Source organism: Pezoporus flaviventris, unplaced genomic scaffold, assembly GCF_033815535.1.
Source record: "Pezoporus flaviventris isolate CSIRO_AGI_PZ_B2104156 unplaced genomic scaffold, CSIRO_AGI_Pfla_v1 ptg000129l, whole genome shotgun sequence".
NCBI lineage: Eukaryota > Metazoa > Chordata > Aves > Psittaciformes > Psittacidae > Pezoporus > Pezoporus flaviventris.
In genome coordinates this window covers 4,124,196-4,374,493 of record NW_026892677.1, presented here as the reverse complement: position 1 = coordinate 4,374,493, position 250,298 = coordinate 4,124,196, and the positions used below count along the sequence as shown (strand labels likewise).

Below are 250,298 nucleotides of genomic sequence, written 5' to 3'. Positions count from 1 at the left end.
TGGGGCACGGCCCATTCCCTCCATTGCAGGCAACAGACCGTAAAGTAAATGTCACAGAATCACAGAATCAACTGCGGCTGGTACAGAACTGTAGCATCCAGTCCAACCATTACCCTGCACTGACAAGCCCACCACTAAACTAAGCGCAAACTGATCTTCCCTCAAGATCTCCCCCTCATGGCTGCCCCTCACCATCTCCACTCACAGCCACCCCTCGTCTCCCACCCATAGTGGCACACGCCCTATAGCTGCCACCGCTACCCCTCATGGCCACCTCTCATCTCCCCTCATGATTACCCCTCAGGAACGCTCCCCACACCCCATGGCTGCCCTTGCTCTCCCGTCATGATCTTCCCTCATGTCCTGCCCGCTCATGCCGCTGCCCGTGGCTGCTGGCGTACTCGGGCCAGCACTGACACCCCCTTCCCCGTCCCTGTGTGGACCGGCAGCCCCTCCACACCCACCATAGGCTGCAAGCCCTTCCCTGTCCCTGTCAGCACATGGCTCTGAGCAACCGGCTCTGGGTGACGCTGCTTCAGCAGGGACACGGGACCAGAGCAGCCGATGCCCAGAGCTCCCTCCCCGCCTCAGCCAGGCTGAGGCTGTGCAGGCGCCCTCCACACCCACCCAGCACTGCAGCCGCTCCTTCCACCTCCTGGACTCTGCACAACTCTGCTCCAGCTGCTCCACGAGCACACCGAGCGACTTCTTCACCTCTGCCGCCTCCATGGTAGTGCTGGCTGTGAGGGGCACTGACACGGGCGCTGGCAGCACAGACGCTCCTCTCTCGCCTTCGTTAAAGCCCTTCCCCAGCGCAGCGACACACCACAGGTCGTTGTTGTCTCTCTCCCACTCCTGCTCAGCAGCACCCAGGTTCCTCCCGGTGCTCCCCACCTCTGGAAGCAGCCCAGCGCTACACCAGGGCACCTGTGTCACAGCCCCGCGGTGACAGCAGTGACATGGCTGCTACTACCCACTGTGACATGGCTGCTACTACCCACTGTGACATGGCCGCCAACTGCCCACTGTGACACGGCCGCTGCTGGCAGCAGGCGCTGAGCCGGGGACCCAGCCATAGCAATGAGGGGGAACAAGGCTCTGCTATGGGTGCATGGGGCCGGAGCAATGGTGGCACCAGGGAGTCCAACTCCACCATGCTCACTGCTGGGGCCTCTGCTGCCGGCGCACATGAGCTCCTGTGAGCTTAGGGAGCGCGGCCCCAGGGGAAGCTGGGTCACTGCATTGAGAGGGAGGTGGAGTTAACCCAAACCCAGGGCTCCACTGAGGATAGAGCAGAAAAGGGGCTGAAAAATGGTGCTTCTCCATCAGTTCCACGTAACAGGGCCAGGACTGGGCTGAGCTGCTGGGAATCCCCCAAACACTGGGGAAACCCTCCTTGAAATCCTCCTTACATGCCAGAGGAGAAATTCTAGAACCGTGGAACGCTTTGGAATGGAAGGGACCTTCCAGCTCGTCCAGTTCCAACCCAGCAAAACGCAGTAGGGCCAGATGAAGATCTTGCCCAGGAAGGGCAAACCGGTAGGCAAGAAGCTGCAGGATCCCATCTCAGAGCCCCCAAGGAAGAGCAGGGTTTCCTGAAGAGAGCCAGCACCTGCTTGTGCTGCAGCTGCTGGACCTGATGTGTTGGACAGTGTGGCTGCTGGCCACCCTGGCCATTCATAGCCCGGCCAGCCGCTGGCCGCAGAGGACCTGGAGACGGGGTTGATGTTCTGAGTGTCCCTGCAGGCCCCCTGCCCTGCCCAGAGTGCTCCAAGGCCAGCGGCTGCTCTCCCACAGCCACCTTGTGCTGCCTCGTCGCACGAGACAGCGACTCAATGGTTGGTGTCTTTGAGGCCTCTTGGGACATCACAGCTGCCTACGCTCAGTTCGGTGGAGCCCAATGGTAGCTGTTTCCTACACCCTCCCAATGAGTAACGCTGAAGCCCAAAGGTGCCCAAAGAGGACTCAATGGCCCCTCTACCACGTGCACCGGTGTGCAGGGGCACAAGCTCCAGGCCCCCATCCAGGGACACGTTGGGGACAGCGCCTGCCCCACGGGTGTTTGGAGTCCTGAGGTGAGACCAGCACACAGCAGCCGCTGCAGACCACCCTGTTCATAGCACCCCCAAGCTGAGAGGAGCCGGTTTGCATGTCACAGTCCCTGGGCTTTATTGGCGGGGGGGAAAGGGATGTCAACAGGGCAGCAGCCCCTCAGTGACCGCAGGAAAATCCATCCCAGTGCATACACGAGGTTGCTGTAGATCTGCTCAGGAAGTCCACACGAGAGCACGCAGCAGAAGAACTCAAGGTCAAGGCGCAAGGTGCAGACAAGTGCAGCAGCACACAGATGCCAACGGCCAGCTCCAGGCTGACCAAGAGCAGGGAGAGCATCCTGTGAAGAAGAAGAGCCATGGGAGACAGGGCAGGGTGGATGATGCCAACCCTAGGTCTCCTCTGGACTTGAGGGGGCCATGGGCTGCCCCCAGCCATTTCTCATCGCACCCTTAAGCAGAGTGAGACCTGAGACTCCTCAATCCCAGGAAACACCCAGGCTCAAGGAAAACTGACCCTGGCCAATGCTCAGCTAGAGCCCAGAGCCGGGCAGCAGCACACAGCATCAGCCTGAACTTGAGCCTGGCCAGATGGAGCAGGCGTACAGCACATCCCTGCCACTGCCTGGAGCGGGGTACAGGGCACCCCGAGGGGAAACTCACTGCAGCCAGTAGCAGAAACCACGTCTCCTGGCCAGCAAGTCCCTCTCCTCTTTCTGCGCCACGGCCTCTTCCAGCTTCTCAATTTGCTGATCCAGAATCTGGGAGAAACAAGGCTTGGAGTCTCTGAACCTGCTGGGGCCTCCTCCAACCTCACACTCCCCAAGGGCCTGTTTTGCCCTGGCCCTTCTGGCACTACCTTGTCCTTCTGCTGCTCCTCCCGCAGCCAGGCCCCATGCAGGCAAGGTGTTTTTCCCTCCTGCAAAACAAGGGCAGCGTCGGGCACTCTCAGCCCCCTCCAGCCCTCATTCACTACCCCACCGCCACAGGGCACTGAGAAGCGCGGGTGACTCCAGGCCACGCACAGGGAATTAAGTGATGGATGCCTCATCTCCTGGGGCAATGTGTCCTCCTCCCCAGTCACCCTTTTGCCCGCAGCCAGTGGGCAACACGTGCCAGAGAACCCTCCTTCAGCAGGGGGGGGCGCTGGACAAGACTACCCCGAGGACCCGGCACACCGCTCAGCCCCAGCCGGCACAGCTCTAGGACATGGCTAGGGGAGAGGACACCAACCTGGCTGCGGACCTCCTGCACAGCATCAGAGAGATCCTCATGAGTCCCGTCCTGCGTGGGGAAAGGAGAGCACGGGCTCAGGCTCTGCAGCCCCAGAGCCCATGGACCAGGAGCCCCTCCACACCTACCATGTCCTGCAGCAGCTCCTTGCTGCGGCCTGCTCTGAGTATCTCTGCATGGCCAGTCTGAAGGCTGCTCCGTCGGCCTCTGCTGCCTGCAGGAGAGGAGAGGGAACAAGAGTGTCTCCAGGAGGGGCACGGCCCATTCCCTCCATTGCAGGCACAGACCGTAAAGTAAATGTCACAGAATCACAGAATCAACTGCGCTGGTACAGAACTGTAGCATCCAGTCCAACCATTACCCTGCACTGACAAGCCCACCACTAAACTAAGCGCAAACTGATCTTCCCTCAAGATCTCCCCTCATGGCTGCCCCTCACCATCTCCACTCACAGCCACCCCTCGTCTCCCACCCATAGTGGCACACGCCCTATAGCTGCCACCGCTACCCCTCATGGCCACCTCTCATCTCCCCTCATGATTACCCCTCAGGAACGCTCCCCACACCCCATGGCTGCCCTTGCTCTCCCGTCATGATCTTCCCTCATGTCCTGCCCGCTCATGCCGCTGCCCGTGGCTGCTGGCGTACTCGGGCCAGCACTGACACCCCCTTCCCCGTCCCTGTGTGGACCGGCAGCCCCTCCACACCCACCATAGGCTGCAAGCCCTTCCCTGTCCCTGTCAGCACATGGCTCTGAGCAACCGGCTCTGGGTGACGCTGCTTCAGCAGGGACACGGGACCAGAGCAGCCGATGCCCAGAGCTCCCTCCCCGCCTCAGCCAGGCTGAGGCTGTGCAGGCGCCCTCCACACCCACCCAGCACTGCAGCCGCTCCTTCCACCTCCTGGACTCTGCACAACTCTGCTCCAGCTGCTCCACGAGCACACCGAGCGACTTCTTCACCTCTGCCGCCTCCATGGTAGTGCTGGCTGTGAGGGGCACTGACACGGGCGCTGGCAGCACAGACGCTCCTCTCTCGCCTTCGTTAAAGCCCTTCCCCAGCGCAGCGACACACCACAGGTCGTTGTTGTCTCTCTCCCACTCCTGCTCAGCAGCACCCAGGTTCTCCCGGTGCTCCCCACCTCTGGAAGCAGCCCAGCGCTACACCAGGGCACCTGTGTCACAGCCCCGCGGTGACAGCAGTGACATGGCTGCTACTACCCACTGTGACATGGCTGCTACTACCCACTGTGACATGGCCGCCAACTGCCCACTGTGACACGGCCGCTGCTGGCAGCAGGCGCTGAGCCGGGGACCCAGCCATAGCAATGAGGGGAACAAGGCTCTGCTATGGGTGCATGGGGCCGGAGCAATGGTGGCACCAGGGAGTCCAACTCCACCATGCTCACTGCTGGGGCCTCTGCTGCCGGCGCACATGAGCTCCTGTGAGCTTAGGGAGCGCGGCCCCAGGGGAAGCTGGTCACTGCATTGAGAGGGAGGTGGAGTTAACCCAAACCCAGGGCTCCACTGAGGATAGAGCAGAAAAGGGGCTGAAAAATGGTGCTTCTCCATCAGTTCCACGTAACAGGGCCAGGACTGGGCTGAGCTGCTGGGAATCCCCCAAACACTGGGGAAACCCTCCTTGAAATCCTCCTTACATGCCAGAGGAGAAATTCTAGAACCGTGGAACGCTTTGGAATGGAAGGGACCTTCCAGCTCGTCCAGTTCCAACCCAGCAAAACGCAGTAGGGCCAGATGAAGATCTTGCCCAGGAAGGGCAAACCGGTAGGCAAGAAGCTGCAGGATCCCATCTCAGAGCCCCCAAGGAAGAGCAGGGTTTCCTGAAGAGAGCCAGCACCTGCTTGTGCTGCAGCTGCTGGACCTGATGTGTTGGACAGTGTGGCTGCTGGCCACCCTGGCCATTCATAGCCCGGCCAGCCGCTGGCCGCAGAGGACCTGGAGACGGGGTTGATGTTCTGAGTGTCCCTGCAGGCCCACTGCCCTGCCCAGAGTGCTCCAAGGCCAGCGGCTGCTCTCCCACAGCCACCTTTGTGCTGCCTCGTCGCACGAGACAGCGACTCAATGGTTGGTGTCTTTGAGGCCTCTTGGGACATCACAGCTGCCTACGCTCAGTTCGGTGGAGCCCAATGGTAGCTGTTTCCTACACCCTCCCAATGAGTAACGCTGAAGCCCAAAGGTGCCCAAAGAGGACTACAATGGCCCCTCTACCACGTGCACCGGTGTGCAGGGGCACAAGCTCCAGGCCCCCATCCAGGGACACGTTGGGGACAGCGCCTGCCCCACGGGTGTTTGGAGTCCTGAGGTGAGACCAGCACACAGCAGCCGCTGCAGACCACCCTGTTCATAGCACCCCCAAGCTGAGAGGAGCCGGTTTGCATGTCACAGTCCCTGGGCTTTATTGGCGGGGGGGGAAAGGGATGTCAACAGGGCAGCAGCCCTCAGTGACCGCAGGGAAAATCCATCCCAGTGCATACACGAGGTTGCTGTAGATCTGCTCAGGAAGTCCACACGAGAGCACGCAGCAGAAGAACTCAAGGTCAAGGCGCAAGGTGCAGACAAGTGCAGCAGCCACACAGATGCCAACGGCCAGCTCCAGGCTGACCAAGAGCAGGGAGAGCATCCTGTGAAGAAGAAGAGCCATGGGAGACAGGGCAGGGTGGATGATGCCAACCCTAGGTCTCCTCTGGACTTGAGGGGGCCATGGGCTGCCCCCAGCCATTTCTCATCGCACCCTTAAGCAGAGTGAGACCTGAGACTCCTCAATCCCAGGAAACACCCAGGCTCAAGGAAAACTGACCCTGGCCAATGCTCAGCTAGAGCCCAGAGCCGGGCAGCAGCACACAGCATCAGCCTGAACTTGAGCCTGGCCAGATGGAGCAGGCGTACAGCACATCCCTGCCACTGCCTGGAGCGGGGTACAGGGCACCCCGAGGGGAAACTCACTGCAGCCAGTAGCAGAAACCACGTCTCCTGGCCAGCAAGTCCCTCTCCTCTTTCTGCGCCACGGCCTCTTCCAGCTTCTCAATTTGCTGATCCAGAATCTGGGAGAAACAAGGCTTGGAGTCTCTGAACCTGCTGGGGCCTCCTCCAACCTCACACTCCCCAAGGGCCTGTTTTGCCCTGGCCCTTCTGGCACTACCTTGTCCTTCTGCTGCTCCTCCCGCAGCCAGGCCCCCATGCAGGCAAGGTGTTTTTCCTCCTGCAAAACAAGGGCAGCGTCGGGCACTCTCAGCCCCCTCCAGCCCTCATTCACTACCCCACCGCCACAGGGCACTGAGAAGCGCGGGTGACTCCAGGCCACGCACAGGGAATTAAGTGATGGATGCCTCATCTCCTGGGCAATGTGTCCTCCTCCCCAGTCACCCTTTTGCCCGCAGCCAGTGGGCAACACGTGCCAGAGAACCCTCCTTCAGCAGGGGGGGCGCTGGACAAGACTACCCCCGAGGACCCGGCACACCGCTCAGCCCCAGCCGGCACAGCTCTAGGACATGGCTAGGGGAGAGGACACCAACCTGGCTGCGGACCTCCTGCACAGCATCAGAGAGATCCTCATGAGTCCCGTCCTGCGTGGGGAAAGGAGAGCACGGGCTCAGGCTCTGCAGCCCCAGAGCCCATGGACCAGGAGCCCCTCCACACCTACCATGTCCTGCAGCAGCTCCTTGCTGCCGGCCTGCTCTGAGTATCTCTGCATGGCCAGTCTGAAGGCTGCTCCGTCGGCCTCTGCTGCCTGCAGGAGAGGAGAGGGAACAAGAGTGTCTCCAGGAGGGGCACGGCCCATTCCCTCCATTGCAGGCAACAGACCGTAAAGTAAATGTCACAGAATCACAGAATCAACTGCGCTGGTACAGAACTGTAGCATCCAGTCCAACCATTACCCTGCACTGACAAGCCCACCACTAAACTAAGCGCAAACTGATCTTCCCTCAAGATCTCCCCTCATGGCTGCCCTCACCATCTCCACTCACAGCCACCCCTCGTCTCCCACCCATAGTGGCACACGCCCTATAGCTGCCACCGCTACCCCTCATGGCCACCTCTCATCTCCCCTCATGATTACCCCTCAGGAACGCTCCCCACACCCCATGGCTGCCTTGCTCTCCCGTCATGATCTTCCCTCATGTCCTGCCCGCTCATGCCGCTGCCCGTGGCTGCTGGCGTACTCGGGCCAGCACTGACACCCCCTTCCCCGTCCCTGTGTGGACCGGCAGCCCCTCCACACCCACCATAGGCTGCAAGCCCTTCCCTGTCCCTGTCAGCACATGGCTCTGAGCAACCGGCTCTGGGTGACGCTGCTTCAGCAGGGACACGGACCAGAGCAGCCGATGCCCAGAGCTCCCTCCCCGCCTCAGCCAGGCTGAGGCTGTGCAGGCGCCCTCCACACCCACCCAGCACTGCAGCCGCTCCTTCCACCTCCTGGACTCTGCACAACTCTGCTCCAGCTGCTCCACGAGCACACCGAGCGACTTCTTCACCTCTGCCGCCTCCATGGTAGTGCTGGCTGTGAGGGGCACTGACACGGGCGCTGGCAGCACAGACGCTCCTCTCTCGCCTTCGTTAAAGCCCTTCCCCAGCGCAGCGACACACCACAGTCGTTGTTGTCTCTCTCCCACTCCTGCTCAGCAGCACCCAGGTTCTCCCGGTGCTCCCCACCTCTGGAAGCAGCCCAGCGCTACACCAGGGCACCTGTGTCACAGCCCCGCGGTGACAGCAGTGACATGGCTGCTACTACCCACTGTGACATGGCTGCTACTACCCACTGTGACATGGCCGCCAACTGCCCACTGTGACACGGCCGCTGCTGGCAGCAGGCGCTGAGCCGGGGACCCAGCCATAGCAATGAGGGGAACAAGGCTCTGCTATGGGTGCATGGGGCCGGAGCAATGGTGGCACCAGGGAGTCCAACTCCACCATGCTCACTGCTGGGCCTCTGCTGCCGGCGCACATGAGCTCCTGTGAGCTTAGGGAGCGCGGCCCCAGGGGAAGCTGGGTCACTGCATTGAGAGGGAGGTGGAGTTAACCCAAACCCAGGGCTCCACTGAGGATAGAGCAGAAAAGGGGCTGAAAAATGGTGCTTCTCCATCAGTTCCACGTAACAGGGCCAGGACTGGGCTGAGCTGCTGGGAATCCCCCAAACACTGGGGAAACCCTCCTTGAAATCCTCCTTACATGCCAGAGGAGAAATTCTAGAACCGTGGAACGCTTTGGAATGGAAGGGACCTTCCAGCTCGTCCAGTTCCAACCCAGCAAAACGCAGTAGGGCCAGATGAAGATCTTGCCCAGGAAGGGCAAACCGGTAGGCAAGAAGCTGCAGGATCCCATCTCAGAGCCCCCAAGGAAGAGCAGGGTTTCCTGAAGAGAGCCAGCACCTGCTTGTGCTGCAGCTGCTGGACCTGATGTGTTGGACAGTGTGGCTGCTGGCCACCCTGGCCATTCATAGCCCGGCCAGCCGCTGGCCGCAGAGGACCTGGAGACGGGGTTGATGTTCTGAGTGTCCCTGCAGGCCCACTGCCCTGCCCAGAGTGCTCCAAGGCCAGCGGCTGCTCTCCCACAGCCACCTTGTGCTGCCTCGTCGCACGAGACAGCGACTCAATGGTTGGTGTCTTTGAGGCCTCTTGGGACATCACAGCTGCCTACGCTCAGTTCGGTGGAGCCCAATGGTAGCTGTTTCCTACACCCTCCCAATGAGTAACGCTGAAGCCCAAAGGTGCCCAAAGAGGACTACAATGGCCCCTCTACCATGTGCACCGGTGTGCAGGGGCACAAGCTCCAGGCCCCCATCCAGGGACACGTTGGGGACAGCGCCTGCCCCACGGGTGTTTGGAGTCCTGAGGTGAGACCAGCACACAGCAGCCGCTGCAGACCACCCTGTTCATAGCACCCCCAAGCTGAGAGGAGCCGGTTTGCATGTCACAGTCCTGGGCTTTATTGGCGGGGGGGGAAAGGGATGTCAACAGGGCAGCAGCCCTCAGTGACCGCAGGGAAAATCCATCCCAGTGCATACACGAGGTTGCTGTAGATCTGCTCAGGAAGTCCACACGAGAGCACGCAGCAGAAGAACTCAAGGTCAAGGCGCAAGGTGCAGACAAGTGCAGCAGCCACACAGATGCCAACGGCCAGCTCCAGGCTGACCAAGAGCAGGGAGAGCATCCTGTGAAGAAGAAGAGCCATGGGAGACAGGGCAGGGTGGATGATGCCAACCCTAGGTCTCCTCTGGACTTGAGGGGGCCATGGGCTGCCCCAGCCATTTCTCATCGCACCCTTAAGCAGAGTGAGACCTGAGACTCCTCAATCCCAGGAAACACCCAGGCTCAAGGAAAACTGACCCTGGCCAATGCTCAGCTAGAGCCCAGAGCCGGGCAGCAGCACACAGCATCAGCCTGAACTTGAGCCTGGCCAGATGGAGCAGGCGTACAGCACATCCCTGCCACTGCCTGGAGCGGGGTACAGGGCACCCCGAGGGGAAACTCACTGCAGCCAGTAGCAGAAACCACGTCTCCTGGCCAGCAAGTCCCTCTCCTCTTTCTGCGCCACGGCCTCTTCCAGCTTCTCAATTTGCTGATCCAGAATCTGGAGAAACAAGGCTTGGAGTCTCTGAACCTGCTGGGGCCTCCTCCAACCTCACACTCCCCAAGGGCCTGTTTTGCCCTGGCCCTTCTGGCACTACCTTGTCCTTCTGCTGCTCCTCCCGCAGCCAGGCCCCCATGCAGGCAAGGTGTTTTTCCTCCTGCAAAACAAGGGCAGCGTCGGGCACTCTCAGCCCCCTCCAGCCCTCATTCACTACCCCACCGCCACAGGGCACTGAGAAGCGCGGGTGACTCCAGGCCACGCACAGGGAATTAAGTGATGGATGCCTCATCTCCTGGGCAATGTGTCCCTCCTCCCCAGTCACCCTTTTGCCCGCAGCCAGTGGGCAACACGTGCCAGAGAACCCTCCTTCAGCAGGGGGGGGCGCTGGACAAGACTACCCCCGAGGACCCGGCACACCGCTCAGCCCCAGCCGGCACAGCTCTAGGACATGGCTAGGGGAGAGGACACCAACCTGGCTGCGGACCTCCTGCACAGCATCAGAGAGATCCTCATGAGTCCCGTCCTGCGTGGGGAAAGGAGAGCACGGGCTCAGCTCTGCAGCCCCAGAGCCCATGGACCAGGAGCCCCTCCACACCTACCATGTCCTGCAGCAGCTCCTTGCTGCCGGCCTGCTCTGAGTATCTCTGCATGGCCAGTCTGAAGGCTGCTCCGTCGGCCTCTGCTGCCTGCAGGAGAGGAGAGGGAACAAGAGTGTCTCCAGGAGGGGCACGGCCCATTCCCTCCATTGCAGGCAACAGACCGTAAAGTAAATGTCACAGAATCACAGAATCAACTGCGCTGGTACAGAACTGTAGCATCCAGTCCAACCATTACCCTGCACTGACAAGCCCACCACTAAACTAAGCGCAAACTGATCTTCCCTCAAGATCTCCCCTCATGGCTGCCCCTCACCATCTCCACTCACAGCCACCCCTCGTCTCCCACCCATAGTGGCACACGCCCTATAGCTGCCACCGCTACCCCTCATGGCCACCTCTCATCTCCCCTCATGATTACCCCTCAGGAACGCTCCCCACACCCCATGGCTGCCCTTGCTCTCCCGTCATGATCTTCCCCTCATGTCCTGCCCGCTCATGCCGCTGCCCGTGGCTGCTGGCGTACTCGGGCCAGCACTGACACCCCCTTCCCCGTCCCTGTGTGGACCGGCAGCCCCTCCACACCCACCATAGGCTGCAAGCCCTTCCCTGTCCCTGTCAGCACATGGCTCTGAGCAACCGGCTCTGGGTGACGCTGCTTCAGCAGGGACACGGGACCAGAGCAGCCGATGCCCAGAGCTCCCTCCCCGCCTCAGCCAGGCTGAGGCTGTGCAGGCGCCCTCCACACCCACCCAGCACTGCAGCCGCTCCTTCCACCTCCTGGACTCTGCACAACTCTGCTCCAGCTGCTCCACGAGCACACCGAGCGACTTCTTCACCTCTGCCGCCTCCATGGTAGTGCTGGCTGTGAGGGCACTGACACGGGCGCTGGCAGCACAGACGCTCCTCTCTCGCCTTCGTTAAAGCCCTTCCCCAGCGCAGCGACACACCACAGGTCGTTGTTGTCTCTCTCCCACTCCTGCTCAGCAGCACCCAGGTTCTCCCGGTGCTCCCCACCTCTGGGAAGCAGCCCAGCGCTACACCAGGGCACCTGTGTCACAGCCCCGCGGTGACAGCAGTGACATGGCTGCTACTACCCACTGTGACATGGCTGCTACTACCACTGTGACATGGCCGCCAACTGCCCACTGTGACACGGCCGCTGCTGGCAGCAGGCGCTGAGCCGGGGACCCAGCCATAGCAATGAGGGGAACAAGGCTCTGCTATGGGTGCATGGGGCCGGAGCAATGGTGGCACCAGGGAGTCCAACTCCACCATGCTCACTGCTGGGGCCTCTGCTGCCGGCGCACATGAGCTCCTGTGAGCTTAGGGAGCGCGGCCCCAGGGGAAGCTGGGTCACTGCATTGAGAGGGAGGTGGAGTTAACCCAAACCCAGGGCTCCACTGAGGATAGAGCAGAAAAGGGGCTGAAAAATGGTGCTTCTCCATCAGTTCCACGTAACAGGGCCAGGACTGGGCTGAGCTGCTGGGAATCCCCCAAACACTGGGGAAACCCTCCTTGAAATCCTCCTTACATGCCAGAGGAGAATTCTAGAACCGTGGAACGCTTTGGAATGGAAGGGACCTTCCAGCTCGTCCAGTTCCAACCCAGCAAAACGCAGTAGGGCCAGATGAAGATCTTGCCCAGGAAGGGCAAACCGGTAGGCAAGAAGCTGCAGGATCCCATCTCAGAGCCCCCAAGGAAGAGCAGGGTTTCCTGAAGAGAGCCAGCACCTGCTTGTGCTGCAGCTGCTGGACCTGATGTGTTGGACAGTGTGGCTGCTGGCCACCCTGGCCATTCATAGCCCGGCCAGCCGCTGGCCGCAGAGGACCTGGAGACGGGGTTGATGTTCTGAGTGTCCCTGCAGGCCCCCTGCCCTGCCCAGAGTGCTCCAAGGCCAGCGGCTGCTCTCCCACAGCCACCTTGTGCTGCCTCGTCGCACGAGACAGCGACTCAATGTTGGTGTCTTTGAGGCCTCTTGGGACATCACAGCTGCCTACGCTCAGTTCGGTGGAGCCCAATGGTAGCTGTTTCCTACACCCTCCCAATGAGTAACGCTGAAGCCCAAAGGTGCCCAAAGAGGACTACAATGGCCCCTCTACCACGTGCACCGGTGTGCAGGGGCACAAGCTCCAGGCCCCCATCCAGGGACACGTTGGGGACAGCGCCTGCCCCACGGGTGTTTGGAGTCCTGAGGTGAGACCAGAACACAGCAGCCGCTGCAGACCACCCTGTTCATAGCACCCCCAAGCTGAGAGGAGCCGGTTTGCATGTCACAGTCCCTGGGCTTTATTGGCGGGGGGGGAAAGGGATGTCAACAGGGCAGCAGCCCCTCAGTGACCGCAGGGAAAATCCATCCCAGTGCATACACGAGGTTGCTGTAGATCTGCTCAGGAAGTCCACACGAGAGCACGCAGCAGAAGAACTCAAGGTCAAGGCGCAAGGTAGTGCCAGAAGGGCAAGGGAAAACAGCCCACAGATGGCCAGCAGGTTTCAGAGGCCTCCAGGTTTGCACCAAGAGCAGGATAGCATCCTGTGAAGAGGAAGAGCCATGGGAGACAGGGCAGGGGGAGATGCCAACCCTAGGTCTCCTCTGGACTTGAGGGGGCCATGGGCTGCCCCCCAGCCATTTCTCATCGCACCCTTCAGCAGGGCAGTGATGACCTGACGCACTCCTCCAATCCCAGGAAACACCCAGGCTTGCTCAGCTAGAGCCCAGAGCCGGGCAGCAGCACACAGCATCAGCCTGAACTTGAGCCTGGCCAGATGGAGCAGGCGTACAGCACATCCCTGCCACTGCCTGGAGCGGGGTACAGGGCACCCCGAGGGGAAACTCACTGCAGCCAGTAGCAGAAACCACGTCTCCTGGCCAGCAAGTCCCTCTCCTCTTTCTGCGCCACGGCCTCTTCCAGCTTCTCAATTTGCTGATCCAGAATCTGGGAGAAACAAGGCTTGGAGTCTCTGAACCTGCTGGGGCCTCCTCCAACCTCACACTCCCCAAGGGCCTGTTTTGCCCTGGCCCTTCTGGCACTACCTTGTCCTTCTGCTGCTCCTCCCGCAGCCAGGCCCCCATGCAGGCAAGGTGTTTTTCCTCCTGCAAAACAAGGGCAGCGTCGGGCACTCTCAGCCCCCTCCAGCCCTCATTCACTACCCCACCGCCACAGGGCACTGAGAAGCGCGGGTGACTCCAGGCCACGCACAGGGAATTAAGTGATGGATGCCTCATCTCCTGGGCAATGTGTCCTCCTCCCCAGTCACCCTTTTGCCCGCAGCCAGTGGGCAACACGTGCCAGAGAACCCTCCTTCAGCAGGGGGGGGCGCTGGACAAGACTACCCCCGAGGACCCGGCACACCGCTCAGCCCCAGCCGGCACAGCTCTAGGACATGGCTAGGGGAGAGGACACCAACCTGGCTGCGGACCTCCTGCACAGCATCAGAGAGATCCTCATGAGTCCCGTCCTGCGTGGGGAAAGGAGAGCACGGGCTCAGGCTCTGCAGCCCCAGAGCCCATGGACCAGGAGCCCCTCCACACCTACCATGTCCTGCAGCAGCTCCTTGCTGCCGGCCTGCTCTGAGTATCTCTGCATGGCCAGTCTGAAGGCTGCTCCGTCGGCCTCTGCTGCCTGCAGGAGAGGAGAGGGAACAAGAGTGTCTCCAGGAGGGGCACGGCCCATTCCCTCCATTGCAGGCAACAGACCGTAAAGTAAATGTCACAGAATCACAGAATCAACTGCGCTGGTACAGAACTGTAGCATCCAGTCCAACCATTACCCTGCACTGACAAGCCCACCACTAAACTAAGCGCAAACTGATCTTCCCTCAAGATCTCCCCTCATGGCTGCCCCTCACCATCTCCACTCACAGCCACCCCTCGTCTCCCACCCATAGTGGCACACGCCCTATAGCTGCCACCGCTACCCCTCATGGCCACCTCTCACCTCCCCTCATGATTACCCCTCAGGAACGCTCCCCACACCCCATGATGCTGCCCTTGCTCTCCCGTCATGATCTTCCCTCATGTCCTGCCCGCTCATGCCGCTGCCCGTGGCTGCTGGCGTACTCGGGCCAGCACTGACACCCCCTTCCCCGTCCCTGTGTGGACCGGCAGCCCCTCCACACCCACCATAGGCTGCAAGCCCTTCCCTGTCCCTGTCAGCACATGGCTCTGAGCAACCGGCTCTGGGTGACGCTGCTTCAGCAGGGACACGGGACCAGAGCAGCCGATGCCCAGAGCTCCCTCCCCGCCTCAGCCAGGCTGAGGCTGTGCAGGCGCCCTCCACACCCACCCAGCACTGCAGCCGCTCCTTCCACCTCCTGGACTCTGCACAACTCTGCTCCAGCTGCTCCACGAGCACACCGAGCGACTTCTTCACCTCTGCCGCCTCCATGGTAGTGCTGGCTGTGAGGGGCACTGACACGGGCGCTGGCAGCACAGACGCTCCTCTCTCGCCTTCGTTAAAGCCCTTCCCCAGCGCAGCGACACACCACAGGTCGTTGTTGTCTCTCTCCCACTCCTGCTCAGCAGCACCCAGGTTCTCCCGGTGCTCCCCACCTCTGGAAGCAGCCCAGCGCTACACCAGGGCACCTGTGTCACAGCCCCGCGGTGACAGCAGTGACATGGCTGCTACTACCCACTGTGACATGGCTGCTACTACCCACTGTGACATGGCCGCCAACTGCCCACTGTGACACGGCCGCTGCTGGCAGCAGGCGCTGAGCCGGGGACCCAGCCATAGCAATGAGGGGAACAAGGCTCTGCTATGGGTGCATGGGGCCGGAGCAATGGTGGCACCAGGGAGTCCAACTCCACCATGCTCACTGCTGGGGCCTCTGCTGCCGGCGCACATGAGCTCCTGTGAGCTTAGGGAGCGCGGCCCCAGGGGAAGCTGGGTCACTGCATTGAGAGGGAGGTGGAGTTAACCCAAACCCAGGGCTCCACTGAGGATAGAGCAGAAAAGGGGCTGAAAAATGATGCTTCTCCATCAGTTCCACGTAACAGGGCCAGGACTGGGCTGAGCTGCTGGGAATCCCCCAAACACTGGGGAAACCCTCCTTGAAATCCTCCTTACATGCCAGAGGAGAAATTCTAGAACCGTGGAACGCTTTGGAATGGAAGGGACCTTCCAGCTCGTCCAGTTCCAACCCAGCAAAACGCAGTAGGGCCAGATGAAGATCTTGCCCAGGAAGGGCAAACCGGTAGGCAAGAAGCTGCAGGATCCCATCTCAGAGCCCCCAAGGAAGAGCAGGGTTTCCTGAAGAGAGCCAGCACCTGCTTGTGCTGCAGCTGCTGGACCTGATGTGTTGGACAGTGTGGCTGCTGGCCACCCTGGCCATTCATAGCCCGGCCAGCCGCTGGCCGCAGAGGACCTGGAGACGGGGTTGATGTTCTGAGTGTCCCTGCAGGCCCCCTGCCCTGCCCAGAGTGCTCCAAGGCCAGCGGCTGCTCTCCCACAGCCACCTTGTGCTGCCTCGTCGCACGAGACAGCGACTCAATGGTTGGTGTCTTTGAGGCCTCTTGGGACATCACAGCTGCCTACGCTCAGTTCGGTGGAGCCCAATGGTAGCTGTTTCCTACACCCTCCCAATGAGTAACGCTGAAGCCCAAAGGTGCCCAAAGAGGACTACAATGGCCCCTCTACCACGTGCACCGGTGTGCAGGGGCACAAGCTCCAGGCCCCCATCCAGGGACACGTTGGGGACAGCGCCTGCCCCACGGGTGTTTGGAGTCCTGAGGTGAGACCAGCACACAGCAGCCGCTGCAGACCACCCTGTTCATAGCACCCCCAAGCTGAGAGGAGCCGGTTTGCATGTCACAGTCCCTGGGCTTTATTGGCGGGGGGGGAAAGGGATGTCAACAGGGCAGCAGCCCCTCAGTGACCGCAGGGAAAATCCATCCCAGTGCATACACGAGGTTGCTGTAGATCTGCTCAGGAAGTCCACACGAGAGCACGCAGCAGAAGAACTCAAGGTCAAGGCGCAAGGTGCAGACAAGTGCAGCAGCCACACAGATGCCAACGGCCAGCTCCAGGCTGACCAAGAGCAGGGAGAGCATCCTGTGAAGAAGAAGAGCCATGGGAGACAGGGCAGGGTGGATGATGCCAACCCTAGGTCTCCTCTGGACTTGAGGGGGCCATGGGCTGCCCCCAGCCATTTCTCATCGCACCCTTAAGCAGAGTGAGACCTGAGACTCCTCAATCCCAGGAAACACCCAGGCTCAAGGAAAACTGACCCTGGCCAATGCTCAGCTAGAGCCCAGAGCCGGGCAGCAGCACACAGCATCAGCCTGAACTTGAGCCTGGCCAGATGGAGCAGGCGTACAGCACATCCCTGCCACTGCCTGGAGCGGGGTACAGGGCACCCCGAGGGGAAACTCACTGCAGCCAGTAGCAGAAACCACGTCTCCTGGCCAGCAAGTCCCTCTCCTCTTTCTGCGCCACGGCCTCTTCCAGCTTCTCAATTTGCTGATCCAGAATCTGGGAGAAACAAGGCTTGGAGTCTCTGAACCTGCTGGGGCCTCCTCCAACCTCACACTCCCCAAGGGCCTGTTTTGCCCTGGCCCTTCTGGCACTACCTTGTCCTTCTGCTGCTCCTCCCGCAGCCAGGCCCCCATGCAGGCAAGGTGTTTTTCCTCCTGCAAAACAAGGGCAGCGTCGGGCACTCTCAGCCCCCTCCAGCCCTCATTCACTACCCCACCGCCACAGGGCACTGAGAAGCGCGGGTGACTCCAGGCCACGCACAGGGAATTAAGTGATGGATGCCTCATCTCCTGGGCAATGTGTCCTCCTCCCCAGTCACCCTTTTGCCCGCAGCCAGTGGGCAACACGTGCCAGAGAACCCTCCTTCAGCAGGGGGGGGCGCTGGACAAGACTACCCCCGAGGACCCGGCACACCGCTCAGCCCCAGCCGGCACAGCTCTAGGACATGGCTAGGGGAGAGGACACCAACCTGGCTGCGGACCTCCTGCACAGCATCAGAGAGATCCTCATGAGTCCCGTCCTGCGTGGGGAAAGGAGAGCACGGGCTCAGGCTCTGCAGCCCCAGAGCCCATGGACCAGGAGCCCCTCCACACCTACCATGTCCTGCAGCAGTTCCTTGCTGCCGGCCTGCTCTGAGTATCTCTGCATGGCCAGTCTGAAGGCTGCTCCGTCGGCCTCTGCTGCCTGCAGGAGAGGAGAGGGAACAAGAGTGTCTCCAGGAGGGGCACGGCCCATTCCCTCCATTGCAGGCAACAGACCGTAAAGTAAATGTCACAGAATCACAGAATCAACTGCGCTGGTACAGAACTGTAGCATCCAGTCCAACCATTACCCTGCACTGACAAGCCCACCACTAAACTAAGCGCAAACTGATCTTCCCTCAAGATCTCCCCTCATGGCTGCCCCTCACCATCTCCACTCACAGCCACCCCTCGTCTCCCACCCATAGTGGCACACGCCCTATAGCTGCCACCGCTACCCCTCATGGCCACCTCTCATCTCCCCTCATGATTACCCCTCAGGAACGCTCCCCACACCCCATGGCTGCCCTTGCTCTCCCGTCATGATCTTCCCTCATGTCCTGCCCGCTCATGCCGCTGCCCGTGGCTGCTGGCGTACTCGGGCCAGCACTGACACCCCCTTCCCCGTCCCTGTGTGGACCGGCAGCCCCTCCACACCCACCATAGGCTGCAAGCCCTTCCCTGTCCCTGTCAGCACATGGCTCTGAGCAACCGGCTCTGGGTGACGCTGCTTCAGCAGGGACACGGGACCAGAGCAGCCGATGCCCAGAGCTCCCTCCCCGCCTCAGCCAGGCTGAGGCTGTGCAGGCGCCCTCCACACCCACCCAGCACTGCAGCCGCTCCTTCCACCTCCTGGACTCTGCACAACTCTGCTCCAGCTGCTCCACGAGCACACCGAGCGACTTCTTCACCTCTGCCGCCTCCATGGTAGTGCTGGCTGTGAGGGGCACTGACACGGGCGCTGGCAGCACAGACGCTCCTCTCTCGCCTTCGTTAAAGCCCTTCCCCAGCGCAGCGACACACCACAGGTCGTTGTTGTCTCTCTCCCACTCCTGCTCAGCAGCACCCAGGTTCTCCCGGTGCTCCCCACCTCTGGAAGCAGCCCAGCGCTACACCAGGGCACCTGTGTCACAGCCCCGCGGTGACAGCAGTGACATGGCTGCTACTACCCACTGTGACATGGCTGCTACTACCCACTGTGACATGGCCGCCAACTGCCCACTGTGACACGGCCGCTGCTGGCAGCAGGCGCTGAGCCGGGGACCCAGCCATAGCAATGAGGGGAACAAGGCTCTGCTATGGGTGCATGGGGCCGGAGCAATGGTGGCACCAGGGAGTCCAACTCCACCATGCTCACTGCTGGGGCCTCTGCTGCCGGCGCACATGAGCTCCTGTGAGCTTAGGGAGCGCGGCCCCAGGGGAAGCTGGGTCACTGCATTGAGAGGGAGGTGGAGTTAACCCAAACCCAGGGCTCCACTGAGGATAGAGCAGAAAAGGGGCTGAAAAATGGTGCTTCTCCATCAGTTCCACGTAACAGGGCCAGGACTGGGCTGAGCTGCTGGGAATCCCCCAAACACTGGGGAAACCCTCCTTGAAATCCTCCTTACATGCCAGAGGAGAAATTCTAGAACCGTGGAACGCTTTGGAATGGAAGGGACCTTCCAGCTCGTCCAGTTCCAACCCAGCAAAACGCAGTAGGGCCAGATGAAGATCTTGCCCAGGAAGGGCAAACCGGTAGGCAAGAAGCTGCAGGATCCCATCTCAGAGCCCCCAAGGAAGAGCAGGGTTTCCTGAAGAGAGCCAGCACCTGCTTGTGCTGCAGCTGCTGGACCTGATGTGTTGGACAGTGTGGCTGCTGGCCACCCTGGCCATTCATAGCCCGGCCAGCCGCTGGCCGCAGAGGACCTGGAGACGGGGTTGATGTTCTGAGTGTCCCTGCAGGCCCACTGCCCTGCCCAGAGTGCTCCAAGGCCAGCGGCTGCTCTCCCACAGCCACCTTGTGCTGCCTCGTCGCACGAGACAGCGACTCAATGGTTGGTGTCTTTGAGGCCTCTTGGGACATCACAGCTGCCTACGCTCAGTTCGGTGGAGCCCAATGGTAGCTGTTTCCTACACCCTCCCAATGAGTAACGCTGAAGCCCAAAGGTGCCCAAAGAGGACTACAATGGCCCCTCTACCACGTGCACCGGTGTGCAGGGGCACAAGCTCCAGGCCCCCATCCAGGGACACGTTGGGGACAGCGCCTGCCCCACGGGTGTTTGGAGTCCTGAGGTGAGACCAGAACACAGCAGCCGCTGCAGACCACCCTGTTCATAGCACCCCCAAGCTGAGAGGAGCCGGTTTGCATGTCACAGTCCCTGGGCTTTATTGGCGGGGGGGAAAGGGATGTCAACAGGGCAGCAGCCCCTCAGTGACCGCAGGGAAAATCCATCCCAGTGCATACACGAGGTTGCTGTAGATCTGCTCAGGAAGTCCACACGAGAGCACGCAGCAGAAGAACTCAAGGTCAAGGCGCAAGGTGCAGACAAGTGCAGCAGCCACACAGATGCCAACGGCCAGCTCCAGGCTGACCAAGAGCAGGGAGAGCATCCTGTGAAGAAGAAGAGCCATGGGAGACAGGGCAGGGTGGATGATGCCAACCCTAGGTCTCCTCTGGACTTGAGGGGGCCATGGGCTGCCCCCAGCCATTTCTCATCGCACCCTTAAGCAGAGTGAGACCTGAGACTCCTCAATCCCAGGAAACACCCAGGCTCAAGGAAAACTGACCCTGGCCAATGCTCAGCTAGAGCCCAGAGCCGGGCAGCAGCACACAGCATCAGCCTGAACTTGAGCCTGGCCAGATGGAGCAGGCGTACAGCACATCCCTGCCACTGCCTGGAGCGGGGTACAGGGCACCCCGAGGGGAAACTCACTGCAGCCAGTAGCAGAAACCACGTCTCCTGGCCAGCAAGTCCCTCTCCTCTTTCTGCGCCACGGCCTCTTCCAGCTTCTCAATTTGCTGATCCAGAATCTGGGAGAAACAAGGCTTGGAGTCTCTGAACCTGCTGGGGCCTCCTCCAACCTCACACTCCCCAAGGGCCTGTTTTGCCCTGGCCCTTCTGGCACTACCTTGTCCTTCTGCTGCTCCTCCCGCAGCCAGGCCCCCATGCAGGCAAGGTGTTTTTCCTCCTGCAAAACAAGGGCAGCGTCGGGCACTCTCAGCCCCCTCCAGCCCTCATTCACTACCCCACCGCCACAGGGCACTGAGAAGCGCGGGTGACTCCAGGCCACGCACAGGGAATTAAGTGATGGATGCCTCATCTCCTGGGCAATGTGTCCTCCTCCCCAGTCACCCTTTTGCCCGCAGCCAGTGGGCAACACGTGCCAGAGAACCCTCCTTCAGCAGGGGGGGGCGCTGGACAAGACTACCCCCGAGGACCCGGCACACCGCTCAGCCCCAGCCGGCACAGCTCTAGGACATGGCTAGGGGAGAGGACACCAACCTGGCTGCGGACCTCCTGCACAGCATCAGAGAGATCCTCATGAGTCCCGTCCTGCGTGGGGAAAGGAGAGCACGGGCTCAGGCTCTGCAGCCCCAGAGCCCATGGACCAGGAGCCCCTCCACACCTACCATGTCCTGCAGCAGCTCCTTGCTGCCGGCCTGCTCTGAGTATCTCTGCATGGCCAGTCTGAAGGCTGCTCCGTCGGCCTCTGCTGCCTGCAGGAGAGGAGAGGGAACAAGAGTGTCTCCAGGAGGGGCACGGCCCATTCCCTCCATTGCAGGCAACAGACCGTAAAGTAAATGTCACAGAATCACAGAATCAACTGCGCTGGTACAGAACTGTAGCATCCAGTCCAACCATTACCCTGCACTGACAAGCCCACCACTAAACTAAGCGCAAACTGATCTTCCCTCAAGATCTCCCCTCATGGCTGCCCCTCACCATCTCCACTCACAGCCACCCCTCGTCTCCCACCCATAGTGGCACACGCCCTATAGCTGCCACCGCTACCCCTCATGGCCACCTCTCATCTCCCCTCATGATTACCCCTCAGGAACGCTCCCCACACCCCATGGCTGCCCTTGCTCTCCCGTCATGATCTTCCCTCATGTCCTGCCCGCTCATGCCGCTGCCCGTGGCTGCTGGCGTACTCGGGCCAGCACTGACACCCCCTTCCCCGTCCCTGTGTGGACCGGCAGCCCCTCCACACCCACCATAGGCTGCAAGCCCTTCCCTGTCCCTGTCAGCACATGGCTCTGAGCAACCGGCTCTGGGTGACGCTGCTTCAGCAGGGACACGGGACCAGAGCAGCCGATGCCCAGAGCTCCCTCCCCGCCTCAGCCAGGCTGAGGCTGTGCAGGCGCCCTCCACACCCACCCAGCACTGCAGCCGCTCCTTCCACCTCCTGGACTCTGCACAACTCTGCTCCAGCTGCTCCACGAGCACACCGAGCGACTTCTTCACCTCTGCCGCCTCCATGGTAGTGCTGGCTGTGAGGGGCACTGACACGGGCGCTGGCAGCACAGACGCTCCTCTCTCGCCTTCGTTAAAGCCCTTCCCCAGCGCAGCGACACACCACAGGTCGTTGTTGTCTCTCTCCCACTCCTGCTCAGCAGCACCCAGGTTCTCCCGGTGCTCCCCACCTCTGGAAGCAGCCCAGCGCTACACCAGGGCACCTGTGTCACAGCCCCGCGGTGACAGCAGTGACATGGCTGCTACTACCCACTGTGACATGGCTGCTACTACCCACTGTGACATGGCCGCCAACTGCCCACTGTGACACGGCCGCTGCTGGCAGCAGGCGCTGAGCCGGGGACCCAGCCATAGCAATGAGGGGAACAAGGCTCTGCTATGGGTGCATGGGGCCGGAGCAATGGTGGCACCAGGGAGTCCAACTCCACCATGCTCACTGCTGGGGCCTCTGCTGCCGGCGCACATGAGCTCCTGTGAGCTTAGGGAGCGCGGCCCCAGGGGAAGCTGGGTCACTGCATTGAGAGGGAGGTGGAGTTAACCCAAACCCAGGGCTCCACTGAGGATAGAGCAGAAAAGGGGCTGAAAAATGGTGCTTCTCCATCAGTTCCACGTAACAGGGCCAGGACTGGGCTGAGCTGCTGGGAATCCCCCAAACACTGGGGAAACCCTCCTTGAAATCCTCCTTACATGCCAGAGGAGAAATTCTAGAACCGTGGAACGCTTTGGAATGGAAGGGACCTTCCAGCTCGTCCAGTTCCAACCCAGCAAAACGCAGTAGGGCCAGATGAAGATCTTGCCCAGGAAGGGCAAACCGGTAGGCAAGAAGCTGCAGGATCCCATCTCAGAGCCCCCAAGGAAGAGCAGGGTTTCCTGAAGAGAGCCAGCACCTGCTTGTGCTGCAGCTGCTGGACCTGATGTGTTGGACAGTGTGGCTGCTGGCCACCCTGGCCATTCATAGCCCGGCCAGCCGCTGGCCGCAGAGGACCTGGAGACGGGGTTGATGTTCTGAGTGTCCCTGCAGGCCCCCTGCCCTGCCCAGAGTGCTCCAAGGCCAGCGGCTGCTCTCCCACAGCCACCTTGTGCTGCCTCGTCGCACGAGACAGCGACTCAATGGTTGGTGTCTTTGAGGCCTCTTGGGACATCACAGCTGCCTACGCTCAGTTCGGTGGAGCCCAATGGTAGCTGTTTCCTACACCCTCCCAATGAGTAACGCTGAAGCCCAAAGGTGCCCAAAGAGGACTACAATGGCCCCTCTACCACGTGCACCGGTGTGCAGGGGCACAAGCTCCAGGCCCCCATCCAGGGACACGTTGGGGACAGCGCCTGCCCCACGGGTGTTTGGAGTCCTGAGGTGAGACCAGAACACAGCAGCCGCTGCAGACCACCCTGTTCATAGCACCCCCAAGCTGAGAGGAGCTGGTTTGCATGTCACAGTCCTGGGCTTTATTGGCGGGGGGGAAAGGGATGTCAACAGGGCAGCAGCCCCTCAGTGACCGCAGGGAAAATCCATCCCAGTGCATACACGAGGTTGCTGTAGATCTGCTCAGGAAGTCCACACGAGAGCACGCAGCAGAAGAACTCAAGGTCAAGGCGCAAGGTGCAGACAAGTGCAGCAGCCACACAGATGCCAACGGCCAGCTCCAGGCTGACCAAGAGCAGGGAGAGCATCCTGTGAAGAAGAAGAGCCATGGGAGACAGGGCAGGGTGGATGATGCCAACCCTAGGTCTCCTCTGGACTTGAGGGGGCCATGGGCTGCCCCCAGCCATTTCTCATCGCACCCTTAAGCAGAGTGAGACCTGAGACTCCTCAATCCCAGGAAACACCCAGGCTCAAGGAAAACTGACCCTGGCCAATGCTCAGCTAGAGCCCAGAGCCGGGCAGCAGCACACAGCATCAGCCTGAACTTGAGCCTGGCCAGATGGAGCAGGCGTACAGCACATCCCTGCCACTGCCTGGAGCGGGGTACAGGGCACCCCGAGGGGAAACTCACTGCAGCCAGTAGCAGAAACCACGTCTCCTGGCCAGCAAGTCCCTCTCCTCTTTCTGCGCCACGGCCTCTTCCAGCTTCTCAATTTGCTGATCCAGAATCTGGGAGAAACAAGGCTTGGAGTCTCTGAACCTGCTGGGGCCTCCTCCAACCTCACACTCCCCAAGGGCCTGTTTTGCCCTGGCCCTTCTGGCACTACCTTGTCCTTCTGCTGCTCCTCCCGCAGCCAGGCCCCCATGCAGGCAAGGTGTTTTTCCTCCTGCAAAACAAGGGCAGCGTCGGGCACTCTCAGCCCCCTCCAGCCCTCATTCACTACCCCACCGCCACAGGGCACTGAGAAGCGCGGGTGACTCCAGGCCACGCACAGGGAATTAAGTGATGGATGCCTCATCTCCTGGGCAATGTGTCCTCCTCCCCAGTCACCCTTTTGCCCGCAGCCAGTGGGCAACACGTGCCAGAGAACCCTCCTTCAGCAGGGGGGGGCGCTGGACAAGACTACCCCCGAGGACCCGGCACACCGCTCAGCCCCAGCCGGCACAGCTCTAGGACATGGCTAGGGGAGAGGACACCAACCTGGCTGCGGACCTCCTGCACAGCATCAGAGAGATCCTCATGAGTCCCGTCCTGCGTGGGGAAAGGAGAGCACGGGCTCAGGCTCTGCAGCCCCAGAGCCCATGGACCAGGAGCCCCTCCACACCTACCATGTCCTGCAGCAGCTCCTTGCTGCCGGCCTGCTCTGAGTATCTCTGCATGGCCAGTCTGAAGGCTGCTCCGTCGGCCTCTGCTGCCTGCAGGAGAGGAGAGGGAACAAGAGTGTCTCCAGGAGGGGCACGGCCCATTCCCTCCATTGCAGGCAACAGACCGTAAAGTAAATGTCACAGAATCACAGAATCAACTGCGCTGGTACAGAACTGTAGCATCCAGTCCAACCATTACCCTGCACTGACAAGCCCACCACTAAACTATTCGCAAACTGATCTTCCCTCAAGATCTCCCCTCATGGCTGCCCCTCACCATCTCCACTCACAGCCACCCCTCGTCTCCCACCCATAGTGGCACACGCCCTATAGCTGCCACCGCTACCCCTCATGGCCACCTCTCATCTCCCCTCATGATTACCCCTCAGGAACGCTCCCCACACCCCATGGCTGCCCTTGCTCTCCCGTCATGATCTTCCCTCATGTCCTGCCCGCTCATGCCGCTGCCCGTGGCTGCTGGCGTACTCGGGCCAGCACTGACACCCCCTTCCCCGTCCCTGTGTGGACCGGCAGCCCCTCCACACCCACCATAGGCTGCAAGCCCTTCCCTGTCCCTGTCAGCACATGGCTCTGAGCAACCGGCTCTGGGTGACGCTGCTTCAGCAGGGACACGGGACCAGAGCAGCCGATGCCCAGAGCTCCCTCCCCGCCTCAGCCAGGCTGAGGCTGTGCAGGCGCCCTCCACACCCACCCAGCACTGCAGCCGCTCCTTCCACCTCCTGGACTCTGCACAACTCTGCTCCAGCTGCTCCACGAGCACACCGAGCGACTTCTTCACCTCTGCCGCCTCCATGGTAGTGCTGGCTGTGAGGGGCACTGACACGGGCGCTGGCAGCACAGACGCTCCTCTCTCGCCTTCGTTAAAGCCCTTCCCCAGCGCAGCGACACACCACAGGTCGTTGTTGTCTCTCTCCCACTCCTGCTCAGCAGCACCCAGGTTCTCCCGGTGCTCCCCACCTCTGGAAGCAGCCCAGCGCTACACCAGGGCACCTGTGTCACAGCCCCGCGGTGACAGCAGTGACATGGCTGCTACTACCCACTGTGACATGGCTGCTACTACCCACTGTGACATGGCCGCCAACTGCCCACTGTGACACGGCCGCTGCTGGCAGCAGGCGCTGAGCCGGGGACCCAGCCATAGCAATGAGGGGAACAAGGCTCTGCTATGGGTGCATGGGGCCGGAGCAATGGTGGCACCAGGGAGTCCAACTCCACCATGCTCACTGCTGGGGCCTCTGCTGCCGGCGCACATGAGCTCCTGTGAGCTTAGGGAGCGCGGCCCCAGGGGAAGCTGGGTCACTGCATTGAGAGGGAGGTGGAGTTAACCCAAACCCAGGGCTCCACTGAGGATAGAGCAGAAAAGGGGCTGAAAAATGGTGCTTCTCCATCAGTTCCACGTAACAGGGCCAGGACTGGGCTGAGCTGCTGGGAATCCCCCAAACACTGGGGAAACCCTCCTTGAAATCCTCCTTACATGCCAGAGGAGAAATTCTAGAACCGTGGAACGCTTTGGAATGGAAGGGACCTTCCAGCTCGTCCAGTTCCAACCCAGCAAAACGCAGTAGGGCCAGATGAAGATCTTGCCCAGGAAGGGCAAACCGGTAGGCAAGAAGCTGCAGGATCCCATCTCAGAGCCCCCAAGGAAGAGCAGGGTTTCCTGAAGAGAGCCAGCACCTGCTTGTGCTGCAGCTGCTGGACCTGATGTGTTGGACAGTGTGGCTGCTGGCCACCCTGGCCATTCATAGCCCGGCCAGCCGCTGGCCGCAGAGGACCTGGAGACGGGGTTGATGTTCTGAGTGTCCCTGCAGGCCCACTGCCCTGCCCAGAGTGCTCCAAGGCCAGCGGCTGCTCTCCCACAGCCACCTTGTGCTGCCTCGTCGCACGAGACAGCGACTCAATGGTTGGTGTCTTTGAGGCCTCTTGGGACATCACAGCTGCCTACGCTCAGTTCGGTGGAGCCCAATGGTAGCTGTTTCCTACACCCTCCCAATGAGTAACGCTGAAGCCCAAAGGTGCCCAAAGAGGACTACAATGGCCCCTCTACCACGTGCACCGGTGTGCAGGGGCACAAGCTCCAGGCCCCCATCCAGGGACACGTTGGGGACAGCGCCTGCCCCACGGGTGTTTGGAGTCCTGAGGTGAGACCAGAACACAGCAGCCGCTGCAGACCACCCTGTTCATAGCACCCCCAAGCTGAGAGGAGCTGGTTTGCATGTCACAGTCCCTGGGCTTTATTGGCGGGGGGGAAAGGGATGTCAACAGGGCAGCAGCCCCTCAGTGACCGCAGGGAAAATCCATCCCAGTGCATACACGAGGTTGCTGTAGATCTGCTCAGGAAGTCCACACGAGAGCACGCAGCAGAAGAACTCAAGGTCAAGGCGCAAGGTGCAGACAAGTGCAGCAGCCACACAGATGCCAACGGCCAGCTCCAGGCTGACCAAGAGCAGGGAGAGCATCCTGTGAAGAAGAAGAGCCATGGGAGACAGGGCAGGGTGGATGATGCCAACCCTAGGTCTCCTCTGGACTTGAGGGGGCCATGGGCTGCCCCCAGCCATTTCTCATCGCACCCTTAAGCAGAGTGAGACCTGAGACTCCTCAATCCCAGGAAACACCCAGGCTCAAGGAAAACTGACCCTGGCCAATGCTCAGCTAGAGCCCAGAGCCGGGCAGCAGCACACAGCATCAGCCTGAACTTGAGCCTGGCCAGATGGAGCAGGCGTACAGCACATCCCTGCCACTGCCTGGAGCGGGGTACAGGGCACCCCGAGGGGAAACTCACTGCAGCCAGTAGCAGAAACCACGTCTCCTGGCCAGCAAGTCCCTCTCCTCTTTCTGCGCCACGGCCTCTTCCAGCTTCTCAATTTGCTGATCCAGAATCTGGGAGAAACAAGGCTTGGAGTCTCTGAACCTGCTGGGGCCTCCTCCAACCTCACACTCCCCAAGGGCCTGTTTTGCCCTGGCCCTTCTGGCACTACCTTGTCCTTCTGCTGCTCCTCCCGCAGCCAGGCCCCCATGCAGGCAAGGTGTTTTTCCTCCTGCAAAACAAGGGCAGCGTCGGGCACTCTCAGCCCCCTCCAGCCCTCATTCACTACCCCACCGCCACAGGGCACTGAGAAGCGCGGGTGACTCCAGGCCACGCACAGGGAATTAAGTGATGGATGCCTCATCTCCTGGGCAATGTGTCCTCCTCCCCAGTCACCCTTTTGCCCGCAGCCAGTGGGCAACACGTGCCAGAGAACCCTCCTTCAGCAGGGGGGGGCGCTGGACAAGACTACCCCCGAGGACCCGGCACACCGCTCAGCCCCAGCCGGCACAGCTCTAGGACATGGCTAGGGGAGAGGACACCAACCTGGCTGCGGACCTCCTGCACAGCATCAGAGAGATCCTCATGAGTCCCGTCCTGCGTGGGGAAAGGAGAGCACGGGCTCAGGCTCTGCAGCCCCAGAGCCCATGGACCAGGAGCCCCTCCACACCTACCATGTCCTGCAGCAGCTCCTTGCTGCCGGCCTGCTCTGAGTATCTCTGCATGGCCAGTCTGAAGGCTGCTCCGTCGGCCTCTGCTGCCTGCAGGAGAGGAGAGGGAACAAGAGTGTCTCCAGGAGGGGCACGGCCCATTCCCTCCATTGCAGGCAACAGACCGTAAAGTAAATGTCACAGAATCACAGAATCAACTGCGCTGGTACAGAACTGTAGCATCCAGTCCAACCATTACCCTGCACTGACAAGCCCACCACTAAACTAAGCGCAAACTGATCTTCCCTCAAGATCTCCCCTCATGGCTGCCCCTCACCATCTCCACTCACAGCCACCCCTCGTCTCCCACCCATAGTGGCACACGCCCTATAGCTGCCACCGCTACCCCTCATGGCCACCTCTCATCAACCCTCATGATTACCCCTCAGGAACGCTCCCCACACCCCATGGCTGCCCTTGCTCTCCCGTCATGATCTTCCCTCATGTCCTGCCCGCTCATGCCGCTGCCCGTGGCTGCTGGCGTACTCGGGCCAGCACTGACACCCCCTTCCCCGTCCCTGTGTGGACCGGCAGCCCCTCCACACCCACCATAGGCTGCAAGCCCTTCCCTGTCCCTGTCAGCACATGGCTCTGAGCAACCGGCTCTGGGTGACGCTGCTTCAGCAGGGACACGGGACCAGAGCAGCCGATGCCCAGAGCTCCCTCCCCGCCTCAGCCAGGCTGAGGCTGTGCAGGCGCCCTCCACACCCACCCAGCACTGCAGCCGCTCCTTCCACCTCCTGGACTCTGCACAACTCTGCTCCAGCTGCTCCACGAGCACACCGAGCGACTTCTTCACCTCTGCCGCCTCCATGGTAGTGCTGGCTGTGAGGGGCACTGACACGGGCGCTGGCAGCACAGACGCTCCTCTCTCGCCTTCGTTAAAGCCCTTCCCCAGCGCAGCGACACACCACAGGTCGTTGTTGTCTCTCTCCCACTCCTGCTCAGCAGCACCCAGGTTCTCCCGGTGCTCCCCACCTCTGGAAGCAGCCCAGCGCTACACCAGGGCACCTGTGTCACAGCCCCGCGGTGACAGCAGTGACATGGCTGCTACTACCCACTGTGACATGGCTGCTACTACCCACTGTGACATGGCCGCCAACTGCCCACTGTGACACGGCCGCTGCTGGCAGCAGGCGCTGAGCCGGGGACCCAGCCATAGCAATGAGGGGAACAAGGCTCTGCTATGGGTGCATGGGGCCGGAGCAATGGTGGCACCAGGGAGTCCAACTCCACCATGCTCACTGCTGGGGCCTCTGCTGCCGGCGCACATGAGCTCCTGTGAGCTTAGGGAGCGCGGCCCCAGGGGAAGCTGGGTCACTGCATTGAGAGGGAGGTGGAGTTAACCCAAACCCAGGGCTCCACTGAGGATAGAGCAGAAAAGGGGCTGAAAAATGGTGCTTCTCCATCAGTTCCACGTAACAGGGCCAGGACTGGGCTGAGCTGCTGGGAATCCCCCAAACACTGGGGAAACCCTCCTTGAAATCCTCCTTACATGCCAGAGGAGAAATTCTAGAACCGTGGAACGCTTTGGAATGGAAGGGACCTTCCAGCTCGTCCAGTTCCAACCCAGCAAAACGCAGTAGGGCCAGATGAAGATCTTGCCCAGGAAGGGCAAACCGGTAGGCAAGAAGCTGCAGGATCCCATCTCAGAGCCCCCAAGGAAGAGCAGGGTTTCCTGAAGAGAGCCAGCACCTGCTTGTGCTGCAGCTGCTGGACCTGATGTGTTGGACAGTGTGGCTGCTGGCCACCCTGGCCATTCATAGCCCGGCCAGCCGCTGGCCGCAGAGGACCTGGAGACGGGGTTGATGTTCTGAGTGTCCCTGCAGGCCCACTGCCCTGCCCAGAGTGCTCCAAGGCCAGCGGCTGCTCTCCCACAGCCACCTTGTGCTGCCTCGTCGCACGAGACAGCGACTCAATGGTTGGTGTCTTTGAGGCCTCTTGGGACATCACAGCTGCCTACGCTCAGTTCGGTGGAGCCCAATGGTAGCTGTTTCCTACACCCTCCCAATGAGTAACGCTGAAGCCCAAAGGTGCCCAAAGAGGACTACAATGGCCCCTCTACCACGTGCACCGGTGTGCAGGGGCACAAGCTCCAGGCCCCCATCCAGGGACACGTTGGGGACAGCGCCTGCCCCACGGGTGTTTGGAGTCCTGAGGTGAGACCAGAACACAGCAGCCGCTGCAGACCACCCTGTTCATAGCACCCCCAAGCTGAGAGGAGCTGGTTTGCATGTCACAGTCCCTGGGCTTTATTGGCGGGGGGGAAAGGGATGTCAACAGGGCAGCAGCCCCTCAGTGACCGCAGGGAAAATCCATCCCAGTGCATACACGAGGTTGCTGTAGATCTGCTCAGGAAGTCCACACGAGAGCACGCAGCAGAAGAACTCAAGGTCAAGGCGCAAGGTGCAGACAAGTGCAGCAGCCACACAGATGCCAACGGCCAGCTCCAGGCTGACCAAGAGCAGGGAGAGCATCCTGTGAAGAAGAAGAGCCATGGGAGACAGGGCAGGGTGGATGATGCCAACCCTAGGTCTCCTCTGGACTTGAGGGGGCCATGGGCTGCCCCCAGCCATTTCTCATCGCACCCTTAAGCAGAGTGAGACCTGAGACTCCTCAATCCCAGGAAACACCCAGGCTCAAGGAAAACTGACCCTGGCCAATGCTCAGCTAGAGCCCAGAGCCGGGCAGCAGCACACAGCATCAGCCTGAACTTGAGCCTGGCCAGATGGAGCAGGCGTACAGCACATCCCTGCCACTGCCTGGAGCGGGGTACAGGGCACCCCGAGGGGAAACTCACTGCAGCCAGTAGCAGAAACCACGTCTCCTGGCCAGCAAGTCCCTCTCCTCTTTCTGCGCCACGGCCTCTTCCAGCTTCTCAATTTGCTGATCCAGAATCTGGGAGAAACAAGGCTTGGAGTCTCTGAACCTGCTGGGGCCTCCTCCAACCTCACACTCCCCAAGGGCCTGTTTTGCCCTGGCCCTTCTGGCACTACCTTGTCCTTCTGCTGCTCCTCCCGCAGCCAGGCCCCCATGCAGGCAAGGTGTTTTTCCTCCTGCAAAACAAGGGCAGCGTCGGGCACTCTCAGCCCCCTCCAGCCCTCATTCACTACCCCACCGCCACAGGGCACTGAGAAGCGCGGGTGACTCCAGGCCACGCACAGGGAATTAAGTGATGGATGCCTCATCTCCTGGGCAATGTGTCCTCCTCCCCAGTCACCCTTTTGCCCGCAGCCAGTGGGCAACACGTGCCAGAGAACCCTCCTTCAGCAGGGGGGGGCGCTGGACAAGACTACCCCCGAGGACCCGGCACACCGCTCAGCCCCAGCCGGCACAGCTCTAGGACATGGCTAGGGGAGAGGACACCAACCTGGCTGCGGACCTCCTGCACAGCATCAGAGAGATCCTCATGAGTCCCGTCCTGCGTGGGGAAAGGAGAGCACGGGCTCAGGCTCTGCAGCCCCAGAGCCCATGGACCAGGAGCCCCTCCACACCTACCATGTCCTGCAGCAGCTCCTTGCTGCCGGCCTGCTCTGAGTATCTCTGCATGGCCAGTCTGAAGGCTGCTCCGTCGGCCTCTGCTGCCTGCAGGAGAGGAGAGGGAACAAGAGTGTCTCCAGGAGGGGCACGGCCCATTCCCTCCATTGCAGGCAACAGACCGTAAAGTAAATGTCACAGAATCACAGAATCAACTGCGCTGGTACAGAACTGTAGCATCCAGTCCAACCATTACCCTGCACTGACAAGCCCACCACTAAACTAAGCGCAAACTGATCTTCCCTCAAGATCTCCCCTCATGGCTGCCCCTCACCATCTCCACTCACAGCCACCCCTCGTCTCCCACCCATAGTGGCACACGCCCTATAGCTGCCACCGCTACCCCTCATGGCCACCTCTCATCAACCCTCATGATTACCCCTCAGGAACGCTCCCCACACCCCATGGCTGCCCTTGCTCTCCCGTCATGATCTTCCCTCATGTCCTGCCCGCTCATGCCGCTGCCCGTGGCTGCTGGCGTACTCGGGCCAGCACTGACACCCCCTTCCCCGTCCCTGTGTGGACCGGCAGCCCCTCCACACCCACCATAGGCTGCAAGCCCTTCCCTGTCCCTGTCAGCACATGGCTCTGAGCAACCGGCTCTGGGTGACGCTGCTTCAGCAGGGACACGGGACCAGAGCAGCCGATGCCCAGAGCTCCCTCCCCGCCTCAGCCAGGCTGAGGCTGTGCAGGCGCCCTCCACACCCACCCAGCACTGCAGCCGCTCCTTCCACCTCCTGGACTCTGCACAACTCTGCTCCAGCTGCTCCACGAGCACACCGAGCGACTTCTTCACCTCTGCCGCCTCCATGGTAGTGCTGGCTGTGAGGGGCACTGACACGGGCGCTGGCAGCACAGACGCTCCTCTCTCGCCTTCGTTAAAGCCCTTCCCCAGCGCAGCGACACACCACAGGTCGTTGTTGTCTCTCTCCCACTCCTGCTCAGCAGCACCCAGGTTCTCCCGGTGCTCCCCACCTCTGGAAGCAGCCCAGCGCTACACCAGGGCACCTGTGTCACAGCCCCGCGGTGACAGCAGTGACATGGCTGCTACTACCCACTGTGACATGGCTGCTACTACCCACTGTGACATGGCCGCCAACTGCCCACTGTGACACGGCCGCTGCTGGCAGCAGGCGCTGAGCCGGGGACCCAGCCATAGCAATGAGGGGAACAAGGCTCTGCTATGGGTGCATGGGGCCGGAGCAATGGTGGCACCAGGGAGTCCAACTCCACCATGCTCACTGCTGGGGCCTCTGCTGCCGGCGCACATGAGCTCCTGTGAGCTTAGGGAGCGCGGCCCCAGGGGAAGCTGGGTCACTGCATTGAGAGGGAGGTGGAGTTAACCCAAACCCAGGGCTCCACTGAGGATAGAGCAGAAAAGGGGCTGAAAAATGGTGCTTCTCCATCAGTTCCACGTAACAGGGCCAGGACTGGGCTGAGCTGCTGGGAATCCCCCAAACACTGGGGAAACCCTCCTTGAAATCCTCCTTACATGCCAGAGGAGAAATTCTAGAACCGTGGAACGCTTTGGAATGGAAGGGACCTTCCAGCTCGTCCAGTTCCAACCCAGCAAAACGCAGTAGGGCCAGATGAAGATCTTGCCCAGGAAGGGCAAACCGGTAGGCAAGAAGCTGCAGGATCCCATCTCAGAGCCCCCAAGGAAGAGCAGGGTTTCCTGAAGAGAGCCAGCACCTGCTTGTGCTGCAGCTGCTGGACCTGATGTGTTGGACAGTGTGGCTGCTGGCCACCCTGGCCATTCATAGCCCGGCCAGCCGCTGGCCGCAGAGGACCTGGAGACGGGGTTGATGTTCTGAGTGTCCCTGCAGGCCCACTGCCCTGCCCAGAGTGCTCCAAGGCCAGCGGCTGCTCTCCCACAGCCACCTTGTGCTGCCTCGTCGCACGAGACAGCGACTCAATGGTTGGTGTCTTTGAGGCCTCTTGGGACATCACAGCTGCCTACGCTCAGTTCGGTGGAGCCCAATGGTAGCTGTTTCCTACACCCTCCCAATGAGTAACGCTGAAGCCCAAAGGTGCCCAAAGAGGACTACAATGGCCCCTCTACCACGTGCACCGGTGTGCAGGGGCACAAGCTCCAGGCCCCCATCCAGGGACACGTTGGGGACAGCGCCTGCCCCACGGGTGTTTGGAGTCCTGAGGTGAGACCAGAACACAGCAGCCGCTGCAGACCACCCTGTTCATAGCACCCCCAAGCTGAGAGGAGCTGGTTTGCATGTCACAGTCCCTGGGCTTTATTGGCGGGGGGGAAAGGGATGTCAACAGGGCAGCAGCCCCTCAGTGACCGCAGGGAAAATCCATCCCAGTGCATACACGAGGTTGCTGTAGATCTGCTCAGGAAGTCCACACGAGAGCACGCAGCAGAAGAACTCAAGGTCAAGGCGCAAGGTGCAGACAAGTGCAGCAGCCACACAGATGCCAACGGCCAGCTCCAGGCTGACCAAGAGCAGGGAGAGCATCCTGTGAAGAAGAAGAGCCATGGGAGACAGGGCAGGGTGGATGATGCCAACCCTAGGTCTCCTCTGGACTTGAGGGGGCCATGGGCTGCCCCCAGCCATTTCTCATCGCACCCTTAAGCAGAGTGAGACCTGAGACTCCTCAATCCCAGGAAACACCCAGGCTCAAGGAAAACTGACCCTGGCCAATGCTCAGCTAGAGCCCAGAGCCGGGCAGCAGCACACAGCATCAGCCTGAACTTGAGCCTGGCCAGATGGAGCAGGCGTACAGCACATCCCTGCCACTGCCTGGAGCGGGGTACAGGGCACCCCGAGGGGAAACTCACTGCAGCCAGTAGCAGAAACCACGTCTCCTGGCCAGCAAGTCCCTCTCCTCTTTCTGCGCCACGGCCTCTTCCAGCTTCTCAATTTGCTGATCCAGAATCTGGGAGAAACAAGGCTTGGAGTCTCTGAACCTGCTGGGGCCTCCTCCAACCTCACACTCCCCAAGGGCCTGTTTTGCCCTGGCCCTTCTGGCACTACCTTGTCCTTCTGCTGCTCCTCCCGCAGCCAGGCCCCCATGCAGGCAAGGTGTTTTTCCTCCTGCAAAACAAGGGCAGCGTCGGGCACTCTCAGCCCCCTCCAGCCCTCATTCACTACCCCACCGCCACAGGGCACTGAGAAGCGCGGGTGACTCCAGGCCACGCACAGGGAATTAAGTGATGGATGCCTCATCTCCTGGGCAATGTGTCCTCCTCCCCAGTCACCCTTTTGCCCGCAGCCAGTGGGCAACACGTGCCAGAGAACCCTCCTTCAGCAGGGGGGGGCGCTGGACAAGACTACCCCCGAGGACCCGGCACACCGCTCAGCCCCAGCCGGCACAGCTCTAGGACATGGCTAGGGGAGAGGACACCAACCTGGCTGCGGACCTCCTGCACAGCATCAGAGAGATCCTCATGAGTCCCGTCCTGCGTGGGGAAAGGAGAGCACGGGCTCAGGCTCTGCAGCCCCAGAGCCCATGGACCAGGAGCCCCTCCACACCTACCATGTCCTGCAGCAGCTCCTTGCTGCCGGCCTGCTCTGAGTATCTCTGCATGGCCAGTCTGAAGGCTGCTCCGTCGGCCTCTGCTGCCTGCAGGAGAGGAGAGGGAACAAGAGTGTCTCCAGGAGGGGCACGGCCCATTCCCTCCATTGCAGGCAACAGACCGTAAAGTAAATGTCACAGAATCACAGAATCAACTGCGCTGGTACAGAACTGTAGCATCCAGTCCAACCATTACCCTGCACTGACAAGCCCACCACTAAACTAAGCGCAAACTGATCTTCCCTCAAGATCTCCCCTCATGGCTGCCCCTCACCATCTCCACTCACAGCCACCCCTCGTCTCCCACCCATAGTGGCACACGCCCTATAGCTGCCACCGCTACCCCTCATGGCCACCTCTCACCTCCCCTCATGATTACCCCTCAGGAACGCTCCCCACACCCCATGATGCTGCCCTTGCTCTCCCGTCATGATCTTCCCTCATGTCCTGCCCGCTCATGCCGCTGCCCGTGGCTGCTGGCGTACTCGGGCCAGCACTGACACCCCCTTCCCCGTCCCTGTGTGGACCGGCAGCCCCTCCACACCCACCATAGGCTGCAAGCCCTTCCCTGTCCCTGTCAGCACATGGCTCTGAGCAACCGGCTCTGGGTGACGCTGCTTCAGCAGGGACACGGGACCAGAGCAGCCGATGCCCAGAGCTCCCTCCCCGCCTCAGCCAGGCTGAGGCTGTGCAGGCGCCCTCCACACCCACCCAGCACTGCAGCCGCTCCTTCCACCTCCTGGACTCTGCACAACTCTGCTCCAGCTGCTCCACGAGCACACCGAGCGACTTCTTCACCTCTGCCGCCTCCATGGTAGTGCTGGCTGTGAGGGGCACTGACACGGGCGCTGGCAGCACAGACGCTCCTCTCTCGCCTTCGTTAAAGCCCTTCCCCAGCGCAGCGACACACCACAGGTCGTTGTTGTCTCTCTCCCACTCCTGCTCAGCAGCACCCAGGTTCTCCCGGTGCTCCCCACCTCTGGAAGCAGCCCAGCGCTACACCAGGGCACCTGTGTCACAGCCCCGCGGTGACAGCAGTGACATGGCTGCTACTACCCACTGTGACATGGCTGCTACTACCCACTGTGACATGGCCGCCAACTGCCCACTGTGACATGGCCGCCAACTGCCCACTGTGACACGGCCGCTGCTGGCAGCAGGCGCTGAGCCGGGGACCCAGCCATAGCAATGAGGGGAACAAGGCTCTGCTATGGGTGCATGGGGCCGGAGCAATGGTGGCACCAGGGAGTCCAACTCCACCATGCTCACTGCTGGGGCCTCTGCTGCCGGCGCACATGAGCTCCTGTGAGCTTAGGGAGCGCGGCCCCAGGGGAAGCTGGGTCACTGCATTGAGAGGGAGGTGGAGTTAACCCAAACCCAGGGCTCCACTGAGGATAGAGCAGAAAAGGGGCTGAAAAATGGTGCTTCTCCATCAGTTCCACGTAACAGGGCCAGGACTGGGCTGAGCTGCTGGGAATCCCCCAAACACTGGGGAAACCCTCCTTGAAATCCTCCTTACATGCCAGAGGAGAAATTCTAGAACCGTGGAACGCTTTGGAATGGAAGGGACCTTCCAGCTCGTCCAGTTCCAACCCAGCAAAACGCAGTAGGGCCAGATGAAGATCTTGCCCAGGAAGGGCAAACCGGTAGGCAAGAAGCTGCAGGATCCCATCTCAGAGCCCCCAAGGAAGAGCAGGGTTTCCTGAAGAGAGCCAGCACCTGCTTGTGCTGCAGCTGCTGGACCTGATGTGTTGGACAGTGTGGCTGCTGGCCACCCTGGCCATTCATAGCCCGGCCAGCCGCTGGCCGCAGAGGACCTGGAGACGGGGTTGATGTTCTGAGTGTCCCTGCAGGCCCCCTGCCCTGCCCAGAGTGCTCCAAGGCCAGCGGCTGCTCTCCCACAGCCACCTTGTGCTGCCTCGTCGCACGAGACAGCGACCCAATGGTTGGTGTCTTTGAGGCCTCTTGGGACATCACAGCTGCCTACGCTCAGTTCGGTGGAGCCCAATGGTAGCTGTTTCCTACACCCTCCCAATGAGTAACGCTGAAGCCCAAAGGTGCCCAAAGAGGACTACAATGGCCCCTCTACCACGTGCACCGGTGTGCAGGGGCACAAGCTCCAGGCCCCCATCCAGGGACACGTTGGGGACAGCGCCTGCCCCACGGGTGTTTGGAGTCCTGAGGTGAGACCAGAACACAGCAGCCGCTGCAGACCACCCTGTTCATAGCACCCCCAAGCTGAGAGGAGCTGGTTTGCATGTCACAGTCCCTGGGCTTTATTGGCGGGGGGGAAAGGGATGTCAACAGGGCAGCAGCCCCTCAGTGACCGCAGGGAAAATCCATCCCAGTGCATACACGAGGTTGCTGTAGATCTGCTCAGGAAGTCCACACGAGAGCACGCAGCAGAAGAACTCAAGGTCAAGGCGCAAGGTGCAGACAAGTGCAGCAGCCACACAGATGCCAACGGCCAGCTCCAGGCTGACCAAGAGCAGGGAGAGCATCCTGTGAAGAAGAAGAGCCATGGGAGACAGGGCAGGGTGGATGATGCCAACCCTAGGTCTCCTCTGGACTTGAGGGGGCCATGGGCTGCCCCCAGCCATTTCTCATCGCACCCTTAAGCAGAGTGAGACCTGAGACTCCTCAATCCCAGGAAACACCCAGGCTCAAGGAAAACTGACCCTGGCCAATGCTCAGCTAGAGCCCAGAGCCGGGCAGCAGCACACAGCATCAGCCTGAACTTGAGCCTGGCCAGATGGAGCAGGCGTACAGCACATCCCTGCCACTGCCTGGAGCGGGGTACAGGGCACCCCGAGGGGAAACTCACTGCAGCCAGTAGCAGAAACCACGTCTCCTGGCCAGCAAGTCCCTCTCCTCTTTCTGCGCCACGGCCTCTTCCAGCTTCTCAATTTGCTGATCCAGAATCTGGGAGAAACAAGGCTTGGAGTCTCTGAACCTGCTGGGGCCTCCTCCAACCAATCACAGAATCATCTGCGCTGGTACAGAACTGTAGCATCCAGTCCAACCATTACCCTGCACTGACAAGCCCACCACTAAACTAAGCGCAAACTGATCTTCCCTCAAGATCTCCCCTCATGGCTGCCCCTCACCATCTCCACTCACAGCCACCCCTCGTCTCCCACCCATAGTGGCACACGCCCTATAGCTGCCACCGCTATCCCTCATGGCCACCTCTCATCTCCCCTCATGATTACCCCTCAGGAACGCTCCCCACACCCCATGGCTGCCCTTGCTCTCCCGTCATGATCTTCCCTCATGTCCTGCCCGCTCATGCCGCTGCCCGTGGCTGCTGGCGTACTCGGGCCAGCACTGACACCCCCTTCCCCGTCCCTGTGTGGACCGGCAGCCCCTCCACACCCACCATAGGCTGCAAGCCCTTCCCTGTCCCTGTCAGCACATGGCTCTGAGCAACCGGCTCTGGGTGACGCTGCTTCAGCAGGGACACGGGACCAGAGCAGCCGATGCCCAGAGCTCCCTCCCCGCCTCAGCCAGGCTGAGGCTGTGCAGGCGCCCTCCACACCCACCCAGCACTGCAGCCGCTCCTTCCACCTCCTGGACTCTGCACAACTCTGCTCCAGCTGCTCCACGAGCACACGGAGCGGCTGCTTCACCTCTGCCGCCTCCATGGTAGTGCTGGCTGTGAGGGGCACTGAGACGGGCGCTGGCAGCACAGACGCTCCTCTCGCGCCTTCGTTAAAGCCCTTCCCCAGCGCAGCGACACACCACAGGTCGTTGTTGTCTCTCTCCCACTCCTGTTCAGCAGTACCCAGGTTCTCCCGGTGCTCCCCACCCCTGGAAGCAGCCCAGCGCTACACCAGGGAGCCTGCGTCACAGCGCCACGCTAACAGCAGTGACATGGCTGCTACTACCCACTGAGAAATGGCCACTGCTGGCAGCAGGTGCTGAGCCGGGGACCCAGCCACGGCAATCAGGGTGTTCTCAATGCTATAGCCAGTTTCTGTTTAAAGTATAAATTTATTAAACTGAGCAAGCGACAGCAGATAAAACAGCTCCGGCTGCGCCGTGGAACCCTCCGCTCCGCCCAAAACGCACGCGCGGTCTCTGGGAGGTGGTCCTTTATACTTCTCGGTTCAAGGCCCCAGCCAATCCTGCCGCCTCTCATCACTCGGATGTTGACATGGCTTTTCCCTATTGGTTCCCTTTGTTGCAGGGGCCTCATCGTCGAGAACTTTCGAGAAGCTCCGAGAGGCTTCGAGAAGCACCCACTACCAATCTCCTCACCATCACCACCCCCATCCCTCGTACGTTCCAACAAGACACAACTTCCAGCCACCCACCCCCCCTCTTTTCCCCCCGCACAATCCTGTGCAATAATACAACTGACCTCCCCCCAGTAACTCACGGAGTACAACAGTTACAAAACAAAAAGAATATGGTTCCACACAGCGACAGCCACAGAGAGCATCCCTCCCCCCAAACTTCTTGATGAACAAACCCCACACATTACAAGGGGAACAAGGCTCTGCTATGGGTGCATGGGGCCGGAGCAATGGTGGCACCAGGGAGTCCAACTCCACCATGCTCACTGCTGGGGCGTCTGCTGTCGGGGCACATGAGCTCCTGTGAGCTTGGGGGGGGGGGGGGGCGGCCCCAGGGGAAGCTGGGTCACTGCACTGAGAGGGAGGTGGAGTTAACCCAAACCCAGGGCTCCACTGAGGATAGAGCAGAAAAGGGGCTGAAAAATGGTGCTTCTCCATCAGTTCCACGTAACAGGGCCAGGACTGGGCTGAGCTGCTGGGAATCCCCCAAACACTGGGGAAACCCTCCTTGAAATCACTTTGGCATTGCTCTGGGGTGGAACAGGCTGCTCAGCGTGAGTGAGGATGCTCAAGGGTTTCTAAGCACAGAAATGGGGGAGTGGTGTGATGCAGCATGGGGGCTGGAACTAGATGATCCTTACCATCTCTTCCAGCCCAAACCGCTCTGTAATGAGCCTGCTTCTCCCCATGTCTCAATACACAGCTATTCCAAATATATTCCTGGTATATAGAATAAATAGTATCCCAGAATGGTTTGGGTTGGAAGGGACCTTAAAGCATACCCAATCCCAACTCCTGCCACGGGCAGGGACACCTTTCACTAGAGCAGCTTGCTCCAAGCCCCTCTGGCAGGTTAAAGCCATTTCCCTTGTCCTGTCCCTACAGGCCCTTGTCCAAAGCCTCTCTCTAGGTTTCCTGGAGCCCCTTTAGGTTTTGTCTCAAACCTCTATCTTCTGATTTAGTCTACTTCAGTGCTATGAGGAACGCCTTTTTCTCCTTCTGGAAAGCTGCAGTGGATATACAGGAATCCTTTTCACAATCCCCTTTACACAAATTTGGCCACAATAGTCGCCACAAGTTACACTTTAAAATAGAGCCCAGGGAGGAGCTTGAAGTTTGTGTCACCTTTTGGTACCAGTAAAGACCAAAAGGAACCCCCCCCAGCCTCACAAGGCACCCAAAACTGCACCCAGCAGCGAGCTCTTAGCTTAAAACTGAGCTTCTGGCTCCACCTGATGGAAAAGAGGAGTAAGGAACAAGAAGCCGCACCAACCAAAAGAAACAAAAGCTGAAAGGCACCGCTACAGCCTGCTTTTCTACTTCAGTGATCCACAGACATTGCTGGTGAAACACAAAACAGAGATCGCTTCATCATGGAAACTTCTAACAAACAGGGTCAAGATGTGCGGCTCTTTACCAGGTCATGACCAACAGGCATTTGGGGCCTATTAAGTAAGCTATTTTGGTGATTTTTAACTTCACGAAATACTGTTTGATGACATCAATTCGTGGTGTTATAGCTGAAAAGCAGCCCAGATAAAGAACAATGTCATTAGCATGGTTCCCATGCAGGAAAGGGAAAACCTGCATTGTATGTTTCCCTATCTCACTGGTCACTAAGCTGCTCTCAGCGTTCCACATGGTACCTTTAAATCTTGGCTTACATTTAGCCATAAATAGCATGATTTAATTTTAATGCCAGTATATATATTCCCTGCTTTCATGCCAGAAACCACGCACACTTCTCCTGCCAAAGTGCACAGGTACCCAGCACAATTAGGCATTATTCCTGCAAACAAAGCCTCCAGTGAAGCCAAGGGCTGCCCCGGGTGCCCCAGGAATGCTGGTTTGGCTCTGGGGTACTTACATTGCCTCGCTGTGTTTGCACAGCACTGAACGCAGAGCCACTGTTCATTTGGGAAAGCATTTCATGTGCCTGATGCAAAGAAGCATCAAGCTACTTCACCAGAATACATGCAGGTGATGTGATGGAGACACATTATGCCTTTACAGCCAAATACTTAAAGGAACGTGTTGTAGGTGCATAGAGATACCTTTACAACATTTACTGTTCTTGTTAAAGAAACCTAAGCCCTCTGGATAGGCAGTACAGATCTCTCTCTAGTACCACTTTAAAAATATATTTCCATTAAATTTAGAAATAAATTTCTAAGAAAAGTAATTGAGAAACACCAGGAAGGTACAGAAGGGGCATTCTCTGAGCTTGCTTTTTGCACTTCTTCACCTCCTGTGAAGTTAGGTTGCAAAGAAAGGCCCCTCATATTTTTATTAAATACTACAACCTGGAGAGGGGCTTTGGACCAGGGCCTGCAGGGACAGGAAAAGGGGAATGGCTTTAACTTGCCAGAGGGGAGACTGAGATGAGCTCTTAGGCAGAAGCTCTTCCCTGGGAGGGTGCTGAGGCGCTGGCACAGGGTGCCCAGAGAAGCTGTGGCTGCCCCATCCCTCGCAGTGTTCAAGGCCAGGTTGGACACAGGGGCTTGGAGCAAGCTGCTCTAGTGGAAGGTGTCCCTGCCTGTGGCAGGGGTTGGAACTGGATGAGCTTTAAGGTCCCATCCAACCCCAACCAGTCTGGGGTCCTATGAGATGTCTTACATATTTTCTTTGCACATTCCAGTGTATAAACTACACTAATTTGTGAATTATTTGCAGTTCAGCCTCCTACAAATTCAGCTTTGCTCAGCACCAGCATTTGGGTGAGCTATAGGCACTTGAGCAATAAGTGGAACAAGTACAAAACCAACAGCACTGGATTTCTAGCACGAAGCAGGTCAGGGCCCTTTGGTTGTCTACAGTCTTTTGGTAATAAAAGCCCTGAAGACAATTTCTAGGGCTAATTAAGATCCCAGACAACAAAAGAGACTGATTTACAAGCAGTTAGCTATACAAGCAGCTATATTTGAGAGGTTTAAGCAGTGTCACATTCAGCCAAGTCCCAGTCTATGTTTGGTGGAAAACTGACAAAAAAACTTTCCATGACGAAGCAAATTCATCTTTGCTCCCTCTTTTTCTCCCAACAGACACACATATCAATGCAGACGGTCTTTCTGATAGCTTGTAATTTTGCACACTAAAAGAGAGGGAGCTTTGACATTTGCTTTGGCCATTCCATCTCTTCCTGCTATCACACAGACAACTGTCAAGATGTTTTCTATTGTTGTTGAAGCAGAGATTTACTGGTGACAGGCTCAGTGTCTGGGAAGAGAAGTTCTGGGTTCCTGTCTTCACTCCTGAAATAATACATATAATTCTGTACTTGTTCCAGCATTGAACTGTAATTAAAGCAAACATCAAATGCTCTTTGTCTGCTTTAGCTCCTAGGCCACAGCCATACACCCTTGTCCTTGCTTTGGCCACCTGAAACATGTAATTAGGGTCTGAATATGCTTACAAGCTCTGGGGACTGTCATCCTCCATCCTGTTCCTGAATTTCTGAGCTGCTTAGGCAGGTAACATGCACCTACCTTCCTCACACAGGTAGCTGTGGCTATGGGAACAACACAGGGTTGAAAGCAAGGCAGAGAGAACCTTCAGGTTAAAACAGAGAACTCCTCAATTACCCTGTCATTAAATAAGAGCAATTTAGGATGACAGTTTTTCACTTTTGTTCAGAAAGGCTTATACATACCTTGATGTTCATAAGCTTGCCAAGGAATTGGATAAATGAAGCAAACATTAAGATGACTGAAAAGCCCAGACATCAGTCAGCAATGGCCTGATGTAGAAAAACTTCAAGTTCTAAACTGCCTTGGCCTAGTAAATCTGCAACCAGAAAGTGACTTGGACAAGATGAGAGCTCAAATTGAATACCAGAACCTAGAGAAATACTCCCAGAAATAGAAGATGAAAATCGGTAGAGCAGACCAGAATTTTACATGCTTGTAATTCCTGCTTATTGCACGAATAAGGGGGGGGGGAGCAACAGCTTCAAAGCTGTTCTTCAGAGCAGTCTGTATGAAAAGGGAGTCTGGGAACACAGTATGAGAAATAAAAATGTGCTACTGGAGGAAAACCCAAACCACAATACCAGGGCATAAAGTACAGTACAGCATAAGTACATGAGGGCATGGCTGGAGCAGTGAATCACAGCAGGAGATCAACCAGGGCTCTGGGAAACATTACTCCTCTGCAAAGAGTTGGAATTTTAAGCAGAGGAGCAACGACTGAAACAAGCTTTAGGTATGTAAAAGGCCGTTGCATAGAAGGAAAATAACCTGTTCTCTGCAGTCTGATGGACAGTGTAAATGGGCAGCAGGAGAGACAGATGGAGAACATGGTGGGAGACTTGCTGACAGTAAGGACAGGGAGGCACTAAAACACAGACTAGGGTCTTAGGCCCTCCAGCCCTTTCAGGCCATTATGTAATAACATAGATGTAACTTGGGGCAGGGGAACAGACCTGAGTGTGTCCTTCATCCTTGCCAGCCCTATTACTCTGCAAAAGTAAACTTTTTGGCTGCTAAGGACTTTTTGGGGTTTACCTTTTTGGTCTGTGAAAGGACTCCAGCAAATGCTGTTGACATTATGGTTTCCTTCAGTTATTTCACTCCTTTTCAATCAAATTACCTAAGTGCAGCTTTCAGAAATACCCAACTTCCTGAGCAACACCTCTTGGCATACTTTTCTTATTCCTAAGACTAACCAACAGTAACAATGACATATCACTCCTTGCAACAACGAGGCCTTTTCAAACTGAAATCAGTCTTACTTTATCCACAGCAGATAAGTGCTCATTTTTTCTCACCCAAAACAAGGTAGGGTAAACTGTTATATGCCCCTAACCAGCAGCTCGGTTCATTCCCACAAACCAAGTTGCCTTTAAAACCCCAAGGAATTATTTACCACTTCCTACTACAAACATGTGACTGCATTTAATCCCTATGCTTGGCAAAGGGAACATTTTGCATTAAACAGCGATTAATCAGGGTTTAGTCTCAGCTAAACCCAAGTCAGTTAAGAAATACAAAAAGCAACCTAGGACAGGAATAGCAGCCAACTCCACAATTTCATATGGAATACCACATTGGGAGCATCCAAAGGCACGGAAGTGCAGAAGCATTCACCCTGTATAAAAAGCACAGCAGAAGCTTCCATATAGAGACTGATAGAAATACATAGACTGCAAAGGCAGCACTTCCTCTGGCTCTGGACAGAGGCAACTACGAGTTTCTGCGGAGTTTGCTTCTTTTTTGAATACACTCTGTATTATAATTACACATTAACTTCTTTTAATAATGCAAGGCATGGTTTAATATAAACATTCAGATTATGGAAAGTTTTATAACAGTACAAACCTGTCTGTCTGCTCAGATCTATTGTACAAGATTGCAAAGCCAAACACTGAGGCCAGGCTTGAAAACAGCATCTCTTGTCATACAGTCAGAATATTGTACATACAGAATACAGCTCGATGCTTCTCAGGTTCACCAGCATAACACCCAGATTGTATTATTCATCCATAATACAAGTGCTTCTATCTTACAGGCACCTCACCAAGGGGCAGAATTGCCAAATATAACATTTTGGAGAGTGATATAGAACCACAAAACCATAGAATGGTTTGGGTTGGAAGGGACCTTAAAGATCATCTAGTTCCAAACCCTAGCCATGGGCAGGGATGAGAGTGCAAGATCACCCTTAGTAAAATATATATAAATTACACTTTGGCCAAGACTTTCAACAATTAACCAGATTTCTATAGGTATCTCCCCTCAAACATTCTGACTTAACTGTTCAGTAGGTACACAACTAGATGAACAGAATCTCATCAAGTCTGGGAACTCTTTAAACTGGAAACTCTTTAAAATCATTCTGTATTTTCTTCAGAGCAATTGTAATTGAAGGGCATAGCTACGTTTGAAGAGTCAAGTCCTCTTGGATAAAAGGAATGAGAGATGCTTGCTTCAAGAACAGGCCTTCATCGCGCTTATTTCCATGCAGCACCTTGGGTCAGTCAGCAGATACACTTGGAAAGCCACTTGTTCAGAAAGACAGAATGGTCTTATGAATTATTTCAATGCACTCTCTAATTTCATCCTCCTTAATGACAAGGGGTGGTGCCAGCCGGATGATATCACCATGAGTAGGTTTGGCAAGAAGTCCGTTATCACGAAGCCGCAAACACACCTTCCAGGCATCGTAGTCTACAATTGAAGGTAAAAAGAAACAGAAGACACTTAGAATACAGCACAAAAAGCAGCACAATTGAAGCACGTGGTATGTGGGGCCAGACTGTAAAATGCCTGCCATCTGGCAGTGAGAAGATAAAGTGTGTTCACAAATGAAGCAGTCGCTTCTGAGCCATCCCCTACAATTTGCAGTGAACGTGCAAGACTGCTGCAGAACTGCAGTTTGTCTGAAGGGACTCACAAGTTTGCCTCCATGTACACTGAGTTTTGCTTCTTCACAGCTGAGTGCTTGCCTTGTAGCAATAAGGTTAAAACGGGGAACTGTGAAAAGCATTACATTTATGCCTGGATTTCAATGCATCATGTGCATGTCTTCTACAACAGCTCCCTGCAGCACTGAGTCACTTAGAATGTATTCAGAACAAATATAATTGTCTGCTCTGGGTCCTAAGCAGTTTTCTGATACAACTCAAGGTGTTAATTCCTAGAAATGTGTTCCCAGTTGTCAGCTTTTTCCCCCTTTGTACTCTCCCGGATTCACTGTACTCTTCCAGCTATCCTGGAAACAACCAACCTCAGCCAATCCGTCCATAATCTGACAGAAACTAGTGTTCCAGATGTGGCCAGTTTTATTCTGATGGAGAGACAAAAGCGTATTTGTTGGGGGCAAGATTCACCATCAGGTTTGAACATTATCAAATCATAAAAGAACTTAATTCATTAAAAATAATTGTTCAGACTTACTTAGTAAAAAACCCCTTATTTTAGTATCACACAGTGACTTGCCTCGATTTTCAGTAGGTACTACAATACTATAGCCAAGATCTGAACCCAGACATGATGCCTATAAACCATCCCCCTACTCCATTAAGATACTTTCAATTTAAGCTGAAAAATGTTTGTTCGTGCTATGATTGTGCAGTTGATTTTATTTCCTTACCCTTGGTTTCCCGAATTACAATTGCATTTAGTAGTCCTCTTCCTCGTACACAAGTTACAATATCTGATGGTGTCTTCATGAGCTCATTTCTTACTATATTACCCATTATTTCTGCATTTTTAGCCAAGTTTTCCTCTTCAATTACCTAAAGGGAAGTCAGATCTCCAGTTAACTGCAGGGCACTGCGTTTGTTTTCTGTACCATGCTGCAATGGATGACTAAGGACATTACAACTGCTGAGCTACAAAAGCTGCTGCATCCGAAGTATCGCTGCGAAGGCTGTACATCCAAGCAGATTAGTATTAAGCCTTTACTCATTCCTGTTCACAAGAAACAATAATCTCTTTGAAATTTTATTCTAAATTAACTGCTTTTCATTTGCTGTTATTTACAAGTAAATCATAAGGCTCTGAAGACTCTTAATCTGTCCAGGTCCACAGACTGGGTGATGAGGGTTTCAGAGTGACTTGCATTACATGTAGTCAATTATATAGTCACAGACTAATTAGAATATGGACTCTGTACAAGGCATTTTGCTAGCTTCTGTTTGAGCCCCAGTAGCACATATGTTATCAGTGTCACAGAGCAGCAGCCTCTGCAATATGGTCCAGTAAAATAAGCCAATTTAAAATGTCTTTGTGAAATTAGTGAAACTGTTTTACTGAAACCTCCCTTAAGTAAATTTTGCCATTGAAGACATTGAGACCATAGGAACATAACAATTAGGACACATTCCCAGTAAAGACTTTAGAAGTTGTTTTGTGATCTATGCAAAGTTAACAACTACCACTTTTTTATCCATATTAAAAGCTGGATTTCTACTTGTAGCATAACAAATAACATCATTTATTTAAGCAACGATCATGTCAGTGTGACACTTCTTTTCCTTTGGAATCCAAATCTCTACTACAACACACAAACCTCCAGTGCTGCTATTGCAACACGACAAGCTAATGGATTTCCTCCATATGTAGATCCATGTTCACCAGGCTTAATGGTCAGCATGACTTCATCATCACATAGTACTGCCGAGACCTGAAATGGGAAGATCAGCCCATTGATTTACATAAATATTCATATTGTAAACTTAAATATCTCTGAAGTATACTTTTCCCCAGGGCTCAGGAAAGGGTAATTTTCAGTCTGTGGTGATAAATTACATTTACATTCCCAGCTCTGTGTAGAGGAGTGTCTCTGACAATCACATTACAACTTAATCCCTTAAATACACTTAGCTATAGTGGTGACATTAACATTGAAGGGCATTTCTCCAAACTGAATAGTATTTCAAGAGTTTCAGCTTCAAATACTCTGGGTAACAACTCAGAAATACCTCCAATCAGGCAAAATCATTCAAGGCATATTGTAATTTCCAACCTAATCAGCAGGAATTTAAATCACTCCAAGAGGATAAAAATCAGTCGTGGGTATGCCAAGCAGATGAAAGTTGTTCACAAATAGCTTGATAATGTATGTTTTAACACACATTGGTATTTTTTTTTCCCTTTGCAGAATTCACCTAGAAATAATCACAGCAAGACTGTGATAAATACTCTCCAGAGAGAGTACAACAGACTAACCAGTAATTCCAGAGTGAAAAGCTAACCACCGGATACTTATTTTCCTGACAGGATAATATCAAACTGAAGAAAACAGAGATCAATTTTTCAATTAGTTGACAAGGGCTAGAAACACCTAAAAAATCACCAGCCTAAGAAGATGGCATCTAATAATTTGCCACCCTAACGAGCCGAGTATCAACATAGCAAGTTCAGGATACCATATAGAGATTTCAGCTATAAAGGTAATATATATCCCATAGTTTTCTTATGTATCTCTCACAACTTGAACTATATGGCAGTACTGTTTTGACCAGCAGGTCAAAGGAGGTGATCCTGCCCCTCTACTCTGCTCTCGTGAGACCTCACTTGGAGTATTGTATGCAGTTCTGGTGTCCTCAACATAAAAAGGACATGGAACTGTTAGAACAAGTCCAGAGAAGGACCATGAGGATGATCAGGGGCTGGAGCACCTCCTGTATGAAGAAAGGCTGAGAAAGTTGGGGCTGTTCAGCCTGGAGAAGAGAAGGCTGCGTGGAGACCTCAGAGCAGCCTTCCAGTATCTGAAGAGGAGCTATAGGGATGCTGGGGAGGGACTCTTCATTAGGGACTGTAGTGATAGGACAAGGGGTAATGGGTTCAAACTGAAACAGGGGGAATTTAGATTGGATAAAGAAGAAGTTCTTTCCTGTAAGGGTGGTGAGGCACTGGAATGGGTTGCCCAGGGAAGTTGTGAATGCTCCATCCCTGGCGGCGTTCAAGGCCAGGTTGGACAGAGCCTTGAGTGCCATGGTTTAGTGTGAGGTGTCCCTGCCCATGGCAGGGGGTTGGAACAGGATGATCATAAGGTCCTTTCCAACCATAACTATCCTATGATTCTATGATTCTAATTGTCTCATAAATCATAGTTAATCTTGTAAACACTGCTTTCCAAGTACAACAAACATCAGACTTACTGTTCTTCCAACTAGTAGATTTTCAGTGTTAATTACTTAGAAATCACTATTCTACAAATAGATACTTCTTTGTTACTCACGGGATATAAGCCACCAGAAAGGGCCTTTCCAAGAAGAACTATATCAGGTCTCACATTTTCATGGTCAACAGCTAGCATCTTCCCTGTTCTGGCTAAACCAGTCTGTACTTCATCAGCAATAAGGAGAACCTTTAGAGAGACAAAGAAGAAAAATCCGCCCATAAAAGAATGACTTTTAACTCCCATTCCCAACTCAGTTCAAATAATACAGCATAATTGCATGCAGTAAGTGAAAGACCTTCCAGCTGCATTACTTTAAGTACATGATGGTACTTCCTTTAGCTCCTTTAAACCTCCTGGAGGCTTACATGTTCTATGAAATGTGAAACTACCAACAAGTGAACATACTGTCCTCTCTCTCCGATATCTTTAGCACATTCTGTTCTACGTAAGGCATAGTCCACACATGGTTGGACACTGTCCAACCAATATCTGTTTGCCATACAACAAGGAGTAGGATTTCCAAAAAGTTAGAATTCATCTATCTCTACTCCCAATGCATTATTTGTACCTTTGGAAGTTGAAGGACATGGAAATGCACAACAAACATATCTTCCCACCCTTCCAGGGACACTGAATGCAAGTCTGTCTTTCTTCACTCGCAGAGAACAGTTATGGATCTAACAACACTCCATTTTCAAAACTAAACATTTCTTAGTACAATTCAGACAAGATATAATATTGAGAATAGGAGTCAGGACTGGGGCATGAAAGAGAATCTAAGAAAATCCTGAAAAAAGGACAAAATTATGAGACCCCTGGTCATCAGAAAATTTAAAAGATCACCCTTAAGCATATTTTCTTCACTGTGTCATTCTGTGACCCACTACTAGCTCTTGGTAGCACTTAAGCACTCCATAACAAGGTCCCTTGACAGCCATGGTAGAAGCACTGCAGGAACTAGCTTCTGGCCTAAGAAACTTATAATGTGAAAAAGAAATGAAAAGTTAATATAAACTAAATGCAATTTCAAGAGCATTCATAAGAAACTTCAGTCAGTGACAGCAGCAAGAAAAATGTGCACTGCTAAGAAGTACTTCCGGGTAAGGAAAGAAGTCTCCCTCCCCTATTCCAATGAAAGAAAAGGAAATTATTAAATAGTGCATGAAGTCCTGTACCTTGCATACAAGGATGACCTTACAAAACACACCAGTAAGCTCGGTGTGTAATGTTTAAGCCACTTTGTTACGGAGAATTCCTTACATTGTGTTTTGTGCAGAGGTCCCGCACTCCTGTGAGATAACCTTTGTCAGGAATGACTACACCTGCTTCACCTTGAATGGGTTCGACCATGAACGCTGCTACGTTGGGATCTTGAAGGGCCCGCTGTAAAAACGGACACATGGATAGGGAAGACAAGAAGAAAAAGCTTTTATTAGGTCAAATTTAGAAGATATGGAATTGAATACATGTAGCAGAACCTAGCTCTAAGCCTGGAGTTCTGCCTCAAGTGATAATAGTATCTATACCAGGAGTTACCCCCAAATGCCATTCCAGTTCCAACACAAAAGCCTGTGTTATTTTTGCCTTGAGAAATCAGTTGCTGTGCTTGCGTGGAAAATTACAAAGCTTAAAAATTGCAAACTCAGACAAGCAGATTATCAGGCCAGTTCTTAAATTACCTCAGAAATACACCCACTTTGGCATTACCCCATGCAGGACAAACAGTTGCTCAACTCTATTCAAACAAGAAAAAACGGTGCCTCTCCAGAACAGTTTTGTCACCTTAAAGCAAAGTCCATAGCTATATTCTTGCACCATCAAGTTCTAAAAGGTTTAGAAGTCCATGAGACTCAAGAGATATAATGATTCCCAGCATGAATTTACTACATAATTTCTCAGTATGGCCCCATAAACAGAATGAATTCAGTCATCACTCTGACAGACACAGATCGCTGTTTCAGGTCTCCACAGCACATTATTCAAAGGCTTGATAAAGTTGGCTAAAAGCCACTAAATACTTACAGGGCTTTCACAATGGGCAGCTTTATGTAGGTTCAAATCTGAATAAGCTTTTCCACACAGCAACTATAATACACTGAGAGACCTTTGTTTCCTCTAACCAAACTCTAAGGAGGCAAGCATCTCTGTCCTAAATCCTCCGACTTCCATGGCGACTCACTTGTACTAAGCAGACCCAACATGCAGAGAGGGCTAACCAACTCATCACTCATGGAGACAAGGGGGAATGGCATTAAGCTGAAAAAGGGTAGATTTAGATTAGATAACGGGAAAAAAATCTTCCCTGTGAGGGTGCTGAGGCGCTGGCACAGGGTGCCCAGAGAAGCTGTGGCTGCCCCATCCCTGGCAGTGTTCAAGGCCAGGTTGGACACAGGGGCTTGGAGCAAGCTGCTCTAGTGGAAGGTGTCCCTGCCTGTGGCAGGGGTTGGAGCTGGATGAGCTTTAAGGTCCCTTCCAACACAAACCAGTCTGGGATTCTGTGATTCTATTTCCCAGATGATGGAAAAGTGGCAATGCCAATGTTCCTAGTGCTTCAGGACTACCTGTGTTTGGCTGGAGCCGTCTTGCCTCCCACGTTCCAAGTCTAGCACCCTACGGCTGCCATCAAGCACCATCTGCCCTTTCATACTTTAGCCGAAATTATGAGGGTGGGAAAGTAGGTAGTTAAAGATACTAGTTTCAGAATCCAAGTCCTGACCTTGGAATGTATGCTACTGATGTGAATTCCCTTAAGTTGTATCTGCTGTTCTTCATTTGTACCTTGAATATCTTAGTGATGTGGGAAATGAAACAGGTTGTGTGGTTTTCCTTTTACATCCTAAAGCAAAACTGAAAGCAGATTTTACACACATCTCCTATATGTATTGTAATATATATATATTTCTTATATATGTCTATATATAAGTAGTGTCAAACCACATTTCAAAGGATAAACTGATTTTCCTGCCTTGCTATTTACCAATGAGATGCTGTAAAATGAATTGCTGACAAGAGAACAAAAATGGTCAAATACCTCAAGAGCTGGTAGGTCATTGTATGGGATCACTTCGAAACCTGGCATGAAGGGTCCAAATCCATCATAGCTGGATGGGTCAGTAGAACTAGAGATAGCAGACATTGTTCTGCCCCAGAAGTTGCCAGCTACAGAAGAATAAAAGGGGTGAGTTTGTTACAAAACTAAGAGCCAGAACAGTTTAGAGGACATCACACTTTCCATCTGGTAATGTGGTTTAAGAGTTGTCTAACATTAGCATATTAACATCCTTCTGCTAATTGTCAGCATTTTATATTGATGCCATACATTGTGTTGCTGTATCAAAAGCACATATCAACTTTTTAATTCACAAAGTTCAAGGAGAACCCATTTAGATTTACAGAACATTGTGACACTGTGCTGTTTCCTATAGAAACATGAGTTAAAATGTCTAGGAACCATCTATCACCAAGACCATAACATATACATTTAATATTTCAGTTAAATCAACATACTCTCAGCTAATCAGTAAGAAGGTGCTTAACAAGACTAAGATTAAGGGTTCAACACCTTCACAGCATTCTAGTATTTTTCTTTCTCCTCTTATTTCTGTGTATGTAGCTGTGATCCCAGGGGCAAAGATTGTTCTCAATCTGCAGGAAACCCTAAAGTCAGTTGTTACCGAAGCAGCCAGCTCTAGGCATCCCCTCTGTCTCATTGCCAGGGTAAACAGCATTACAGTGTTCACCGCAGCAATGCCTCCTAAGGGAACAATCCCTGCCAAGCTTTGCTCAGTCACGTGCTTGTCACCTCAAGGTTATATTAGAGCAACCCTCTGTATCCTGAAGCAAAGCCCTGAGGACTGCATTACTCAGAGCAGAGCAGGCTGGCTGCTGATGGCAGGCTCTCTCCACCTTAGCACCACTCCAGTCTCCGTGCTGGCTCCCTGTCAAGCACAGAATCTACGTCAAGTTTTCTAGACTGATGTTTAAAGCCATATTTTGTTCTGACCCAGGCTACCCAAGAGGGCCTTTTTTCTGCCAAAATGCTGGCTTTGACAGGAGGATTACTGGGGTCTTTTTCCTAGCTACTTGGCACATAATGACATATTGTGGTTCAGGGGATTGGATCATAAAAATGGAGAGCATATCCAGTTCATCAAGATGAGAAAGCACTTACTAAAAATTAATTGTATGAAGAGCAAAATAAACTATATATGGAAGGGAAGGAGGGAGAAATATATTTGTTCAAAGAATTCCCAGAAGAAATAACCACCTCATCTATTTAATCCCATAAACCATAATGTAATCTTTAACTACGAATTGCAATTTAGAAATGCTGCCTAATCACAGTTTATGGTTCAGGTACTATAGATACCAAAAGTCAAAACCAGTATTTGCAGCTGGACCAATTAAAAAGAAGTCAATATTTAAGTAATAAGCTTTATTCTGGAAGGTTTTATAAAATACAGAACCACTGAACAACATTAGAATTGACAAACATACTTCACCTATAACCAAAACCACCAAATGTCAGTTATCTGAATTAAACATTTATTTATTTCCCTAATAAAGCACAACAATCTCTTCAGAGCAGGTAACTTCTTCCTGTTACAGAGCCAAGCAGAGCAGGCAGATAAAGGGCACCAAATACATAATCAAGGGCTTTTCCAGGGTCCCATATCTATTTTAGCAACATTGCTTTTACTGTCATTGTGTGATCAAGGCTACAATATGGCTTTACTGGGTTAATGCCAACTTCTCAAAGACCTTAAGAACGCGGAAGAAAACTACTGGCAGTGAAAGCCTAAGAAGGAAACAGGCTTAACCCTGATGTGCAATCTATGAGAAGAATGAATTCACCAATTAGTGACACCCAAGCAGCAGTTAAAAGAGCGTGGAGCACTGAATGTGCTTCCCAGGCATTCAACCTTTTTAGCTGTCAAAAATTGGTGAGTGGGACAAATAAGGTCCACTTTAAATACTCAATGCTGTTTACAAAGCCTTATCAACCACCTTACTAACAACAGTTTCCTCCCTGGATTTAAGTTCATTGTTGCATTTCCCTTGCAAAACCAGACATTAACAGCAGTTCCTGACACAGCACAACTACCCTCATTGCCTCTTGATGCATACACCTCCACAAGGGAGAGGATCTCAAACTGATTTGTCACAGGAATTATACTCACATCTCTTGCTTTTACAATCATATAGAATCACAGAATCACTTCTGTTAAGATCACATGTGTTTCTTTAAGGACATTACATTAAAAAACCAACAAGTTTCTAATTCATTGTAACTATTTAAGGTTAAAACCAAATAGCTAGAAGTTTAGGTAGAATGTTTTGTCAACAGAATGTATTTTAAGACTGAACTTCACAATTTAGAAGGAGGCACTTGCCGAACCCTAAAGTCTTGCAAAGACTCTTGTAACCACAACAGAATCACCAGCTATAGGTACATGAGTACAACATAACCTGTTAACAGGTTGAGAACTTAGCTTACATTATTAAAATGTCAAAGGTTACAGAAACCTTCAACAGACTTGGTTCAGTGACAAAACTGAAACATTAAGAATGCTGCAAAGTACTCACTACAGCTATAGGACAAAAGAGAGTGCTATATGCAGTGGCTGGAGGTCTCTTCCTCCTCAGTACTTCAACTCATAACACATTTCACATACCTGCAAAAATAATTTTTGCTTTGTACTTTGGAATTCCTTTCACAGTGTATGCCCACTTCCGAGCCAGCTTACAGGCAGTTTCTCCAGCTTCCACTCCTAAAACATAAAGCAGAACCATTATCACACTTGTACATGAAACAGGTCACTAATGCAGAACCAAATGCTACAAGACCGTTGAATCTCACAGACAAGAAATACAATGGAAATAAAGTTATCTTTTTACCTGTGTTCATTGGAAGAACTTTGTTATAATTGAACATTTTGGTGACAAACTCCTCATATTCACCCAGTACATCATTGTAGAACGCTCTGGATGTAAGGGTCAGTTTTTCAGACTGAGTTTTCAGAGCATTCACGATCTTTGGGTGACAGTGGCCTTGATTAACAGCACTGTAAGCACTCAGAAAGTCAAAATACTTTCTACCTTCAACATCCCACACATAAATACCTAGGAAAACAAAGGTATGGTCAATACACAGAAGAAGACATGAGATAATGCTAAACGGTGGAAGCTGAGAGCTACAACACAGCCTGGTCAAATATAAATGGTATTCTTGCTATTCCATAGGCATATCTGAAAGGCCCTCTAATTAGAAAATAATCAATTGACAAGCTTGAGCAACAAATTAGCACAGTACAAATAAATGCCCAAGGAGGAATCAAGAAAAAAAGCATTTCACATGTAAAGCTGCTGTTCCACTATGTTAATAAGTAATATCAGAGTATTACTTCCCCTCCAAGTCCCTGTTTTGGGTCCTAAAATGTAACTAAAGAATATTTCTGTAAGAGGATTAATAAGAACTGGAGGTCATAAAAGAAAGAACAAAACCAACAGAACCCAAAGAGTCTCAGAATTTAAGAGATGGTCAGCTGTGAGCTGTCAAACTGTGTGCTGAAAACGAAAAACTATTGGATCACTATGCTGATAGCATTTCAGTATAAATTCATAGAATTTAATGGGCAGAGCACAAAGGTCCCTTAAACATAATTAAAGATCAGAGCAGGAACAGTACAAAAGGACTAAATAGGGTTCGAGTGCACGTTTTCCTGTTGACATGAGCATTAAACCTCTCCACAGAAGGTAACAGAAGAAACAGAGTTGCTTGAAACTTTCTTGTTGAGTTATTCTGAATTATGATCTGAATTATGAACTTAGACCGCTATTTAGGTGAATTATTTCAGAGACTACAACTTTATCAGGCAGCTTTATGTGTAACGATCCAGTTCTCTAACCAGCAATTAGTCTTTATTTCATCAACTATCTCAATTCCACCCCAGCCCCCAAAAAACCCAAAGGTTCAGAAATTGATTAGCTCAACATGATTATGCCATGATCCCATCCCATCTACACACACACACCCCATCGACACCACCCAGGGAAGAGCCTAGATAAAATACCTTTTCCTTTTTCCAGAGCAACAGGCAGTGGGTGATAATTGTGGGCACCATATTTAGCCTCACGTTCAAATATGAACTCGGAGGATGGAGGTCCTTGAATGGTTTTCTTAGTAGCAACTGAGGTGGCAGTGGCAGAACTGAGCGAGGCGTGAACACCTCGACAGAGAACAGCGATGCTCTGAGAGCGGGTTAGCTTGGAAAACATTATTGACTTCAGGGATGCTGCTATAGATCTGGGGAGAAAGAAAGAAAGTTAATCATTAGCACTAAGAATACTTCAGGAGAAAAATATGACACGATTGAGGTGGTTATATTGCCAGGTTACAGGTTTTTCGACTCTTGTGCAATTTAATCAAGCTTTTATGAAGTAGAAATGAATGCAGTAGTAACTTTAAATAAGTATTGTTTTCTGTTTTAACATACACTTACAAGAACGTGCACATAAAGCACTCAGTGAGCAGCATTTTAAGACCACCAAAAAACAGATGGAAAGTAATAACGTCAGATATTAATGATCATTATGGCATCTTGTATTTTCTATAGCAGAACTCGGTGATTTCCCCTGAATCCATAACCTTGTACTGGTAATGTCTAAGGATTATCTGAGAGTAGAATTTCATGGGGCAAACACATTTCCTCCTGTGCCTTCACCTCAGTCAATGTAAAGATAGGTATGACAGAAGGGAAACTGAGTTGGCATTCTAAAAGCTCTTCAACCAAGCTCTTCTTACAGCACCAAGTACTGGGAGCAGCACAGAGCCCCTGAGGAAACCACAATTGCTTTAGCAAGGGCAAGAGTTCTCAAAGCTTGAGTTCCTAGTCTTGCAGAGCATCACACATAAACTGGCAAAAGATGTAAGGCCCAAAGGAAAATCACAGATTATAATGACAAGTACTTTGATTATCAAATGTAGACTCTTTTGTCACATACTCTGTAGCAAACTGAAGAGGTAAGTAGCCTTGATACTGCTGCACCACGCAACAATAAAAGCATACTGTAAAACTTAACCAAAATACGCTTATTAAATATCAAGATGAGAATGCTATAATAAATAAATATAACAGAAGCAAAGGAAGAAGTTCTTCCCTGTGAGGGTGCTGAGGCGCTGGCACAGGGTGCCCAGAGAAGCTGTGGCTGCCCCATCCCTGGCAGTGTTCAAGGCCAGGTTGGACACAGGGGCTTGGAGCAAGCTGCTCTAGTGGAAGGGGTCCCTGCCCGTGGCAGGGGTGTGGAGCTGGATGAGCTTTAAGGTCCCTTCCAACCCAAATGGACTGTATGATTCTATGAATGAAAGGCTGGTTTACTCAAGGCTGTTGTTATTTCAGGCTGCTTGCAGAGACAAATATTAAGTCATAGCTATTTTCTAAATTTATTTTGGAAAAGGTCTGCACTCTGGATGTGTCACATTTAACAGAGAGGCATTTATTTCAGCACAGTCCTCAGATATTACATTGCTGCTCCTCACTTCTAAGCAAAGCCAAGCCAGGAGACTATTTTCTGCATCTGCCAAAACCCAAGTCTTTAGGAAGCATCAATAGTCTCCATTCCAGCAAGTTATGAATAGCAGCTTCACAGCTCTGGGCATTTCACCAGCTATCATCACCGCTGTTACATATTAGCCGTTTGTGTTAATACTGTAAGATTACTGTAATATTTCTCTGTGCAAGAAAAAGAATTGACAGGAACTGAGCTCAACTGAGCCACTCCAAATTACAACTTGCTTAACTCCCAAAATGTAACTGTGCTGTGATATCCAGGCCCCTGGCACACCTCCACGGCACAGCAGATAATTCTGCCACAGGCTCCCATGTTTTTGGGGACTCTCTCATTCCTGAAATGAAAACTGCAAGGAAATGAAGCTGCCCTGCATCAGAGAGCGACTGTTCTGCAGGACAAATGACAGACCACTAATACGAGGTTCTTCTCTTACTTCGTTCAGGCTGGAAAATACTAATCAGAAATGATCCAAAGGTTTTCCCCCCTCCATGAGGAGAAACCCCCTCAAAGTGTGCTAGTGAGGTCACATCATGTTAGCTGAGGTGATTACATGGAGTAGGGCTGGGTGAAGCTGGGAATTATGGATGCATCTAGAATGAAAAGGTGAAGAAGAATTCAGTTTTGATGATCAACATGAGAAGATGAACGAAGTTTTGGGATGGAGAAGAGGCACAATGAAGGGGGGGAAGAAGGAAAAAAAACCAGACTGTGAGGAAGTGAGAAATATGATCGTGCCCTGCAGCACGCAGTACTGGAATCAGAAGCCAGGGTGTTTCACCAAGCGGAAAAGGTCTTGCATCAGAATAGAAAAGCTACACGAAGCACAGCTGTAAAACATACTTGAATCACTTTGCTGAACTGTTGAGCAAGAACATCCAGAGAAGAACACTGTGCCTGCAGACCCCACCAACCAGCTGTATGCACCCCATCTCTGACATGCACTGGAATACACCCCAAGCTAAATGGCATGTATTATCAGATACATGAAAACCACTCAGGTTCATGTTGATACAGCATAGAGGAATCCGTGCCACGCTGCAGCCTTTACCAACTCAAAGGGGGTGAACGTTCAAGAGCTATAGCAGGAGGGCTACCGGTCTAGACATGCCAAACCACCTTTTCAGACCACACCACATCAGAGGCAGCCCGGGACCTAGCCCAGCAGACAAGAGCGAGCAAGAAACGCAGCGCTGGAATACCAGCACCCTCTCTCCATCCCCCGGCCAAGGCCGCTGCAAAGGTGTCATTGACCGGAGCAGCGCTGCCAACAGACACAAAGAGAAGAGTGACGGTGGAGGCCTGGCCTGCCCATACCCCGACCACATAGCGACGGCGGGTCTGGCCTCAATGCGGCTCGGCGCTGCCGGCCCCGCCGAGGGGCCGTGTCCCGGGAAGCAGCCGCAGTGGGAAGGCCCGACCGCTCCCGCCGCCTCAGTGACGGGGCCTGTGCGGCCTCGGCTGCACAGCCGCTGTCCGGCCCCGCCGCGGGGCGGAACCCGGGGCAAGGCGGCACCGCGGGAGGCAGGAATCGCACCCCTCGGCCCGGGTGCCCCCGCAGCGCTGTACCTGGTGGTGGTGGTGGTGGTGGTGGTGGTGGTGGTGGTGGTGGTGGTGGTGGTGCTGCTGCTGCTGCTGCTGCCGCCGCCGCTGCTGCCCCCGCTGCCGCTGCTGTTGTTGCTCGACCCGGAGCCCGTGGCGAAGAGGCGGAGCCGGCCCGCGGCAACTGTCACCGCTCCTCGCCTAGCAGCACGCCCCGCCCCGGTCCGGTGACGCTTCCGCCGCCGCCGCCGCCTCTGATTGGCAATCGTGGGTGATTGGCAGCCTCCACCCCCCGCTCTGCCATTCCCCGAGTGGTCTCACCGGCCCTCCCACCCGCTGCCGCTTCCCATTGGTGGGACCGCGAGCACACCCCGCGCTCAGCCAATCAGGATGGGGCGCCGGCACACCCGCGCGCCAAGGCACCGCCCAGTTGTCCGTTGGCTGTCTTCCCTCAGGGCCGCCGCCCGCTTCTTCGCCCCTTCCATCAGGCCGGGGTCCTCGGGCTCCGCTCGCCCCGGTGTAACAGCGGCCTTCGGGGAGACGGTAGCAGCCACAGAACCCCTCCGCCGCTCGACGGGCCGAACAGAGCGCCCTCCGGTCCGGTATCACCGCCCTCGGGTCGGGTACCGCGGCTCAGCCGGCTCCTCCATTGTGCCGGTCGGCCCTTGGCCGCGCTTGCTCCCGTCTGGGAAGCTGCTGTAGAAAAGGGTGAGCAAGGAAATAAAAACCTGAGAGGAAAGACACTCCTGGAAATGGGAAGTTTGGGGGATATCTGTGGTAACCGCCAGCTGGCTGCTGCTCGTCTGGTGGCCTCCCTGCATGGGTAGCAGCATCTGCAGGTCATAGTATAGAATGGTTTGGGTGGGAAAGGACCTTAAGATCATCCAGTCCCACCCCCCTGCCATGGGCAGGGACACCTCACACTAAACCATGGCACCCAAGGCTCTGTCCAACCTGGTCATCACTCCCCTGCTATTTTATGAGATACATTTTCACCGAAGCTGCTATGATCTTTTTTCAACAAGCTTTTTCCTGATCTTATGCTTGTGGCTTACAAGAAATAATTTAAAATAACAGGGATTCACTAAGTTTGCTAATGAATTCCTCACAGGGCTCCTGTGTCAACTGTTCTCTGCCCACATGTAGTTTGCATCAACTTCCTCCGCAGTTCCTCACCGTGGTACCATGCCAGGAGCAGGCTGCTGGTCCCTGCTAGTGGTGTGGCATTGATGGAGGCCCGGCCTTGACACCCTGCTGCCTTTGGAGGGATGGAAGCATTAGGGAGTGAGGTCCATTACAGGACAGCCCAGCTTAGAGCTTTCGTGAGGGAGGCAGCAGGTGAGCAGGGGCGGGCTGTAACTAGCCAGCACAACCCTGACCTTTCCCCAGGCTAAACTACACTTGGAGAGCATTTGGAAACACCCAGAAAATCTGGATGTTTACAAGGAGCTGTCAGATGTGTTTGATAAATACATGCTGGGTTTAATCCAAAAGAAACACATTGAAAATATTTCAGTTTTTCTGTTACCCACCTGACTGGGGGACCCCAAAACCCCTCAGTCTTAGCAGTGATAACTTCTAGCTGCCTCTTGCTTTTACTTCTAAAAATATCCTAACGATTTTATCACTGCTGGAAAACAGTTTCTTTTTGCCACAGAGAAAGCATGCTGTCCAAGGTTGATGTGCCATTTGCATATCTTCCCTGCAACCCTACAACTGAAAATACTCTTGAATCTTGTTGTATCTTCTAAGCAAATTGCTCAAACCTCGGCTGTCAGGGAGCAGCATTGCTTATGTGTTTGAAGAGCAATGCCCTCAGAGAAAACATTTCCCAGTGTGCAGTCAGCTTGATGCAGCGAGGGTTGGGAGCACAACTGCTGTGCTCGCTGTAAATACACATATACTTAGGCTCAATTTGCTAATATAGTTATAGCTCTTACTAGGTATAAACTAGATACAGTGCCCTACATCTGCTGCCAAAGCTGAATGCATAAAGCACCAAAAGGTTGTGCCTTGGGTGCTAAATTGCAAAACACATTTCACAGTCATTGTTGAATGAATACATAGTTGTACTGTGCCAAGTTTTTAAGTCCAGAAGCAGTTATTATCTATTATTATCCTTATGATTATTATCTATTATTATCCTTATGATATATTTTTTTTCTGAAATGCCTAAAATTTAAGTCTGAAAATGTATTTGTTGTTTTAATTTTAAGTACTTTCCTGGAGTTCATCCAGCTCTGGAGCCCCCACAACACAACGGACAGGGAGCTGCTGGAGCGAGTCCAGAAGAGGCCACAGAGGTGGGTAAGTTTTATATAGGATCAGCATATTCCTGTTGTGGCTCATTTTCTTTCCTCCCTTTCTTTAGGGGGGAAAGGGAGGCACTTATAATGAAGACACAGAAAATATCCACTTCTTTAAATGCTATGATGTTGGGATTTTAAATTGTTCACATTGTGCACAGTGGCAGCTATTACTGTAGATCCTGAAGCAGCTGCTCCCAGCTACATGTACTATTTCCTGTGACTTAAAAAGGAAAGCAGAAGTTCAGTGGGTACTGATTAGTTACCTGTAGATACCTGAAAGACTCCACATGACTGTAACCAAAATCTGATCAACAGAAGACATGAAAGTTCACATTTGACAGAAACTTGCCCTGCAGAAAAGAAGAAAATCTTGACCTACTTGAGAAAACAAGGTTATTATATTCATTTTGCTTATCCAGAAAATACAATTTGACATGTAAGTAAACCATACAGTTGTAAGAAGAACAAGTTAAGTCATGCCAGTTGTTAGGAGTAATTCTGCAGCTCTGTCTCTGGCAGAAATGCTCATTGAAGTCATCAGGAGTTAGGCGCGTGGGGAGACTGAGGAATTGCATCCCAGTTACTGTGGTTATTTGGAGGTGGGGACAAACCCAGGGAATTACAGCCTGGGCCTCCTGAGTCGATTTGGCTGCACAAGTTCAGGGAGTGCCAGGGATTAACATTCTGTTCATGGAGGCTGCTGAAGGCACTAACACAGTGAGTTTAACACTCTCTTACCTCTGCTGCAGTGAATGTCCAGAGTGCCTCAGCAGCTGATGTTCAGGCACGTGGCACCAGCGTTCAGTTCTTCAATGGCACAGTAGTTTCTTACTCAGGTCAGAGGAGGAGTTCTTTACCTCAGAGCAAGACCTAGACCAGTCAGCAGGTTGGATATGGAGTTCATCCAAGTCCTGAGGCTCAAGGTGCAAGTTCATGATTAGCTATAACCAATGCAAGTCTATGGTGCTGGCAGCAAGGCAGACCCACCCCTTTTCCCATCTCTGGGAAAGCCACAAGTGTAGTCTTCACTCTTTCTCCTCTTGCTGAAATTGTGCTGCCACTCAGCAAAAAAAAAAATTACAGTTCTCTGAGCCAAAGGCAGATTTTAAGGCAAACCTGGTGCTGAGCGTATTGCCCTGGAGATTGCCCTGCAATAACAAACTTTTCTGTGGCACGTATCTCCTATTTGAAAACATATGTCTGGAAAAGACCCCAGGAGGAGATTAAGGTGGTAAGATTCCAATGATGGATGGGTCATACCAGGAAATTTCTACACTTCAGTCTTTCATCAGTGAGAGTTGAGAGCTGGGCTTGTTCAGCCTGGAGAAGAGAAGGCTCCTTAAGTGGAGACCTTAAAGCAGCTCCAGGGCCTAAAGAGGCTACAAGAAACCTGGAAGAGGGTCTTTGGACAAGGGCCTGTAGGGACAGTACAAGGGGAATGGCTTTAACCTGCCAAAGGGGAGACTGAGGTGAGCTCTTAGGCAGAAGCTCTTCCCTGGGAGGGTGCTGAGGCCCTGGCACAGGGTGCCCAGAGAAACTGTGGCTGCCCCATCCCTGGCAGTGTTCAAGGCCAGGTTGGACACAGGGGCTTGGAGCAAGCTGCTCTAGTGGAAGGTGTCCCTGCCCGTGGCAGGGGTTGGGACTGGATGAGCTTCTTTCCCAACCCAAACCATTCTGTGACTCTATGATTCTGTGAAGTTGATGCAGACTTTTGGTAGTGCTTTATATAGAAAAATGCTTTCCATGGCCCATGTTTACATCATTCTGGTTATTTGCTGACAGCAGAATTCTACATTAAGACATTTCTTGCAGGACAAGTAACTTGAGCTTTTCTTGCACCACAGCCAGAATATTTTACAGTGCAATGTGTCAGAACACAGGAGCAACAAATTGTAATGTATGAAAAGCACATCTACCTCTCACGTTCAGTTAGAGATTTGTTTTTCACATCATATCTTTAAAGATAAAGCTTAGTACAACTCCCTCAAAATCATGCTGTTCTATTGGATGGAGGCAAGTTAACCCAGCTTAAAGCACAACAACAACCCTTACAGCTGATATTCCTATTGCAGTATAAACCTATAGTTAATACTTATCCACCCTGATTTGTGTGTTGGCTTATTTTACAGATATCTCAACAAGACTCTGTTTGTTAGATGACAGCATGGATAACTGAATTAAAGACTCAAAACAGTTTAAGTTACTGTCTTTTGTTAGGCATTGTTTCCAATTTTGAACTTACATTTGGTTATTTTCCTTTGCAACTTATGTCCAGAGCCTTCCACAGATGAGATGAGACATCTTACTTGTATGAAAAACCTAGATTAAAAGGTAAATTATAAGCTCTTTATTTCTTGATCTTGTAGTAAATTAAATGAAAGAGCCTTTCTATATACATTTCTGGTGAGCAGCACATTCTATGTGCATTATACTACCAAGAAAACACACAGTTGAGAGAGTTTGGGAAAAACAACTTTCAGTGTACCAAGGCAGATTAAAAGAGCTCACTAGTGAGTGATGAGTTTTAGGTTGTTCTCTAGTTCTGACTTGCAACTCTGACAGTAGTGCGCCTGAAGTTCCTGCAGCAACATGACCCAAGTGTGAGATCCATGAAAGCAGAAAGTGGGCAGGAGCCTGAGAATCCCCAAGAGCCTGATAAATGTCATTTTCTAGCATAGAAATCAGAAATAGATAAAAAACAAAGAAAATCTGTGTGAGGTTAAGTCAGTTTGAATTCCAGGCTTTCAAGTGCCTCATATGTGAGCTTGCTTCTTCCATGAACAAATGTAGTTTGATTTGAATCCTGCAGACCTTCTGCTTCCTGACCTCCATTCTTCATTCTTGGATTCTTCATTCTTTTCCAGTGATTTCTGGAAGAGACAACAACTTTACCTCCAGACTTCCAAAATCTGACCCAGATGGCAGCTATAATTGTGATGAGAGCACAGAGAAAATGAACATAAATACATCTAACTGTGTAATAAGAATAAATACCTTGTCAATTTGGTTAATCTCAGGATTGAGTACTGAACATCTGGATACATTTTCTCTCAGGAGCTAGGAAACTCTTCTCAGGATTGTACCAGGACACATCCCCACTGTGTTCTACAGTTCAAGTGTTTGACATTGCTGCAACAAAGATTGCTGACCTTGCTAAATGCAGAGCACTGTGCTCAGGAGTCTCAAACTGAAGAACTTACATAATGCCTCGATCAAGTCAGACTTTAACTTGGTGTCATTGCAGTGAAAGATTAGCAAAGGAGCCTATTGTATCATCTGCCTCCTTAGGATGACATGTGGCAAGTTCCTGAACTTCCCCATTCAGGACTTTAAAAGAGCGATAGATTTTGTAGAATACAGATAATTCAGAAAATTACAGGCTTTTTTTGATACATGTTAGGACAAAAGGCTTTGCTTTGAAGTCCATTGTTTTAAAACAATTTCTTTCATAGAAGCATAGAACGGTTTGGGTTGAAAAGGACCTTAAGATCATCCAGTTCCAACCCCTGCCATGGGCAGGGACACCTCATGCTAGACCATGTCACACAAGATAATAATTGTTGTCAAAAATCACACAACTTGAGGTATCTGAAGTATGGAGAACATATGCCAAAAGGAAGTATGATGCTCACAAAGCAGAAAGATCTTGACAGAAATGACCTACTCTGAAGCTACCACATGGTGTTCCTTAAAAGGGACACACAAACTAGTAAAGCATTTAAACTCGTTGCTCTCTGCGGTTCACTGACCATTTCTCCAAACTAATGCTCTTCTCAGGCAGTTCCAGTGAAGTGCAGCATTTCTTGGATTCAGCAATACCTGGGACTTCCAGAGTGATTCAGGGAGGGACTGAACGATAAGAAAAGCTGTCAGGCTAATGGCCACCTACAAGCACTAAACAAGAGGTGTCAGCACAATTATTGGGTGTTGGGACATCAGCATGGAATTGACCTAACCTGAGAGGACAAGGTACAATTCACCAGACTCTAATTCATCACATCAGATTCTTAAAGATCTACAGATACAAAATCTGGTATCTTTTAAGGTTCCCATTTTGCAATGTCTACGTATCTCTGTATATTCTCCTTTAAAAAAGATAAATGAATGTTTAATCTAGAATCATAGAATCCTGAAATGGTTTGGATTGGAAAGGACCTTAAAGCTCATCCAGTTCCAGGCCCCTGCCATGGGCAGGGACACCTTCCACTAGAGCAGGTCGCTTTAAGCCCCATCCAACCTGGCCTTTAAGGCTTCTTTCTTCAAAAAATAGCAGTAAAGTAACTCCCATGATCAAAGCTAGCATGTGTAGGAAGAAGTAAGATCTTTTATTTGTATTGATTTTTATCTTGTACACAGATCTGGTATCTTTGAAAGTATTTTCAGTATGTCAGAGGCTGCTCTGTGGAAAAGCATGAATCTGGGATACTTCTGACATCCCTCTGCAGTGTTGCAACGTGCCTCAGCCCCATTTTTAATTACATTTTTTATGTGGCATTCCACAGAATGTAGAAAATGAGGTGATCATCTTGAGAAAGAATCTTGTTTAGGAACTCTTCAGTGTTTGAAGGAGAGAAATTGAGTTTAATACTTTGTGAAGCAAAGGTAGTGTTGCTACAGGCTACATGAATCACAGGAACCACAAAACAGCTCCTGTGAGTAAAACAGCAAAGAAGGCAACAGAGAGGCTAAAGCAAACCTGTAACATGCAGCTTGTAAACTAGCTGCCCACATCTTTATCTTCCCAGAGACTTTTACTGAGCACACTGCCAGCAACAGGGCCCAGACCATGAGTTTCCTATGTCAAAAAAGTGCTTTTCAAGGTGACTTCAGCTGATCCTGGAGTCGTACTGGAAAACAAATAGATGTGGTCAGGTCTAGTAATGCAAGAACCCCACTATCAATTTTTCCTCAGGAGAATCTCACCCACCAAATATTTTTCTAGACGTCTGGTCTGCCCATGAGCTGTAAAGCTGCTGGAGATCAGACTTTGATCTCGTTCCTAACTGATGTATGGGACCAACTCCATCATTCCTGAGTCACCTGACCACTTAGTGGGCTGATGAGGCATTTAATAGATCAGCTGTTGTATTTTGTGAGGCTTGTGATGAGCACATGGGTACCTTGACTTTCATTGCTGCTCTCAACGTGGTACAGAAGTGGCAGATTGCCAAAGAGATAGTGTTTATGAAATGAGGTGAACAATACAAAGGGTCTGACTGCTGGCCTGAGTATACCACAACCAGGTTTGCACATACCTGTTGTGATATGTGTCACAGAAAATGAGGAAGGATTAGGTAGCAATATGTTTAAAGGGGACTCAACCTGCTTTGTGCATATCCTACAGAGAAACTGCAGGCTGAAATCCAGCCCACAGTGAGTTTTAAATGTTTGGTACATTTCCTATGGCAGATCTTCCTAGTCAACACCTTCTGTAGTAAGAGCAAGGAGCTCATTTAGTCCAGAGAGAGCTACCTAGAGCCCATGAGGCAGGTGATAAAGAGAACAGCCACAGCAAACCTCCATGTTCACATCCCCTGCACATCAGCCATTCTACACACCACAGGAGCATGTCTGTGGGTGAGGATGGACAAAAGAACGTTTGCCAGAAGACATCTCTATGCACCTCTCAACATAACCTGTGCTGCCATCAGGAGGTGGGACTTGATGTTCCACAGCGACAACACAAATCAGTGGTCATGACTGTTCTGAAGGAACTGTTCTACCAGAGGAAGAGTAGCAGAAGGCCTCTGAGCTCACTCTCTGCTTGCTCCTTGTGTTGGGTCTTCCTGGGCTCTCTCTACCTGATCCTAGTTGATCTCAGTGAGGAGAAATACACAAGTGGATTCTATCCTCAGCTCAGGAACCTGTGTGTAGGTAGCATATGGTTTACTACAAATGTTTTAGCAAATAATAATGATGTGTGAGAGAGAGAGAAAGAGACTGATTGTTAGGAAGGAAACAGAGTTTAATTCTCCAGTCATGTATTACACAACAAATCATACTGGTTTTCTTAATGAAAAATCACTGACATTTCAACAAATGTATTTTATCTGTCATTTCTCAGTGTATTTAGTTGCTCAGTCTATTCTTTAGACTTTGCAAACCCAACTGTATGAGTTATTTGGGGTCTTTTTCTCAACTACAGATCTGAAAGGCTGGTTAAATTGAGGTTTCTGACATTGTTAGGTGTGATGGTATGGTGTTCCCCCATGCACTTCTTTCATCAGTAGGAATGAAGTTCATTTCTGTGGTGCTTTTGTGGTTCTCAGACCACTAATGTTGCCTGCGTAGAAAAAAGGTACGAAATAAGAATTAAGTATTTTGTGCACAGATGAACACTATAAGTCAAGAGCTTTCCCTTCCTGCAGCTGAAGCACTGTCCATGTTTCTTGCTGTTCTGTGATGCCCCAAGCACATGCCATTGCTGGAGGTGAGATTGCAGGCCCAGTGCCCCAGCTGCTATGTTATGTTCTGGAATGGAAATGAAGGTGTCTAAGCAAAGCTTAACAGTGTTTTGGGCAGTCTGAAACCAGGCAGTTGGTGCCTGCTCACTACAGACACTGTTATTATGGATGTTACAGTGCTATAAGGGGAGCAATTGACTCTGTTCTCTCTGGAGCAATTCTCTTTGAATTCAAAACTCTTAATGTAGATGCATTTTTGTTTCTTTTTATACATAGAACTTACTTAAGATTCCCTCTAACATCTCTGTTCAGCTGTGAGGAAAGTCAATTTTTGTCTATGCCTGTAACTATTACACAAATCTGAGCTCAGAATTGTTAGAGATAATGGATACTCAGTGGGACATTCCCAAAAGTGTTACCAGTGTGAATGGTATAATCTGGACAATGCAGTGTTTAACAGCAATTGCTATTTCCAGGGTTGCTTCGAATTGCTGCTGTAATAAGTGGCCATTCAGCACATACCCAGCTAGAAGCTGAAGAGCTCACCCACCTGAGCTCCACAAAGCAGGAAGGCTTGGAAGCAATTAGCCGGAAAAGCTTTGGTGGACTGGGATCAGTGCTGTGCAGCACCCTTCCCACACTGTGCAGAGGTGTGAGTCATGCAAAGTGGGAAACATGACTGGTACCTTCTCTGGAATGAGCCCTACAAAATCTTTGTGAATCTGTGCTATAGAAGTGACCTAATGGAGTGGTTGGGAAAAAGGGCTGGCATTTCCTGCATGGGAATCAAGTATTCCCATTTCCTGTAAAGCTGATGGAGTTGGGCCAAAGGCAAAATTGCTCATGAACCAGAGAGCCTCAAGATGTTTATGAACGGAAAAACTACAGCCTCACAGTGAAGAAATTCCTAATATCTAATCTCAGTCTACCCTCTGTCAGTTAAAAGCCATTCCCCCTTTTCCTGTCATATGAAAAATGCCCTGGCACAAATCTGGTTTTTTTCCACCAGAGATTAGACATTAGGCAGAAGCTCTTGCCTGTGAGGGTGCTGAGGCGCTGGCACAGGGTGCCCAGAGAAGCTGTGGCTGCCCCATCCCTGGCAGTGTTCAAGGCCAGGTTGGACACAGGAGCTTGCAGGAAGCTGCTCTAGTGGAAGGTGTCCCTGCCCGTGGCAGGGGTTGGAACTGGATGAGCTTTAAGGTCCCTTCCCAACCTGAATCTTTCTTTGAGTCTACAATTCCATGATTACAGGCAGCCAGCAAGGGACAGCAGGTTGTTGGCAGCATTGCACCCTGATGGTGCAGACACCGGGATTGCCTTTTCAACAGCAGCTCTGGCAATACACTGAGTGGTTGGAACAACTCCATCTTTTGTAACTCTAACTTCAACCAAATTAGAGTTTAAAAGTTACTGTAATTAACCTGCAAGTAAGTACATTCATACAGTAGTTACGACTTCCATATCCATGACCTGAGGCAACTTCATAGCTTTGCAAACAGTGAAGAAGAAACTGATACCTCCCCTGTGGTGTGGAAAGCCAAACTGCATGCCATTCCTGTTCCCCAAGGCTGGCTTTGTGGGTTCCACACCTCTGCTCCCAGCAAGCTGGAAGTCAGGAAGGTGATTTTGGGAAGAGAGGGGTGTCCCGTGAAGCCCCCCTCATAGCCAGGGCATCCGCACTCAAGGACTGTATCTGCACTCAGCTGCCCATGAAGCAAATACTGCTTCATCCCAGTGCAATTAAAACCAATTAAACACAGAATAATTTAAAACCCCTTTTTATTTAGACAAACACAAGAGCCAGATAGGATTTATGAGCTCAGTTTTTTTGATTGGAGAGCCAATATGTACTTTAAAGCATCGCAACAGACCGAGAAGACACAGTCTTGAACAGTGTGTTGCAATAATGTGGAGAACTGCATGAGACAGACTTTTTTAAACCAATTACTCCCCATCCACTCAGGGACAGATAACCCCCAGACAGAATTCCTTTTCATCCCAGTGCTTGGAACGATGAAGATGAAATGTGATTTTCCCTTCTAATAACCACTCCAAACAGCAAAAGAAGAAAAAGCCTGTGTTTCTGTGTTATGGAAAATAGGTCTCAGCATGCTGGAACCTCTGTGTTTCGCTTATTTTCTACCCCAAATGCCCTATTTTTAAAGGAATGAATAATGCAGTCATGTTCTCTGAGTTATGGTTTCTTTCCTGCCTCATTTGCTGTGTTAGTACAAGAACAACTGTTCTCTGCAAAAAGAGTGATCTTCAGACATCTCATCCAAAACCTTTCAAGTCACTGGGAATGAGCTGAAAGGAGAAGTCCCACGGACCCACAGGCAGATTCCCGGCTCATCGCCCAATGACACAGAGCTGCAGTTCCATCTCTTCTCAGACAGAAAGGAAAACTCTTCTCCAGGTAGGAGACCAAGTGTATGGCATGTAGTTTTCAGGTCACAAGTCAGATAGGAGACTAGAACAGGGGTCAAACAGGGCACAACTGAGTCGAAGGAGTGAATTCAGAGCAAACTCACAGCCAGGAGACATCTTCACTGGTGAGCATCCCTGGGATTTGAAACGTCCATGTTCACCATCACCAGCAGCAGCAGCAGGGTAACAGCAGTGGTCAGGAGTGCTCCCAAGCCCTTGAGAATTGAGACATGTGCTAACAAGCCAAACATCAGCGAGGAGTGCTTTAGAAACCAACTCAGAGAAGAATCTGGAGGGAATTAGTGCAGGGCATGTGTAAAGAGAGTCACTGTTCCCATCTCCAACACCTATAATTACATCTCAAATGTGCTAATAAAATCCAGCGGCTTTTTCTCTTTGTCAGTGTGCCTTAAACATGCTGCTGCGACGCTTAGAAATGAACTTTCTTACACTTGAAATCACCATGCAACCACCAGAAGGGAGGGCGCTGAGACCCACACCTGGCCTCGGGCTGTCCCGCCGCCGCCTCAGAGGTGCGGGGCGTAGAAGGGGCCGAGGAAAGCGGGGCCGAAGAAGGGCGTGAAGGCGCCGGCGCCCAGCGCGAAGGGGGCTGCCGGCGGCACCAGGACGTTGGCAGCCGCGTAGGAAGGGAAAGTCTGGAAGGGCAAAGCGCCGGGACCCGGTGGGCTGGGGCTGCCGCCGCCCGTCACCACCGCCGCCGCCGCCGTCGGGGGGGAGGATGGGGCCGCCCCGTCGGCTCCTGGGTGCTGCTTCTTCCACTTGGTCCGCCGGTTCTGGAACCAGATCTTCACCTGCGTCTCGGTGAGGCTGAGGGACAGCGCCAGGCTGAGGCGCTCGCACACCGACAGGTACCGCGTCGCACGGAACTTGTTCTCCAGGGCCACCAGCTGCTCGTAGGTGAAGGCCGTCCGCGCCCGCCGCGGCTTACCGCACCCCGGCTCGGCCCGCCGCCGCCTGCCGCCCCGCGGCGAGCCCGGCTCCTCCGCCACGCCCGGGCGAGCTCCGGACCCGCTGCCGTCCGAGGCCGGACCCTCCTCGTCGCGCTCGGTGCCGCTCTCCAACGCGGGGTACGCATCTAGGCGAGATGGCGGCGCTGGTCAGGGGGGTCTGCGCACCCTCCTCCCGCACCTCCCCTCAGACACCCCTCGGGTCCCGGCTCTGCTCCTCCGACACCCCCCAGAGCCATAAAATAAGAGAAATCGTTAAAACAAGATAAAGGTAAGGCGAAACACCCCCACCCCCCCCACGCCCCCCTCCCCACCGCGCTCCCCGCTGTGCCACTGCACCCGCGGTGGGGAGGGGGAAAGCGGCGGTATGGATTTCTTACCAATTAAAAAAGAAAGTTATTAAAGTCCCCCTTGTGAAGCGAAATAAATCCCCTCCTCCCTCCCACTCCTCCCCAACCCCGCGCTAATGGAGTTTCAGATTTGCGAGGGCCGGATCGATAGATGTCATCTATTAAAGGTAAGTTTTAATCGAACAATATTAGGATCAGGCTGGGGGAAGGAGGTTTGAAGTGGGCACCTGCAAGCTGCGGGCAGGAGATAGGCGGGAGTCGGTAATAGGATATCGATCAACGGGAGCTCAGGCATCCTCCGGTGGGAACGGGCTGAGCAATTACCCGGCCGGCCCGCCGGGGCAGCCCACCCCTCCATACCCATCCCCGGGCAACGGGGACCAGGGGCAAGAGCCGGGGCGGACATGAGGATGCCTCAGGAGCTGGGGTTGACGGACGCACACCGAGAACTTTTCCCTTCGCATCATCCATGCTTCAAATCCAGCTCCAGCCCTCCCTTCCCCCGCGCTGCCCGTTCCATCCTCCTGCGGGAGCCCCGCACTGGGATCCTGCACCGGGAGCGCACCCCGAAGGACCGGGAATGAGGATCCCGTCCGCCGGCGCCTCCACCTGCTCGCCCCGCCAGCACCGGCCGGAGAAACTCGAGCGCGTTCCTACCATGTGCCTCTAGTTTATTCTTCCCGCTGCCGAGAGCAGCAGCGTCTTTTCCTACTTCAACTCTTCCCAAACTTTCCTCCCGTTCTCCCGAGCGGGGGGCGCTGCCCCAGCTCCCCGCGGCCGGTTCGCGTCTCCTGCTGAATTTCTGAGGATCCAGGATGTCTAAGATGGAGAAGGAGATTTTATGATGGATGGGGGCCGCCTTGCCCCCGCGGTCCGGGCATTCCGGCATTCCCCCCCCACCCTCCGCGCTTCCCGGAGACCTGCTGGCTCCCAGCGCGGAGCCGGCGGAGGCTGCGCGGGGCCGGGCCGCCTCCCGAGCCGCACGGCGGGGCGCTGGGCGCGGAGTGAGCGCCGGGGAGGAGGGTAGGGAGGGGAGGGGAAGGTGGCGGGGGGGGGGGGGGGGGGAACAGAGGAGGGGGCAGCGCAGCCATTGGCACGCCGCCCCCGAGCCCCCTCCCCGCCGGCTCCTTTCTTCCGTCCCTCAATCCCTCCATCCCTCAGTCACTCCATCACTCAGTCACTCCATCACTTCATCCCTCTGTTACTCCATCCTTCTGTCCCTCCATCCCTCTGTCCTTCCATCCTCCCATTCGTCCATCACTTCATCCCACCGGCTCTCCATTACTCCATCCCTCTGTCCCCTATCCCTCCATCCCTCGCTCGTCTCATCCCTCTCTCCTTCCGTTTCTCCATCCCTCTGTCCCTTATCCTTCCATCCTCCCATCCTTCTGTCCTCCCATCCTCCATCCCTCCATGCTTCCATCCCTCATCCCTCTGTCCCTCCATACCAGCCTACCTGTGGCCAGGCTTTCCTGTTCCCTGCCGCAGGCTGGGTGGAGGGATGTGCCGGGGTAGACAGGAGCCCTGGCCCGAGGGCCGGGTCTTGGCCGGCACAAGTGCGTCACTGCTGGTGGAGCCACTGTCCCCTGGGGTCCTTCTCCACCACCCCCCACCCCCACTGACCTGCGTGCAGCCCCCAGCTCAGGAGTGGTCCTCAACCTTCTGTGACAAAGGGACCGAGAGAGGAGGGACAGCTCCTGCATCCCTCCGCTGCTCCAAGCAGACTCCAGGATCAAAGTGCTCTGCTCTTTCAGATGGGAAATGTTTTTTAACTGTTATCTAATTAGATATTAGATAACTAATATCTATTTCAGATTAGATATTAGGAAAAAAATCTTCCCTCTGAGGGTGCTGAGGCACTGGCACAGGGTGCCTAGAGAAGCTGTGGCTGCCCCATCCCTGGCAGTATTCAAAGCCGGGTTGGACACAGGGGCTTGGAGCAAGCTGCTCTAGTGGAAGGTGTCCCTGCCCGTGGCAGGGGTTGGAGCTGGATGAGCTTTAAGGTCCCTTCCAACACAAACCAGTCTGGGATTCTATGAAAACAGAGGGAGAGATGAGCAACTCTTCATTTTGGGGCAGCTCAGGATTGGTTTGTTTCAGACCCTGGGCCGAGGGCTGGCCTGAACTCAAACTCAGTGAGTAGGCAGGGAAACTGAGGCACAAGGTGCTGGAGAAGCACTTGCCCCATGTGGCAGCCCCCTGACAGACTCTCCTTGCCTTGAGACACTTCATTGTCTGTTCAAACTTGTAACTGGGACAGGGTGGGCAACAGCAGGGCCAGCCTCTGCCCTGTGCCAGTGCCATGGCCACTGGTAGCCAGCTGTGCTTATTATAAACTTGCTGGCAGTGTATTTCTGCACATCTGTATCTGCTCAGGAGGAAGCCTTTCCTTCTTGACTGGAGAAGGCAGCCCTCGGTGGGAATCTGCTGCTTCTGCTTTTACCCCTAGGAAGAGGTGCAGAGCACAACCCTCCTCCTATAACAGGTGATCCAGCAGAGTTGGGGTTCCTGTTTGCTGTTGCAAAGGCACAGGCCTTAAGATAACAGGAAAAAGAGAGGATGAAGATGTTCAGGGTGATATAATTACAAGTAATTCATAGAATCCCAGCCTGGTTTATGTTGGAAGGGACCTTAAAGCTCACAAAGTTCCAACCCCTGCCACAGGCAGGGACACTAGAGCAGCTTGCTCCAAGCCCCTGTGTCCAACCTGGCCTTGAACACTGCCAGGGATGGGGCAGCCACAGCTTCTCTGGGCACCCTGTGCCAGCACCTCAGCACCCTCACAGGGAAGAGCTTCTGCCCAAGAGCTCATCTCAGTCTCCCCTCGGGCAGGTTAAAGCCATTCCCCTTGGCCTGTCCCTACAGGCCCTTGTCCCAAGCCCCTCTCCAGGTTTCCTGCAGCCCCTTCAGGCACTGGAGCTGCTCTCAGGTCTTCCCTTCAGGAGCCTTCTCTTCTCCAGGCTGACCCAGCCCAGCTCTCTCAGCCTGGCTCCAGAGCAGAGCTGCTCCAGCCCTGGAATCAGAATACAGACATTTCTGGTTGAGTTGCTGTGTCTGCAGGAGCTGAGAAGGTAAATTGCAGCACTGAATTCGAGACATCCAAACATCACCGGTTTAACACGTGCACACACACCAACACACGGACACGCTTGTGCAGAGGCACACATGGAATCCCCCACCCTCACGGATCTGTTTTAGCAGTCTGTTTGAAGTTGATCGGTTTCTCAGCTCAAGCATTAAAATTCCACCCAAGTGCTGTCTTCAAATTGCTTTGATGCTAGGTGGGTTTCAACCCTGACCTGTCCTGATGGCAAGTGATGGCTGTAACAAGCTGTGGATCAATATTCATAGCGGGTGTCCTGGGCTGATAACACCATCCAAGACAATGTTCGCTATCGGTGGAGACAGCTGAGATATTGCACCATTAGGAATGTTGTTTTAAATAACCTGATCCATTTCTGAGTCTATTTAATGAATTTCACAGTTTAGATATTATCTTTAAGGGAAAGCCAGAGGCTATCCCAGAAGCAGTGATGCAAATCATTTGTGCCAAGTCTCCTTGGATTTTCTTAAAGTGCACTATAATTCCACTGCAGATCCTTATATATTCTGGGAATTGTGGCATGCTATTGATAATGTTAGCCATAAGAAAGCATTTGGACTTTATTGAGGGGGGAAACAGTATTATCTGTAAAGCTGCATCACATTTGATAACATCTTATCTGTGATTGTGAAAGTCTTTACATGGCGAGACAGTGTTTTTTTCTCTCTTGTCTGTCTGTATGAAGTAGTGGGCATGGATGAGAAGATGCCATCGAGGAAGGGCATGGCCCTGTCAGCATCCTTAGCCTTCTGCTGCCATGTGATAGATGCCTTGCTCCCCAAATCCTACCTTGCTGCAGCCCATCCACCCCAAACTCACTCATATGAAGGTGTTGCTGAGGGTCAGGAGCCCCTCTAGGAGTGACAAAAGCAGGGTGGATTTTTAGGAAGGCATCCCCATGCCTTCTGATCCAGGTGATGTCCATCCTCAGGGACACAACATCTTCCCTGTGAGGGTTCTGAGGCGCTGGCACAGGGTGCCCAGAGAAGCTGTGGCTGCCCCATCCCTGGCAGTGTTCAAGGCCAGGTTGGACACAGGGGCTTGGAGCAAGCTGCTCTGGTGGAAGGTGTCCCTGCCTGTGGCAGGGGTTGGAATTGGCTGCACTTTAAGGTCCAGTTTGGGGCTCTGTGTGTCTGAGGGAGTTTATCACAAATCAGGAAGCCAACCCCACACTCACTACACCCGCCTGAGGTGCTTTAACGCAATGAACGCGTTAATTGATGATGGGAGGCAGTCGCGCAAGGTGCGCGTGGTTACACCGCCCGCCTCGGACTACATTTCCCAGCAGCGCCCGCGGCTCCCTTCCTCGGCTCGGCACCTCCCTTCGGCTCTGTTCGGGTCGGCTCCTCACGGCGTGCGGACCATGGCGGCCTGGTCGCGGGCGGTGCGGGGCGTGCTACTGGACATCAGCGGGGTGCTGTACGACAGCGGCGGGGACGGCGGCGGGACGCCCATCGCCGGTTCGGTCGAGGCCGTGCGCAGGTGGGTGACAGGCGGGGCCAGGCCTGGCACTGACCCCCTCACCGGAGGAGGCCGAGGCGGGGCCCGCGGCGGGTTGTGTGAAGGGGGGGACACTGCAGACATGTCCCAGCACATCCACTGCGGGCCCGGCCCTGGGCTGTGGAGCTGCACCCAGCGGCCACAGGATCAGGGTTACCCCCCCGGCTGCTCAGCCCCGTGTTTGCTGTGCGAAGTTGAGCGGGACAGCACAGCGAACGGGCTGGTATTAGGCATATTTAAGGCGTAGGGGGGGGTGTGTTTGCTGGGCTGATGGGGAAATCAACCGTGAGCAGCACCGGCAGCTCATACCCTGCTTGGGTATTGTTTAGTCGTCATCACACATGTAGTGGGAGCTGGTGGTGCACAGGTCTGGCCTGCTTCCTTGGTGATCAGTTTTAAGGTACTGCCCACGCTGGTATGGTGCTGCTGTCAGCTTTGCTCCAAGCCAGGTTGGACACAGGGGCTTGGAGCAAGCTGCTCTAGTGGAAGGTGTCCCTGCCCGTGGCAGGGGTTGGAGCTGTATGAGCTTTAAGGTCCCTTCCAACACAAACCAGTCTGGGATTCTATGGTTCTATGAATTTAGGTGGGACTTCCCACAGAGAACTGACACCCCAGCAGACATTGAGAGCTTCAGCGCTGCCGTTAATGATTGCTCAGCTTCTAAGTGACTCGAAAGCAAAGTATTGTCATGGCAAGTTACTCACTAGTGTCCACAGGTAGTGAACCCTTTCACTTTTAGCTGGGTAATGCAGTCCAGTTAACACAGGAGAAGTAACCATTGCTAAACAGCAGTGGTTTCACTTGGTGAAGTTAACTGACTGCAGTTAACTAGGTTGACTTGCTCGTATCAGCGCTGTTTGACCAGAGGAGCAGGATGGGGCCAGAGGAGAGCAATGGCCACAGGGCTGTCTTTGTTTAAAGAGAGGTATTGATTCCTGGGTCTACTCTGCTGGAGGAGGGAGATCACAGGTTTCTGGAAGAGCCTTTGGCTCTCTGTGATGTTTCAGTAACCTGCTGCAGAGCATCCAGATCTCTTTTCTTGTGGGGAGTGCTGCCATGTGTAACCCGTTTGAAAGGTACGTGTCTTAATGCTGAACCCCTGTGAATTGGTGATTGCCTTCTTGGTGAGCATCTCTGTGGCTTCTGGGGCCCCCCACCACGGGCACACCTGTGGCAAGTGCTTTATCAAGCAGGGAAATGTACAGCAAGAAATTATGAAATTGCTAAAATTAATCATATGAGTTTAGCTAAATATGTGCCTTAACATTGGTGGAGCCACCATGGAAGAGGCAGAATTGGGGAAGATTGAATGTACAGATGAGGTACGTTAGTGTAGGATGTGCTTGATGATAAGCTCACCATGAGCTTATCAAGCTTAGCTTAATAAGTTCAGTGTGCACTTGAGCCCAGAACCCCCCCTGCGTGCTGTGCTGCACCCCCAGAGCATGAGCAGCAGCTCACGGAGGGAATCCTGTCCCTCTGCTGCTCTCTGGGGAGACCCCCCCTGCAGCCCTGATCCAGCTCTGGGGCAACAGCACAAGAGGGAGGTGAATCCTGTCTCCTATGGGACAGTGTTGAACACTTTGCGCAAGCGCAGGCAGGCTTTGCTCTGCCCCTTGTGAGCCTGTTTGCTGACTGCAAAGGGACAGGCACAGCCTGGGTTAAACTTCTCTGGCTTTCCTGCTTGTCCCGCTCAAATCCTCCTGGTAATGTTGCTTCTGCTGAGGCTGATGCAGGTGGTTTGTTGGTGGAAGTCTTCTGCTCTCCATCTTGCAGAGGAGCACATCTTCCTACCTTCCTTTCACACACTTTCTGCTGGGACATGGCATATGCTGGGACCTCTTGGCATGACCAACCCAAACATAAATAACTTCATAATAGCTGCTGGTGAGAAGATCATTCCTTTCACAACCATGACATACTCTACAATATCTGAACCACTTTTGCCATAATGTTGTTTTTTCTATGAGGTTTTTAAACTTTATTTTATGCTGTGTTGCAGGCTGGTATTAAATAACTTTTGTCTCTGCCTTTGCTGATAACCTCCTGTGTGGAGGCAGCATTAGCTGCAATTTGTCTTACAGCAATATTAGAAATACAGTGATGAAACAACAGTAAAACTCTGGCCTTGGGCTAAATGTAAAATATTCTGGGCTTTTTCTTGCAATCCTGGGAATGTGGCATTCATATAAGTGGTTCAGTATAATTAGTTTCCTTGGGTAGGGTTAAGCAGCTGTATTTATCTGTCTTAGTTATGGTTCCAGCTCCCACCATTTAAGATTGTTATTGACTCTTATCCTATTGCCTGTTGGTCATTAATTGTTGTGTCTGTGTCACAGCAGAGGTTGGTGGTTTCAGGCAGATGGATTTAAGCTAAAAACAGCTCTTCTTTTAATGAATTCATGTCAATTACTAAGTCATAATTGCAAATAGCTGGGAACTTTAGAACTAGTTCATATTGATGTGATCTTTTGTTACGAGACACGTCTGAAATCCTTCAGTGCACATGTATAGGAGTCTTAAATGCTGTTTTGATCATTCATATTGCAGCTATGGACTCTCATAATATGACAGCTGACCTGTTCTCTTCAACTTGCTCTTGCTACGTCATCTCCCACACCACTGCAGCAGTTAACTCAGTGTAAGAACGTGTAGTACACAGCAGTGAAGGTAATAAGTAAACACTTTGATTTGCAGTGAAGCCATTTCCACTTGTTAAAACTATGCTTGCAGTATTTTCCTTGTTTTCAGCCAGATTCTGCAGTTATTGGAGTTTGTATCTGAGGGAGTAGCAATGTGATTTCTACCAGCAGAATTTGGCCAGTTGTATGTTTATGATGCCTGCAGGGGGGCGGTTCTCTCTTGTTTGGTTTTAGCAGCAGTACAGTCAGGTGGAACAGAAAAGTGACTGAAGGAGCTGATGGACACTGAAACATCCTGACCAAGATGAGATCAGTAACACACTCCCCAGTGCTGTAGAGACTCTTCTGAGGAAAGCATCAGGAGTCACTATCAAAGCTGGTACAACTTGTGATGAAACACAGAGTGTTACATCTGGGAAGGCTTTATTTATTGCTCACATGTCTGCATCACTCATCAATCTAAGTGTGAAATGTCTTAATGTTCACTCTGCACTGACAAGGAATTGGTAAATCAGAGACCAAAAGGATGAACCACAGAGTATTTGTTGTACAGAGCAGACCACCTGTGCTTAAGTAATGATGAAGTGAATCCAGATCCTTTGTAACTCATCCGGACTATGGCAAACAGGCACCCACGTGCCTAAGGGCACTGGCACCCCTGGTTTGACCCAGAAGCCATGGTGCCAGGAATGTTATTAAATCCACCAGGGACTGCTAATATTAACTTTAGGTGGGGATATTGAGTGCTGGATGACTGGGAAATCCAAGAGCAGCTTGGTAAGATAATTTGGCTCTTTAAAACTTTTAAACCCATAATGTTTCTTGCTTGTTTAATTTACTGTGGCATATGTTTTAATGAAGTCAAATAAAACACAGAGTTAAATAAAACCCATCTCTGAGTGTGTGCAGTTAACTGGCAGACACGGTGGAGCAGATTGGAAAGCCCATGGACAAGATCAGAAAGCCCATCAGGGACTTAAAGGCTTCTTCTGGAGTCAGCCTTAACAGTGCCTCTGCATGTGCTGTTATTGTCTTAACTGATTTACACAGCATTGACATGAGGTGAGCTATTCACTTTTTAGCTTACAAATAGCAGGGAGCTGGTCTCTTACAAGACAGAAGGTGGTTAAACACCCATAAAAGATGTCAAGGCTCTGCTCTGTTATTTGCATTTATAACTGTGTGCTGATAGCATTCCCATTAGCATATCCATATGAAAAGCACACGGGAGTTGAACATTTACAACATCCTGTTGTTTGGCCGGTATAGTGCATCTGTTAGCACAACTTACTACAGGGTCCTTTAAAAGAGCAACGGAAATCTGGGGAGCAGGGAGGCTGGGGAGCAGCTGGACAGTCCTGTTGAAGTAGAATACCTGGAGAGTCTAACAAGGGGTAGGTTGGGAGGAGGACAAGCGGAACTGGAACTGTAAAGCAATTCAGCATGCAGGGGTTTGCCTGGGACAGTTGGGAGGTCACAAAGAGCCCTCTGAAAGTGTATGTGTGACAAGGAACAGGGAATCTTTGTTGTCACAGAAGATAAATGAAGCGTGGCTTAGCCCAGTGCGTGCAGATGTTCAAAGTTTCAAGGCTTGCTGTGCCTCCAGAACATGCAATAGCACAGGAGTTGTTCCTCCTAGAAAGAAGCTTTGAAATAAAACCATACAAACTCTTGTGCAAATATCCATTTGTTTGTCTTTGCACTTAACTCTTTGCCCTTTCTAGCCATGGATCCCAAGGAAGGGTAGTGTCACTTGCCCTTTGTGAAGCCGCAGACACAAAAAGTTGAAGCACTTTGTCATGCAGAGCCAGAAGATCCAGGTGTTGATCCTCAGTGGGTGCAGTTATCACTGCTTCATTCCAGTCTGTAACATTAACTGTGGCCTCCCTCAGTTTTCAGTGGCCCTTCCTAACCCATGTTTGCGTTCCTGATCAGCAGCGTTCATTAATTCCTTAAAAAGATCTTTGTCCCTGAAGTCGTGGGGACTCCAAGTGCTGTCTACACAAATTGCATGAGTAAGTGCTTATGCTTTTGGAATTTAATCATCATTAGGGTCTTGAGCTACACAATTATGTGCTTTACAAATATTGACCAGCAAAGCATAATAGGAAATATTACAGTGATACCTACTGCCTACCTACCTAAGTGCTTGTTTGTCCACTACCTTGTGTAAACACTGATTAATCCCTGAAATGGGTGAGCAGCACTCTGCCTCGTTCTGTGCTTTAGAACTTGAGGCTTGTCTCCATTTACCACTGCAGTAGTAATTTTTTTCCCCTCATCTTTCCTGTTTGCTGAGCTCAGCCTGGGATCTTAGAATTGAGCCTGATTCTTTGCATATCAGCGAAGATCTTTGCAGCAGCATCACCATTCAGATTCCATGCTGTCTTGGTAAGTGATGTTCCCAGATCAAAATCGCACTAAATTTCTTGGGATGCAGCTTGGTCTTTGAGCTATTGCAATGAAATATGTGGCGCTTCTTGAAGTAGATAAGCAGAACACCCAAGAGTGAATTCTTTTCTATAATAGAGGTGAAACGAAACCTTTTGGCAATTTACTTTCTGAGAAATGGAATGATTTACGTACAAATGGATGCTGTTTGTATATAAAGTAAGTTCAACTGTGACAAAGAGAACTTGGTGTTGTCTGAAATTTAAATGGAATAAAAAAGCTGCAGAGGCAAAACCCCCGACTGTTTTTAGCACAGAAAGAAAGCTATTGCAATATGAGTCATTATATTGCAAACAGGCATATTTCAGACCTGTTCATCCTAACTGAATCCCCAAAGTTCACACTTTTTTCATGACAGCTCCAAAGTGGAGTTACCAAGCATTTAACATCCCCCTGAGTTTACTTGTGTTACAAAATACACCCAGATGTTTGAATCTACTCAGTGGTGTGTTGCTGTGATGGAACACAGCCAGGCACTACAAGGTGAGGTGAGAAGCCCTGATTCAGTTCCTGCAGCCTGGTTAAAGCCTGGGACTGCTAGGGGTAATATCTTAAGCTAACTTGGTAACCTGCAGCAGCTAGATGCATCTTGTTACTGAATGGAATGGACCAGAAGGGTTTTCCTTCTGCTTTGTACTTCCTTCCTGCAGGTTCACTTCAAAAGCATATGTTATATTTATTAAATAAGTAATTCTAGCTTTCACCCTTGTGGCATGTGGTCTACAAATCTGTAGGCAAATCTGTTGGTCACCCTTCTGTTAGGCAGGTGGAATGTGATTTATGGTACTGCGTGGTTTGTTCAGTAATCCTGGCATCCAGTATTTGGTGGTCAGAGAGAGAGGCAGCCTGTGTAGGGAGTTCAGGGCAAAACAGGCTTTGTGGTAGGTTTGATGTACAACTTCCAGTATTAATTTCTACCTCTGCAAAATTCCAAATGATTGAAATACCTGAATAAAGCTTCCTGTGAGCTACAATTCAGTGATTTTTTTCAGTTTTTGCTGTTAAACAGTGTCTCAAAAGTGATGATTCCAGAATCTTTAGTTTTATAACAGTACCATTCCTTATTTCACCCTTATCCACCCTTAAATAACATTGGCCTCTTTCCTTGTGACTCCTTCATCTGTGCCCATTTTCATGTTCATTCATGCCTTCATTCATGTTCAAAGGTACCGCCCTCCTCCTTTTTAAAGCCCTTTGGATTCCCTCCAAATTGTGCACTTCTGTACCTAGAAAAAGGTGAGCCATATGGGTCTGGGAAGGAAATTGTGCTTGTGAGATAGCAGATGTAGAGATGAGTTTCAGACACAGTAATCTAAGGGGGAGTGGGGGCAAAAAGTGCTGTATGTAAGGATTTCTCAGGCCAGCCTTGCTATATGGAGCAGAAAGCTGGGCCACCAGAGAGCAGGAATGATAATGAGCTTGTCTGTACTCGGACATCAGCAAATGGGGACACCAGATCAGGGCACAAAAGCAGCATCAGGGAAGCCCCAGCAAAATTTCAGTGCTTTGGACCTACTGTGAGGGTGGCAGGAATCAGAGGAATGGAAAGGTTTTGCTTTCTGCCCCTCCCTGCCTATCTACAGGAGTATCAGCTTTCTCTTTTCCATGTTAGCAAAGCCCTTTCCTGTAGAAGCCAGTGATGGGAATTCTTATACCATGTCGTTAATTGCTTCTGCAACATGCAGGACGATGCGAATTTTACAAGGAATGATGCCTTCCAGCCTGGATTCCAGAGCTGTTTCTCTTTTCCTGTTGGTATCTTAACCTTTACATCATCTAAAAAGAACAGGTTTTGTTTTTTATGTGCCCAGAGGCTGCCCGCAAAAGTTGGCAAGGGCAGTTGGTGAAGTCTGCACAAGGTCAGCTGGGATGTCTAATAATTGTCTTACCACTTTACCTGTTATGGAACAATAATGAGAGTTTTTTCATTATTTTCGGGTGAGTGAACCTGGCAGATGCTGACAGGCAGCAGATGTGTAAAGTTCGAGGTGATTTGTAAGGGACCGGTTCATCTGACGCATGGTAATTGCATTGTGGGACATTGTCACTCAGCGTCGTGTCCTGCACCAGCGCAGCGAGGTAAAGGTCAGTTCAAAGAGCTGGTATAGCATGAGGGGCAGCCCAGGGCTGGCATGAAAAGCCCCATCTCCATCTCTACCCTATACCTGTGCTCACAGCATGCCCGGAGTCGGGTGGGTGCCCTGGTTCATAGAATCATGGAATGGTTTGGGCTGGAAAGGACCTCAGGATCATCCAGTTCCAGCCCCCTGACAAGGGCAGGGACACCTCACCCTAGACCATGGCACCCAAGGCTCTGTCCAACCTGGCCTTGAGCACTGCCAGGGATGGAGCATTTACTCTGGGCACGCTGCGGCAGACCCTCAGCACCCTCACAGGGAAGAACTTCTTCCTTATATCTAACTTGAACTTGCCCTGTTTCAGTTTGAATCCATCACCCCTTGTCCTATAGATACAGTCCCTGATGAAGAGTCCCGCTCCAGCATCCTTGAAAGTTTTAGATTTAGGGATTGTGAGTGGTTGTTTTGGTCTACAGTGGGCTTAAACCCCTCCTCTGGGAAGGCTTAGGGAAAGTCTCCTTACCCACGTGTTGATTACATTGGTGTTCGTCTGTCTGCTTAGAATTTGGGGCTTGGAGGTTTCTTTTGTGGCTTGTTCATAGAATCATAGAATCCCAGACTGGTTTGGGTTGAAAGGGACCTTAAAGCTCATCCAGTTCCAACCCCTGCCACAGGCAGGGACATCTCACACTAGAGGAGGTTGCTCCAAGCCCTGTCCAACCTAGCACTAGGAGTGGTATGAGCAGTCCTGCTGGAAAAAGAGTGGGTTTGTCTGATGGTGACCCTGTTGATGGCCCTAAATGGGGAGCAAGAGGTGTCTTCAAGATGTCCACATCAGGTCCACACAGGGTCCCTGCACACAGAACACGGTGCTGCCTGTCCATGTGCTCAGCTTGCTCTCTAATCAGGATTGATTTCTGGTGCTTCTGGAGGTTCAGTGGGATCTTTATCAGGCTGTGATGTGTGGAAGCCCTGATTGACTGGGTTTCCTGGGTGTGCCTGTGCTTCTGTAATACACATGCTGATAAACCTCTAATACCCTGGAGATCTTGATAAAATGTGTGTTGTGTATTACATCTGCTGTTGCCTCTTTCTTCTGTACTTGCTGGTATCTAATCCCCTGCTCTTTATCTTACAGGACATCATACTATAGATTTTGTCCTTTATTATTCTCCTAAAAGCCCCGCACTTACCAACACTAGAAATTGCAGTAGCTCTGCACGTGCTTCTTGAAGTATGAACCCTGGGTTAGCTCAGTTGTTCAAAGTTTCCCATTAAGCTGGCCAGCTTAGGAGCAGTGTCCCCCATGGAGTATAAACTCTCTGTACAAAGCATCTTGACTCTGTTGGGCAGAGACCTTCAAGCCATCTTTTAGTTTCTCATAGAATCCCAGCCTGGTTTGTGTTGGAAGGGACCTTAAAGCTCATCCAGCTCCAACCCCTGCCACGGGCAGGGATACCTTCCACTAGAGCAGCTTGCTCCAAGCCCCTGTGTCCAACCTGGCCTTGAACACTGCCAGGGATGGGGCAGCCACAGCTTCTCTGGGCACCCTGTGCCAGCGCCTCAGCACCCTCACAGGGAAGAGCTTCTGCCTAAGAGCTCATCTCAGTCTCCCCTCTGGCAGGTTCAAGCCATTCCCCTTGGCCTGTCCCTACATCCCTTGTCCCAAGCCCCTCTCCAGGTTTCCTGCAGCCCCTTCAGGCACTGGAGCTGCTCTGAGGTCTCCCCTTCAGGAGCCTTCTCTTGTCCAGGCTGCCCCAGCCCAGCTCTCTCAGCCTGGCTCCAGAGCAGAGCTGTTCCAGCCCTTGCAGCATCTCCGTGGCCTCCTCTGGCCTCGCTCCAACAGCTCCACGTCCCTCTTGTGCTGCTGCCCCAGAGCAGGATCAGGACTGCAGGGGGCGAATCCCCAGAGCGCAGCAGAGGGGCAGGATCCCCTCCCTTGACCTGCTGGTGCAAAGCCTGACCATGCAAACTGAGCGTGAGTTCTGCTATAAACACAAGAGGAAATAGTATTCCCCCTATGTAGCATTGTTAAAAGCTCTCCCCAGTATTTAATCTCTTACTTAATAGTGGGTTGCTGATGTAGGTAGAGATGCAGGCTCTGCTCATGGTCTCCATGCTGAGCATTAAGGGATAGGTGTGTTCCAGTGTGTGTGTAATTGTGCATGTACCAGTCAGTGTGACTGTACTTTGGCAGAGAACTGGCAGATACTAGACATATAACTTTGAAGGAAAAGGTGGCTTTTCAATGCATCATTTTTTGGTAGAAATAAATCTTGTCTGGAGTTCCTGATGGTTTTTCCTTTGTTTAGTGTTCCAGGATATCTTGGAGACTCCTTTCCATGTTCCACCATAGGTCTCCCATTTGCTGACCAACTTGGCTTAAGTCTTTGTAGACCTTACCTTATCCTAAGCATTTACTGAGCTCATTTGTTGAGGGAGTAATTACAGGTGGCTGCAGAGGCACGAAACAGTCCAGGATGTGTCCAGACTGCTTCTGCTTTCCAAAGTGTAACTGGTTTTCATCTGAATACTGAGAAGGGATTTAAATCTGTGGTATAGGAAAACTGAGTCTTTGCTTTCACCAGGCTGACCGGGGAGGGTGTTTTGGCAAGGCAGTGGTTAGTGCTCTTCCTGGATTCATTCCACTGACCTTTAGGGAGTGAAGGAGTAGCTTCTCATTCAACAAATGTCTGCTTCAGAGCAGTTGTGCATCATGGGGTTTTTCTCCTAAGAGTATGCAGATAGGCTTTGTATTTAGAATAATACTTCTTTAACCATGCACACTCTGTGATAGTTTGTTACGTATCCAAATTATGCTGCTTTGCTTTCTAACTGCAGCCGAAACTGTGTTTGGAATACAGATGTGGAATACTGTCATCCCGCTGTCGCACCGATTGCTCATTGTTCTGAGAAGGTCACATCATAATTCATTAACAGTAATTACTCCCTGCGTACCCCCTGCACTCCTTCACTCAATTGCTTCATTAACTTGTGAGTGAATCTCACATTCACTGCTCCGATCGATGAAGATACATTTATAATGTACAAGTGGATGCTATTAGTTACAATATATTAACTGCCTAATTTAAAAGAGAAAAGCTATCTTTATGAAGGGCAATTAACCACTAAGTGTAATTGATAATTCACATACCTCTGATTAGGAAAGACAAATAATAAGAAAGAAATGGATCACCAGTGTTATTGGAGAAGACACTGGCACGTGGTTGTAGCAAGCAGAAGGGGCTTTCTGGGTCAGGACTGGAGTTCTAAGGATCCTTTGATGGAGAGCTCATCATTGGATGCATTACCTCGAGGTGGGTTTGGTGTGTGCATCAAGCAGCTGGGGTCATCTTCCTGAGCAAAGGAGCACAGCGTGTTTTGGTGTCTTGAGAAGCAGTGCAGGGGCTTTCCTAATAGAAAAGTCCTTTTTCATCCTAACACGAAGAAAAGTAATATTTTAACGAGAATTTGTAAGCCTAGCCCCAAACTTACCAAGGTAACTGCACCTGTACGAGCTCAGGTCCTCAAAGATAACTCTCTACAAATTCACACTGAAACTGACCAACTTGAGGCTTTTTAATATATTTGAGGAGCTGAGTGATGCTCCCTTTGGCAAATATCTATATATTATAAACTGTGGTACATTTTCAGTGCTTCGGATTGTCCATGGCCACTTTGAAATACAATGGTTCTCCAAACAGCTGACCACTCATCCTTGGAGAAGAGGCCTTTTTTGTGACATCCTCACTAGATCACCACAGTTTGGGGCAGGAAACGAAGAGGGAGGACTTGGATGGGGTTGCAGAGTACTGATCCACAGGAACCTTAACCTCACTTTGGCTACTTAGGGCCATGTTTTCTTCCTTTGAGAAGCCATTTACCAGTAAACATTCATTAATGAATCACTTAGAGGTACCATATTTTTCAGGGTTACCCACCAAGTAACAGCAAAGGTGTTTTATGAGAGATTAAATGGTAATTGTAACTGAAGCCACCCCAGTGTTGACGTCTTTTTGACAAGGGCAATGCAGTATCAGGACAAGGAGGAATGGCTTTAACCTGCCAGATGGGAGACTGAGATGAGCTCTTAGGCAGAAGTTCTCTGAGCATTTTAGGTGTGTCCTGGTCACAGTAAGAGATGCTGCTCCTGTTCTGGAATATCATCACTGCATGTTCGTTGTAATTACCCAAGTTAGGCGTGGGGCAGCAGAACTGATGCTCTGTGTGTAGTTAACCCTTCTCTGCTCTCTTTACTCAACAGGATCAAAGCATCTGGTCTGAAGCTTCGGTTCTGCACTAATGAAACCCAAGCGACCCGGGAGAAGTTTGTGAAGAAGCTCCAGGGCCTGGGCTTTGACATCTCTGTGGCTGAAGTCACTGCCCCAGCACCAGCAGCCTGCCGCATCTTGAAGGAGCGTGGCTTAAGGCCACACTTGCTTGTGCACAATGGTGGGGCAACGCTGCGGCAGATGCTGGGACATGGAGGGGGACAGCTCAGGGAGATGTGGGTCTTTGCGATAGAGCAGTGAGTTCCCATAGCTCGTGTGGGGAAGAGCTCCCAGATGCTGTTTTCCTACAGAGAAAAGCTTCTTCCTTAGTCATGAGAATGTGGGATATAACTTAGTGGTCTGGTCTGAGTGGGTTCTCCATTGTGGCAGTGATAGAGTTGTGTTGGGAGGCAGCAAGTGCTCAGAGGAGTCTGCTGCTTAACCACAGTGACTATGAGATAGGTGAGGTCTTTGTTACCATGACAGAGGTTTTAAGTTTAAAGTGTTTCCTGCTATGGAGTGTGGGTATGGAGAAAAGGGATGAATCCTGCTCTCACTGGTACACATTTTCATTTGGGTACCCATGTTTGCCTTGGGTCTGCTGAGACATGGGTGGCAGGAGCTAAAGTAAGGGTAGGAAATGGTTTATTTTGCTCTTTGTCATAGGACAGATGAGTAGCAGGAACCAGTGGAATAGAGGGGTCTGAAGAACACTTGATTAAGACTTGGATTTACTTAATCTTTTTAAAGCATTATGTCATGGATGAAGTGAAACACAAATCTGGGGTGAAACAGTCAGTTCCAATGGGATCTGAAGTAGGGATTTGTGGTTTACTTTTTGCGTCCTTTAGATCTTGTTCCTGAATTTGCTGAGCTTGATAAAGCAAACCCAAACTGTGTGGTTATTGGAGATGCAGCAGAGAACTTCACCTATGCAAACCTTAATGAAGCTTTCAGAGTTCTCATTGGGATGGAGAAGCCTGTTTTGATCTCCCTTGGAAGAGGGTGAGTTAAGCATCATTTCTTCCTCAAGTCTCTACAGCTTTTAATTCCCCCCCCGGTGTCTTTGTAGTTAATGGAGGCCAGATAATTGTGTGGGCATTCACAGTACCGACTTCTAAGCATTTATCTATGTGTCTGGACTGGGAGGCTGATCTGCTCAGGTATCTGTCACTGAACAGTCCCTGGTGGGTAATGCAGTCAATTTACCTGTCCCAAGTCACTTACTTGTGGTCTTTCTAGGGGTGTAAGGGAAAACTGAAGTGATCACAGTGGAATAGGTCTCTAGAAGGTGGTATGGATGCTTGACATGAGCCACAGTTCAGCCCTGTGCTGATGCTTCCTGGGCACTGGAAGGTACTGAACTTGCCATGCCAGATCCTCCAGTTGACTTTGAAGATACTCATCAGTAGGGTCTGTGCTGCTACAGCACTGGGTGAGCATCCCTTGAGTATCAGCTCTCAGTGGTCTTCTTTCTGTAGACAGTGCGGAGGAAGCACTTGTGTGGATGTGTTTCATTGGCTTCTCGAGGGTGAGGGATATAGGTGTTCTAAGGAGGAATCATAGCAGCTTTTAGAGAAACTGGAGATGCTCTGCTGTATGAGCACAGCAAATGGCAGCCTCCAGCCCTTTAAGGTGAGTGTTTAAGAGTGAGCTAGACCTGGCTGAAACAATCCACATGTTTGCAGGTGGAAGTGGGGGTGTTAAATAGAGTCATAGATGCTAGGTTGGAAGGGACCTCAAAGATCATCTGCTCCAACATTTAAATAGCTGTAGTTTGTAAGCCACCAAGAAAAGGACTTTTCTTGCTTTAAGAGCAAGTCTAAGAGCATCTTAAAATACCCCATAGAAATTGTGCAGAGTTTGGATTTTGATGTGCACAGCCCCCAAGTGAATGAGGTCAGTAGGATTACAGGCACTGCTTATCTTGTCTTTGCCCCTGCAAGATCTCAGAATGAGAACTGTTGTCTGAACTGCTGCCTGTAGCCATGTGTTCCTGTCTGAACTGAAAATAAATGAGCTTGACAGTGACAGAAACCCAAAGCTGACAAGAAAATCCAACAAGCCATGCTTGGATAAAGTGCTGTTGATGTAGATTTGGGATGCAGTTTAATCTTCCAGCATCCGGAAGTTACTAATTGTGAGGAGGAGCAGGTGGTCCAAAATTGCTCTATTTCAGCCAACAGCCAGGTTTGTTCTTCCAGGCTCAAATCCTGCCCATGTTTGTAGTGGTTGAGATGTGATACTGGTTGTGGCTAACAGCCTGTGTGACCTAAATGATGTCTTGCTCTTTGAGTGGTGCTTAAAGGTGTTACCTCTGAAAGCTGGTGTTAACATCTCTGCAGGTTGATTCATATGTATGAACATGCCAAGACGTACGGGAGCACTTTCATGCTGGTGGCTTGAGAATTGCTGTATGTGAGGAACAAGAAGCCAGGAGAGTTTTTATTTGCTAATATAGAAACCCTACCAATGCGTGAAAGCAGCTGCAATGCACAAACTCCATCCAAACTATGTTGGAGATGGGGATGGATGTTCCTCTGGCCATGAGTAAGGTGTGGTGGCCATGAAGACCTCGAGAGAGCCCAAGGATATGCAAGAGAAATGGCTGGGCTGGTGGGTATAGCAAAGACTGTGTTTTGACGTGACAGATCAACTGCTTTGACAGTTTGAGTATCAAAAGGCATGCTTAGTTACTCTCTGAACATTAAAGGCACATTTTGAGCTTCTGCTTCCACATGCAGGGAAAATCCAGTCAGGGAATTTGAATGTTCTCCTAAAAACAACTCAGTTTTCTGAGACTTTAACAGGAGGTTAGCAGTGCCAGCAGTGGATAATGACAAATCCCAACGGCTTTGAAGGAGTTCTTCTTACCTGTTGTGCAATGTAGGGGCTTAAAACCACTGTACATGATTAGTTTGAGGAAACTGGAGTGACAGCTTGGTTTCAGTGCTTCAATAGACTGCAACGGGTGTGAAACCCCTTCTTGGTTTGTGGGTTATTGATCTGGATGGGTAGAACTTCCCAGAGAGAAGGAGTGCGGCCTTCCTTGATGCTCATGCTCTGATCCTACAACATGGGTGAAAAATCCTTCCTGTTTCTCAGTTAGGAGAATGAGGAAAAGATGTTGAGCCAACAGCAGAATGGTTAATGTATGTCAGATAACCAAGGTTTGTGTTATGAAACAAATCTTTAGGATTTGCAATGTGTTCAGTGCAAAATTGCTTTTGTACCCTGTGCATGTAACAGTATATCTTTATTTGGTCATCTGTTGATGTAGACGGCTCTAAAAGAAGTCCCTGTTACTTGTTTGAAATGTTAGTTTTCATTTCCAAACACAGATTTGTGGATATTCTGAGCTCAGTTTTTGCCATGAGCATTTATTTTATTTAAATATTGATCATTTTATTTAGATATTGATCATTTAGGTAATGTGAACATGAGTTCTGCATGGGTTACCCCAGTTAGGGAAGTTCTCTGACTCGAAGAAGGGCGATTATAACTTGGGTGAACGGAAGTCTCATTGATGCAAAGGGCCATATAGCAAAACCCGGCCATATAGCAAAACCCAGCCACAAACCAGCTTCATTTTTAAAGGGCAGAACCAGTGTAATTGGGTGGACCTTAACAAGGTGCCTTCTTTGGGCAAATCCATTCATTTTGGTTCAAGTCTGAGTTCATTCCATAGAAAACAAAAGTGTCACAGCCACTGAAGCAGAATGCCCTCCTCCTGAAAACGGGGTGATTTACATTTAGCATCTGTTTTGGGCTGAGAGTGGGAATTGGCTTTGTAATTCCTTCTGTCATGGCACTGTCAGAAAATTAAGCTGTTTACGCTGGACTGTAGAAGGTTAATGGCTGTTCTAGCAAAGGTCAAGTGGCCGTTTGAAAGGGAGGCAGTGCTGAATAATCGGAAATGGCAGAAAGATAAGGCATCAAATCTTATCTGACTGCTCGTCCTGCCTGTTTCCCTGTCATATAGAAACCTGTCTTTACTCTGATCAGGAAAGCTTGGAATACCTGCCTTAATGTGAGTTGCTGCTCCAGAAAAGCACTATGAAGATACTAATTTTATGAGCTCTGTGGCAATAGGAATGTTTTTAGGAGGGACAAATTTAACTTGGAGGGCTTTCTTAGTCCCTAGCTTTCCTCTTGTGGAAGACTGGTGACAAGCAATGATGGTCAACTCTTTGGAATGAAAGAATGAATCCTGGAATGGTTTGGTTTAGAGGGGAACTTAAAGCTCATCCAGTCCCAACCCCTGCCATGTGCAGGGACACCTTCCACTAGAGGAGCTTGCTCCAAGCCCCTGTGTCCAACCTGGCCTTGAACACTGCCAGGGATGGGGCAGCCACAGCTTCTCTGGGCACCCTGTGCCAGTGCCTCAGCACCCTCATAGTAAAGATTTCTTTCCTGATATCCAATCTAAATTTGGGGTTCTCTTCCAGATATACTGAAAAAGATGCTGCAGCTGCTGGTTGGTGCCAGCTATCATCTTGTATATGCCAAGGGGTCTCTGTTGCTGATTAAAGGAAGAGCAACGCAACTGCTGTCCTCTGGAAGCAGCTAGTCCCTGTGCAATAAAATACAGGCCAAGTTCAGCCTTCATTTAAGGTAGTTGAAATCCTTGATATGACTTAGTTGAAATCCCTTTGAACCAGTGGAGTCGTGTCCCGGGGGCCAGATGGGCATCTGGTCTGAGATCTTTTCCCCAAGCATTGCACATTACTGAGCCTGTCCTTTAACTTAATTCCTGGTGTTAAATTAAGGCTCCAGAGTTTCTGATTACTTGACTTTTTGTTGCAGCCATATGGACATCTATACAGGCACAGAAATCATAAAACCTTTTCATTTCATTGGAACTTTATCACTCTCATTTCCAGACGCTACTATAAAGAAACCGATGGTCTGAAACTTGATGTTGGAGCATATATGAAGGCATTAGAGGTATTTTATAGCTTGAATTATGCTTACTTGCACACCTTGTTAAAAGAGTAACTGGGATAAATATGGGTCATCTTCTGTAATTACTCACCTTGGTGGAGGAAAGGTTCCACAGATTGAAACTCATTTGCTGCATTTGAAAGACTGGTGGATTCTAAAGGTGGATTCATTTGTTCTCTGGCTTTGTCCAGGGGTTTTTACATTTTACTTTCAAATGTGAACGTTTACCATGTGGTGGTACCTTTATATGAAGTGAGGCCCTTGAAGGAAGGAGTCAGGAAAGAAAAGCATGGAATATAGTCTGTAAGGTACACTGAAGGTCCGTTTTATGTTTGATGTAGCGTTAACACAGCCTTTGCCCTTAACAGTTGAGAGCAAAAGGCCCTGATTCAGCAAGATACTTAAGGGCAAACCTGGTTTTAAGCCTGATTAAGTCTGTGCAGAAGTGGGACCCAATGGCTAAGCCAGTCTCAGAGAAGGAGAGAGTCGTTACTCTCCCTTTTATAGGCTTGCAGAGAGATGTAAAATAATACATAGCGAATGCAGAGAACAAAGCAGAGTAGGGTACTGGACAAGCACAGAGGATAGTGGTGATAATGTATGCTTGCAGCACATTCATTTGTACCTCTGAGTTTTGGAGGTTTTGCCTCCCAGATAAGTTTAGGTTTATAATGGTCTAGGGACAAGCTAGAAATGCCTTTTCCAGCCTAGTACTGATGCTTCTTTGCAGGAAAATAACCTCAAATCTGGCTGGTCACTTGAATCATTAATAATAGGCTGGGTGGTTGAAGAAACCCTCTACAATCTTTTAAGGCCCTCCAGCATTTTTGATCATTTCATATGAAGGATATTTGCTGTTTCCTTAAGAATGATGCTCTTAAAAAATGGGAGCTACTGGAACAGAGTCTCTGAGCTCTCATGAGGGAGAATGTAAGAGGTTTGTAACTTGAGATTGTTCAAGAGGACTTTCTCTCCTGCCAGAGCACATGAAAGACTTGTGTTATTCTGATTCTCTGATACTCACCTTCACCCACTGTATTATTGAAGGGCAAAATCAATAATCACATTCTTTATATACTTTGGGGGTTGGAACTAGATGATCTTAAGATCCTTTCCAACCCTATTCTATATAATTGACTGGAGTTATGGGGTTGAAAATTGCTTTTCTGACCGGCACGTTTTGTGTGCGTCCCTCTCCTTTTTCTCCAGTACGCTTGTGATGTTGAAGCTGAGGTGGTGGGGAAACCAGCAAAGCCATTTTTTGAGTCAGCCTTAGCAGCAATGGGAGTTCCACCACAGCAGGTGAGTTTCTGATGCTCTGACCCCTGGCTGTGCCATACAGGTTTGCTCACTGATGCGTTTTCTCTGGTTTGCTGGCTGTCACGTAAAGTTATCAAAGAGGTTGAATGGAATGTGGCCAGTGCGTTACACACGGTGTGGAGAATATTAATACACGGGATCTCCCTATGAACGACTCCAAAAAACATAAGGAAGAGAGAACTGATTGAAAAAATGCTTCAGAGGTAAAAAAAGCCAAATATGTTTGCCCATTCTGTTAGATAATGTGAAGTAGACGAAAGGGAACTGGCAGCCAAGAGGGTAGATGCTAGCAGGCTGCATTTCTTCTGCCCTGTTTGTGCTTCCTACCATCCTCAAAGGCATGCCATGAGTTTCTCTGCTTGCTTTGGGGGTTCTCATTGCTTGCCTGCTGTTTTCCTTTACATTCCCTCTGTCTGTCTCTCTTTGCTCTGGCTTGTGCTCTGCATCCCTCTACCCAGTTTTGAGTCTTGTATCCGTTCTCTGCTGTGGCTTCTCCTACTTGTACTCATGTTGCACTGTCTAACTCACCTTCCTCCCAAACCTTATAGTTCAAAAGAACACACACTTCTGTTGTGACATTCCTATATTTGGAGACTAAAGAAAGCAATACAGAAGAGTGAAAGTTAGTTTTCCCAAGGAATTATGGAAGATGTTGATGAGAGCTGCTGCTATACGTGGCATTCCGCTTGGCAACTAGAGGCTGCGGTGTGGTGGATTTGCAGCCAAAATATTGCTTGTTCCCTTTGGTGTCACACTGACTACTTAAAAGAGAAAGGTAGAAGTGAAATGCTTTCTAATTTAGGTGAGTGGGAAGCACTGACTGACTCAAAACCTCCTGCTATGTTGATGAATTCATCCAGTGTGTGATGCTCCCTGCTTGCTTAGTACAGACCATTTTCCCCCCGTCCCTGTAGCTGTGGCCAGATCTTCCTTATTGATTTGTTGTTATGTCACACAGGACATCAGGATGAGTATGAGATGACTCCCAGGCAGCAATGAATTACAGCATAATAATTCCACCAGGGGGTTTTGGTGACATTATAAACAACCAGAGTGAAGTTTGGGTGGCTTCTAGGTCCCTAGAGCCCAGAGATGAAATTATGGCCCCGTAATTCAGTATGTGCTTGGGTTTTACTTTATTATAGAGAGGGAAGATGGAAAAGACCTGGTAGGCCATATAATCCATCTCCTTCTTTGTGCAGGAGTGTTCCCTGCTCCAGGTTATTAATGTTTTGTCCAGTTTGCAGTGAGCCAGACAGCTGGGCTTCTGTCAGGGCCTTAGGGACAGTGCTCACAGCAGAGTAGGTCTTATGGGCCCTTTTAAACTGCATTTCCTCATTTCTACTTTTGCTCCAGGTAACAACCACAATAACTGCTTGGCATCCTGGATATCTTCTCCCTCTGATTATCTCCAGACTTGTTACCATTACAATAGTTGTCTCTTACTAAACCGTGTGTTTAGCTCTCAAGGCTTCCCTTGGGATTCGGTCCCTCTGCACCCTGACCCCCTGCAGTGATCCCTTGTTTGTCAGTATCTTCCCAGTAACAAGAGAGCTCAGACTGGACATAATATCCCAGGTACAGCCACGGCAGCTATTCAATCCATTCATCCAACCAACAAACCAAGGAGTCCATTTCAGACACAGAGTGACATTTGGATAAGTAGTAGATGGAAAAAAGAGCACAGGGAAAAAAGCCCCACGGAGCTCAGCCCTTGGCTGCTCTTTGTGTAAATCGGATGCACGAAGGGTCATGTTTCCTTCCTGCTTGTACCAGAAATGAGTAGTACACACAAGTAGGAAGGAAGCTGTGGCTGCCCCATCCCTGGCAGTGTTCAAGGCCAGGTTGGACACAGGGGCTTGGAGCAAGCTGCTCTAGTGGAAGGTGTCCCTGCCCGTGGCAGGGGTTGGAACTGATGAGCTTTAAGGTCCTTTCCAACCCAAACCAGCATGGGACTCTGTTATTTTTGAGCTCTCTGTCCTTGTGACCCTGCATAGCAGCATTCCTTGCCCTTTTCCATAGGCAGGATGGTGCTGTTGTCCTCAGACACCGCTATGCCAGGACCGTGTCAGCACATGGCACCAAGGGAGGGCATCATTACAGGGATGTGACAGGGCACCACAACTCTTGTCTCAGAAACTTTGCCCCAGGAAACAGATTTGATTGAATGCATCAAAACTGGCAAAACCAGCCCCATAGGGTGAGCTTCACTGAGTGGTTCCCATCAACTGCAGGAGGATTTGGTTTGGGTACATAAAAGCAGTAAAAGTCCCCAGCAGAGACTATTTATTCGTTGTCTGCTGTTTGCCATAGTGCTAATGGTGACTAACTTTGTATTTTGACAGAGATTTTTCTTTTCCTATCTAGTTTCTAGTGTTAAATGCCATCAGTTTGTTGTAGTAATACAGCTAGTCTGTAGGTGTGATATTTTGTATTCAGAGAGATTGGAGATGGAGGGGGTGTGTGCCTAACCAGAAGCAGCACAGCAGACACCACTGCCTGATGGCACCAGTCACTCCATGCTTTGCCTAAGTAAAAAACAGGAGTTAAAACCTGCATCAGGATGCACATGCGTAGGAGGAGCAAATTACAGCAAACTACCTTAATTCTAACACCTTTTCCTAACTTTGAGTGCTTGATCTTGCAACCTTAGGGTTCTTTGAGAAGCATTTGCAGGTTGTTTTAGTTTGTCATACATAATAATAGAAACTCAGTATATTCAGTTCAGTAAGTTCTTTAGTAATGCACTGCAATAGATTTTAATCTGTCTCCTGAAGGAGCTCTTTACTCCTCTGCATTTGTAATGATATGAAAAGGACTGATTTTACTTGCCTTTGCTTTCAGAAAATGCTTGCCAATGATTTATTCCACTGGTGGAATGCATTTAATCCATCATTAAACCATTTGAGGTGGGCTGTACTTTTGAAAACATATTACAGTTTTCATTCACCTGCCTTTTAATGAAGCTGTAATTCCAGACAGTGGCAAATCTTACATTTCTCAACCTGCTTCAATCAATAAAGTTATCACCAGTCATTTCCCTTGATAACTGCTTCTTTCCAAGGCCCTGACTTTGCCTTCTGCTGCTGAGATGTTTTCAACCTGCACTTAGAATAGAAGGAAGTCCCCAAAGTCCAATTTTCATTTTAACCTTTCCTCAATGGCCTAGAAATAACAGATTGACAGTATTACTTTAATAGATTGGAAATTTAAACCTCTTAGAGGTAACCAGACCTATCTCCTGCTTTGGTAGTATGACAAAGAATAACATGTCTTAAAGGTTACTGAAATGCCTAATTCATATGTTTTAAGGCAGCTGTAACAGTGGATGATTTTTACAGCTTTATAATAAAACCTAAATAATGTTGAGGTTCTGGTAGTTTTATATAATCATAAAAAGTTCTCTCTGTAGCAAATGGTCCTGGTTTAATGGGAGTTATGGCAGGTCATGCTGGAGTGCATAAACTACACATAGTTAAGCAATTCCCATTCCTGCCACCTGCAGGTCTCGCATGGGAGTTAGTGGGGCGTGAGAGCAGAGGGAGGTCACCCCGAGAGGGGCATCAGCATCCCCTCTTTGTTCCCTGGCTACCACAAGGGAAGCTTTTCCATCCCCAGAACAAGTGGGAAGTGGCCAAGGGAAGTTTTAAGTTTGGAGTCCTGCTGAAAGCACATTGAAACCCATCTGGTCTTGCAGCCTGTGGAAACCTGCCCTGGAGGGTTAATGTATTTCTGTGTTTTACCTGCCCTGTTGTACGTTTTCTCCTATCACAGGCACCAAGCCTTTGCATGTTTGATGTAGTTCCAAGGCAGAAACATAATTAACAGTAATACAGGATCCTGAAGCCTCGGAGATTACCAGTTGGACCAGGAACAGGGAGAAAAGAGAATGCATTGTACTTCTTGTAAAGGGATTTAATACATTAATGAAGATTTTGTGTATAAACTTTATTTCCTTATGCCCCTGACACATTTAGCTTAAGGTTATTAAGTCTCTAGCAAGAATCTGTTCAGGTATGAATACGTTTGACTCCAGAAGCATTCCCTGTGTTGAATAGTCTGTTAAAGTTGGCACACTTCTTTCTGTGCATCTCTGCATCCTCTGTAGCCTTCAGCATCCTAAGTACCAGGATCCTGTGCATTTCAGCATCCTAAGTACCTAAGGAGCTTGTGCTAGTAAACATGGAGTCTGGCTGGGGAATACAGGGTGTGTTTATCTTTCTACCTCATTCTTTTCCTTACTCCACGATTCCTTTTCTGATCACTCATTTTTCTGTGGTTTTAGTGAATACCAGACCTCTTGTTTGCACACAAAAAATACCCCAAGGTTCCCATTCACCACCCTAAAGCATCTCTGAAACTTTATTAGCGTTGGCTACTTCTGTGCATGAGAGGAGTCAGTCCCCACCTTCACTCAGCTCTGGGTCTGTGGCCCAGACCACACCAGGCAGATTGCTGACACTGATGGTGATCTCTGTGCCACAGATGTTTGTCCAGGGGGGATTATATTGTGCCTTCCTCCCCCCAAATTCTTGGAGGTCATGTTCATCTCCTCCATTAGCACTGTCAGTCAGAGTTGAGGTTGATGGGGAGTCTTCGAGAGCGGTGGCCTCACTCAGCTTTGGCACACGTGTGCTTTCTTTACTACATGTGTACAACCACACACAACACCCCTCACCAGATATAGGGGCTAGCAAGGTATAAATTACACTCATCTTAATTCTTTGATGATTTGCCTTAAACCAGAGAGAATGTCTCACTTAATTTTTGGCCTTTTTTAGTCAAGTTTTAGCTGATCTAAAAGAAGGACCTTCCATGGACTAACTGATCAGCTTAATGGTGTGATCCCTGTAAAAAACATGAAGACAAGCAGGCATCTTTCAATTCCTGCTCTCAGTGGCTATGTGACCTTTCAGTTTTATCTCTTTCTCTCTCCTCTTACCATATTGCAGTCGGAGGGGAAGTTAAACCCAGGTTTGACAGGTAGGGTTTTTTCATTTCCCTCGGCAGCACACCTTTTGACCCCTATCTTCTTGCCAATGATTTTTTAAATCCTAAATGATTTGGGAATAATTGCTCCTCCTTTAGTGATTATTGCCCTTCACCGATAGTAAATCTGTGAAATCCCTGGGGGCTGGAGTACAGGTTTGTATGCGGATGCCACAAGCTGGCCTGGACAAGCATCGCTGCTCATCGCTGCTCACAGAGCTGCCAGGACTCTTGCAGGAAAACTTGCCCAGACAGGGGAAATACAGCCCCAGGGAACAAGGGAGAGCTGCTCTGCCCCGCTCTGCCCTTCCCTGTTTCCAGAGGAAATCCAGTTTTAGGGTATTGAGAACCCAGGAATGAAGTTGGCTTTGCTGCAGGAATCTCATCCTGAACATCTGGGTTCAGGCTGAGGAAGGGCAGAGAGCAGCTCTGCTTCTGGGTGCTCTTCCCTCTCCTCTCTGGGGAGGTGTTAGAAGGAACTGTATAAGAAGAAGGGATTCTAAACTATTAAATCCAGGCATTGAGAATGATTGTGTATCTCAAAGCATCTTGAAGGGGAGTTGCAATGGGAATTGGAATCCCAGTGCCTAGGAGCAGTGTTGCCGGGTTCTTTGCAGCTCTGCAGGTAACAGTGGGACTGTTCTGTTTTCCTCATCTGTATATGCATGCTTTATTTACTGATTACTTAAAATGAACCCATCATAGAATCCTGGAATGATTTGATTTGGAAGGGACCTTAAAGCTCATCCAGTTCCAGCCCCCTGCCATAAGCAGGGATACCTTCCACTAGAGCAGCTTGCTCCAAGCCCCATCCAACCTGGCCTGACAAGACGTGCTTCTTCTGGGCAGAATGGAGCAAGGGTGGGCTTGTGTAAACTGTTTCCAAATAGACTACTTCAGCGTGGTACTGGACAAATGAGCCTTGACTTGAGAGGGCATCCTCTTAACATCCCATCACCTGAGGGATGATCATCATCCCTCACATGAGCAGTATTACAGAACGACATAGAAGATAGACTGGGCTGCTACCTATTATGTTTAATCTTGCACATTGCACCTGATGTGTTACTCAAAAGAAGAATTAGTCGTTATCAGCTGAAGCTGTTCCAGATGCACTTGCTCATAGCTCATGGTTTATAAATGCTTTCAGAAAATCTTCCGTTCAGCTGCAGCATTTCCTTTATGTGCCGTGTAATACGGGGGAGAAGATTATGGTGTAATTAGATGATTAATAAAAATAGCTCTGGAACTTAAGTGGTTTTACACTTGTTCAGTAGGTTTGATTTAGTACTGCCCAGCAGACTGCTTGCAGAGTGGGAACTGAAGTGTAGGGAACACAGAAGATGAGCTGGTTCTTGTATGGTTGCCTTCTATGTAAAAGGGAGTGTAAAAAAAGAGGACCTTAAAGCTCCTCCAGTTCCAACCCCTGCCACGAGCAGGGACACCTTCCACTAGAGCAGCTTGCTCCAAGCCCCTATGTCCAACCTGGCCTTGAACACTGCCAGGGATGGGGCAGCCACAGCTTCTCTGGGCACCCTGTGCCAGCGCCTCAGCACCCTCCCAGGGAAGAGCTTCTGCCTAAGAGCTCATCTCAGTCTCCCCTCTGGCAGGTTAAAGCCATTCCCCTTGGCCTGTCCCTACAGGCCCTTGTCCCAAAGCCCCTCTCCAGGTTTCCTGCAGCCCCTTTAGGCACTGGGAGCTGCTGTAAGGTGTCCCCAGAGCCTTCTCTTCTTCAGGCTGAACAAGCTCAGCCCTCTCAGCAGGGATGAAACTAGATTGTCTTTAGTGTCCCTTCCAACCCAGACCATTCTATGATTCTATAATCATCCTGTTACATCATGCAAAACTGAACAAATGAGATTTTACAGTGATTTCCGAATTGCTGCATCAACCTGAGAATGGGTTGGGATCAAGCTCAGCAACTTACACATCTCGCTGGTCACAATCTGAAGCTTATAAGTGGCTTTTAGAATACCAATTTTAGGAATTGTTTAAAAAGATAAGCTTAATTTAAACCACTTGGAGCATGACATAAGTGGGCCGTTAGGACCAGCATAGGCCTAACTTCCTAAAATTCACCATTCCCTTTGACCTGCGTGCCAGATCGCTTTGATTTATGTTCCTGATTACACATCACACGGCTCTGTGCTGCGCTAGTACATTGCTGGAGGAGCTATAGCATGAATTAAATTCAAGGTAGGGTGACTTTTAATCAATACGATGACAATATTATCTTGTTTAATTTGTCTGATGGCAGTATTAAACATCAAATCAAGCTGTTTGTTATGTCAGGGGAGGGTGACGTATGGCAGAAATAAACCTCGCTTGATGCCACTTGTTCTGTATGTCATTGCTTTGACAGGCCATCATGATCGGAGATGATATTGTGAACGATGTAGGAGGTGCCCAGCAGTGCGGGATGAGAGCCGTGCAAGTGCGGACAGGGAAGTACAGGTCAGTGCGCATCCTACACCCTGCGCTCCGTGGGGGAGTCATGGAAAGGGGGGGAAGAACCGCAGGTAATGGTTGTGCCAAATCCCACTGTGCTCTGATTGCCTTACAACACATTCCTTTCTGAGAGAAAACGAATTCCACCCTGGAACGTGGTACTTGTTCAAAGGGAGTGCACAAAATCCCATGCCTTTCCCCCAGCCTTTCCTGTTGGTGGCACAGGTTTGCAGTCAACGTACACTTGCATTTGTTGTCTGAACAGACAGCTGCTTGGGCAGCAGTTAGGCTTGGGCGGGTGACAGCATTCTCAGTTGCAAAACACAGCTTAGGGAAACCCTGTATGCACAAAAGTGGCAGGAAGAGGAAGACACGTTGTCTTTCAGCTTCTAATAAGTGTTTGCTGTTAAATTGCTGCTATGATTTCCCCATCGCGGGGCACAGAACTGGAGTGTTTCTTGGGGCTTGCTGCTTTCTTTTCCTGCAGCTGAAGGTGTTGCTCACTTGCTGTAAGACGTGTCTGAAACTTGTAGCAGGGTTAAGATCGTAACGTTTGACTGTCGACTCAGTGCTCTCTCTGGGTTATCGCTCACTGCCTTATGAAGGACTCCGTATGTCAGTTATCTCCTCCAGACAGGTATTCAGCACTGAGATGTCTGAAATGCGTGAGCTGCTTCTCCACTTCTCATCTAATCAGAGTGCAGGCTTCATCTCTTTCAAATGACCCTTCAAACCCTTCTCCATGCAGTTGTCTCCATCATTCTGTGCTTTCATTGACCCAAGAGCTACCTCCCTGCAGCTGCTGATGGGAGACCTGACAGGGCACGGCCCAGGGTTGACTGGCGGAAAATGAAGCCATGATCTCATGCTCAGGCCAGGTTTGTTTGAGGTCATCTCAAGGTGACTCTCCAAACGCAATGAAACATTGGTCCCTATGTTTAGTGTCTGGATTCCATAACACTCCAAATCTCCTCTTAACCATCATCTCCTCTTAACCATAACCGGGGCCTTTTTGAGGTAGGTTCAGCAGCACCATCTGTCAGTTGGTAGGTTTGCAAATACTGAGAATGTAAAAGAAGGATGCTCTTTTTGGGAGGGATGCAGCACGTGAGAATGGTGCTTGCCATGGGCTAGCTGAAAAGTTACTGCGTTAGTTTTCGAGTAATCTGTTTCTCAGGTTTCCTTCTAGTTTGTGTGAGGTGATGAAATAATACCCAGTGCCTTAAATCTGATGGACCAGTAAGTGATGATTTCTGAGGAAAAAAGACACACAAGTGTATTGTATTTTGTGTATCTGTAAGGTAGCGCATCTCAAAATCAGTTTTCTACAAGAATAAAGCTCCAAAAATCCACAAGATTAAAAAATTAAGTATAGAGTTTGTGCTGTTGGGATTATTTGTCTATAATCTGTGTAATGCCATTAATTTCCTAAAGGAGAAAAGAAGGATTCAACAGTTGATTCTATTCTGATATTAAGGGGATCACTCAATGAATCTACATCTTGATGTCACTCAGATACAGGTGTCAGTGAAGGAGGTATCTCTGCACATAGAGGTAAATTAGACCTTTGTGCTAAACAAATATCTCCTGTGATGTATTTTGCCCACCACAATATGCCACAGGTGATTCTGCATCCAAACTGTTCAGGCAACTGACACAAACTGTATATACACACACATACACATAAATATGTATAATCATCTGCTGGAAAAACATATCTTGTATCAAGCTTGAGTCATGGTTTCACAGCTGAAAAGGAATCATCAGCTGTTCTAGATGGGGAATAGAGATTGTTTTGTGCTGCTGTGTTTCTTGTCTTAATGTGTGGTTGCTGTCACCTGAAATAGTGTTCTGTTGTATACAGAGGAGTGTCTCTCTAAAAGTGGTGCCAGACCTGTTGTTAGCAACTGGGAGTAAAATGAAATAGCTCTTGTTTGTGAAGAGAGGTCAGGGATGTATGTCTTTATCGGAATGACTGATTTAGCACTCATGGAAAATCAAAATACACAGTGCATATTGAAAAAGGGGGGAGAAAAACAAAAGAATGAAAGCTGATGGGCATCTTACATTAAAAATAACAGAAAATATTTTTATTTTATGGCTGGCTTAGTTTAAATTCTGCTATATAACATCATGCACAGGTCGTCTCTTGCTTGTGTGGTAATCCTGTCAGAGAGCTGTGTGCTACATCCAAGTACCTCTGGATGGCACCGTTAGTACGGTATTAGCCACAGCTTCGGGACCTCCCCAGTGTCTGAAGCTGGTTTTGCATAGATGTAAAGCACAAAGACCTTGGGATTTGTATCTGCTGAGTGCTGGTGGGGTGGGATTTCAGTTGTGAGAGTCTTGTGGCTATGGACAGGGGTGATCACCCCGGTTGAGCTGTCTCTGTGTTTCTGCTTTGTTCCCAATCCCACCGCAGTGGTGGTGCCTCACTTCAGCAAAACAGAAGCAGAGCTGGTCCGAGAATAAAGTAAAAGATAACAGAGGAACCATCCCAAGGCATTGCTGCAGGTGCATTTACCACTGGGTATGTGAAAATGACATCATTTGACCAAGTTATCCCAGTGAAGGCATTTTGGATGTCGTTCTGTAGGTACAAGGGATCCCGTTGTACCCCTCCAGCCTCACCCAGACGCTGTCCCTGACTGGCCGATGCTGTCACCTCTGGTGCATACATGTGCATTGGGGCAGCTCTCCTTATTTTAGGCATTGGTGCAGTTCACATCGACATCTTTGAGGTCTGGGTTTGTCAATGCAGGGTGGAGGATGTTGGCTTTGCAGGTGGGTCGAGGTCCAGAGGAGAAGCAGAAGGGGTGCATGGAGAGCTGGCATAGCCCCGTGCTGCCTCCCTCCATGGGCTCTCCCCTCCTGGCCTCTGCAGGGTCACTTTCTGTGTTGGCTGCTCCGAGGGTGAGATGCAAAGTGAGGATTAAGCTGCTGCAGAAACATTTGGGTTTACATCACCTTGCATGGAGGTCCTGAAAATCAGTTCCTTTGTCCTGATTCTTTTGATCTTTAACGAAATGTGTGGAGATGGTTTCTTTTAGTGTGACAGACTTCACTCCTGCGTCCATACTTATCTTCTCCTCGAATGCACTTAATCTTCCAGCAGGACTTAAGAGTTGAGCTCTTTCTCTGTAGCCAAACCAGACATAGCACAGATTAGTCCATGAAAATATAGAATCCCACACTGGTTTGGGCCGGAAGGGACCTTAAAGCTCACCTAGTTCCACCCCGTGCCATGGGCAGGGACACCTTCCACTAGAGCAGGTTGACCTTTCTGAGGTATAAAATCCAAATGCAGAGGGTCAGTCAGAGGGTCTGCAGGTTTGTCCACCCTCAGCTTGTCCCATCTACAGACCAGGTCATTGCTGCAGACTCTTGCGTGCCGAGAGAAGAAGCTGGTGTTGGGTGGTTCAGCGTTGGGAAATCTGATGCTAATTCCAGAGCTTCTGTGCACACCTGCATGGAGGCCCTTCACAGCAACATCTTTCCCATCTAGAGAAGAACATGTGCAGGGTATGTGCTAATTCCGCTTGCAGCTAATTGGCCTTGACATCAGACCAAACATTTCCACCCTAACTATTGATTCTGCAGTGCTGCGGAATATCCTCGTTCCTCTTTGTAGCATGCAAGTTAGAGCAGAGAAAAATGACTTTGAGGCTCTTCCAACTGTCTCCCTGCAACACTGGAAACAGTTTTAGGTGCATCAGTGCTTCCTGTTGCAGGTGGTTCTTGGCAGGGTGAAGGAGTTACTTACCCTTCTCCTTGTTGTCATTTACAGGTCGTGATGTAAGTAAAGACCTTTCCATCTCTGGTGTGTGGCAGGAGTCAGGAATGCTCACGGCACTGGTACTCACTGCCCCTGCTCTCCTGTGGGTTCTGAAATGGTTCCAGAGTCTGGCAATAGGGGTTCATCCCCCCTCTGTGCCCACATGAGGTTTTCGTTGTTTGACTGGAGATTTATCTCATGGCCATGGCTGATGTTGCCGCATCCCTGTGCAGCCTCGCTAAGGACGTAAAGGATGCGCCAGGGATGGAGGATAAAAGGATCAAGGTGCATGAGAGCTGTCATCTCTCTCCTGCTCTGCCACTGAGGGAACTGGGTCAAGTTACTTCATGTTGCTGTTCTTCAGTTTCCCCACTTCATAATTATCCTCGGAGAATAATTATCCTGGCTTTCTTACTAAAGTGGCTTCTGATGTGCTCCTCTTATCTGATGGAAGAAAACATAACAGAATTTGCACAGATTTATGGGTAGTTGTCTTGCCAGAAATAAAAATCCAGACACAGTCGAGTTGTGACAGAGGAAAAAATCCTTTAGGCTGCCATCACCGACTGATAAAGGATGAGACAGCCAGGGTGGGTTGTGGTAATAACCTCCTAAATGAAGTTATAAAGTTATCCTCCAAGTCTTTCCACTCATAGATAAGTTCACAGTTGTCCCTGTGTTAGTCAATGGAAGCTCATGATACCTTCTGCAAAGAAAGAGTCACAGCTTAGTGCTCTGCCCTGCTGTTCTTGCTCGCTGCATTGCCAACCAGTTTGCTGGTTTGTTCACATCTGCCTGATGGAGCCTACAAGCTGTGTGTAATGGGAATGAACAGGCGGAGGCGCTCCCTGTGTGCTGAAAGAGAACCAGGGGCATTCCGATGGCCTCACAGTCCTGGTAATTACGCCTGTTTCAAGTATGAAATGGAAAGGCTTCCAACCTGTATTTGCACCATAAAAAGTTGCATTGTAATTCCTGTTAACCTCTTAAGCAATGTTTATTCAAGCCTAGTGCCAGCGGGTTGGTTTTCATCTTAGCAGGGTAGCTGATTGCAGTCAATCCTGAGGCGTAGTCTTAACCACCATTTATTGCACATTCACATCAGTTTGCTCTGTCCACATGAGGATCTTCACATGTGTTTATCAGTTTCTGGACCATGGTTTGGTTGCCATAATCTCTGAGTCAGCTCTGAAGAGGAAGTTGAGAGTAAATGCTGCAGTCCCTCAGCACACACCCTCGTCTGGTGACAGCCTTAACTTTTCCCAGTGCATTCAAGCGTCCAGACACAGAAATTATACTTCTGGTATCTGGTACTTTACCAATGAGCAGCCTATGAGAAGGTGTAAGTAAGGTATGAGTTCTTGATGCTGTAAGTATGGTGTTACGGTCCCACCGCCCATTTTTTAGCATAGGGTATAGCCAATTGAAATGCAGAATAACCAGTTGCAATGTGTTATTGTTGAGCTCCAACTATTGTTGGACTAAATGACTAATGTAGGTTCTTTTCAGCTGAATTATTCTGTTCGGTTCTGTTCTATTCTATTTGGTTCTATTCTATTCTGGTATATTCTATTCTACTCTACTCTATTCCAGCCTATTCTGCTCTGCTCTTAAATGCAGGTTATACCTGAGCTAAAACACACCTGAAAGGAGTGTTTGGGGGAATAGAGAGTTCTGCTGTGTTGTAGCTAATGTGTAAATTTGATTCTCTGCAGTCTAAAAGAGAAAGGGAGTTTTGGTTGTGGGGTTTTTGTTAGTATTTGGTATTTTTTGTTGGCATTTATTGGTACCGTAAAACACCTCGAGGAGGCAGAGTGAGCTCAGGGCATAGTCATGCTCAGTGCTGTGTGTGTGCTCATGTGCTGTTCTGAACAAATTAGTCTGAATATGAGAAGAGGGATCTGTCTGTGATGAGAGTAGGGACAAGGATAAATAAGGGAGGAATGGATCAGGTCAGTAAGGAAAAGCAATATTACTCAGCAGTCTCAACAGTGCTGCTCTCTAACACTTGACTTTTCCTTAGCGGACCTGCTCTAATCAATTGTCACATCTCAAACCTTTACACAAGGAAGCAGTTTGCATCTTGCAGATCAAGATGGTAGTGACCACATCAGCCTGTGCTGCAGTTTTGCTTCGCCTCTTGCTTCACATCCACACAACACACTGAGCTGAACCCGGGACACTCATGCAGTAGCAGAGTCCAAAACGTTTCCATTTCTCCTCTTCTGAAGTTGATCAGTAAAGCGCTGAAAGAGGAGGAGGTGATACCAGGATCTGCTACTAGAAGCAAGAGGGCCCGAGAGGGCACATGGCTCAGGTGGGCTTGGTGTATGGGACTAAAGCACTTCCAGACCCTCTCTAGAAAGCATCCAAAGGTAATGGCCATTTTGCTTTCACGCTCCTTTGCCCTGGTGTCTCCACGTCTTGGTAGTACATGCTTTTGCTCTTTCAGCCTGGGTTGGCAGCCATCCTCCACCCAACTCACACATCTACACGAGTAACACCGGAGCCCATGACAGTGGCATTTGTGTTTCTCTCCTCTCTGCAGACAGGTAATTCATGAGCTGAGGTGGGATGTGGAGCTGCCGGAGCCAGTCCAGAGGAGGCCATGGAGGTGCTCCACATCCCTCTTGTGTTGTTGCCCCAGAGCTGGATGCAAGGGGGGATCCCCAGAGCGCAGCAGAGGGGGAGAAGAGTGGAGTGGAAGGGGAGATGTAGGTGCCTTTTCACAGCACCAGCATAAGGCTGCAATAGGAAGGTTCCACAGGGAAGAAGCCTGGGAGGCGGCCTGGATGTGCAGCAGTGTTTCTCAACACTTGTCGCTTGCAGAAGGCTGAGCTGTATGAGCTTGTTCAACATTTGACAGCCCTGATGCATACCATCCCCATCACTAGCTGCTTTATTTCCCTAGAACTGCTCATGAGCATGTTGAAATGTGCTGCAGCAGTGGCACAGCTGGGACAGCTGCTCGGTCGTGGCTTCAGTAGAGATTTCCTTCTTTTTACAAGGCAGGTTCCTCTTCTCTGCATGGTTTCTTCCTGTAGTGAAATGTCATCCCAGCTCCTGTGGTTCATGGAGTCCCCTCACTGAGCATCACGAGGAGCATGGCAAAGGGGTGACCGCTGTGGTTGATAAAAGCAAAACAGAGAGTTGTTCTCAAAGGCAGAGAGACACAAACAAGAGGGAGGCCAGCCAAGAGAGCTGCTGATGTAACTCCCTTGGAGCAAATGGTTCAGTATCTGGAATTTAATCTCCTGGCTTGGGCTCCTGCTCACACTGTAAACAAGCTCAGGAGCCACAGTGCTGGAGCAGTACCGTGTGCTGGCACCCTGCGTGCACAAAACAACTGAGAGCACCTCCCATGTGGAGACAGCTGAGAACATTGGGGCTGTTCAGCCTGGAGAAGAGAAGGCTGCGTGGAGACCTCAGAGCAGCCTCCAGTGTCTGAAGGGGGCTACAAGGATGCTGGGGAGGGACTCTTCATTAGGGACTGTAGCGATAGGACAAGGGGTAATGGGTTCAAGCTGAAACAGGGGAAGTTCAGGTTGGAGATAAGGCAGAAGCTCTTCCCTGTGAGGGTGCTGAGGCGCTGGCACAGGGTGCCCAGAGAAGCTGTGGCTGCCCCATCCCTGGCAGTGTTCAAGGCCAGGTTGGACACAGGGGCTTGGAGCAAGCTGCTCTATGGAAGGTGTCCCTGCCCGTGGCAGGGGTTGGAGCTGGATGAGCTTTAAGGTCCCTTCCAACCCAAACCATTCTATGATTCTATGAGTATTCAGGCTTTAGTACTGGAGATGGGGAGGCTGTGAGCTGCACAAGCTTCTGCACTTCACACACTGCAGCCACAGGGCCCTTATTCTCCATCCCCTGGGCTGCTGCCGGTTCCCGGTTTGTACTGGAGGGGATGTGTTCCTCACCGTGTGGAATTCCAGAGCGGGGGATGCAGGCAGCCGTGCTCCGCAGGGCCCGATCCCATGCAGCCCCTGGCTCTGGCTTTCCAGTTGCACTTTGTGGATGGTGGGAGCCTGAAGTGGTTTTCATCTTGGTGTGCTGAGCAGAGCAGCCGCCTTCCTGCCTTCCTAAGGGGCTCCTGTTCTGCAGAGCCCCTCCACTTGCCACAGAGCCAAGCTCTGTTACAGACCCCAGCAGGCGTTTGCAGTGGGATAACACGAAACGTTCAGCTCAGTCCTTGACTGCATGACACTGAAATCAGGCCTAAAAATAGAGCCATGTCTGACCCTGAAGTGAAGGATTTTCACTCGTAAGCCAGCCTGGCGCCCGCCCAGGTGACGTCATCTGGAGAGGAAGTCGGAAAAGCTTCCAGATTTGTTGCTTTCAGTGCGGAGTGCTAAATGTGTGTGTCAGTGGGTAAGCAGGAGGCTCACTTGCTGTGGACGTGAGCTGGGGGAAGGAGGGATGGGGAAGAATCAGAGAATCCCAGCCTGGTTTGGGTTGGAAGGGACCTTAAAGCTCACCCAGTTCCAGCCCCTGCCACAGGCAGGGACACCTTCCACTAGAGCAGCTTGCTCCAAGCCCCTGTGTCCAACCTGGCCTTGAACACTGCGAGGGATGGGGCAGCCACAGCTTCTCTGGGCACCCTGTGCCAGCGCCTCAGCACCCTCACAGGGAAGAGCTTCTGCCTAAGAGCTCATCTCAGTCTCCCCTCTGGCAGGTTAAAGCCATTCCCCTTGGCCTGTCCCTACAGGCCCTGGTCCAAAGCCCCTCTCCATGTTTCTTACTCATCAGCCCAGTGATGTCTGGTGATATTAATGACGGTTGTGGTTTGAGTCTAAGTGATTTAGACTTGCAAGTGCATGGATACTGCTCACAGTGGCCATGGAAGCATCCGACATGCCAGGTATTGAGTGACCTCCCTTGGTTTCAGCTCTCTGATACTAGAAAGCGACTTTGCTCAGACTAACCTTCAGGGATTTGATCCAGATCTCTGCTCAGGTAGCATGGATGACCTTACTGCTGCTGTTCTAAATCCAAGCTGCTTCAAACACGATCCTCATGCTTCTGTGCTAAGCTTCTTGTTCTTTAAAAGGGATGGTCTGAAAAATGCAGTAGGCATTTTTCCTCTGAAACTTGATGTCTTTTCCGCTCTGGATGCTGCCAGGCAACTCCTATGCTCATCCTCTAATGAGGACACCTTTACCTTGGTGTGCTGGTGAGTGCACACTGGAATCTGAAGCTCTCTTCAGATGGCGAGAGCTCAGTGTGGTTTTTACATGGGGTGTCTCTGTTGCCTGTTACCCTTCTGCCTTTTAAATTCTCATTACATATTTATAACAGCAAAGATGCCTAAAGCACAACCGTGGGCAGTGTTTGGTTTCTGAGTCCCAACTGATGCTGAGGAAGCTGCTGTTGCTGTGTAAACACCGTGGCAAGAGCTGATTTCATGCATCCTGCTGGGCCTTTTTGAACAATACTGATGAGAAGAGGGGGAAAGTTTTACCATATCAATGCCCAATCTGATATGGAACCAATTGATTTGGTTAGAGACTGACGGAAGTGTTGAGGCGTCCCAGCCCTTCTTGGGTTTTCATCACAGCACCGAAACTCTTCCTGCAGACAGCCCGGTTTGTAGACATCTGCCACGGCACAGGCACGGACGAGCTGCTTGCCACTTCCTCAGCCTTTGGGGAGGCTTTGCCAGACTAAGCATGAGGATCTGTCTGGTTGTCTGCTGGGAAATGACCAGGCTGTGGCTGCAGAAGTGTTTCGTTGGCATCAACTGTGCCCGTGGAAGGCAGGTGATAGCCCAGGCAGGTTGGGATTGATTTCCCATACCAGGGTTAATTGTATGGCCCAGAGAGGGGCTTGGACAGCTTTTCCATGTTATAGCCATTTTAATGTTCAATCTTGCAGCCCTTCTGACTGAGATGGATCTCTATTTGCAGCTATACTGTGAAAATCCTTAGCTTTTGATCCCTGATACTTCTTATTAAGTACAACCTATTAAAGGTCTTTTCCAACCTAGTCAATTCTATGAAGTAACCATGTGAAAGGCAGGGACCTAAACCTAAGCAGCTGGAATAAATCCCGTGTATGCCAGCAGGGAATGCCAGTCCTGCTGTACATCAGCTGCTCCATTACAGACCCGTTGTTTCACGGGGTGTTAATGGAGCTGACAGAAATGAAATGAAGCACACACTGCTTTTATTCTTGCAGACAGAACTCTTTATTTTGCTTTGCTGCTTGAGGTGTTCTAGCAAACACTCCCTTCCTTGTCATCTTTAAACTATGTGGAGAGGTGGGGAGTGGGCTTTTACCAAAGCAAATGGACTTGTGCTTTGAAAAGTCCCTTCCTGCAGTTTTTGCATGACTAGCACTGTGCTCTCGGCACTCCCTGAGCTTCGTTTTTGTACAAAGCTCTATTTCTATGCATATATAAGCTTTTAAAGTTGTGTCTTTAAAAACACATCCCCGGATAGCATTCCTGTAGCTTCACATGGAGATGGGTGCAGAGGGCTTGGGAAGAGGGCTCAGGGGCTGTGAGATGGTGGTCAGAGGTGCTGGCAGACACACAGTGATGACCGGCGCTGCTGAACATAGCACAGGTTGTCAGGTAACTTTCAGATAAAACAATACATGATAAAAGACTGTTACAGCATGAACTCAACCATACTGTGCACTCCTTAATGAATGAATGTCCTTAATGAAACTCTCACGTCTCCTTCCCCACACCAAATCCTCATCTCTCCATCACTCAGAGCAGACACAGCCTCATATATGGGGGACCCACAGAGCAACTCTTTTCCCCTTGGCAGTCACTGATTTCCATGTGGGTTTTTCTACCATGTCTTTCCAGCAGTTAAAATCAGACATTAATGATTTATTTATGGAGCAGGGCTTTGGGGTCCTGCCTTAAATATACTGGCAGAGGTTAAAACTAACACTGGCCACAGGGTCAATTGCTCACACAGTTTGAAAGTAAATGAACATTCCATGTAAACGTGTTGGAAATGCCACTCGTGGCCATGGTGGGGACATCTGTGTGTGCTCAGCTCTGCTACAAATGGACTCCTAGCTGGTCCCATGCAGATGCTTGGAAAACCACAGTGCCCGAGAAATACATGGGAATCATGATGGAACAGCTTGGCTGAGCCAAGGGAGAATGTGTCCAGTCCCAACAGCACTAACAGCTAAAGCTGCCTACAAGGCTGTGTACATCTTGCCTGCAAAGCAAGTGGAAGAGGAGTGTTCCGAGTGACTCTGACTGAGTTTTGGCCTGTGCTTCCCTGCGTTCCCATCTGCATTCCCGGTTCCCACGGCCTCCGAGCGGTGACAGTGAAAATAACCAGAGCAGCCAAGATGAACTCCCAAGTATTTAGGTTTCTCAGCTGCACCTCCATAAATCTGGCTGATGCTCTGCCGCAGGAAAGGGTCTGGGGTGTTAAATAAATAGACAGTAAATTTCAGAGCCTTTGGTAAAATTAGGATTGTCGTTACTTTCCCGTTCCAAGAAGACTGATCTTGGTTATAATGATCCCAGCTCCATCCACGTCTTTTCAATAGCTCGTACACTGATAAATGAAGAGTTCCCTCTCCCAAATGCCTCTCCTTCTCCTGATAGATTCAGTGCGTTCCAGTTGGATGGAGAAACCATTTTTATTCCTTTTACACTTGCTAAGCTATTTCCAGGCACCCAGTGGGCCACAGCACCAGCAGGTGCCTGGAAATATAACTCTTTATAGCGGTGAGAATCCAGTCCCTTATTTCTAAACTTAAAACAATGTGTTCCACATTAGTGATCTTCCCCAAGCAATGTCCCATGAATGAGCTGGTAAGAAGAAAACCAACTCATTAAGGTTGAGATGAGCTCTTAGGCAGAAGCTCTTCCCTGTGAGGGTGCTGAGGCCCTGGCACAGGGTGCCCAGAGAAGCTGTGGCTGCCCCATCCCTGGCAGTGTTCAAGGCCAGGTTGGACACAGGGGCTTGGAGCAAGCTGCTCTAGTGGAAGGTGTCCCTGCCCGTGGCAGGGGTTGGAACTGGATGAGCCTTAAGGTCCCTTCCAACCAAACCATTCCAGGATTCTATGATGAAGGCAAGCAGTGGAGCAGAGCTGTGGGCTTGGAAGCAGTTTTGAGATCATCATTTAATATGACAGGAAAATGCCTGGACTGGGGTTTAGTAACCATTGCTGGTCTGTTTTTGCAGCATGTTAGTAATTGCTGGGCCTGTCTGCATCTGTGGGTTTATGAGCTTGTGCTGCCTTTTGGCTGAGTATTTACTCTTTTCTTACCACAAAAGTAGGTGTCTTTTCCAGTCCAACGTGCCTTGCAGGAGCTGAAATGCATAGCCTTGATTTCCCATTCAGCATTAAAGCACTGAGGGATTTTGGAGCTGTTATAAGCGCACATGAATCCCCAAACAACAAACCATGAAAGAGGAAAATAATGGCCCAAAGAAGAGAGAAGGAAAATTTCCTTTGACTCCTTCTAAGTCAGGGTGTGAGTCCAAGGGCTTCAGGAGCACTGTAAAGTCTTTGTGCTTCATGACACAAGCCAAGTTCTCACTAATAAAATTCAAAGGGCAATTTTCCTTCAGGGCACAGATTCTAATAATATAAAACCTCCTGCATTTTCCTAAACCGCTGTCAGAAACTGGCCACTGTTGAAAGCAGAATGCACCAGTATACCAGGGCTGCCTGTCTGAACTGGTGCCGCAGCTGTCACGTGCTGTATCTTCCTATAGGATCATGCTGGAGGGGTGCGTTGTCACCGGTACCACTGTGTTTTCCCTTGGAAGGCACAAGCTCCAGATGGGTTGGGGAATTGAGGAGGCAGGAGGGAAAGAGGGGTCTGAATGTGTTTTCTGGGGTGTTTCAGGAAGCCTCAGTGCTTTGGTTGCTGAAGCAGTATTGGTACAGTTCCATGTTCCCAGCTCCATTGCTGCCATCCCTGCCTGCCCCTCACCTCGGTGGGTGATGCACGTTAGAATCACAGAATCCTGGAATGGTTTGGGTTGGAAGGAACCTTAAAGCTCATCCAGTTCCAACCCCCTTCCTAAGGTCTTTGTATCTCACTGGTCCTGCTGCAGCCTTGGCATAACTTAGACAAGTGGGTATCTGAGAGCAGGAGGCAGGGTTAGGGGTGGCTTCTGGCTGTGGTGTGGCCATGGATGGAGGAGCGTGCCATCTGCCCATGGCAGCCTCCTCGTGCAGGTCTGGTCCTTCTCCATCCGAAGCTGTTGGGAGCTTTCCCATCACTGCTGAAGAGCTGAAAAAGGTTTTGCAACTCCCACATGTGGCTTTCTTCCTGTATTTTCTATTACTGTTAACGCATTGCACACCCCAGTCACAAGAGGCAGAGGCTTTCTGGAATTCCTGACCTGGGATTGCTTTCAGCTACAAAAACCACTGTGACGTGATTCATGCTGCACCTTGGGAGGGTGTTTTCATAAAATCATAGAATAGTTAGGGTTGGAAAGGACCTTAAGATCATCCAGTTCCAACCCCCCTGCCATGGGCAGGGACACCTCACACTAAACTATGGCACCCAAGGCTCTGTCCAACCTGGCCTTGAGCACTGTCAGGGATGGAGCATTCACAATCTCCCTGGACAACCCATTCCAGTGCCTCACCACCCTCACAGTAAAGAATTTCCTCATTACATCCAATCTAAACTTCCCCTGTTTAAGTTTGAACCCGTTATCCCTTGTCCTATCACTGCAGTCCCTAATGAAGAGTCCCTCCCCAGCATCCCTATAGGCCCCCTTCAGATACTCAGATCACTCAGTATGTCTCAGGATCATGATGCCTTTTAACTGGTACCATTTTAATCTCATAACTGAAGTTATTACTTCACTTTCATGTCAGAAGTTGCTCAGTGAGGCTCTTGAAAGGTTTTGGGAAGGACAGTATGGAGATGTTGAATAGGATGGTCACAGAGGAGGGGTGGAGTAACCTCTTTGCCTTCCATGGGTGCCTTGGACCCTCTGCAGCATGCATTCTTTAGCTCAGAATTCTTCTTCTGCCACCCTCCTCCCACACCCTTGTGCACTAATGTGGCCATTCTTAAGGGCTTTGTCCCTGCCAAAGCACAGCCTGTTACCAAAAGCAAAACACAATTAAGAGGAAGCAGTGGAGTTTGCCATATAAACGTTTAGGGCTTACCCATGCTGCATAATAATGCAGAGCTTCATTTCATCCACACAGATGCTTCCTGGATCAAAAGGAGCGACTGGATCTGATGGGAATGGGTAAACAGCTTTGCAGCTCCCAGTTCCTGCAGCTCAGGTCCCAGTGTCTGTCCCTGCCTGGCTGTGGGTCACTGCTGTCATGAAGGGTGACATGTCTTGGGGGGCACAAATCAGCTCTGGGTGGCTCTGGGCAAACCAGGGCAATGGAAGACTTCCCCCAGTCCCTTCTCTAACACAGGCATCGTGCCCCATGTGTGCACTTCTGCTCTCCTTCCCTTGAAGTTACTGGGTAGGGACCTCCTTGCTACTGGTAACAGCCATTCCCACGCAGTCCCCTTTGGATGCTGTGGGGACATCCGTATCCAGGAAGTCACGCTCTTCTGACCAGGATGCTGTAATACCCAAGTGCCTTGGTGAGGGTTGTTTTGTCCTTCTTGACTCTGTCTGAGGACTGAGGCTGTGTTGGAAGCTTCATTGCAATGAATTCCTCATTCATTTGAGGAATGAGGCTATGCTAAGGGAAGGGTGTAGGGAGAGGTTTGGGGGAAAAGCAGCCCAAAGCATAAGTGGGCTCTGTAGGTGGAAAGGAATCTGGAAGCGGAGAGCTGGACCAGCCCAGCCTGTGCTCCAGGGCCCCTTTATGCTCCCAGCACACCCGCAGCCAGATGGGTTTGTATCCAGGAACATTTTCTGAATGGAAAAGTCCGGAATCCTGTGAGAGTGACTAGAGGGAAACCCCATCTCATATCCCTCTGCAAGGGCACTGCAAGCAGTGGAGACAAGAAACAACTTAGACACAAGAGTAATTGGCAGCATCCTTCCCACTTCTTCCTGACCTTCCCAGTGCTCCATAACTCCATTACTGGCTGTTCCTCTTCTCCAGGCAGCCTGTGAGGTGGCATCGATGGGACCAGGAACGCAACTGGCAGGAGGTGACAACAAACAAGAAGCAACCACAGTGTTAGTCTTGCCTTAGCATTCCTGTATGGAATGGGAGGGCTGTGGTACAGTGTGTGGCTGAGAGTGAATAAAGCACAACCTGCCTGCTGTGTCGACTGGCTAGCAAACTAACTGGATCCCAAGTGGCCATCATCTGGGAAGTGCCTGACTGCCAGTAAATCCAGGAGCTGCTTCTTTATAGGGAACTCCTAGAAGATGGACTGGTCAGTACACCAGCAGTTTTCTATCACAATTAGTCAGTGGGAATTTGGTCAGATCTCTGTATTGCAAAGGTATAGGATGTACGTCTATGGAAATCCTTGACGGGGTGATAGAGTTCAGTCAATCCCATTTGTTGTATGGATCCAGATCTCCGTGGCGGATGTCAACGGAACGCTGGAGGGAGCAAAGCCTATTTTCTGGATCTTTCACACAGCAAGAGGAAAGAGGACCTTCCCAAAGGCACAGCACGATGTGACTGTAAAACCACAGGAGGAGGCAGGGCTGGGTGTATACTCTCTGGAGTAGCCACTCTTATGGACAAGACATTCCACTGTCTCCAGAGAGCCATGGGACTGTTGCTGTGTTGTCAAGCTCCTTTCAGAAGACAATGTGGGAGAAGCGTCCTTTACACTGAGATTGCTGTGCCTGCTTTCCAAGTCAGTGCTGGCTCCACATCCAGAGCCAGCCCATGTCGTAGAGCTGGGACACTTGGCAGGGATTTTCCTATCTGCAAATTGTAATTACTGGGACGGGAAAAACCCAACCCTGGGCTAGTCTGGGTCTTATCTGGTGGTGTTCTTAAAGAAAAGGCACAAAGAAACACTGAATAAGGAGATAAATATGGTATTTACAGCTTCCTAAAACAGCAGCAGCTCAAAAAGGCACCCCAGGGTTGTTTCTTTGTCTTGCAGAGTGTTTGCATAGAGCATCCTCCAGTAGTTTGGGTACTGCAGGCAGCGTCGGTGTTGCAGAGTGTGGCATCTGACAGCAGCGTCAGCATCAGTGAAACTGCAGTGTGAAATGAGCCTGGCTCTTCCTGTCATGAGCCTGTCTGATGCACTGGGAAGCACACGGGGAGGGAGGGAGGAAAACTTGGTGCCGTGGAGTGACTGGACCAAGTTTAGTCCGTCCTCGTGGGAAAATGCCAGGGATTTCAGACATACCTTCCAAATCTTGTTTCTCCTTCATTCATGGGCAGCAGCCCAGCTTTCATTGCGGAGACTTGTATCTGTACTGGGCTGTAGCTGGAAGTGAAGGAAGCCCTTCCTCCCTTAACTGGCTGCTGTATCCCTCCTTTCCCCTTCTAGGAGGGCCATAATCTCCTCTAGATTGATCCTTACAGCCAGGGGTTCCTCTCCCTTGCCCTCCTTTCCCATGGCAGTGTTCATTCCTTGGGCTCTACTTTCCTGCCTGGTTTTAATGGGCTCACAGCACAGCATGTTTCTGAAAACCTCACTGTACTGTTGGAAGTCCCACAGCATCTATGGACCCTGCAGAACATCACTTTGCAGGATGCACTTTCCAAGCCTGCATCCTGCTTGCAGCATCCGGCGGCTCATCGGAGAAGGCCATAATTTAGTGGTCCCCAGCAGAGCAGCAGGTCCCAGGTCGTGGAGCCACCTTTCCAGTAGATGGCATCAAAGGCAGTGAGTTCCTCTGCCTGACCCAGCTCCCAGCTCCCCATCCCTCTGTCCCCACAGTCCCATTTCCCTACAGTGCTAGAACATAGATTCCTTAGAAACCGCAAGCTCTTTGAAGCAGCTGAACAAAAACCATTATAGACCTTCAGGTGCTGGTTTTGATGTCTGAATGTCATTTTCTGTATATACTTTTCATAGGTATATATAATTTTTGCATATATAGTGCCCTGCATAGTAGGAAAAGACTATTTGTCTTCCTTTTCTTTGTGAACTGTGATTAGACCCAATAGTTGTTGGAAGTCATTGACCTACTGGACATGAAGAAATCCCATCTCAACATAAGGACATGGAACTGTTGGAACAAGTCCAGAGGAGGCCACGAGGATGATCGGGGGACTGGAGCACCTCCTGTATGAAGATAGGCTGAGAAAGTTGGGGCTGTTCAGCCTGGAGAAGAGAAGGCTGCGTGGAGACCTCATAGCAGCCTTCCAGTGTCTGAAGGGGGCCTATAGGGATGCTGGGGAGGGACTCTTCATTAGGGACTGTAGTGACAGGACAAGGGGCAACGGGTTCAGACTAAAACAGGGGAAGTTCAGGTTGGATCTAAGGCAGAAGCTCTTCCCTGTGAGGGTGCTGAGGCGCTGGCACAGGGTGCCCAGAGAAGCTGTGGCTGCCCCATCCCTGGCAGTGTTCAAGGCCAGGTTGGACACAGGGGCTTGGAGCAAGCTGCTCTAGTGGAAGCGGTCCCTGCCCGTGGCAGGGGGCTGGGACTGAACGAGCTTTAAGGACCCTTTAATCCAAACCATTCCATGATTCTATGATTCTCAACTCCCACATGTAGGAGTTCCCATGATCAGCAGGTTTATCACACCTGGGCACTCCGCTGCACCGGCATTGACACATTGCATTTAAAATCTGATCATTGACTTACAGTTATTTCTGTTCTCTTTGGGAATGTTTCCAAAATCAAATCCCCTGCATTAGCAGAAGGAGGTCAGGAGCAGCAGGTGGGTCCCTGGTGAAGTTTCGGAGCAGGGAATGTACATGTAATTTTCATTTCTAAACTTAGACCCCGGTGACTTTTAAATGTAATGATCGTAGCATACCCTGCCCTTGGGAAGCGTATTTAAGCTGCCTCCCAGTGCTTGCATTAGTCAATAGACTTAGCAAGATTTTATGGATCTATTTTCAACTGAAAGGAAAGGACTGGAATTTCTTCCTGCTGCGTTCATCTATTTGTGAATTGAAAGAAACCAGAAAATGCCTTCCCTTCTTTCCAGGCATAGATACCATTACATATGCTGGGCCTGACTCTTCACTCCCCACCTGCTCAAGGTAACCTTGGCTGCAGCCAGGAGCAGGCAGGATTCGACCTGTTGTGGTCTGGGGAGCAATGCGAGGGTTTTGGGGGCTTCTGTCCTTGAACTGGATCTGAACCTTCAGTGTATGGACAACTGATTTGAACCTGGACCAGAGTGAAAGCAAGGAAATACTTCATGGGTTTACTGGGTGAGAATAGCAGCTTTCCTTTTGAAAGCCAGGATTCTGTGGTTTGTGGCTTCAGGAAGGTTTATTTGCCCAATAAAACAGCCTGCTTGACAGTACCTGGGGACTTCACTCTAGTGACCAGCCCATAGCCCTTAACTCTCACATGCGGTCCCAAGAGACAGGCGCTGTTCGGCTTTGCGTGCACTGAGGAATGAAAGAATAAATAAATAACCCTTCCTGGCCCATGCAATTCACCATTTATAGTCATGTAACCAAATCCTGCATTCTGGGTTCCACAGAGCCAGGGGCTGGCTGGGGCAGGGAGAGGGGATCCTCTCCATCCCAGGGGGAGAAGCCTTGTCCCATGCACGGGACAAAGTCTGTCTGATGGAGAGAGCTAAAAGGATCCTGTGCTCTGCAAAAGCCACAAGGAAGCAGCTCCATTTTGAGTTATCCTTGTCTAGTTTCCACATCATCCATATATACATGTTATAGTTTCATGGAACGGCTTGGGTTGGAAGGCACCTTAAAGCTCATCCAGTTCCAACCCCTGCACAGGCAGGGACACCTTCCACTAGAGCAGCTTGCTCCAAGCCCCTGTGTCCAACCTGGCCTTGAACACTGCCAGGGAACAGAAAGGCCAGAAGGGCTTGGTTTTGTGCTGAGGCCACATAAGGGTGGCAAGTGAGTTTGTTATTTGGCTCACAAAAGGATTCAGCTGCTGTCCCATGCACTGATGGGGCTCACCTCTTGTGTTTCATGGGTTTGGCCATTGGTTTTGGGGAAGTCTGGAACTCACCTACTTGTTTCGGTGAAGGCAGCACATTACCTGCCTGGAGCATAGGAGCGCTGGGCCCTGGGAGGATGCTGCTTTACAGCCTAATTTGAGCCACCTCATTTGTGTTTCCGATTTAGCAGAGATTAACACCAAAACCTCCTATGTAGTTGTGCCAGGGATCTACATTGAGGGGCGGGCAGTGGTTCAGAGCCACATGGAGAGCACAAGGATGCGTGAGGACAGAACTGCGCTCACAGAGGTTCCACCTCCCTCCTTACATGCGTTAGGAGATGGCAGAGGTTTGTTGTAAGGGGCTGGGATTTTCCTGCTCACTTTGCTTTATACAAACTTGTCCAAAATAACCTTTAATTCCAGCATTTTAGTAAAGGAAACATCAGCTCTCATTCCTGTGTCACAGATGATCATACCTGACACCTTTGGGAAAGAGGAGCTCGTTTTAGCTTGTGAGATGCCTCTGGTTGCTTTTTGGGGTATGTAGATGTGTAAATTCAGTCAATCTCCGCTAAAGTGGATTTCCCTTTCTTTACTCTGTTTTTTCTTTTCCTTGTGTTCAATCTCTAGTTTAAGGGGCTGTGGAAACAGCCACCCGTGGTTGCTGTACTTCTGTTAAACACTTAACTTTAAGTGTTGCACTTTAACAAAGCCTTAATCTGTCCCTTACTGGATCTGTGGGGGGTTTGATGTTCACCATAACTCCCTAATACAGACTAGATTTGCTCCTGCTTGGTTCTCAGCGTAATCCATTGACAGTACAAGGTGCAGTTAGCAAGTAAGGGCTTCACACGAAATCATCCTGTCCTGTTGTCTGCCCCAAAGCTGGAGCCAAGAAAGGTCTCAGGGAGGAGACTGAGTTTGGCAGCAGTTGTTGAAGCCACTCCATGCTTTGCTCCTTGAGGCTGTATGTTATGGAAGCAGGTGACTTTAGCCATGAGAAGGTGTATTATTGCCCATGTTACTGTTCTTACACAAAACCCAATGGAAGACTCCTTATCTAGTACCAGAATTGAGTGAAAATTAGCTGGGGCTGTGAAGTAGCATCTGTGTTATCTTTTCCTTAACCCCGCTTTACCTCTCCTCATCTCAACATGTAAATCCCATCGCTAATGGGATTTATCACACAGAAGCCTCTGGAGCAAAATCTGTGGCTTTTGGAGGAAGGTATCCGTTGTTTCCTCAGTAAATCAGAGCAGTTCTATTCAGGGTGTTCAGCTGCAGTGTGCTCCTGCGATCATGCCTAGTTCTTGCCGGAGAATATCTTGTATGCACAGAAATATGCTGGATGCTGAGTAGAAACTCCCGGCAGCTTCCTCTCACTTCAAGCCTTTGGTCTTTTGAATCATCTTCTCCTTAACCTGACCCTGTCTTTATTTCCCAAGGAATTTTCAGCATTCAGTTGTTTGGATGTGGCTGCTTCTGGCTGCAGGCTCCCTCCTTTCTGGGGCTGCCAGCACGAGTGATGTGATCTCATGCTAATGTGCTCACCTTATAGCATCTTGTGTCCCTCCAGCTCTTGGCAACCTAATAGGCCCGTAATTAGGTCTGTTCCCTTCGGTATCCCCTCGGTGTTATCTCCTCTCTACTTGGGTATCTCTCTTTTCAGAGGTGATGGTTACAATGGCCAAAAACCCTCTCTGCCTTACTCATAAACTCGTACTGTAGACTTCTACATCAGGCAGGCAGGCCTGATTCTAAATCAACTTCCAAATTCAAGTGTAAAATCTCCTCCCTGTATTAATGCACACCCGGGTGTGCACCGTCAATGACTCAATATACTGGGTAAACACCAGTTGCTAACTGGGTTAACACAGCCAGTTAATGCTGTCTAGAATGGGATTATCCTGGCACTGAAGGACTCACAGATGTTGTGACACTGCCATGGCAGGGCTCAGCAGTGGTTGGGTGGTGTCAGGAGGGTTGAGAAGGCTCTGCTGATCCCTCACTCCCCATCCAGGCAGTTATTTGGGATGAGAGAGGTGACCATAAAAATACTAATAAGCTGCTGTAAAACACCATCAAAAAGACCTTAATCACGGTGTGAGGGAAGTGGTATGAGCATGGTTGTGGGTGTGCCGATGTAGGTGCTGTGCCACCAAGACCAGAAGGGTTTAGCACCATCGGAACTGTTGCAGCAAGTCACACATCCCCGTGGTGTGTTGGAGGAGAGGTGTTGGTGCGTGGCTGTGCTGAGCCTTCAGCGTGACCCGAATTAGGTGTTTTGATGGCAGGAAGCCTTTGGTTCAGACTGGTCGAAGTGTCACCTCTCACGCTGCTTTGTGACACCTTGACTCATAACCACAGGCTCTTCCTGAGCTCACACGTTTTCCTCTCCAGCCCTGCCTCTGAGCAACTGCTGCTCTTGCAGAGCCCCTTCACCACTCCTCATGGCCCAGAGACCAGAAGGGAGATGCACATTTCCAATGCTCCCATCAGCTCCTGCTGACTGTCCAGGACAAGCCAGGTTAGAGAGTGGTTTCCCAAGCTGTTCCTCACAACACAAACCCTGGCACCACGTTTAAATAAGTGATGCACCAGCCTGGCAGTGCTTTAACTGTCCCAAGTCTGCCCAGTGCTTTTGGGACCTTGTTCCCCTGTGCCCATGCAAGCATCTCCAGGTGGTTTAGAAACAGGAAGGGTTACTGAAGACTCTACATGGATGGGAGAAAAGGGATCGTAGTGACTTGAAAACACTTGTTTAGTGCTTGGAGAGCAAACGTGTCACTTCTGGTAGGAGCTGGGTGAAGACATCACCTGCAGCAAATGCTTTCTCCTGCCTCAGGCAGCATCCAGAAGAAAGAAGGGGCTGTGTGTTTTATCTTAAAGAAGTGCAGAGACAGGTGCTGCCAGAGGTGTGGAAGAAATGAAGTCCATGTCTTTCAAGGGAGGATGTCCTGGTTCCAACTCCCCTCTTCATTTGGCCTTGAGAAGCTGGATTAAAGTAGGTCAGTTCCTCTTAGGGCTGCAAAGGCGAGAAGCGGAGCTGCAGCACGGCACAGACAGGAGATGCAAACCCTTCCCCTCTCAGTCCTCACCTCCAGGGCTCCTGGCATTTCAACCCTGGGGTCTCTTGAGCTCTGCTTTACTTCTCTGATCAGAGCTTTGCTTGGCTGCTACCTAGGTACTAAACAGCTTTTCCCCCTGGCTGCTGGTAGCAGTATGTGTGGTTTCCTCTCTATATCTATTGCAAGATAATGATGACCTCCCTGCTCTACACCTTGTGCTCAAGAGCAGGGTAGCAAATGGCCCAGCTCTTACTGCAGTGACGTGCAAAATGCACTTGCACCGAGTGGTTCCAGCTTTCCTCAGCTCTTCCCCATGCCGCAGGATTGGAAGAGACTGAGGAAGTCAGGATTTATAACTGGAGGGCAGCAGGGAAGTAATGGTCCCGATCTATATTCCAGCTATTCTGAATATAAAGCACGCAAGAAAATCTTATCTGGATGCATCATTTGAAGTAACATGAATTCTACTCAGCTGAAGAATCTAACTGAGCTGCAGGCTTTGGACAACACATTAATATTTTCATCAATTTGACCCCAAACAGCCATTAAAACCCCTTCTGCTGGCTAATACATGTTACACGCTTTTGATTTAATTAGAGCAAGACTAATCCATACTTCAGTTAAGTTTATTACACTTACAAACTTAATACAGTTAAAAGATCCATGGTCACCAACCAAGTCCACTGTAATTAATATTTACAGAAAACTTCTAATTGCATGTCCTTCACAGCAGGTGAGGAGGGATGTGAGGCCTCTCTCCCTTAAGCTGCTGGTGCTTAAATCAGGTTGCAAGCTCCATATTGTGTGTCCTGAAACCATAACCAGCTGTTGCTCATGCTCTGGGGTTGCAGCCCAGCACACACTGAAGCCATGGGGAGCTTCTCATCAACCAACAACCCAAGTCCTTCTCCTCAGGGCTGCTCCACCCAGTCTCTGCCCAACCTGTGCTTGTGCTGGGGATTGCCCCAACCCATGTGCAGGACCTTGCACTTGGCCTTCTTGAACTCCATGGGGTTCCCAGGGTCTCACCTCTCCAGCCTGTCAAGGTCCCTCTGGATCCCGTCCCTTACTTCCAGTGTGTCCACCACACCACACAGCTTGGTGTCATCAGCAAACTTGATGATGGTGCACTTGATCCCACTGCCCAAGTCATAGAATCATAGAATCACTGATGAAGATGTTAAACAGGACCAGTCCCAGTACTGACCCGTGAAGAACATGTTTTTTCGGTGGAACGTGGAATTATAGGACCAGATTTGCTTCCAGCCCCTTGTCTGCTGACAGCTTGCTTGGATCTGTTATGCCTGGGCTCTTCTGGCATCCTTTGCCCTCATCATTACGCAGACCCAGGTGGGATTTCCATGCCCTGCTTCAGTGCAGCACCTTGCTGTAGCACAGCCAAAACTCACAGGGACAGCCATGGCTGGACACTGAGCCATGGGGAAGCCAGAGTGATGGAGTTCACTCAGTTAGTGCCATCAGCCAAGTGGGACCCATCACAGGGATGTTCACAGAGAAGAAGCTCTCCGAGTGATGGACCAAGGTGTTTCCTCCGCCTGGGACCATCCACACAGGGAGGGGATCATCAGAGGAAGGGCAGCACGAGCTGTATCAGGTCTACACATTGTTGGGTGGCAGGTCCACACCCTGACACTGATAGTGCCCATGAAGCCAGCGAGCACACTGGCTATTGGACAAGCCATGGCAGCAAGCTGTGCCTTTTTGCACTGGGAGCCCCTAGATCTTCTCCAGAATCTCTTGTCTGCAGCTCCTGATGAATGGTCCCTTTGTGCTTCAGAACCAAGTAGCGCTGGTTTCTCCTCCCTGAGAAAAAAAACAGCATCCCTCCTCGAAGGGGTGGAATATGCTCCCTTTTCTATAGGAGGGCTGCATAATTCCCTGTAATTTCATTATCTCTGTGCACTCAGAAATCCACCACGTGGCTCTTCTGTCAGTGGCGAAGGTAAGAGGCTGCACCAGCACGAATTGTCTTTAATAAGATTACACTGTGATAACAGGCTACAAGAATAAGGTAGCTCCTGATGATTTTGTTCATTTTTGCTTCCACATAATCAAGGGCAATACCCCTTAAAGCTGCCCACGTTTTTAATTACGCAGTAGTAAGTATATATTCCATATAACAGCTTTGCTATCCAAAGGGAATTTTTGTTTCTGTGGGCAATACTTCTTTGTTGTTGCCGTTTTCAGGGCTCTGTGTGTGTCTGAGCACATGCAAGCGGACGGTCCGGTTCCTGCAATACATCAGTGGTGTTTTCTGTGGGCAAAATCCAAGTGTTGAAACATAAAGCAGCCAACGAAGCTGTCTGGAAGGGGATCAGCCTTGTGATGCTTTAAGCTGATTTGCAAAAAGAAAAGTAAAACCTGTTGATGATTTCTGCATGCAGATGCGTTGCCTGACTTCAGGCATTCAAGTTAGGCTTGACTCCCGCAGGGCCTCAGTTTCCCATGCAGTAAAAGAGATGAAGGAGTTGTTGAGTTCTTCAGCTTCGGCCATCAGCCCCAAGCTGAACCCATGGATGAGGAGCTGGCTTTTCATTTGGGTCTCACATGGCTTAGAAAGACCAAGAGAGCTCCAGCCTGGGCGCAGCTCTTGCCACGCACATTCCCAATCCTTTTCCAACAGGGGCTACTCTGCCAAGTGTGATTTCAGAGGAAGCTTGGAAAGAAAGCCCAACCCCGTCTGTCAGCCTTCCTTTAGAGAGCTTCTGATGTGTTCATGATGGGCGGAACAGCTGAGAGAAAGGGATTTACAGAGCTCAGAGCTGGCCTTCTGTGTGTGCTGCTTCCCATCTTCCTAGGATGAGTTCTCTTCCTCCATGGGTGAGAGTAAGAGACATTTTAGGGCTAAGAGGACCAAGAGGCAGAATCTGGCTCTTCAGAGCTGTTGTGCCGTGGTTGGTTGGTGGTGTATCTGCAAGCATCTGTCATCTGTAGCCTGGGGAGTTCAGTCCCAAAGAGCTCTGGTGTAGTGCAAGCTCAGTCCCTTCAGTGTGTTTGCATGCATTGCTGTGCGCTGTGCTGCTGGCCACCCCTTGCTCAAGGTGGATGTGCTTCAGCAGAGGAGCAGTTTGCACATGGATGAATACTCAGTGCCTGTGGGTGCAGACCGTGCCAGCAGCGTGTTAAAGTGTTTCCTGAGCTGTGCTGGGAGCTGCAGGGCTGCAGGATTTGCTTCCTCAGCACTAAAACAGCGCTGGAGGAGTCAAACCTCACCTCCTGCTGTGGTGAGACCTCCATGTCTGGCCACATCCTATGGAGCCAGGCTGAGAGAGCTGGGCTGGGTCAGCCTGGAGAAGAGAAGGCTCCTGAAGGGGAGACCTGAGAGCAGCTCCAGTGCCTAAAGGGGCTGCAGGAAACCTGGAGAGGGGCTTGGGACAAGGGCCTGTAGGGACAGGCCAAGGGGAATGGCTTTAACCTGCCAGAGGGGAGACTGAGATGAGCTCTTAGGCAGAAGCTCTTCCCTGTGAGGGTGCTGAGGCGCTGGTACAGGGTGCCCAGAGAAGCTGTGGCTGCCCCATCCCTGGCAGTGTTCAAGGCCAGGTTGGACACAGGGGCTTGGAGCAAGCTGCTCTAGTGGAAGGTGTCCCTGCCCGTGGCAGGGGTTGGAGCTGGATGAGCTTTAAGGTCCCTTCCAACAGAAACCAGGCTGGGGCTGTGTGATCCCTGCAGACCAGGGCGGTGTCTCTGCTTTGGGGCACTGCTCTGATTGCCCTTGGAGCCCCCATGGGTTGGGGATGCACTTGGGACCTGGGTGCTCTGTGTTGTGTTTAAATGCCTGAATACTTCAAAGGTGGCTTTGCAGGTGTCCATCCAGCTTTCACCCTGACACACACCCGCTGGGTGCTGCAGGCAAGGATGCCTTGGCTCAGCGCAAACACCCCACCACTGCTCCATCCTTCTGTGAGCTGGAAAACTTCTAATTAAACCCAGATTATTGGTCTTGGCCCTTCTTGTTAGTGTTTTGCTTTGGGGGTTTCTTTTTATAAGTCCCTTCGAGATGTCTGGATACCGAGCTTCATTTGTTTGTGATAGAGGAAACGTTTGCACACAGTGGCTAAATGTTGTTGGAAAAGAACAAAATTACTGGCTGCTCACTTAATCCTGATTAAACTGGCAGCTGGGAGATACTGATCAGCGTGTCCACAGCAAACTATCACTGTCTAATGCGCCGGGCAAACAAGCCTGAACTGCAGTTCCCTTAACCCTTCCCATGTCAGTGGCTTTGTGCTCTGAACCGGAGCATCGCTTTTCCTGAGCAGTCACCCAGGTCTGGGACCCTTCTCCACTGGGGACCTTCGGTGGTCCCCACTCCCAGTTGCTGCTGCAGGGATGCTTAATCATAGAATCAGAATCCCAGAACAGTCTGGGTGGGAAAGCACCTTAAAGCTCATCCATTTCCAACCCCTGCCATGTGCAGGGACACCTTCCACTAGAGCAGCTTGCTCCAAGCTCCTGTGTCCAACCTGGCCTTGAACACTGCCAGCGATGGGGCAGCCACAGCTTCTCTGGGCACCCTGTGCCAGCGCCTCAGCACCCTCACAGGGAAGAGCTTCTGCCTAAGAGCTCATCTCAATCTCTAAATGGTTGAAGTGGATTGGAGTGTTTCGTATAATCCAAAAAAGCTGCCCTGAGAGAGTACCCAGGGACTCAGCGCTGACTGATTTTAGGGGTTTAAGTCAAAACCAGGGCTCAGGCAGAGCGAGCAGCAGCTGGGATGTTCTCAGCTTTCCTGATGCTTTGAAATCCTGTTGGTTCCATCACTGGTGCTTATTTTCCCACCCATCCTTTTATTTCTGCCGTGTACTTTGTGGGGACAGGTGGCAGGATGGACCCCACACACCTCCCACCAACCTTCCTGAGCATGCTCTCGCCCTCAGCATCATAACCCAGAAAGCAATTCTGATGCTGCCAAGAGAGGTAGCAATGAACAAGAACAGCTCAACTTTCCTGCTCGGGTGCTTTATTATTCCCACCAAACACAGGCTCCATATTAGAGGCCAGCATTCTAATTGCAGCCACACCAGGGTGTCTCCAAATGATACTCTGAGTTGGTCCTGCCTTCTGCATTCCCAGCTTCTTTTCACCTCCACTGCTTGTGTTAACAGAGGCCAGGTGTATTTCTATGGGAATCCATAGAGCTGTGTTCAGCCTCCCTGGGAACGAGTGGGGCTGGTGCTGGAAAGGATGGGTATTAAAGCAACAAGGCAAAAGAACAGTTTGCTGGAGGGCACCCAGAAATGTGTTTTTCCCTGAGGAGATCAGGGCTGCAGGGGCTTAGCTTATCCTTGGCAAAGACTTCATTTAGAGAAGCACAATTCCTGTTGGAGGTTCCATAACCAGTACCAGGTCCTGCACAGAATTAACTCATTGTGGTAGATCCTGGTGCTGATTCACCACTGGAAAAGGTCAGTGTTTATTTCTTGACTGTCAGATAACAAACTGTATTCCCATGGGACGAGCGGGAAGCATGGAAGGGAAGTGACCTCTCAATACCTCAGGCAGCATCACTGCCAAAACCAGCAGCTGTCTCTCCCCATTCCCTCCCATCCTCACTCTTGCGCTGCTTCTCCATCCTGGTGCTCTGCCCACCTCACGCTTGATGAGATAAAGGTTCCTCACCCTCCCAGGTATCCCAAAGAAAGATGTTTCTCCAGATGTTCCCCCTCCTGGCACGTGACAGTCTTGCAGCAGCATCCATTGTATGCTATAAAGACAGGCGCCCTGTCCTTGGGCGAACAGGCTCAGGCTTCCTGTTTGCCTCCTTACCCTTATTCCACCAAATGCTCCTCTATAGGTGCACCCACACAATAGCTGACTCTGAGCCCCCACCTGTATCCTCCATGCTCTGCTCCGGATGGTGGATTGCTGTTGGATGATGTTCCTCCAGGATGCAGATGGTCCTTCCTGAAGTGTGCTGTTGCTGACCACAGGGCCAGCTCCTCCTCCTCGCATCCATGTTTATGAGATACAAACTTGGATGTTCATGTCCATGGCGAATGAAACCTATCTGCTGTAGGTGATGGAGTTGAGCTGTTTGACAGCTGAGGAAGCCTAAATCAAGATGGAAACAGTGATGGAGTTGTGGCTGTGTTGCACGGTGCTGCTGTTCTCTTTTGCACATTGTAGAGAGCGTTGTCACCTCTCAAGCTTGCAGTTCAGGTGTACACTCAGGCTGTGGTGCCCTTACTGTGCTCCCTGGGGTTGGTGGCATCACTCCGTTCTCCTTTGGGTATGTGCTTAACTCCCAGAAGCCACCACTGTGTTGGCACACGTTCATCCTGCCTCTCCCCAGGGGCCTTGACTGCTGCGAGCGATACTTCATCCTGTTTGTGTTTGAATGTTCTTCATTCCAGCCTGGGCACGCAGGGTTTCCTTTGCTGCTGCTCAGTCATGGAGCCCACTCAGAACTGACCGCAGCATTTCTTTGCATTGCAGGATTCTTTCAAGTCCCAAGGAGATGCCAGGGTGAATAGTGGGAGTCCCTGTGGGCATCCAGAGTGCTTTCACACCTCGTGCTCTGCCAAATCTTGGTTCTTTCTTCCTCCTTATTGGTCCTGTTGGCCTGAGCAGCCACCTCTTACTTCTTAGCCTGCCTTAGAAGAGCCACCAGTTAGCAAAACACCTTCATAGAATGACAGAATGGTTTGGGTTCAAAGGGGCCGTAAAGCTCATCCAGCTCCAACCCCCTGCCATGGGCTCTTCTCTTGGGGTTATCCTGCCTCACATGGCTTCCCCATGGGAAACCTGGCCTTCTTCCTCTCCTCCGTGTTCTGGAGCAGGACAGGGATGGCAGATTTTGGAGCAGATGTTGGCCAGGTGGACATGGTTGGAGTGGATTGGAGTTTAGCAGAGTGATAAGGAAAGATCACGAGTTGTCTCCATCAGGGATCCTTTGCTCTTGCTCTCCACCCACACCAAGAGGGGAGAGAGGTTTGACCATGGAAGACAATCTAAGCCATGGGGATGGAGCAGTCTCCTCTCCTGTGTTGCCTCTCAAAGTAGAGAGTGTATTTACAAGCACAACCAAGGCTTTGATTACTGTGTCCTGAGTATCATCATAGTCGTTGTCCATGCTATAGGCACATGGGCAATGTGGGCATCACAGGCACTGAACTCATGACGCGTTCTCCTATGTGTCATGAGTTCAAATCTGCTCAAATCTGCTTCCCTGTAGTGCTTGTAGTGTTTGGTTACATTCGTTTTTGCATGTGTATGTGATTTGGATAAACCATAGAATCATGGAATGGTTTGGGTTGGAAAGGACCTTAAGATCATCCAGTTCCAACCCCCTGCCATGGGCAGGGATGCCTCACCCTCAGTAAATGATTATGGGTGTCAGTGGGCAGATTGGTGATTGTTTTAACATCTGGGACAAAGAGAAATGCTCCCTTCTCTTCTTATTATTATTCCTAGAGACATGGAGCAGAAGACATTGTTTAGTTACTATCCATGCAGCCTTTAGGGTAGACCCGGATTCCAGCTTATCTCTGGAAACATCTAGTGGAGTCACAGTGTGCATTCATTGACTGCGAGTGAGATCTAAGACTGTGGAAGGTGCTGGTGGGTTATCCATTGGGAGGGAGAGTGGTTTTGAGGGAAAATAAAGTGGTTCCTGCGACTCCTGAGGTCAGGATGTGTGGTTTACTCCTCTGCAACTTAACTGACACCACTGATCTCTCCCCTGCCTTGGGCAGGACGTGTTTCATGGCCAGGAAGTGGAAGCAGCTCAGTCTTTCACGTTCAATAATGCACTTGTTCCCCCTTCTTTGTCTTGCAGCCCTGGTATCACTGATAGGATGACAGAACGTGTTCAGAGCACAGAACTGTTACAAATGTAGCTCAGATGGTGCTGATGGAGGATGACATATTCTCCTGAATAATTTATTTTAACAGGAAAGATCTGTGATGCTGAAGTGTTAGGGGAACTCTTCCCTTTAACTCTTTATGGGGTGGCACTTGTTTGGGCAAGAAGAGCTTGGCCTGTTGGAGCATTGGTTGGGCATCTCTTGTCAGCCAAAGCCACCACCTCCTTCAGGGACTCTCAGACTGTTGGTCATGGTCCTTTGGAGGCTGGAGGAAGGGGATTCCCACAAGGACTCCATAGGGAAGTATTGAAGGAGCAGTCACTGACAGTTTGATTTGCCCTGCCTTAGGAACAGCGAGCTTTTTCCAGGGTGGAGGATTGACATGGGCTGTAATTACTGCCTGCAAAATATTGATGGTGAGCAAGGAACGGTTGGATGCCTTTAATTCCTGGCAGCAGCTCAGTTCCCTGGAGGCAGTGTCTGTAAGTACTTGCTCTCAGGAGTAGCTACTCCCATCCGCCTGTCCAGGGGGAACCAACCAATTTGATGCTGATCCAGGGGTTTGGACAGGAGTAGGTGAACCAGATGGAAGGAGAGCGGTTTATGATCATAATCCTGACACTTCAGACGTCTCTAAAGCATGTTGGAGCCTGGAGAGTATGTCCAAAGGATGTCTAGGTGGGAAAAGGGGACCTGGAGTATGCTTAGGTGATGCTCAGGGAGTGCTTTTGTCAGCACACTGTACTGGGGAGAGGAAAGACAGAAAATCCTCTATTTCTGGTTTACAGATGAGGCCCTGCAATGTAAAAGGTGAAGCTCTGATGTTTTTGAAGTCGATGCCAAAACCCTTTCATGCCTCCAAGCTGGCCAGGACATCATCCTGAGCAGTCTGTGACTCCTGCAACCCCTGCTTTAAGGCTTGGCCGCAAATTCATCAATCACTTGAATCTTATCCATGTTAATCTTGAAGGGACTGGAAACACCTTACTCCTTTTCCATAATGAAGTATCCTATGGCTTTTCCATAATGAAGTATCAAAGTGTTCATGCAAAGGAGCCAAGTATTGTTATTCTCATGTTTCAAATGGAGAACCAGTTCATGGAAGGCAAAGTGATGTGCCAGTGGCAGAGGCAAGAGTGGGTTCTCCATGTCCTCCATTCCTCTCTCATAAACCCAAATAGCAATAAAATGAAACAGAGGTTCATAGCAGGAAAAATGTGATTTTAGATAAACCATGGACTCACTGTGGCTCAGTGCAAAGTTAATGAGCTCTGCAAAGTGGATAGATATTTGCATAGCTAAATTCCAAGGAATAATTAGATCTTTCTTAATTACTGAGACAGGAACTAGTAGGAGAGAAGATCCAGAGTCTTCAGGTCACATTCACTTTAATCCATCACCAGGCTTAGAAAAAATTTGTCTTCTGAATAAATACGCCCTATAAATTACACCCATAAATTGTTCCTATTGAAGCAAGTTGTCTTCCTGCTTTATGCATCATTTGAAAAGAAAATAATTGAATATGAGTAGAAGAACAGGAATTTCCTTCATCGACAGAGGAGCATTCAGAATGAGTAACATAAATGCTAATGCATGTATATGTGTGTGTATCTGTGTTTTTGGGATGGTGCTAACATCTGCATGGGACACATTAGACCAAGGCTGAATTTTCAATAGCTGTTGGAGACCAACACTGCTCTCCAACCTGAGGACAGTTCTCCTCCGTTCCAGTTTCTTTGTGCATTAGCAATTACTTTCAAATGCTTAAAACTCAATAACAGTTGCCAAAACCTGCGTTGCCTCCCAAGAAAATGCTCCTAATTTCTTTGGGATTAGGTTCCAAATGTGTGGCTAAGCTCAGCTCAATGATAGCTGATGTTTGGGGTTAGGCAGATTCTGAGTCCACGCACAGATTTAGTGCCTGGAACGTGCACACAGCTGTGACCATGCTGGGGCTGGGGCTATGGACATGTAACAATATTAGTGTTAGAGGAGATTAATCTTTTCCACATTTCCTGCTGTGGTTGGAGGTGATTTTCACATTGTTTTGTTCTTGGCTGTCCCAGTGCTCTGAGTCCTCCTGCCATGGGAACCTCCTTCTTGCAGTGATTTTACAGCCTTGTGTATGATGCACACATGAAAAATGGTTGGTTGAGTAAGAGGTTTCTTGGTTCCAACCAGAAAACAAATACATAAAGTCACTAGAAAGTGGCTTGTATGTAGAAAGGCTCATATATACCATAAAAGCAACCGGAGCAGTCTCTGAATGAGATATAAAGGGACTTGCTGTGTGCAGAAGTAAGCTAAAACCAGGTATTCCTCTTTGATTTTAGGACTTTACGTTTTAATACCTCTGAAATACAAGCGCCTGTATGCATCTCACTGGCTCTGCCACCTTCCCACTCCCTTTAGTACAACACGACGTGCAGTCTTGGGGTCCCATAAAGTTGTCAGAGGATGCTTTTTGCAGCCCTGTCCCTGCAGCACCGATTAAATCATAGCTTAGGCTTGGAAAGCGAGGGAGAATCATAGACTCAGCTGGGTTGGAGAAGGATATTGCATTGCTGCAAAACTGCAAGGAGAGGGTTATAAAATTATCATGCCTGTAAATTCCAGATGTGAACCATATGACGGCAAAGCCCTTCTCTCTGTCCTTGCTGAAATTGGCTCCCTCCTAAGCCTCCCCAACATCTGGCTGCTCTGAAAGCTCAGTTTTCCCTGTGCTCAGTCACGTGCACAGTGCACACCTTGTGCTGGGACTGAAAGGTCTATTGAAACAACCCCAGCATTATGCAACTGATGAAGTGTTTGCTTAGGATTAGGTGTCACGGTTAATAAAAGCATTAAAAGGTGTCTCTGGCCACTGTCACAATGACCTTCCAGTTCCTCTGTTAATACGGATGTTCATCTGGTTGGAGTGGCTTTTGTCCTATTCCCTGGGCACAAAAGAAAGAGGAAAACTGGCCTTTAAAGGATGGAATGTTATGCAGCAGTGCTAAATATATCAGTGTTGTTGGACCTGCACTTACCAGGATACACTGTTCCAGCAGCACTTCCAGCACAAACGCAACAGAGGCGAGTCTGCTTGGGAGCACTTGATGGGGTTTGTTGGGAAATAGGGAGTTATATCCACATGGAAGGGCGGTGGCTTTGGGGAAGCTGGAGCACGGGGATCCTGCCTCTCCGCTGCCGGGTCCATGTGAGGCGTTGGGATGTGCATCCTCTTCCCGGGAACGCTCAAGTTACACACGCCTTGAGCTTTGCCGTAATAGCAGAGGAAGGGAGAGTACAAAGGTTATGGAAAACAAAACATTAATTCTCCCGACCAGCTGCGTTACAGCAAAGTGCAGCTTATTTATACCCAGGGCAGGCTGTTTGCAAACCAGGCCTGCTCTCCAGCAATGCATTCAGTGATGACTATTAAATGATTCCACGACGGCTTCATCGTTCCCATCTGATAAAAACCAGTGCTCCCTCCAATGACCACGGCTCCTCGATCACAGCTCTTTATGCCTGGGGAAGGAGGAATGGGGGACACAAAGCCTTCAGCAGCGTCAGTCGTGTTCTGCAGACGTCTCTGTGGGCACATTGTGTGGGGAGGATTGATCGCTCGCTCAGAGCTCCGAGTCTTGCAGCTTTTAATTAGGGAGATGGGCTGGTGATGTGAATAGCCCTTTGGTTTTATGGGATACCTTTCCATGGAGAAATAAATGCCCCGATGTCACTTCCATCCACCAGCGTAAATCACAGCTGGGGTGGGCGATGCTCCCTGGGGAGGCTGGACCCCAGCCCATGGTGCATGAGGAAGCCGGGGAGCTCCAGCACATCCACTCATGGCCCCTGTGCATCGCCCGTGCTTGCAAAACCAGGATGCATTTCCTATTTGTGTAAGTGAATTCAAGCCACAGGGATGGAACCTGATGCAATGTGGCATCCAGGAGGCTCCCTGGCCCGCTGGGGCTTCACAGTGACTCCAAGGGCTTGTCCCATAGGAGGGCACGTGCACGGCAAGGGGGGATGCATAGATCAATCCTCAGCCCTCTGGATTGCTGCCAGCCTTCCAAGCAGGCAATGCTTGGAGCTGATGGCTGCACAGAGCCCTGTGAGGGCTCCTTTGTCAAGGGCATACCCAAGCACTGAAACCGCAGGGACAGCTAATTTATGTGAGAAGGTTTCCAGTGAATCAATGGGGAGGGCACTGCTGCCCAGGGGCTTGCTCCTCTCAGAGTGGTTAATTGCTAATCAGAGGCTGGCTTCAGCTGCTCCCATTCTCTGGCACTTTCTGCCTGTCAATAGAAGTGGAGAGGCTCATGCTTTATAACTGAGATGTTTATCTCACCCCAATGTGGGAAGTGCTAGGAGGCTGCTGTTTTGTACTGCAGGGCTTTGATGAGGGAAACAGTTGCTGTTGCTTCAGTTTCAGCCAGATTTTCAGACGAGGAGGTGGGAGGAGGATGCCTTAATTAATCCTTTGGGAAAGTGGCTGGGATCCGGGCTTGGTTCGGGTTTGTAGCTAAAGAGCATCTCCCACATTCAGAGCAGCGAAGCTCAGGTCCGAATGTTGCCGTGCGTTTCTGCAGCTCTCCAATGGGCAATATTCCTGCCTCCTTCAGGCAGCCTGCTCCATTATCCCAAATGAAGTTGTTGCTACCAGACTCTGAAGCTTGTCAGTCTACAAACACTTGTGGGCTAGCTTAAATAGTGTTTTATTCCTCTCATGAAGTAATACATGGTAATGGATGCTGGGTAGTTAGTCTGAATGTCTCAAGAGATAGTAATCAACTGGAAAGAGAAGGTCCCTGTACAGATATTGGCTGCTTTTGGCAGGGGCTATTGAATATGGATTAGGAAGGTATCAAACATTCCTTTTTCTGCCTGTTTTTAATCATGTTGAATGGCAGCATGGGTTAGAATTGACTTGTCTTCGTAAGCAAGTAGTTTTCAGTAGAGCACGATTTCACCACAGCATTTACTATGATCTGGTGATACTTACCTGAGACCCCCAGTTTATCTGCATAAATGTTACTTAAACATTTTTTTCAGGCCCTTTTTTATATTATCTGGATTCTTGGAATTTCCAGAGCTTCTGTATTCTCTGGGTGGTGGTTGTTGGCTTAGCTGTGAAAGCACAAAGAGGCTTTGTCTGGAGTCATCATGCTGGTATGTGAAAGACTGCCATGGGATGCAAGCTACCATTAGCCTTAGAGGCTAATGAGTTAAAATCAGATTACAGTGATGCAGGCAGAGTTAGCTTCAGAAGCTGTAAGAGGTCACAGGGTGAATGGAAAGCTTTACTGAGGCCCTTAGTCCTGCAAGATAAATGTGTTCCAGCAAACCCAGCTGGAGCATCACTAACACATCACTTCTAAAGCTGGACAAGTGACTTCCAGTGTTAGGAAATACATTGGAGACCCTGGAACCAGGACTTGGGCAGATGCTGTTCAAAGTCAAAGTGTGGATACTTGGTGGATGGCAACCTGGTTATGTGTTACTTCCCATGGGTCCCATCGGGTGGGAAACAGCAAGCACCTGTCCCAGTGTCCTCGCCCGTGGTGTTTCAGGAGCTTGTCTCATCTTGCTTAATATTAGTGAATAATCAAGTATAGGAAACTACCAACCAAATCATTTCAGTCCATAGAAAAAGCAGGGCTCTTGAGTACAGGTGTGTCGCAAACACACACCCGTGGAGCACACAAGAGCGGCCAATGGAGAAGTGTCAGAGAGTATCACTAAAAGCAATGTACTTGTGGAAGCCTGAAGTCCACATCAGCCTAGAGTTGGTTTTAGTGATGTTAAATCACTAAAATGCCCCATTCCTGGCATTCTAAATTGGGCAAAAAGGAGAAGTGTAAAAAGGGGGGTTGGTAGCAGAAGAATGAAGGCTGATGAAGCACAGGAAAATATTCCTACACCAGAATACCCAAAGTAACCGAGAGACCTCCTAAGTGCTGGAGAGAACCCAGCCTGTCCTGCTGACTTCAGAGGGCTATTTTAAGACATAGGCATTTTTACTTTGGTTTTACTCCAGCATTGTAGATCTCCATAAGGGAAGGCTGGAAAACGACTTCCTGAAGCGCACCCAAAGCGAAGGCTCATGCAGGTGGCAGGATGGAGGGTTTGCACAGCCTGCGGGTCCTAGCCTCCTCTTTGGAACCTGAGTCAATATTTCGTTAGGTTGTGGAGCAGGAGGAGGCCTGAGGAGCTTTGTTCTCAGTGCTTTTTCTTCCTGATGGGTTTCTTCAGCCTGGGTTGGAGTCAGGGCTCCTGCTCGGGATTTGACTGCAAGAGGATTTCACCCTTGACTTTACAGAGCAGAAAAGCTGTAGTTGGACACTACAGGACATCTTTAACCTGTACTAGCTTAAATACAGATATGTGCACTCATAAAACCTGCAGAGTATTGCCTATGTAGAGAGCTACTCAAACAGTTTATACTGCACATGTGTGATACACTTAAACATTCATTGCTTTCTCAAGACATGCCCATTTGTATGGACTTGGGACAACTCCAGGCTGCCTGGCTGTTTCCATCCAGCGTGAATGTATGGAATGGGAGTAAGGTGCATAAACAGGTCTGGAGGAAGGTTTTCCATTAGCTGCAGGTAGTAATTTATGGTGGGAAAGCAACAGGCAATTAAACCCCTTACATTGCTGGGCATTAATGTATAGTGCTGTAAGTCAGAACATTTCCTTTAATGTTTTACTTAATGAAGATGAAGCCTCCCTCTTTATGGTCTTAAGTCCTTTCCACGCAAGGGCTTGTTTCAGAAATGTCTGTATTATACATACCCACATAGCACACACACCCCAAGCTTACATTTCAAGCTAGTGCTTCATTGCAGACTAGGGAAAAGCCATCAGAAAGGATTGATTTGCCCTCCACAGATTGCTCTGCGCGGTCTTGAATGCAGTTTGGAAGGGATTGGCTTTGTTGGGTTGTTTTTAACATCAGAGGCAGATCTCCACCCTAAGATGCCTTGCGAGAAGTTAGCAATCTGTGCAGAGGATAGAGTCTTCTTGGCTCTTCCACCTCCAGTACAAAGTGATCCTTTGAAGCGTTTTAAATACTAGATTTTCCCAAAGGTATCGAGCACGCTATGTAAATAAACTTCATTTCAAGCCAGGCTGGGTTACAGAAGCAGCCAGTCCACAACTATAACCAGTATGATGGGCCTTTCGTTCTGTAAAGGATTTCACTCCCCACTTGAAGCAAAGGGAGGAAACCAGCCTCAACAGAAATACTCAGATAAAAGCAAATACTTTGGATACCAAGAAGGTAAAGCAGTCTCCATGCTGCTGTTCTTGTTTATTTGTTCTTTCTTCTCCTCTGTTCTAAAACTTTAAGCCTTTGTTATTGATTTAGTATGTAAGAAATGTACCAAATTCAGTCGGATCCTAATAAATACTAAGTACCATCGCTAAGCAGAGGAAACTGAGCTGCTGCTATGGCCTTACTGATGCTTTGAGGCCATCATTAGAATGGCAGACTTTCAGATTTCCCTTGGGAGAGGTCACATACCTGCACTGGAAAACTCTCGCACTGCGTGTTGCACTGGAGGTGGGGATGGAATTCCCAGTGTGCCCCCCTTTCATCCACAGCTCTTCTGGATACCTTGCACTACCTCATCATTGGTTTCTAGGTCTTGAGGCCTGTGAAGAATTGACTCAGAAACCATCTTAACCTTAGAAGGATGAATGTGGCAGGGTCTGAAGACAAGTGATGGCAGTGTTGGTGCCTGGTGCCATTGCTCTGAGCAGGGTAGGTGTGGTACAAAGCTAGTAATGATGGAGTCCTGATGATCTTGTGGTTTCAGGCTGTAACAGCCAGCAATAAACTGCCATGGGAAGTATCTAGTCAGTCCCACTCAACCTAATTTAAAGAAGCTATTTGGAGGTGGCCATGGCATTTATTAGACATCACATTTGCAGAAGTGATGGATGGGGACCAATGGAGAGGATGGTGCTGGAGGCTCTGCAAGTTCAGCAAAGGGTGCAGACCTTGCCTGTGCAGAGCTGATGGGCTGCAGCACCCGGAGCTGAAACCAGGTGTCCCAGCCTGAGAAAGCTGGGGCTGTTCAGCCTGGAGTAGAGAAGCTGCATGGAGACCTCAGAGCAGCTTCCAGTATCTGAAGGAGACCTATAGGGATGCTGGGGAGGGACTTTTCATTAGGCACTGTAGCGATAAGACAAGGGGTGATGGGTTCAAACTGAAACAGGGGAAGTTCAGGTTAGATATAAGGAAGAAGTTCCTTACTGTGAGGGTGGTGAGGCACTGGCACAGAGTGCCCAGAGGAGTGGTAAATGCTCCATCCCTCGTGGTGTTCAAGGCCAGGTTGGACACCGGGGCTTGGAGCAAGCTGCTCTAGTGGAAGGCATCTCTGCCCGTGGCAGGGGATTGTAACCAGATGATCTTAAGGTGCTTTTCAACCCAAACCATTCTATGATTCTATGAATGCTTTACTGCTCCAACCCAAGTATTCATCCCTCAGTGACATGGCTTAGTGGTGGCCTTGGCAGTGCTGGGGGAATGGTTGGACTTGATGATCTTAAAGGTCTTTTCCAACCTAATTAATTCTGTGATTCTGTGATTCAGTTGTTTCAAATTTGGGATTGTTTATTTGGCCACGCAGAGCAAGATCCCCATTGCCTTGACTGGCATTAGGTATTTGACAAAGCCCTTGGAAGACTTCAGTAAGACCAGGGCTTTGTGCTGACCCTGCACTAAGCATGTGCTGTAGCCCACAAGCTGGACACACCAGCGACCTTCATCTGAGGAGCTGTAACTCAAAGCTGGAAGGAAGTGGGTATAAACCTCGGGCTGTTCTCCCGGTGCAAGCAGAGGGCCGAGTGCCAGGAGCACCGGGGATTTAATCCTTACGCTAACAATGTTAGCTTAGCATGCTTTCCATAATCCATTCTTAAGCACGAACATCGATGTGGTTTGACACCTTGGAAAATGTGCTAGCTGGCTTTCCCCAGCCCACTGCTCCCTCCCGTGTCCTGCCTGATGAGAGGACCACGTGGAAGAGAGCCAGGAGGAGAAGGAAGACCCCATGGCCATCCCTGCTGCCCCTGCATAGCCATACTAAGTGTGTGTCCAGGCCAGTGGTGCTGCATCTTTCCTGCTGTGCTTCCAAAGAGCTTGAGATACTTGGCTGAAGCGTGGTGCATATATACAGTATGTCATCATTCTTTGAACAGCTTCCCATCTTTGTGGATGGAATTGACAGAGGACATCCTGCATTTCTCTAAGGGAGGTGTCCTAGCCTAAGATCTCCATTGCCAATTAAGAAAAGGGATTCAGTGTGGGCTTCTTATTGCTGGTCCGTACAGAACTGTGCTGTTTTCTATTGGCTTTAGGAGCTTTGCTCCCCAACAGCCCCATAAAGTAGCTCAGAGGCTGCAGGCACATGGCACAAGGCTTTACTTCATTACTTGCTCAGCTGCCAGGGAGGCCTGGTTTTCTCATCCCTAAAACAAAGCAAAGAGCAAAGCTGCTGATCAGCTCCATCACTTTAAGCAGCTGAAGCAGGCTCTGAAAAATAAACAGCTCTGTGAGATGCTACCTTAGATGTCAGATGCCAGAGGACCAGGAGCTGCTGTCTGGGTGATGTGCACGGAGCTGTTTTCCCGGCTCATGCAGTCCGCTGTCACTGGCAGAGGTTGGAAAGACCTCAGAATAATTCATGGAAATGTGTTATTTAAAAGCTTTGAGTTACTGCTGGTGTGCCCGGAGAAGCTGTGGCTGCCCCATCCCTGGCAGTGTTCAAGGCCAGGTTGGACACAGGGGCTTGGAGCAAGCTGCTCTAGTGGAAGGTGTCCCTGCCCGTGGCAGGGGTTGGAGCTGGGTGAGCTTTAAGGTCTTTTCCTATACAAACCAGTCTGGGATTCTATGATCCATTGGCACTGTGGGCACTGAAAGTGCAGGTAGGCAGATTATGAAGATCTTATTTACAGAGTGGCTTAAGCAAATGAGCCTTAATTTGGAATAACTGTAGCAAAGCTTCTGCTTCTGCTTTGGAAGGGGCAGAAGTTCCTGAGGAGCACATCCAAGTTGTCTGGGGGAGCTGTGCATGCTCAGGTGGCTCTGAGCCCTTTCAGAAGGTATAAATAATGCATTGACTCCAGGCTTAGGCTGAACTCTTGTTTGCTAGTCCAAATATGTATTTCCTTTCATTATATCAGTCAATAGCATGAGCATGTTTAGAAACAGGTGGGTTCCTGACACCCTTGAGCATAGTGAGGATGGATGTAATATTCCTGTCTGCTCTGGGAGGAGAAATCAGACAGAGACCCCAAGGAGACATCCTGCTGTGCTGGGGTTGTGTGTGATCCTCTCATTTCCTCATCCAGGCTGAGTACCTTTGCAGCCAAAGATGCAGAACATGCCTTAATCTTCCAGTGAAGGTGCTCTTTTGGCTTCCCACGTGGGGAAGGCTTGGGAGCAGGGAGGTACCGATGCCCAACACGTGCCTGAATTGGCTGTTCCTGCCCTTTGGAAGGAGAGCTGGCTGTGTGCGTGCCTGCCTGCTTGGGTTTCCTGGGAGTGGCACAGGTATCTCATGGTTTCATTCTCATTTCAAATTAAGACTGATTTAGTGAGCACCATCTGAAGACCAGTGTTAATATCCTTAGGGTAGCTCAGATTCTTGTGCGGTGAGCAGCAGTTTTTAATGCTGTATCTTTGTTTGGAGGTTATATTATCACAAAGTTGGCCTAATACTTTTTAAATTAAACTTCTCCAACCAGCATTTGAAATCTTAAATGAAGACTTCTTTTATAGCAAAGCTCCTTTCTTGCCTGCGTTTGGATCTGCCAGGATTCTGAGGCTTAAATCTCCATGCGATGCTTTGCCCGTGCAGAAGGCAGCATTCGTTTTACACCTTTCATATGGATTTTGTAAGCAATGTATTAAAAGCAAGCAATGAAATATTCTCTTAGGTGAAGGTCTTTAAAGTGCCAAACAGAGTAAGGTGCCTGAGCACCACTAAGCTTCCAATTTAGCCCTTAAAATTAATCTTTCCCACTCTTATACTATTAAGTCCCATTAATAGCTAATGCATTAGTTGCATTTAAGATGCACATCTGTTCAGATATATGCACAAAGGAAATATTGATGTCCAAATTCTTTCTCAGGGGCATTTGAAATGATTTTCTACTGAATTGAGTAAGGTCATTTGGCAAAGCCATGCAGGTCATCAATAATTAATCCAAGCAGGCTGTGCTGAGTCTCACGGTGCTTGCAAACACCCTGTTAGACAGGAGAGTTTGGCAGAGCAGAGCCAGCTCTCAGGTTTGCTCTGCAAACAGTGAATGTGCCTTTAAGGGGGAGAGGGAAACTTGCTTTTATTGAAAACAGCTGTACTGTACTTGCATTGCAGCACTAGGTGCATCCATATATGCTGTGCAGAGCTTCTGATCCCCCAGTCCATCCCTATCCAACCTGGGGGCCACTTAAACACTCCTGGCATATACGGTTTGTTTCCACCACATGCCAGCAGGCTGCAGGAATGCAAGAGATGAGATAGGATTTATCTCAGTTAACTTTAAACGGGACGAGGGGAGATGAGCTCTTAGGCAGAAGCTCTTCCCTGTGAGGGTGCTGAGGTGCTGGCACAGGGTGCCCAGAGAAGCTGTGGCTGCCCCATCCCTGGCAGTGTTCAAGGCCAGGTTGGACACAGGGGCTTGGAGCAAGCTGCTCTAGTGGAAGGTGTCCCTGCCCGTGGCAGGGGTTGGAGCTGGAGGAGCTTTAAGGTCTTTCAATTACCTGATCAATGCATATAAGTATCTGAAGGGAGGGTGTCAAGAGGGTGGTATTTCCTCTGGTTTGTTCTTGCTTAAGCAAGTACGTGGATGAATCTGTATATGTCCAATCCACAGCCTGTACAAACACTTCCAGGGCTTTTTAATCTCCAAAGCTCTTAATCTGTCATGTTCACATGTGCTGTGTTTCCTGAGAGAGAAAATAAATAGGGATGGGTGGAGGAAAACAACTCCCTGCGTCATCCACTTCCTCAGCACCGTCAGTGGCCTGGTGGTGCACTGTGGCTTGCAGAAATGGCAGGAATTGGGGTTATTCAAGGGGTAATTGCTCCCTTGGACGGGAGCTCCATCCCTGGCAGTGTTCAAGGCCAGGCTGGATGGAGTCTTGGGTGACATAGTTTAGTGTGTGGTGTCCCTGCCCATGGCAGGGGTTGAAAGGGAATGAGCATGATTTCCTTTTCAATCCAAACCATTCCATTATTCATGGAAGTTTGCCACTGCCAACCTCCAGCTTTTGCTGTCCTTGTCACCTCTGCCCCTTTTACTTCTGTATTTTAACAAAGCCCCACTTGTTCTCCCTGGACCACTACAAATCTGCAGTCATAATCATCATCTCCAACCTCCTCCTTGCTCCCTGATGTGATGTCCTCCACCAGATCTTGCCAAGTGCCAGGTTCAAAAGACCTGGTGGAGGACCTGATAGATCAAAGTGCAGCAGGGACACCAAGCATTCCATCATGCACCCATTTTAGCTCTACCAGTACTCACAGCATCCTCTTCTAAGCAGTTATTTCTGGAACTGTGTATCTGAGCTCATTAGTTAGAACATCACCAGCAACCAACTGGTTAGAAACGAACAAATTACCGTAACACTCCAAATTAAACCTTCCTGTACAGTTGAAAAGTACAAGTATTCACCCCAGGAAGTGCCTTGGAATTCAGAACACAGAGATCTGGGGAATGTTTGCTGGTATTTGCCAAGCTTTGGGTAATTCATGAAGGAAAATAAGTCCCTATCCCCTCAGTCTCAGCGTTGCCTTTCATGTTGAGGTGTATTGCCTGGAGAAGTGGTTGTACTGAAGCTGGTTTATTCTGCTCAGTTAAAGCTGTAGCAGTTTAATATAAATGGGAAAGATTAAGCAGCAAGCCCATGGACTTCCTTCAGATGTTAGCAAACAATTTGGCTGTTAATTTCTACCTGTTTGACTTTAAATGAGTTGCAGTTAAACAGAGTTAGCTCTGTGTGCAGTTCTGCGAGGCAAGAGAAAAGCAGTGGAGGATGCTGGTTTGCTCTGACTGGGGTTTGCTTGCCTGGAGCTCTTGTGGGCATTGGCCAGGAGGAGATGGTATGGCAAGGTCATCTCTGGAGATCACCTACTTCTTGGGAGCGCATCAGGGACTGTAGTGATAGGACAAGGGGTGATGGGTTAAAGCTGAAACAGGGGAAGTTTAGATTGGATATAAGGAAGAAGTTCTTTACTGTGAGGGTGGTGAGGCACTGGAATGGGTTGCCCAGGGAAGTTGTGAATGCTCCATCCCTGGTGGTGTTCAAGGCCAGGTTGGACAGAGCCTTGGGTGCCATGGTTTAGTGTGAGGTGTCCCTGCCCATGGCAGGGGGGTTGGAGCTGGATGATCTTAAGGTCCTTTCCAACCCAAACCAGTCTGTGATTCTGCAGCAGCGTAGAAGGCATCCTCAGCTGCATGGCTTGTGCTTAGAAGTTTCTGTTGATGGTGCCGACGTCTCAAACAAAAGCGTCTTTCCAAGAGCCAGCAGGAAAGCAAAGGATGTGGTAGCTGCCTTGTGAGGACAAACCTTCAGCCCTGGGTCACACACCCCATCAGAGCAGCTCTCCAAAAATCTGGTGTTTCAACCACAAAAGCCTCTCTTCCTGTTCCAGGGACATCTGTTTGTGACATAAGAAGTGGGGTCCAGATATAGAATCACACCCAGGGGGGAAAAGACCTTAAAGATCATCAAGTCCAACATTTCTCCCAGGACTTCCACATCCAGTCTACTAAACCATGTCACTAATAGAATCGTGGGATCAGCTGGGTTGGAAAAGACCATCAGGTAATGGGGTTCTGTGAAATTCTGGGCCCTGCTCCGCCATTGGGTGCATTTAGTAGCTTTGGTGCAGGTTTGTTTCTCATCATAACAGCAGGAAACGTTCTCTGCAGCCATTCATCAAGTGCCCATCAGCAGTGCTGTCAGTCCCGGTGATTTATCTGGGCTCTCGGTGCCAAACATTAAGCTGCCCGTTTTACAAGGAAGAGAGTTTCACACGTGGCACCATGGAAAATGACTGTGTCAGTCCAAAGAAGCTAGCAGTGGTTACAGTGTCCGTTTGCGTTCCTCATAAAGAGAATCCTGTCAAACCCTGTCTCGCGTTTCACAGCCATGATAAGAGCCCCTGAAGAATATGCTGATGGAGAAACGCTTTCAAGCTCTTTTATCTCCTTTCATGCAGCAGGGGGGTGTGCTCCTTAGCTGGGGAGTTTGTGTGGTGACACAGAGAGATCCTTTGTACCAACAGGGATTGCAGTGACAGGACAAGAGGTGATGGGTTCAGACTTAAACAGGGGAGGTTCAGGGCCAGGTTGGACACAGGGGCTTGGAGCAAGCTGCTCCAGTGGAAGGTGTCCCTGCCTGTGGCAGGGGTTGGAGCTGGATGAGCTTTAAGGCCCCTTCCAACAGAAACAGTCTGGGATTCTGTGACTCTAACAGAGGAGCAGTTTGTGAGCTGGGGTTTGCTGTCTCACCGAAGGCTGTGCTGCTGCAGAGGTCAGTGATTTTGGGATGCACAGTGTTACAGACCAGGTGTGCCAGATGACTGCAGCTCTGCACTGGAAAGTGAGCTCGTTTGTCTTCTTCACTTTGGTGCCTTGCTTTGGGCTTTGGCCCTGCGAGGTGTTTTCCTCACCCCCATTTGTAAAGCATGATGTAAAACCTAATTTTTACCTGTGATACTGATCGTATGTTGATCAATCCCTGTCTGCTCGTGTTCTCTCAAGTCAAGTTGTGGCAGGTCTCGGGTTGAGCTGGATTCTGGGGCTCTTTCCATCCCTGTGGCCATGACTATCCATGTCAGCTGCCTCCACTTGGAGTTTTATCTACTAAATACTTTGTCCACACGTAATCCAGCTATTTCCTTTTTGTTCTCCATATGTTTTGCTAGAAACGAACGCAAGGTGCTGAGAAAGTCATTCCAACTGGTATATGAAGTGTCCTTGGACAGCATGATGTGAGGGTTTGGTGCTCGGACAGCCCGTCCTTGCTGCTGGTGGGATGGCTGGCTCCCAGCTTGGTAGGACCAAGCTGCATCAAAAGGAGCCATACGTGGCTTAGCACAGGAACCCTCTGAAACCTGGTGTGGTGCTTCCTGATCCCTACAGGGACACACGATCAGTGTCTGTCCTGCGCACAGTGCAGTGTTAGGAGAGGGAAAAGCCATCCAAAATGATCAGTGCGTTACAGCACATTAAAGATATGAAGCATCTTTATCACAGTGCAACATGGGTAGAGGTCTGGAGGCTCTATAGCTACTCACATCCATCAGATCCTCCTCAGGAGATGACTAAACATCCTCCTCTCCCAGGGCCCATGCATAGCTGTCGGTGCTGCAGCAGCTGAGCAGCTATCTATAGCCCCGTGTGCTCTGAGCCAGCTCCTCTGCTCATCCTAAACTGGTTAGTTCAGATCAATCCTTCAGCCTGAGACATCCAGGAAGCTGCAGGGTGCTGCGGGAACTGGCTCTGCAGTTCTAACTCTTCACTCGGTCACTTGGTAAGAGCAGCTGCAGCGTGGTACCAGGGCTGCTGGCTAAGAGAAAGTGAAGGATTCCTCATGGTGAAGCACGATCTACTCTGCTCTCATGAGACCTCACCTGGAGCATTGTGTGCAGTTCTGGTGTCCGCAGCATAAAAAGGACATGGAACTGTTGGAACAAGTCCAGAGGAGGCCACGAGGATGATCAGGGACTGGAGCACCTCCTGTATGAAGACAGGCTGAGGAAGTTGGGGCTGTTCAGCCTGGAGAAGAGAAGGCTGCGTGGAGACCTCAGAGCAGCCTTCCAGTATCTGAAGGGGGGCTATAGGGATGCTGGGGAGGGACTCTTCATTAGGGACTGTAGTGATAGGACAAGGGGTAATGGGTTAAAACTGAAACAGGGGAAGTTTAGATTGGATATAAGGAGGAAATTCTTTCCTGTGAGGGTGGTGAGGCACTGGAATGGGTTGCCCAGGGAAGTTGTGAATGCTCCATCCCTGGCAGTGTTCAAGGCCAGGTTGGACAAAGCCTTGGGTGAGATGGTTTAGTGTGAGGTGTCCCTGCCCATGGCAGGGAGGTTGGAACTGGGTGATCTTAAGGTCCTTTCCAACCCTAACTATTCTGTGATTCTATGATTCTATAATATCAAATCTCAGGTCATAAGGGGCAGTGAAAATTCAGCTTCTGCAGGAACAAGAAGGTTCACTTGCTGTCTGGGTCAGATTTCCACTTGGATAGGTCTGTTCTGACAGGTTGAATTCCCTGGCTAGACTCACCTATTAGGAATGGTCTTGTGATGGTTCACCGAGATGCAGTTCAGTATGTGTGAGGGATGAAGGGATCTACACTGCTTGGCAGAGTCCTGGGCAGCAACTTCAAGGAGTCCTTAAAGTGAATGAAGTGAATGCATGCAGAACAGAGCACTGCTAGGGACAGTGGAAAAGATGCCCTGAAAAACACAGGCTTGGAGTTAACCCTGTTCTTTCCCAGACCAGCTGGGGTTCCAGCGTTAGCCTGTGGCTGGAGGTGCTGCTGCTCTGAATGGCACTCTCATGAGAGAATCATTTCTGCAAAGGGAACTGGAACTGCTGAAGGTTTGCAAAGCACGTGGCAGGGTGCTGGAGGTGTCCTAGAATCCCAGACTGGTTTGTTTTGGAAAGGAACATAAAGCTCACCCAGCTCCAACTCCTGCCACGGGCAGGGACACCTTCCACTAGAGCAGCTTGCTCCAAGCCCCTGTGTCCAACCTGGCCTTGAACACTGCCAGGGATGGGGCAGCCACAGCTTCTCTGGGCACCCTGTGCCAGCGCCTCAGCACCCTCCCAGGGAAGAGCTTCTGCGTAAGAGCTCATCTCAGTCTCCCCTCGGGCAGGTTAAAGCCGTTCCCCTTTTCCTGTCCCTACAGGCTCTTGTCCCAAGCCCCTCTCCAGGTTTCCTGTTAGCCCCTTTAAGTATAACCTAAGTTACCTTTAGGCATTCCTTAATGATGTAGTTGTCTTCCATATGAGGCTTTTCCCAGCTCTGTTGCACAAGGACATGGGATCTGCTGTAACGTGCTGGAAAGACCTGAGCATGGGGGAGGTAGGGGTAGAAGAGGGAACCTTGGCATTGCCCTTTGTGATCACCACAGCAGCAAGACAGACCTGGGACACGGGACCCGCTTGGGATCCTGTCAGTGCTCAGCTGTGCCCTTCTGTGTCCTCTGCAGGCCCTGTGATGAGAACCACCCCCATGTGAAGCCCGATGCGTACGTGACCAACCTGGCTGAAGCGGTTGACATCCTCCTCCAGCAGCTCTAAACCTGATGGCACCATGGGTGATTGGAAGGAACAGGGCTGAGGCTGCACAGCAGCCCCTCCATGAGGCCACCTCCTCCTCTCCCACCTCCACTTGACATTAACAGCCCCAGCCCCAGCCTTGCCCGGGCTGGGGAATCCTTGAATACCCAACGGAACAGGACTGAAATGATGGACTGAACTCAACGTGAACACCAGACCTGTCCTCCTGCGCCTCTTGAGTGTCCTCCCCTTGGGGCCAAGCCCCTGCCAGCTCTCCCACAGTGCCAGGCTCTTCCCTGGCTGCCCAAGGGGAGCCCTGAGGGTAATGCTGGGGGTGGGCTGAACCCCCTTTAACTCTTTATTCACACCAGGGACCCAGCCTGGGGGTGCCTGGGTGGGAAATGGGGTCCCAGCCATTCACAGACAGCTTTTCCTGTTTCTCTCACCCATACTGTGCCTTTTGAGGTGCCTGGGATTGGATTGGGGTGTCCTTGGAGGGTGATGGAGGCCACCAAGCCCTGGGTTGGGGTGCACCGGTCCAGCCCCATTCTGTGGGGTCCCATTTGTGCCTCTCCTACGCACAAACACCCTTGTGGGGCAGGGGACATCCCCGATCCCTTGGCAAGCTGCTAACTGTGTTTCTCCCATGATAAGCCCCTGTTTGGCACTGCCCTGGGATGGGGCACGGGAATCTGGTAACACTGCGACACTTTATGGAGTAACAGTCAGGAATAAACCCCATCCTGTGGATCTGGGCTGTTTATCACTGTGTTCAGTTGGATTAGCCCTAATAGGGATGTTTAGAGGAATGTGAAATGCTTTTCACTACCTGGAATACTCTGGTGAGGGCCATGGGATTGATGGGCTTTTCCTTCCCTCCGTAGGGTCATCTCCCAGTGGCTGTATGTGTGGGGATGTGGGTTTCCTACCTCTTCCCATTAAAATCCCAGCCCTGTTGCCAGGGCACTGCTGGTGTTGAGTCCCACCCAGCTCCAGCTCATCCACCACTGGGTGCTCCAATGGGAGCATCACTGCATGGCACGGCACAGCATGGTACAGCTGGCCCTGCCATGGGGGCCAGCACAGGTGACTTGGCTCCAGCCAGTGCTGGTGCTCCTGGCATTACGTTTATGGTCCAAGCTGGGAACCAGTCTGTGTCAAGCACCAGCTCCATCATTCCTGCCAGGACTATAAATGCTGCTCTATAAATACGAGGTATAAATGTTCAGCCACTTCTTTCCTTCTCATAGTCATTGCTGTTCTCCTAGATACCAAAAGCACACAGGCACACACCACTCTCCCATGGCTGTAGCTACCTGAACCTGGTCTACATCCCCGTGGCTTGATCCTGCTCCAGCAGCACGTGCTTACTGAGACCCACTGCATCAGTTCAGCCCCAGCTCAGCCCCATCCTGCTGCCAGGGGAGTGCTCAGCATGGTCAGGCTGCCAATGATGCTCCATTGAGCCGGGACAGACATGAGACTGGGTTTTGGGCAAGACTTTGTGCTTTAGAGTGCAATGAAATGAGACCATTTGGGCTTTAACCTACTTCAGACCTCCCATGGGACCACGGAAAGGTGTGCAATTACATATACGTTATATGCATTTATATATACATACACTTAGGCAGCATGCTCTGGGCACTGTTTTCATACAGCTACTGCTTCCTGCATGTGCAAGGAGGAGGTACATGGCAATTCCAGCTATTTTTCCAGCATTCCCAACAGCTGAAGATGACCCTGGTCCCTGCAGGACACTGGGGGGATGATGCTCTGTGTTCCTGGAGCAGCCTGTGAGCACTGGAGGTGCAGGGCACCCCTTGGAGACGGCAGGCTAAGGAATTAAATCATGATAAAACAAAACACGTGGGAAAATGACCTTGGTGCATGTCTGAGGTCTGGTTTTGTACCTCTTACCCTCTGGGTAGTGGTTCAGCCAAAGGGGACGGTACCGACCACATCCATGCACATGAAGGATGCTGTGAACCCTGGATCAGCGTTAGGGCTGTGATGGACCACTGAGAGTTTCTTCTTTATCCCCTAATTCTTCCTTTGTATTCCATCACGCTCAGCCTGTCGCTTCAATCTGATTAAGTTTTGGCAGATAAACATCCTGCCATCTGTCATGAAACTCTGTGAACTGTTTGCTGGCTCAAGGAAACGCAGCAGTTTTCCTCTCGGATTTGCAAAGGGAGATTGCCCTGTTTCCCCAAGGATTTAGTTAACACCCTCCATGTGCCTTTGCTCTGCTGGGAGCTCCTGCCAAGCATGAGTTTAGGTTTTCTTTTAAGGGGAAGGACTTCATCTCTGTCCTTAAACACAAAGTGTAACGTGCTGCTTGGTGCTTAAATATTGACTTGGATATTGCTGTCGGCTCTTTGGCTGTGTTACAGCTACGTAACAGCCAGTCTCAGGTGGGGGGGCATGGGCTGCTCCCCCAGAGCATGAGCAGCAGCTCAAGGAGGGGATCCTGCCCCTCTGCTGCACTCTGGCGAGGCCCCCCTGCAGTCCTGATCCAGCTCTGGGGCAGCAGCACAAGAGGGACGTGGAGCTGTTGGAGCGAGGCCAGAGGAGGCCACGGAGATGCTGCGAGGGCTGGAGCAGCTCTGCTCTGGAGCCAGGCTGAGAGAGGAGACCTTAGATGAGCTTTAAGATCCCTTCCAACACAAACCACACTATGATTACATCTGCCTGCACGTGAACATCCCAAAATGCCCATTTCCAGATGCAACCCATGGCTGGGACTCCCATGCTATTTCTAACACAGACACCCCAACGGAGGGTCCCAGATGGGGGGCTTTCCCAACCCACACCCATTTTTGGGACACCATCACCACCCGCATCCCCAGCACCCATGGAGATGCCAAGAAGGTTCATCCAGACCCGCTATTGAATAGAAGGGCTCCTGCACCCATCAGACTCCAACCAGAGGGGCAGCACTATCCCCAACTCCCTCCTCCCCGCAGCCACAGGACAGCACGGAGAGGCGAGACACCCCCGGGGGTTATTGAACCAGGAAGCTTTATTTACACAGTAAAAGTAACAAGCAATTTCCTGAGATTGAGCTGCTCTAGTGCAATCAAGTCATGGAGGGGTACGAGTGGGCAACCTCCTCACCAGTGGGGAGAGGACACCGGCACCTCCTCCCCGGACACGCACGTCCCGCTGTGCTTGTGCAATTGCCAGCGAGACTGCTTGGCTACTACAGGTCATAGCTTCAGAAGGCTTTATTCCTTCCTTCCTTCTTCTGCATGGGTTATTTTTTGGCCATCCTCTTCTTTTCCAGTCATTCCTCGAACATCAAACCCATCGACGCCGTGAAGCACTGCTACGATCCTACAACATCCTACGTAAGTCTGGTTAGCCTGTTCAGCCAGGAGCTTTCAAACAATGCACTTGAAACACAACTTTATCCACCAGCCAAAGAGGCTCTGCTATAACGTGGAAATATTACAATCTATTTTACAAATACTTCTTTAGCTGTTTTGCTTTGATTTCCGTGTAATCGCAGCTCAAAGAGCTGCATCTGCAAACACACCATGTGGGCTATGACATTGCCTATTAAAACCCCTGTTCTTTTGCAAGGTGATGAACCCTTATTGCTGCTGGCACAGCTGCTGCTGGCCAGACTGGGTCACGTCTTGTACAAGTCACCATGTCTCTTCACAATCACGAGCCTGTTTTAGCTACCTAGCAAGGAATAACATCCCTTGTCTGCATATTACTTTAATATCACATTCTGGCAGCCGGCAGGAATTAACCGGGGAGGGGGTGTACCAATACAAAAGCACCTGTGGAATAGGTGAAGTCCATTACAAACCAAGAGCAGGATGCTCTGCTCTGCTGCTGTGGGCACAGGGATCTCCTGGTGCCAGGGAGCAATCGGACTTTACAATCAACAGGATGTCCCCTGAATCTGAGGCACGTACTATATTATATTTAATCTTTTTCATTACTTTATTTATATATATATTTATATATATATAAATCCACAAATGTTTTTTTTTTACCTCTACAAGAGAGAGAAAAGAAAAAGAGAGAGAAATTTAAAAAGTAAGGCTTTCTTAAACTGAGAATAAGTACATGAAATCATACAAACCCAACAGAACACCCAACAGGACACCACCGTGGCCTCAAAACCGTGGCTGACTGTAGTCTGTGCCTACGCTAACGTGCCCAGTCTAAGGCCATGACTCCTTGGAGAAGCATCTTTAGTAAGGCAAACGGGTTGTGCTGTGTGTAAACTGAATGCTACGGCTATGGTGAGTACAGCTGGGGAGTGCTCCATCGCTCACCTTCCTACTGGTGGGCTTAGCATGGCACCGGTAGCAGCCCTTGGAAAGAAAACGGGAGCCCTTAGGAATTACAGCCCCGGTGATGCAAGAACCCATCCCAAGCTCTGTGGCAGCAGCCGGACCTGGAGTGGGGTGAAATTGCCCTTTTTCAGTCAATTGGGAAGAGATGCCAGGGATGTGTCAGTGGAAGGGGAGATGGAGCATTAGGAAGACTCAAAGCTGAGAACCGAGGGGTGGCAGGAGGGCTCAAAATGATGCTAGGGTGTATTTTCCTTTTACTGATTGCACTAAGTGGTGCTTTAAGAGGCAGGGGCTGGAACTGGATGAGCTTTAAGGTCCCTTCCAACCCAAACCATCCTAGGATTCTATGAGTCCCCAAAATGAAAAGACATCCCTGTCATACCCAAGTATTTTGGGCTGTCTCTGCTTGCCTGGAGGGAGTGGATGTGGCCACTGCCATGAGCAAAACCTCTGTGGGTACAGGATAGGGATAATGAAGAGCTGGTGGGAGACGCCACACACATCCCAACCCACCATGGAAGAAAGTGCACTAATGTAACCAGGAATAAGGAATAAAACCTGTACCAGCGGCTCAGCCCTGTCTGAGCTACAGGCCCCTAAAACATTGCCAATGAGGGTGCTAAACCCTATTTTAAGGGGGTGCTAAACCCCCTTTTAACATCGCATCTTCAGTTGCTGTTGGTATCAAGGAGTTTTCTCCTTTCTCGCTTTGCAGAGCTCAGCAACTAAATCCTGAGCACACGAGAACCTGCAGAAGATGCTGGAAGCCACTCGTACAGCTTTCCTGGAGCTTCAAACAAACAGAAAACTAGAACAAGAGGGAGGGAAACAAAAACCTATGCGTCCTTCTAAACCTGTTAGCAAGGGGACAGCTTATATTGATCAAAGAGAATTCGTATGGTACAAACACAACGGTCACCACTTTATCTGTGCTTAGAAAAGGCACAGAGAGAGGAAAAGCTTTCAGTGCTGCTACCTGGGGTTTCAGCCTTTGGCCAGCTGACTTTGTCAAGTGAGCCCGTGCTGTGCCCCCCTTCACAGTGAGACAGAGCCACAAGCCAGGGCAGCAGCTGTGCCTCAGGTAGCAAAGAGGGCACAGCCACTGTGAGTGGGTGCACGGTCCAGCCCTGCTCCAAACTGGGTGCTGGGGAGGGTGGCACCGAGCCTGATCGGGTCTTTGTCACCAATGGGTTTGAGAGAGGGGGCTGGGAGGAAGAAAAATAGGGAAGACTGAGAATATAGGGAAAAAAGGCATTTCAGCATCCTCGGGTTGTGCCCACCAAGTGCGGCTGCGGATGCTGCCCCGCACGAGGGCCAGGGGTCCCTTTAAATCCTCATCAGGAAAAGGAAAATAAGGAAAAAGAAGTAAAAATCCAGCTCTCACCAATATGAAATCTAAGCAAAACTCTTCACTTGTGATTTCCTCCTCATGGCACTGCCGGGGACGTGGGGTGCTGGGGCTGCACAGGATGCTGCAGAAGGAGCCGCAGCCTCCCCTGCAGCCAGTGCTTGGTTTGAAAACCTCAATATTCTGGTTTCCCCCCATTTTTCCAGTCCCACGGGTGGTGGTTTCTCCTTGTGCATCCCTTTAACAAGCACAGGGGAGCGTGGCCAGCCCCATCAGCTCCAACCCTAGGTTGGTAAACGCCATTTACTCACTAAAGGCGAGCTGTTGGCCATCCCCATGCCTGGTGTTCCCAGTTGGACAAGGCAGTTCCCAGTCGGACAAGGCAGTCCTACCCACCTAGCTGAGCTCTGGCTACAGTAGTTACAAAGAATGTCAAGATTTACACACGCATGCACACAAATTGCTCTAAATACCTGATGAAGTTTTGGCAAAGCTGCTTCGTCCCCTCCGGAGGGGAGCAGTGGCAGGACCCCACAGCCCCATTGCTGGCAGTGGGGAGCCCTGCCCGGCTCTGCTGACACCCGGGCGAGAGGACCCGCTCCCTCTTCAGTTGTTCTCTATCTGCTCGATGTCAATCTCTCCATCCAGCTGGAAGAGGCTGTCGGTGCCGGTCCCAGCGCCGTGCCATGCTGCAGCATCCTCCTCCTCCTCACAGGACAGGTCATCCCTGCTGGCCCGGTGATCCTCGCCGCGCGAGCGTGGAGGCTCCGGCACTGGGGTGCAGGCGGGGGTCCTGCCCGGCATCACCTCCGGGGAGCAGGGGGCTGCAGGCCATGGATGCGGGGCTGGGATGCGGCGGGAGCCGTCCTCGGCCGCGGCGCTAAGGCAGGTGAGGCTGTTGAATGTCTGTCGGTTCTGTGAAGGGAAAGGGGGAACAGGCAGGTGAGATGGTGAGAGGCTGTTCTGAGCTCTTCAACAACGTGAATGTCTCCAACAACGCCATTTATTACACTAGCAAAGAGGAACTTACAGGCACAGAATGGTTTGGGTTGGAATGGATCTTAAAGATCAGCTGGTTCCAGCTTTCTTTCAGTTCAAAGCCATTCCCCTTGGCCTGTCCCTACATCCCTTGTCCCAAGCCCCTCTCCAGCTTTCCTGCAGCCCCTTCAGGCACTGGAGCTGCTCTCAGGTCTCCCCTTCAGGAGCCTTCTCTTCTCCAGGCTGACCCAGCCCAGCTCTCTCAGCCTGGCTCCAGAGCAGAGCTGCTTCAGCCCTTGCAGCATCTCCATGGCCTCCTCTGCACTCACTCCAACAGCTCCAGGTCCCTCTTGTGCTGCTGCCCCAGAGCTGGATCAGGACTGCAGGGGGGTCTCCCCAGGGCACAGCAGAGGGGCAGGATCCCCTCCCTGAGCTGCTGCTCAGGCTCTGGGGGTGCAGCCCAGCACACAGGGGGGTTCTGGGCTCAAGCACACACTGAAGCTGGGTCATAGGGGAGCTTCTCATCATCCAGCACCCCCAAGTCCTTCTCCTCAGGGCTGCAAACTTCAGCCCCATCAAGTATCTGGAGCTCATGTACTGCTAACCCCCTGCTGTGGCTCGTGGCTCTCCTCCCTTATTAAAGACCACGCGAGGTCAGTTCTCTGTCCCTCACCTCTCCAACAAAGAGGCTCCATGGCTGGTTGCCCCGGCCAGAAACTTGATGCAGTTTATGCACTGCCACGACTTCAAAACACTTCCAAGCTCTGACAGCGCTGAGGAGCTTGCGGGCATGCAGAACCCTTGTCAGCAGAGCACACACCACCTCCCGAGATGCCGCCTGACCACAGGCGTGCTCACCGGGCAGGGCCTGCCTCTTACCAGGCTGGTTTTGACAGAGCAAACAAAACCCTTATTAGTGAGTGCCAATGGAAATAACGTGGCCAAGCCACTGGTGTGTTTGCAGAGCGTGTGCTTGGAGCAGGAGGAGACCGTGGGCAGCTCAGCAGCTTGTGCAAGCCTCTCACAAGAGCCGGTTTGCAAGCAAGTGTCTGATGGTTCACTCACTTTACACTTCACATCTGGGCATGTCCCAACCAAAGGGCCTGAAGGTGAGCAATAAACAACTGGGGGGAAGCAGCCCCCTCGATAGCCAAAGCTATTCACCTGAGCTACAGCCCCTAAAACCACAGCAATAAATAGCTGTCATAAGCACATGAGCATCAGCGCTTCCCTCCTCCTTACATTTCCCCTCCTGACATATGATTTACATGCAGTAAGAAACATGAAGCGTATCTGAAGGATATCTTGAAGTAATGAAGCTCTGGGTGAGGGGATTCCTTGCTTTTAAAGATCCCAATCTCAGGGGGAGGCTTTTTTAGTGTCATAAAATCCTAGTATGGTTTGTGTTGGAAGGGGCCTTAATATAGGTTAGACAGATGTTGTTAAACTAACACGGATGTTGGGTTGCCTGTGGATGGCAGGAGGGTGTAGGAGAGCTCTTTGGGTCTCCTGCACTCATTTACCCAGGGGAAGTCAAAGCCTGCTGCTGTTTCCATCACACCTTATCTCCAAGAGCCTGGGCCAGACTGAAGCTGCAGTAGCCAGAACACTGGTACCCAACAGAGCATCGCTCCATGGAGTGACATTGCTGCTGCCTGCATCTGCTCCAGCACAACTCAGGACCAAACATGCAGCAGCCTGAAGATACAGCCTTGCTCCAAACATTCCCAGCAATGTTCCTGGGAAATTTATGCACATCTGCTTAAGGGCTTTTTTTGCTTTCAAATCCAGGTAAGCTGGGACTAACTCCACTGAAATAACTCACCCCAGGCTGTGAATGAGGCAGAATCAGCCATTTACATCCTCCCTGAGGATGCAGGTCAAAGCTCCTCCTACTTCACACTCTTAAGAAATCAGAGGTACTTGTGATGAATTCACACCCACTGACCACATGTCACCAAGAGACTTTAGACACTAAATGACACACTATGGTGAAACGAGTCCTTGCAGGAGATGATACAGAAGCTGCTGTAACTGAAAGGAGAAGTTCTTGGTGCCCAAGGAGGAGCTGGCCATTGCCCAAGCTGGTGGGGATACATTTCCCATGGCCTTTAGTCCCTGAAACCTTCCAAAAGCCCATAACCCCTAAGCCCACATGAAAAGAACATGCATTTGTCCTTTACAAATGCAACTGCCCCCACGTCACCCTGTTAAACACAAGCCGTGCCTCTCCATGCCGCCTGTCTTCCAGGTGCTGAATGCCTAACAGCTTCAAGCAGAGATCTGCACACTGTGGTTAATGGACAACCTGTAATTACCACTGCAGCCGGAGAAGGCCTGAGGACATAGCAGAAGTATTTTCTAAGTACTCAGAAAACATCTGCAAGCATATTTTCAACAGTGATTTAGGCACTTGAAAGCCCAAGCCTCCTGAAAGTCAACAGCCCTCTCAGAAGTGCAAATCCCTTCTACAAACAAAACTCTGGCACTTCTGAGAACCTTCATTTTCCTCCTACTAAAGGAGCTCATCTCCCAGCCCCGGTGCCTCCCTGGGCTTGGTACCCAGGCACGGGCATGCCAGGATGCTGCACAGCACTTCAGAGAAGGAGATGGGTGATGTCCATAATGATGAATGAAGGAGGATGCAACCTAGAGACCAACAAAACAGGCTCACGGCATGCTCTTCCCATCCAAACAGAAAGTGCTTCCAAGCTTGGACATGTCTTGGAGAACAGCCATGAAGGTACTTGACTTCCAGGGATATTTTGCATTTTATTGGACTTTGGCAAGATAACCAAGCCAACATTTTCCCTGCTCAAATCCACACACGCTGCAACCCAGTATCTTCCACGTGCAGCGCTGAGTCACAGAATCATTAGGGTTGGAAGGGGCCTTTGGAGATCATCTAGTCCAAGACCTGGAGTCATTCCAGGTAGTACTTTTACCTTCCCTTGAAAGAGGATGGAAAAACCCTTCCGATGGTGCCATTGCTCCCAGTGCTGCAGCTCCCAGAGGAAGGCCACGTGCGGAGGCGCTCCCTGTGACGCAGGTTTGACGGTGATCAGCTCGGAAAGCAAGTTTCCACAGGCACTGGCTGTGGCAAGATCCCATGGCTCACCTTCCTGGTGTGGGGAGTTGCAACGGTGCATGGATGAACGCGCTGGGGAATGGTACCCTCAAGATGAGATAACCGGCACTGGCATTGCCTGTGCTGGCTGTGGATCAGCCACCGCCATCAATGCAGTGTCTGTTCTCAACCCATCAGGAGTTTTTTACTCATATCCTAATTTATTGGGTGAACCCAGCGCGTTCTGCAGTGCTGAGCTGCAAAACTGGGCAGTCGAGTCCTCCATTGAGATGAGCCAAAAAGCAGTCTGGGTGGCACAATGTGGTCCTTGTTTTCCCATGGACAAGGCAGCCCTGGACCCCTCTAAGCTTCTCCAAAACCTTGTCCTTTTGTGCCAGACCAACCGATATCAGGGTGTCGAGCATCTCAAACGCTGCTGGTCTCAAGGAAACTGTGGCAATGCAGACACCATCATGGATCTGACGCATGGAGCAGTGGCCAGATTGCTTCTGGCCATCCTGACCTCACCCAGCAAGCATCTGTCATGTACCTTCCACCCAAAACACCTTTACTCACATCCACAGTAACCCATTTAGGACCATCTGAGGTGCTGTTTTTTAGTCCCTAGCTCTCCCCAAAGCTTCATGGACGATTCCTCAGGGAAAGGAATAAAATGGGATGATGCTAAAGCAACCACCTGAAAAATCATCTATACATACAAATAAGAAACCCTTGGCCACTTGGGATAAGACATGAGGCTGTCAGATGACCTCTAGAACAAAGCCCTTCCTGAATGGTGGTGACCAAACTTAGGGTACATCTCCTTCCTTCAGTGATGCTCCACACTGTGCAGGGACCCCAGCTAAAACGCAGGAAGGCTGCAGGAGCTCATTCATCCATCCTTTTCCTCCCTTCGAGCATGTGTCCCCACTGGGGACAGGGTCTGGATGCTGGCAGCCCCAACAACAAGCGAACTGAAGAACACAGCAACATGTATCACAAAATCCCCAGCAGTGAGCTTTTCCCTGATCCCCATCCCTGCAGACACAGTGCATGTGTTGGAATGAACACTGGCAGGATTGTGATCCCCACGGTCATCCCAGCTTTTGCGCAAGCACTCTCTGTGTCATTCCACCCTGCCAGGTGACTGCCTGGGGAAGGTGTAACACCACAAGCTGTCAGCACCACCGGCCTGACCTACCAAGCTGTCAGCACCTCCTGTGTGCACACTGGGCTACAGTTGCTTCATAGAGCTCAAAATAACCCGGTGCCAGAAGGAAAGGGGGAAGCGGGCAGTGAGCAGTGATGCTCTGTGCAGGGATGATGCGCCTGTGCCAGCCCTCCCCATCAGCAAACACACCTCTGCTGGGGCTCCTCTAACAGGCTTGGGTTTAAATCACTCTCCGAGGCAAACATCGGTAAAACACCTTCAACTTATCATCTATTACCTGCCACTTGTTCATTTCATACAATCCCAGACTGGTTTGCGTTGGAAGGGACCTCAAAGCTCACCCGGTTCCAACCCCCTGCCACTAGAGCAGGTTGCTCCTCGTTTTCAGGCTCTTCCTTGCTCTTCTCTTCTCTTTTGCTAAGGAAGAGTATTTACATAGCCCTGATCCTAATTTTGCCGTAACAGGCACCAGTGCTTAGATGGTGCATGGGAAATCTTCAGCTTTAGCTGTTTGGTGTGAAAAACAGCTTTCAAGAGCAGGCTCAGAAATATCTATTATCCCACCACGTCACTTCACACCACACTGTTAAACAAACAACCCAAAACAAGGCAAGAAGGAGGTTTTAAGTCAGTAGTATTAGCGCTGCCTTTGGAGCCTGGGGAGTTAATTTGGGTTTAGTGCAGTTTTGCTCTTGTCTTTGGGGCTCTGTAGCTGCCCAGTGACAGTGAGGGTGTTTAGTGAGCTGCTATAAATGCAAAGGAAAAGGTATATGGGCCACTGACAGGAATCCCTCTGGTGCTACAGAGCCCCAGGGACATGCTGGAGAGATGAATCCCAGAAACCATGGAGGAATGCAGCAGGCATAGCTTGTGCATAGGGTCAGAGAGCAGTGATGCTCTCATGGGGTTCAATCCATGCACAGCATCCCGCAGCACCCCACATGCAGGACTCAGTCCCAGTGCAGCCTCCCAGCCCATTCCCATTCCCAATGATAATTGGAGGAAATCCTCATTTCCCGCCCAAACCAAATATTTTCCCTAAGACAATGAGCCCTTCGCTGTGAGTTGGGGAAATGGGTTTGCTCAGACCCGCCATCAGGCAGCCTCATGAGTGATTACTGTGTATTTATGTATCTCCAGGTTGCACATCCCTCTTGCACCCGGCCTTTCACATCCCAAGGGATTGTGGCCGAGCATCCTTAGAGCATCACAGGCTCATGCCAACATGCTCTGCTGAAAGCCTAGCAGAGATGGTGGCAGAAGGGCCATGCTGCTCTCCTCATGATCCTATTGCAACGCCATAGATTTAACTGGAGTGGTTCTGCCATGAGCAATGAGGACCTTGAACCCAGCTCATCCCCAGAGCAGGCAAAACTTCACAGAATCATGGAATCCCAGACTGGTTTGGGTTGGAAGGGACCTGAAAGCTCATCCAGTTCCAACCCCTGCTGTGGGCAGGGACACCTTCCACTAGAGCAGCTTGCAACCTGGCCTCGAGCGCAACACACACGGAGCAGAATCAGCACACAGTGACTGATCCAAGGTGATAACAGGAGCCTGCTTTTCCCCAGGCATCAAATTAAGGTTAGGATGGATTAAAGATGTGAGGGGCATAAGTAAACTGGAGTCATGTTTCTGTAATTGCCCCTGGGGCACCTGCACCCACTGCTGCACTGTGGCCTCCTGCAAAGTAAAGGCAGGTTTGAAATACAAGTCACTGCTCTGACACAGTCTCCATTCCAGGCTAGCGCTGAGCACCTTCCCTGTGAAACAGAGAGTGAACTGCCCTCCTGGGTTATTTAGGGCCACCTCCTGAAATGCTTTGGGAGGCTTTTGCAAGAAAGAGGCTCCCAAAGAACTGTTCTCATCATCACCACTACAACTCTGCACTGAAAAGGCTCCCCAGTGCCCAAAGGAGCCGTTCCCACCACTGCACTGCGCCTAGCACAGATCCAAACCCTGCCCCCTGCTCCATCCTTCCAATGCCAATAACATCCTGTAGCAACGGATGAAGCACCTTCAAGGGGAGAAAAACCTGCTGAGATTTGCTGTCTGCAAATCCCGATGCCACTGCATCCTCCTGGACCATGGCAGGAAGCAGCGAGCCTGGAAATGTCCTGGAATGCTGGGGTTTGGGTGGTTTATTTAAAACAGAACAACCACTCTTGGCCACTGCTTTTGAGCATGTTAACTGAGTCAAGGATGAATCCCTGTGCCTTATAAAAGCTGGTTTTTGGGTCTGTGTAGCACACGAGCCCAGGGAGCAGAGGGTTAAACAGCAGGCCATGGACCAGATGTGCATCTCTGGGATACAACTGGATTTTGTCCGTGTTTGGGGCAAACACTGCCAAGCTTTGTTTGCATTCCCAGCCCTGTCCTTCCATGTGAGCACGAACAAGGGTGCAGCACCCAACCCTGCATCCCCGGGCCCTGTGGTGGGATGGAGCTGGGAGCAGAGGATGGAGCTGGGAGCAGGGGTGGTAGGACATGGTCCCTGGATACCAAGGGACCCTTCAGCACTCAGACCCCCATTGCACGAGCAAGGGATGCTGCTGGAGGAGCCCGTGTGCACAAGCTCCGTTCCATGCTGGAAAAGTAATTTCATGGCAAAACCAGCCATGTCCCAGAGCACGGCGCGTTTCTTGCTTCCACAGCTGAATTTATTTTCAGCCCATTGTGTCTGGTGAGTCACAGATTCATAACTGGGGCAGATGGGACCACTTTGACTGTAAAACCAAAACAATGGATGTCATGGCATTCCACGTTATTGCTATTAAAAGCTCTGACGGGTGACTAAAATAGAGGCTGCTGCAATAAATCAGCTCCTACAAGCATCCTCTGACTTTAAAGCGCCTCACATGAAATGGGCACTCTGGGGCTGCACTAACAAATCAGCCCTTTATAGGGAGATGGATCTTTCCTTCATGCTGCTTCTGGCAGCAATAGGACCTGGTACCTAAAAGCAAGGTTTTATTGCTGTGGTAGCACCCAAATGGCATCCTACATGAGCCTCAGGAGCTTGGGGATAGGGGTAGGTGAAAAAATGCATTGTCTTTATTGGTCCATTTGGGAAACTGAGGCAGGGAAACCTCAGTGAGTAGCACTTGGTCTACCCTGTGTTGGTGGACACCAGAGATGAGGTTTGCTGCACGTCAGTGAATAGACAGTTGTTTGTCAAAGGAACAGTGAGGGGGAGAAAACCAGAGGAGCAAACATCATTATGAACCTCATTTCCAATCTGAACTTGGATTTGTTTTAACTGCTTGTGCTTTAGATACATAAGTAGCAGGGCAATGAATAACGACGGCTGCACGTGGAAGAGCCTGACCAAGTCAAAACCAGGCACCCTTCGAGGTCCTCTGCGCCCTCCAAACTGATGCTTTCCTTTGCATCCTGAACCAAAGGCTTTTTCCCACCAAGCCACAAGCTGACCTTTTGGAGGCTCTCGTTCGTGTTTATTTAACAAACACCAGGGCTTGGGAGCTGGAATCTGTCTCAGGAGTTACATCAACAGCAATCTATTTCCTGGGATACGTCTGGAATTCAAAGCCTCCCGTTTTTCACTACCTTTTGGCAATATTTGCCGCGGGCTCAAGTGGGTGCTGACGCTGCTCCAAGGTCACTGCTGCCCCTCCTGCCTTCACCAGCAAGGCTCCAACTGCCAAAGCCGGAGCAGAAAAACTTCTTAGGTGAAAATGGAGGGAATTTTACCCCTCGAGGAAAGAGCTGGGTCGTCAGGGAGGAGAGGTCGCTTCTCCTGTCCTGCAGTTTGAACTTGTCCCCACTCAGCATCAAGACCAACCCAATACGTTTCCAACTAGAGGGCTGATTTATTTCAGCTTTGGGAGTGTGCAAGCTCCTTTGTGCATGGATCCTCATGGAAACTGCCATTATTCCGTAGTTTGGAAGGGAAAACAAGGCAGGGGACAGCCCGCTCCCAACCATCAAGAGCATTACTGATGTCGAGAGAGCTGGGCTGGTTCAGTCTGGAGAAGAGAAGGCTTCTTAAGGGGAGACCTTAGAGCAGCTCCAGTGCCTAAAGGGGCTGCAGGAAAGCTGGAGAGGGGCTTGGGACAAGGGCCTGTAGGGACAGGCCAAGGGGAATGGCTTTAACCTGCCAGAGGGGAGACTGAGATGAGCTCTTGGGCAGAAGCTCTTCCCTGTGAGGGTGCTGAGGAGCTGGCACAGGGTGCCCAGAGAAGCTGTGGCTGCCCCATCCCTGGCAGTGTTCAAGGCCAGGTTGGACACAGGGGCTTGGAGCAAGCTGCTCTAGTGGAAGGTGTCCCTGCCCGTGGCAGGGGTTGGAACTGGGTGAGCTTTAAGGTCCCTTCCAACCCAAACCAGTCTGGGGTTCCATGATTACACACCCGCTCCTCTGGATCTCCATCCCAGGCTGAAGGTGTTTTTAATGCTGAAAAACACACAAACCACACAACCACACATCAGGAGGACGGTCTTGTGATCCTTGGTGCAGATGACTCCATCCTCTGAAGGCACGTGCTCCTTGAGGACAATGAAGTTACCCCATGAACGGCACTGTGTGCCCACAGCAGCCACTGCGCAGCATGAATAGCCCCGTTGTACCCAGCATCTCAGCACCCTTCCCGTAACAGGCACCTTTCAGGCACAAAGTCTGCTCTATAACAAGTCCTTATCAGGCACACCCAGTGCTTCATCCTCACCACCTTCTGAGCTGGTGTCCACTGCTGCCAGTGCCCTCTCCTCCACCCTTCACAGCTATTTATGATGAACTCATAACCACAGGATACAAGAGCATATTGTGCTTTAATTGCCTTATCGTTCTGTAGCCGCTACTCTCTGTCCCATATACTATAGGCCACACTGTACAATACAGAGCTTCATGGAGAAGTAGTCTGCCAGCTGTCTGGGACTCCTCAGTGTACATGGCTAAACCCTCACAGGAAAGGAAGGAGGTTAGAGAAAACTCAGGTGAAGAAGACATTAGTACAGTATTTGTATGAGAGACGGAGCTCTTCAAATTACAGATGCTTTGAAGGCTCACAGAGAAGCCAAACCCTTGTGGGAGCCATCAGAAATTTAGTTTCTCATAGAATCCCAGCCTGGTTTGTGTTGGAAGGGACCTCAAAACTCATCCAGCTCTCACCCCTTGCTCAGCGCACCCACCCTCCATCCCCCAGGCACGTCCCTTAAAGCTGTTCTCTCTGTATGCACACAGGGAGTTTTCCACGCCCAGAGGCTGTTCCTGCACATGCCCCAAGGAGCTGGTGGGGCTGAACCTTTCCTGGAGGAACATGGACTGAAAGAGGAGCTTCACCAGACCTCAGCTGCTGGTGCCCTTCGCCTGGACCCTGATGGACTCCACGTCAGGACTGCATTACCATGGTGATGATCTTAACCAAACCGCGGCAAAACAAAGGTGCTGACTCCGTAACAAGCAGGACTGAGCTGGTAAGCTTCCTGAGAGCTATCTTCCAAACTCTGTTGCCACAGCTTTGCCATAGATTTATAATAAGGGCTTCTTGTGCTGCAGGGCTGGATCTTCACACTGTGGAATCCTGGAATGGTTTCTGTTGGAAGGGACCTTAAAGCTCATCCAGCTCCAACCCCTGCCACGGGCAGGGACCCCTTCCACTAGAGCAGCTTGCTCCAAGCCCCTGTGTCCAACCTGGCCTTGAACACTGCCAGGGATGGGGCAGCCACAGCTTCTCTGGGCACCCTGTGCCAGCGCCTCAGCACCCTCCCAGGGAAGAGCTTCTGCCTAAGAGCTCATCTCAGTCTCCCTTCTGTCAGTTATACAAATATGACTTGTTATAAATATATATATATATAAAATATATATATATACCACTTATACATATAGGTGATTTGCTTAAAAAACATCTGCAAGAAGGACAGCTGGGTCTGGAAATGTGCTATCTCAAATGAAAATCTCTCAGGAACACCCATACCAAAGTGTTACAAGGCAGGAAACAGAAGGGGCAGGAGATAGCGAGGGCTCATTCTGCCGCTGCCGGGGACGACTGCAAACTGTCACTCAGGCGGCTGTCACTGCTGTGACAGGCACGTCACATCCTCACACTAAGCCTGTGTGAGGACAGCAATCTGCTCCACCAGGGCTGGCCATGGCTCTGCTTGCCACAGATGACTCAGACAAACCCGCTGCTGCAAGGGTTCCGGCACACAACACCCCAAATCCTGTGGGAAACGCTGACATAGAGATGGTGGAAAGTGGTGGACATGGAGGTGGGCCATGACCAGTCCCCAGGTCAACACATAGCAAGGTACCCTTTGGAGAAGAATCAAACCAGACCATGGGAGAGGAAAACCAAGCAGGTGTCTCTCCATCACAAAGCATCCCTGGGAGACTGCTTAGCAAATCCATGTTTTCTCACCCAAACAGCTTCTCCTGGTGCCTTGCAAAGGGTGAAAGCACCCGTTCTTGCCAAAATCAACCCAGCCAGGACAGCTGGGTTCCAAGCCACCTCCTGCCACCCTTACAACATTGCCCATCTCCCACATTTTTGAGGTGCATCCACACCAGCTCTTTGAGAAACATCCCAATTCATGGGGAAATCTAACCCTGACCATTTCTAAGCACAGCCTGCCTTATGGACACAGTCACTGGAGCTGCAAGACCAAGCACTGCACCTAGGAAGGAGAGCACAGTGCTGCAAGATTAAGCCACACACCAACAGAACAACTGATGGGATTCCAGAGGTTGGATGTTGTCCTCCTCAGGCTTGTGCTTCACATGGAAAAGGGGAATGAAAGCTGACGTTGGAAAGCAAACCCCAAGCCCCACACTGAAATGACAGGATGGTTGATGTCCTTGTTTAAGGGTGGTCAGGGATGCCAGGCAGCTCCCCTGGTACCCAAGCCCATAGCAACTGTCTTCCTCACATCTCACCTGCCTCTGGACACTGGGGATACATTACACATCACCATCACCCACTTGCTTGAGTATCACCCACCAGGTTTATACCCACTTTAAAGGCCCAAAGCAGAGCATTTGCAGGCACTTCAGGCATGCAGAAGGATTTTCATGCTGCTCTGGCTCCTAAAAGTTGCCGTTATTTCAGCAACCACTATGTCCCTGGTTTGGGTTCTGCCTGAAGCCAAAGCCTCTCTGGTTTGATGCTGTGTGAGTAAGTAAGGGGAGTGATACGGGATCACCTCCCCTCTCTGAGCTATGGGAATTGCTGAGAGAAGAGGCAAACCCAGGATTCTGAGGAATTAACAGCAATGTTCTCCCCAGGATTTTCCCTCCTAGCAGAACTTTAACATTTAGGTCTCTTTCTTCATTAGCCCAGTTATGTGGCCATGTAATTGCTTCCAGGAGTGGCTCCCTCCTTTCCTGCCTGGCCTGAATATCCCTCCTGCTATGAAGAAAACACTGCTTTCAGGTCAAATTAGTCCTATTTCGATTGTGGTACCAGGTTTCAGGCCTATAACACATGTGGTTACAGCACAAGCCCAGAATTAACCAATCCACTGCCAGAGCTGGATGTGGATCCAGCACCCAGCACCCTGAGCTCCATTCCCAGGGATTCATGGCATGCCTCGTGCCTCAGTTTCCCTATCTGTAAAGTGAATGCTTTGAGTTACACTGGGAAACCCAGTCTGGACACGTTGGCTTTCCTTTGCTTTGACTCATGAGGACCATTGCACACAAGTCATTCCTACTCCGTATAAAGCCAGACTAGAGGACACGTGCAGCCACGCGGACACCTCACCACGATCTCAGCTCTTAACACCTAACTTTCCAGTCTCATCCCAGGAGAGGCATTAAAACAGCCTGAGGGAATACCCAAGCCTGCAGGGCTTCCTTGAGCACACTTATCCCTTGTGTCCTTCTGCCCACGAGGAATTAGTTACTTTTCACAGCATTCCCATCCCGGGGAGGGCTCTGACCGTGCCCCACGCCCCACCAAAGGCAAGAATGCTCACCATAACTTGCCTAATCCTGCTCCTCCCTCTGTGCCAGTCCTCCCACGTGGAGAGCAGCCTGCCAGCACTGCTCCTCATAGCTCAATAGCTATGAAAACCCTGGCCTCATCCAGCTCCTGGCTTCCCTTTCTTCCCATCCTGCAGTCCTAAATCCCTGCCTCCGGGATCCACCCGCTGCCATGGGAACCTAAACCAGGCTGGGTTTCCTCCCTGGAAACTGGTGATGCTCCACAGGATGTGCCTTGGGCTGGATCCCAGTCACAGAGTTCCTTGGTAATGGTGGTGCTGGATGTTGGTGGTAGCAACCGCTGGGTATTCAGCCACCCAGCCTGGATCAGCGGGTGAGGAGAGGATGGGAAAGGGGGTGCCCATTGCTCCTGTCACCACCAGCACTGGGGCAGATGCCAGGTAATCCCTTCCCCATTCCTACAGTGCTCATGCCTTGCACCAAGGGGCTTTGGGACCCTTTCTTTATGGTATCTGTGCTTGCAGAGGCTGAGTAACCTGATTTTTGTAATCCTTGGGTCACCTGCCCATGCCAAAGCCATGTTCTCAGGGTGCCCAGAGAAGCTGTGGGTGCCCCATCCCTGGCAGTGTTCAAGGCCAGGTTGGACACAGGGGCTTGGAGCAAGCTGCTCTAGTGGAAGGTGTCCCTGCCCGTGGCAGGGGTTGGAACTGGGTGATCTCTGAGATCCAACCCAAAGCAGGCTGTGATTCTATGGTTCGATGATGAAAATCAGGGCAGATGCTCCCAACATGGCTGCCTCCAGGATGAAGCACAGCAGATAGCTGCACTAAACCAAAACCAGGGGTGAGTTTTCTGGCCAGCAGAAGGAGATAGCCCACCATGGGAGGTGGCCAGGGTGAGCTCCCTGCTCCCACAGTGGCAGCCCTGGGATCTTCAGCCCCCCATTATCTCTATCTTCTGCAGCACGGGTGGTGTCATTGACTTTACAACTATAAACTGTTGATGTGGGAAATGCTGAATCATGAAACTGCAGAAAGAGAAGCTTCATGAGTGTGAAATGGAAAGGTTGCTCACACTGTCTTCAGTGCATCATCTCTCTTTGGCCCTCACCAAACTCCAGTGACTTGGTTTTGCAGGGAGAGGACCCGGGAGCAAACCCCTCCCCAGTTCATGGCTCAGATGTGTTATCTGGTTCTGTGCAGTAGATTGATGTGGGAGGTTGTGCTCTGTGCTTGCAACTGAATATGAATATGATAACATCTCCAGAGTGGAAAATTACAGAGGCTAAGATTCTCATACTGTAGCAGTATGAATTCAACTCCTAACGGGGCCTAGGTTAGGTGCCTTGGGTGCTGCCTTCACCTCTCCATGGCAGCAATGGGGCTCCTCTCTCCTGAGCTCAAAAACGTGGGGTTTAACATAATCCTGCTGGAAACACATGCCAGGAGGAAACAATGCCATGGTGGGATCAGTGTGGAAAACACAGCACAGAACAGCAATGTGGGAATTTCTTAAAGTAATCCATTTGGAGGGGAATGTGTTTTCTCCTTAGACAGAAGGATGCGTTTCCCCATCACATCTGAGTCACTCCCAGCCTTAGGAGGACGCAAAAGGAGTTTTATCAGTGAACAGCATCACCTCAGCGCTGAGCCCCATGCGCAGGACCAGCCCCACCACCTCTCACCTGCGTCATCTTGGCAAGGTCCAGCGAGGGCCGTTGCTCCTGAACCTCCTCCGGTCTCCGCCGCTTGACGCCAACCTTTTTGTCATTCAGGACGCAGGGCTGCGAGCGGCTCCGGGACAGCCCCCCTGCCCGTCGGCCCAGCTCCGGTGTGGAGGCAGGAGTGCTGCTCGCCGATGGCACGCAGTACTCCGAGGAGGAGAAGTGGTCGTGAGAGCAGGACAGGGACCTCTGCATGTCCACCCCGCGCCCGCCCGTGGCTGATCTCCTCGGCTGGCACCCCAGGCGGCTGCTGAGGGCGGGATGCTCGCAGCACAGCGGGTTGGACCGCGACGGGAGGCTGAAGCTCGAGCTCCTCTGCATGGTGGCGAAGCCATTGGAGTAGCGCTGCACGCTGCCCCCGCTGTAACAGCGCCGCTTCTCCACCGGCGTCCAGACCTTGGAGCCCAAAGGTCTCCAGGAGGAGCCACAACCGGACATCTCATCCGAAAAGGAGAGCGAGCGGCACTGGCGCTTGCTGGGGGGGGCCGACGGGTTGCCATGGGGGTCGCTGAGGCTGAGGTCTTTGATCAGGTTGGTGACGGAGCAAGTGGTGGCTGTATCCCTGGGCCAGCGCGAGCCCTCCTCGCCCTTGTCCGACAAGCAGTCCCAGATGCTGGCGCCCGGCTGCTCGAGCTGGAGTGGACATTTCCTGCTGAGATCTCTCCATCTGTCATTTTCTGGTTCAGAAAGGAGAGGGGAATAAAGGAACCCAAGTAAGAAACACGCACAGGCGTTAGCATTCATTAATTCGGCGATCCGCTTTCTACGGCCGTAAAACAAAAGGAGCGGCATATGGGATGCTCTCCTGAACAAATTAACTCTTGGAATATGGTTTTCCAAACTGCCAGCAGAACGGTTGCTGCGGTGTAGATGGAGAGGGAGACAAAGTGATAATCGCAGCAGGAGCAAAGCTGCTAGGAGAAGATCAAAACATGCCTTTGAGTCTCCAGATTGCACTAGCTAAGGGAAATGCAGCAGTATAAAATGTATGGCCATTGCCTTAGCTCTGTGCTAAGTCATGTCTCACACGCATGTGGTTTGTCCTGGGTTCCACAATGAGTAATTGCCTGACGAGTTCCCCAGAAAGATGTAGCACTGTTGGGGTGAGATAGCCCTCAGGGGACCTGAGGACCTGAGCAGCCTTCAAGTATCTGAAGGGGAGCTATAGGGATGCTGGGGAGGGACTCTTCATTAGGGACTGTAGTGATAGGACAAGGGGTAACGGGTTAAAACTGAAACAGGGGAAGTTTAGATTGGATATAAGGAAGAAGTTCTTTACTGTGAGGGTGGTGAGGCACTGGAATGGGTTGCCCAGGGAAGTTGTGAATGCTCCATCCCTGGCAGTGTTTAAGGCCAGGTTGGAAAGAGCCTTGGGTGCCACGGTTTAGTGTGAGGTGTCCCTGCCCATGGCAGGGGGGTTGGAACTGGATGATCTTAAGGTCCTTTCCTACCCTAACTACTCTATGATTTTATGACCAAACACCAGAAGGAGATGAAATAGAAGTTGGGATGGTCCTAACAGCTACAGGGGTGATCCCACCAGCATCCCGCTACCTGTCATAACACAGAAATCCCAGCAGGGCCATCAGAGCCTATGGGAAACCAAAATCAACCCGACACCGATTGGGCTGTCCTGCTTTCAGACACTGCTAAAACAGCATTGCTCCAGTGGAACCAACTGACGCCACTGAGGCTCTGAGCATCTCTCCCAGACCGACCCAAAGACACTGTGCAAAACAGGGGGTGCATATAACAAGCTCAAGATGGCTGATAATATATATGGGTGTATGCACATACATATAGATAAGATAGACATACAGATAGATATAGATATATAAAATAGATGCATGATAAACCTCCAGCAAGTCTTTGCAAGATGCTGTCCTTAGGTCCCTGTTGTGAGGCTCATTGTCCATGTCCTCTCTGTCCCCCACATCTGGGTGCTCTGGCCCAGATACCCCTGGTCAGTTACCCTTATGAAGCACGAAAGAACTCCAACTATACTGCAGCAACCTGGGGTCAGCATCTCTTTGGGGCTGCCTTGAAAACCCCATGTGTACCTAGCACAGCCAATTGTTTGCATTTCTTTAACACACATAACATTGAAATGTTTATTTAAAGGAACAAATTGATTAATACACCTATTTTAATACACCTTTTTAAGATGTTCTCCCTCTCTTTCATTCAGCTTATTTACATGGGAATTTGCCCTGCAAACCTGCCTTAACAGTCTTCCAACAGAGCACAGAGCACAGTGTAAGATGGTGGTGATCTGTTGCATGGGTTTGGGGTTACCCTAAAGATATTCATTTTATCAGATGGGTAAAGAACCAAGAAACTTGCACCTTGGCCTGAAATGTATGTAGCTACGGGCATGGTGCAAAGTCTTCCATGTGGGAAGACTGCAAACCCAGAGGCAGCTGTATCCAGAAATCCCACTGATGACTGTGTCCAAAGAGAGGATTAAGGGTGATGACCTCAGCCCCACACACATCCCACTGACAATAACAGAAGTAGCACCAAGGCCTGGTTCCCCAGGCTCCCTGCAGGCATTGATACTCAACAGGAAAACCATGATAGAAGAGGACAACCCCATCGGCTGTGCAGTGGAAAAAAGTCATCACCAAAACCAGTCACCAGTTCTCCGTAACTGCTGCTGTGAACAGAGCACACCGTGCTTGCTGTTGCTGCCAAGTTTCATATGATCATATCTAAATCATGCAAGGCTTCGTAGGGGTTTTGGGGTTTTCCACTCTGGCAAGTGAAGGATGAAGTAAAAGCAGTACTCAGCCCACAGCTGTAGGTACCAGGCTGATAGGGAAGATGCAGCAGTGCAGAACATTTCCAACCAAGGCTCGGTTTCAAGTCAGGAGGTCAGATTTGAGGTGCATAGCGCACTCTTGGCCACTATTCCCATTTCTCCCTGCATCCAGCTGCCACCAGAAGAGCTCCAGCCCCATCCCTCCCTGGCTCTGCCCTCAGCAACCACACAGCATTCCAACAGTTGCTGTCCCCATTGGAATAAACACAATGGAAAGTGTGAAATCTGCGCTAAACAACTACATCTATGGTGAGATCTTGATTATCTTCCCCTCTGCATTATGCTGCCAGCAGAGAGATTCCTCAGGTCAGGTCAGCAGACAAAAGGAACAGAAATAGACGCCAAGTTTTCGTGGCAAGCTGCCACCATCCTCCAGCCGGAGGCGGCACGTTGTACAAAGGGTCTTGGTGAGGAGGATACAGGACACCTTCCTCTTTCACCCCTGCTGCAGCACAAACAGCCATAAATCTTCCAAACCCTGCAAAGACAGCGGGAACTGCACCGTTATCCCCAGCAGCAGCTTGGGGTTATTTGCTCTTCCCCTTGCACTGTGAGAGCTGGGTTTTGGCAGGGCAGGAGAAGACCATGGCACAGCCCCGCCAGAAACACTGATGGGTCCCAGGCTACCACAAAACCCAGAAAATGGGGATTTTAGAGCAAATAGAAAACTTTTCAGCCTGAAACAAGTTGGACATGGGGCAGTCCAAGAGGTAAGCATGTAATTGAGGGAAAAGCCTCAGCAAAGCCTCACAGAGGAAAAGGTGCTGGTTTCTCTTCAGGTTTTAAGACTTAGCTGTGAGCTAACAGCTGTTTAGCTGTTGGAACAAGCCCAGAGGAGGCCATGAGGATGATCAGGGACTGGAGCACCTCCTGTATGAAGACAGGCTGAGGAAGTTGGGGCTGTTCAGCCTGGAGAAGAGAAGGCTGCGTGGAGACCTCATAGCAGCCTTCAAGTATCTGAAGGGGGCCTATAGGGATGCTGGGGAGGGACTCTTCATTAGGGACTGTAGTGACAGGACAAGGGGTAATGGGTTCAAACTTGAACAGGGGAAGTTTAGATTGGATATAAGGAGGAAATTCTTTACTGTGAGGGTGGTGAGGCACTGGAATGGGTTGCCCAGGGAAGCTGTGAATGCTCCATCCCTGGCAGTGTTCAAGGCCAAGCTGGACAGAGCCTTGGGTGCCACGGTTTAGTGTAAGGTGTCCCTGCCCGTGGCAGGGGGGTTGGAACTGGATGATCTTAAGGTCCTTTCAGACCCAAACCATTCTATGATTCTGTGACTAAGACTCATATCCTGAGCAGGCTGATAATGACAGCTGCAGAGGAACCATTAATACTGCTGCACATAAGCGTGTATTCATTTTTTCACATTACAAACCTCAGCCTGGTTTACTCCAAGGCAGTGATTTGTTCCAGGATAAAACCCACCACGAGAACCTCCTGGTTCACAAGTGAGTCGCTTCTCTGGAAAACCCTCCTTTGCCATCTGGAAAAACGATAGGAGAAGCCATACAACCAGAGCATGATGTAAGTGGGGCATGAGGGGCTCTTCCCCTGTTTCTGTCCTTGGATGAAATAGCATCTTCCTTTTGGATTTTAACTTAGAACTGCTAAGACGAAAACTTCAAATCACCCAGAAAGCACATCCAGCACATTTCTTTCGAGATGTTTTGAGCTGTAGATCTGTATTTCCAGGGTGAGGCTACACAAAGTGAATTTCCTGGCGTCTCTTTGGTTGTGCAACAGCTTTCCAGCTTCCAAGACACAGAGGGGTGGTATCAGCAGCCTGGGGAAAACTGAGTTTCTTGTCCTGCCCTTTCACAGGATCACAGAATGGTCTGTGTTGGACCTTAAAGCTCATCCAGTTCCAGCCCCTGCCATGTGCAGGGACACCTTCCACTAGAGCAGGTTGCTCCAAGACCCATCCAACCTGGCCTCTGGCCATGGCAGCAGGAGCCTGAACCCTCTTGCAAACCATGCATGAAGCAGCAGGAAAGAGAGACAGGCACGAAGCACCATCCAGTTCAGGTTGGAGCTGCCAGCTCCCAGGCTGCCCAGCCCCAGGGGGAACCAAAACCAAACCATTTCTGCTTTCCAAAGCAAGGCTGTGATGGCTAGCTCTGATTCATCCCTAGAAAGGGTGATCTGAGCCCTGGCTCTTGTGTCACTCCCCTAAGCCTGCATGCATTCCCTCTGTCCTGCCCAGCCTTGGGGATAGTTTGGTGGCAGGGCCATTTACCCTGGGGTGATGGGGAGCAGCCCTGCTAGGGATGCTCTATAAAGAAGATGTTGGGTGTCCAACAGCAGGAGCATTTGGGGTGCAGGTGAAGAGTGGCCACCACTGCCCAGCAGGATTCACCAGGCTGGGCAAGCAGCAACAAGCCCTGGCATTAAACCTCACCTGGTTTTTCTCTCCTCTCCATTTTCAGAGACAAACCAGAAGCCACCTGCATGTGAGCAGGGCCCAACCTGCCCTGGGATCACTGACAGCATGCTCAAACACATCCGCACCGCTATCTGTTCCCGAGTTTCCTTTCAAGTAAAACCAAGACATGCACTTGCATGAACCTGTAACAACATCCATCTGTTTTCCTGTGCAACCCTCACCACATCAAACAAACCCAGTGGTCCAGGGGACGGGGCACATCCCAAAATCAAGGAGATGGGTGTTGTCCTCCAAACATCCCCGAGAGCTGTGCACAGCCCCATGGAGAACAGGATCCATCCTCAGAGCATCACAGGCAGCTTTCCAAATGCTGAGCTTCAGGTTTTGCAGGAGCAGCTCATGGAAACATCAGGCACATTCCAGCTTCAGGTGGCCTCTTTCAGTGACTGCTCCTCTGGTGACACAGAGTAAGTTGTAATGACCGCATCTATAACCACAGAGGAGGATGTAAACCCACAGAGCTGACACAACTTTAACTGCAGCGACACAAATCTGCTGCTATAATATTTTTACAGTTCCCTTTTATGCATAATGCATGATCCTTCTGCTCAAGTTCCCTCCACGTTCTTTTCCAGTGAAATAATTTACATGAATGCATTATTTATTATGGCAACTTGTAAAACAATTACAGGTTTCAACCCATTTTCCTTCTCTCCTTTCCTTGGCAGATGAATTCTGTTTGGATCCTCACCCAAACATTTCTCTTCACACAGGTGCGTGGCCAAGTCCCTTTGTCTACATGTTGTTCGAGTTGCATTGCACTCTCCTTGTCCCCATTCACGGGGGAAAAATCAGGCTGCATTTTCCACTGCCCCCTGTTTATGTTCAGGAGTTGATCTGGGCTGCATCAAAAGGAGTGTGACCAGCAGCTCAAAGGAGGTGAACCTGCCCCTTTGCTCTTGTGAGACCTCACCTGGAGTATTGTGTGCAGTTCCGGTGTCCTCAGCATAAAAAGGACATGGAACTGTTGGAACAAGTCCAGAGGAGGCCACGAGGATGATCAGGGGCTGGAGCACCTCCTGTATGAAGACAGGCTGAGAAAGTTGGGGCTGTTCAGCCTGGAGAAGAGAAGGCTGCGTGGAGACCTCAGAGCAGCCTTCCAGTATCTGAAGGGGGCCTATAGAGATGCTGGGGAGGGACTCTTCATTAGGGAATGGAGTGACAGGACAAGAGGTAACGGGTTAAAAGTGAAACAGGGCAAGTTTAGACTGGATATAAGGAGGAAATTCTTTACTGTGAGGGTGGTGAGGCACTGGAATGGGTTGTCCAGGGAAGTTGTGAATGCTCCATCCCTGGCAGTGCTCAAGGTCAGGCTGGCCAGAGCCTTGGGTGACACGGTTTAGTGTAAGGTGTCCCTGCCCATTGCAGGGAGGTTGGAACTGGATGATCTTAAGGTCCTTTCCAACCCCAACTATTCTATGATTCTATAAATGTGGAACAAATGTACTGGTTGTAATTAGCTGGTGGCAGTGCCGTGGAGCCTTCCCATTGCAGAAATGAGATTAAAATATGATGTGCAGAGCTTTGCTTCAATGGGAAATGAAAACAACCCCCAAACCTACCGCTGGAGAATAAACACACCAGTGCTGTGGGCTCCTGGTGCCAGCAGCTGGCATTGGAGAGGGAAATTCCCCATCTGAACAGCAAAACGTGCCCTGCTCTTCACCGTGAGCCTCTGGTGAGGTCTCCCTGCTCCAGAGGAGCCTCAATGGATTTCCCTGCATGGCTTTTTCTGTCTCCAGGTTGACTGTGCTTGAAGATGCACCAAGATACTGCTCTACATTAATGGCCTTTCCAAAAATCCCCTGAAATCCCTGAAAATCACAGTTCAGAAATGAGAAGGGTGCAAGCCCTGTGGGTGCTCTTGGGATACAATCAAGGGGCTGGCCTTTCTTCTGGCTTCTTGGTTTTCCTCCATCACCCATGCAGGATGAAATGCCACTTCCACATGAAGAGATGTGCAACAACAAGGACCAAGGCTCCAACCTCTCTGGTATGCTTGCCCCTTGGATGAGAGGTGTTGCCAAGCCATGCCAGTGGTGGAGTGTTCCAAAGGACGTATGAACTGACCCACGCGCTTCATCCATCATCCTGCTCTGCTGCAGCACTCTATGAGGCCAAATTCTGGGGGTGCTTTCCAAGGAAAAAGCATATGATGGTTATATTAAAAGAGCATTTCACAGATGTATGCAGCATCCATTCCCAATGGGCTCAAACCCATCCTCTTCCTCCCTTTTACAAGCAGGACTGTGCGTGCAACACTCTCTGCGCCGGGACTCCCATCCTACATCCAGAGTGATTGCACTTGCAAGCACCTTGTCACAGCCTCAATAAACCCCAGCCTGCAGCTTGCCTCAAAGATAACTTCTTGCTTATGCAGAAACCAGGAGGCCAAGGCTGTCAGCATGTTCCTGCTGAGCTTCTCATACAGGACCAGACTAGTGCAGCCTCTGGTGCTACTGACTTCGATGCTGATTACTTCTTATATACCCACTAGGGGAAGGTAAGGTGATGCTGCCAATGCCTTGTTAAAATAGCCTAAATTTTCTTCTGCCATCCATTCAAAGGCTGAGCAATTTCAACAGAGGAACTCAAAAGTAATGCCCCAACTTTATGTCACCTTCTTTTTCTAGCACAGCCATTCACATGCGACTGCAGGGGAAGAAAAGGGGAGGAGAAAAAGATCCTTATGCCACAGGACAATTCTTATACTTCCAGACGCTTCAAGGAGAAAGGAAAAAATAAGTTGTTGCATTTATGTTTCCAGGCATTTCACCTCTAATCTTCCTTCCAGCAAAGGGCTATATAAAGATAAATCCAATCTTTTTAGTATTATCATCACACTGGCAGGAGTATTTCTTTAAAATCTAAAAATCAGAAGGTTATATAGGCCACGTTGAGAAGTGGATCTAACATTGCATCATCTGATGTATAAGTCTTTCATAATGTCTACTCATATATTGAGTTACATTCCAATCTATAACCAATTTTCAGGCTCTTGATTTGTTTAGAACCTTATGAGGTAAGGTGCATCTAAGATGCAAGGGCTTCAGTTTACTCTTTTTCCCCATGTTATGCCACAGGTAAGCAGGACCCCAGCTGGTTTCTTGGTCATGGTGCATTACACACCCCTTGGGGCTTTGACCCAGCTTCTTCCTTCTGCTTCCTGGAGAATGTGCTCCTGAGCCACCATCCAGGTTTGGATGATGCTCTCCCAGCAGCCTGCCCTGCTGACCCATGGCCACTGGGACCAGCCACAAGCTGCCTTCCTGCCAAAGCTGCCCTTGGCTCCAAAGGCAGCCAGGAAGATCCCATGCCAAGAACCTCAGCCTCTTCCAGGTAAAAACCTGGAAAATTAAGCCAATATCCCCCCATCCCACCAACATCACCCACTGGACTATAAGTCTCTGCCTTCTGCTGGCTGTGCTGCCAGTCCAAACTCCACTGTGTTCATTTATCTCAGTGCTTTCCACCAACAGGGACTTTACCCTTTGATCTGGAACATTCCCTAAGTTTTGCATTCGGTGCCACTATAACCATAGGTCTTCTTTAAAAAGTCAAGCAAGTCTGATTGTGACCCACGTTTAGAGACATTAAGAACAACACTCAGGAAGGATGCCTAAAATGAAACCCAAGCTAAGTGATGCCCTTGCATTCTGGAGAGACTGGCTCCTCTGGACTGGGTATGATGAAGCCCATTACATGGCAAGCTGTGATCAAGGAGGTGACATTTGTTCCCCTCGGAAAGAGGATCATTTGGCAGCCAAGGAAGATCAGAGCAGCGCTAGGAAGACACAGAAGGCTTTGTAAAAGCTCTTTAAGACAAGCTGCTTTTCAATTAGGCATAGACTCATCAGATCTGCTGGAGAGCCTGCCAGTGCCGCAGTGCAAGACAAAACCATCTGATCGGGTTTCTTTGTTCCTCACTCATGCTTGACAGGCAGGAGAAAGGGAACGGGCTGTCTCTACCCCTTCTTGACTCAGAAGCTTGTGACTTCCATCTGAAAAACTCCAAATGCTTTCCATCTTTCCCTGCCTCCAAGTGCCCGGAGTTAGCAGAAAGCTTGGGAAATATCTCCTGTCAATGCTCAGGTCCCATTAGCACTAATGAGAGTTGTGTCCATGAGGAAAAGGGGCAGCTCTTTTGTCTGTAAAGTCCTGGCTTTCACAGCAAGCAGCTTGGCTCAAAGTAAAACTTGACCTGCAAGTTTTAATGGGGTTTTGAGACTTAACCGAGTGACTGCTTCCCCCTACAAAGCCCAAAGAGCACAATGTACCAGCACAGCCTCCAGCACTATCAGCATCATGGGCCAAGGCACCAATCCCCCGTCAGTTTTGGGGGCTGTTCAGCATAAAAATTGATAGTAAGCTCTGACATAAAAGTTATTCAACATCCTATACCATGGTTACCATCAAAGGCAAAATTAAGACATTTTCCTTCTTGTTTGAGGCCTGTCCAAACACTTTGTGCCAAGTGGTAGAACGTTTTAGTGATAACACTGATATATATTACTTGCACTCTGCCAACAGTTCAAGAGCCATGGTCATGGGCTGGATACTCGAACACAGCCTCAGACCCAAAGTGCTTATAATCTCAACTGTTACTATAAAAATAAGCAGATGTATCAAAGGGGAGGGGGAAGGAGATAAGCAATTCACTCAGCAGTGGTAACTGGCAGAACCTCTGGGAAGGAGGGTGGCATGAGCAGGATGGACACCACTAGCGGGTGGTGGGATGGGTGCCCCTCCATCCACACTGTGTTGGGCAGGTTGGTGATGCCCACCCCAGGGGCTACAGGGGAGTGTTTTGGGGGAGACTGAACTGTTCAGGACATCTTCCCACCTGTTGCTATTTACTGGAACAGGTTGCCCAAAGAAGTGATAAATGCTCCATCCCTGGCAGTGTTTAAGCCCAGGTTGAATGGGGCTTGGGTGATATGGTCTAGTGTGAGGTGTCCCTGCCCATGGCACAGAGTTGAAACTGGATGAGCTTTAAGGTCCTTTCCAACCCAAACCATTCTATGATACTTGAAAGCAGGAACGGAGGTGCAGTAAACACAGACAGAAGTGTCTCCTACTTACCCATCACGCCACAAGAGAAGAGGGTAGGTCCTTGACTCATCTTTGGAGTGTGCTGCAAACAACCAGAGAAACCGTTCACTTCCCGCAGACTCGAACGGGGCACCAGAAACCACCCTGCCTCCAGCTCTGACAATGCTACATTGCACCCAGGAGGGAGAAGAGCCTTGGGTGCCCACAATGGTCCTGTTTCAGAAGGGACCAGGGGACAGACCCAGTCATCTTCCATCAATGAAATCCAATTTCATTAACTCTGGGGATGGTGGTGAGGCACAAACTTGCAGATTATGGGTCCTGCAGCTAGTCCTTACCCATGGGAATAGCTGCAGTGAGGTCCCAGCCCCAGGACCCAAAACACTGGAGAAACTGAGTTGGGAGCTGGAATTCAGGGGCAGTTCTGTACTGAATTCACTGACAAGTAAGCAGCAGCAGTGGCATCTGAACCCCGTCCAAGCCCATTAAGTCCTCCCATCTAGGTACAAAACTATTCTATGATTCTATTTAGGTTTTTAAACATAGAGCGTTTCTAAGGCCCTCACCACAGCGCTTCTGGGGAGTCCACATTCAGATTGTGCTGATTTGCACTAAAAATAGGGGGAAATGCAACTATACGGGTGCAAAACAATCCCAGTTGTTTTATATGCTCTTTTTTTCCCCAAGAATTTTCCTCTTGACAGTGTGAGAGACATCATCAGACTTCTAAAAATGGGCATGGACAGTTCTATACGCAATAAATCAATGTCATCTGCAGCTACATGCCATTTCAGCTATGCCTGCAAATCACTTCCATACTAATTGTTCTTTTATTATCCCCCAAAATATCCATATTCTGCTTCTGAAGTGTCTCCTGGCAACACCACTGAGCAAGGCTTTACATCATCTGAGGGAAGCACCAGCATGACCTCTCTGTTCATCCGTGCTACCACGGCTGCGGTTTATCTGGCGTTAGGCCACCACATTCGCACCTTCTCTCCTCATCCACATCTTACACGTTGCTTGCTCACATGAGGATGATGATAATAATAATGTAATATATAATGATAATAATTATAATAATAAATACTGGAACCTGCTTCCACAGAGCAATCCAATAAAAGGATCCCACTTTATACACATAATACTGTAAACAGTGAATATAGAGGGATGTGGAGGCAGAAAACAACGATGGGATCCAGACATAATGTAAATAAGAGCTGATCATCTTCTTTGGAGCATGTGCCACTTTTCTATGTGTAGTAAGGGTATCTCCAGCTGTCAAGCCCCACCTTAGGAAGCAGCAGGTTAGAATTAATCAGGAGACAGCAAGGACAAGCAGCTGTCTCCAAAGAGTGCCCAACAACTTTATGTGACATGTCCCATATTGAGTATAACTCTTTGGGCAAAGCTGGCACAGGGTGCCCAGAGAAGCTGTGGCTGCCCCATCCCTGGCAGTGTTCAAGGCCAGGTTGGACACAGGGGCTTGGAGCAAGCTGCTCTAGTGGAAGGTGTCCCTGCCTGTGGCAGGGGTTGGAACTGGATGAGCTTTAAGGTCCCTTCCAACCAGTCTGGGATTCTATGACCAGATTTTGGTAGGTGCTCCACTGCTCAGACATTTATGTCTTTTAGGCTTTGCTTTTTGGCCTTTCCCATGAAGTCAATGGAAGAACTCTTTCTTTCTTTGGAGGACCAGTCTTTTTGCCCCAGTTCAACAGCCCAGACAACCCAGCAATCCACCTTGTGTAACCAGAACTATCACTGCACTATTGACCCAGCTCCAGGGCTGCAGGAGGCACTCGGCAAACACGTGGGGGCAAAGTTTCTCATTACAGCTCTGCACCTCCACTCCCTGCCATCGGCCAGCCCCAGTGCCCATCCCTTCCCGCAGGAGCAGAAGAAACCATTTCTCATGTGCCTCTGCAGCAAGTTTCCCTCCTCTTGCCCTGCACACCTGCAGGACACAGCCACCACCAGATGCTGCCTCTTGGTGCCCAGAGCAGCAGCCACAGGAGATGCTGCCTTCCCAGCAGGAGCCAGCACTAAAGAAGGGCATTTTTCCAACAGATCAATATCCTTCCTTCCCAAATTTCCCCCTTTTAAGGCAGGATTTAACGCTGCCTCCACCTTGCTTGCCTTCTCTTCCACCATGCGCTCCCAGGGCAGGTTGCCCTTCACCCAGCACACTGCACTATCTGCCCAGGAAGCCCAGCTGGAGAGTTTGTCATCCTCACCAAACTTAAGATATTTATATATCTTTTATGCTCAACATGCCCATTTAGGGCTAATCCTCCCAGATGCTTCCTGCTGTGCTCCTGCACACCATTATCTGAGACTCTCAGTGCAAGAATAGCCTTTTGGTCTAATTCCTTCTCTGGCTATGGCCATCTATCCTGGAGGACAGAGGAGCAAACATCCACAATCAGCTCTGGGCTTTCTCAGCCCCATGGCCTTGCTTGTCCCTTCCAGCATCATTTAGTCTGTCTGCTGCTCTTCACTTGCTCTTTTGTTGCCTGCTCAACCAGTGTGGTTGCATTTGCATCAGTCCAGGCTGCCAGCAACTGTTATGTACTACAGCACTGCCCTTTGCCATCTCACACTCAATCCTGCTCCCCACTTACTCATCCATCTATTAATGATGAGCATCTGTTCACTGTTGGTGAAGCAACTTCTCACCCATGTTATTCAAGGTGTTGATATAATGTTTTTTCTATTGTTTATTTCATTGCATGCTTACTGAAATTCATATATGCAACAGCCACAGCACTCCAATCAGTCCCTAATCCCCTGCTCCTTGGATATTAATGCAGCTCGGTAGAAAACAGTGCTATAAACCATCTCCTGTGTTCAGCTTTGGGGCAACAGGAGCTGTTGGAGTGAGTGCAGAGGAGGTCATGGAGATGCTGCGAGGGCTGAAGCAGCTCTGCTCTGCAGCCAGGCTGAGAGAGCTGGGCTGGGTCAGCCTGGAGAAGAGAAGGCTCCTGAGCGGGAGACCTTAGAGCAGCTCCAGTGCCTGAAGGGGCTGCAGGAAACCTGGAGAGGGGCTTGGGACAAGGGCCTGTAGGGACAGGCCAAGGGGAATGGCTTTAACCTGCCAGAGGGGAGGCTGAGATGAGCTCTTAGGCAGAAGCTCTTCCCTGGGAGGGTGCTGAGGCGCTGGCACAGGGTGCCCAGAGAAGCTGTGGCTGCCCCATCCCTGGCAGGGTTCAAGGCCAGGTTGGACACAGGGGCTTGGAGCAAGCTGCTCTAATGGAAGGTGTCCCTGCCCGTGGCAGGGGTTGGAGCTGGATGAGCTTTAAGGTCCCTTCCAACAGAAACCATTCCAGGATTCCACAGTGTGAAGATCCAGCCCTGCAGCACAAGAAGCCCTTATTATAAATCTATGGCAAAGCTGTGGCAACAGAGTTTGGAAGAAAGCTCTCAGGAAGCTTACCAGCTCAGTCCTGCTTGTTACGGAGTCAGCACCTTTGTTTTGCCGCGGTTTGGTTAAGATCATCACCATGGTAATGCAGTCCTGACGTGGAGTCCATCAGGGTCCAGGCGAAGGGCACCAGCAGCTGAGGTCTGGTGAAGCTCCTCTTTCAGTCCATGTTCCTCCAGGAAAGGTTCAGCCCCACCAGCTCCTTGGGGCATGTGCAGGAACAGCCTCTGGGCGTGGAAAACTCCCTGTGTGCATACAGAGAGAACAGCTTTAAGGGACGTGCCTGGGGGATGGAGGGTGGGTGCGCTGAGCAAGGGGTGAGAGCTGACCTAAAAACACCCCGAGGGTGGCTCCTCCACCCGAGTATTTATGTTAGAGTATGAAACATTGCTGGTGATCCTCTGCACCTCATCAGTGCAGAGCTGTTTCACAGGACGAGTGACGGCGCGAGCTGGTGGAAGCACGTAAAGTGCATGAGGTGATCCGCAGGTACAGAAGTATTTTAGGTAGACAGACAGATAGATAGATAGATAGACAGGCACACGGATAGGTAGGCAGGTAGGTAGATAGGTAGATAGATAGACAGACAGAGAGATAAATAGATAGGCACATGCATAGGTAGGGAGGTAGGTAGGTAGATAGATAGATAAATAGATAAACAGATTGATTGATAGATGGATGGATAGACAGACTGACAAATAGATAGATAGACAGATAAAGTTTCTTCTGAATCTTCCCTTCAATAAAGGGAACTCATATCTCCTATACCGAAGATACCAAGCTGTGAAAGAAGGGCTCATTGAAGCCCCAGGGTTGATCTCCCAGCAGCCCTTGCCCCCACACCAACTGGGAGCAGATGTCCAGCAGAAAAAGCCTTTCCAGCATTATCAGGACTGTGAAATCCCCTGGATGCCCCCATCCCATCCCAGTTACTCCCTGATTCCCAAACCATGAAGAGCCCTTTGGGGAAAAAGCAAGGCAAAGAGCTGTCTACAAGGAAGGGGAGAGCTCCCAGCCCTGACATCCTCAGGGCCACACCAGACCTCCTGATCCTTACCTATTCCTTAGGTAGGAAAAGCTAACGGCTGCACAATGAGCACATGTCAAGAACTGCAAGCCAGGCTTACAGAGCACCACCCAGACCTGACCATCAGCTCTGCCTCACCTCCTGCCATCCTCGCCCATTAACTTACTCTGTGTAAAAGCAGACAGATTGCACTTCAAATCTGATTATGGAAAACAGTGTTTTCCCCAAATCACTCCTCTAATCGTGTTTTGCTATTTGCCTTGCAGTTAACAACCAAAACCACCGTTTGCACTGATCTTGCTCCATGCAGTCAAAACCCAACTGTGACATTTAAGGACAATATTTGAGAGTATGCCTCAAACAAGTATTAAACCTCATTGTGAACTGATACGGCTTCTGTTCCCAGCTCATAAATCATCTTCCCTGTGTTTACTGGGATTAGAGCTTGTGATGGTGTTATCAGTAGCTCATTTGAAGGCCAGCTGGCTGGTAAAGAAAAATCACCTTCTATTCTTGTGTGAGGATAAAGTTCATGCAGAGTGCAAAGCCAGGAGTGGGAATCAATACATATCCCAAAGATTTACCCTTCCCAAGGGCCCCTGCTACAGTCTGCAGCTTCTTATGAGACCCTGGTGGGTTTATGATATGCAATTTATTGGTAGCTTCATCATTAACTTCTGGGCAACCCAATGACCAAATGGAAACCGACAAATGGAAAAGTATAGCTTTTTAGACCATCAAAATGACACAGTCTGTGAGCCCAGATCACATGTTTATGCTATTTATATATTGTATATATGGTATTTATGGTAGCCCGGGCTCATGCGAGGAGATTATGACGCAAGGGAGGATGGGGTGGCCGAAGGACCAGTTGACTAACACAGCAACGTGTCCCCATCACCCCCAGCGATGCTGGAGGCAGCTCAGGCACCTCTGTTACAGCAGATGGACCCCCAAGTTCTGCTCAGGAGCCTCCCCCATTGCTGGGGATGGCCTGGGGACATCAAGCTCTTTGACAGCAACAAGTAGATAGGGCCACTGTACGGTCATTAAGAAGCTCCACAGGACTTCTACATTGCTGCATTCTGATGGTCCTTGCATCAAACCTATTGGCATGCAGCAAGACCTACAGGTCCTGTTCAGGAGGCATAGCTTCTTACACCAGGCTCTGAGCAAACACAAGGCCAGGAGCTGCTCCCTAAAAAGAGCTGCATGTAAGAGGGAAAAGATCCTAGAACTTCAGATTGGTTTGTGTTGGAAGGGACCTTAAAGCTCACCAGCTCCATGTCCCTCTTGTGCTGATGCCCCAGAGCTGGACCAGGACTGCAGGGGGAGGTCTTCCCAGAGTGCAGTAGAAGGGGAGAATCCCTTCCTTCTGCTGATGCTCACGCTCCTTTTGACATGATGAAGATGAGGAGCAGGGGGCTCTGGGAGGCTCCAGCCTTCCTCCAGCACTAAGGAAAACCCCCAGAGTGGTGCCCTGCTGCTCCCTGCACCATAGCGTAGATGCCTAAAACACAGGACAGGGACTAAAACCACTCAAGGTCTATATTTTTATCTGCCACAATCTTGGCTGTCCCTGATCCTAGCACCAAACAGGGATGCATGCTGCAGGGCTGGACTCACTGTGCTTGGGATGATGCTGGGGCCATCCCCAGCGCGTTGGCAGCGTGGGGAGCGAAGATGAAACAACCTTCCGAACAGCACAAAAGCAGTTAAGCACAGCTCCTCGTTAACAGGGTATGATTCCTCAGGAATAATTACCTTTCCCTAGGGTAATGGTTAATGTTGGTGCTGCAGACTCCTACACACACCCGGGTGTGCGGCAGCCAGCGGGCAAGAATGGCAGCAAGTACAGGCAGATGCTCCCTGCCCGCGCCGGACAGGCTGCAGCACACACCACTCACACCCCCCTGTTCCACTGCATCTAATGCAATAACACAGCCCTAGTGATAACAAATCAGCAGTTAACATCACCCAATGTTGGGTCTGAGGTGCACTTTTAGGTCTGGGCTCTTGTTAAGTACCGCTTGGCTGGGGTTTGAAACCATCCCCAGTGAGAAAGTGCAATAAAAAGGAGACGTTTCCAGCAAAATGGGATCTTTGGCTCCTCATCCCGCTTCACCGGGCTCCTGATACATGGTGTGACCCAGCACACTCCTGCCCCGTCATGTCCCTGGGATGCAAACAAGTGCTGTGGGATAGAAACACTTCTGCAGAGCCGGGATGGGCTCCCCATCAACTCAGAGGAGGAAACTACTGCGTATTTATAGACTGGAGGCTTTCACACACACACATATGCTAATGAAAAGATGCTCTTCAGGGACCATTCATTATTTTAAGACATGTATTTCCTCACTTGCAATCAGATAAAGGAACTATCTTCATCCTGTCATCAAGGTTAAGTTCAGACATGGGCCATGGCCACTGGGATCAACAGGATCTCCTGAGCTGTACGGAGCACTCACAAGCAGCTCTAGCGCATGGAAACACCCAAACCGTGATTTTTCCATGGGCATTGCTTCAAAATACAGGCTGAGAAGAAAAGACCTCAGGATTTAGCAAGCTGTTGGGTCTCTGCCATGGCTGGAGGGAGCCTGAACAGTAACCACTATCATAAACCCACAATCCAACCCCAGCGGTACTCTTCATGAAGACTGAAGACCAGAATCACACATTTCCACTTGTGGGATCGCCAGCCCCTGTACAGAAAACATTCAGCCTCTAATAGTGCATCTCCAGACACACACACACTGACATAAAATCTATTTACAGGCAGAAAGGGATGAGAAGAACGAGGAGCCTGAGCTGTATTTTGCATGCCGATACACCTTGCGAGCCATACAGTAGGATCACTCTCGGAACATCAATCATCTGCCCCTGTGAATTATTAATGTTGTTGAAAGCCTCCAGTGAAAAGCCACGAGCCATACAGGACCCTGCTCCCAACCCCATGCTCCAGCACTGATCCCTGTGCTGCGCCTGAATATTCCTTCAGGACTGCACATAAAGTCTTCCTGCGAGAGGACAAGAGAAGCATTCCTCACCTTTGCCTTCTGAATAAAACCGAGAGGTGCCCATCCGTCTCCAGGCAGAGGATTCCCAGCCACTTCCAAAGAGCTCCCAAACGCACTGAAAGAGGAGGAAGGACAAACACCCAAGCCCAGCCTTCGTCCCTGGCGTAGCTGCGGACTTGGCTCCATCACCACCAGTAGCGTCATTCCAAAACACTACAGCACAACCTAGGGCAATGCTTTGGCTTAGCAAGAAATATTCCTATTTCCACACCATAAAGTCTGGCTCTAGAGAGCCAACGCTGATGCTATCCACAGGCACACAGAACTTCGGGAGGCAAGGCTGGAGCAAGCCAAGTGTCGCAGCTCAGCGCGTCTTCCAGCAGCCGCTGCCCTGAGGCTTACCCCAGAGCAGGAGGGTTTGGTAACGCCGGTTCATAAGTTTCAAATGCCACCAAAGGAGCAACAAACACGAGAGAGGGAAGACACAGCAGTTTGATCTACACAGCTCTCTGAGAGGAGATGCAATAAATGCAGCTTGGCAGAGGAAAACACCAACCTCCAAGCGGAAAACAAGGGGCTGAGCAAAGAGCCGCTGTGATTGCGGTATTGGTTTAACGCAGTTTAGACCCACACGTCTGAAGAACCAAACCTCACCGCTCCAGGCCAGACTCTGAGCATGGTCCTAAGGCTTAACCACCCTCTCCTCACACCAATTAAATCCAAATTCCCCTCCTGCTACGCAGAGCCCCAGTTCTCCATGCGCACAAAGGGCTGTGGAACCCAGCACACCACAGTCAATCAGCCCACCTTCAAACACTACAGGGGACTACAAGGAAGTGGGAGAAATAGCCAAAACTGGTTACTGCAAGTGGAAATCGTGGGGTTTAAGGCTTTCTACAGCACCATGTTACAATCTTAATCCAAACAAAAAACCTTCCCCCCATTCTCCATCATTTTGCTTCTTAGGAGGGATTTGGGGCCACATTGAGTCTCCTCATTGCACTGCCTGCCTCACCACCAATGCTTTGGACAATGCCAAGAGGTCAATCTTCAGCTTGTTGGTTTATTGCGTTATAAATCTGGAAAAATCCTGGAAGCCTGTCATTTGCAGGTAACTAGATGTGGGTTCATTCCTTCACTCAGGCAATAATTTGCCTTCTGCACCAGGACTATGAGGTGCTCAGCTCTGGGAGGCTTGCTCCCCTTGCTCAAGCACTCTGTCACACCATCAGTGAATCCTGCTTTCATTGATGGGTTACAATCCTCCAGTAAGAGTGAAAGATGCCATTCACAGCCTGAGAAGAAGCCTTCACACTCTGAAAATGCCTCGTGGACAGGTCCTGAGTAAACAGGATCATGAGTCAGCACACGGGACTTCAAAGGACAGGAATTTCCACGGATGCAGCCGCGTCAGGATCATCCCTTGGGACCCTGTCAAGAGGCAAGAGCTGCCCAGGCTGCCCAGCCATCGGTGCACAAAAGCTGCAGCCCTGCCCCGTCTCACCCTGAGCCTGCAGTCACCTCCTTCTGCTCCACAGTGTCATCCCCAGCTCCTGGAGGAGAAGGGCTCTGGTGCAGGAGACCATGCATCCTGCAAGGCTCTCCCGTCCAACCTGGCAAGGACTGAGGCTCACCACATGCTCCAGGTACTCAGAAGTCACCAGCCAAAGACAAGGAATAACGCAATGTCTTCCTCTGCCTCCTGCTTGCAGCTCGATGACACTTTTCCAGGGCTAACAAGATAAAGATGCACTTTGAGCATCTTTACTTAATAACTAAAAGCCTTGCCTACACCAGCAATTAATTACTAAGCAAATAGAAGTCTTATTTCGATCCAATCCCTTGCTCCAAATGCCTGGGCATCGCTTCAACCTGACGACAAAGGCAGCAGGTCTCCAACACCCTGAACCCCAAACCACACATCCAAACCTACCTAGCCTTTATGGAGAGCCTGGAATCCAGGCTCACACCCAGATCTACATGTTTGGGTTGGACCTTACGGACAGGCAAGCTCTCACCAAAAATAAGAGCAATTAAGGAAAATTACACACCATCTAGTTGAGTAAAACACATCAGGTTTATTGCCCCCGTGCTCTCAGGGAATAGGAGTGGCAGGGGGAAGACTCCCTTACATAGGAGGGGCGAAAGGGAGTGAAAGGATAAGGAAGGGGCAGAGGTGCTTTGTCTCAACATCTTAGCTTGAAGAAAATGGTGCTGGCAGTGACTTTGCCTTTTCCTCCCTGGCAACTGAAAAGGAAAAGAAGAGAGCAAAATTAGTCATTGCAAAACAGCAACCGGGAAGCGAGAGGTGTGAGCGAGGAGACGGCCAGTCTCCAGCAGAGAGGTGCCAAGTAGATGTGCAAAGAGGCTGTACAGGACCCAGCTTGCTGCACAAAACCTCATGCATGGTAGGTAAAGAGAAGAGCACACACATCTGGAGCACTAACTCCAATATCCCTTGGCTGCACATCCAGCCTGCACACACGTTTTCCAGGAGGACCAGCATCAGATCTTCATCAAATGGTTTGTGTTGGAAGGGACCTCAAAGCTCATCCAATTCCAGCCCCCCGCCATGGGCAGAAGCACCTTCCACTAGAGCAGCTTGCTCCAAGCCCCTGTGTCCAACCTGGCCTTGAACACTCCCTCCTTGGCCACATGCAGGACTGATGTCCAGCTTGAGGGTGCACTCTCAGCACATCGCTCTGCCATGGAGCAAGGCTGGGGCCAACTTAACACAGACCCACTGTAGCACTGGGAGCAACACAAAGCAAAGCTCAGCCCCATGAGCCCAGCAGGACTGGCCCCACGGGAATGCAGCCCTCCCAGGAAGCACAACTGGTTTGGAGACACACACTGCCAGTATTTTGGCAGGGCACCATATGGACAAAGTATCCTACAGGATGCTCTTAGTCCAAACAACTGTATACATGGCACATTCTCTTCAAGCAAACCTGCAATCATTGCCTAATCTGCTCCAATTTTGAGTAGTATTTCCAAGGAATACTGGAAATACTGGACCAAGGGTTGTCTGTGAAGCAGAGCAGCTGAAGTAGCAGCAGCAGGTCTCGCAAACCATCTCACCTTTCTGCTTCCCCCCCAAGTTGTGAGATTTACGACAAGAATCTGCAGTGCTCTGTGAGACACTGTGAGTGTTGGCCACGCTCCCAAAAGCTGAGGAATTGCTGAATTGAGAATTGCTCTACTGCTTAATCTCAACAACCAGGGATGCTGAACAAGCCAGCAGAGTCCAGTTTACTTTTAATTACCTCTCAGAGCGTGCTGTCTAGTAAACAGACACAAAACCCACTAGTTCTTGTTTCTTCCTTATGTTCTTTGCCCATATACAACCTGAAATGGCTGAGATGGAGACAGCAAACACAGCCTCACCATGCCACTTCTACTGACTCGCTTCTCAAGCATAAACAGTTCCAAATAGCACATTAATGCCTACCTCTGTAACACAATGTTCACCTACTTACAGCCAGGTAATAATGCTCAGAGGGCTAAGGGGGTTTCTTGGCCAGCCTGGGCTTCCCTCCTTGCTCCAGAGCTCTTGGGGTCTCTGTAAGAAGCACATCTTGGGGCTGCAAAGTGACTGTGATGCTTTTTGCTCATCACTGACCACCAAAAGCCCATCGCATGGACCAAGCACGAGCAAGATCTGGGACATCTCATAGTGCAATTGAGGAAACCTTGACAAATGCAAGAACATCACTGCTCTCAGAATAGATTTGGATACTGCTTGCAAGTCAGGTTTCTCCCTTTTTGAGGCTGAGATGGAGAGCTGGTAAAGGCTGAAGGCCCCTAAAGAATGACCCGAATTTAAAGCAGGGCACTACTGGGTGTATGCATTGATTGCCAGACTTCACATCATCTCCTACCATTTCTCCTTCATGGATAAATACCTCAAGAGTGCAGAACCATCACTTGAAGCCCAGCAAAATGATCACTTAGGACCTTCCAAACCTGAAGTGATCTACCTGAACTAGGCAGGCAACACTTTAAGAGTCCCAAATGCTTCCCCCAGACAGCTTCTGTGCCCACAGAGGGTACAACACGTACCCGCCACCGCCTGCAAACCCTATGAGGCCGCTGTTTGCATTAGACAAAAGCACTCTGGCTCTTGGGCAACCTCTGGGGTTTCATTCCTCAGCTGAGAAATAGCTTTCAAAGAGCTCCTTGGCTCCTGAAAGACAAACCTAAAGCCTTTAGTAATCCTCCCAGCGACTGCAAGGCACATTTCCCTGCTGTTTGTCCAGTCGTTGCCATCAACATTGGCAAGAGGAAGGTACAGCAGCGGCACGGCCATGGAAGGAAGGAATCCTCTGGGGCTGGGAAACCTTTGCCCACGCTGCCACCTCCATCTCTCCAGCACACTGGGAATGGATTTCCAAGGCCTGCATCTTCCATAAATCTCTTTAAGGAACGAGGAGCCAAACATCTGCGAGTTGTCTGAATTAGTGTGAATCTGGCAGACTGAACAGCAAACTTGTATCACCCCGCAGCCTTCGAATCTCTTGTTTTCCTCGGGTTCATTAAATACATAACAATCTGTTACCACAAGACAGTTCCTATGTGCATGGGCTGCCAAGGAGCTGGTTTTCATAGTGCTGGTGGAGATGGGGAATGTGTGAGGAGGAGAGGAGGGCTCTTCCTAAGGCAGCAGGGTAAGGAGAAGATGGGCTGTATCCACCCTGCCTCCTCCAGCAACTGCCCACCACAAGGCAAAGGCTGTCTCTGACATGTAAACCTGATGCATAGAATCACAGAATCAAAAATGGTTTCAGTTGGAAAGGACCTTAAGATCATCCAGTTCCAACCCCCTGCCATGGGCAGGGACACCTCACACCAGACCATGTCATCCAAGCCCCCGTGTCCAACCTGGCCTTAAACACTGCCAGGGATGGAGCATTTATCACTTCTCTGGGCACCCTGTGCCAGCGCCTCAGCACCCTCACAGTAAAGAACTTCTGCCTTATATCTAACCTAAACTTGCCCTGTTTCAGTTTTAACACATCACCCCTTGTCCTATTGCTACAGTCCCTGATGAAGAGTCCCTCCCCAGCATCCTTGTAGAATTTTGGGAAGCTTCAAAGGGAACAGAGCTTAAGAGTGTGAGACAAGCAGAGGGAGATGCCTTCAAAAGCCAAGGATGCCCTGCAGCATCATCCAAACTGGGATGATGATGCTCCATTCAGGAGAACTGGATTCTGTGAGGGTTATTCACACTGGTGAGCAGAGCCCTGGGCACAAAGCATCCCTGAAACTGGAGTTTTTCACTGCTGCTGGGCAAGCCTGGGGCCCAAGCATGCCAGGAAGGCATCGCCAACACCAAGCCATGGGCAGAATGTTGTGATGAGGAGTAGCACTGGAGGCTTCACCTTCCCTCAAAAGAAGCCTTTCGCTACAAGGAAGAAGTCAAAGCAAACACCCTCTCACCATGTTTACCCATTCAAATCAAAGCCAAAGCAGCACCGAAACGTGCCCGACAGCATTTCCACGGAGTCATTCATTGAGAGCTTGGACTTGGGTTTCAGCTTCTAATATAGCAGGGAGACTGGAATAATCGAGAATCTGTTGCTCTAACACACTGTGAACTCCTGCGAGGTGTCAGCAGCACGTAGAGCCCAAACCTCCTGCAGGTTTGGCTCCTTCGGGTGCCCGCCAAGGGAAGGGCAGTGAAATGCCTTCCCCCATTCCATGGGGTACAATGAGCTGCCTCTCAGTGCCCCAAAGAGAGGTACCCACAGCGCAGACAAGTAATTCTTGCAGAAGACAATATTCCCAGTGTTAGTATGCTTTATTCCCTGGGGATGCCCAATTCCCATGCAGCAGGAGCAGGGCAGGATGAGCCCCACTGTAGCTTGGCAGCCATAAAAGCCCAGATTTTGCAGCTCATCTTGGAGATGGGGGAAAAAAGGGTTAAAAATAAGAAAGTAAGTGGAAATGAAAACAGTCCCTGCTTTTATTTGGGCTGGCAGAAACACCATCCTGCCCAGCCTTCCTCGAGCTCATTTATGGCAGTGTGAACATGCAGTAAAGTCAGGGAAAAAAAACCCAGCTTCATTTTCCACCCCAAGAGTCTCCATCTCTGGGTAGTCTCCATATATCCCTCTTTCTCCCACCTCAAAGGTGAAAATTAGGAGGAGAAACAGATTCCTTTGTGCTGTGCAAATGAGAAGCCCAAAGGACGGAGAGGTCTGGTCCCAGCAGCAGCGTGGTGTGAACCAGGAAGCATCCTGAGGAGAACTGACCTAAATCATGCTGCATCCCATCCTGGCTCCAGAGCTTCCAGTGGGCTATCGGGAAGGGAACAGCGCCAGTGCACAAACATGAATGATTGCCCAGTACGAACAGGGCAGCAAAAATGTCCACCTTCATCCCATGGAAAAATACATAGCAACTTCCTACGCTAATGAGTGAAGGAATTAATGGATCCTAGAGTTTGTCACTCATTATGAAGCCCTTAAAATAACACCACCACCTTAAAACGCATGGGGATGCAAGTTAAACATCAGTCTGTTAGGAAACCATGGCAGTGGGTTGGAACTGGATGAGCTTTAAGACTCCTTCCAACCCAAAACCATGCTAGGATCCTACGAAACAAGGCACAGATCCTTTTCTAGACATTAAGGACAATACTGACAACATTGCTCAATCAGAAAGAACGGCAGGAACACCATGCATGAAGCAGAAAAGCAAGAAACAGTCAATATATACTTTAACACCACGCTAAGGAGAAAGTAGAATGATATGGTCAGGTTTGTCAGGAGTAACTGGGGATGATATTAAACAGCAGGCACTAAATATAGCTCTTCCTTAAACAATAGCTCCGAATAATTTACACCTTCAAAGTTTATAAGATCCTGCCAAAACCCCTCCGGAGCTGTGACCGCCGATGCTCCCAGAGGACAGGCACAGCCCTGAGAAGGAGCCCTGCAGAGCTCAGGTTTCTGTGCAAGGACGGGGAGCCAGGAAGCACAATTACCAACATAGGGAAATGAGCTCTCAGCTCACTGATGCCTTTGTGCTGGGAGAGGGGAGTGCTGGTACAACAGACTTCATCAGAGCGCACAGACATGGGTGACAGTTATCGATAACTACTTCACTGACACATCTCAGACAGGCCTGCAAATAAACCGGCTTCAACAGAAACTGGGCTTTCACCTTCTGCCATGTAGTATTTCTGGCAACAATTGGGTAGGAAAGGGGAAAATCAGTGCTGTGTAAGTGACTCAAGACTGGCAGAGAACAAAGTGACAATACAGAATGGAGAGAAACAAGCAGCATGGTTTTAATGGAGATGTTAAGATCCTAGAATCCCAGCCTTGGTTTGTGTTGGAAGGGACCTTAAAGCTCATTCAGTTCCAGCCCCTGCCACAGGCAGCTCCTTCCTCCAACTCCTTCCACTAGAGCAGCTTGCTCCAAGCCCCTGTGTCCAACCTGGCCTTGAACACTGCCAGGGATGGGGCAGCCACAGCTTCTCTGGGCACCCTGTGCCAGCGCCTCAGCACCCTCACAGGGAAGAACTTCTGCCTAAGAGCTCATCTCAGTCTCCCCTCTTTAAAACTTAAAAGCCATTAAAGATACTGCTTAAGAAACATATTGCTTAAAAGACACAAACCTCAAAGACAGGGGCACATCCCCAGGCTCCAGCACTGCACAGGCACGTGGGAGATGGGACCATGGGCTGGATAAATGTGAGATCTCCGGGAGGATAAGAGATGGCATTGCCTGTGTGTTCTGCACCCCACAACCATTACAGGCACTGCACTCAGGCACTACTAGAGCCTTAAGTAAAGTCTGATTAAGGTCTGAAGATCCCAGGAGTAACTGAGGAGCACCTAAGACACAGGTACAGCTCCATGGGGGAAATGTTAACTGCTCAGGGACACCCTGGCTGCCTTCAGAGAAGTAAGAAGGTCCAAGCAGGTCCTTCAGAGGGAGCAGAGCAGCAGTACAGCACCCAGCGCTGTGGGAAGTCAGAACTACGCAGATTCCAAGTGAGGGCAAAGTGCAACGTGCTCCTGAACAGCCCATGCAATAAATGACCAGCAGAACAAATGGCTGCGGTGGGTTCTCCATCAGCACTCTGTCTGCATCTCTGCACTGGATGGCTTTTCTAGAAGACATGCTCCAGCAAGAATTAATTCAGAGGACTACTAAAACTGGTGATACGATACATGGAGCAGTCACCAGGAGCGTGACTCTCCTGCCTCAATGCCCTTTGTCTAAGTTTGTTGCTGCATTCCCATCATGTCCCAGCACAGTCACTGGGGTGGCACAGTGAGGACCAGAAGGGAGGTTGCAAAGCAGCCCCTCCACAGGCTGGATGGGATCTTGGTTTGGATCTAACACAGCCCCTTTTAAACCTGCCGCCTTCATGGTGTATCCAAGGGGTACACAAAAGATAGGCACAGGAAGGGCACTGACAGCACAATCCATCACATTGGACAGTTGGATTCTTTGTTAAATTAAGTTTAAAACACTTAATAACTAACCCAAAACCTCCATGGGAAAAGTAACCTATCAACAACGTGAACCATGGGCAACTGAAAAAGTGGGTGAGAGTCTCTAAATGGAGCTTTTTGCCCAGAGAAGCTGTGGCTGCCCCATCCCTGGCAGTGTTCAAGGCCAGGTTGGACACAGGGGCTTGGAGCAAGCTGCTCTAGTGGAAGGGGTCCCTGCCTGTGGCAGGGGTTGGAGCTGGATGAGCTTTAAGGTCCCTTCCAACCCAAACCAGGCTGGGATTTTATGATTCTATAGTAACTAAGTCTTCATTAACCATGATGCTTTTACTCCAGGAAGTACCATCCACCACACTGTATTCCAATTATAACACAACTGATAGCCCAATAGTGAGCCAATCTTTACCTAAATTAATGAAGAGGAAACAAAACTGAATGTGGATGGTTTTAGCACTTTCTGTATCTTTATAATTGCAACGGATCTTCAGTTTTGGCACACAATTGTAGCTTTTGGCATCTATTGAACAGTATTAAAACTTGCCCTTTCAAAAGTATTCATTTCTAACAGCTTGGACAAAGAAAGCATGAGATAATGGGGTTAATATATACTTGAAGTGATTTTACAGCATCGACCACTATTATGCAGCACACCAGGAGGCTGTTTTCAGTAACGTACATGTAAGCACACAAATACAAAACTCAGTCATTGCAACTTTCCAACATCACTTGGAACAAAAAATAGCTACCAGCACCCGGCCTAACTGTGCTGCTAGGCTGCCTTAGAATCCCAGCCTGATTTGTGTTGGAAGGGACCTTAAAGCTCATCCAGCTCCATCCCCTGCCATGGTCAGGGACACCTTCCACTAGAGCAGCTTGCTCCAAGCCCCTGTGTCCAACCTGGTCTTGAACACTGCCAGGGATGGGGCAGCCACAGCTTCTCTGGGCACCCTGTGCCAGCGCCTCAGCACCCTCACAGGGAAGAGCTTCTGCCTAAGAGCTCATCTCAATCTCCCCTCTGGCAGGTTAAAGCCATCACACCTCTTCCTATCCCTACATACACTTGCAAAAAGCCCCTCTCCAGAGTTCCTGCAGGCCCCCTTTAGGTGTTAGAAGACTCTCCAGGCTGAATAACCCCAGCTGTCCTAAGCAGAGACATGACCAGTTGTCTTCATTAACAGTTTTCCTTCCCTAACATTTCCCAGTGGTGCAGAATAGCGATAACAGCAGTGGAACAACTGGGGCAACTGAGGCAGAGGAGCATCAAGGACAGAAAAGAAGTTTCTTAAACGCAAGTTAAGTGCATAACGTGTTTCCATTTGTCCCTGAGGAGCCCTTGCATTTAGAAGCAGGATGCAGGGTGCATATCTTGACCCCCCAGTCCAGACTAGACACCAATGCACCTTGACAGCAGCGATGTCCTGTACCGTCACCCCAAGCCCCTTTTCTCCTCTGCCATCAGAAAGCTTTTTGGTCCTTGCTTTTGAGGGCTGGTTTTGAGCAGTGAGGGAAAGCAGGCTTTCCAGCTGCTGGATCAGAGCTTGCCAGATTCCATCTTTACAAACCCTTGGAGACGTAACGATATATAGCACAAAACAGCCACAAAGTGAAACTCTTCTTTCGCTCCGGTCCCATACCTACCGCACAGCACAAGCCCTGAAATTTGGCTGCTGAAAGCAAAAGCTATGGCCAAGATCCATGAATATAGGGAATGATACAGCCCAAGGGATGCTTCAAATGGACTACAGAGGAGTGACACCAATGATGCTGCTATATTTAATCCTCCAAAAGCAAAAACCATGACCAAGTTTCTCTTGGGTGCTTTTTGGTTTAGGGAAAATGCACAGAAACTCAATGCACCAGAACAGTTTTTTTTTGCACTGGCTCAACCAGTTCTTAAAATACTACTCAAATATGGCAATTATGGAGACAAACTTGCCTGAGTGCTCCCCTACCCATGGGTGCAGGGACCCACAGCCTGTGGTGCCGGAGCAGCCACACTTCATGCAGGCTTTGGGGCTCCTCCAGGTCAGTCTGATGCAGGCTCCTCCTTCCATGCACTTCAACTTCTAACATATCTCATCTTATTTGTCTTATATAGCACATGCTAGAGCACAGAATCCCAGGCTGCTTTGTGTTGGAAGGGACCTTAAGTCTCATCCAGCTCCAACCCCTGCCACAGGCAGGGACACCTTCCACTAGAGCAGCTTGCTCCAAGCCCCTGTGTCCAACCTGGCCTTGAACACTGCCAGGGATGGGGCAGCCACAGCTTCTCTGGGCACCCTGTGCCAGCGCCTCAGCACCCTCATACTGAAGAATTTATTCCTAATGTCTAATCCAAATCTACCCTATTTCATCTTAAAGCCACTTCCCCTTGTCCTGTCCCTACAGGCCCTTGTCCAAAGCCCCTCTCAAGATAGATGCATAAGATGTGGTATCTTACATATGAACCATATCAAACTTCACAGGCTTTGACTCATGGATCAACCACCTGAAGCCAGAACAAACGCTTGCGTTAAATTAACTCCATGATGACACTTAATGCTCAATGCCCACTTCGCCAGTTGATGACTAAAGGCTCCCACATGCAAGCCTGCGCTATCAGAGCTCACACCAGCTTGGCAGGCCTTCAGAAACAACTCCTGCTTGGGAATTCTTGTCTCTCTGGAGGCAGCCAACTCATAAAGTCTGGAAAAACAAACCAGCCCGTGGATCTGCTCCCCGATTCACCGCACCAGAGCCACGCTCTGCACTGCTGCTCTGCACACCCAGCCGGGTCGTGGGCAGCCGGGTGCACTGTGACCTTGGAAAAGTCCTTTTTCACATTACAACACTGCTCATAGGGATACTTGAGTGCAGCAGGGTTGCTCTGACCTCCTCCAAGGAATTTATGGAAGGTCTCATCTCCATAGAGAGCTGTGCTGGGGAGCGGGCTCAAGCAGGGAGCCTTGCCCAGGAAGACTGATTGCCCCGTCAGGCCCAGATGAGTAAGTAGCAGGATGGAAAATTCCCTTCCCTTTGCCTGATCAGTTTATATTTAGCTCTCTGGGGAGCAGACGTGCTGGAGGAGCTGTTGGTTTGGTGGTGTTTTAGCACAGCCCCACAGGGACCCCTGCAACACAACCTACAGTGTGCTAGGGGAGGCTGCCAGTGGACGGCTATTGCTACAACGCTCCACCACTGCATCGGGCCAGGCACGGAGGACCACGGGTAGACACAGCCCTCTGCTGCTCAACAGCCCTCCTCCTTCTCGTTGTGTTTCCCCGAGTCAGCAGCTTTGCTTCCTCTTCCTCCTCCTGCCCGTTTTGGGGGAGAAAAGAGCAAAAATAAGTCAGCCAAGAGGAGAACTTGCTTGAGGAGCTTCCAAGGAGTGACCTCCTCAGCTCCTCTGATGGACTGGTCCCCCCATGGCCACAGATATAAATGTGGATTGTCATTCTGGAGGTGTTTTCACCCTAGGGGAGAGTCCTGCTGAGTGCAGACCTGATGCAGAGGCTCTGCTTCCCCTCTTGCTCTTCTGCAATGTGGGAAGGAGACCCAAGCCCTCCAGGCTGAGCTCTCCAAGGAGCTGTGAGCATCTCTGGCACCTAGCCCTGCCCCAGCCAGTCGGTCCAAAGTCTGCTCTGCCACAGATTAACATTTCACTGGGGCTATTTCCCAGCAAAACCATTCTATAAACCATGTGAAACGGGAAGGGAACAAACCCAAAACCAACCCTTTCAACCCATGGCGTCCTCTTTTCTACCTGACATTTGACAAGGGAACGACCAACTGCGTCCATCGCAATGAAGATCGAGAAACTCTACAGCACATGATAAGAAGGAAGTGAAAAGGAAGAACAGCCTCAAACCACACAGCTGTCATTTGAGAATTCAGGAGTCAACCAGTAATAATAAAATGGACAAACTGGATTAAACCTCATCCCCTCTCCATCAGCCTTAAGGCCACGTATTTCTGCACAGAAATATGGGTGTTCGGGCAAAAAGGTGTATGTCTCATTCTATCTAAATCTGTCCACAAGCAAAGCAAGCCTGTGATACTAAAAACAGTGAATTACATGTAATTGACTGAAGCAGATTTGGGGAATTATATCAGTGTATGTCCACCTATTGTTGCCCAAAGAAGTGGTTTATGCTCCATCCCTGGCAGTGTTCAAGGCCAGGTTGGACAGAGCCTTGGGTGACATCGTTTAGTGTGAGGTGTCCCTGCCCATGGCAGGTTGGAACTGGATGATCTTAAGGTCCTTTCCAACCCAAACCAGTCTGGGATTCTATGATTCTATTTGCATGTTTATGCACATGTATTGATGTATGCAGGTTTCCAAAGCTGAAAATTAGCCTCCATCAGCACTGGCTCTGCCCCACAGTCTGCCTGATCTCCATAGATAAACATCTGGATCTCACTCACACAAATCAATTATCTGCTGCATTAATTCTCCCTGATTTTCCATGCAAAGTTCTGCATTCAACAGCCTGATCTTCCTCCCAAAGGCCATCTGCTTTCTATAACTGGTGTGGTTTCTAGACACCTTGGCCCAGTGCAGAGCTGGGAATCGCCAGATTTCCCTCCCTGCTCTGCGTTTAACCTGGAAGTGAGGAAGTCTGGATCCAGGGATTCTATTGCAGAGCCGCCAGCACGCATGGCCATGCTCCACGTGGCTGTGCTCGGTGGGGAGTCCTCTTCTCTTTTGAAGCGGAGAGGTGGAAACGATTCCACAGCAGTTTGTTTAGACTGGGGTGTCTGCTTGGGGTTTTTTCCCCCACTTTTGAAAGCAAGGAGGTTGTGTCCTTCTCCCATTAAAGTGCCTCCAGCATGGGGTGAACAGGCTGTGAGGCTGAGAGAGCTGGGCTGGGTCAGCCTGGAGAAGAAAAGGCTCCTGAAGGGGAGACCTTAGAGCTGCTCCAGTGCCTGAAGGGACTGCAGGAAACCTGGAGAGTGGCTTTGGACAAGGGATGTAGGGACAGGCCAAGGGGAATGGCTTGAACCTGCCAGAGGGGAGACTGAGATGAGCTCTTAGGCAGAAGCTCTTCCCTGTGAGGGTGCTGAGGCGCTGGCACAGGGTGCCCAGAGAAGCTGTGGCTGCCCCATCCCTGGCAGTGTTCAAGGCCAGGTTGGACACAGGGGCTTGGAGCAAGCTGCTCTAGTGGAAGATGTCCCTGCCCATGGCAGGGGTTGGAACTGGGTGAGCTTTAAGGTCCCTTCCAACACAAACCACTCCATGATTCTATGATCCCATGCACAGCCCTAATCCTGCACTCCTGAGCCTGCCATGCTGGAGCCAAGTCTAGCACACCCACCACCACAAGCATCTTCAGCCTCCAGAGGACTTTTACAAACAGAGAAATAAACCAGAAGCTCTGTTCAAACCCACAGTGAGCCAGGACAGGCAAGGACAGGGCAAACCGCTCTGAAATTCAGGTTTTTCACTATCTCTCCAATTAATCTGTTTCATGACCCACCCTAAATATTTCCCCTAGAAACACCATCGGCGTTGTTTTGGGGTTTCTTTGTTTCTCTTTCCAGCCCTCAGCCAACCCCTGGTACATATTTCTGCCCATGTCAGAGGCAGGCCAAGGGAATCTTGTGCTTTACCATAGGGCAGAATGTCGCAGCAACCTCCTGAGCTCAGAGTATTGGTGAGAGGAGAGCGGAGGTGCTCGGAGCCCTCCGTGGTTTCACTGTGTTACCTCTGCGGTCTGCAAGGAGTTTTTCATCTGTCAAAATAAGACTTTAGTTATCGTTTGAGGATTCAAAAGGAAAATATGCACATCTGGTTTCCATCGCCAGCCGAAGCTCCGTCTATCAGCCGAGCTCAGAACAAATTACACTCGCTTTATACTCCAGAGGATTTCCTAAGGAGGGGATGAGCTGCCAAGGTACACCAGCGTCTGTGGAGACCGCACGGCACGGGGAGAGACGGCGGCGCTACAGCGGGACAGGCACCGTGGTGCTGCAAGCTCCCTTTCCAACAAGGAATTGCGATTATTGAGGAGAAAACCCGTATTCATGAAACCTTTATCCATGGAATCTTCGACACTGTGCAACTTGAACAACCTGGCGTCAGGGAGCGGGCAAACAAGACCGATGGACTTTATAGGACAACTCTGCAGCCAGGACGCTATGCTGGGACCCATGGGGGGCACAGGGCTGCACCCCTCCATCGCTGCCTGTTTCCTCTTACGGCTGTATGTGCCAGGCACGAAGAGCATGGCTTGGCACCGACAGCCCCGGAGAGCATCTCTGCAGGGATGCTCAATCACGTCTACCGCTCCCCTGGGCCGCCAGACCCCTCATGCTGGGTGTTCTATACCGACACCCGCGGCGCAGCCCCGTTAAACATCACTCGGTGCCCGGAGGACGGAAAGCACGTGTTGAAGCGTCGGGAGGAAGAGATTACAGAGGCAAGGGCAGTGCCATCGCAGGGGGAGCGGAACGCTCGCTCCCCAAAGGCGAAACTTCGCAGAGCGGGACCTTCCCCCGGCTCTGCTCCGCCCGCACCGGGCACACACACACACCCGCTGCCCATCATCCTCCCTCGGGGCGCTGGGGCGGCTCCTCCGCGCCCGAACCGCGCAGCACAGGGGGGGGCCCGCCGCGACCCGCTTGTCCCCGGGGCACAAAGGCGGCTCCGCCCGGGCGGAGGATGCGCAGCAACCGGTTCGAGGCTGCCACCCCCCCCCCCCCCCCAGTGCCGTCCGAGCCGCCCCCCGTGCAGGGCAGCCGCGGAATGGTGCGGACAAAGGGTGCTTCCTTGCGAGCGGGACCCCCCGCGCATCCCCGCACCGCGAGTGTCAGCGCGGCCCGGCCCCGCTCCGCGCTTGGCCCCGCTCCGCACGGGCTCTTACCGTGGTGGCGGCGGCGCGGCCCGGCCGGGCCGGCTCTCGCAGCTGCTCTGCCGCCGCCGCCGCCGTGCTGCGGGCGGGGCGGGCGCAGGGCCGGGCGGAGGGAGGGAGAGCAGGGAAGGAGGGAGGAGGAAATGCGCTTGTCACTTCCTGAGCGGCGCCGGCGGAGGCTGGGCCCGGCCCGGCCCGCACCTGAGGAGCGCGGAGGGGACCCACGCTGAGGAGCGGCCGTGTGAGGTAAAGGGGAGGAGCGGGAGAGCGCAGCGGGGAACAGCGCCCGGACACAGCGTGTGAGGGGAATAAATCCCCTAAATGATAGAAGCAAGCGATGTGGGGAGCGGTGGGGTGAGGGGAGCCCTGAGATGCAGCCTTCGGCCATCCCCCGGCCCGGTCATGCACCGGCGGGGACACGGCTGGGGAGCGCGGCCCCGTGCGGAGGCCGAGAGTGACTCCTGGTGGCACGGCCGGGACGGGGAGGAGCAGAGGTGGGCTCTGTCAGACATGAACGGCGGGTCCCCGCAGTGAGGTGATTTAGGGCGTCACGGGTGCACAGCATCAGCCACAGACACACCGGGGGGGTCGGCAAATGATCCCACTCCGTTATGTTCCACCATTGTTCATAGAATCCGAGAACGGTTTGGGTTGAAGGGAGCTTAAAGCTCACCCAGCTCCAACCCCTGCCATGGGCAGGGACACCTTCCACTAGAGCAGCTTGCTCCAAGCCCCTGTGTCCAACCTGGCCTTGAACACTGCCAGGGATGGGGCAGCCACAGCTTCTCTGGGCACCCTGTGCCAGCGCCTCAGCACCCTCACAGGGAAGAGCTTCTGCCCAAGAGCTCATCTCAGTCTCCCCTCTGGCAGGTTAAAGCCATTCCCCTTGGCCTGTCCCTACAGGCCTTTGTCCCAGGCCCCTCTCCAGGTTTCCTGCAGCCCCTTCAGGCACTGGAGCTGCTCTCAGGTCTCCCCTTCAGGAGCCTTCTCTTCTCCAGGCTGACCCAGCCCAGCTCTCTCAGCCTGGCTCCAGAGCAGAGCTCCTCCAGCCCTCGCAGCATCTCCATGGCCTCCTCTGCACTTTGCTCCAACCGCTTTTCCAGCATTTCTTTTTGGAAGGTGTATTTGACATTACACAAGCTCTGCAAAATGCTGCCGGGCTGAACTGAAGGTGGCGATGGGTCCTCTGTGGTATTTAGAGCCACGTCTGCTCAGCTTCACTTGGGAGACGGCCCTTAGAAGCAATCTGCTGTGACAATAACATCTTCCATCCAAGCTGAGCTGCGCACAGCACGTAGGCTTCTTCCAAGAGTGAATGTAATTAGTGAACCAGGAAACTACATGACAGCTAGAAGGAAGATTTAGAGCTCATTACAAAACAGAGCCTAAACATTAATCTTGAGCATATGCAAGCAGACAGCACAGATGTCAACGGGAATGAATCTGGGGCTAAATTTCACCCACCCAGCTGGATGACCGGGCACACTGCTGGGGAGGAGTAGGAACAAGTAAGGACATGTGCACACTGAGTGGCAAGGGAGGCTTTAGCTGTGTCACTCAGCAGCACCCTGGATGTCCTGCCCTGCTGAGCCATGGCCCACGATACCGGATAAATACCTGTTGGAGCGAGTGCAGAGGAGGCCATGGAGATGCTGCGAGGGCTGGAGCAGCTCTGCTCTGGAGCCAGGCTGAGAGAGCTGGGCTGGGTCAGCCTGGAGAAGGCTCCTGAAGGGGAGACCTGAGAGCAGCTCCAGTGCCTAAAGGGGCTGCAGGAAAGCTGGAGAGGGGCTTGGGACAAGGGCCTGTAGGGACAGGCCAAGGGGAATGGCTTGAACCTGCCAGAGGGGAGACTGAGATGAGCTCTTAGGCAGAAGCTCTTCCCTGGGAGGGTGCGGAGGCGCTGGCACAGGGTGCCCAGAGAAGCTGTGGCTGCCCCATCCCTGGCAGTGTTCAAGGCCAGGTTGGACACAGGGGCGTGGAGCAAGCTGCTCTAGTGGAAGGTGTCCCTGCCCGTGGCAGGGGTTGGAACTGGATGAGCTTTAAGGTCCCTTCCAACCCAAACCAGGCTGGGATTCTGTGAAGTAAATGTGCAGGAAGACTGTTGGTTAGTATTTCAGGTAATAGAGAAAGTAGGCAAGCACAAGCAGTGGGAGAAAATTTAACAGGGGAAGAGCTCCTGCCAGGGTAGCCGGAACTTATCCCACCAAAAGTGGCTCCATAGCCAGTACATATAAAATTAGACAGGAGTGTGGTGTGAGTGTGCTATGAGCAGGAGGAAGGGCTTAATTGATCTGAAGGGGCTTTTGCATGAAGTTCCTCCATCCCACTCAATATTTGCCCTTTTTACCACATACTGAAACTGGGAGAAATAAAATGCTTGCAAAATCCTTTTCTGAAACTTCGGGAATCAAGTTTGAAAATGTTTTCTTCTGGTTTCCCTGCTGAATATTTCAGTAATAAAGCTTGCAGCATAATTGAATCCATTCCCATGGCTGCAGTGCAGGCTTGGGCTCCAAGAACCAAGCAGAAAGTTACTTCCTGTCTGCTTCCGCAGCTCGGTCCAAACCCAGCATTTTCTACCTCTCATCCTTGTGCTTCCTGACAGATGATCTGGCTGTGCAGCATTCCCAGTGTGTGTGAAAGACCAATGCCAAAGCATAAGCCTGTTTTCCACAGAGAGTATTTTCAGTAACATTAATTAAATGTAAAGGTTGGTCCCTGCTCTGGTGACAGTGCAGAAGGTCCTTGTCAGAAGAGGTGGAAATCATTTTCAAGCATTAAGGAGCTGTGCATGAGGGTTTAGTCAGTGCAAACAGCAAATGCAATTCAATGCTGAGCTGATTTAATTTGTGTTTTTGTCTCAGATGTCAGCGCCTTTGCTACCCACTGATTGGGAGCCTTCCTTACAGAGATGGGGAAGAAAAAGCTCAAGATCCCCATGGGCCTTCTGAAATGATACTGGGGTCCAAGCCATTAAAACAGTTAGATGTTTTGGTGCTAGGCCCTGTGGACTGACACCATTTCCTTCCCTTCCAGCAGACAGGATTTGGCTGCTTTTGGTGTAGCCTTTCTAACGCTTTGCTGTCTGCTCCAGTTTGTTGTTACTCAAGTCACACGAACAATGCTAGTAATTTCAGAAGTGTCCTTTCCACAATGACCCTCAACTCTGAGCTCTTCTGAGCGCCTCAGCAATGCCAGTTATTTATGCTTTTATCCTTCTTCTGCCAGGTGAGGAATGCACACAAGGGACGCGCCCAAGGCAAAGGAGAGAGTCGGAGCGTCCTGCTCCAAGGATGAAGTTCCAGTCACCTGACTCTGCCTGGTATTGTACTCACAGGGACACTGTGGCTCCACTGAAGGTCTCCAACAGCACAAAACACAGACCAGTTTCAGACACCACACTCCAGTTTCAGGGGAAATCCTGAAACCCGCAGACCCTACATAACAGGAAGCAGAAGTATCTTCAACAAGTACTTCATACCCAGGGAACAAGCACATGTCTGAACTGTGATCAGTGTATTCTAGGTCAGGGAGTACCTGAACCAAGGAGACCCAATTCCCTAAACAAGTGAAGTGTTGCTGTGCAGAGAGGGGTATATGAGGACTGTAGTTCTTACTACACTTGGCATACGATGGGATTTGCACCAAACTTTAAAATCCTTTCATAAAATCATGAAATCCTGGAATGGTTTGTGTTGGAAGGGACCTTAAAGCTCATTAAGCTCCAACCCCTGCCACGGGCAGGGACACCTTCCACTAGAGCAGCTTGCTCCAAGCCCCTGTGTCCAACCTGGCCTTCAACACTGCCAGGAATGGTGCAGCCACAGCTTCTCTGGGCACCCTGTGCCAGCGCCTCAGCACCCTCCCAGGGAAGAGCTTCTGCCTAAGAGCTCATCTCAGTCTCCCCTCTGGCAGGTTCAAGCCATTCCCCTTGGCCTGTCCCTACAGGCCCTTGTCCCAAGCCCCTCTCCAGCTTTCCTGCAGCCCCTTCAGGCACTGGAGCTGCTCTCAGGTCTCCCCTTCAGGAGCCTTCTCTTCTCCAGGCTGAACAAGGTTTTCACAGGTTATTTGCTGCACACACAACAGCTTTGTCTTTCATCTCTCCCCTTCACTTGCTGACTGCCTCCCTCTGTGCCTTGGCAGAGGTCACAACTGCTGAGCTACATCTGCCCTGGGAACAGTTGATGGATAAAACAACTAGACCTCTCACCTGAGTGAGCTCATCACTCTGTAAGCCATGAATCAGCTTAAGAAAAGCCAAGAGTGAGTTGTCCATCATTCACAAAACCCAAGGCAGCTGTGGGCATCCCCAAAAGCAGCACACAATGCTTTGGGCATGCAGCAGCCAGGGAGTTGAGGTGCTCTTGGGTAGGACAGCAGTCAGTGAGGGGAAGTACCACTGCAAATTGGGGCAAAAGAGCCTAGATCCTTCTTGAAACTCCTTGTTTGGGGCTGGATGTGGGCTTATCACACCATGTGTGCATGTCTCTGTGCCACTAATAAGAGCTTTCAGTTCACAACCCTACCAACATTACAAACTACTCAATAAATACACATTCTTCTCACTTCTGACACATGACACTGTCCATGAATACCTGGCTGCTGGAGTGACTGTGCTGAGGTTCATTTGTGCTCCCTCACTAGCATTTATTAGCTCTGGCTCTCCAGTACGGGTTTATGCACTTGAGATTATCCTGAATTTATATGCTGCCTTGTGGCTACATCATTTGTTTGCCTGACAGCACTCACTTTAATTTCCAGTAACCTAAAATGGGCTCATTTGAAGCTCTGTTGTTACCTAACAAATGGAAATTAAGCCACAGGTTGCTTTCTCCTTCTTTGTGTCAACTAAAATACACCAGTGTTCCTTTTCCTCTTTTGTCTTGAGGCTACACCACCTCATCTTCACTGAAAGCCTTAGGTAGCCATTAATTGTTCTTCAGTTTAGCTGCTACCAATGAGGGGCAGGTTGTGCTCAATGTAATTCCAGCCAAGGCATATGACAGAGCTCTCCCCTTTTCTTATCCCCCACCCCCCCAAAAGCAGCAAGCAATGGAAACCCAGTGGCAGATCTCCTCATGGCAATGCAAAGCCCTGGCCCATTTATTCTCTATGTGCTCCCCACATATTTCACAGGAGACGGTTGGATATGTAGCAGTGCTTAGAGGGGCTATAAAATAAAGCAGTTCTTGTTGTAACAAGTCGTGTTCTTTACCTTTTGGCATGCCAAGATTAGGAAAGCAATGTGAGTGCCAAAACACTGAAAAATGTGCTGTATGTTGCTAAATACTGTACTTAAAGATTTTGTCTGGTATGAAATAACATACATTTTGGCAGTCTTTTACTAGGCACCCTGGAACACAGTAAAACGGACATAGTGGAGTATATATATACAGAGATTTGCCTTACAATGGCTCCAGTGCTGCCAGTGCATTCCTGGAACATGGAAATACATGGAAGCCAGTGTCAGCAATGAAGAAAAGCATGCTGTGCCTAATGTACCAGAAAAGCTACTCAAGAACTCATCCTCACATTAAAATAACCCTGAAGAAGCTGTGTCAGCTCAGCTTTGTAGCTTCACAGGTATCTATCCACACATGGATAGATACATGCACGGATATATGCATGGATAGATATACATATGGATAGACACACATGGCTTCACCCTGCACACCTGATACAAAGCCCAGTTGTTCTAAGTTCTAGGTTTCAGTTCATTGCCTCATTTGCCAGTTCACAGAATCCCAGACTGGTTTGTGCTGGAAGAGACCTTAAAGCTCATCCAGCTCCAACCCCTGCCACGGGCAGGGACACCTTCCACTAGAGCAGCTTTCTCCAAGCCCGTGTCCAACCTGGCCTTGAACACTGCCAGGGATGGGGCAGCCACAGCTTCTCTGGGCACCCTGTGCCAGCGCCTCAGCACCCTCACAGGGAAGAGCTTCTGCCTAAGAGCTCATCTCAGTCTCTCCTCTGGCAGGTTAAAGCCAAAGTTTAAAATCCTCTTTAAAATTTATTAATTGATAAATGAAAAAGTAAAAAAGCTGAGAGTGTCCTTTTGAAATACCCCAAATCCTGTGACACAATCCATGTGCCATTCCTGGTGTTCAGAAATAGTGCTGCAACACTGGATTTGAAGTTGAGAGGGTGAGCCCATAATGCAAAGTTATTTCAACTTGATGCTCTCATATCAATAATGATTTGAAGAAATATTCTCCTATGGGACAGGAAACCTGTTGTTACGTACTCCATCATTGCCGGCCCTGCCTGAAAGAGCAGCTGCCATAATTCCATTGGTGTTTCTGATGGAACCCAACAGCTCTTCAAAGAAAACCCCATAACTTGTGGATATTCTTCATTTTACAGCACAGAACTACACTGAACTTCAAGAACAGAATAGTAATTCCACATCTTCTAAGCCTTCCAAACACATTCATAAAACAGCCTATAGATAACACTGAACTTCACTATACCTGCTTCTTAAGGACCATTACTTTCTCACAGATAGGAAGTCACCAAAAGGGAAATCAAGGACTAAAGGAACATTATCCTTCCCTGTGAATTTTCCATTTCATTCAGTTGTGTCTGGTATTTCTCACTTTTTAATTTATATAACGCGATTATAGAAGTATTTGCTTCAAGAAAGTACAATGATGCTGAAAGGACAAAGGCTTTTTGTCTTGAGAACCTATTTACCCTCCACTCCAGCGGAGTCCCATGTGTAGAAACTCCCCTAGATCTGACATCCCCAAGATCTGACTTCCCCAATTATTTCATTCATTTCACTTGTCTCCTCTTTCAGGTATTTCATCCTGGCAGTTCACTTCCTTGATACACCCCATAAAATCCGGGGTAGAATACTCCAAGCACTTTCAGTAGCAATCTTTTCAGTACAGAGGGAGAGGCTACCACAATCCACCAAGCCAGCTCACATCTACCAGTACCAAGTGGTTCAAGTATCACTGGAGTTGCATACACTACCACCAAACCTGACTGAAGTGAGATTTAGCCTGCAACTGATCTTGAGGTTTAATTTCTTAAGGAGAAAGGGAGAAATTTCATTCCAGGGCTCTGGATCCCTCTGGAGGACACTGGCTAACACCTGCCTTCCCTTTCCAGTCTATCCAGGCATCTCATTGAGTTTGGCATGTGGCTCACGACACCAGATGCAAAGCCCACTGGCACTGAGAGAATCATATCCTCCAGCATGTTGTCCATCAAGAAGGGAACACAAACCCTTTGTGCTCTGCCTATATTTGAGGCAAAACTATACCCAGATCCAGAAAGATCTGCCAGCTCTGTAGCATCATCCCACCCTAAACCCAGTACTGTGGGAAAAACCTGTGGGCTCAACGCTGTTGAGATCCATGGAAGACATTAGTTTTACTACCCACAAATCTCATATTTGACAGTAAAATCACATATAGTTTTCAGGCAGCAAAACAATAGGAGTAAACTGTATTGCTATTACTGCATTTATTCTGCTAAGACCAAGAGTCACACAACTGGGTAGTCATGAAGATCCCAGCCTTTGTGAACTACTATGAAGCCTCTTTTTTAAGGGTTTTTTTCACTGAACAGTATTAACATTTATCATAGAACCCTGGAATGGTTTGGGTTGAAGGGACCTTAAAGCTCATCCAGTTCCAAACCCCAGCCACAGGCAGGGACACCTTCCACAAGAGCAGGCTGCTCCAAGCCCCTGTGTCCAGTCTTGAACACTGCCAGGGATGGGGCAGCCACATCCAGCATCCATATAGAGATCATACCTTCATAAAGAGCCATCTACCATGACGAACCACCCCAAATTAAGGACATTCTTTAACATGTCATTTCCAAACCCTACTAGTCAGAAAAAATGCCATTGCTTAGGTCAGTATCAGAGCTGTACCTTGACTCCCTTATTCATCAAATATCAGGTTTCCAACAGGGCAGATTTTAAATAGTAACTCTTTGGTTATTATTGCCTTAAAATAAATCTCCTGTAACATGTTTTACAAGCATTTCTCTACTCTCAAGTGATACTTGAAAGTGCTTTGGCCTGTGAAAGAATATGCAAACTATAGACCAGATGCAGAAATTCTTGGTTTCAACCAATAACTTGAGTGCTTATTGGAGACTGTGACAAATTTAGGAATTAAAACCTTTCCACATGGGAAAGCCACTCCATTTTTCCACTCATTTCCACTCCATTTTAGTGGTGACATTAGTGTGTGTATCTCCACCTTATCACTGGATCCTGTAATGCCAAATGTAAAGCAGAAGAACCACATCTCTGAAGAACTGCTGCCAATGGAGCTATAGGTAGCCCAGATGTGGTGGGGAAATGCTTCCAAGTGGAAACCCTCCATAAGCCATGACCATGAGTTAGGCTGCAAAAGAAGGTTGCTCCTCTTTCCCCACACTAAGAAGCCTCCCTGATAGAAACTGTATTCATATAGGAGGAAATAATGGCAAAAAGAAACACAGTAGTTCTCCAGAACATCTGAGGAACAGCCACATGACGGCAAGAGAAAACAGTGAATTACTCTCATTGCTTCCAAATGCCTTGTTAAAACCCATGCTTGATCATACAACTTGCATGGACATGATTTCTGATGCTAAAATGTCTGTGGAACCATTATAGGAAGCTTATTTTTAGCCTTAAAAATGATATAAAAACATTAGCTAGGGAAGAAAATGTATTAATCATCTATCCTAGAAAGAGGAGAAAACAATACTTGCCCTGAACCTTACGTATCTGGAGTGTGAATCTGGAGTTGAATTCCTCTTAATTGATTAAAGGAGAAGCTATGACTTTCTTTTCATTCCATGATCAAAGACATATCGTGCCTTCATTAGCACAGATTACAGATGGGAATAAAGCAGATGCCTTAAATGTATCCTGCCAGAGCACTTGCCAATTACAATTTCCTTGGTTTAACTGTACCTGATGCCAACTTGGCTACAAAAATGCTGTACTCTTCTGATTGAGGTTATCAGTAGTTTACTTTGAATCCTTTGTACTAATCCATCAAAAATCCTCTGTCTGAGTCACTACTCGCATGTCACAGCATTCCCGTCGGCTGCTGGAAGTTTGCTGGGCAGATACTGTACATTTTACTACATTAGTTACCTAAATGATAGCAAGAGCTTGAGATAGGAACCCAACTGACCAAACATGCAAAGAGCTACTCGCTGGGACTAAATGCTCTCACCACCGCTGGTAGACCATCCTTCCAGCAGAACCAGTATATCCCATTTTGCAGAAAGATGTAGAATTTAGGATTCCTACCTTTAAGACATCACCAGAGGGAGCACAGAGAAAAGGCTCATCACTGTGCAAATAACCCCTTATTTCCTATCACAGGAAAGGGCTGAAAGTATTCCTTGGTGCTTAAAGAGCTCTTGAACACTGGGAACTAGGGGAACTCTGGAAACCAGAAGCAATGCTCTGATAAGCAAACATGACCTTGCCTGTGAAACAAAACTTGATTGCCTAATAGGGCCTCCTTTTTGTTTGAAAGAACAAGTTTGTTGTCACCCACACATGTTTGTAAAGGCAGAAAGAAATCTCATTTCCCTACTTTGCAAGCAATAGTGTTCTGAAAATGCAGAACAACAGAACCATAGAATCCTAGAATGGTTTGGGTTGGAAGGGACCTTAAAGCTCATCCAGGTCCAACCCCCTGCCTGGAAGGGGGTTGACCATTCACTGGTGTCCCCTGCAGGGACACCTTCCACTAGAGCAGCTTGCTCCAAGCCCCTGTGTCCAACCTGGCCTTGAACACTGCCAGGGATGGGGCAGCCTCAGCACCCTCCCAGGCAGAGCTTCTGCCTAAGAGCTCATCTCAGTCTCCCCTCTGGCAGCTTAAAGCCATTCCCCTTGGCCTGTCCCTACAGGCCCTTGTCCCAAGCCCCTCTCCAGGTTTCCTGCAGCCCCATTAGGCACTGGAGCTGCTCTAAGGTCTCCCCTTAAGGAGCCTTCTCTTCTCCATGCTAAACCACACAACAGAGAAATGAGGTTTTTGTTGTACCTCTTTTGGTCACTGATTAGAGATACAGGCATTAAATACAGTTAATCTTTGTGTTCCAAACACAGATGTCATCCACTTCTGTTAGTCTCCGTACTCCAAATGCCTCGTTTCTCTCTTCCAAACCTGCAGCTTCCCTACAACAAGTGAGGTTGTAGCAAGGACAGAATTTACAGGCAAGTTATGCAAAGCTGAAATGTTCCTAGGGCAATGTTTTACAGCCCCTTAGAGCCCCATACGTAGTATTTTACTGTGTATTCAAAGAGCATTTATTTACATACACGCCTGAGGTTTTCTGTCAGGTTTAAAGTTCAGGCTTTTCTCATCTCATTTGTCCAGGATGGATGGCCTCCCTTTTTTTTCCTTTGGAAAACCAATGCTGTTACACTGTTCCCAATTCTTCCTCCAAAGCAAAACTTGGGTGTTGGCAGCTCCTCCAGAACCTCAAATCCTGCCAGACAGAAATTAAAATGCTTTTATTAGAAGGAAGTCATTTTATTCGCCTCCTGGATAACCCTTTGCAAACCATTCTTTATTCTTCTGGAAAACTTGCAAGGCAGTTACTCGGAGTTTATAGGACTGTGTTGTTACACTGCACCACTGCTTTCTACAGCTGAAAGCCTTCCATGGATAATAAAACTCTTAGCTGGCTGACTCACACAAATTAATGGCAGAAAAGATGGGAATTTGCCAGTGGTTTTAGTTCCCCAGAAGGGATGGTTGGTTTAGATCCACACTGAGCTTCAAGCCTCAGGCATGAGATTGAGGAGCTAAGTGTCATGGAAAAAACCCTTAGAAAGGTCTCTGAGGAGGTGACATGAAAGATCATGGTCACAGACTTGCCAGCTCATCTAAATATGGGTAGCAATGTTGTCCTGATTTCAAAGCCATCAGACGGGTGAACTGGAGCTCGTACTAAAGGGCCAAAGGAGAAGTGTCACCCAGGTACACACTTCCCCAGTGTAACTAGGCTGAAATCCTCATCCTCCAAAGTATAACAAAACCTGTCCTTCCTCAGTGTGTTGGCACTGGCAAACCCTGAAGTTCTAATTTCTGTGGAAAACTGAGGGAAGACAGGCTGAAGCATTTACTGGTCACTTTACCTTGTCTACCCCTGATCTAAAAGAGTCAATATGCTAACACAGACGTTAAAATTTACTCATCCTTAAACAACCATACATGGACAGATGGTTCTGTTCACCTGCTTACCTTCTCTGAACTCATTCAACAGCTCCTCCTTGGTCCAGTTGCAAGATGTTATGAGGAAGAAGCCCTCTGGTTTCAACACACTGCAGAGGGATCTCACGTACTGCTTCCTCTTTGCCACCGCGTTATCAGGATTGAGGCTTATGGCATCAAAAGTCCCCTTGTCAATACAGATCTCAAATCCTGACAGCTCAGCTGATGGAGCCAGGAAGTCTTCTACCTAAACCAGAAGTCTGCAACTGTGAAAACAAATCTTCTACTCAGCAGCTCCTGAATCTTTAATGCAAACACTTTAAAATACAAAGCCTCAAACTTGACAATAGGTGTGCTTAGGAAAGGGATAACTCACAGCCTTTCACACTTAAAATGTCCTGACAGCTTCTTTCTTCTCTACGTATCATGTGATGATCTATTTGTGGTAAAGCCTGTGTATATACCTGTCCATCTGAAACTCAAACTAACATAATTGAAGTGCAATTGAAGTGCAGGTGCTGCATGCTGGGTGCTGTACAAATGGAGAAGAATAGACAGGGCTGCTACAAAGAGGTTACAACTGACATACAAGAACAGAGACAGAACGCAGATCCAGAGCTGGAGGGTAAAACAGCTCAGCAGAGAGAGAGCTCAGGATGAAAGGCTGATTCATGGGATGGAACCTCTGGTCCTACCCCCTGCTCCAGCAGGGATTCCCAAACCTCCTGCTGCACAGCTACTGTTTGGATTCTATCACCTTAGGATTTCAACCTCTGTCTCAGATGTGACATTCAGAATATAGCAGCTAAAATAGAGAACTTGCCAAATGTTGCCTGTAGAAGCAGGGAAATCTTGTCAGCCCTAATGACTGTTACAGACAGCAATAAAAAAGGGACCAAAAATCTTCTTGCAAATAGAGATTTATTAGATTAGAGTTCTCCCACAAATGAACGTCAAAAGACAACACTAATATAGTACACTGAGTACATCTGAGTAGCAGTTTGGTTGTTTAATCTTGGGTTCAATTGCTTTCTATTTCCTCACTCAGCTTTCTCTCTGAACTTACCTTTAATTTAATGCTGGACATCCCTTCCTTCTCTCTTATTTTTTCTGACAGCTGTATTGCAGAAGGAGAGTAATCAATCCCTGTGAGGTTCATGAAGCCATTCTTTGCCTGGACAGAAGCAGAGAATCTTGATCAGTGTGCTAGCAGTATTTTTACCCAACAAATGTACTCTCTACCTATAATCCATCTCATTCCAACAGCATCCTGGCCTGTATCAGCAATAGTGTAGCCACCAGGGCCAGGGCAGTGATTGTCCCCCTGTATTGGGTGCTGGTGAGGCCGCACCTTGAATCCTGTGCTCAGCTCTGGGCTGCTCACTATAAGAGGGACACTGAGGTGCTGGAGCATGGCCAGAGAAGGGCAACGGAGCTGGTGCGGGGCCTGGAGCACAACTGTGATGGGGAACGGCTGAGGGACCTGGGGGGGTTTAGTCTGGAGAAAAGACCAAGCAAAGTGCAAGGTCCTACACCTGGATCAGAGCAATCCCAGGCACAGCTACAGGTTGGGCAGAGAAGAGATTCAGAGCAGCCCTGCAGAGAAGGACCTGGGGGTGTTGGTCAGTGAGAAAATGAACATGAGCCGGCTTCAGTGTGCGCTTGCAGCCCAGAAAGCAACCGTATCCTGGGTTGCATCAAAAGGAGCATGACCAGCAGGTCGAAGGGGGTGATCCTGCCCCTTTGCTCTTGTGAGACCTCACCTGGAGTTTTGTGTGCAGTTCTGGTGTCCTCAACATAAAAAGGACATGGAACTGTTGGAACAAGTCCAGAGGAGGCCACGAGGATGATCAGGGGCTGGAGCACCTCCTGTATGAAGATAGGCTGAGAAAGTTGGGGCTGTTCAGCCTGGAGAAGGCTGCATGGAGACCTCATAGCAGCCTTCCAGTATCTGAAGGGGGCCTATAGGGATGCTGGGGAGGGACTCTTCATTAGGGACTGTAGTGACAGGACAAGGGGTAACGGGTTAAAACTTAAACAGGGGAAGTTTAGACTGGATATAAGGAAGAAGTTCTTTCCTGTTAGGGTGGTGAGGCACTGGAATGGGTTGCCCAGGGAGGTTGTGAATGCTCCATCCCTGGAGGTGTTCAAGACTAGGTTGGACAGAGCCTTGGGTGATATGGTTTAGTGTGAGGTGTCCCTGCCCATGGCAGGGGGGTTGGAACTGGGTGATCTTAAGGTCCTTTCCAACCCTAACTATTCTATGATTCTAAGACAAGGCTCAGGGGGGACCTTATTGCTCTCTACAACTGCCTGATAGGAAGATGGAGCCAGGAGGGCGCTGGTCTCTGCTGCCTGGAACAAGGGATGAGACAAGAGGAAACGGGGTTCAAGCTTCACCAGTGGAGGTTTAGATGGAGCTGAGGAACAATTCCTTCCCCAAAGGGTGCTCAGGCATTGGAACTGGCTGCCCAGGGCAGGGCTGGAGTCACCGTCCCTGGAAGCTTTCACACACCATGTAGACGAGGCCCTCAGTGAAATGGGCTAGTGGTGGCCTTGGCAGTGCTGGGGTAAAGCTTGGACCTGATGATCTTAAAGGCGTTTCCAACCTGGCTGATTCTATGATTCTCCTCCTCTTAATGACTGAACCCCCCCCTCTTTTACTCATTTGTATTCCTGTTAGCATTACAAGAGCTGAACAGCTGGCGGAATGAGCTGAAACAACTCCATTCTGCCCAATACCTCCTCAAAAGAACTGTTGACTGAAAGCTGGCTTAGATCAACAAGTGGAAAATGGAGCAGAACTGTGAAAAGGAATACCCTGGAGGGGAACAGGCTCTATTATCTGCACCAAAAGTAACCTAGAAACCAGGAATTTCCAGTGAGGAGAACATGTGCTAATGCCAGATGCTTCAAAATAAGAAGAAAACTTCTCTGACACGTAACATCTGAGATTGAGCAATTGTTTTCTAACTCTCAAATGGTAAGAGCTAAAATATGTAACCCATTTTATCAGTACAGAAATCCACTGCAAAAACTTTACATGTTTCTAATTTATTCATGCTAATGCCTACTTGAATGCAATCATTTGCATGCTACAAGCTCTTTGTATCAGCAACTTTCAGGCAGGTTATGCACCACATAAAAGTGTACAGAGACTTTCTGTTAATGTAACTTCAGAGCAGATAATGATAACCCAGTTCAGCAAACTCAGGCAGTGAGATCCCAACAACCCTTGTGCAAAGCAGGTGGGAAGGTGGCAGCGACACATTTTTACCCTGAGGTAGAAGCTGAAGAGACCAGATGCGGGTATCACGTGTGTCAGTGGGTCTGGCTGGATGCAAAGCTAACAGGAAGAGCTCTGATCTTAAGGCCAGCTGCAGATAGTAGCAGAGACAGGGAGGAGGCTCAGGTTTGGTCTGGTTGTGAACAATACACAGACTTTAACTATCATTAAGCAATCAGCTGAGTTTCTACTTGCTCCAAAGGCTGATACCTCAACAGCAAGAGTTTGACAACCCTCCCTCCTTCCCACAGCCCTTTTCCCTGTGTGAGCTCAGTGCTCACCAGCTGTTTTAAACTGAGGAGTAATTTCATCTGAACACAAAGATCTTGTTGTTTGCAGTTAATGAACAACAGAGGATTGCTCAGGCTTCTGCCCACGTTCCTCCCCAGAGCAAATCAAGCTTCCTGAGATGCCTGTGCTGAAGACCTGGGGGTGGAAGAGGAGTTCCCACAACAGCTCGTCTATTGAAAAAGGAAGAGCTTGAGTCACTTCAGGGAGTTCCCATTCACTCCTATAGTCTCCTGGGCAGAGAAGGAAAGTTTAAGGATAAACAACATTAAATGCTGCTAAACCTGCATGGCCTGACTATGGAGGGACAGGAAGGGATCATTCACTCAAGTGCCAAACGTGACCACACTGCATCCTGCAACTGGACTCCTGTCCTGAAGGTGCTATTTATAAACACGCTTCTGCTATTTCTAACAGATTAAATAGCAGAAGGGAGTGTGCAGTGTGATCAGCACTGCCCCATAGAGTCACAGACCGGTTATGGGTTGGAAGGGACCTTAAAGCTCATCCAGCTCCAACCCTTGCCATGGGCAGGGGCACCTTCCACTAGCCCAGCTTGCTCCAAACCTCTGTGCCCAACCTGGCCTTGAATCCTGCCAGGGATGGGGCAGCCACAGCTTCTCTGGGCATCCTGTGCCAGTGCCTCAGCACCCTCACAGGGAAGAACTTCTGCCTTATATCTAACCTGAACTTCCACTGTTTCAGTTTGAACCCATCACCCCTTGTCCTATCACTACAGTCCCTCTCCAGCATCCTTGTAGCCCCCTTCAGGTACTGCAAAGCTGCTATGGTTGGGCCTGTGGTGCAGCCAGGTAGACACCCTTACTTGGGTGGTGAACACCCTTCATTTAGAGAAGTTTTCTAATACTGTCTGCTCCCACAATACTCAGGGTATAAAAAAGAGGTCAGAGCTCTATGTGGCAGCAGGAACATTTCCTTAAGAGCTGGAATTCTTGGAAGGTAAACACATTAGGTCAGCAGGGCAACCTTCCAGACTCCTGATGTTGATAGGGGTAGGACCTCCATCTGCACCTACAAACGCAGCACAGGGTCCCTCTTATGTATGTGAGACCCCCAAAGCAAGCAGAAAGAAGAGAAGAAACCTCCAGCAGCCTTTCTTGTGAAGCTTACTGTTGGGCAGATCCCTGCAGTGTGTAGGTAGAAGACATTTAGCAGTGTGCTGGATGTTCTGCCTTCTAGCTGGACACTGAGGCCAGTTTACACAGTATAAAAGTCTTTCCTGTTTTCACTTTATTAGCTGCTTTTCAGGTGGCTTTTCAGCCTCCTTTTTGTGCAATATTCCCTACTGGATCTGACAGTGTCTTACCCGGACCTACCTGCATTTAATGTCATTTTCTTACTGTTACTCCCATTTATATTCTTTACTGTTAACAGTACTCAGGGCCTAGTGCTCCACAACTAAGTGTACTCTACAGCACCTCTACCTGTTCTGGCCATGGTCTAATTCATCCCCCAAGCATCTACCTTTGAGGGAGGTGCTACTAATGCTCTACATGGCTGAAGTCTGACTGCCTTTCCCAGTGTTGCCATTTCTAGCACATTAGCAAGTCCAGCTCCAAAGGCAGAACTGCTCTACAGCAACCAATGTGCTTGCCAGGAGAATCCCAACATGACTTTCAAAGCCTAGCAGCTAACACAAAAATTCTTTTTTTACATCAGCTAGGAGAGGGAGATCCTGAATTATTTAGCACCGATAAACAATGTGATTTTTTTGAAGCCACTTTTCAGATGGGAACTGGACTGAAAACTTCTTATTAAAGCAAGCAGTGCTTTAAGGTACTTAACGTAAGGGTGCTCTTAAGCAGTTTAATATTTTTTAAAAGCTCACAGGTTGTCATGTTCCCATTAGAGGATGAAAATCAATTCCAGGTTTGCAAGTGGGGCCAGTGTAAAGTTGAAAGCTTATAAATTAGATTTTTCTGTTGGATGTTTCCACAATGATAGAGCTGGTGAGCACTGCATTTAGCAATCCCTGATGAAGAGTCCCTCTCCAGCATCCTTACAGGCCCCCTTCAGATACTGGAAGGCTGCTATGAGGTCTTCACGCAGCCTTCTCTTCCCCAGGCTGAACAGCCCCAACTTCCTCAGCCTGTCTTCATACAGGAGGTGCTCCAGTCCCTGATCATCCTCGTGGCCTCCTCTGGACTTGTTCCAACAGTTCCATGTCCTTTTTATGTTGAGGACACCAGAACTGCACACAATGCTCCAGGTGAGGTCTCACGAGAGCAGAGTAGAGGGGCAGGATCACCTCCTTCGACCTGCTGGTCACGCTCCTTTTGATGCAGCCCAGGATACGGTTGCTTTCTGGGCTGCAAGCGCACACTGAAGCCGGCTCATGTTAATTTTCTCATCAACCAACACCCCCAAGTCCTTCTCCGCAGGGCTGCTCTGAATCTCTTCTCTGCCCAACCTGTAGCTGTGCCTGGGATTGCTTCAAGCCAGGTGTAGGACCTTGCACTTGGCATGGTTGAAGTTCATGAGGTTGCCATCGGCCACCTCACAAGCGCATCACGGTCCCTCTGGAATCGTTGTTATTTGGCTCATTTCTCTTACTGAGATGAGCCATTTCTACTTCTGAGGATATAATTTCTGTGCTGCAGTGGGGCAGCTGGTGCCTACAAAGGCTTTACACTCTTAAAAAATCAAAGTTGGTTTTAAAATATTCCATTATGAACCCGACTTTGACGTCCAGCCCTTTCCATTTCTACAGTAACTAGTGGAGCCAGTGGAGAATGTAGGACAGAATGACAGCTCCTCCCTTTACCAGCTCTCCTGAGTATTAGACCAAAGGAGTTACTAAAGAATAGAAAAAAAAATGGGAACTTCCAAACACATTGTATCACTGCAAAAACATGACATCACTTCAGAGTATGTCTGGGAAGGGGTTTCCACCCTGACAGATACGGACACTTCTTGAAAAGAAGTCATTTTTAAGTGATTTATAAAGAAAACCCCTTCATTTTAACCACTTTTTATATTGACAGTGAGAGTTATTATCAGAACTGAGTGCAAAGAAAGGGTCTGGCTTTGCACAGGAGAATACTCTGTGCATTAATCCACTTAATTTCCTCGTCTGGGCGTAGTTTACACAACAACAGCAAGAAATTCATTTTAAATGTAGGAAAATAGGTAAAGATAAACTATGGGGTGCTCAGGCTGACTGATGTAAAGAAATACTGTATATTTTGTAATCTGAAGTGCTGACACTCTGAGCAGCACTGAGAAAGGACAAGTTGGAGCACGTCTAGGGGAAAAAAAAGCAGCTTGTCTCCATTTGGTAGAGCAACAGACAAGTTCTGGTCCCAGGTCTGCACCCCCTAACAGCGCTGCTTGTTCAAGCAGTTACGCACCAAAGTCCCCCAGGCTGTTTAAGAACCACTTGTCTTTGTGACAGGATGTTCTTCAAGGCGTATCAACAGCACTAAGTTAATTTCACTCATACTCTTAAACCATATGACAATATAAAAACTGATGAACAGTAACCAGTGTTCTGTTGATGGGAAAGAAGAAAACACGTTCAAGTCCAGGTGGGACAGAGCCTTGGGTGTAGTGTGAGGTGTCCCTGCCCATGGCAGGGGGGTTGGAACTGGATGATCTTAAGGTCCTTTCCAACCCTAACTATTCTGTGATTCTATGATTCTATGATTCACTTCTGGTTGCTTGCTTTTTGGTTTTCAACTACGTTTCAGCTTGCCATGATTACTACTGTCACTTGCAAGTGCTGTATTTAAACTACTCCATCTGAAGCATCAATTCTGTATCAAAAGCAGAATGTTTGTAATATACCAACCAATTCAATCAGTAAAACACCGTTCCCAGTTCCGATGTCAAGCACAGGGCTATCAAGGGGGACCTTTTGCTTTTCCAGCCATCTGATGATGCGAGCCATGCTTTCTTCTCCAAACCTATGAAAAACAAGGGCTCAGGTAAGTCAGACAGCAAAACTGTACAAAAGGCAGAGCAAACTGACTTCATCACTCCCTCCCTCCAGCATCTGCAAAGCACCTTTTACTGAAGCACTTGGGTAACAACTGTCACAGCTCCATGATTGTGCTGTGTAAGTTAATTGCATGGCCCTAAAATTCACCAAAACACCAAGTCGGGGTAGATTTACATGAGAGATCAGGCAGAAGCTCTTCCCTGTGAGGGTGCTGAGGCACTGGCGCAGGGTGCCCAGAGAAGCTGTGGCTGCCCCATCCCTGGCAGTGTTCAAGGCCAGGTTGGACACAGGGGCTTGGAGCAAGCTGCTCTAGTGGAAGGTGTCCCTGCCCCTGGCAGGGGTTGGAGCTGGAGGAGCTTTAAGGTCTCTTCCAACACAAACCATTCCATGACTCTATATATTAAAACAGGCATCAGCACCAGCAACTTGTGTAGTTAAACCTGAGCTCAGGGATAAAGAACACATCCATCAGTCACATACACCATAACCACACATCACTCTCTGCACAATGACAGTTTTCCATGTGAAACTGAGAAATCACCATTGCAAAATCAGGCAAGAGAGGAACTGGTGGCTTCAAGACTAAAGTTCCCACCATCTTCCCAACATCCAGAATTATCCAGACATTGCATGTTTTTGAAATGTCTACATTTATAAAGAAATAATAGAAACACGCTATTTTATTTACTTTTAATAACTAATTTAGCTATTTTATTTACCAAACTTCCCCAGCATCTCCGGTGTCTTGAAAAGTCTGCAGCTCTCTGTCATAGGCAGCATCCCAGCTGGGGTCCGGGGGAGAGAAAGGAGAAGATATTGCAATGTATACTGGAAAAGGTTTAGATGAAAGACGGGAGAGACACTGTATCTATACAGCAACGCCACTTATTGTATCATCTGTACAGATTAACTGCTCGGGGACACGCTGTGAGCCGGGAGATGCGCTGAGGGGAACTGCGGGTTACGAGCGAGTGTTCAGGGCCCAGCTCGGGCCTCCTGCTCCCGGCCACCAATACCGGTTTGGGGGTGAAGGAACCCTTCCGCCCCACCGCCCGCCCCACTCACTGCTCTCTGGTGCCCAGCACCGAGGGGCTGAACGACTCCTCCCCGACCGCCGGCCCCGCCATCACCGGCCCCGCACACGGAACTACGTCCACACCATAGAGAACAGCCGGGAGAGGGGCGGCGGGCGCCGCTCTGGCGCCTGGAGGACTGGTGCTCGCTGCCCCGCGGGGGAGCTGAGGCTGGGGGGGGTCACGTCCCTTAAAACAACCCGAGTGCTTTGTAGGTTTATTTATAAGAGAGAGAGACGCTCTGAAAGACGGGGTTTTCATGGCTGCAGTCCGTATGGGTCAGCTGAACCAGCGCAGTGTTTTCATTTAAAGGGTAAAATTGAAATTAAACCTCTTCTTGAAAGTGAGGGCCATGGGGATGCTGCGAGGGCTGGAGCAGCTCTGCTCTGGAGCCAGGCTGAGAGAGCTGGGCTGGGGCAGCCTGGAGAAGAGAAGGCTCCTGAAGGGGAGACCTGAGAGCAGCTCCAGTGCCTAAAGGGGCTGCAGGAAAGCTGGAGAGGGGCTTGGGACGAGGGCCTGTAGGGACAGGCCAAGGGGAATGGCTTGAACCTGCCCGAGGGGAGACTGAGATGAGCTCTTAGGCAGAAGCTCTTCCCTGGGAGGGTGCTGAGGCGCTGGCACAGGGTGCCCAGAGAAGCTGTGGCTGCCCCATCCCTGGCAGTGTTCAAGGCCAGGTTGGACACAGGAGCTTGGAGCAAGCTGCTCTAGTGGAAGGTGTCCCTGCCCCTGGCAGGGGTTGGAGCTGGATGAGCTTTAAGCTCCCTTCCGACACGAACCAGGCTGGGATTCTGTGATCTCATTTTAACAGGCTCTGCACAGGACTCACCACGTGCGGGTGTTCACTCACTCCTCACCACATTCCCGGTCGCTAGCAGGCCCCCAGCACTGCGTGGACGCGGCCAGCCCCGAGCCAGTTCAGGCTGCAGGAGGAACTACATTTCCCATGATGCCCCGCGCCGCTGCAGGAAGTGACGCCCCTCGAGCGCGCGCGGTGGCTTGTGGGCCCGGCGGTGGCGGCGGCGGTGTCCATCATGGCGGCTTCCATCTCGGGCTACACGTTCAGTTCCGTCTGCTACTACAGCGCCAACAGCAGCGCCGACCACGTAGGTTCCGGGGGCTGCCGCTTCCCGGCGCGGCGGGGCGGGCGTCTCTGGGGCTACGGCGTTCGGCTTCATCCTTCCAGCGCTAACGGGCCGGGCCGGGCCGCCGCCGGTTGGGCCCCAGCCGCGGGTACCGGTTGGCGGTAGCGGCCCCGCTGTGGTGTTGTCGGTGGCACAGCGGTGCCCATCGCCGCGGAGGTGCTGCGGGGGTCGCCTGCCCCCTGTTCGGAGGTGGGGTGTTGGGGGTGTGACTCGCAGACCCGCCGGGGCCTGCCCTGCGCAGCTGTGGCAGCTCTGGGCTGGACGCGGGGCTCTCCGCGGGTGCGGGGCTCTCGTTTCACGCGCAGGGAATCGGGTCCAGGCAGGAAAACGTGTGTGGAAAAGCGGCGTGAGTGTGTGTGGTGAGAGCGCTGGTTCTGCAGCACAGGCAACGCACCCCGCTTACAGTGCGGAAGCTAAATCTTGTGGAGGTGACAGATCTCCGGTCTGAGCTTGTTCCCTTATCGCTACACCAGGAAACGATGCACCTCTCTTTCGATGCTTATGCCAAAAGGACCCGATTCCCGCTTACGCTCTTTCCTCATTTTGGGAGGGGATGGAAGATAAAAGATGGCTTTGAGTTACCTTGTGAGTTTTATGATTCCTGCTGTTATTCAATGTCCAGCTCAATCTCTAGATGTAAATATAAGTAATCTAAACACCACTTCCCGTTAGCTTTGAAGGTCCAGAGCAGCAGTGGTGCTGTGCATCACAGAATGGTTTGGGTTGGAAAGGACCTTCAAAGCTCATCTGGTCCATCTAACTCATCTAACCCCCCTGCAATGAGCAGGGACATCTTCAACTACAGCAGGATGCTCAGGTGCCTTCCTCATCCAGTGTATGCCTGTGTAGCTGGGACTGGAGGCAGAGCTCTCCTTTACATAACCTGTGTTTGCCTTTTGTGAGTTGTGTTATGTATGGAAGCTTTCAGTGGAACATTAGTTTTGGACAAGCTGTTGTGAAAGGATGTTGGTAAATAAGCAGCTCGGTCTGTAAATCTGAGGACAGGTTATACCTACTGCAGCTCAGAAATGTATTTCAAACTCAGTCTTTGTTTGAATTCTTCCATTGAATGCTAAGAAAGTTACAGCAAGCAAATGTAGATAGTGGGTATTTTTTCTATCTTTAGTCTTTTTTTTTCTCCCTTTAAAACTGTAGGAAGGATTTCTGCTGGGAGAGGTGAGGCAAGAAGAAACCTTTAGCATTAGCGATTCGCAGATCAGCAACACTGAGTTCCTGCAAGTGATTGGTAAGTAACAGAACTTTGAGAAACTCTAAAGAAGTTCAGTTTTTCAATATTCAGCACAATTCAGTGAGAATTATTTTACTTGTGAGACCAGCCCAAGATGCTTCAGGCTTTCAGAATCACGTTTGCTACGGTATTTGTGTGTTTGTGGTTGAGATGTGAGGGAAGGAAATGGTCCTTTGCTGCGTACAGGGTTTTATGCGTCTCCTTTTATGGAGAAAAGATCACTGAAGACATTTATCTGTGTTTTGTGATGGAGAAATTATTCATTTGCCTTTTGGCTCTTCAGGGAGTTGCCTCTTAGAGTCAGTTCCCTAAATACAATTATGTGCTCAATATAAAAATGCATTACTTGATTTCCTGCCATTGAAAGGGCAGATTTCCAGTGGAGGGTTTGGATGGATGTCTGGTGGTTGGTGACATCCTGCACTGTCCCAGCAAGATTCACCAGGGAATATTGTCAAGTAGTTTATTGCTAAATACAGGGACTGTGCAGCTGATTGCTGATGCAGTTGGTGTTGTGAAAAGCAAAAGATGATCTAAGGTCTTGCTGTTGTGTTGTTCATTGAAGTAGATATTTTTACACATCAGTGAAAAGCTGTTGCATGTTTTTAGCTCTGTGGTTTATAGAAAATAGGAACCCCTTGAATGAAGATGCCCCTTTTGTTTACATATATACAGCACAATGTTAAAATACTTTCTTTAAAGACCTGAGTGTGTACGTGGCTGTATGGATCTGATTCCAGCTAACATAGCAGGGTCTGCATAAAGCTGAGCTAATACACAAATGGCTCATAATGGACTCTGCAATGTTATTCTGATGCAGAACTAATGGACAGTGTGTACTACACTGTTGCATCTCCAGATGCTTGCCACCTTAAATTAGTGGTGGTTGTGGATCCAAGAATCCAATAGGTGCAGTAGTTTTCTGTTCCAGTTATTCCTAAGGAAACATGGGTGCTACAGTGACAGCGTGAAGTGTCAACTTGTTACAATTGAGCTAAATCACAAAACCCGGAGGCCTGGGATTTGTTTTGTGGGCATATAATCACTATCAAAGCACTGCTCTGCTCAGACAAAACCAGACATAGTGATAACTGCTCTGAGTTGTTGGCAGTGTGATACAGCACTCTTACGACTGGCAGCCTCAGTATGGTTTCATAAACCAAGTGTTTGTGGTGTTGAAAGTTACTCCCTTGTTAGATAACTTTTGTCACATCCTTGGTTACAGTTAATATCTGGAATGGAATGTCTGACCCAGCAGATCTGCTGCTTGTGTTTTTTGTTTACCAAATTTTTACTTCAGTATTTATCCATTGACATTAACTCCTGAATTCCCAGTTCCACTTGTGAACTGGGATTGACAGTTTTGTGGCATTGACACAGATGAGTTTTAATATCCTTATGTGTCTGTTGTCTCAAGGCTCAGTGGTGCTGTTTGAGTACATATGTGTCTATATATATATATAGCAGATGTATATAAAAATATGTATGTATTTTATATATGTATATAAAAGTAAATCAGTATGCAAAACTTTAATGTTGAATGATAGCTGCTTCATGCAATCTGAGCAGTAGGCTTCGTGCTTCCTGTTTTTCAAAGCGCAAGGTCCGTGTAGCAACATAATAGCCCAAGATTCAAGTATGTACTCTCAGTTGTTGTAGTCAATGTATTTGCTGGAAGGGGTTGGTCTAAGCTGGAGTATTACACTTGCTGATTTTGTTTAGCAGATTGTTTCCACAGGTTCCTGGATGCCAGTGTGGAAGTAATGGGGTTGATTACACTTAGAAACATTTCATAGAATCCCAACCTGTTTTGTGTTGGAAAGGAGCTTAAAGCTCATTCAGTTCCACGCCCCTGCCACGGGCAGGGACACCTTCCACTAGAGCAGCTTGCTCCAAGCCCCTGTGTCCACCCTGGCCTTGAACACTGCCAGGGATGGGGCAGCCACAGCTTCTCTGGGCACTCTGTGCCAGTGCCTCAGCACCCTCACAGGGAAGAATTCCTTCCTAACAACTAAATAAAGTCAGTCAGTAGTTCCAACAGCAGCATCATGAGGAGCTCTTGCCAGTTGGAATGCAGTTTATCAGCAGTACGCCTGCCATGGGTGTTCAGGGCCTTGTTTTGACAGTGGCTAAATATGCTGAGATGCTCACGTGTATATCCTGTTGTTCCTGGAAGCTGTGATTCTGCCTGTGCTGAGGCTGCAGTGATGAGCAGGCTTTGCCTTTCAGAGCAGCTTGTGGTTGACTCACCCTCCAGGAAGGAAGAGTCTGAACACAAAGTTGTTGCCAAACACTCCAGTGGAGTTCTAATATCAGAGCTTGAAGTAATATTGCTACAGAAGTACTGTTCAGGCCGAGCAAATACAGTTTCAGACAAAAGTTATGTGATTGAGGTATACTAATGAGAATAAATGATAAACTAATAAATGACAAACTGTATTTGGTAAAAAGAGTAGAAGAGAGCTTAAAAGAAGTATTAAATACCACAAAATATCTGTAAGTCATGCTTGGTGTTAAAGAGATGATGTGGATTGGCTCTTTGCTCCTGTTGGAACTGGATGAGCTTTAAGGTCCCTTCCAGCCCAAACCAGTCTGGGATTCTCTGAATTATTACATTATTACATGTTATTAATTTTATTATATTTGCATTTATTACAACCTCTTCAATGTAAAATATTCTGCCTTTTAATGACTTCTTAAATCTTCATATAACAGCATCAGAAATTGCAGCTCTTTTGGAGTGATGTTTAGCCCCTTTTCTCATCATAGATTCTATTTGCTTTGCCTCATAAATACTCCAGTGTATAATGTTTCAGTGGCTCCCTTCCCCCCATCCCTTTTATTCATTGCTGTTGTCATAAACAGTGTATATAAAAGGAAGAAAACTGTTGTGGAAAGGTGTATGAGAAAGAAAAAAAAAAATCATAAATGTCTTTGTGAGGAGTTCACAAGTATAAAATAATACCCAAAGTGTGTATTTGAGGCTCAGATAGATCTGGGTGTATCTGAACAAGTGTCTGTCTTGCTCACTGTTAAAGTAGCTTAGAAAGAGAAGTTTGTTTTCCAGGTCTGGTGCTGTGTCATCAGGTCTTGTTGAGACATTAAGGGCAGTGTGTGGTGTGACACAAATGTTTATTTGCTCAGTAGCTGTGATGTGGAAGGTTCATGCAAGATTTGCCCCTGGAATTCCTCTTTACCTTCAGCACTTGGACATATGTCTCTTTTTTGTTTGTTTGTTGCAGAAATCCACAACCATGAGCCTTGTTCAAAACTCTTTAGGTAAGCATTTTCTGTTGTCTTCCTGGGGTGCCTGCAGAATATAAAGACTGAAATATATCAGCATTTGAAATGTATCTATCATTGCATTGCTTACTCATCTGATGGTATTACAGAAATACATGTAAATAGCACCAACCCTGGCAATAAAAGTGTGAGTTTATAGTTCTAGTGGCACTTAGGTTAGAGAGGGTGCCAAGGTGGCCTCTATGGGCTTTTTGCTCTATCCCTCTGCATTTCCACCTCATGTAGTTAGTGTAGCAATCAGATCAAATCATCCCACTCTGATAATTAGGGTGAATGTCAAAACCAGTTTGAATCATTGTAGTCTTAGCTTAGCTGTGCTTGGGCCTGGCACACACCTTAGTAACTTGCTGGGTTAACAGACTGCTTTCTAGTTAGTTGTGTTCACTTGCACCAACTAATACTCTGGAACCTTCAGCTTACTCATTACTTCTGCCTTCTGATCTCCTGTACACTGTTATACAGTGATGGCTTCTAAACTGCTCTCTAGAAATTCCTTTTAGAAGGGATTCCCAATTAATCTTTGTGAAAGGAGCGTCCAATTACTCTCCTCTTGCCTTTCTTTAGAGATTTCTGACTAGTTAAGAGTCAGTACCTTAGATATTAGGCTTGACATTGGTTGCATTAGAAAGAAAAGCTGCAGTCTATCATTTGCTGTCTGATAATTACAGAGAGGATACTCTCAACCTAGTGATTTAAATGCTAGACTCTCCACATCAAGATAACATCCCAGGCTCTCCTAGGCTCTTTGTGGTTCCCAGGGATCCTTTGTGCAGCTCATATCAAACCCCATCACATTTACTGCTTCTTCCCAGTCAAGAAATTGGTTGTTAGTAACTGAGCTGAGGGAGGAAGGAGTCTGTATTTCACTGCATGCTTTCTGCACCAGAAAACTGATGAATTCATTTACTTCAGAGCATAGGGGAAACTCTCACAGCCCATAGAGCTTTTATAACACTGGAACAGGCTGTTGGTTTCTGTTAGTTGTAGCAGATGCTGATTTTGGGGCTTTCTGCTTCATCCTTTTGACTTCAGTGTAGCCAGTCTGAGGAGGCCTAATGCTCATCCACTGTGTTCCTGTAAACTGGCACTGCTGATGTTGAGAATAACAGGCTTGGTTCCAGTGCTTTTACCAGCACGTGAGAGCTGAATAAGAAGGAAGGATTTTAAAAGGACTGATTTCTCTGTGCAGTTCTGAAATGAAGGTGTTTTGTTATGTACTAGTTGCTCATCCCATAAGAAGGGGAAGAATTGGGTATGCACTGCTTACTGCAATGCATAAATACTGTGAGCATGAATTGAAAAGGTTATGCAAATGTTATGTAGTATCTCAAATTAGTAATTAATTGCAGCCTTAAGATTCACAAGAACTTGGAACAAATCTTATTTCCACCCTTGTTTACCAGCCAAGTACTGAGCTTAGGATTTTCTGTTGTGTTTCTTTTATCCCCCACACTCAAGAGTTGAGATCATAGACCTCTAAACCAGAGTGTTTTCCTGCACTGCTTTAGCTGTTAGTGATATCAGCTCTTGAAAGAGACTGAGGACTTGGCAGGTAAGTGAGGGAGGAACTGATTTTCAGGTGTTTTCCCTTTGCTCAGGAAGTGTGATCTACTTGAATTTATAAACCTGTGTAGATAGATTTATAAATTCTGAAATCTCTCTTGGCCTCAGAGTAACACCTTAGGGGTTGGGTCTGGGGTTCATAAGCAGAGCCATATGGATAGATGGTGATACTTTGGGTTCTTGCTGACCTCGGGATAGCTGCTTTGGCTACAAGGGTCCAGTCATATGAGTGTAATTGCAGGAGTGGAGCTCAAGAAATTGATCTGTAACTGCATGAAAATGGCTCTGCTTTCCTTTCTTCTTTGGCAGGGAGACCTCCTTCTCAAAGCAGGATGCTGGTCAAAATGAAATGACACAGTCCATGACGTACATGCTCCTTGTTGTAGGGACTGCCAGGGAAATACTGGGCACCTAACAAATGTGTGCAATGAAAGCATTTTAAACCTAATAATTACAGGCCTCTTGTATTTCATTATTAGTGGTTTAAAAGTGGTTAGAGTTTTTGCTCCAGCTACTCTTACGCATCTAATTGCAATGCTCTGCACCTTCCTCTGTAAGCAACTGTCTCTGTTCAAACCAAGGCTTCTAACTGTGCTCTATATGGCACCAGTCAGATGTCCCAAGTAGGTGGTGTGAATACTGACCTATGTTGATAAAGGTGAACCTATAGAAGCCGCTTTGCAATGTACAGAATGTCATCTCTTTGAAGAACAGTATAAATTATGTATAATATGTGTGTGTAAACTATGTACCTACCTTTCTCTCTTCCTTTTTGGTTCAAGCTTTTATGACTATGCAGGCAAGGTTAATGAGGAGAGTTTGGACAGGATTCTTAAAGACCGAAGAAAAGTAAGTTCTATCTTTTCCTCCTTCTGGTCAGTAGAGCCTATAACTAGAAGATGGGTTTGGAAAACCAAGGTAGCTAACTAGAAGCAATACCTTCATTCACAAATTTAATGGTTTAGTTTGATCCAAGGTTTATTCTGCACGGCAGTTGGATTTGTGGTACTTAGGTGGGGGTAATGTCTCAATTCCCTGAAGAAATGCAAAGGATTTAAGCTTGTATTTCCAAAAGTGAAGGGCTGGTAATAACCCACTCATTTCTGAGCTACACATGGAGCATAGTGATTGTGTCCTCCACTGCTGAAACCAAGCAAGATGTAGCTGACTTGAAAACCTGCTCTAAATAATTTGTTTTAAAGAGTTGCAATGATAATTGCTGTTCTTGCCCTGTCAGGTTTAAACTGGCCAAACTGTTCTATCAGTTATGCTGGGTGCTGTCATAGCTTTACATCATGTGTATGTTGTTAGTAGCACAACTAGTATTAAGAAGATTCAATTTTAGGAGCTATATGGAGAAGAATCAAACCTTTTTTCAAGGTTTTCTTCCACACTTGTAATGCACTGTCTTTCTGCTTACTGAATAACTGATTCAGAAGTTCTGAACTAATACATCAAAGAGCAGAGCTGAAGATGTGATTTCTCAGGCAGTGAAGTGAATCCACCAGTAAAAAGATGGATGACAACTTGCATGGTTCAATTTATGGCAACTTGTGGACCTTGTTAGACCCAGCAGGAAAGCATCTAGTACATGAGTTTGGCTGATGAGGTCTGGTTAGTGCCACAGCTAGTACAAGGTAAGGGGGATTAAAACAAGACCTTTGTTCTTGTTCAGTTCATTTTTACTAAGCAGCAGCAAACCAACATCGTTCCATCTGCTCGTAGCACTGCTGGTTGTGTTACAGTAGTAGCAAACTATCAAGGCATGGCCAACTCTAGGGATTTCTGTCCCCTACAGGCGACTCAAGTGTAACTGTTACTCCTCTGAGTGAGAATGCCTACTGTGTAAATCGTTATGCAAAGCATTGCTCAATTGCTAATTGCATTTGCAGTCTACTTTCTGTTCACTTTTGCTTGCAGACAAGGAGGAGGGATCTTTAGGGAAGCAAGTCCTCAATCTGTGCAACTTCTGCAACACGGATGATTGTAATGCTGCTTTCTTGTCTGTTTCTTCCAGCAAGTGCTCTCAGAATGAACTCCTCTGTGTATAATAACATTTATGCTGAGTACATAGGTGGTTTGTGAGTCTGTTTATACATACAGACATGTATGTCTATATGCTGATGATGGAGTGAGTTGCCAGTCTCAGATCCCGAATTCTGTAACCCCATAACTGTATTCTAGAGCACCATATTAAATTCCCATTTCAGGAGACCAGGCAAAAGACAAGTAGAAACTGTCTCCCACTAGTTTTCAGTTGAATTTTACTGTGGTAGAACCTACCTTGCAGGGAGGCTCTGGCAAGATGTAGAAGATCTAGAATCTGCTCTATTCCACTGAATATATATATATATATATGCAGTCTTAATACATCACTACATGATAGTACCTATTCCTGGGACTCTTCCTAACCCACATTGCTCATGAGGTATCTGCTTTCATTAATCTCTTCAATTAAATGTTAATTTGCATGAAGGAAAGGAGCTCAATACGTGTTGTATACAATATAATCATGGAATTAGAATGGATCTTATCTGATCTGCGTAAGAATCTTTCACAATTCAACACACAAGGAGATAATTTTATTGCACACAGCAGATTAGTCCCATGTGTTTCATCAGCAGCCATGAGTTTGCAAACATGTTTGTGAAGCACTGGAAATGCCTTACAAATCAATACAAGTGAATAGGCAGTTGAAATATGTAGTGCTACAGAAAACCCACATCTGCTGTGTGTGAAAACAGCTTGAGTCTAATAAGGTGAAGATGCTCCAAGGTTTTGTTGCTAAAATGAGACAGTTGAAGGATATTGGCAGTGGGATCTTGAATAGCACTTGGGTGTTTGTAGCACAGTAAGGTGGAGCTGTAAGTAGGCATGTTGTAATAAGATGTCACTTGTTTCAGGTTAATAGGTGCAAACCTGTAGTAATTCAGGCTGATTTTGTTGTAATAAAGCTATTGGCTAATTCACATGATAGCAGAGTTTCAGCAACTTCATCATCAGAAGGTAAATCTCTGTCTCTCAGTTAATCCTTTGTTTTATTTCTGATGTAATTCATTACAGAACGTTATTGGGTGGTACAGATTTAGGAGAAACACTCAGCAGCAAATGTCATATAGAGAACACATCATCCATAAACAGCTGACCCATATTCTTGGAGTGCCTGATCTTGTCTTCCTCCTCTTCAGCTTCATTTCCACTGCAAATAACTCAACACATGCTTTAGAATATGTGCTTTTTAGACCAAACAGAAGGTAAGTAATCTGTGTATGAACCAATCCTCATGTTTTGCTCTGCTTTTTCTTGCTATTCTTTATACTCTGAACTGTTTTGGAGTTTGTACAGTCTCTTTCCACATAAAGAAGGCTTTGTGTTTGCCAAGTGATGTTTTGGTGTCCAATTGTTAGGGATCCCTGGCAGTGCTCAAGGCCAGGCTGGACAGAGCCTTCAGCTGCATGGTCTAGTGTGTGGCATCCCTGCCCATGGTAGGGGGTTGCAACTGGATGAGCATAAGGTCCTTTCCAACCCAAGCCATTCTGGGATTCTAAGACAGTTGAGTTATTTTTCCTGTGCAAGTAATAAATTAAAGTTTTGGGATGAGCAAAAATTCTTTTCAGTCTTTAAATCTTCAGACAACAACAGTAACAAAATATTCTTAAGAGAAATCAGGTGTCAGTACTATGTTTATTATAATAGACCTGACTGTAGCTTCACTCTTGTATCTGTGGTAGTTTGAATGCACAGTTAAAAGGTTTTAAAAGGCACAGAGGTAGGTTCATCTCAAGGGAGCTGATCATGTGTTTATTTTGACCATGACACGTAATATTTAGCAGCTTTTCTAATAAACCTAACACAGAAGCTTTAAACGTAGATGACGTGTGATCATCAGACAGGTGGGATAATGATACCAAGGTTATTGTAAATAATCTTTTGAATATGAATTAAGAAGTCTTTCTGCACTTTCTCTGCAGGTATAATCAAAGAGTGTCACTTACTATTCCAAATCTAGGCAACACTAGTCAACAGGAATACAAAGTTTCTTCAGTGCCAAATACTTCTCAGAGTTATGCCAAAGTTATTAAGGAACACGGGTAAGGACTTTTCCTTTGCAAATGAAGTGCAGGCATCAAGCTCTACCTTCTGTGCCATCCACTACAAATACCCATTTCAAGCAGGACAAAAATAGTACTGGAGGAAAATGGTCAGCTCTAGTGTGCTTTTTTCCTGCTTAGAATTGAATCTTTTAGAACAAAGAGGATTCAGTGCACTGATCTAAAAAGTGGAGTTCCTATGGCCAGTTGATGCTGTGGGCTTTGTGGTTGGGAGTTCCTTGGTTTATTTCCACCCACACCCCCTCCAAAGAATTGTGTGTGCAATCTCAGTTTAAAACTTGAACTCTGACTTGGGAGTGTTGAAATCTTCTTCTTTTTCTTAAGTAGTTCTAACTAAATGCTGTAAATGCAGCATTGAAGTAGCTCTTCTGACTGTTAACAGTGACATTATACAAGCTTAAAGATTTCTGCACAAGTTCAGTCTCATCAAATGGAACTTTCTTGATCCAGAAGGAATTTTTGGTGTTGAATATGCTGCTGTCCAATTTTGGTTCTTGAGGGTATGGTATTTTTTTAGCAATGTAACATAAAATACATTTTTTATATGTAGCTATATATATTCACAGGCAATTCACAGGCAGCATGAGCTGGAACCTTGTGTTGGCTTTTCTGACTAATGATTTCTGCTTCTTTTTTAGTACTGACTTTTTTGACAAAGATGGAGTGATGAAGGACATCAGGGCTATCTATCAGGTTTATAATGCACTTCAGGAAAAAGTACAGGTAACTTCCTGCAGTTAATATTGCTCACTCTGGATGTGGTGTCTTTTGTTTGGCTAAACCAGGAGTGGTTAGAGCTCATACTTCATCGTGAACTGTAGGAAAATGTCTGACTAATGATGAAATATGTCAGGTTCTATTTAATGTGTGCATTTGCAAAGGCTGCTGTAGAAGTGGTTGATCTAAATAGCACCAATTCTTTCTCTTTTGCAAGTGAGAATGATTTAATGCTCAGGGATTTCTGGGAGACATCAGCTATTTTTAAGAGTATGTGTTGAAGAAAAGCCTTGCTGAAGGCTGTGGGGATTTGCACAGGTTTAAAGGCTTGCCTGTCTCAGTTTAAAAATGACTCCTGGCTCTTAGTATGTAGCATGCAGCAAAGAGCTCCATCTGTTAGTTAAAACTTGTGAATGTTTTGTGTAGAACATGAGTGAATCCTGCTCCAAATGTGGCAAAGCATCTGAAAGTGCCTGGAGTGTCAAATCTACTAAATGTGAGCTTGTCACTTCACAGCTTGTCCTGTGTGAAGAGCAGCGTAGCTCTGCTCCCTCAGGAGCACACACATCTGCTAATTGTGCTGTAGTCACAGCTTATTTCCAGGCTTTCCCCTTGCATCTGCCCTGGAGGGATTTGTGTCTCTGCTCCAGCTTTGCTGGTTGGCACATGTAGGAGAGAGCAAGATAGTAATTCCTCCAACCATCCCCTGACCTTGCACTGGAGAACTACTATTTATTGATGGAGGTTGCTACTTTCTACCCTGCCTTGTAAGGTGAGCAGCTCGCAATAGGAAGGGAGACAGTTTTTGTGCCAGCTTCAGGAGGCATGCACGTTTATTGTCAGAGGTCTGTCCCATTAGCTAATGGCATTCTGTAAGGTTGTTTTTGCCAAGAGCACGTACATCCTTTCATGCTCTTGCTGCTGTTTGCATTAGTGTCTGGAAAATGCAGCATCAATCAGGGAGTTGTCTTCTACCTGTTGAAACTATGACCTTGTTGTGTTTCACCGTGTAAATTGTGCTGCTCTGCATTGTTTGCAGGGCTTAAAAGTAACTTAGGTGTTAGCTAACTCCAGGAACTCTTATCTTTAAGGTGACTGTTTCACAGAGAATGTGACAAGACTGCAAACAAGTTTGCTTATTTCTAGTATAAGGAATGTGATATTCATCAAGAATTACTTGGGAGGGTTTATATAATCTTCTATAAAAATTAGATGTTGAGCAGAAAGCATGGTTAATGTGTTTCAGCTTTGTAGGTAAGATCACTACTAGTAACCTTTTGGAGAAGAGCTGGTAAATGGGTAGAGATGCACTGGTTTAAGACACATCAGTGCATTTAGAGTTGTGTACTCTTCAAAACTGTTCATATGTATAATGACCAGTACTGAATTTCTGAGGCAGTAAGTAAACTATTATCTCCACAGAAGACTAAATCTTCACTATAACATGTTTAGATTAGAAATCACTATTATCCAGAGCTGGTTTTAAACTTAGTTCCTTCTATGAGCATTTTACATCAATTTCCAACCAGTATAGGGAAATCTTGTTGAAAATCCATGGTCTTGTTTATTTACCTGAGATATCAGCCAAGAGATGAGCTTGGAACACTTGTCTTGAGTCAACTTTTTCATACCTCAATCACTTTTTCATACCTCAGTCCAAATTTGGTCTAGTACATTTTGATCATGCTACTATAGTTATCGTTATTGTGCTAACTACAGTGTATTAAAAAGTCTCTTGCACTAAGCAGGAAGAACTAAGTTTGGATCTTGCTATAAATCTTCCTGTAATGATGAATTATTTGGAAATGCTTTTCCTATTGTGCAGCAGTTGGGAATTGGCAACAGCCAGTGAAGAATCCCATCTTCAGGTTGAGTATTATGCTGTGATATAGTTATCTCCTGCTCTTAGTTTTGTGCTTTGAATGGTTTCTTGTCTGGTAATAGCTTTATTAATGTGGTCATGAAAGTCTTTCCTGTATTTTTGCAATATCTTTGCATATCTTTATGTTTTCTCCTAGGCAGTATGTATAGATGTAGAGAAAAGTGAACGTGTGGTTGAATCTTTTCAAGCTGAAGTAGACAAGTTAAAAAGGCAAATCGCACAGAAGAAAAGCGAAAAGGAGCAAGAAATAAGTAAGTTGCCTTTTACTTCTTTTGTTTCGGAAGTAGATGTTGTAAGGACAGAATATCTTGTGGAATTATTTTGAGTTGTATTCTTGATAGCTCATAGCAAAAGGAAAAGTAAATCACATTGGGATGGGTATAGGATGGATTTACACTGAGTGATAACTGAAGTGTGAAAGGACGTGTACTTCAGGTGTGTCTGTAGGAGTCATCCAGTGTGAATAAACTTTAAACATAGGAGAGAGCTATAGAGAAAGAACAAATAAGTCAGTTCTGGAACTAACAGAGGAAAACATCAGTTGTAGGAAAGGAAAAGTGGAGCAAAGCCATGAATGGAAAAAGCAAAGCTAAACACTGGAGAGATTCCATTTGCAGTATTTCATGGAGAACAGGGTATTGTGTTCACAGGCCAGCAGCTATCAGTGGCTTTTTGAAATCTTTATTCCCTTTTCCTATCCCCAGATATGAGCCCAGCATTAATGAAGTTAGAGATCAGTTCTGTTACTGGACACCAGACAAACTGCATGAAGGACAATGAGTGCATGAGTGATGAACATTGGTATAGGTCATCTCAAGTGCTGTCTAGCTGCGTTTTGACCTTGTAGCTGTCAGTGGTTGTATTGGGTCTTTCAGCACTGATTTAGAGCATCTGCATTTTTATCCTTTTCTCCCACTTCATAGTCACTGAATCCTAACTTAGCATTTTTGCATTATTTGCTGACTTAGTGAAGAACATGACCACTTCTCAATGTTAAGCTAAATCTTTCCAAAAGTCTATTTTGAAGTCATTTGTGTCTTCAGGAGTATCTGCTAGAAAGCGGAAGAAACTATTTAAATGTAGAATAGTGTTGGACTTCACCTGCCTATTTCAAGTACCATATCATCATGGGTAGGAATTTCAGTCTATAGTACTTTTAAGTCCATGAAACTATAGAAATAATGTCCTTCTTGCAGGTTTATAGCTACTCTCTATAGCCAGTGTGTTGAGGGAAGCTGAATTGAGTAATTTTTTATTCAAGATAATATGTATGCAGTAATTTATTCAAGGCAGTACAATCTGTACAGTAATTCTAGTGAAGGTCTGAATGCAGAAACTATACTCCTGCTGTGCTTTGAAGACCTATGTTAGTATCAAGTTGATTGGGTTTAAGTTTCCATGGTGCAAGTAAGTCCCATTAAAAATCCATGGTTTTATTAGGGTTGATTCTGCATTTTGGATTAACAATACATGCTTTCAAAATATGCATTCAGGACTGGTAGGGAGAGGCAGTACTAGATGTATATTCACCCTCTTTTGCTGCTCCGTGATTTTCTGTATCAGTGGGACCTGTTGAGTGAACATACTTGGCTGGTTGCTTTGTCCTTCCTAGAAATGGAATGTGGCTTCAAGGGACTTTTGCTTAGCAGTAGATAGGTTTTTGTGAAGAGCCTGGCCCTTGCCATGGAAGTATTGCTGATCTACTTTAATTTGTGAGTGTAAGGGAAGGCTGAAGGTGGAGAGTAGAAGCAAAGGATAGGCAAAAAAGCACATAACTTTAACAAACACTGCCTCTTTCTTCTTTGTGTTGAAATGATAAGCAAATAACCGTTGACATTTTAGCTACAGGATGGTTTTTATCTGTTTATCTTGTTACCTAAAGATATATCTCAGACTGAAAGATGGGTTAACACCCTAAACTGTACAGTAGGCCCCTCTGCTGCTATAACTGGCTGTTTTCTCCTGTGATCACGAGCATTTCAGAGCAGAGTTTGACCTGTCAGCCCAGGTTCTTCCTTCTCTGAACCTCAGAGATAAGGTGAAGAGGCAGCATCAACCACAGCCCATGTGAAAGGTGGAAGTGGCATGAGTCACTGCTGTTTCCTGCTTGGCTGTAGATAAAACAGCCAGGGAACTGCTACTACATGTGCGAGTGAGGAATAGAGCTGGGTATTTAGTGTGACTGGAGCTGATCCCAGCCCATATGGCAAAAGATGGGGGAGGAAGAGGAAGAGCAGTCGGTGCTAGCCTCTAGGTGCTACCAGCAAAGATGCAAATGCTGCACTGAAAATTTATGCCAGAGCAGAAAATCATGTGAGAGGGCTGAACCAAGAAAACAGGCAGCTTGGATCCTGGCAGTATTTTTAGCTGTGAGTAGCTAAATACTGAAGCTGGCCTTCTGTTCTCTCCCTTTTCTCAGGTTCCTTGGGTTTAGGGAGTTAATTTTCCACTTAATCATTCCCTGAGCTGGAGGGAAAGGGATTCAAATTCCTGTGGTGGTGGTGTGGGAAAGCTTGTTATTCTTCTGAGTTTTTGGTTACCAGGTTATGACTTTAACACTCCTGCATGAAAGGCAGCTTAGACTTTACTTGCCACATCACTGAAATGATTTTGTGTGTGTAGTAAGCATGTTTGAGGGGATAGTATGTGCCATGCACTGCCCAGGTGCCAGGAAATCTCCCAGTTCCTGTATTGTGGACCAGAAATGGAGGCTGTTACATAGCCACTTGAGGGAATTTTTATTCCTGAAGGGAATGACTTGACTAAAGGAACTCTTCAGCCTTGTTTTTTGCCTTTTCCATAACTATGGTGTTGCAGTAAGTCTATCCCCTATCTGCAAGGCACCTTTACACATACAGGTGTCAATTCTGACAGATGTTTGGAGGTTAATAACCAGTCAGAAACCAGTCTAAAACATCAGTATCTCCTAGTGCTGAAGAAACCCTCCTACAAGGAAGTTTCTGCTTATGTCTAATGTATACTCCTCTAATTCAAGCAGCTTTCTGCTTGCCTTTCCACAGCAGCCTCTTACATACATTTGAAGACTGAAACTGCCTCCTCAGTCTTCTCATAATATCCCTCTTATTGCAGTCTTTCCTCTTAGGTCATGATCTAGATGAAGATGTCTCTGCTTATTGCAGGGGGCTTGGACTAGATGCCCTTTGGGGGTCCCTTCCAACCCAAACTGCGGTCTGATTCTGTGATATCTGGACTTCTAACGAGTCCTTTTCTTTTATAGAGTTCCTCCATCTTTTCCCTACTAAATTGTGTTGTTCAAAATGAGATGCAGTATCCCAGTTGTAGTCCTAACCATTGCAGTACATACTGAAATAATACTGTTTCTCAACAACTGAGCACGCTTAATGCATGTTGAGATTCATAGCATACATAAATCACCACTAAAGCTGCAGAAGGATGTCATAGTTCCTCATCTTGCAGGTCGTGCAGTTCATTATTCCTGTGCTTGTCTTCCTGAAATGATTGTCTAAATCATCTCATTTAAGCTCAAATTCCTGCTCTGATTCACTTGCAGCTATTACTAGCATGGTGCCATCTAATTTTAATAAGCATGTACTGATTAAATTCCATCATTTAGGTGGTTAATGTGAGTATAGTTCTGGTGCAGAGCTGTGGGAGCTTCATCTTGATGAGTCCATTGCAGTTGTTCTTTAACCAGTTCTTCAGCTATTTATTTTTAGCCTCACAGTGCTTATATTACTGTCTATTCCTTATGAAACATGGAGGTGCTGTGAAATCCTTAAAGGCAACACATACCTGTGGCTTTTGCTCTTGCTTTAATTGTTAACATCACATGGCTTGGAAAGAGCCCCTGTCCTTAGTGGAAAACAATATTTATAGCCACTGTCTAACTGTACAATTACTTAAATAGAAATCAAAATGTGGAAGTGGTAGTTTTACCCATTATGTGTGGCCTTTCATAGGGAGCAAATATCAGTGATGGTGTCCAGCTTTTCCAGGTACAGCAAACAACATAGCAGTGTTACAGTAGTGCCAGAGCCCTGATTGTGGATTGCTGTGCCAGGGCTATAGAAACACAGCTTCAAAGGATGAGTCTTGCTAAGCTAGCTAATTGGAAATCTGAGTTATGGGAGTATAGACTTTTTTATGCTATCAGAAGGTAAGCATGATACATGGTAGTCTCATCACAGATACTGGGAGGGCAAGCTTTTAATACACTGATTTGAGGGGAGATGACAAGGAACTTCTTTGCTGGTGCTCATGAGCACACAAGGGGCATTGTAAGAGAAAGTACACAGTGTGATTTACAAGATGTAACATCAGCAGCAGAAGCTGATTATGGTCTGATTGAAAGTGAAACAAGCTTTCTGTACTGAGTAAGACATAGGTGGGGAGGAGCAGTGACCTGGTTTAAGCCCAGGTGTCAAATAAGTACCACACAGCCACTTGCTCAACCTCACCTCTGGTAGGATGAGGAGGAGAATTGCAAGAAGGTAAAACCTGTGTGTTTCAAGAGTTTAATAATTGAAATTTAACAATTTAATAATTGAAATAAAGTAAAATATAATAATAGAAATAATAATAATAAGATCATTGATAATAGGGAACAAAAAAAAAAGGAGAAATGAACATTTATAACCTAAATCACAAGTGATGCACAATACAGTTGCTCAGCACCCACTGACCCATTCTAGTCCCCAAGCAGTGATCAGCCCCTCCTGACCAACTCCCCCCAGTTTCTATACTGGGCATAACGTGCTGTGGTATGGAATACCCCTTTGGCTAGCTTAGATCCTAGCTGTGCTCCTTCCCAGCTTCTTCTGCCCCCCCCCCCCCCCCCCCAGAGAATGAGAGACTGAAAAATGCTTGATTAGGGTCAGCACTACTTAACAGCAACTAAACCATCAGTGTGTTATCAGCATTGTTCTCAGACTAAACCCCAAGCACAGCACTGCAGCAGCTACTAGGAAGAGAATTAACTCTGCCAGCTGAAACCAGGACAAGCAGCACAGTGAGACCTGGCAGAGCTACTTTTTGATGAGAGAAGGAACAGAGAAATACAGAGAGAGGATGAGGTGGAAAGAGCAGCAGGTTATGGACACTTCTTGTAGCTGTGCTTTCAGGGGAGTTAAACTGGAGGAAATGAACTGTACAGGATGACTGTGCCCATAACAATGTAGCACACTTGCTCTTGGGTAGAATTTGCTTTCTGTCATCTTTTGGTTTTGAAATGGGATCACTGGGATAATGAAGTTGTGCTAATATTGATGAGTGTCATGGGTGCCCTGCTAAATTTAGGGAAGGTACTCTTTGTCAAGCTCAAAGGACAATGTAGTTAGTAAGAAGCAAGATGTAAGATGATGGTTAGTGTCTTATGTAGTCATCAATGTAGAAATCAGAATTGTGAAGGATGAATAGTGGAGACTGAGAGGAAAATATCCAGTGCTGGAGTTTGAAAGCAATGCCAGGGATGAGCATTTAATAACAACAACCAGCCAGCAAGAGAGAGAACAGCTAAGGGCAGGGTGTGCTGTGTTACACCTAGATTATGTAAAGCATATTGCAAAGTAAGCATGAAGTACACCAATGTTCTTTGCTTTTGTAGGAATGCAGCAAGCAATTTTAAGCAGGCAGATGCCAACAGATAACTTGGAACCTATGTTTGTTCCACGAATGTCCTACACTGGGTTTGCTGTGGAAGGCTGCACGCTTGAAGATCCGGATGTCTCCGATCCTCCTCCTCCCTATTCCGATTTCAATGCAAGCAATCAAGAAAGTACTGTGGGTCCCAGTCTCCTAGAAAGCAATGTTTTTATGCCTCGACCTCAAGCAGTAGGTTCTTCCAGTTATGTTTCCACAAACACAGGATTGAAATATTCTGGTAATGGAGCATCCATGCCATCTTCCCAAAGAGCGGTTGGTGACAATGTTGATGAATCAGAAGACAGTGATTATGAAAACTTGCTTGAACCTGCAGAGTCCTCTGACAGTGAATACTCACAGACAAGAGATTCCCGACCTTCACCACATCCTGATGGTGACTCCAGGAACACTCAAACATCTCAGATTTGATGGGGAGGGGGTTAAAAATCCACATGACACTGTTTTTTCACAGTTGTTACCGAGAGATTTTGGGGATTTAACCTGGAGGAAATGAACTACACGGGATTTAACTGTGCACACAACATGTAGAAGACTTGCACTAGAGGGTTTATTCACCTTGTGATACATTTTGCAAGTTTTATAATGGAATCATTAGGATAATCAAGTTGTACTAATACTGATGAGCTTCATGGATGTACTGGTAAATTTAGGCAAACTGATGAGATTTATAGAGATCTTGTAGCTTTTGTTGCCGTATTTTCTTTAAGACGATAAATTGGGATGTAGTAACTAAGCACAGTTAGTCTACAAATAATGTTCTCAAATCAAAACTTACCTCTTGCACTATCATGCCTTGAATTTTCAGTTTGGAAAGGGAATACATGTATCAGCCGCCTTCAGAATAGCTTTCTATGGTAAGCCAAATTGGCCTTTGCAAGCAAAGAAGTTCTGATAATCCTGAGAAGCCTGATGGGAGGAGATGTGGTCGACCTTCTTTTATTGGCATGCTCTTTGAACAGAGAAGGGGTTTGTTTCCACTTTTTTTACTAGCAGAATGTGTGTCTCACTTCAACTGATGGTTGCCTTTTTTCCTGTAAAGGGTGTTTTTTTGGGGGGGTGGGACGACTGGTAAATCATCCAAATGAATGTCATGAATAGAATTCCTCTGGTTCTGCTGGGTTTACAGTGACTTTATGCCACACTAAGCCTCATTTCTTGTCTCATTTGTTACATTAGCATCAACACCGAGTGCACATACAGGAGTAAATGACTGAGAGAAGTAGTTAATTCCATCAGGAGTGGACTTTGGAGTCTGCAAATTACAAACATCAGAGGCTGCTTCTCGCATTTTATGTGCATCTGAGTATTGGATTTATGCTCCTAGATGAGTTATTTTATGTAATACATAGGGGACAGGTAGGAGACGGTTGGGTGGAGAGTCCCCTGGGTTTATTACCTCTTTTCCTTTGGGTGGAACATGTAAATGACTATTTTGATTGGAATTACAGCTCTTATCAGAAAATTGGGATAAATGAAGTGTGGTATATTTGGAGACTTTCATGTTTGGATGCACTTACTTTTATTTAAGTACTGCTTGTATGCTAACGTTGCCCAAAACATGTGAAATCGTGCCACTGAGATGTTTGTATTATTGGACTCTATCCCTGATCTGTCAATGGGAAACCACACATTTTAAGATGAGGTCATGTAAGCATTTATTGCTTTGCGGGGGGGGGGTAAATAGCCACTTCTTTGGTTTACACCCAGAACAACAAAGCAGTTGCTTCAAAGTTGCAATATATTGGATTTACAAAAGCCTACAATGTCAGTATGGATTGTATATGTAGGCACAAGTCTGTCCATTAGCCTCTCTTACCTGTACTAAATCAAGCAGATGGAAAACCTGAGGTGTTCGAGTTGCCGCTCTTCTCTTGAGTGCTTCCACCTTTAAACATCTCGTGGGCTGGTTTAACTCTTTGACATTATTCTCATTAGCCTTAACTTGATGCATTTTCTGTTGGAGCGTTGCAATCCATTGAACAGAGAACTTGCTCTGCTGTTACCACTGGCTCTGTGCTGGCGCCCGTGGTCCAGGTGGTGTCCGTGTGTGTGTTGAAATCAGGATTGACAAGATGGCAGCTGCCGTCTCTTAAGTTTTATTCCGCACAGAAACCTGCAAAATGTACATCTCTGACAAAGCAGTTCAATGTGACAATAAAATCTTATTTAATCCTGTAACTTATATTTTACTCTTTGTCAGGTTCCGTGCTGGAGCACAGCTCAAAACGGATGGTTTGGGAGAGCACAGACGGGGATTTGATGGAAGGGGGAGAGGGCAGCGCCACACCGTGCGTATTACATTCCTGCCATAAGTGATCACGTTAATACAAAGATTCTTGAGTTCTGAAGCTTTTAATAACAAAAAATGTATTAGAATCCTAGAACGGTTTGGGTTGGAAAGGACTTTAACATCATCTCGTTCCAACCCCCTACTATGGGCAGGGACACCTCACACTAGACAGTGTTGCCCAAGGCTCTGTTCAGCCTGGCCTGAACACTGCCAGGGGTGGAGCGTTTGCCACTTCTCTGGGCAAGCCTATTCCAGTGCCTCACCACCCTAACAGTAAAGAACTTCAAGTTCTTTAGCCTTAAGTTCTACTTGGATTTACCTACAACATGTAGGTGATGGGAGGTGAAATTAATATGTAGTTGTGCCAGCACTTATCTGCAGGTGCAGAGTATTGTTAGAGTAATTCCATTCACTCTTAACTGTTTACTCATAAGAGCAAAGGATGTGCTTTTATTTAATGTTTTAAACATTCAGGTAATACTCTGGTAAAAATACATGTGACCAGACTCTGCAGCTTTCATGACAGTCCTGTTTTTATGACAGTGTTGAGTTGTGATCCACCTGAAGGCAATAGGGAGCAGCTTGAACCGTAAAGGAAACCAGAGCTTCATACCCAGGAGGTGCCAGGTTTCCACGTCTGATTGATGGAGAGTTTCTTTTGGTGATTCTCAGAAGCACAGAACCCAGCAACCAGGCCTGTAGCCATGTCCATCACTAAAAGGTAGGCAGCATAGAATAACAGGCTGGTTTGGGTTGGAAAGTACCTTAAGATCATCCAATTCCAACCCCCTGCCATGGTCAGGGACACCTCACCATAGACCGTGTTGCTGAAGGCTTTGTCCAGCCTGGCCCTGGACACTGTCAGGGATGGAAGATTGAAGAAAAGCTGTTCAAAACTGGCTTCTGTGCCTTTCAGTTCAAAATCCTGTAGTTTCTCTGGTACAAGGAAATATTTTCTGGTTTATTGTTGTAAGAAACCTAGAATTGCTGTTTTCTTTATTTCTAAATTTATTTTGACCCCCCTCCCTAATTGTTTATAGCTACAAGAGGAATGTACCATATGGAACCTCTCAATCAGTTAGAACTATCCCATATGCTTACAAGAGAAAGCATCACCAAATATTTCTGAAATTAGGATTGACACTGGGGGAGTCTCCAAGTCCTCTGTTTGCTTATGGAATGGTGCATGTTGGCAGAAAGAAGTGTGAGCATCTTTAATGTTGGCATATTTGTGACTATGCAGGTTCTGAGTTCTTGTCTAGCATCAACTGACTACTCAGGGACAGTTCACTGGCTCTGACCTGACCTCAGTTAAAGTTTGAATGGAAGCTGTTGCTGTTTTGTGTTGCAGCAATATAGGCTATGAGAAGAGTGATTAGATTTCCTCTTAAGTGGAAAGATGCTTCAGACCATGCCTAAGGTAACTGAGATCAGCATGCTTCATTCTGTTGTTTGGCTCCTTTTATTTAAACTTAAAACCTTTGTTTGTTACAGCAATAGATAATGTTTAGAGAAAGCATTGTTGCCTTGGATCAAATTGACAGCAGCATCTGAGTCCAGAGGAGGCCACGGAGATGCTGTGAGGGATGAAACAGCTCTGCTCTGGAGCCAGGCTGAGAGAGATAGGCTTGTTCAGCAGTATTTCTTTATCATATACACTTGTGTGTATTGGCATGCACATACACCTTTATACTGCTCCTTTCTATAGCTTACAGATTTAGGAAGATAACTGAAGCTTATTTAGAGTTTCATTAGTGAATCACTAATACTTGGCTGCCTGTCCTGGCCTGTGCTCAGAGCAGTGGCACTAGTATCCTGCTGCTCAACTCTGCCTTTGTCAGCTGCAAAGCTCTTGCCTGTTTCACATTTCACACCTCATCTCACAGGTCCCTGCAGGGTTTTGCCACGGTCGGTGTGGGTTAGCTCACTTCTCCAGGAGCAGCTCCTGTGCTCCACCAGCTTGGAAGGCAGAGAGAGCAAGCAGAGGTTTGGGAGAGCTCACCAGCTGCTTCAGGCCTGGTAAAGTGTGTGTTAGGAGCTCAACCTCCTTGAGAGAATTTCAGGATCAACTTCCCAGGGGAAGTTCTGCAAATGAAGATGGATGTTGAAGCAGATCTGCCGAATCATGGAAGAATCACAAGGTCCTAGAATGGTTTGTGTTGGAAGGAACCTCAGAGCTCATTCAGTTCCCAACCCCTGCCAACAGGCAAGGACACCCATCAGCATTTATTGGTGTGGCTGGGTCAGGATTAAACCCTGCAGCAGGCTGCATGCAGTGGAAATCTAGGGAGGAAAGTCTTTCCTCTTTGACCTTTAAACAAGATTGTAACTTGCAACTCCTTGTCTTTCCCTAAGCATCATTCAATGAAAAGAAAACACCTTGCTGTCTTTTTCAGCCTTTATGATGGACAGGATGATGATAGAGCTGTGCAGAAGGAGCTCAAGGCCACCGAGGCTGGGAAACATTCTGCTTCTGCAGCACTTACAGGTCACTGTGGGGCTTTGCATTCATTATCTGTAGCTCTCCAGAGTCCCCATGGGGCACCAGGCTTTCCATATTCACCTGTTACCAAAGAGAAGAGCTGCACATTTCCCTCATGTGCATTTGTGTACCATACATTTATCCCCTCTGCCTTTATTGGAGAAGATGTTAGGAAGGAAAAACCTGATAATCGTCAAGAGACAGGTCAGTAATAGATTACACACACACATGTTTTGAGATTCTTCCATTCTAAGCAGTATTAATAACTCTTACCCGAGTTATTTTCCTGCTCAGCGTCTTTCTTTAGGCAAATGGTTGTTTCCAAAGCAGGAAAATGAGTTCTGTGAAGGGTTTTCCCTTCACAAGGCACATTTCCACCACAGAGATTGCTCCAACAAATTCTGTCGTGCCAGTCTGTGATTTCTAACACGTTCTTCAGGAGCGAGAGGCTGCTATAGCTGCCATCCCGAAGCTGTGAGCAGAGATCACTGGTGGTCTGTAGGACCAATATGGAACTGCTAATTTTAGCCAGGAATGGAGCCTCAAATAAAATGTTCTTACTCAATCTCATGGAAAAAGAAAGTTTATTAAACAGAATTGTATCACTTAAATGTGGCTGTAACTTTCTAGTCTGAGCAGTAAGATGCGTGGGTTGAATAGGTACTGCTTGTTCTTATTAGGCTAGTTTTTGTCTTAAGTAAACCTATAGAGAGGTTAGAATTTACTCCTTCAGCATGTGGTACATCACTGTGAGGTTGTCTGAGCATCTCATACACATTGTGATGAGTATGCTTAGAGAAGATGTACGTTTATCTCTCCAGCAATTGCTTCTTAAATCAGTCAGATCTGAGGATAACTGATGGGTGGTTTTGGGGTTTGGGGGTTTTAGGGCTTTTAGCTTGTTAAAGCTTGTGTAAATGGGTGGTGAAAGCATTGGAGATGCTGGTGTTTGTGGTGTAGGAAAGGGCGCAGATGCTTCCACAGTGATTCAGTGAGCACTGCTGTGCAAAATCGCTCTGTAGCTTTGGTAGTTCATGCTGAGCTGCTTCCCCATGCAGCGGAGGAGCCGGGGAACTCCTCAGTTCATCTATCATTTGCAATTCAAAGCAGGTGAAGCACTAAAAGGGTACCAAGAGCAAGAGATCATTTCTCTTCCGTGTGCAGGTGCTTTTGTGCAGTTGATGGTGACAGGGGATGGGGCTTATCTCTGCCATTACTTCTGTGCTGGCCTTCCAAAGGAAGGCAGTTGATTTAGGGAGGTTTAAAACAACAGCCTTGGCCTTCAGTGGTGTGAGAAGGGTAATCTGAAAACAACCTGGTGTTGAATTAACCCCCAGTGGGGTTGTCCCCTTTGAACTGGTGATTTCCACACACCAGGAGCTCCCTGTGCCAGACCAGATTGGGGAGTAAAACCTTTTGTAACACTGGAGCACCACAGCGGAGGAGGCAGAGCAGTAGGATTGCTGTGATCTTCAGCTTAAGCCAGTGCAGGTTACAACCCGTGTCAATGGCAATCCATGTTGGTAATACCAACATCACATGGAAAGCCAAGTGATTCCCTTTATCTGGTTGTCCTAGAAACTCCTCCATAGCTCATTTCATCCCTTGGGAATTACATCTGAGAAGTACTTCCTCAGCAAAAGAAATAGGTCCGTATCAAGCCCCTGGTAACCATCATTTCATAGCACGTGGCTTTTCTGCTTGGCTTGAATGTTATTTTATCATTCATGTCTTTGTCATTAGGTACAACTGGTTTGATTTTGGTTTCCCATTTCATGGCTGGGTTTGATTTAAGGGCACTATGAAGGGATGCTGAATGCATCTGCAGGACAAGCGCTCTTATTCCCTCCACCCATCCCCTGCTTTACTGTCCCTTCACCCCTGTTTTGTTTGACTGTTCTTCCTTTGAAGAACTTCAAATCTCTGTCTTTATGAGGCCTTGAACTGGGCAGGCCCTTGCTATGTATTGTAATGCATAAAACAGATGTCAGGCTTTCATTTTCAGTGTTAATGCAAAGGGTAATGGGGTTGCAGCAATGTGAATGAGGGTTTCTCTCTGTTGTAAAGTGAGGCCATGGAAATGAGGAGGGTTTTATCCCCAGCAGAGTGCAGTGGCTGTGAAGCAGCAGAGCAGCAGCACTCTGAAGCTTTTTTAATTAAGTAAATGCAAATGAAGCTGGAATGATCTCACTTGTGCAACTTCCTGTCGAGATGCGGAATTACTTTTGGCTTTAGGTCAATGTATGTTCATTGTGGTTACTCCCACAGCCCATGGAAGCTGTACAACCGGAGTTCCATCCACCCTGTGCAAGCGAGTGCCCATCTCTTCTGCAGCCCTACAGTGCCTCCTTGCTGGTGGCTTTTCACTGGACCAGCCCCTTGACCTTACAAACAGGGATCTGTTACGAGCTCTCTGTACTTCAAAGGGAAACCCAAAGAAGCTGCTGAATCAGTGTTTTTTCAAGCTTAACCTAATCCTTTCTAAAGCTTTTTTAATGCTGAATTCATTTCAAGCATATCACCCCCATCTCTTCTTGCTGCACGCAGCCTCACAACGATCTTATCGTAGGATCTCAGACTGGTTTGTGTTGGAAAGGACCTTAAAGCTCAGCCAGTTCCAACCCCTGCCACGGGCAGGGACCCCTTCCACTAGAGCAGCTTGCTCCAAGCCCCTGTGTCCAACCTGGCCTTGAACACTGCCAGGGATGGGGCAGCCACAGCTTCTCTGGGCACCCTGTGCCAGCGCCTCAGCACCCTCACAGGGAAGAGCTTCTGCCTAAGAGCTCATCTCAGTCTCCCCTCTGGCAGGTTAAAGCCATTCCCCTTGGTCTGTCCCTACAGGTCCTTGTCCCAAGCCCCTCTTCAGCTTTCCTGGAGCCCCTTTAGGCACTGGAGCTGCTCTGAGGTCTCCCCTTCCAGGCTGACCCAGCCCAGCTCTCTCAGCCTCTCTGTTCATCTTTGTGGCCTCCTCTGGACTTACTCGAGCAGCTCCACATCCCTCTTGTGTTGGGAGCCAGTTAGGGGAGCAAGGCCATGGAAGGGTAATTCCCCACTGTGGATGTTGAGCACTGATGGAGCATTCCAATAGGGCTGTTTGCAAAAATCCTGGATCAGCTCCATCCCTTTTGTGCACAATTCTTTTCCTCCCTGAGTTTTCCCTATCAGAAAGGAAAGCAGAAGCAGGGCTGGCATCGCTTGGCCATCAGGGAATCACGAGCTTCACCTTACACCATGGACCAGGATGGGACAGTTTGTGTACTTGAGGGCAGGCATGTGTTGTAGTGTCTCGCTGAATCAGGGCCTATATTTGGAGATCAACTGCAAGAGGCTGCAAATAGCTTGCATGCTTTGAACAAGGGCTTGGGATAAGGCGCTCTTTCCCTTGGGTGACCCCAGCGCTGCTCTGTCTCCCAGTTCCTGCTGCTGGAGGGGGTTCAAGGGAGATTTCTCTTTCCAAAACAAAGCCTGTGCCAGGTTCCACTACAAGAGCAGGGCAACGTGCTCATGGAGCAGGAGGAAACAGTGCGTGTTCATTCCCAGCATGGTTTTGAAAGAGTGGTTTCCAGGTAGAGCTCAAAGGGTTTGTGGGAGTCATCTTTAGACAGCGGGAGAAGAAAGCCCTGCAATGGGGAGGCACAAGTCCAGAGATGTCTGTGGTTCTTCATGGGAGACCTTTGGTGTGTGACAGTGAGTTGTGTCCATGGACCTCGGTTGCCCTCACGACAGATGGAGGTTGCATTGGAAACTGACTCCACTCATACCAGGGTGAGCACCCAAACTGCGCCACAGTGATGGAATTGGACAAAGGTGGTTTGTGAACTGGGCAGAGTGCTCTCAGTGTCCTGTTCATCACGGACTGTCTCAGGAGGGATGAAAAGAGCAGATACTTGAGGGCATCTCTGCATCTGCAACCCTTTTTTATTGCTCTGGCTTTGGGTTATAATTGTGCCTTTTTCCTTTAAACCAGGAGATTTCATTTCTAAAGAAATCCCATGCAAAGGATTGGACTGGATGAACATTATAGAAGCCCTTCTAACTGGAAATATTCTGTTCTAAAGAAAGGGGGAGCTTTGCCCAAAGGCACTGACCAGCAGTAATCAGTGCACTGCACTTTCACAAAGCACCGCCAAA

At 49.5% G+C, this 250,298-nt stretch overlaps 13 protein-coding genes across 17 annotated transcripts; 2 read left to right on the top strand and 11 right to left on the bottom strand.

The window, feature by feature from the left end:
- Positions 1–5,698: 5,698 nt before the first annotated feature.
- On the bottom strand, positions 5,699–7,792 carry LOC133282585 (uncharacterized). Its single transcript, XM_061478607.1, has 6 exons — positions 7,689–7,792; positions 6,944–7,030; positions 6,816–6,866; positions 6,443–6,502; positions 6,247–6,344; positions 5,699–5,924 (listed from the first exon to the last, which is right to left on the bottom strand). Exons 1-6 carry the CDS (start codon positions 7,788–7,790, stop codon positions 5,699–5,701), a joined length of 624 nt encoding a protein of 207 aa, XP_061334591.1. The 5' UTR covers positions 7,791–7,792.
- A 1,433-nt stretch (positions 7,793–9,225) lies between these two features.
- Positions 9,226–11,322, bottom strand: LOC133282584 (uncharacterized). Its single transcript, XM_061478606.1, has 6 exons — positions 11,219–11,322; positions 10,470–10,556; positions 10,343–10,393; positions 9,968–10,027; positions 9,773–9,870; positions 9,226–9,451 (listed from the first exon to the last, which is right to left on the bottom strand). The coding sequence occupies exons 1-6, from the start codon at positions 11,318–11,320 to the stop codon at positions 9,226–9,228; spliced, it is 624 nt and encodes a 207-aa protein (XP_061334590.1). The 5' UTR covers positions 11,321–11,322.
- Positions 11,323–19,851: 8,529 nt separating this feature from the next.
- LOC133282583 (uncharacterized) lies at positions 19,852–22,202 on the bottom strand. The gene is made up of 7 exons (XM_061478605.1): positions 22,171–22,202; positions 21,822–22,089; positions 21,074–21,160; positions 20,946–20,996; positions 20,572–20,631; positions 20,376–20,473; positions 19,852–20,053 (listed from the first exon to the last, which is right to left on the bottom strand). Exons 1-7 carry the CDS (start codon positions 22,200–22,202, stop codon positions 19,852–19,854), a joined length of 798 nt encoding a protein of 265 aa, XP_061334589.1.
- Positions 22,203–23,384: 1,182 nt separating this feature from the next.
- LOC133282582 (uncharacterized) lies at positions 23,385–25,735 on the bottom strand. Its single transcript, XM_061478604.1, has 7 exons — positions 25,704–25,735; positions 25,355–25,622; positions 24,607–24,693; positions 24,479–24,529; positions 24,105–24,164; positions 23,909–24,006; positions 23,385–23,586 (listed from the first exon to the last, which is right to left on the bottom strand). The coding sequence occupies exons 1-7, from the start codon at positions 25,733–25,735 to the stop codon at positions 23,385–23,387; spliced, it is 798 nt and encodes a 265-aa protein (XP_061334588.1).
- A 1,183-nt stretch (positions 25,736–26,918) lies between these two features.
- On the bottom strand, positions 26,919–29,269 carry LOC133282581 (uncharacterized). The gene is made up of 7 exons (XM_061478603.1): positions 29,238–29,269; positions 28,889–29,156; positions 28,141–28,227; positions 28,013–28,063; positions 27,639–27,698; positions 27,443–27,540; positions 26,919–27,120 (listed from the first exon to the last, which is right to left on the bottom strand). Exons 1-7 carry the CDS (start codon positions 29,267–29,269, stop codon positions 26,919–26,921), a joined length of 798 nt encoding a protein of 265 aa, XP_061334587.1.
- Positions 29,270–30,452: 1,183 nt separating this feature from the next.
- On the bottom strand, positions 30,453–32,803 carry LOC133282580 (uncharacterized). The gene is made up of 7 exons (XM_061478601.1): positions 32,772–32,803; positions 32,423–32,690; positions 31,675–31,761; positions 31,547–31,597; positions 31,173–31,232; positions 30,977–31,074; positions 30,453–30,654 (listed from the first exon to the last, which is right to left on the bottom strand). Exons 1-7 carry the CDS (start codon positions 32,801–32,803, stop codon positions 30,453–30,455), a joined length of 798 nt encoding a protein of 265 aa, XP_061334585.1.
- A 1,183-nt stretch (positions 32,804–33,986) lies between these two features.
- On the bottom strand, positions 33,987–36,339 carry LOC133282579 (uncharacterized). Its single transcript, XM_061478600.1, has 7 exons — positions 36,308–36,339; positions 35,959–36,226; positions 35,209–35,295; positions 35,081–35,131; positions 34,707–34,766; positions 34,511–34,608; positions 33,987–34,188 (listed from the first exon to the last, which is right to left on the bottom strand). The coding sequence occupies exons 1-7, from the start codon at positions 36,337–36,339 to the stop codon at positions 33,987–33,989; spliced, it is 798 nt and encodes a 265-aa protein (XP_061334584.1).
- Positions 36,340–44,777: 8,438 nt separating this feature from the next.
- OAT (ornithine aminotransferase) lies at positions 44,778–56,502 on the bottom strand. Its single transcript, XM_061478622.1, has 9 exons — positions 56,246–56,502; positions 55,071–55,295; positions 54,848–54,943; positions 52,204–52,331; positions 50,433–50,555; positions 49,230–49,358; positions 47,556–47,669; positions 46,635–46,779; positions 44,778–45,709 (listed from the first exon to the last, which is right to left on the bottom strand). Exons 1-9 carry the CDS (start codon positions 56,448–56,450, stop codon positions 45,549–45,551), a joined length of 1,326 nt encoding a protein of 441 aa, XP_061334606.1. The 5' UTR covers positions 56,451–56,502; the 3' UTR covers positions 44,778–45,548.
- A 14,121-nt stretch (positions 56,503–70,623) lies between these two features.
- NKX1-2 (NK1 homeobox 2) lies at positions 70,624–72,791 on the bottom strand. 2 transcript variants are annotated; one of them, XM_061478594.1, is made up of 2 exons: positions 72,398–72,791; positions 70,624–71,518 (listed from the first exon to the last, which is right to left on the bottom strand). In XM_061478594.1, exons 1-2 carry the CDS (start codon positions 72,627–72,629, stop codon positions 70,950–70,952), a joined length of 801 nt encoding a protein of 266 aa, XP_061334578.1. In that variant the 5' UTR covers positions 72,630–72,791; the 3' UTR covers positions 70,624–70,949. The 2 variants fall into 2 exon arrangements, with proteins under 2 accessions (XP_061334578.1, XP_061334579.1); XM_061478595.1 differs by lacking the exon at positions 72,398–72,791 and adding an exon at positions 72,184–72,391.
- Positions 72,792–76,160: 3,369 nt separating this feature from the next.
- Positions 76,161–148,588, top strand: LHPP (phospholysine phosphohistidine inorganic pyrophosphate phosphatase). Its single transcript, XM_061478592.1, has 7 exons — positions 76,161–76,325; positions 87,779–87,966; positions 88,637–88,790; positions 92,669–92,732; positions 93,939–94,031; positions 101,401–101,492; positions 148,335–148,588. Exons 1-7 carry the CDS (start codon positions 76,207–76,209, stop codon positions 148,423–148,425), a joined length of 801 nt encoding a protein of 266 aa, XP_061334576.1. The 5' UTR covers positions 76,161–76,206; the 3' UTR covers positions 148,426–148,588.
- A 5,946-nt stretch (positions 148,589–154,534) lies between these two features.
- FAM53B (family with sequence similarity 53 member B) lies at positions 154,535–202,117 on the bottom strand. 4 transcript variants are annotated; one of them, XM_061478616.1, is made up of 5 exons: positions 202,000–202,117; positions 182,658–182,890; positions 179,255–179,306; positions 168,866–169,581; positions 154,535–154,983 (listed from the first exon to the last, which is right to left on the bottom strand). In XM_061478616.1, the coding sequence occupies exons 2-5, from the start codon at positions 182,724–182,726 to the stop codon at positions 154,675–154,677; spliced, it is 1,146 nt and encodes a 381-aa protein (XP_061334600.1). In that variant the 5' UTR covers positions 182,727–182,890; positions 202,000–202,117; the 3' UTR covers positions 154,535–154,674. The 4 variants fall into 4 exon arrangements, with proteins under 4 accessions (XP_061334600.1, XP_061334601.1, XP_061334603.1 ...); XM_061478617.1 differs by lacking the exon at positions 202,000–202,117 and adding an exon at positions 194,314–194,822; XM_061478619.1 differs by lacking the exon at positions 202,000–202,117 and adding an exon at positions 186,720–186,936.
- A 10,125-nt stretch (positions 202,118–212,242) lies between these two features.
- Positions 212,243–221,973, bottom strand: EEF1AKMT2 (EEF1A lysine methyltransferase 2). Its single transcript, XM_061478620.1, is given in 7 exon segments — positions 212,243–212,348; positions 212,351–212,448; positions 213,207–213,423; positions 214,243–214,350; positions 220,562–220,676; positions 221,431–221,496; positions 221,777–221,973. Coding segments are annotated over 7 exon segments (690 nt in total). The 5' UTR covers positions 221,839–221,973; the 3' UTR covers positions 212,243–212,324.
- Positions 221,974–222,766: 793 nt separating this feature from the next.
- ABRAXAS2 (abraxas 2, BRISC complex subunit) lies at positions 222,767–243,573 on the top strand. The gene is made up of 9 exons (XM_061478621.1): positions 222,767–222,887; positions 224,082–224,172; positions 227,418–227,454; positions 229,824–229,890; positions 232,105–232,295; positions 233,013–233,132; positions 233,792–233,876; positions 235,889–236,003; positions 241,337–243,573. The coding sequence occupies exons 1-9, from the start codon at positions 222,816–222,818 to the stop codon at positions 241,801–241,803; spliced, it is 1,245 nt and encodes a 414-aa protein (XP_061334605.1). The 5' UTR covers positions 222,767–222,815; the 3' UTR covers positions 241,804–243,573.
- Positions 243,574–250,298: the final 6,725 nt, after the last annotated feature.

Excerpts from the sequence above, each read along its gene's own strand:
- LOC133282585 (XM_061478607.1), bottom strand. The coding sequence starts at position 7,790 with ATGGAGGCGGCAGAGGTGAAGAAGTCGCTCGGTGTGCTCGTGGAGCAG. Across the intron at positions 6,503-6,815 it reads TGCAGGAGGTCCGCAGCCAG|GAGGAAAAACACCTTGCCTG; the intron begins GTTGGTGTCCTC and ends CTTGTTTTGCAG. Across the intron at positions 5,925-6,246 it reads GGTTTCTGCTACTGGCTGCA|GATGCTCTCCCTGCTCTTGG; the intron begins GTGAGTTTCCCC and ends TCTTCTTCACAG.
- LOC133282584 (XM_061478606.1), bottom strand. The coding sequence starts at position 11,320 with ATGGAGGCGGCAGAGGTGAAGAAGTCGCTCGGTGTGCTCGTGGAGCAG. Across the intron at positions 10,557-11,218 it reads AGGAGCGGCTGCAGTGCTGG|GCAGCAGAGGCCGACGGAGC; the intron begins GTGGGTGTGGAG and ends CCTCTCCTGCAG. Across the intron at positions 10,028-10,342 it reads TGCAGGAGGTCCGCAGCCAG|GAGGAAAAACACCTTGCCTG; the intron begins GTTGGTGTCCTC and ends CTTGTTTTGCAG.
- LOC133282583 (XM_061478605.1), bottom strand. The coding sequence starts at position 22,202 with ATGTCACAGTGGGTAGTAGCAGCCATGTCACA. Across the intron at positions 21,161-21,821 it reads AGGAGCGGCTGCAGTGCTGG|GCAGCAGAGGCCGACGGAGC; the intron begins GTGGGTGTGGAG and ends CCTCTCCTGCAG. Across the intron at positions 20,474-20,571 it reads AGGAGCAGCAGAAGGACAAG|ATTCTGGATCAGCAAATTGA; the intron begins GTAGTGCCAGAA and ends TGTTTCTCCCAG.
- LOC133282582 (XM_061478604.1), bottom strand. The coding sequence starts at position 25,735 with ATGTCACAGTGGGTAGTAGCAGCCATGTCACA. Across the intron at positions 24,694-25,354 it reads AGGAGCGGCTGCAGTGCTGG|GCAGCAGAGGCCGACGGAGC; the intron begins GTGGGTGTGGAG and ends CCTCTCCTGCAG. Across the intron at positions 24,007-24,104 it reads AGGAGCAGCAGAAGGACAAG|ATTCTGGATCAGCAAATTGA; the intron begins GTAGTGCCAGAA and ends TGTTTCTCCCAG.
- LOC133282581 (XM_061478603.1), bottom strand. The coding sequence starts at position 29,269 with ATGTCACAGTGGGTAGTAGCAGCCATGTCACA. Across the intron at positions 28,228-28,888 it reads AGGAGCGGCTGCAGTGCTGG|GCAGCAGAGGCCGACGGAGC; the intron begins GTGGGTGTGGAG and ends CCTCTCCTGCAG. Across the intron at positions 27,541-27,638 it reads AGGAGCAGCAGAAGGACAAG|ATTCTGGATCAGCAAATTGA; the intron begins GTAGTGCCAGAA and ends TGTTTCTCCCAG.
- LOC133282580 (XM_061478601.1), bottom strand. The coding sequence starts at position 32,803 with ATGTCACAGTGGGTAGTAGCAGCCATGTCACA. Across the intron at positions 32,691-32,771 it reads GTAGTAGCAGCCATGTCACA|AGGTGGGGAGCACCGGGAGA; the intron begins GTGGGTAGTAGC and ends GGCTGCTTCCAG. Across the intron at positions 31,762-32,422 it reads AGGAGCGGCTGCAGTGCTGG|GCAGCAGAGGCCGACGGAGC; the intron begins GTGGGTGTGGAG and ends CCTCTCCTGCAG.
- LOC133282579 (XM_061478600.1), bottom strand. The coding sequence starts at position 36,339 with ATGTCACAGTGGGTAGTAGCAGCCATGTCACA. Across the intron at positions 34,609-34,706 it reads AGGAGCAGCAGAAGGACAAG|ATTCTGGATCAGCAAATTGA; the intron begins GTAGTGCCAGAA and ends TGTTTCTCCCAG. Across the intron at positions 34,189-34,510 it reads GGTTTCTGCTACTGGCTGCA|GATGCTCTCCCTGCTCTTGG; the intron begins GTGAGTTTCCCC and ends TCTTCTTCACAG.
- OAT (XM_061478622.1), bottom strand. The coding sequence starts at position 56,450 with ATGTTTTCCAAGCTAACCCGCTCTCAGAGCATCGCTGTTCTCTGTCGA. Across the intron at positions 54,944-55,070 it reads AGTTCTTCCAATGAACACAG|GAGTGGAAGCTGGAGAAACT; the intron begins GTAAAAAGATAA and ends TTTATGTTTTAG. Across the intron at positions 49,359-50,432 it reads ACCTCTGCACAAAACACAAT|GTTCTCCTTATTGCTGATGA; the intron begins GTAAGGAATTCT and ends GTCTCTCTAAAG.
- NKX1-2 (XM_061478594.1), bottom strand. The coding sequence starts at position 72,629 with ATGCCGGAATGCCCGGACCGCGGGGGCAAGGCGGCCCCCATCCATCAT. Across the intron at positions 71,519-72,397 it reads GAATAAACTAGAGGCACATG|ATGCGTACCCCGCGTTGGAG; the intron begins GTAGGAACGCGC and ends CATCTCGCCTAG.
- LHPP (XM_061478592.1), top strand. The coding sequence starts at position 76,207 with ATGGCGGCCTGGTCGCGGGCGGTGCGGGGCGTGCTACTGGACATCAGC. Across the intron at positions 76,326-87,778 it reads TCGGTCGAGGCCGTGCGCAG|GATCAAAGCATCTGGTCTGA; the intron begins GTGGGTGACAGG and ends TTTACTCAACAG. Across the intron at positions 101,493-148,334 it reads GTGCGGACAGGGAAGTACAG|GCCCTGTGATGAGAACCACC; the intron begins GTCAGTGCGCAT and ends TGTCCTCTGCAG.
- FAM53B (XM_061478616.1), bottom strand. The coding sequence starts at position 182,726 with ATGGTGATGATCTTAACCAAACCGCGGCAAAACAAAGGTGCTGACTCC. Across the intron at positions 179,307-182,657 it reads TAACAAGCAGGACTGAGCTG|CACACTCCAAAGATGAGTCA; the intron begins GTAAGCTTCCTG and ends GGTTGTTTGCAG. Across the intron at positions 154,984-168,865 it reads ACCTTGCCAAGATGACGCAG|AACCGACAGACATTCAACAG; the intron begins GTGAGAGGTGGT and ends TTCCCTTCACAG.
- ABRAXAS2 (XM_061478621.1), top strand. The coding sequence starts at position 222,816 with ATGGCGGCTTCCATCTCGGGCTACACGTTCAGTTCCGTCTGCTACTAC. Across the intron at positions 227,455-229,823 it reads CCTTGTTCAAAACTCTTTAG|CTTTTATGACTATGCAGGCA; the intron begins GTAAGCATTTTC and ends TTTTGGTTCAAG. Across the intron at positions 233,877-235,888 it reads CACTTCAGGAAAAAGTACAG|GCAGTATGTATAGATGTAGA; the intron begins GTAACTTCCTGC and ends GTTTTCTCCTAG.